The sequence below is a fragment of the Pelobates fuscus genome, chromosome 10 (genome assembly GCF_036172605.1).
Source record: "Pelobates fuscus isolate aPelFus1 chromosome 10, aPelFus1.pri, whole genome shotgun sequence".
In the NCBI taxonomy this organism is placed as follows: Eukaryota; Metazoa; Chordata; class Amphibia; order Anura; family Pelobatidae; genus Pelobates; species Pelobates fuscus.
In genome coordinates this window covers 75965823-76254180 of record NC_086326.1, presented here as the reverse complement: position 1 = coordinate 76254180, position 288358 = coordinate 75965823, and the positions used below count along the sequence as shown (strand labels likewise).

The window sequence follows — 288358 nt, the reverse complement described above, 5'->3', positions numbered from 1 at the left end:
TGCTCGACAGATGTGTCTGATAGCTGTAATCAGTAAAATGTGTGAATGCTTCTATACAGCCTTTAAGCTATAGATCTGTAACAGTCTATAAATATCCATTAGTTAGATTATCCTGGGAACATCTGAACATACCAGAAGAATTGTTTGTACACCATGTTGCTGTGTTTCTGTGTAAACTGTTTGTCTAAGAATATTATATTTATTATTTATTTATTTATTACTGGTATTTATAAAGTGCCAACCGATTCCGCAGCGCTGTACAATTAGTGGAGGACGTAAAATATACACAGCCAAATACAAAAGGTAGAGCGGGCCCTGTCCGTAAGCTGAGATCTAGCCATTTAAGCTCTTTTATACAAAGTGCTTAGCTAGATAGCCCAGGAGCTTACAATCTAAAGGATACAGTGGGGATGTGAGACAAAAGGTAGCAGGGGAAATTTGGAAGTTATGGCTAAAGAAAGTAAATAGAGAGTTGCAGCTATTAGTAAAGTATAGAGGGAATGATGAGGGAATTGAGTGAGAATTTTAAACAGCTAGAGGAGCATGCTATAAAATTAGGGGGAACCTGGGTGGGCGGGAGAAGGGTCGGTTTGGTGGGTTGAGCCGAGTAGAATTGAAGAGGCTTTGTGTGCATTTGGTGTAGGGATCTGGGCCTTAAAGTTGCAGCTTTACAGGGTCACAGTTTGTTATGGGAAAATAGGAATTCTTCCTTAAAGGGACACTATAGTCACCACTACACTACCCACTACACTACCCACACAAAAACATAGATTTACATTATACAAAAGAAAATGTTGTCCCCATCTCTCATTTGTCACCTTTCATTCAGTCTCTGGCATGTGCAGAAGAAGAAAGCTGTAATCAGGTTAGCATAGAAATAATGAGGGGTCTAATGATAGGTAAATAAAACGAAGGAAAGATAAATTGGCAGAAAATATGTTGACAGAGTGTGCAAATGAGCACATTATTTAAACTCAGTGGTGTTTAGTAATTACACTAGTAAATAAAAAGTTAAACCAAAATATTTAGAAAGATTATTTAAATTGTGCTTGGCTTGGTTACACATTTTTAATAATTTTTATTATCGATAATCGAGCACTTGGATATTTTAAAGAATGACTCCCGGTAAGTGGCTTGAAACTGACCAATTTGTCCATTTCCTTCTAATAATTTAATGACAAAAAAGGCTAACTAAGTCGTAGGATGAAATTTAACAAATGTATATCTCCCAAGAGTTTGCAATCGGAACTTGAACTTGTGTCATTGGTGACACCCATAATGGGAGGATCTGTCTGTGAAGTGAAGGGGACATGTCAGTCTGGAGTCAATCACACAAGACTGACAGACAACCTTCCAACCAGCCCCGTAATTGCGGGACCTTGCAGAGTGTGCTGCTGATATGTTCTTTGCATGGTCCTAGTGCGTCTAATGATGTGGTCATGTTGTCCTGTGTAGGACAGTTCCCTGGTGTCCCCGCAATGCTGTGTTCATGGGAACTACAGTAGGACTGGACCCTGAAATCAGGACAGTCACGGCAAAGGGGGCATTGTTGGGAGCCTTGCAAATTGTTTGTGAACTCACTGAACTCTCTGTTGATGTGCTGTGCCATACATTTATTTGGAGAAGTGATTTGTTACAAATATTCTTCGCCATTATGGTATCACGTACACTAGACTGCAGCTGCTATGGTAAACAGAAATACAGGACAGACACTATTTTAAAGAGTAGATGTGTTCCACATAGCATTTGCATTGATAAATAACCCCTTAATCCTTTTACTCATTGAGTATCAAGTGTCAGCCATCCTGACAGAGGAACTTATCTCACAAATGCAACATGATCAACACATTTCCTTACATTTGACGCAAATACCCACAATGTAATTGGCAGTCAATCAAGATGGGAACATTTTCGTAGTAAGTTTGATACGTAATCAACATGATTGATTGAAATTGAATTTATGGAAAAGACCAGCCTATGTGAAAATTGTTCAAAGGAGACTCTTCACCTTCCAAATGTGTCTGGAATACACCTCTCACAATGCCTGAGAAATTGTTATATTTCAAAAACATCAGGTGGCCAACTCCCTTTGCATAATCTATAACATGTAAAAAAATATTGAGGTAATGCTAGCTTGTAATGTTAGTTTTCATTTATAGAAAAAAAAATACGTTTTCCATGTTTCTCTACCAAACTCCTGGCACCCACTTTAGGTGCAATGTTAGATTATAATTTAACTACAACTCCCATAAATCCTTAAGTAAAATTGCTTTCAATTTTACTCTGAAAAGCTAAGTGGGTATGATTGGCAGAGTTGTTATTATTATTATTATTAGTATTAATAAAGCTATTTATTTGTTCAGTAAGTGCTCATTGTAGAGGCTGTTTATCTCACTCCACCCTGCTCTCTCCGTGGTCTTCTCACTTCCTTTGATGAGATCATCAGTCTTGATGATCTCAGCCATTCCATTGCTTTCCTATAAGAAAGCATTGGGAGGTCACTTCACATGCGCAGCAAGACAATGAGCTGCACCAACCAGATGATGTTTATGAGACCATCTAACTGAAAAAGCAAAGATTTACTTGGTTATATCTGCATACGTGCCTCTACTACATGCATTTAAACCCTGCAATTTTAACATTCCTGCAGAATGGTAATGATTTACTTTGCATGGTTAAAACGAGAGGGACATGACACCCAGACCACTTCATTGAGATGAAGTGGTCTGGGTGCCTATTGTGTCCCTTTAAGGATTTGAATGAATTGCCCTCTTTGACATCAAACCCCTGGGCTGTAATCTTCCTCCACTTATGTCTACTGCTGTCAGTAACTTGTTGCGATCTGCAGCCATTTGTTAGTCTTCTATTACTCTATGTGAGAATTTGTCATTAACTGTGTGTATTAAATCTCACGTGTACATCAATTCCTCATCATAGTGCAGGCTTCCCCAAACTCCAGCCCTCCAGATGTTGCTGAATGACAATTCCCATGATTCTATGAATGAAATAGATAGACTGAGAATCATGGGAACAATGACGCCAATAAGAATTTTTTTTTTTTTTTTATCGTGCAAAAAGAAAAGAGGAAAAAATAAATTAAAAAAAAAACAACAATCAGGATTCTTTTTCTTATTCAGATATATGTTCAAAACTTTATTATTTCTTGAAATTCATTTTTAAAATAGTAATCTGTTAATCACAAAACATGCCCACCAAAGAAGATACCAGTGTTTTGGAAAGTAGCAGAATTGCTCTCCAACAGGAAATTACAAATCATTAAATAGCAACTTCCTATTGACCTGTACGTTGTTCCTACCCTGAAGGTAAGCATCTCGGAGCCAAAGATCCCCAGTGACCAGGCTTAGATAAATAAATGTAGAGTTTTGTGTTTTGTTTATAATTATCTGCATGCGTTTATGCATGGAATATCTCTGTGTGTACAAAAATCCCCTCTGTTAAAATGTACTCGGTCAAAACTCCTTTACTAATCCATTCATTGATAAATAACTGAATGCTGACTGGTGCACATCCATTCAGCACTTAATGGGTTAAACTCTGGATTTCCCACTTCCTGAGAGTTCAAACTAATGTTTCCATGTTAGCATTTCTGTTAAATATACTATGTTAAAGCAGGAAGTATATGCAGTGTCTGCCAGCTGTGGGAAAATAGGGCATTTTGTGTCTTAAATTATACAAGCATCACTGCTGAATTCTACATTATTCGCCTTTTAGTCAAAAAAAATTTAAAAATAAAAAATGAATTATTAAAAAAAAAAAAAGAATTCAAAATCATCAGCATAACTATTGGCTTAAGAGAAAAAAAAATGTCAGCCTGCATATCATATCCTGCATATTGTTTTGTGTGTGTGTGTGTGTGTGTGTGTTTTTTTTTTCTTTCTGTATGTGAAATAAGTGGATATCCTGTATTTACATAGTTGTTTTTTTTTAAATTTAATTTATTTATTTTTGTTTCTTCCCCCCCCCCCCACTTTAAACATTATTTAAACTGCTTGCTTTCTCAAAGCAACAGTTTTTTTTTTGTTTTTTTTTTCTTAAAATCCAAAGAGAAAAAAATCTCTTAAAGACCGGATGGGACAGAATATCATTGCAGATAAGCATAATAAATGACACTGTAATGGGCTTAAATTGCATAGTATGTGTAATATATCTTCATATAAACTCCCCCCTGCTCACTCGGCCATCATTCAAAGCAGAGATTAAAGACTAAAACCCTTCCTACAATTACATGACACTCCAGTAATATTAGCCCACACTGTTTTAGAATGCATTTCAGTATACCCCCCAAGTGTCCAATTTTTTTCATGGTCAGTCCCTATTTTATGCCAAGATCCATATGTCGCTCTTTTCTACTCTATTAGCCATCTTTTCTAGTAGCTCCAAACTGAATGAAGGTATAAACAAGCTTTGTAGCAACAAAAATAATTTAAACTATAGAAAAACTAGGAATTGTGTAATGAATTTGTGTGAATAAGATACTTCGGTCACCTAAATTGACCTAAGATGACTCCCTTATCTCACCTCAAGCTACTTTAAAAGTGTTCCTCTTTGAAATGATGGGAGGTAAATTGTATGTCCCTCTGGCTCTTAGATACTTCACAAACTCAAAATTGCAACAAAATCCATGTTAATAGCAAGATGAGCCTAAAACATCAGTAGACTACAGACATAACACAATATAGACGTTTGTACAGAATCATAATGCAATATTGTGCTACTTTTTCTATGTGCATTCAAGACAGTGCAGGTAACTAGAATGCACAAAGGGTTCTTACCTATACTATGTAAATGAATATAGAAGCCAAAAAGTATTTTACAGTAATTAAAGTTGCAAGCAAAGTCTTGTCAGACAGCCCTGCTCTGTGAAATGTGACTGGTTTGTGCAGGACTTGGCAGTCTGTACAGGATGCTGCTATTTAGAAGTTCGTAGTGGATTTCTGCCAATGTTAGTAATATATGTCACACTTAATAATGAGCATCTCTTTTTTTTTTGGGGGGGGGGGGGGGGAGTACTAAGGGAGGGAAAAAGAGAAAGGCAATTTGAGACAGCACGCTCTTGATAATGCACAGAGTACACTTTAGGAGCTTTAAGTATTTTTTTTTTAATTGAATATTATTTTATGTTATAAACTCCCACTTTTACAATATTTCTTCTCACTTTTATTCCCTTGCACAATGTATGTAGCACTTTCATCAAAGATACTCTTAAAAGAGAAAGTTGGATGAAAGATCCTAGACATTGTCACGTTTTAATGTAAGCCCCAACCAGTTTTTGTGGCTGTACAAGTTACCCTCTACTTGTCTGTTATTTCTCTTCTGCACCCCTCTATAATGTTTAAAAATCTTTAAATAGAAATACATTTGGCTACAAAAAAGTAAAAATTTTAAAAATGATATGTAAAGGCGTTGAATATGCTTGGTGGGCTTAAACCAGCAATTTTTCTTATCAAAAATAGCAGATTTGAAAAATTCTTCCTTTCTACTAGTTTTCCGGCGAAGTCATTTTGGCTTAAAAGTTGACATTTCATTGTCAGGTTTCCGTAACCTGCTTTTTAGTGAATAACTGTGTGTTAGTGCGAAGTGGAAGATATGTGACATGATAGGGAAATCAGTCATACAAGACGGATGTATACATTAAGAAAAGATAGCATTCCATTAAAAGCAATGTCGTTAATGATTGTTATATGATGTCGAGTTATCATATATATATGATATATATATATATATATATATATATATAAAGATAAATGACTCCTGTAAAAAATCATGTTTATATCATCTTAAATTGCTTGAGAGTGTTTGCCCCTTGTGATTTACAGGCATAGTACATTACAAGACTTTTAGAAATTCTAGATTCACTATGGGCACTATAAATATCTAGATCCCACACGTGTACACTGGTCCTTGGCATTGGATCTAGACTTTTCCCACGCCATCGTCAGTCCATCTCTTGCTTTCAGGAGGCTCTTCCTAAGTTACATTCCCCTCCTACCCCGGCTGGGTGAGCTTCTCCTCTGTACTGATTTAAAGCCTCGTTGAGAGAACAGAAGGATACAGCTTTCCAAAGCACAGACTGGTATAGCTTTTTTCCCAGGATACCCCCAAACATTTGCTGAGACAGAATGCAGTGGGTCAGAGTAATGACTTTAATGAGAGGCACACAGGGTATTTATACATAACATTGTTTGATCTGTAAACTGTTAACAACCAATCACAAACAGTCTTGGGTTGTCACCTACTGGTCCAGATTGTGGCATTTATTGTAGATTGCATCATGTTAAACCCTTCACAGTCTCCAGCTCAATGTCTTTACTTTAAATAGCTGTCCAGGTATTTCCTAGAATATCTCGGCTTCCATTTGGTGCTCCCTCTAGTCCTGCAGATTGAAAGATGTCTTTTCACCACCTACGTAGTCAACATTTGGTGTACATCCAACATAAGGGGCAGAAGGAAACGCTTTTAAAATTTTACTGGGTTGACACAAAACGAGTAGCCAGGATAGGCATATCATCTCCTACATCGTTGGTTGTAGGGTGCACCGGAATAATGCCTTCTGGTGGGAAATGTAAGAATACCCCCAGGTAACACGAACAAATACAACAATACAGGCAAAGAACCCGCATGAACCCTTAAATGTTTCATTGGACTGGGATACTGTCACATACGGGTACCAAAAGAAGTAGCTCGTTTGTCTCCCTGGCCAGCAAGGAAACAGTCTTATCCAGCAGAGAGTGCTCCAAATGATCAATTTTGTTTTAACAAAATACACATGATGGTTGGATTATCATTTTAATTATTGAAGTTGATATGAAAATGCTTAATTGTGGCTAAATGTTAATTTGTATATTTATATATATTTTTTTTGCTTTTGAAAGTCCTCTTTAATAACATGCCATTGGTAGCTAAATTGCATGAAGAGGGAGAAATCTTGAAACCTGTTTTTTACATGAGGGATCGTTTAAAATGGTTGTATCAGCTGTGCACTGATTATGGCTCTGTTCACAAGGAGTGAAATTCGTTTTTTGTTTTTCTTCTTGCTTATTGTGTTTCAGAGATTGACGCATTCCACTTTAGAATTTGGCAACGATTTTGACTAAAAGCTTCGTACTGTTTTGTTTCATATGTGCAGACTGAAATTCTGAGAGATAGTGTAAACAGAACCTGCAAGGAATATGAATGAAATTTTGTTACAGTTACACAGACCTGTAAAACAAAACGTTTCCATGTGGTTAATGTTAGAATACATGAAATAGATGTTGCTACTATCTACTCCTTCACTCATGAATCATTATGTATTATTATATAAAGGAAGGAGTTCAAATATTTAGTAGACATAAACTCAGACACTTTAAAGGGTTACACCAACCATAAAACTGTGTTTTACTAAGACAATGTTTTTGATTAGAGCAATCCTTACTGGCATGGGGTCCAGCCCCATCCTCGTCTGGTGAGCGGAGGTGAGGCTTGTGTGGCACGTAAGGGGGTTGGGCATGCCACCATAGGTTGTATGTAACGAGCATGCTATGTTGCTATGTTTGATGACAACAGTAGCAAATTTAGACAGATATAATATTACACAAAACAAGAGTTCCAGGCTGGCTAATGATGATGCAGTAGATGGAGTTACACCTCTGGCAGCACTGTACTTTAACTCCAGCTAAGCATGGGAAAGGTTTCCTTCCCTATATACAGAAATGCATACAGATGCTCGAACCCCTAAACAGAAACACTGAACGAACCAACCTCCATTTAGTATAATCCAGTAGAAAATCATCTTTATTATTTAATTATTAAAATTATGTAAACAAGAGCATCATGGAAAAATAGCGGGAAGAGAAAAGGAGCCTGATACATTTTGTTCCTATATATTTTATATAATTGAGAACCTTGGTTGATTCTTCTCTAAACAAGTTTGTTTTATGTCAGTGGTGCATCGCCAGGTTCTGTATTGTTTGTTCATAGATCCGTTTAAGTCTTAACACTCTTGATTTGATATTGAGTCTATTAATTTAGGTACAGTGTCCTTTTTTTTTTTTATTATTTCATTTTACAAAAATTGAGATTTTGATAAAAAAAAAAAAATGGCACTTTTATAATTTAACCTTGTTACACACTGCCAGCTGTCAATCAGACAAAATGTCCTATTATTTTATGGTTGTTTAGCTCAGTGGAGCCAACATCAAGAGGCCGGATCTATCCTATCACACATTACTGGCACTTCTGTGCCCTCTGAAGCCTTCTAGCATTTCCTATGAGAAAACATTGGATTTGCTGAGGATTAATCTCAACCAAAGAGGCAGAGTGGCACGCCAGAGACCAGCACTGCAAGGGAAAAGTAACTGAACTCTCCTTTTTACCCTTGCAGCGAGAGCCTGGCCACCTAAACAGTGATTAGGGCACCACAGTATTATTTTAATATCAGGATGCATTGTAAATATACATCAAAGAAACATGTTTTCTGCTTCTAAAACATGAAGCAAGCAATATCTTCTGTTTCAATAAAAATAGATTACTGTGATGGACATGTAGTTAAACTACATTTCTGTCTGGACATTACGAATCTCATAGCATGTTTAGTATGAAAGAGGGTGTTAATCTTGCTTTTCTGGCTCAGTCCCACAGATGTTCGTACAAAACGTCTTGTCTAAATTTACCTGGCTGTTGATTAGATACAAATCATCCATGCTTGACAACCTCACTCCTGGAAACTGAGTTGCGTATATTTAAATTGTATCTGTGAGTTGTACAATATAAGTACTATGTTTTATTTGAAAAGTGATAACAAGTACAGAAAGTTAGAATGAAAAGTATCTGAATTCCAAAGCTAAGAAGATGTATTTAACCGTTAAAGCAATACTTCAGGCTGGAAGCAGCCTCTATTTTTAAGGTACTTTTTAGATAATGTATAAATGTACAGAAATTAAATAAAAAGTAAGTATTATCTCAGTTATTGCCAAGTTCGTGCATTTGCAGTTCGCTCTGTGCAGACCCAGGAGTGGCTCTGAAGATTCGTATTCAGTTTATAGGGCCATCAATTTATCCCATAAGCCGCTGGACATCACAGGGTTTATGGGATGTGTGGTTAGGCATTTCACAATAAATCCATTCATTTTATATGATGAATTAAATTGATGCCTAAGCTGATAACAGCTGTAGTGCAGGTGCTATCAGCTTAACTGACAGCTCCGTTAACCGTTTTGTAAATGGAACTGTCAAAATTCATTGAAACCAGTCATGCTGTGAAGGAGCTTGTCAGGGGAGGTGTGGATTTGTTTAGTGCATTCTATGTGCACTTTGAGTACAAGTGTGCAACGGTACCTGCCAGTGGCATATAGGAGGCAGCATGTGAACAGTCTGTTCTCAAATTGCATGTTTTGGAAGCAGGAAAGATAGTCAAGCATAAAGATCAGAGTGACTTTGACAAGGGCCAAATAGTAATGGCTAGATAACTGGGTCACAGCTTCTCTAAATAAGTAAGTCAATAAGTAAGTAACACCCTTGTGGGGTGTTCCCGGTATGCAGTGGTTAGAACTTGCCAAACATGGTGCAAGGAAGGACAACCAGTGAACCGGCGTCAGGGTCATAGGTGCCCAAGGCTCATTAATGCATATGGGAAGTGAAGGCTAGCCCATCTGGTCAATTCACACAGAAGAGCTAGTGTAGAAAATTTAATGCTGGCCAGAATAGAAAGGTGTCAGAACACACAGTGCATTGTCACTTGCTACTTGTGCGGCTGTGTAGCTACAGACTGGTCAGAATGCGATGATGCCTGTCCACTGCCGAAAGTGCCTTGAATGGTGACATGAGTGTCAGAACTGGACCATGGTGCAATGAGTGTGCGTCATTTACCTGGAGGAAAGAAGACAGGCTGGCAGAGGTAGTCTTATGCTCTGGACAATATTCTGCTGGGAAACCTTGGGTCCTGGCATTCATGTGGATGTTACTTTTACACGTACCAACTACCTAGAGATTGTTGCAGACCATGTACATCATTCATGGCAATGGCTTTTTTCACACGATAATGCACCCTGCCACACTGCAAAAATTGTTCAGGAATGGTTTTAGGAACATAACAAAGAGTTCAAGGCATTGTTGGCTTCTAAATTCCCCAGATCTCAATCCGAATTCCCCAGATCTCAATCCGATAGAGCATCCGTAGGATGTGTTGGAACAACAAATCCGATCCATGGAGGCCCCACCTCGCAACTAACAGGACTTAAAAGATCTACTATTAATGTCTTGGTGCCAGGACCACCAAGGTCATGTTCAAAGGTGTTGGTTGGTTTTAATGTTGTGGCTAATCAGTATATATGGATAAACAAAATTAAATAGAAGGTAATGAATACCTGTTCGCTTTTTTGTCTGAGAATGCAAACATTTAAAATTCTGCCTATGTAATGCATCATGTTTTATGATATATGTGATATATGTGAATTGGAATCCAGGAATCTAAGAAGGATATATCATAAGGAAAATAAACATATTAACTGAGTATACTTGCATGTAATGGGTAACAATGGTGAATTCTAAAGATATGGCTTTGTGATAGTAAAATAAAAAGGCGTAGGAAAGATGAGTGGAAGAACACCAGGGAAACATATAAATTTATGTCCTGTAGACAGCAATTATCAGTGTTCTAAAGCCAGTTAACTTAAAACAATAACTGGTATGATACACTGAGTGCCAATAAATCTTATTTGTATATATTGTAGTTATTTGAAACACACATGAAATCTCTAGTATATTGGCACTGTGCTGCTATAACTATATCTTAAACAAGTTAATATACTTTAGAAACCAGCTATCGCTTTTTACTGCTAGAATATACCTTTCAATGCTGTATTTCCATCATGGGGAAAAAAAACTCATTATCTTTTTTAATGAGTTCAATTCAATTCTTCAAATTGCATGTTTAAAAATTATGTTCGTGCTTTTAAGGTATTTATCTTTTTTTGCCTTTTATTTTCATTTTTATGATTGAATTTTTATTTTATTTTATACTTTCATGATTAATATATCCGTGTTTATTAAGGTAATTAATTGCTTGCATTGATGGTGATCTATCAGTAGAATATATATATTATTTAAAGACGGTTTATCAGTTTAAAAAAAAACTTCGTAAAGTTATGAGTGGCTTTACTTATTCAGTTACACATTCCATAGTCTACTCTTGTAATAAAGACAAGTTGATTGCAAATTCATTTATTACATATTGCATTGTTCAGCTGAAGTTAAGGCTTAAAAAATACCTGTTTACGGCATGGCCTGTGAACTCCTGCTAAACAAAGAACAAAACTCTAAAAATAGGGGTGACCCACGATCAAGAGGCACCCAGGAAGACCCCACCACTTACCCCATGGGCAAGAAAACGACAAAAACTTAAGCCCGATCGACCCCGGCAAGGTCTGAGCATTGGAGACCTCTGGCGGCAGGCACATGGCGCCCAGGAGCCTAAGATGGTGTCCCTCCACGGCGGCTGTTCAAACTTCTCCGACGGGGCATCGGAGGAGGAGGAGGGAGACCTCACACTAGCAACGGTGCTGCAAACAGCAGTACGAGCGGCGCTCTTGCATCCGACACCCAACACGGCTTCGGTGACACTAACGGCCATCAGGGAGATCATGGCGGACCTCCAACTGAAAATCTCGCCCATGATTCGGGAGGATCTGCGGGGCCTGACAGGCCACCTCGGTGCGGTGGAAAACAAATCAAGAGACCACACGCAACAAATTAGAGAGCTGACACAAAGGGTGGAAGAGCTAACACATCAGATCACCACAATACATGAAAGCAGATTTGACACCATGGAAGACAAGAGGAGGCAGAATCAGGGCCATCTTTAAAGGCGGGCAAAAGGGACAGCTGCCCCTGGCCCAGTTACTCCTGGGGGGCCCAAGGTAGCTGCCCAGTGAGACCCCTGCTGGCATCCAAACCCTGTTGACTGCAGCACCTGATGTAATCAGGGGCCGTCAGCCGTTTAAGAGTGCTCTGGTCTGGGCCCCTTGGATGTGCCAGTGTGTGTGCACCAGTGTCTGTATCAAAGTATGTGTATCTGTGTGTCAAAGTGTGTATCTGAGTGTGTGCATGCGCTAGTGTGTGTGTATATGCCAGTGTGTTTGTGTTAGTGTGTATCTGTGTGTTAAGATGTGTGCATGTGTCCAGGTGTGTGCATGTATCAGTGTGTTTATGTGTGTATCTGCGTGTCAATGTGTATGCATATCTGTGTTAGTATGTATGTGCATACATCCAGGTAATCAAACACACCGCTGCAAACACAATTATTACATACAAACACAAACTCCAAAATTGTATACAAACACACCCTTTACTCACCAATGATTCACACAAATGTACATCTGCATCTAAAATACAACACTACATACAAACACACCCCTGCATGCAATTACAAATGTTACATACAAACACACACGTTTATTAAAACATTAAAATTATATACAAACACCAACTCAATACACAAAAGCACAACTTTTAAAATCCAACACTACATACAAAACTCACATCCCTGCATTTAAACGCAAACACTACACACAAATACACAGCTGCATTCCAATGGTAAAATTACATACAAATACACCCCTACATGCACACATATACTCTATACAAAAACATGCTTACATTCAAATTCACAATATCTATCTATCTTTTCTCCACTCTTGCGCTATGGGAGACCCCCAAAAGATTCTTGCACCACAGCCCTCTCTACATTAGTTCCATCAGTAGGTTGGGGTGGAGGCAGTGACTGCATGCCAGGGAGCTGTGTGTTGGGAGTGGGGGGGAGGGTGGGAGAGGGCATGGTACAGGGGGCCCAAGCAAATGCTTGCCCAGGGTTCAATCGATATTAAAGACGGCCCTGGGCAGAATAATCTGAAATTTATAGAGGGGTCATGGAAAGGCAGTACCACTGGAAGACATATTCCGACTCCCAAAACCAGCCAAAGCACCACCCGCAGCCTCAGGAGACCTGGTGATGCAATTTCAAAGTCACAAGGACAAAGCAGCGGTGCTGGCCGTCGTCAGAGGGCAATCACCCTACAGCTTCGAAGGGATGTCCATAACCTTCATTGCGGATCTATCTGGAGGGACCCTTGCCTGGTGCCGGTCAATCCGACCACTCACCTCCCTCCTACGCACGAAGACCATCAGCTACCGCTGGAGCCAGGCTCGCTCGCTGCTGATCCAACACGGAGACACCACCATCACCATACGAGACCTGCCAGATGCGAAAAAACACCTACAGACACTGGGCTTGCCCCCGGACTTGCTGGGCTTGGCAAATCCTCATGGCTGGGACCCCGCGGCCACTGTGACTTTGTGCCCAGGGACACCGCTTCGACCTCTCGGGCCAGAGCCATGACCTGACTCTAATATGGACCAGACCCAATAGTGTGAGGCTGACACCTTGATAACACCCACCCAGTGTAGCCACTATATCTTCGCACTTATTAGGCTATCCATATTCAGACAAAAAGACCTATGCCCATACCCGACTGACACACACCCGACGTTCACCTCCTCCCCTCCCCCCTCCACGCCTCAGGGTAACCCAGGTGAAACTCGCACAGCCCGACCACCACCAACTAGCGCAGCCTGAAGGAGGGCTCAGATCAGCACCAACTTCCCGCTAAGCACAACCCCTGTCCATCAGGGAACTGCAGGGCCTGGGCCCCTCAGCCATCATAGGACAGGGACCACACGGATGACCACACAACATGACCACCTTAACAGTGACTCTTCCATCCGTGCCCACTTACACACGACATGCCGCTCTCCACCCTGCACCTGTTGGGAACACACAGGAGGGCAATATAGTAACCCACGGGAGACCATAGACAGCGGCCACACCGGTGGCTGGAGGGTTTGCGACCCACTGCAATCTAACGCAGATACCTGAGTTCACCCAGCCTCGAGCGCTCAGCCAAATAGTTAGCCTATATGAACTTAAATCAATAGTTAGCCCCCTCAACGAGTCAAGCTCCCTATACTGGTACTACATGACTGCCCACTCTACCTTATATAAAAAAGTGCAATGTTTATTATGCCTAACCACTAGTGATCTCCCCAACGGTTCGCTGGCGAATAGTTCCTGGCGAACATAGCATGTTCGCGTTCGCCGCAGACGGCGAACATATGCGATGTTCGGTCCGCCCCCTATTCGTCATCATTGAGTAAACTTTGACCCTGTACCTCACAGTCAGCAGACACATTCCAGCCAAGCAGACCCTCCCTCCCAAACCCTCCCACCTCCTAGACAGCATACAATTTAGATTAATTCTGAAGCTGCATTCATTTTTTTTTGTTTTTTTTGTTTGTGTTTATTATACATTATCCCCCATAGCCGGTAACCTGTGTTTATTATACATTATCCCCCCACAACCAGTAACCTGTGTTTATTATACATTATCCCTCCCATAGCCAGTAACCTGTGCTTATGATACATTATCCCTCCATAGCCAGTAACCTGTGTTTATTATACATTATCCCCCCATAGCCAGTAACCTGTGTTTATTATACATTATCCCCCCCATAGCCAGTAACCTGTGTTTATTATACATTACCCCCCCATAGCCAGTAACCTGTGCTTATTATACATTACCCCTCCCATAGCCAGTAACCTGTGTTTATTATACATTATCCTCCCTATAGCCAGTAACCTGTGTTTATTATACATTATCCCCCCACAACCAGTAACCTGTGTTTATTATACATTATCCCTCCCATAGCCAGTAACCTGTGCTTATGATACATTATCCCTCCATAGCCAGTAACCTGTGCTTATTATACATTACCCCTCCCATAGCCAGTAACCTGTGTTTATTATACATTATCCTCCCTATAGCCAGTAACCTGTGTTTATTATACATTATCCTCCCCATAGCCAGTAACCTGTGTTTATTATACATTATCCCCCCATAGTCAGTAACCTGTGTTTATTATACATTATCCTCCCATAGCCAGTAACCTGTGTTTATTATACATTATCCCCCCACAACCAGTAACCTGTGTTTGTTATACATTATCCCCCCACAACCAGTAACCTGTGTTTATTATACATTATCCATCCATAGCCAGTAACCTGTGTTTATTATACAGTATCCCTCCCATAGCCAGTAACCTGTGTTTATTATACATTATCCTCCCCATAGCCAGTAACCTGTGTTTATTATACATTATCCTCCCTATAGCCAGTAACCTGTGTTTATTATACATTATCCCCCCACAACCAGTAACCTGTGTTTATTATACATTATCCCCCCACAACCAGTAACCTGTGTTTATTATACATTATCCCCCCACAACCAGTAACCTGTGTTTGTTATACATTATCCCCCCCATAGCCAGTAACCTGTGTTTATTATACATTATCCTCCCCATAGCCAGTAACCTGTGTTTATTATACATTATCCTCCCCATAGCCAGTAACCTGTGTTTATTATACATTATCCTCCCCATAGCCAGTAACCTGTGTTTATTATACATTATCCTCCCCATAGCCAGTAACCTGTGTTTATTATACATTATCCCCCATAGTCATTTATCGTTGGACCTAGGCAGCATGATGTCTTAGGCCGGCCCAGAGAGTGAGTGAGTGAGTGAGTGAATAATATAATATATATGTTCAGAAACATATTAGTAATATATGTAAATCGGGTTCATGCAAAGAGGGTGAAAAGGTATTAAAGAAAAACACACTTATTGCATCAAACTTACAAAGCCAAACTTTTAAAAGCTTTCCTCATTTCTTTCTCGGGATGAGGAATATATCGGTTGTAGACTGAGGATTTCCATCTGCCCAATCTTTTAATAATATGCACTGGAGTGTCAGTGTTGAAGGAGACCGAAGCTGCCCCTATTCTAAATGAAAGACCCGAGACATGGATACAACCCAATCTTACGAGTAGTGTTCTGATGTAGAAGATGAATTTAGCCGTAGTCAGAGGGATTCAGTGAGAGTAGTGGGGAAATGTGTGTGGCATGACTGAGTGTGGGTAAGTAAGAGTCAAGTCTTTTAACTGGGCACTAGTTCTAGGTGGGATAAAGTGGCATAGCGGATGGATGAGTAGTTTGGTTCGTTTTAGAGGTTTGTAGAGAAAGTATATAGTGATCATGATTTTTAGCGATATCCAATATTTGTAAGGTGGTCCCAGTGCCACCACTCATATCTGGTGTCACAATAGCTTGCATGTAAAAAAAAAAAAACTTTTTTGACTTTAATATAATAGCAGTCAGTTTCCTTCACACGTGTGCGTTTCAGGGCCTGCCAGGGCACAGTGTCACACCAGTGCAACTCATATCTGGTGTAACAGTAGTGTACATTTAAAAAAAAAAAAAATACAGGGGGCTTGTTGTCACCTTTCGGGGACCCTTGGTGTTGTATGTGGCTGGGTGGAGGAAGAGACCTTCAATGACATCAGTGAGGACAAGGAACGGGACATGGCTAGCTTGGTATCCAACCTTGTGCAAATGGGGAGTTTGCGGTTGTGCAAATGGACTGTTTGCGGTGCGTTAAACGGGGAGTGTGGTCTGTCACTGTGAAGCGGGCGTAACCCTTACACTACCTGATCGATACAACATCATACCTGATGTTTTAAAGCACGTTATTCCAAACAATTTAGGAATGTTAGGTGATTTATGCCCTTTATGGATTAAAACCAGACTCTGCATCAACTATGTAATTTTCCATGGGAGTTTTGCCATGGATCCCCCTCCGGCATGCCACAGTCCAGGTGTTGGTCCCCTTGAAACAACTTTTCCATCACTATTGTGGCCAGAAAGAGTCCCTGTGGGTTTTAAAATTCGCCTGCCCATTGAAGTCTATGGCGGTTCGCCCGGTTCGCGAACATTTGCCGAAATTCGCGTTCGCTGTTCGCGAACGGAAAATTTTATGTTCGCACATCACTACTAACCACTGTTCTTACATGTTACAAGAATTTATAAAAAAAAAAAATACCTGTTTACTTATCAGTTTGGATATTAATTCAGATTCTCCTGGTGTCTCAGTCTGAACAAACGGTTAATGAGAATCCTGCTGGTGGCACTGTATTGGAATGCTAACAGGTCATCAGTTAAAAGCATCCTTTTAAACACTTTCTGATTGTATCAATATGGACCATCAATCTGTCAAGGTTATTCTCTAAAGTATAAATTGTTCTAGAGTCCAAGTGAATTCAAAGATTATTTACAATTTTAGGTTAAAGTAGCTGAGCTGAAAAAAATGACTGACTTTTTCCACTGCGGTAATTTTAACCCACAATTTTAGATTTACTTTTACTTTTTGGCAATTCAAACTTTGGTGAAAAATCCTGCAGGTCAACTATTTATGTTTTAATTTTAATTCCGTAAAATCAATATTTCATTGGATGAGATAGGAATAGGGTGCAGTTAGCTACAACTGAATGAAACACAATAGGCGTAAGGGGAACACAAATAGGAATTTGAGCCAATCTGAGCCAAGAATCCAACCCTTATTCCAGTAGATCACAACTAATAATAAAAAAAAAATGAGACTCCAGCACTTGGAGTCAGAGGTGTAATAGTGGTTTATTCTGCCATCCAATAGGGTAGGCCAGGAATCAGCTTAAAAAAAAGACATGTTTCATGTCATAACATTGCCAACCCTGTTAGATGGCTGAATAAACCTCCATTGCATCATTGAAGCTGAGTGCCAGAGTCCTATTTTCTTTTTTATTGTCTACAATGGAAGCCATTCCCTCTATAGAAAAATAAATAGTATTTGGTTTTGCCTTTTCATCTGTGTTAGCGCCTGTTATTACCACCAAGTGTGATGTAAACATAAAAGACACAGCAGCAGCTGTTATCACAAGTTGGGTGGTGGAGGTGATAGTGAGGTTAGGCAACTGGCTTAAATATAGGTCAATCTATCTGAGATGTTAATGCAGATCAGCCTGGCTCCTAATGACTGCTTCAGATGATGGAAAGCAGATACAGGCTTGTCCAATTCCTTTATGTATACAACTCATATACCCCTTAGTAAACTGGAAACCTCATTCTTCAATGTGGGATGATGATTGCTTTAATGTTATTGCAGACAAAGGTAATTTGCTATGCATTCTCTTCTGGAGGCAAACACTGAAACTGTGGGGTTGCTTTGTTACCAGACTGATCTACTTCCTTTCAAGATTTGTATTTTTCAAACTTTTTTGTTGTTGGATGAGGGACATTTAAACTTTTTAAGGGTTGCCATGTTAGCTATTAACTAGTATCTGCTGTCTAAAATACTTGGTTGCATTGAACAGTCAATACAAGTAATGGCTAATAAATTCAAGAAAAATCTCAATTATTCCAAAGTGTATCATGTTGTAGCCCATGATAATGGGCTAAATAATTTATTTTGCCTGTTTTAAGCCAAATCATTACAAAAAAAAAAAAAATTCCCCTAAAATAAAGTAAATCTAAAGCACTGAGCTAGCCTGAAAGAAATACATGTGACATTTGGAAGCCATATTATGTCACACATTTACCAAAAAGCATGTCTGTTTTTTTGTGTTTTTTTTTTTTTTTAAACAAGCTTGCAATAGCATGTTAGAATAATGTCTGCTAATATTGCTAGGAGTTGTGATGCATTAGGCAGACTAGTTATTACATTGATTTAGGCAAGTCAAAAGAATGTTCTCATTTGCCGAGATAATTCAAATGTAAGGGGAACAAGTATCCCAATGAGCTCTATCCCTGTGAACATTTACAATAAAGGCATATCTCAATAATATTATTATATATAAAGCACCCTCAAATTCCGCAGTGCTGTACAATAGCTGGCCTAACAAAACAAGTAGTTACAAGACAAGTTGGACGTTCAGGAACAACAGACAGTGTTGAAGCCCCTGCTCATGCAAGCTTACATTGATATGTTGTCTATATAATTGGGGATGAAAATGTTATGACTATTGGGGCTATAGTTTCTCTCCTTCTAATATCCTCTCAAACATCTGGGGTGATTGCGTAATTGAACTACAATACTGCACAAGGTGCTAGTAAGGACAACTTAATAGTCGCTAGAAGTCTCTGTCCAACTTGCCAACTTAGACAATGAATGTTGGGAAATGAGTGAATGGACTTTTAAATTGGCTTAGATAAATACTCTTCACCATCGATACCTACACAAGAAAAATTATTCATACAAGGTTGACACTTTTATACATTTTTCATAATCTCTTTTGTGTATTTCTTTTAAGTTGTCAATTAATATAACATTGATAATACAATTTTTGCATATTAGATTTGTACCCTACCTCTTACATTGTAAAGGTTTTTTTTGTTTTTTTTTCATTGAAGGATTTGACTAGACGATGCCCAGCACTAGGTAGTTGGTGCTGGGCAAAAAAAAAAAAAAAGGCCAATAGTAATTAGATGCAGAAGTCAGAAGCTTTTAGAGGTTAGGGAAGGAATTTATTAAAAAGTAAACATTTTTACTATTTTTTTTGTTGTTGATGCACTAAGTAAAAACACAAAAAATTAATGCATTTTATAATTGAGAATTTCCCTTTATGCGTGCCCCCAAATTACATTTGCACTTAATGATTACTTTTCATATAATTCTAATGAAGCACATTAGTATGTGCAATTTTCAACACTCCAGCTTATCAGCCAGGTAGCTAGTTTTGGTTTTTTTTATTCTGGCTGCTATCAAACAACAGTTCATGAAACAAATTGCTTGTCAGAGCTACAGCTGACATGATTAACTTGAAAATGAAGACTGTCTTAACTGACCTCTTTAAACATGACCCTTGCCTTTTACGTGTTTATAAACACTACTAAGTATCGGAGTGGTAGGTCTTTTTGATGTATTTCTATAGAGAAAATGTAGATTTTAGGTAAAAAGATAAACATTTTGAACCACATATCTCTTTTCTAATCTAATATCATTTATACACCATCTCCTGTATGTCAATGTGTTGTCCCAACTATTAATATCAACATTTCTCCCCTGGCCTTGTCATAGAGTTGGAATAACTTGGCCAATTTAATATGTGGATACTACAGAATGCTAAATTTGCGGCATTATGTTGCAGATGCCACTAAGCAGTATAGGTGATCAGTACCCACTATAGTGCATCTTCTATGCCCTCTGAATTGGGAGTTTGTTTGATTCAAGATGTGTGTTTTTTGTTGTCAGGCCAAAGCTCTATATAATGTCTTAAATCATAATCTGTGTGTAGTCACAGATGTGTAATCAATATACAGATCTAAAGAATAGAATGAAAAAAATATACCAGTTATTATTTTGGGATCGTTACAGAGAGAGTGTGGGAAAAGAAGACTACGATGAACATGCAATAGCCTTCCTGTTCTCACAGGGCATAAAATAGAGACCTCTATTCAGCAGGGGTTAATTCTAGATATGTGTTTCCACTTAACCTCCCCTGGTGAGAGAAAACAATTCCAGTTGTTAAAGCATTAACAGACCCCATGCAGCTATCAACCCTGTCTTAATCTCATCAGTACCTTGATTCATGAGTAAATTCCTTTAACATGTAGCAAGACGTGGAACAAAGGGAATAAATATTGAGTGTATTTAATTAAGAATACAGGTATACTTATTTTGTTTTCCATCCATGTAAAAGCTGAAAACTAGATTATTAGATAACTGAAACATTTACATATATAAATATTATTAATATCACGCATATGTTCCTTTTGTACTACCTTAAATGCCCTTGTTATTTTGAGACATTCTAGGGATCCAGTCCCCATTAAAAAATGTACTTCCCTTTTATTCAGATTCCCATATGAAAAAAACTCAACATTTCTGTCCTGTTTTTGTATTGATAACTTGCAGTTCACTGGAATTGTCTTGCAATGGTATCCATAAAAGTTATTTTATATGGCTCAATCACTTTATTGTTACTGCTATAACAGTAGCTGTTCTGTAACACTGCTCAACTTAATGGAGGGACAGTGCACAGTGGCTTTGATGTTTATTGTGTATTGACAATGTATTGTTCATGCACTGTTAAGTTACTATTGTTACTCAAAACTGTAAATACACTGTAAAAGTGTCATAGATTCCTCATGTTTGAGATTAGAATGGAATTTGTAGGCAGTTGCCAAATATATGCTTTGCACTTCATTAGCTGTGGATTTAGAGTTGCTCCATTCTCCGGAAGATAACTGTTAAATCTAGAATTAATGTTTTTTTGTTTTTTTTTAATTATATTGTTATTTTTAAATGACACTGTAGGCACCAAGGCTACTTCATCTCATTGGAGTGGTCTGGTTGCAGTGTCCAAGTCTCCCTTAGTCCTGTAAAACATTGCGAACTTTGAGAAACTGCAATGTTTACATTTGAGTATTAAGACTGGCTCTAGTGTCTGTCTACCAGACAGCCACCAGAGGCGCTTCCTGGAGTTTCATTGAGTTTGACTCAGTGAAACGACATTGGACAAGGAGGCAAGGCTCACTTATGGGGAAGGCCTAATACATGTGTGTCATGGGCTTTGTATGCTCATTATGTCCCCCCATAGGATGACGTTGGAGGAGATGGACCTCGGCGCTGTCAGGTGAGTGAATAAAGCCCTTTACATTGCTTGCAGGCGTGGGGGCTGAGGAACTCATTAGTGTTAGGAATATATCTTTGTATTCCTTACACAAAGTGTTCATATTACTTAATTTATAATCCATGTATTATAACAATCACTACTCATTGTCCACTGTCGTTGTCTTCCCCCAATTCTTTGATAGATTCTGAGTCAAAACCATGCACATGTGTGGTTGGTGGTCCAGACAAATGCTGTTCACATGACAGCTATATTAAAAAAACTCTATGAATCAACAGGCAGATATCAAGCATGATACAGCTGCTATTTGCTCAGTTAGATGTTCCATTCACCAGTTCTGATGAGTTAAAATGCTGACTAGGGTCGCACTTTTACCTTATATGGAATTTTATGGACTAAGATCAAATCCCACAGACCAGAATCGCAGGCTCCTATCAGTGAAGCCATTTCTTGATATGGTAATGTCTCTTTGTTGCTGTGTTTGCTTGTGAATGAGCAACAGTAATGTCTACTTTAACAGAGATTATTTGTATCCAATAGTTTGTTTGCGTATTTTTAATCTATCTAAAGAATTACAATTGACAGTCAAATCCAACATGTAGGGTCCCTTCAATTGTTCTTTTTTTTTTTTTTTTTTTTATTCTTTATTTTTGATGTGCAGGAGATGACAGTTATGCTTGCAATGCCACTATAGCAATTATAAGCATTTCAAAAACACAGGTACATGGCATATGTAGATCAGTTGCACATTTTTTTTAAATATAATGAACAAGAGTAATAAAGATAGGCTTCATAGTCAGGTCTGCTGTTTATAGCTAAACAAGATATAAGTAGATTATGTATGTGAGTAGTCAGGCTTGGCTTCATGGCTAGTGTGAGTAACCCCCTAGGCTGTTTACTCTGAATAAACGCTACGTTATGCATGTTTTATCAGGATTCCTAGCGACTACATCGTTAGAGTTTGTATTAAAAGCAGTGTGAGATGTCTTAGAAAAACTTCAATGGAACACAAAACATGGAACAGAAAATACTTTACGCCTTATTGTCTAACATGTTGGTGTCAGGATAAGGGTGGCGTGTTCAGCTAGTCCAGCGTCAGCCGATGCCCAGGCTTGGGGGGAATGAGGGCTGTCCATGGGTTGTGCCATGTGGGAGCTAGGCTTGAATTCCCTCCAACTCTGGGTCGTGGTGAAGAGCAGCATCGCAGGGTTAGAGGCTCGGGTCCCCTCTCTCGAGGCCAAGTCTCTTTGATGCAAGGGACGGCTGGTGTTCCTGTTGTAGCGTTGCCGCCAGCGGCGGTGGATTCTCAGCCTCCGCAGCAGATGTCGGAGTAGTATGCCCCTGGTGGTCTTGGGCCTTGTCTGGTCCGTTTGCGCTGAGTCAGGCATTTGATGTGGGAGTTCGCCTTGAGGGGGCCTGCTCACCTCCCGCTTTGCTCTGCTGCGCGCTTGGTTCTGACGCGGTGTCTCCATGGCGCGGGCCTCTAACTTTGCCCAAAAGTTGGCAAAGAGCCTGTCTACATTGTAGAGCAAACGTTCAAACGTGCTCTGGAGGGACATCGCAATTTGCTCTGTGTCAGGAGCTTGTGTGTCCGGATTGTCCGCCATTTTGAGTTTGGCAGTTGCTGCTTGATCGCTTGATCTCGTCGCTTGATGGCTTGTTGTAGCCGGCTTGTTGGTGCTGGGTATGTCAGGGGGGGGACCGGGATGACCCCCACCGGTCCAGGGGGGGGGGAGGGGGGACAGCTTGGAACTATTTGCACTCCGCCAGGTATAGGGCTCGGAGAGCGGCCGCCTCTCCTCTGCCCGCGTTTGTGTAGGCCGCAAGCCTGAATTACTGCTGTCCAGTGCCAAAACGGCAGGATTTTGGCATCCCTGGATGCACCGTCGTTCCCTTATCTGGGAAGTCGTCGGTGGCTGGTCGATTTGGCGATTGGCCCCGGTATTTCCGTCATTTATTAGTCCCAGGCTGTGGAGCTCAGCCGATGCACGTCTGATCAGCTCTGCTTCCAGGCTCCGCCCCCCCCTTCAATTGTTCTTCACCGATAGATTATAAAGACAGTTAAGGGGTCAGGGTTCCATTAATTACTTTATAATATATAATAACAATAACAACAATAACTAAGTTATTTAGTGCCATTTTCCCCAGTAACAAGATTTCAAAGGACTTGAACCCAACCTGGCATACGTTAAATAGATTTTATTGTTGCCCACACATATTTATCACTCACAAAGTTAAAAATAATAACTATAATACTTTGCCAGTTCAAAATAGCAGTTTGTAACTAAAATAAAAGATAAGATGAAATGTTAGCATGAGGTGCAGGAGCATTGGCAAATGTAAGCAGATTGAAGGGTGGATAGCTGCACCTGCTTACACTATGCCTGGCTCAGCCTCATATAAGAAACTTTATACTGCAGTATACAGAGGTGCAAAGACTGTTAGATTCAATACATTTATTAGCAGGTGCATGTAGACCAAAAAAATTTATTAAAAACTACAAGTATCTTCTTAAACTGAAACAAGCTTAATTTGTAGAATTAACCATTTCTTTGTTACTGTCAAAGGAGAGACAGGTTAATGTCCATTCCTCTGAGATATCGAAAGTTAATGGTCACATAGTTGCTGGCTGTCTGGATCTCAAATCTCCGAACATGTGCTAAAGTGATTTTACGTAGGCTGCGTTTGTTCCGCCCTGGATTTAAAAAAACAAAACATTTTGGTTCAAGAACTGATGAGAAAATGTTCTAAATCCTTTTTGAAGTTATATATTATTTGCATCCTTTCATAGAAATGTAAAATGCATTCATCCGACATGGACACTGGAAAGCTAAAATATGCAGTAAGGTTTTAGTTCACTGTTTAGTGAATAAAGGTCTCTATTAAATCTTAGGATAAACTCTTAAAATAATTTAATATTTTGTAAAATATTTTTATATATGGTACATTTTTGATACTTTGTTTTAAATGTTTAACCAAAAATATTAATCATTAAATCAAGGGCAAAATTGTTTATTAATTAATCAAGGTATTTTTTGTAATGACCATGGTCTGTTTTTCTAGCTCAGACATTTGACCTAAAAGTTAAAATTTCTTGGTCCATTCCTTACAACTCCCAGTTTGTTAATCTTCGAAACAATTGCCTGTTCTTTAGACTTGTACAAATGCATATTTACCATTAGATGTTTATAACACCTTCATTTGCTGATTGTGATTGCCCTGTGAAAAAGAAGGCTCATCAAACTTGTATTACATTAATAAATCCAGTGTGGTCTAGAAATTTTGCGTTTTGTTTTATTTTAATATTTATTAAATAATTTTTTTAATTATTTTTATTATATGATATTTTAATATATTTTATTATAAACATATTTAGCAGCGTATTATTATTGAACCTTGACAAAGTCTTAAATAACATGTTTTTTCTTTTTTTATTTGTTTTTCTTTACAGAAATTGAAATCCTACATACCGAGATTTAGAGAAGTAAGAGACACATCTGTAAAATGTCTTTGTCCACCTGGTAAGATACTCCACAGAATTTTTTTTTGTTTGTTTCATTTGGATCCTTTAAACATAAAATACTAAACCATCAACAAATCAACCAGTTTATTCATTTCTACTGATATATACAAATTTGAAAATATTTGATCCTGCCATCTTTCATATCAATACCCACAGTAGGTTTGTCAAAGGGAAAATCAACTTTAAAATAAAAAAAACAAAAAACAGACACCATTTTAATCATGTTAATACATGTACGTGATCTTCTTTTTTGTTATTAGTTAGCTCTGTAGTTTATTTCCCATATTCACAAGAGTGATGTAATCTCTGTGAATTATGGCCTATGGACAAGATTTAGAATACCCTGGAAAAATACGTTTCAAAGAATTGGTTTATGCCATCATATGGTAGTAGAAAGAATCCTCCCATGTCTCTACACTAGTTCAGCTTCAGCTTATGATATTTAATAGATGGTTGGCATCGCTTTCTATGAGTGGCTGTTTAAAACTCTAATTCAATGAGCAGCAAGGAAACTCCTTCCTTTAGTAATAGAGTCCAAATAAGCATGCAGTTCCTTCTCATCCCCCACAACATAAAATAGATAAATTGTTGCTTCTAATTGAGGAGGGTAATGGAGTGTATTTTGTAGGAAACCGTGAATGTGCATATGTCGATGTGAGTCTCGAGAGGAATGGGTGCAAGTAGAAGGTCTTATACTCGAAAATATACCATTTTGTTTAACATTTTCTTTATATACATAGACATGTAGCTTAAAGTAAACATTCAATGTCTTTAACATTTATTTTATTTTGATCACTACTGAAGAATAGCATTAGTTGGTTCTAAAGGTCCAAAATATAGAATATCCTCTGTGTGTATTATCTTGTAATACATACATTTAAGTAAATACCGCTTTTCAGTGCATTTCCTGGTTTACCTTTGAAACATAGAAACATAGAATGTGACGGCAGATAAGAACAATTCGGCCCATCTAGTCTGCCCAGTTTTCTAAATACTTTCATTAGTCCCTGGCCTTACCTTATAGTTAGGATAGCCTTATGCCTATCCCACGCATGCTTAAACTCCTTTACTGTGTTAAAGGATAAGTCCTTGGTTAATAGTGGCAACAATTTTTATATATTTTTTTTTGGATCAGAAACATCACTTATCCTAGTAAAGACCAGTAATAAGCACTGGGCATTTAAAATTCCCAATCTGACCCAATACTACTGGTTTGTTGCACAACGTCTATGGTTAGATTAGTGGCAGTTCTGACCAAAGAGAACAGGAGTGGAAAAAAACTCATAAAGGGACAAAATAGGCAAACAGACCACTTCAGCACATTGAAGTGGTCTGGCTCAATGTCCCTGTCCCCCTTAGTCTAAGACTAAGACTGCCTTTAACCACTAGAGGCACTTCCAGGAGTTTACCAGACTCTTAGTCCCTTAAACGACTCTGGTCATCCTCACTCTCCAGCGTCCGTGAAATCCCCTTATGCTTTCCTATGGGAAGGGCCTAATGCGCTCACAGAACTCACCACTTATGCACATTACGTCCCCCCCATTGGATGACGGAATAGGTAGAGAGCTGAGGGAGTGGTGGGGGCCAGAGGGCACTATTGTGTTGGGAATGCAGATTTGTATTCCTAACACTATAGATTTCCATTAGGTGTAAAAATAATTTTATCCTGCAAGTGAACTCCTCCTCAACCTTTCCAGTTTCCTTTCAATAATTGACTGTGTCTAGGCTGTTCTGAATTGTGATGCTTATTTTATTTATATTTAACAAAGATAAATGCAAAATTACATACAATCTTGATGCAAGTTATTGGAATTTTTCAGTGTTCTATTCATTGGTGGAAATGTCAAAAAAGTGACAGTTCGACTAAAAAGACAAAGATATATATGAGTTTTTTCTTTCATTTTGATATATTTATATTTCTCTATCTTTGCTGCTGAGAGTAATAAAGAAAGACATATGCATAATAGGAGCCTCCGTGTCTTTAATAAAATTGTCTGTTTAAGCTTTATTTAAATTACTTGTGATGCATTGTCCAAATATGGTATCAGATAGCATAACATGCTTGTATGATATAATATCAATGATTAAACATACATTACATTTTTATATTTATCTTTTTAAGCATCTGCCAACCGATAGTCTTACAATGCCTCTAACAAAATGTACTTATTTGTATAAAGATACAAATCTGTCTACCAGTTCTGACTACAAAGCGAGTTGTGATAAGGTTTTGATCTGCTTGGTTGTATTTAAGTGATGCTATAGTTATTTTTATCTGTATAGTTGTCAAAGCATTTAATAATCTTTTGAATGCTAGCTCTCAGCCCCAGTCCAGGAGTCGGGCTGCATACGTACGTTATATTAATACCTTACGATTCTATTTTTCCTACATTCCTTAGGGTTAGATTGACTATAGAGGGTATAGGCACGGGCCATTGTCTATTATAATTGTAATTCAGTCCCGCGAGGCCAACTCCCATCCTCAAATGGAGGTATTCGCCCTTCGGCCCAACTCATAGCTAGAGCCTCACTCCAACCTCTCCATGTTATAATTTAGGGCCTCACTTGTCATGGCCACTCGTTTGAATCTCTTACTTGTCACCGAGAGGCCAACATCTCTGCCACTTCGTTCGGTGGCCTTATTTCCTCGTCCCCAATCATAGCTAGAGCCTCTCCAAGCCACTTGGCATTAGTAGGGCCTCACCTTCCCTTGGTTCAGTCATTTTCTTCTTCATCCGGCACTAAGGTAGCTACCAGTTGATGTAGGGCTATGCTACCATTGACATGACCATCATATTAAATCTATTTATTCATTATCGTATTTCGCACACCTTGGAAAAAGGAAAGTAATTTCACTTTCATACTCTCCATACATTCTCTCTCCAGCATGTCACACATTCCAGTCATAGACCCAGTTCCTTGCAATCCCATTTCATTCCCAATACTATTGAGTGCAGATGTTAAAGCTCTACATTCCCTGCAAAATCTTGGGTAGCTGAACATTATAGACTCATGATTGCCAACTGTGAGATTCCCCAACTGAGTACCAGCGCCAAGTGTGAACAACAGACAGCATGGTAGATATGCATACTATATCATACATCCTTCCATAAGATCACGACAACCTGTGGTTAGAATCCCCTAACTCTAGAGTTTCTAACCCTCCCAAAGAGTGCTCTACTCCATGCCCCTTACTTGCATCATCTCAGGGTTACATCTATCCCTGTCCTCCTCACGAATAACTTGGGTGGCAGCAACATCTATTTTGTCCTGTCCATATACACATACATGCTGTCACATTGCAGCCGATGCCAGCTCGATCACAATTTTCACATATTTTCCCATGCACACCATTCCAAATATACTATTCAACACCCAAAGAAATTAAGAAAATTCAAGTATCCGATATTGGATCCACTCACCTCACGACCCAAGATAGATTGCTGGCAGACGCAGCGCTTTCCACCAACAACATCCGTTCATATACTAGAACTCTGGCCATTCTCAATACATTCACTTTAGCCTATCCAATCGTTAATCCGTACTCATTTGATACCTTGGTGGCATCCACATCCTTTTTGCCACCTCAAACTTAACTGGCTCATAACACTATAAACTTACAAGGATACAACTCTTCAACATTTTCAGATCTTGTATACAATAAGCACTGCTTCAACAGCCTTAGTAAATATTCCCAGTACACATAATTAATAACAGGGATGGTAAGAAATCATCTCAATGCACCAGATTTATCCCTCAAGAGAGAGGGAATTGAGGCAGGCATTTAAGTATCAGTTATGTAATGTCAACATGTATTAAGTGTTAAACCTTATACTTTTGCTATCTACCTACCTGAACGATGGTATTAGCACAGCACTACCGACTTACACCACCACTACTACTATAACTCGGCTTATTGTCCCCAACTACAAATAAAAAGGCGAGCCGAAGGCAGAGCCTGTAATTGTGGAAGGGGTTACCCGGTCTGTAAACATACAGGCCGTCCCTTCCCCTGGGTCGTTAACGTCTGGGTTAGCCCACACTCATATTTACATAGTTACATAGCTGAAAAGAGACTTGCGTTCATCAAGTTCAGCCTTCCTCACATTTGTTTTTGCTGTTGATTCAAAAGAAGGCAAAAAAAAAACAGCTTGAAGCACTTGCAACAAACTAGGAAAAAAAAATCCTTCTTGACCCCAGAATGGCAGTCAGATTAATCCTTGGATCAAGCAGCTATTACCCTACATTGAAAAATTATATCCTTGAATATTCTGTTTTTGCAAGTATGCATCTAGTTGCTGTTTGAACATCTGTATGGACTCTGATAAAACCACTTCTTCAGGCAGAGAATTCCACATCCTTATTGTTTTTATAGTAAAAAAAAACTTTTCTTTGCCTTAGACGAAATCTTCTTTCTTCCAGTCTAAACGCACGATCTTGTGTCCTATGTAAAGTCCGGTTTGTGAATAGATTTCCACACAATGTTTTGTATTGGCCTTGAATATATTTATATAATGTTTACATTTGTTAACTTTTCTTCATAGCTGATGTGTTCCATTCCTTTTATTTATTTTGTAGTCCGCCTCTGCACTTTTTCTAGTGCCATAATATAATTCTTTAGAACAGGTGCCCAAAATTGCACAGCATATTCAATATGTGGTCTTACCAGATTTATAAAGAGGCAAAATGATATTCTCATCCTGAGAATGAATGCCCTTTTTCATGCATGACAATACCTTACTGGCCTTAGCCACTGCTGATTGACATTCACATTGCTGCATAGTTTGTTGTCTATATCAATTCCCAAGTCCTTTTTGTGTGTTGTTATCCCTAGTTTGTTTTCATTAAGGGTATACGTTGCTCATGCATTCTTTACACCGAAGTGCATAACTTTGCATTTTTCAACAATAAATTTCATCCCCCAGTCTATCTAAATCCCTCTGCAGCAAGGTAATATCTTGCTCTCATTGTATTACTTTACAGAGTTTTGTGTCATCTGCAAACGCTGAAACATGATTTTCAATGCTTTTTTCAAGATCGTTTATAAATGTGTTAAATAGAAGGGGTCACAGAACAGAACTCTGAGGGACACCACTTGCCACCTATGTCCAGCTTGAAAATTTACCATTAATGACAACTCTTGACAAATTTACCATTAATGACACCACTCCCTTTTTCAAACCATTCATTTGGTGGGCCCTCTTTTTACAGGCCTACCTGAACGTCGGTATCAGCACACCACTACTGCCTTGCACCACCACCACTAATACTATAACTCGGCTTATTGTCCTTGACTACAAGTGTATATGTATGTGTGTATATATATATATATATATACAAAAAGAGATGGCTGCACTCACGGGTATTCCTTAAAACTTAGCTTTTATTCGGTTCCATAAAACAGATCAACGTTTCAGTCCAACATGTGGACTTTCATCAGGATCATATAAACATTAACAAACTTATCGCTTATATATGAATGCAATAATTGTAAAAAGTGATTAACTCACCCCAGGTGCTGTGTGTGACGAGACCGGCGTCCTTCCCGGCAGAGTGCGCATGTGCCGCTATCTCCCCGCCCACTAGCGTGACGTCGTCACGCACGTTGACGTCGTTGCCATGGAGATGCGGTTATACTAAAAGCGTTACCATGGCATTTGTGAGACACACCACGATCACCCTGTGTATGAAGTGGTTAATAAATACTCAATAATGGTGGATATCATCATAAATATGAAAGTGCTAAATTAGTGCAGGAAGAGTATGAAGTGGAGTACCCACTGTGTGCAATCTATTATATATATATTAAACAATACACAAGATCCAGCGCACTCTCCTATCTACTAAACAGCAACTTCAATGTTGACAGATTTTATTAGTTTTTAAAAGTTTTTTTAAAAACACCTAATCTAGGCAAAAAAAAATAAATGGGGATTTAGTTACATTATATGATCATACATTGCATATGCCTGCCACAACGTCAATGTACCCCATCTTTGGCAGGTCCTACTATATATATACTATGCATAAATAAGTTTGTTTTCAATTGATAACAGTTTCTGATCTTTGGTTCATATTGCGTGTTTGTTTTTAAATAGATCAAAACTCAACAGTGTCTTAACCATTTTTTTTCTAGTAATCCAATGAAGCCAGAATTTGTAGTCAACATAACTGGGCTCAACTTTTATGTTGTTATTAGTCAAGATTCAGATGCTGGCAAACAAACAAAATGGTGATTTTGTAGGTTTGTGATAACATCAAACATTGAAGGTTGACAGCTACTCTGTTAATCTGGCACCATGTGCATCTTGGGAGCTACGTCTGATATGTCATTTCTATTTTATATGTCATCAAATATGGCCAGATGTATGCATTGTTTGTTTTGCTTATGATAAAAACCTTTGTTAAGTTGATGGTAATTTCTGTCAGTGGTTTATTTGTTTGTTTTATTGTTCAATTCAATGAGTAAAAATGGGTCTGTTAATATATCAATACAATTATGGATTAAGAAGTTGCAGGTTTGCAGAAGATAATGCATGTTTGTTTTCCATTTAATTTACTGTGTTTGTGTTTACTGTGTTTAAATTCCGGAATGTAACTACAATTGACTAATTTCTTTTTATAATTCATCCACGCATTCCAGAGCCATATTTTATGTAATTTTCAGAGAAGTGAAAGGTAGTCATGCTCGAACTGACCTCATAATCTTCTCCCCAATCTCTTCCTCGCTCTAATCTAGTCAATCTCCCCTATTTTCTCGTCAATTAATGTCCCCAATTCACTGCAGTCAGGTATTATCCACAGAAAAAAGATAGAAATTGTCAATTAAGATCCCAAGTATTTTTCCAATGATCAACAGACTAATACAGAAGGAAGCTTACAGCCATGGAACATTACCATTTCCTTCTGACCTTCCTTTCTGAGCCCTTTGTGATCACAATTTTTTTGTGTCAATATTTGATGGCAGACCATAATATCGACTTACTGCCTGTCTACCAAAAACTCAAAAAGATGGCAGAAGTTGCATAGTGAAAGTAATAAACACAAAACTCTGTATATTATTTTGTCTCTCTGTTCCCGTAAAGACATCATTCTTGGCTTAGACCTTCGAGGAAAAAATACTTCACCGCTCGCAACTTCAGAGGAGTTTTCTAGAACTGATATTGAATTTCCATATAAGACATCTATCAAAACTATAATGTGCTTCCAAATAACCTTCTGCCCTAGAAATAAATTAAATGTAATTAAGAATATACACTGGACATGTATGAGTAGCTGCCTTGTAATTCCAAGCAGTGTATGGATGCCATTCACAGTAGCAGTATAGTATAGTTTTTTTTGTTGTTTTTTTTTTTTATCCTCTTCATACTCAGACACAAAAACGTAAAAAAAAATTATAGCAGGAAAAGCTAGATTTTCAGAGAAAGGTCATGCATCTGTAGACTGAGATTTTTGTGTATGCTGTTTTTGGATGTCTCCGTTAATCGTTTCTATGTCTGGTAATTTCCAGGATCTGTTTTGGGCTTTATCCACAGACGCCTTCAGACCAGATTTTTTTTTTTTAATTCACAATTACCTGTTGCTGTTACACATGGTAGCAATTTCCACCAAACTAATCCCTGAAAAAAAATAAAAAAAGACTATATTTATAAATGCAAGAAAAATATCTCTCTTATTAGAAAATGTAAGAAAATACTTTTTTTTTTTTATTGCTTGGCTAAGTGGCTCCTGCCACTGTGCATTATACAAGCCAGGTAATTTTTAATACCTTTTGGGAAACCCAATGTACTAAGATCAGCATTGGTAATGTGCTGCATAATTCCATACTAATTTCACTAATGAAAATATACATTGCAAAATGACTTCGGTTAAAATAATATTAGTGGCATCACATTGAAAAGTTTCCAGATTTTTCTGTACAAAAACACATAAAGTAGAGCAAATCCCTACCCTGTTGTAATTAAGGATGTTATTTGTCCATTTTAAGATGGAGATTCACAGAATAAAGCCAGTATTTTCCCTAAAAATAGTGTACTTCTTTTCCCAAATCGTGTACATTTTAGTTACAGTATCATGATCTAAATAACTGCTTTTTAAAGTTCCCATAGGAAAAGCTGTATATTTTCATCTTTGGGTGCCACAGAAGTGATCAATGTCCCTATGAACGTTGGTGGATCAGTTTTCCCTCATTCCTTCATCTTCCAGGCAAAAGCAGAACGGTCCAGCATGCAAGCCAAGTGTTCTGCATCGGTCAGGCCAGTCCCAATTTGGAACTCACTGCCCCAGGTCATTTCTCTGTGTCCTTTCTTTTTCAAGACACAAATGATAAGGATGATCAAAGTAGAGTGAAAATATGTAATTAGGAGATGCTGTTATTTTCTAGACAAAGTGCTTTTTTGATGCTTGGCACATGTGCAATCCAAGCTTACTTGGTGGATAAGTTAGCAAAGTACACATAAGTGTCAGGAAGCCCTCACACATGGAGGTCATGGATAAAAATGGTTGGAGAATAGACCAGATAGAAATGAAAGTGGGAGTCCACCACTGAAAAATAGAATTAGCTGCATCGCTAGTAGGAGAAATACTGCCCTCTCCTCCTGGTTTAGAGAAATTAATAGATTCAGTAAAAAATAAATCACATCAAGGACCCAGTAAGGTTCCAGGTATGCAACTTAGAGGAGAAAGGTAACAAGTTAAATAACTATTTATTAAAACTCACTTATTTGCCATTTACACAATATTAATACTTAATTGATACTAAGACGCTAGAAGGTTTCCAGGTTTGCCAGTTGAAGATGTAAGGCACAAAGTTGCATTATTATTATATATTGCATAATGCGACAAATGCTCCTTCCCATGAACTCCTGGAGGAAGCCGGTCTCCTGCCTACCAACTATGGTCCAGGTCTGAGACACCATTTGGGAGTTACCCTGCCCAGCCACCATTAGCAGCTTTCCCTGGGTGCCCCTTGGTTCGACACATTCCATTTATTCGAATGGAACCGAATGCTAGCTCCCTGGACGACATTCGCATGAATCAAACCCACGAATGGTCCTCAGCGGTACTTAGCCGTCACTGCTATGGAACTAATTTTGGCATGAGGACTTCGTAGGTCCCCTGTCATCTCTGCGGGACTTAGCCACGAATGTTATGGAACTGTTTTCGGCATGAGGTGACTGTGCGGTTCCCAGGCAACTTGGTTCGGAGTTTTGAGCCACTTTGAAATCTGCTAGGAGAGAGCTTTTTGGAGGGAAGGGGCCTGACACTAAGGGGAAGAAACTCTACCAGAGGGCCAGGTGGGGCACACCATATTTCGGATGCAGGAGCTCCCGAAAGTTGACCGGCAAAAGCACTAAATGCCCTGGAACTATTTTGGGCATAGGACCACGTGTGCGGCCAGTCAGAACTTTAACACGGTGGCGTTTTCCCAACATATAACTAAGCGCTATTGGCAGAACTTTGGCACTCAGATCAGGACTATTTGCGGATTAATTATTTGTAGGGTTATTGTATATTTTTTATGATGTTTTGGGGTATTTTTATATTTTATGTTTTTGTGCTTGCCTCTCTGTTCCTAGGAGATAATGAGCTTACTGAACTTTAACGTTATTATCTCCCAGGCCCAGAGATTCCTGGGAGGGGCTTGTGTTGAATACAGTGAACCCCCTGCTGAGGTCTGTGCATAAAAGGCTAAGTTTGGCTCATTAAAATTAGTTGTACTGCCAGAACTATGTATAGTTTAGTTACTGGGGGGGACGGGGGCGCTAATCACTGTTCAGCACCTTGTTCCAGCTCGTGGAGGATTCGGCAGGGAAAGTCCTTGGAAGGACTACAGCTCCCAGGATTTTGTGTCGTACAGTCCCTGGAATGGAATAGAGCTAGTCCTTTATCTTGTTCCAGGATGGAGAGGCTCCAGGGCTGCCCCAGTCAAGCCTCAACGACTGGGGCAGAAGCGCTGAGGTTTTCCCCCAGTTCCAGCTAAGAAGCGGTCCTTGGCGGAGGTACCCAGCCAAGGTGCAGGGAGCTCCGCTACACATAATTTATTGCAATAATGTTTTTAGTCAAATGCTTGAGGGCTGTGTATTATTTGAATCTAATTATTAAGTATCACAATCATATTATTTTAAAGGAATGCTCAAATTTAAAAGAATTGCTCATTGGATTTGTTATGGAGCTCAAAGATCCTCTTTCCCCTGATTTGTGCACACAATTTAATATAATTGCAGTGTTTTGCAAATATGGCTGCAGTAATAAGCCTGCCTCTTTTGTTGAAAACATGAGAAAAGGAATCTATATTTCCTCCTATACTCTTAAAAATGGATATAAGAAACAGTGGGCCATGGCTGTGCACGTATGTAGTCATGTGATTCGGAATTTACAGGCCCATTGAAAAAAGTGTGAACGTCATTGCCAACTCCTAGGCCAGTGATGGCTAACCTTGACACCATAAATTGTTTCTGGACTACATTTCCCATGATGCTCAGCTAGCTTTTGGGCTTAGCCATCACTGTCCTAGGCTATGCCATTAGCAGCTAGCAGGGGTAGGCAACCTACGGCAATCCACATATTGTGGACTACATCTCCCATACTTATGTGATAGCCATAATGCCAGCAAAACATGAGGGGAGCTGTAGTCCATAACATCTGCAGTTTTTCCAACACAAACCTTACAATATGCCAAAACGTTCACAAAATATGGATATATTTAAAAGAAAAAATGGACATGCATATATGTATATTTTCTTTTAACATTATTTTTATATTTTCAGTGGGAGAGGTCTTTTAAAACATTTCCAAGGGAAACCACAAGGAAATAAACTTTTACAACTATTTTATAATCATCCAAATCCGGGATGTCAAGAGGCATGTCAGTGAACAATAGATTGTCATGACCTCGCTCTTTATTTATAGAACATGATAATGCTCCATCATGTAGATCTTAGACTCACACGGAACCTCAGATCCTCTTCTTGGGAAGCTGGCCCTTCATATAATGTCACAGCATGTTCCCAAATGCAGATATGGTCTGGGTTTTCTGTTTTTATAAAGGTTGCATGTTACAGTTAGATAAAGAGTTTCCCTCGAGACAAGAAAAGATTTTATAGAAAGGGTTTGTGTCTTAGACAATTATATTAACATTACATCATCTTTGTAATCACTATAAAAACTGATATGAGCTATGTGAACAAAATTGACAAACGTGGTCCAAAGCAACATTTGTGAATAAAAAACAAAACACATATAACTTATTAAAATCCAAATTCTCAAATATATATATATATATATATATATATATTTTAAGGCTTGGCCTGTAGTTGTGGGAGGGGCTTGATTTCCCCTTAAAAGGGCTGACAGTCCACTCCCAACTTATCAAATGAGTCATATATTTTTCACTTTTCTGTTGCTTCTGACTATGTTCATCATTTTCCTGAACTGGTTAGCACGCTCACTCACTACATAACCTCACAAATGCATCCATTGTCGGTTCACCACACAGTATGTTCATTTGGGTTCTTTTAAGCCTATTTGCATACAAATTGTTTCATGTTGGCTAAACATACGAATGATTAAGTGTAACCGTTATTCCATACAGAGGTTCCCTCCTCTTTTTAAAGGGATTTATTTGTGGCTATTTGTATATACTGTATTTGGCTGTCTTAGGATAATGATTTGGTTAAATTACTATGTTAGGTTTTGCTACTATAACTTAGTATTTCGTGGGCATTGACATTTCACTTTCCTTAGGTGCCCTGGTCATACTGACGGTTGCTTTACAAACACAAAACCCGTCATCTGCCTCTATCATATTCTCCCTGCTCACCAATAGTATCTGGTAGGTTTCTTTATTTAATTTGGGCCCACGATCTGGCCCACTACAATATACCTATACGCACAGATACTCATGCACATCCTATCCATGGGTTGTAGCACATCATCTACTGCCACCCTCTCGTTCATATCTTTCCGCTTAGCATCAGCCTGACTCAAACTTATGGTACTATCAGGTACGATGTCATAGCCCTGTACATTTTCTAGGTTTTGAGTGGTACTGGCTTCCTGAGATTTAGGTTGTCCAACTAGGTTTCTGGTCTTAATCCATAAGCTAGTGGTCCCGCGAGGCCAACACCCATCCTCATACTCGGAGGTATACGTCCCTCAGGCCAAATCATAGTTAGCCGCCTCGCATGGAAGCATAGAGAGGGCCTCCCATGTCACTCCCCTTCTATCTTATGCTTTAATTATCACCGAGAGGCCCTTAAAAGGGGGTCAGGTGGGAGACACTGAACTTTTGGCAGTTCCCTGCTCCTTTTCCTGTTTTAGAAGTGTTGCCACAAATTACCATACTGGTCCCAGTGCAGGCTGAAAGCATTTTGTCTGTACCTGGGGCATGCAGACATTGTTATTTTCCCACTGGATCACCAGGGTATACCATACCCTCCATCCCTGGCCCAAGGTAAACCACAGGAAGTTAGGAATAAATATTTAATTTTTTTAAATGAAAATGTATTTTATTTTTCTGTTTACCCCCAACAGACACAAGTCCCTTCTTCCCTCCCCCCCCCCCACACACACAACAGCCCAATATATGACAGCCTTTCCTCTACAAACTACAGACCCTATTGCCACAAACACTACAGTCTATATCCCCTATTTGCAACAGTCCTTATCCCCTACACACACTACAACCTTCGTCCCCCACACACTTCAGCCCGTATCCCCCAAATACAACAGCATCTTTCTGTACAAACACTACACTGCCATTCACCACATACACTACAGCCCTTATTAACCTCATATACTACAACCTCTATCCCCCACACTACAGTTCCTATCCCCAACCGCACAATACAGTCCCTACCACATACACCAACAGTCCTCCTATTCTTACCATACCATATAATCACTGTACCGCCACACACAGATAAACTACAGCCACAGGTAGTCTACCCCACACTCACCACTGCATGAAGCCTACCCCACACCTCATACAACCTCACAAATAGCTTTCAAATACATACAAAACCACAGGCAGCCTCACCATACACACAGACACAACACCTTCTGCCAACCATTTCCCTATTTTGTCTTCTGGTAATCCACTTATGGGAACCAAAGACACCAAGGCAGCAGGCCCCTGTCTGGGCCTGGAGCTCCTATTTTTATTGATCCCTTTTCAAGAGAGCAGGGAGATCAGTAGATCATTCTACATGGGCCTGGGCTCCCTCACTTCACTGAGGGAGCCTTATGGTCTGCAACAATATCAGATACAGACCACTTTAAGCGTGCCCTCACAACCCCCTCCCGGTACTTTTCATTGACTCAGAACCCCACAGTCAGTGCTCTGTGTCATTGACTGAGCACAAGAAGTGAGAAGGACACTCTTAAAGTGCTCTGTACCTGATACTAGTATAGATGATGGAGCTACCAAACTGGACCACCAACGATCATACTCACTCCACTGGAACACCAGGGAAGCTATTCAGAAGGGGGTGGGGGGCAAAACAAACCCATATACACTACTCAGCCACACTCAGACTACCCTACAAATACACAAAATTCAGCCACCACAAACACAACTGTCAACCAGCACACCAAGATACACTCTGCCTAACCATACAGTTCTCAGCTCCCACTGCACACACTCCAACACACAGCACTCAGTTAACAAACACACATCACTCACAGAAACAGGAGGCACCAACCTGGCACCCTGCTTCAGGCCTTCTGCAACTCTAGTCCAGCTCTGCCAGCCACCATGCACATTCTGAAATACCAACGGTAGGCACATAAGTTTAACCTTACGGAGTGCAAGATATAATAGCAAGACCGACCCCCAAGTTTTTGCTCAACCCTAAAGAGTTAAACATCAGCAGTGCTTGGACAGCTATTCTATGTAATCACTGCAAACTACCGTATGCGGTGCTAGAACATACAGATACCATGTGCAGCTTGTGACTGCCAGAGGGTATATTTATTTTTAAGAAAAAGCTCCTGCTCTAATGCACATATTTATGAATCATGCTGCAGTGTTCCGGGAACAAGGAATCCAAAAGGCATTTCTTCATTTGCTAGTAATCACCTTGGGCATGTGACATCTAAACAGACAGCTTGTCTTTTGCAATCAAGCTTTCTCTGTGTGCTTAGATGTAAATGCCAGCAATTCCTAAGTGAATCTATGGAGATTTATTCTCTGTCTCCATTCCCATTATCTTCCTAACATTAAATTCTGTATTATTCCCACACCTTCCTATCCAACTCTAATAATCCACTTTGGACTGTATCGTATTACCTGGATTAAAATGCATCACTCTTTGTCCCTCACATCTTTCTATTGTGGGCTATAATTAAGTTGATATTTAGTTGTAAGATATTTTTTTTTTTGTTTTTGCTTTTTTCCTTCTCTAGAAAAAGTATAATCCGCTGCAAAAAAAAAGATGTACGTCTAAAATTGTCAGCCTGGGTTGCCTGCAAACTTACAAAATTCAAGTTAAAATAGTCAAGTTGGAAGAAAATTCCAATTTAATACAGTTAGAAATAGATTATTCCAGTTCTGCTACAAATCAATTTTCCGGTTGCTATTTAGATCCATAGGCTAATTTACGTATTAAAGGGACACTCCAGGCACCCAGACCACTTCTGCCCATTGGAGTGGTCTGGGTGCCAACTCCCACTACCCTTAACCCTGCAACTGTAAATATTGCAGTTTTCATAAACTGCAATATTTACCTTGCAGGGTTAACTCCTCCTCTAGTGGCTGTCTACTAGACAGTCACTAGAGGGCACTTCCGGGTTTATAGTACACATTTCGTGTCCTATAGCATCGCTGGATGTCCTCACGCTATGTGAGGACCTCCAGTGTCGCTGAAATCCCCATAGGAAAGCATGGGGGGAGAGGGGAGGTCTCGCCACGCATGCGCAATAGGTCTCCTCCGCTGGATGACGTTGGCGGGAGAGGAGCGTGGGCGGACCCTGACCCAGTGCCGAGGGACATCGGCGCTGGATACAGGTAAGTCGCTGAAGGGGTTTTAACCCCTTCAGCAACTTGGGATGGGGGGTGGGAGGGAGAGGGGACCTGCAGTGCCCGGAAAACTGTTTGTTTTCCTGGCACTGGAGAGTCCCTTTAATTTATTAAAATATTTTTGCAGAATCAGGAATTGTAATGGATCAGTAAAATGTATTTTATTAAAGGAGCACTATACACAAGAACAGCAGGATCTGGATGTGATGGAAAATAATTTAAATTAGATGTAGAGCAAACATATGCCACATTTGTTTGTATCATTGGCTCATTACCATCACCGTGATACACATGTTAATGTTTCTGTTACTGACACGAGAGTGTTGATACATTACAGGGTCTTCTCAGTGGAATTTTTTTGATTTCTCGCCTTCAATAACGATAAGGGTGATTTAACTCCACGTTGCCTTCCTTGGCTCAGTGAAGCTAATCTTTTCGAATTCTGTGGAGCACTTACTTTCCAACCCATTTAATGTCACCTGTTCACCAAATGTATCAGGTCGTTTTAAAGAACTTAGGTCTTGATTTAATTCATTTGAATTGGAAATTATTCCAAACTGTTAGAAAAAAACTTTTCAGAACATTTATTTACAGAAGTCACCAATAAAGTCTATTGGGATTTTCGTAGATAAATAATTTTGGATATTTTTTTTTTTCTAACAGAATGGAATCCTATCTGATTCCGATTCAAACAAATTAAATTGAGGCCTACGTTAGCACATAGACAAGCAAGTGTCCCATCTTATATTCCTGTTGTGTTTAGTGCTGCATCCAGTGAGTGCCCTGTCCTTAAAGATCTCAGAAGCCTTTCAAATATGTTTGAATACCGGTATCAGTAAATGGGGAAAAGTCAAGAACAATATGGTGATTCTTCTCTAAAACTAACATAAAGCAGTGGGTTTATTATTTTATTTTTTCCTGCTCAACCATTTTATGTTTAGCTTGGTTCTGCATTTAATAACTCCATTAATGGTATGTTTCTGTTGATTCCACCAAAGGAAAAGTAGAATAAGAATTTACTCATTGTTTTTTAATGCATTAAAAAGAAAACACATTTCAAATATCCAAAAACAAAAAAAAATCCAAGGTAACATAAACATAAGAAACTCACTTTTAAAGTCCTCTCTTTTTGTGTAAATCTCCACACATCTTAGTTCTGTTCAGAGTAAAGGTTTCTGGAAATTAAAGTTCGCTAATATTTAGATCAGAAACTATAAACTGTAGAAACCTGTTGTTGGAGCTTGGATTGTCCCTTTGAGTATTGTTTAATGCAGAAAGAAAAAAATCAGCTAGGCAACATTGCACTTTAAATCTAGGTATGATTATTGCACTGATTCTTACTGTAAAGTAGTATTGTATTGTATTACTATCAGTATTGTTTATATGTTAAAAAGAAAACTCCCTTAAAGGGACACTATAGACACCAGAACAACTACAGCTTGATGTAGTTGTTCTGGTGAATAAAGCCTATCACTGCAGGCAATTTAATGTAAACACTGCCTTTTCAGTGTGTACATTGCTGCCTAAGGACAGCTCCAGTGGCAGTCACTCAAATGGCCACTAGAGGTGCTTCCTGGGTCAGTGCTACACAGTGTGCAGCACTGACACTCAGCATCTCCATGCAGATGAATGCTCCCCGTAGAGATGCATTGACTCAATGCATCTTTATGAGGAGATGCTGATTGGCGCATCATGTAGCCGTGCATGCGCAATAGCATCCCAATGTTTTCCTATGGGAAAGAATTGGATTGGCTGAGATCTTCAATTTTGATGACCTCAGCCAAGGAGGTGCAACAGACCCGCGCAGTGCTGAAATAAAGATGAGTACATAGTGTTTTCATAATTATAGTGACAGGAATACGTGTTTGCATTCCTGTCACTATAATATTTCTTTAACCCCTTAAGGACACATGACGTGTGTGACACGTCATGATTCCCTTTTATTCCAGAAGTTTGGTCCTTAAGGGGTTAAAGATAGGCCATCATGAGCAATTCTCCCATTACTTTTATTTAAGGATAGGCCATCATGAGCAATTCTCCCATTATTTTTCTATCTTCTCGGTTTGTTTACTATTTGTCAATTTATTTTCTAAACCAATTGTATTGTAGAATATCACACAATATATCGATTTGTTTTGAATAATTCTAAGTATATTTTAATTTGTCTTAAAGGGAATCTCCAGTGCCAGGAAAACAATCCGTTTTCCTGGCACTGCAGGTCCCCTCTCCCTCCCACCCCCCAATCCCCGGTTGCTGAAGGGGTGAAATCCCCTTCAGTAACTTACCTGAGGCAGCGACGATGCCCCAACTCGCTGCTTCTTCCTTCGTGCCACTCCTCCCTCTGATTGCGTCGGCCGTTGGGCGAGACTGATCCCGCGGCAATGCCGCGCATGCACATTAGCACTCCCCATAGGAAAGCTTTGAAAATGCATTTCAATGCTTTCCTATGGGGAAATGAGCGACGCTGGAGGTCCTCACACAGCGTGAGGACGTCCAGCGACGCTCTAGCACAGGTTTCCTGTGCTATGGACCAGGAAGTGCCCTCTAGTGGCTGTCTAGTAGACAGCCACTAGAGGTGGAGTTAACCCTGCAAGGTAATTATTGCAGTTTATAAAAAACTGCAGTAATTACACTTGCAGGGTTAAGAGTAGTGGGAGTTGGCACCCAGACACCTTCAATGGGCAGAAGTGGTCTGGGTGCCTGGAGTGTCCCTTTAAGCCACTGAAACCATATGCTACTATAAGCATTGTCAGTATTCTGTCAACCTCATGCTGTTAGAGGGCCTTTGACATTTTGGCACAGAGAAAGTGCATTAGTTTTCTTCTCTCCATGAGAATGATCAGCGGGTGGTTGTACTTGTCTATTTCTTGGTATTGATTCCTCTGACTTGTCAGTGATAGATGGGTATCGTTGAACCTGTTTGCAACCTTGGCCTAGATCCAAGCTAGTTACCCTAGCCGGCTTCTCTCAGACACCTTCCCAGTTTTACTGTCAGGATTGATGTCTGTTCTCATGCTAGTCTGAAGCAATCGGTATGAAACCTGATGAGGTTTTTATACAGAAGTTTTGGAGACTGCCCATAAACCAAGGGATTAGGATTCACAGCTGCGTCATTTCCCCTTTTGCTTTTGGATGATCCTTAAAAAAAAAAAAAAAAACTAAAAAAAAATTTAAAATCCTGTATAGCTAGGCTCTGCTGGAGTTAAAAGTGGATACTGAGCGGCTGGATGAAATAGTTGAGCAAGCAAAAAATTGATCTCATTTTCTTTTAATATATTTATTATAATTTGATTTGGAACTTAATGCTATCACAGAGAATAAAGCACTGCAGTGGAACATTCTTTCAGCATAGCTTGCAATAAAAGGCTTTGCATGCCGAAACAGCTGCTCCTGCATGCACATTGATTGTTGTAACAGTATATCAATGGCAGGAAAGGGTGGGCTACAAATCGGCAGGGACTATAATGATCGCAACTGCTAAAATACCTACAACTACGTTTAGTGAGCTTAAAAAACAAAACAAAAAAACAACAAACATTTTTTTCTTGTGCATCTACAATATCAAAAATACAAATTATTTTGAAAGGCAGACTGTTACATACTTTGTAAATCAAGTATATAGACTTTCTGGACATTGACAGCTCTAATGTTAAGTTACAGTTCACATGTCTTGCTTATACATCTAATACAAATATATAGGCATGTATAGATATGTATAAAGGGGTTTTCGATCACAATTCACCCCCCCTCCCCCCCACCATAACTTTCTTGGTTTGTGCTTTGCAAGTAATGCCAAGCCTCAATAGCAAGCCAGTAACCAGCCTCATGCTGATGAGTTGCATTAACAACGAAACAGCTGTCCATGAGTGGCTCACTGGCTTTGCATCTCTTCCTGGGTTGTGTTTCAAAGCTGTTTTATATAGAAAACACAAACTCCAAGGAATCTGAAATGTTTAAAATGGAATAATGAGGCACATATTTTTTTTTTTTAATTTTTTTTTTGGTGAACTCCTTTGCATATGCCTGCCCGAATCCTTTGCAGTAGTAACATCACTGCAGATTTGAGATTTCTGTGGGAAAAGCAAGTCTTATGGTTTGACTGGTGTGCAGATCTGTGTTTAACAATGTATTGACTATCCACTGACTTCAGGTGGAAGTGGTTTTCAATCACAAATGATATTTCTCTGTGGGTTATGCCACATGTTCATTATCTTTATAAACTATTCTTCAATCATGTCACGGTCTGCCTGAGATTAGTGGGAGTTAAATGTCTGGCTGGCAGCTGCTATTTACATCTGCCACCATTTTTATTCAGCCCTGGCCCTGGCCCTATATTGATATAGAGAGAGAGGAGTTAAAAACAACAAAGGAACAAAGAAATACCACTATTTAAAGCTCCTCTTCTCTGCAAATATGAGTTGCATTCTAAAAGTGTTACTCCCACGCATGTATATACATACGTATGCACCATTTATACTATGTTGTTACAGGAGGCCTACCCTAACAAAAACCTTATTTAAAAAAAAAAACAATATGTATCTAAAATATACAATGAAGTATGTATTACAGCAGTGGTAACCAAAAGGTAGATCCCCTGTGTTAAAACTACAACTTCCATGATTCTTTGTCATTCTAAAGGCATGCAAAGCATCATGGGATTTGTAGTTCTACAACAACTGGGGAAACAACCTTTATTAGAGTAAAATAGATCATGTTAGTATTGTGAAGTTATTTAAAAAAAAAAAAAAAAAAAAACACCTTCCATTTGGCATTTCCTTTTGGTATTCTTTTTAAAAACCCTCAATCCAGTGTTCTCAGCCCAACAAATGCTGCCTTAAATTGGATGGACTAATGAGAATGTTGACTTCTGTGTTATCTGAGCAACAGGTGAAATCACAAGTTTTTGGTACCATACCAGGAAAGTGCCAAGTTTTGAGACACTATGCAAACAGTTAAAAAAAAAAAAAAAAACACGAGGGGGGGGCAGAGCCAACGGCCATACTGTGAGGGCGCATCTCCCTCGAGCTCGGAGCAAAAACACTGATAATGAGCATAAAAAACAGGAATTTTATTACCTAGCTGCACCCAAATCTGCTATATACCTCTCTGAAGGCATTGGGCGTCGCAGTATAAAATACAAAGCTGATAGACCACCCAGCGACCTCCGACATTGGAGAGTTCCTGAGAAGACCGCAATCCACCAGGAGGCCTGAAATGGCGGCGATGTCAGATGGGCTCTCACAAGCACCCAGCGACAAGCTACCAGCTAATGGGGAGGATAATGACAGGTTACCTACCAGACTCGTATTCTCACCACCCGTGCCAGCTGCAAAGCCTCCGGTCACGGAGGATACGCTACAGAGCCTTCAGGTTGCGCTATGCCGGGACATTGCAACCGATATCGGGTGGTTCCGGGAATTAATTAATGGAGTCTCTGCACGCTTACACAGAGCTGAACTCTGCTGACCACGAGACCCGTATAAGAAGAACCAGCTATCCACTCTACAGTGCACTGAGACACAGGATCAGTAATGTATGACGGCCATGGAAGAATATCAAAATCCGAGGCCTGCCTGACACTCTAGAGCCTCCTGAATTTCCTCGCCTGTTTCGCAGGTTATGTTGTTTTCTCATGTGTTTGCATAATGTGCTAAGGTTTCTGTGAGGTGTTCCTTTGAACACTGTATATGGCTCATATCACCGCTGTTTTACACAGTTGGGAGCAGCATACTACCCACACTAACTCTTAACCCCCTCCCTCCCCCCCATGAGTAAATCTTGATTATACATCCTACTGACCCACCCTAAGGGGGTTCTAGCCTCTACCAAATAATTACAATTCCACTAAAAGACCTTCATTGCCATGGAGGCATCTGGGTGCTTCCCGCGCTTATTGACACGCTCATTACCTCCTATACAGCACTAAGATGGGGGCAGCATTCCTGTTAACCTACTGTTTATTTAGATACATTATAATGACATTAAAACCCACAGTCCTCCATGTTATATGAACTACAATATATGTATGTGCCGGATTTTACTACCTGAGAAATGAATATACCGTATTATATTGTTGACACTGACTATGCACTGATGTCCGATTTGAAACGATGCCTATATTGTGATGGCTGGATTGTGAATAAAGTGAGAATTTAAAAAAAAAACAAAAAAACACAGAGACTGTGCCCACAGATGCTTTACACCATAACCACTGCAATGAGATTTAATGGTTAAAGTGCCTTGCTAAGAAGTTTATAACTGTGTCCTGCTCCTGTTTCCTATCAGTATGCTGTACATGAAACACATCTCATAGCTTCAGGTCATAATTCTAAGAACTGACATTATGGTTGAACTCACAGTGAGAAAACCCAGAGACTCACATCATTGCACAGCTGGGCATCTTTGCGATCCAAAAAAAAAGAGGCGATAAATATTAATTGAACTGCTCATTGAATAAGCAATATAAAGGGGGCATGAAAAAAAAATCAGTTTTTTAACTCATTAAAAGGTAAAATACTTTGATGGCTTTCACAGAAGTGTAAAAATGTTTACTGTAAACAGTTTGCGAGTACTTAATATCATAACCTTGAAATCGTGAAAAACAACAACAGAGACGCAGACATGTGTACAACTCAAATTCGCTTGTACAGAACTATTTTTGGAAGATAATGTTGGCTTGTGTGGACAATCCTCCTTGCCAGGAGTATTGTCCAATACTGTTGCGTGCTTTGCCGCTTGCCGATATGAACCAATTTAGCTTAATGCAATGTTTCATAATGGTGTCCTTTGATCTCTTTTGGAAACAAACCATTTTAAAAACAAAACATCCACCTACCATCAGCTCTTTTGTCATTTAGACTAGCTAATAAAGTCACTTATGCCTCTGGCCACGGATTTATAATACACGCAGCAGATCACCCATTGCTTCATTGTTTTTTTTATATACAATATATCTTTGATTAGTTAAGAAGTGTAACATAGAGGTATCGTTATCATTTACATAGCAATGGGTACAACTAATGACTAGCTATAGACTAGCTCAAACACTAACAATGGTCTGCTGTTAAAGGAAATGAACACTAACAAAACAGCAGTCCTATTTAACACCCAACGCAATGCCTTTTCTTGTTTTAAGTGTGGGCAGTATACTGTTTATTTTAGTGATACGGTAATTGTTCAAAGTATAAATGAATGCAGGGGCAGAGGATGACTTGCAAGCCATGTTTGTAGAATTTGTCAGCTGGAGAATAAGATCAAGTTTGGGATGTGTTTCGTTCTAACTTTCCCAGAAAGCATCTTCGAAGCTATTACAATTGCTTCTGCTTGTTAATTTCTAAAGGTTTTTATATGAATATTTGTTTAGCTTCTTTGAGGTCTGCAAAGCTTTTGTCTTCTGCATTCCAGGAGTTGTATCAACTAGGCAGAGGACCCTTTTCTAAAATATTTAAGCTTAATCCACAATTCATTGTGCAAATAATGCATAATATTTTGTCTTTCATGCAAGGTAGGCGGCCTCTTTAAATTTAGGAATGTCATCTTTACCTATTATTGAACATCCAATACACGTACGTTGTATAAATTGAAATACAAATATAAAATATTCAATACTAGTTTAGTTATCAAGTATAACTTTCCATGGCTTTATTTTTTTGTTTTTGTTTTTTTTTCCCTGTAGAATCCATTACAAGAAGGTTAATTTGCTTTGTAACTTTCAAATTGAAGAGCGAAAATTCACTGTCACTTGTTGAGTCCCTGCATTTTTTTCTAAAGATCAGGGCCAAGGCGATGTCCATTTCAAGGTGTCACATTGGGGGACAAGGAAAAGGGAAATATACTTACCTGAAGCTCTCCATCGCTGCAACTGCATTCTTCATAATATCAATGGAAGCTACCATAGGTCACATCTTATTTGCATCCTTTTGCAGTACATTCCATTTCATAAGTGAGAGTACAGCATTAAGGTCTATGGAGGATCCCGCAAGACCGCGCAATCCTTCATAGACTGAGCCGATTACATGCAACCACCACTGTTGACGGGTGTCGGGATTAATTCTGTAACTCTGCCCTGAGTCTAAGAAAGTCAGGCAGAGTCCTTACTTTGTCTCTGTATATCTCTTGACTGGGTTGACATTTAATTGAAATTCCAACATAATTGCAATGAGTATTTCATAAATATGCTATCTTTATGAAATACATTTTTTGGGAAGTTGAGGGATGAGAAGAGGGAATGGAGATGACAGCGCTGCTTTAAAAGCTGTACATTTATTATTTTGTACAAAAAGAAAAAATCGTACAAAGCTACATGTGCAATGTTCCTAAAATAAGGTTTTACAAGATTAAAACACCATGTCCTCGATTTTAATATTTATTATCATTTTAAAAGTTGAACTAAAAATATTAAATCATTTACAAACTTTCAAAACGTATATAAAAATATTAAATCAAGGCCCACATTGGGGGCATTTCATTTTATATGTTCAAAATATTTTTACAGGTTAGCATGATTTATCAATGATGTACTGCTGTTACATCAGTACTGCTAGACTTTTTAAGGCTCTGCCTGTTTCCTTATTGCACCTAAATCTCTAGAATACAAAGCTGTACTGGTGCTTGGCATGGTGCTTGGCATGTCCCTTTATACAAATTCTTGCAAATTGGACAATTATATTTGCTCGACAACATTACACAATACATTACACATGCTAATTATTGATTACGTAACATCCCTAACACAACAATTAAAATGTATGCTAGAATTCTCTAGCTGTTTAAAAATGAGTTTTCTGATTGAACAGAGTGCACAACTTGTAGTGTATCCAGCTCATATATATAATATATCCCCCCCGCCCCCCAAGTACTTGTAATTCTTTTCCTCAATTGATGTAATTTACCAATTTATTGTTATTTAACCGGCCAGGGTCGCTACTGCCACCCACATTATCATGCTTTTATTTTAGCATATTTACACCCAAAACATGCAACTGGGAGGAAATGAATTGTTATGAGTTCCCATGAGTGGTATATATTCATTTTCTCTCCAGCTTGTTTGCACAGCGATAAGGAAAGCCATGGGAATAGAGCATTACTCATTTTGCGGTACTCCTACAAAGGAGATTCATTCTAGAATTGCAGATAGCATGGCTGTGAGTCAACAGCAGTATAACATGCACAGCATTATCCTAGTGATTATTCCCATCAGAAAAATGTTAGTGCTGTAAAAATCTGTATTAAATAGTACTCCTGTGTGGCTTTTTACACTGGGCTTAGTAATAAGTTGAAATGATATACAGTTCTCATGCAAAGTTTGGGAAATTTCAACAAATGCGTGTTTAGAGGATGCTACGTATAGTATAGGGTTTGTTGTGTGTTTTGTGGGTTGGAACAAATAGGTTTTTCCACTAAACAGCTAAAAAAAAAGTGAAATGAAAAATAAATTGTTACATTTAGGCTAAAATAGCCTAGCTCTAACCTTTACCTATTATTGAACAGGAGAATTTCTCCAAAACTGCTATTTTGGCCTCAAATTCAAAATTCCGCTTCCAGTTCACTACTGTTTGATGTGTAGTGAGCTCTGTTTGATTTCAGTATTGTCATTTGTTCAATCTCTAGTCCTCGGCATCTTTGGTTTAGTGAAGCATTAGTTCTTTCCCAAACTTGCCTAAATTCTAAATGTGAATTTACGAGTTAAGTGTCCAATTACTTTTCCTGAAGAACAATATAAGCCAATCTTCTTTTTGATATTTGTGTTTGGGGATAAAGGCCTATGGCACATTAATTATATACAGGATTAACATGTTGTATAAGACATTATAGCATAGTATAACGAGCTATGGTACAGTACTGAAAAGAATAGTATAGCATTGTACAGTATTGCACTATACAGCGTAGTACTGTACAGCGTAGTATAGGGAAAGTTGGTACAGGCGTACCGAAACCGACATGCAGATGAGCATGTAAAAGAGGGGATATGAAATTTGAATTAAGGGAGAGGTGGGAGGACTCAACATTGTACTGCCTACCAGCACTGGTGAAAATAAATAGGTCAGCGAACTCCTCCCACAACTCAAGGAGCCTTCTCGAATATTACATAGGCATGATATTTGAGTTGCCATATTAGTCCAGTAATGTAGATGCTAAATATTGAAGCATTTATTGGACTATGATTAGCCATTAATCACTGGTAGCGTACTGTCTGGTATTCCAGTGATCTTTGGTAGTCTTGTTCTCTGTTTAAGAACTGGTAGCTTGTCTATGATAATCCCTCGTATATCTGCAGCTATGCCATCTAGGGGCACTGATACAGATTAGCAACTCTGTATCTGCACCCCTAAATTAGTATTGGAGTTTGTTCTTCCTTCCCATGGCTCGTGCATGTGTTTTTTTGTGTAGACCATTTAATTCAAGTTGTGACAATAGTTTCCTCTTTCAAACATTGTATAACTGGCTGTTTTGGTGTCAGTGTAGACGATGCTCTCTTAATCATCTGTAGTTTCTACATACGTTTCATGTAGCCCCTCTCATTACGTCTCATTTTGTAGTAGCAGTCCAGCAGGTCTAGGTTCTCACTTCGTGACTGTGAATGGTTTGTTCCAGCAGCCCACTCATTGCCAGATTGCGAAAAAGAAAAAAGGTAAGCGCCAACAGTCAAACAAATGAAGAGGAACACAGCAGCAAATAACCGAAATTGAGTAGATCCCTCTTTTACCACAAATATAAAGCAATATAAAAACATAAAGAAGGTAGTAATGCCGAAACTATAGCTCAACACTATATGTAAAATAAAGAAAAAAATATCACATTAAATAAATTGCAAAAAGGATGGGGCAACATACACATGGTTATTACTAAAGTGAAAATTCAAAATTAAATTCAAATTTAAGGTCAATATTGCCAAATTGGAAATTTCTCTAAATCCAGTATGCTATCACTTGTGATACTTTGCCTGAAAGGTAATATTTGCTTTCAATTCTCATTTTAGAAAATAACCCTGGCAGTCTAAGGTGAGAACTGGAGATATAGTCTTCATCTATTAACACAAATAATTATGTTAATATGCATTGGCCATCAAAATAAAACTATAAAAAAAATAAAAACTAAAAGGGAAGTCTATAGACTTCCCTTTTGCTGTGTATGTTCTTATCATTTCATATTGATGAAACACACAATGAAGACTGTGCATTGCCCCATCGTCTTTGTGTTTTAATTAAGGTGGTGTTTTATATTTCTTTTATATTTTAAGGTGGTATTTTACCATCAATTTTACATATAGTGTTTATTTAAAGTTTCAGCACAACTACCTTCTTTTTTGTATATTGTCGTCAGATTGCCTTGGTTCTCTAGAAAATGACTCAGATTTGAATATCCAGGACTGACTGGGATTTGAACCTGGGTTTCCCGGTTCTAAGGCAATGACATTTACCACTTATTGATTGATTGATTTAAATTTTTGGTTGGCAAATATATTTATACAGATAGAGAAATAATGTGTAATGCTATATATTATACAGTAGGGCTATCCAACATCAAGTAATTGACAGATACAAGAATACAAGAGGTGAAGAGGGCCCTGCTCGAATAAGCTTACAATCTAGGAATTTTACTAGATATAGGCTTCTGGAAGCATTTGTAACAAAGAGGACATCTTAGGTCCCCACTAACCTGCCTCCCCACCCCCTCAAAAAATACAAAAAATAAACAGATTTTGTATGTTCTATTCCATAAGTGACTAAAGGCACGAGCAGAGTTTCTACATTTGTACATTGGCCAACAAACATATGGTTAGCGGACATTAATCACTATAATGTGAACACAAGAGTAGAGTATTATAATGATCTAAGACAGTGGTTTGGATGTGATCCAGTTTTGTGTCCAGCTTTTAGTTTGAAGTAGCTATCATGCTATGTAGTATAGAAATACATGGGTTCCTTTTTATCCTATTGAGTAAAGTAAGAGTTTTACATAATTCTGATGTATGCTAGCCTCTTGTTTTTTTTCAATATAACTAAAAAAAAATACATTAATAGCAGAGATGGATTAAGATCCCAAGGGCCTCTAGGAAGGTTAACACTTTGCCCCACCCTTCATTCTTCACATTGAAAGGAACACTATAGGGTCAGGAACACAAACATGTATTCCTGACGCTATAGTGTTTAACCCATCATTTAGATGGCTTGCCCCTCCTATAAAAGTTTTAAAAATGCATCTCTATGAGGAAAATTCAGCGTCTCCATGCAGAGCGTGGGGATGCTGAACGTCAGTGCTGCTTTTTCTGTAGCACTGACCCAGGAAACACCTCCAGTGGCCATCTAAGGAGTGGCCACTTGGAGGTGTCCCTAGAGTCAATGTAAACACTGCCTTTTCTCTGAAAAGGCAGTCTTTACATGAAAAAATCCTGAAGGGAGCTATACTGTAGTTCTTCTGGTGACACTAGTGTCCCTTTAATGGGGCCTTTTCATATTCATGGCTCTCGGGCCCCTGCCTAACCTATAGACTCTAGGCAGCCATCTTGGTTCACCTTACAGTTAACCTTCCTCTGACTAATATAAGGTATTTAGGGTTTGATCTATTTTACAAAGCTGGTGTTTATCCCCTTAACATTGAAAACCATGCACATATTTTATTAATTTAATATCAAGTTGAATGACCCTTTGAAATAACCTAATGTTGAGGGCTCCTTTTCAATACAGACTTTTGACAAACGCTTATATTGCCCACTGAGTAATGTGGCCTTGCTTCCGGGTAGTGACATTTGTCTGACACTGTATTAGAAATATTAGTTGTTTTCTTCTATTTTACTTATTCTGCATAATTAGCATAAATTTTTTTTTTATTAAGGTAGAATTTTTCCTTGACATTATCAAGCCTTTTGGATCAGGAATTATCTAATGGGGGTGGTGGCGGGGAGTGGGGTGGAAAGGAGGGCAAGGGCAGTTAAATTAGTATTTTTTTTTTCAGATTACCGGCTATGTATTTCTATTTGATTTTGAATAACCTATGCCAGCTAATTAATATAATAGGAGTGTAACTTCAAGAGTGACCTTGACCTACAGTACCCAAGTACAAGCAAAATGTAGGTCAAAATATAACAACGACAATAGGGGGTGTATTTTAAAAACATAAAAACAATAGTTATATATAATATGCCTTACATCACCTATTGTTGTTTTTATGTGTAAATATAAGATCGAAGAGGACATGACCAGTGTAAAGACATGCCAGCGATGAGTGCATAGTGGAAGATGCCAAAACATGGCTACACAGTAAAACAGATAAGTAAAATTAAGGAAAAAAACTGAAATGAAAGTTTACTTCTGTTTAGTTCACCTGAGATGTGATCAATCAACTGTTTTCTTTTTTTTTTTTTTTTGGACAATCTTTATTTATCGTTTTTTATGTTTTCTTGTTTCCAAGATCACGTGGGGGGTACAGAAAAGAGTAAAGGTAGGGGGTCAAATCGGATTACAGAACATGCAATAGCTATGCTTGACAGATACATGCCCGTGCGGATATATATAGCAGTTTCTGTTTGACTTCATGCGGTTGACTGAGGGTGGATAACCAGAGTAGCGTTTATTGTTTGTTACGGCATGTCGCAGTATCTTATTTTTTTTATTTTTTTTGTTGTTGTGGTCCTGTAGCATTTGTCCATGAGGGTGTATATGGCAGGTTTGAGGGCTTAGGTGGGTCTGGTGGGCTGTGAGCTACAGTCGCGCGTGGGGTGGGAACCTGCCGAGTTTGTGTACCCTTGTATCGGGGACAGGCGTGCTACCTGGGCCGCCAGGTCCGGACCGTTCACGGATGGTCATTCTCTGTGTGTAATGTTCCCTCAATCTTAGGTGTTACGGCTTAGTTCGTCATGTCGTCTTTTGGGTGAGCCAATAATGTCGGGATGGTGCCCGTGTGTTGAGCGACCGGTCAGAGGCGCCCGTGTACTTAGGCCTATCGCAGCGCCTGCTGTGTGTCTGGTCATGAGCTATGGAGTATCGTAAGGTGACTTGGGGGCTGGTGGTGCCGCTTCCTGTCTGTGTGGAGCTCCGTCTACCGGCCGGTCTTTTATCTGTGCATGATCAGACGCTCTATGCGTGTTCCGATCCGGTTCTGGGTATGAGGTCAGTCATGTCCTGCAATCATCTGTTTTCTTGTAATCATGTTTTGCGGTCTGCTTTGAAAGGCCTTTAGGGATGAGAGAACCTTACATGGCACGTTTATGTACAAAGTATTGTTGTGATTTAGCTGCGGAATTACCAGAGATATTATGTAAGTTTTTGAAAGTCCTTGGGTTCCAGCATATGCGCTGTATATTGTATTATGCACAATTTTGTTGTTGCATCCAATACCAAAAGACAAACAATGCAAGATCAATTCTCACCTAAGTAGTTTAATATTGTCTGCAAGTAGAGTCTGTCAAACACTTGCCTATGAGGCAACCATGCTTGTTTGTTTTGTTTGTTATTGTGTCTTTTGTTGTGGTGCCTGGGGTGTCAGCAATGATCACTTTTTTTTTTGTGGAAAATTGTGAATGGTTATTTTCCATTCTTGTTCTACAGCTATTGTTCTGAATAAACACTAAAATGTAATCATATAAAAAGCTGACAAAGCAAATATGCTGCCATTTCTCCTTCGTATATTAGCGGCGCTGACAGTTTCTCCCACATTAAACACATACAGTTAAGACAATCTGGAATCTCTTTATTTCCCCTATTTTGTACAGTTCCTTTAGGACGTCTTCATTACATCAGAAAATATACATCCTGTCAAATTAAAAAGATGTGACCTAATTTTACAAGGAGTTAGATTGTAAGGTCATTTGGGTTCATTTGGCAAGCAAATTAACAACTAAGAGCAACTGCGATACAAAAAAATACCCACAGTCTCTTTTTAAACCATTTTTATGGGAGACAAAAAAGATGATAATTTCCTTGGTTTTACATTATAGCCACTAGCTATGTAAATACAATAGAACGTATTGCACCCTTTGTACTAGTATTTCTTCCTTTTTGAAGGTATTACTTAGATTTTGTTTGGGTAGTTGCAAACGACACACTTATGTAAGCTAACACTCTCGCTGATACTTTTATATGAGAAAGTATCTTTGCCTAAACTTTTCCCTCTCCACTATATATATATACTATATATATTTGTGTGTATGTATATGTAACTATACACACACACATGAAGAGCACATTCACACACTGTGCAAAATTGACTTTAAAAACCCCAAACAATACTGTTTCGTAGTTGGTCTCCGATGATGCGCAAACGCGTTGGTGTTATTGTGGTGGCGTCTTTAACTCTACTGCTGCTCCCAGCCGCGATTTTAACTGTAAAGCAAGAAAGTTATTGTTTTGGGGTTTTTTATTTACATTTTGCATTGTATTTGGCGAAATAACCATGCTTTATTATATACGGGCTTAGAACACATTATAGCCTTGGGGTAATCATTCCCATCTGAAATGCAGATACTCCGACTACTTTTATACTTTTACACATTCATCACTCACAGAACTTGATTTCTCTCCACATATTGGACTTTAGTCAAGGTTTTTGCAATAAAAGCAGATCACTAAGCATCATTACAAGTCCTATGAGTGCACTTTTTCTTTTGCACATATCTATGAGGTCGGAGATTTAGCATCCAAGGCCGTGCTCTTTTACAGCGTGGTTCTGGATCCAGCAGGGACGCTTAATTGAGTCACATTTCCATGGTGCTCATGGGCACACCGCCGGGTATCTGCGTTACCTCAGCAGCAGTCACGTCTGGAAGCATTAGAGATGCCTTCCACAGTGCGGTAGAGCCTTTTACGACTTCACAGGTCTTGAAGTCTTGCCCGGTTCTACACTCACAAACGTATGTGCGCCATCACATCGCCATCACATCAACATCACGCACGCATGTTTCGACTTCACATGACCACTATGGGCCAGTCAGACACTAGGCTATTTAAACTCAAACTATATATTTTTTCAGTCCTGTCTTACATGGTTACATGAGAATGCGTTATTTCTACTGATTCTGGTTTTTGGCCTACCGTTTACATACCTTTTTGTTTCCTTTACCTCAGCTTGTCCTGTACTTTCCTATATTAACGTTAAAGCCATTGACCAGTCTTGTTCAATATCATACATACATGTGCTCTCCAGTTCTCCCACAAAAAGCTATAAGAAACTGGAGATTGGCTTTGAGATCTCGGCTTATTCCTCTTGGAAAGAATAGCAGATCTATGGTGACAAAAGGCAAAAAAAAAAAAAAAAAAAATCACAGGTATTTTTGTCTTTTTCAAACTAGGTATTTTTAAGTTATCTTTTTTTTCTTTAATACGCAAATATATTTTTAAATTCTTCTGTCTGTAAAAAGAATTAAAACGAACAAATATCAGTTAAACAATTTCTCTTTGACACTTGGTGGAACAATAATAAAAAGCAGTCCCCATTAGCAAAATGACAGCAAAATGCTGTCATGTCAGGACAAAGATATGTAAAAGACATTAGTGACATGTAAACTGCAGGAAGAGGTGAGAGGAAACCTGCTTTTGTAGTTGTTCTGGAGTGAGAGTCACAGGACAGACTTTGTTAATGAAATAGCTGAGCATAAAAAAATGTTCTCACTTTTTTTTTTTAGCAGACTTATAATTTGATTTGGAAGTTAATGCTGTCACAGAGAATAAAGCACTGCAGTGGAACATACCTTTGCATACTCAAACAGCTGCTCCTGCATACAAATTTATTGTCGCAACAATATTAGGGTAGGGAAGGGTGGACAGAACTCACTGGAGCCTGCCAATGGATCCTACAAAACCGCTGTTAAGTAAAAGCGACCAAACAATTTTTGCTCACATATAACAACAAATAAGTAAATCCTATATTTACATTTTTTTTGGGTTGAAAAGAGATACAAAAAGCTCACTATATAAAAGGTAACAGGCAAAAAAGTAATAAACACATGGGAAATAGGCTGCCTGATGCGTTTCAAAGGCTAATTCTTCAAACTGCACTTTTATAAAGGCTAACTTTTCAATATCGACCCACACAAATGTAAACTAACCAAATAAAAATTAAAGAAACTACCCACAATTGTGAATGCTACGTGTCCTTCAAGCATCTTCAAGTCAAGTGCAAAGACTTCATATGTGACAAAATGTTGTTCTTAGAAGCAGCTGACGCATTTTATTTATGGAATGAATAACATGGGGTTGCAACTTAACCTAATATCCAATGTCCTAATGTAAAACAGCAAAACATAAAATGAATTACTTGTTGTAAATATCCCCATTTTATAGTTGTAAATCGTTGCGAAATGTGTTGGCGCTATATAAATCATGATTATTATGATTGTTAGAGGGGAATAGAGAATACTGACAAGGGGATTAATTGTGTGTCAGGTGAAACTTCAACTCATACTCGACTAGCTATGAGTGAGGTTTCACTGTGCATAATCCTATCTCATTGGTCTTAGTGCATGACAATGTCAGTGCGTAAAAATTCATCAACCTTCATCAAGACCACCAGATCTTTTTTGGAGCTTTTCTGACTGGGGTCTAAGTAAATCGTCAAAGGTAGATACATCTTAATATTTTTAACATGAAATGTTCCCTCTCCTTTTCAAATACTGTAGTATATAAACACATTCTTAGTGCTTTTCCACTGCAGTCATTCAATGTCACGGTTAACCGTACTTAAAGGGACACTATAGCTACCAGAACCACTACAGCTTAAAGTAGTCATTCTGACTAGAGGTGCTTCCTAGTTCAGTTCCAGTTCTTCCTGCACAGTAGGCAGCACTGACCTTCAGCGTCTCCAAGCTCTGCATGGAGGCGCTGAATGTTCCCCGTAGAGATGCATTACTGTGAGAAAGTGCTAATTTACTGCAATCAGAAGGGCTGGTCACATAAATATGTTTGTATTCCTGACGCTAGAGTATTCCTTTAAGAGTTCTAGTTAGTTACCTTCTACATGTATAAGTGAGTGGCTGAGTCTGTCATCTTGATTGACAGTGTGTAATGACGTTAGAGCTTTCTTTATAAATAATGTTGGACAGAGTTTTATTTGTAGGTCTCAGAGTTCAGTAGCACACCTTGAAGCTAGTCTATTGTGATTTGAGAGATACCTTTACATAATATAGAAGGCGTGTCTCCCAGAAGGAAAAAACAACACTGGAGAGCTGTTTTATCATCTATTACTGCAACAGTGGATCCTCCATGTACTCAATGTCTTGCCAGTTAAGTAATGATCTACAAATTGTGAAAACATTCTGTTTTACTATAATGCTGGTCCAATTAATTACCATTCTTTCACAAACAAGACAGAGAAGATGTTTTTTCTTAAACAATATAACTAAGGGGCTCTATAATCCACATACCACTACAGCTAAACCACTCCTAGCACTATCAGCCAGCCACTGCCATTCAGGATGGAAACGTTGACCTCGATAATGCAGAATTGTTAATTCCGGATTGTCCATGTGGACGACGAGGTAGAACTCTCTGGGTGCTATTCATTAACACTTTCACTGCCAGCAAAGTGTAACAGTCTTGATTTTGTTTTATATTGAGTTGCTTTGCAAAAACAACATTAAATAAATAGCTTAATATCCTCTGTATTACCTTTCTGAAACTCACTTGGCGAAGAAAAGAACCCAAGAACCCCTCTACTGGTGATCCATCACCATGTTATAATGTTTAAATCCTGATGCTATTTTGGTTAATGCATATAAGCATAACCCCCCCCCCAAAAATACATAAAAATCACACATGACCGTTTCTATTTATAATTGTATTTTATTTTTGCATCTAATATATGCTTAAAAAAAATCCCCATTTGCTTGTTTACATTTATTGAACCCGTCAGAAATATCACAAACTATCAATACCCTTTACATAAATAAATGCTATTGGTATATCTTCCCTTAATATTATGTTGTGCTTAACATAGCACAAATCATTAGTAACCTGACTTACACTCAAACCCCAAATGCCACCTAACCCTCACCTTAAATTCCCCCTAACCCTAATATCGGTCTAATCATGAAGGCAACATTTAAATATTCAACAATAAAATATACCGTAACGATACTGTTATAAGCACAGATTCATTATAGTGGCTGACAAACCATGCTTGTTGTTTTGAATGTAGTCCGTTACAGGGCATAGTGTATGTACCTGCGTTTGTCTATTAGCACTTAAACTATTAGTATAGTATTCATCTGTTCCGACCAGAATCGTAAGCCAAAAAACTTCACATTTAGATATTTTATGAACTATGTGTTTGCTGGGAAATGTTATTATTTTTTTTTAATGTTTTTTTTTTTCTTATCGTCTTTATTTGCTTTTAATGGTACTCCAACCCTTTAGCGGACTTCAAAGGGTTAATACAATAAACAACTCTGTAATTAGCTGCTACAGAAGTGTCTGGTGCTCTTCGTCAATGCAAAACTAGATTAGGCTTGCTGAAGTGTCAGAAGGGGTAAACTGCACCAGTTTAATTATGCAGTCAGTGTCCTTAGTGCTGAGATCAACAGGAAGGGTAGCAAAGTCTCCCTCTCTCTCCTGTGATCACTTTTCAGATCAGCTGCCAGGCTGTATTCTTAACTGTGGTTTTTTTTTTTTTTTTTACGTCTGGTGCCTGCAAGTAATGGGGCAGGGCTTGGAAGAAGCAAAAGCAGGGCATAGCTAGGCTGGGGAGATGAGCGGTTGGTAAGGGGAGAAACATCATCTGCTAAACGCATAGCTACCACTGCTCTTCCTCCCCATTCCCAAGAAACATTCTATCCTCTCTTTGATGAAGGTCCAACAAAATACTTCTTTCACATCCTAAACTTGTTAGCACCAGTTAATCACCTTAACCTCCCCCTCCCTTTTCCTCAACCATCCACACTCCAAAGAGTTTCCCATAGATACAGGTCATTGGAGATGCTGAGATTCCCTTAAACAAAAAGCCTGCTCTAAATTAATAATTAAACCTGCAGCATTTGATCTGCTATCTAAATTTATAATCCAAATGCATATATTTAAATTCTGCTGATGCAAGCAGGAACGTGACATTGCTACTGAAATGTAATTTCAAAACTTAAAGAAATATAAAGAGTGAATAAAAAATATTTATCGAATACAGTTAAATATAGTCCTGCATATTTGTTTTACTCCTTTGTTGTACATTCTTGATATTGCAATTTATTATTTTTATGAGTTTATATTTAGGTCACTAGAAATTATACATTGAGTAAAGAACATTGTTGCATACATTTTCTAGCATACACACAATAATATATTTTAAAAATCCTATGTATACATATGGGGAGATTTATCAATGTGTTGCCAACACTTTCTGTCAAATTTTCTTTAACTGTTTGGTGCAATTTATTAAATCTGATTTTTTTTTTTAATTTTTTTTTTTTTTTTGTATCTTAAAGGATCACTATAGTGTCAGGAAAACAAAGCGGTTTTCCTGACACTACAATGCCCTGAGGGTGCCCCCACCCTCAGGGTCCCCCTCCCCTGGCGCTGAAGGGGTTAAAACCCCTTCAGCAGCTTACCTTAATCCAGTGCCGGGCTCCCTCGGCGCTGGTGACCTCTCCTCCCCACCGACGTAATTTCCCCTGTCCGACGTCAGCGGAGCAGAATGCGCATGCGCGGCAAGTGCCTCGCGCACATTCAAAGTGTCCACAGGAAAGCGTTTCTTCAATGCTTTCCTATGGACGCTCTGTGTGATGGAGGCTTAATATGCCTCCAACGTCACAGATGTGCCTCTAGTGGCTGTCCGGAAGACAGCCACTAGAGGCTGGCTTAACCCCAAATGTAAACATAGCAGTTTCTCTGAAACTGCTATGTTTGCATCTGAAGGGTTAAAACCTGAGGGACCTGGCACCCAGACCACTTCATTGAGCTGAAGTGGTCTGGGTGACTATAGTGTCCCTTTAAAAGACAAGACATCATGGAAGCTGTAGGTTTAAAACATCTGGAGATCTACCTTTTGGGTACAGGGGGTACCCAAAAGGTAGATCTCCAGATGTTTTAAAACTACAGCTTCCATGATGCTTTGTCTTTTAAAGGGACGCTATAGTCACACATATGACCCAAAAAAGAAGAGATTTTATTTTACGTGTAAAGAAAAACTTAACTGATATTTTACACCCATAATTATTCTGCCAAGACATATTATCATATGTTTTAAGAATGGCATGTAATGAACATATATCTTGCAAAGAGAATTTGGCTTATTTAATGTAATGTATATGTATAAAACCTGAATCTAATTTGCACAGGCATGAGTGGATACAGAGCAGCTGGGACCCTGGAGCAAAGGTGATAAAAGGTCTCTCCAATTATATTTGCGTACAAAAATGAGCAGATTTATTTATTTTATTTATTTTTTACAAATGTAATATGTTTTTGCCTTAAAGTTGAGCCTCAAAATATTAGACTCTGCTATTTTCATCAGCATTTCGGAAAATAATGAACATAAAGCATTGCCTTGTTTTATATGCCGACATTTCGAAACTCTTTACTCGGTTAGATAACTACTGCATCCATGCCAAATATGATCTAATCTCTGGCATAATCAGAGTACCACCCACCTAACTATGCTGCAGAGTCATTGTCTGTTAGAACCCGCATCTTCTGTGGAATAGATATTCAACAATAAAAAATAAACTAATCAATTGACTGGATCTCAAGGTTGTCAGATCCTGTTCACTGTTTAGGGCAATAATTTAACACAACGTGCCACCTTCCTACCTGATATTGAAATGAAAGATTTCAGCTGTACTGTGTTTAGACTGGATCTTCTCAACCTGTCCAAGTAAAACCATAGGGACAGACATGCTACTCAATGACATATTAAAAAAAACATCCCTACTCTGTCGTGTCCATCAAGTCATCTAGAACATGTGGTAGTTTGGGGGATAGTGTGGCATTTTATCATTAAAAATTATCATCAAAATTAACTTTTTCCAACCAAAAAAAAAAAAAAAAAAATTTTACATTTCAGAAATGCGAGGACAGAGGGATTGTAAAATTTTGTCCGAACAGTTCCTAAAGGGACTCTCTGGGCTCTAGTTGACGCTTTCTCCATTTTGGTAATTGAGGTTCCTTTCATTAGCCTTGTAACACTCTTTTAAAAGGGAGAAGTCTCTGCACGAACCACATTAGTTGCTGGTGGCCCAGACACATGTATTTGGGTATTCCTTCACCGCAAAGTATTTTTATACTGGAATAAATTATCGTTTCTACCTTGGACTCTTGTGGCATGATTGCTTGATTTAAGGCTGGAGACTCTGTTTCAGGGATGCTGAGCAATGCTGCTGAAAGCCAAGATGGTCACGGTCTGGCAACTTACCTCTACCCATCTGTGATTAAGTGATATTAGAACAATATCAGAAACCACAAAGCAGATACTAACTGAAAGATTAATACTAGCCCCCAAAAAATTCAATTATAATAAAAAGGTCTGACCAACCAATGGAGGAAATATCTAAGACACATAGAATGATTAAAGATAGTCAAACTGAGCAACATACGACGATGAACTATGAAGCCAATACCAATATGTCATATTAATGTTTTTCTTACCATGTTTACATCTAGACTATAAAATTAACCAAAAAAAATGAAAATGAGAGAAAACAGGAAAAAAAGTATCACTATTAAAAGAGCTTAGTGGTGTACTAGCAAAACCATTAACAGATTTATTTAACCAATCATTGATAACAGGAGTAGTCCCAGAAGATTGGAAGTTAGCGAATGTTGTGCCCATTCACAAGAAAGGTAATAGGGAGGAGTCGGGCAACTATAGGCCTGTAAGCCTAACTTCAGTAGTGCGGAAAGTGATGGAAACCATGTTAAAGGATAGGATTGTTGAACATCTAAAAACACATGGATTTCAAGATCAGAGACAACATGGGTTTACTTCAGGGAGATCATGCCAAACTAATCTTATTGATTTTTTTGATTGGGTAACTAAAATTATAGATCAGGGTGGTGCAGTAGACATTGCTTACCTCGATTTCAGTAAGGCTTTTGACACTGTTGCACATAGAAGGCTTATCAACAAACTAGAATCTTTGAGTTTGGATTCCAATATTGTTGAATGGGTAAGGCAGTGGCTGAGTGACAGGCAACAGAGGGTTGTAGTCAATGGAGTATATTCGAAGCTTGGGCTTGTCACCAGTGGGGTACCTCAGGGATCTGTACTTGGACCCATTCTCTTTAATATTTTTATTAGTGATATTGCAGAAGGTCTTGATGGTAAGGTGTGTCTTTTTGCGGATGATACTAAGATATGTAACAGGGTTGATGTTCCAGGAGGGATAAGCCAAATGGAAAATGATTTAGGTAAACTAGAAAAATGGTCAGAGTTGTGGCAACTGACATTTAATGTGGATAAGTGCAAGATAATGCATCTTGGACGTAAAAACCCAAGGGCAGAGTACAGAATATGTGATAGAGTCCTAACCTCAACATCTGAGGAAAGGGATTTAGGGGTGATTATTTCTGATGACTTAAAGGTAGGCAGACAATGTAATAGAGCAGCAGGAAATGCTAGCAGAATGCTTGGTTGTATAGGGAGAGGTATTAGCAGTAGAAAGAGGGAAGTGCTCATGCCATTGTACAGAACACTGGTGAGACCTCACTTGGAGTACTGTACACAGTACTGGAGACCCTATCTTCAGAAGGATATTGATACCTTAGAGAGAGTTCAAAGAAGGGCTACTAAACTGGTTCATGGATTGCAGGATAAAACTTACCAGGAAAGGTTAAAGGATCTTAACATGTATAGCATGGAGGAAAGACGAGACAGGGGGGATATGATAGAAACATTTAAATACATAAAGGGAATCAACACAGTAAAGGAGGAGACTATATTTAAAAGAAGAAAAACTACCACAACAAGAGGACATAGTCTTAAATTAGAGGGACAAAGGTTTAAAAATAATATCAGGAAGTATTACTTTACTGAGAGGGTAGTGGATGCATGGAATAGCCTTCCAGCTGAAGTGGTAGAGGTTAACACAGTAAAGGAGTTTAAGCATGCGTGGGATAGGCATAAGGCTATCCTAACTATAAGATAAGGCCAGGGACTAATGAAAGTATTTAGAAAACTGGGCAGACTAGATGGGCCGAATGGTTCTTATCTGCCGTCACATTCTATGTTTCTATGTTTCTATGTTTCACATACTTCCCTCCCCCTTCTGTTCCTTCCCCTCCCCCAAAGGTGAATTAACACCTCTACCATTGCACTAACTACAAAATGAATATCCCCCCCCACACACACACACATTACTGTCTTTTAAAAAAAAAAAAAAAAAAAAGGTATTTGCAGAGAATGTACCTAAGGCCCATTTCCTCTTCACGTGTTTTGTATCCATTATTATTAGTTTTTGTACACACAGTTTTTTATGTTCTATTATTATATAATTTTTTATTATGTTTTATTACTCAAAAGTAATTATGTATATATGTTTCTTTGTTTGTTTTACATTTTATTATTTCCCTCCATGGCCTCACTCCTAATTGTTTATTTTCTTGAGGAAGAGCATAATTCCCAAAGACACCATGTGTCACTGGCGGAATGGGTGCTGTCTGCACACCCTCCATGGATATTGCTCTGCTGCTGGAAGAGGTGCTGCTTCCACCAGCTAACCGGCTCCTCCAAACTCCGGTGTCAACAGAATTGGTATGCCGGTAGGAGGGAGATAAAGTCAACATGCCACTTGCTAGGCTTCCAAAGGAGTTATCTGTCCATCTCTCAGGCTGACCCACTGAAGAAGGGTAGTAGTGCCCTAAACAATGCTCACACTCGTCTTATGAAGCAATTGCACTAAGCTTGTTGGGATCAGTTCCTGTTGTCCCCAAAAGCAGGACAGCAGGGAACAAAGATGGCCCTTAAATTAAACATGTACTCTTCTACTGCATTCTCTAATCTCTGCTTTAGGCCTGTTGTGCACAGTGCTACAGAAGGTAGAGAGTAGAGGGTCTGACCGCAGCGCCGGATTAACATAGGGGCTGATGGAGCTGCAGCTCCAGGCCCATGCCAATGAAATAAAGTAAGGAGACAAGTGTACATGTGACTGCTAGGGGACAGTCCTTAGAAAAAGTGGAGCGAGTGCATCATTAGATGCATTTATGCCAAGCTCAGGGTGCTGTCTGCATAGTATGCCCTTAGTTGGCCAGCCTGCATGACTGGCAGGCAGATTGACATGGTTAATGCCAGGCTGTCCTTCAAATTCTTTGGTCAGACATGCCCCCTTTTTGGGTATGTTCGCCTCTTTCGGCAGTTCTGGTCATGTGATTCGCGTCAGTGGCCCACTCTTTTACCCCATCCATAGACTTCCTGCTTCAGTGGACATTGCTGTTAGGGGGTATGGATTTACTTGAAAGATGAAAGCATGAGATTAGCATAGGGTATGTGTTTTCTCATAGCTGCATCCTATGAGTTTCCATCCAGAACCATCTCCATCAGATACATGACGCTTGGGAGGTAGGACTGTTTTAGAGTTTTTGGTCGATAAGATTTTGTAATTGAGCCCATCATAATTACCAGCATCAGGCCCACTGGGCTCTTAATCTGGCCCTGCCTGACCGTTAATAAATATATAAAATATAATAATTTAGCACGAGTACAAGTAAAACATTAACATAAATGTTGTACATATACAAAAACCGAGAGATGGAAATGATATTCTTTGTTGAATTTGTATTAATAAATATAAATAAATCGTCAAAAGCTAAAAATAAATGCTTACCTTTTCTACTTCTCTAATCTGTCATCAGTTTTGTTAGTGTGTGATAATGAGTTTAAAGCCATATATTCACTTCTGTACTTGCACATTTTCTCTTCCTAAAATTCAGTGGGAGAAATGAGCATGTGCACAATGCTTTGCTTACGTTAATCAAAGACTGACCATAGATAACTTCCTAGTTGAAATGTAGGTTATGGCAAACAGGGCCTGGGCATTATGTACATCGAGGGTAGGCAACCTCCGGCACTCCAGATGTTCTGGACTACATGTCACATGATGCTTTGCCTTTGGTTGTAAAATCATTATGGGAGAGGTAGCTGGCACCATCTGAAGTTCCATTATGTGCTCCTGTATTGCATTGCCATCTTCACCCTGTCCACAATGACCTATCAGTAAGAAAGAGAACGACCTTGAAACTTAATTTGTTTTTTGTTGTGAGATTTTTTTTATACTTGTGTCCAGCGGCAATTTCATAGTTGAATTATATCGTACACCAGACTAAACATGCGTTTATTGTTTTATGAACTTTTTCCTTTATGGCAAACAAGACACAATCTGTCCTTTAGACATGCACACTTTAATTAAAACAATGCATGTCTAAGGCAGTTGATTTAGAATTTGCTTGGCAAAGCTTACGCTGTTATTGTCCATCTGTCTTGAATGTATGCAAACACTGCAAAATCATTCCACGTTGTTTGGATTTAGGCAATTTCTTCAACATGTTTTTACTGATGTTATGAGGAAGAATCCTAATTTTGTTAGTTCAGCTGGGGAAATTTAGGAAGAAGTACGAAACCACGCAGGGAATATGTTTGTGAGACATGCGTCTGTCAAACATCTTTTCACCACAGGTCACAGAAATGTATTTGGCAAATGTATAAATGTGAAGTCATAAGGGTGTGCTTACACCAAGAGTGAATTTAAAGAAACATGATATCCCCAAAATGCAGCTTTATAATGGAGCACTCTAGTGACCCTAACCATTACTTCCCATTGTAGCAGTTTTGTGTTAGGAGGCTTCAGGTCCGACTCCCCAGATTCTGTGTCAAACTATCGACAGCTTTGATGCAAACTAAAAGGGTCCTAGGTCAAGCCCGTTGCTAACCAGATTACTGGATAAGAAGTGTAATTGTTGTTAGTAGAGCTAGAAACATGAGATGAGATTTAGGACAGATGTCATATTGCTTCTTTTACGTCTTTAAGGAAATCTAACGGACTATCAAAATAAAGGCCACATTTTATAACACCCAGCTTTGGGTCCACAGTAGAATTCAAACTAGGTTTCAATCTAAGTAACTTTTTAAGTCTAGAAATTTAGGTACCACTAATTTGGAGTTCATTAATATAATTTTTTTTCAAGTTGTCTTTTACTTATGGAGGCATTACAAGTGTTGCTGTATCTGTAGCAGATGTTTGCTGAAAAAAAAAAGCCTGCAAACTTGACATTCTAAATATCCGACAAGAGAAGAACTAATAGAACTTTAGATGTCTAAGTACACATACCCGTTGGAGTAGGAGGCACTAGAGCCGATGGTGGCTGTTCTGTTTTATATGCATATCATGCAGAGTTTTCATACCATTGCATTGTTTTACAATCTTTTTTTGTGTATAGGTTTTTTTCTATAAACTGAGAAATACAATAGTATAGGTTACTGCACAAAGAAAAAGGGTCATGGCCCTCGTTGAACCAAATAATAAGCTTGTAATGTGGCAGAATCTAACACAATTTGAAAGGCAATTTGAAATTTAGGGTAGAAGAACACAATTAGAACATCAAATGTAATGAATGATCAGAGATGGGTGAGCTAAAGCAGGTGCACTTTCTATAAAGGAAGCAGGGGAGAACAGCGACAAATGTGATATTGACCAGGAACCAAAGAGAAAATAAGAAGAAGTCTTGGAAGAACCATAGGGAAAGGCAGAAGGGTAAGAAAATACATAATGTGGGGACAAGAAGGGGGCATAAAGCAGAAGCAATTTGGCTGTGTTTTTAGTACCTTTTAAATTGGAAATGCACCAGAATAAATTGTTTATACATCTTCAAACTATCCGTTCTTCCTATTCTAGTCCTGAGATGTTTCTAACGTATCAAGGGATCAATATGATACAATAAACCTCCAGAGAGATAATGACATGCCTCTTTACAGTTTGATACTGTGAGCATAACGCCACCTTTCCTGTAGCGGTAAACTTACTTGGAAGTATTTTGTCCCCCCCCCCCTTACTTCTTGAGTTGTGCATTGTCTTTCACATGTTGAGAAGTTGTTTCTCTGAAGATGAAGTAAATTCATTGATTTATTTTGAGTTATTCAGTACCCGGTTGAAGTATTTATCTGGTATAAATCCATAAATTATAACACCAGTACTTAATAGTTACATAAGCTAAAAAAGTTAATAAAAAAAAAAAGACTTGCGTCCACCAAGTTAGGCCTTTCTAAACTTGCTTTATGGACAACCAAATGGCAACATTTTTGGTCAAGATGAGAACGTGACATGGGAAAAGTCAATCTGACCAAAAACACAGTGATATGATGTTCTTGGAATTATTTTTATCTATTTAGAGAGACGTTTCATTGTTTGTTTATTTTCCTTTGGTACCAAGCTACATACATTTTAAAAGCAATATATCAAGGAAACTTGTGTCAAATCTTAATGACCATTTATTCACCTAATGAACCATTATTACAAGGCCAACGATTTCATGTTCTAGGTTATGCCTCACATACATTATACACAATTTCACAGGTTATTTGAGGACATTCTATCGTTAACTCAATTAAATCAAATAACTTTACTGTTACAATATTAACAATAAAGCAAAGGTCTGTGGGTAAGAATTGTAGACAATGAATGAATTTCAATGGAGGTCTCTTTTATGGATTGGCTGTGTAAACATGTGTTTTTAGGCCTTTTGTACGTGGTAAAGTTTTTCTTGGTGTCTATTTATCTCCATATTTGATCCTAACTCACACATTGATTATCCACAGGATCCATCAACTGCATTTACTCCAAACAGGTGGCAACGATTAAAGCGTGCATAGTTCCATATTGTTTGCACCCATGCTTAATAATATTTCCAACCATTAGCTATAGATTTGTGTGCGTGCAAGCATGTCTTCTCTTGGGACTGGAAATTCCAGATTTTATTACTGATGAAAGATACCGTAGTGCAAGCATTTTTTTTCCAGATAATTTAATTGTGCTTCTTCACTGTACCCATTATGTTATTTAGCTTGGGAATGTGAAAAACCAATAGATAGCATAACTCATTTACAACTAGTAAGACGGTGCTTTATGACATGCCTATATAAGAACAATAAGGTCTTCCAGGTGCAGTTCCACCTGTACCATATATAGAATGTATATATTAGAACTAATGACCGGGGCCTTTTCATCAAGCAAGAGAATATATTCACTTTATAAAGTACACATTATATGCCTACTGCTAGCTTATAACTTGAAAAGTGCAGTGGATTTTAAAGGACTGTTATTATATTGCATTGAATTACAAGTTAATTCAGCCTTAATCCTTTTGATTGGCAGTAGGTTGAACCCTATATGCTAAGCTATAGCTTTTAACTACTCAATGTCACTTAAAGGGTTAAAGGATTGCAAAAGGAAGTTAGGCTTTGGAACCTGATATTGATATATTTCTTTAAGCAATTTCTGCCATCAATCACCAATACGCTCATTCGTGCAAATAATAAAATGTGTAATTAAATTGTGTCGGTCATAAAGAAGGCATTACTTTGTTGAATGCATAAACCTGCAACATATTATAAAGCTCTATAACTAGAGGGCAAAATTACATTTTTGAAACTTAAGACATAAATGTACTGACTAATGCAGGAGGCACAACATATACAATCTCAAAGCTTAAAAACAAAAGTAAAACAATCTCAGCATTCCGTTTTTTTTTTTACGCTAATGTATGTGCTATACTATCAAAACTGAAAGAAAATATGTGTAGATTTTTCAACCGTCTATCAACCTATAGTATGTAATACTTTGTTTTGAGCCCAACAGATCGGCTTTGAGAGTTAAGATCCACAAACAGTATAATCATGATATTCTGATAACCAATAATAGTCTTCATGTCTAAAGTAGGTAGATAAAATACCAGAGTGTGTGTTTTACTATCTATTATATTATTATATTATAATGTTTTTATTATTATTATACACTGATAATATACTCTAGTAAGTCAGAAAAAAATATTGCCTGTGCTCTGACTTTTGTGCATAGCACACTATTTCCAATGTATGTTTTTCCTGCTATAGCTAAGTTATCTTGACACTCTGGGAAACTTTTGCAGTGCTTGGAAACCATAAAGGATGCAAGGGTAGATTATTATTTTGGACTAGGGTACTGAGTATACCTTGGTTCTACATTAGGTTGGGGGTGGTTGTGATTGTTTTATTTTTTCTTTAAAGGGTCAAAGGCATTGGGCACCCTTTCATCTATATGTATTTAGACTAGAGTATTGGGATACCTTGAGCAATTCTTGAGAATTTATGTGGGAAACTAACCTAGCATTAGTATTACCTTCCATCCCTAAGGCTGAGGTGTGGAGGAAAAAGGGATGGAGCTATATTTATTTAATGTGGATTATACTCCACCCCACTGCAGAGGGGTTGACGGAATGGATAGTGGTTGTTCACCAGAACTTTACTCAATATTTACTTCTCTCCAAGTCATAATTAAACTTTGAGTCCAGGGGACCACACTATTATTTTGTTCAGATCTCCAAACATTTTTCTCACTCAGGTCAAATGTACGGCTCTCTATTGGAGCATTTGAATAGTTTATTTTACTTCTGAGAAACACGCACATTGTTAGTTGGAATTGATGTATAGTCCCACTAGCCATAGAATTAGGCTAGTTTGAGTGTGCAAAAATGCAGTGGCTTCTGGCTTCTAGTAAATTAGTTATGGTTTTGTAACTTTTATGCTTTCCCATGGAATGTTTTGGAGCATTTCTGATGTACATCAGTAGGTAAATCATATTCTGGGAACAAATTCAGCATCATCAGGGAATACCAGGAGCACTACTTTGTAAAAGTTAATTAAAAGTGTGCTTATATGGATCAGACAGGCTCGAAAGGTCCTTCTGCCTTTATATTGCCTCAAGGCTCTGCCTAGTAATCAAATGAAATAGTAAACCTGAGTGCTTTGGAATTGAGTAAGGATTAGTGATATCAACTGGTTTTAGAGATGCTGAACATGAGAAAGCAGATGAATATTATTGCTCATATATAACAATTAGACTCCGAAGTAAGGCAAAAGGATATTGAAGACAAATCTCCATAATTGTATAAACCAAACAAGGAAAGCACAATGGAGTGTCCATCTAAACTCAAAAAAAAAACCAACAATTAAGAAAATGTTGTTAAAGATTCAACAGCTATGGGTACTTAAATTCATGAAAACACACAAATAACAACCTCTTGTCAGGTTTGAAGAATGGGAGGGGTGTACAGCTGTGGTTATTTTTTTGGAGCAGATGCCACTGTAATAAAGTAAAGAAAAATGAGACCGGGGGTCTTAGCAACAAATGCATGAAAGATATGAAGTCCTGGTGCTCGAGGACCTTTTAAAATCAGGTTATCATTATAACTGCAACAGAGTAGTATGCAGATTCCAATTGCAATTCTAATTTAGTCCAATAAAATATTTTAAAAGTACTCATGTATTAGGGGAGAGTACCAGTGGATTCAGCATCACATTTTCCTGGTGACCCCTTCCATTTTACAGCTTAGCACCTCTTTTCAACACTGTTGCCCCCCTTCCCATGGAAAATTATCTTTTCGTGAAGATAGAATCTTTATGAAATACTAATTTTGATGGTGTTGGAATTTCACTGAAATTCCAATCCAGTCAAGAGATCGACAGAGACAAAGTAGTCCCTACTTTGTCTCTGTCGATCTCTTGACTGGGTTGGAATTTGACTGGGTTGGGACTACTTTGTCTCTGGGTTGGGACTACTTTGACTGGGTTGGGACTACTTTGTCTCTGTATTTCTCCTCTGCCTGACTCAGATTGGAGTCTAAGTGTCATTCCCCAACCATCACCAGTGATGGTTGCAAGTAATTAGCTGTGTCTATGGAGGAACCACTAGTCTTGCTAAATTATCCATAGACCTCAATACTGAATTCTTACGCATGCGCAAAAGTACAGCAGTGTTACACATCCCTGAGGAAGTCCAGAAGAGGACGAAACGCGTTGGAGCTGTTTACTTGTTCATATGAACTTTTATTTTTATTTTATTGTTGCTGGTGCTGCTTGCAACTTTCTGCTGTGATTGTACTGGCTGACACACGTGGATACCACCTTGGTGTGGAGACATGCTGTCTTTGCTTTGAAACATTTGGGCAAGAAGATTTGTTACTTTCTATCCAGAATTGCATCGCTGGAGGTCCCTCACACTTCAATAATTAATTCTTGTGAGTTCTCTACTACCATGGGCGTAGGAACCCCAAAAAATCTGGGGGGGATAGCATTTTTACTCGCCGGGTATATTCTAAAACTAGGAGTTGTTTATCCCATTGTACAGCGCTACGGAATTTGCAGTCGCTATATAATTGATTAAATAATAACATTAAAGGGTCACTACAAGGAAGGGGTTTTACTTACCCAGATACAGCGCCGGGATCCTCCTGATTAGAACCACCCCTACCCTTCCCATGAATATTAGAACCACCCCTACCCCTTCCATGCACAAAAGAACCCCACCTACCCCTTCCATGCATATTAGTACCCCCTAACCACTTCCATGCATATTAGTACCCCCTAACCCCTTCCATGCATATTAGAACCCACCCTACCTCTTCCATTCATATTAGTACTCCCCTAACCCCTTCCAATAATTTTTCTACCTCCCCCCTCCTCCCATCCATATTAGTAGCCCCCTAAACCCTTCCAATTATTTTTCTACCTACCCCTCTCCCCCTATCCTTATTAGTAGCCCCCCTAACCCTTTCCAATTATTTTTCTGCCATGTTAACTAACGCCAGTGCTGGAGTGCCGCCGTGTTTACATTAAAAGGCCTGCAGGGACAGGCTATAGACACCAGAACCACTACATTAAGCTGCAGTGGTTCTGGGGACTATAGTGTTTCTTTAATGTGAGGTAAATTAGAGATTAGTGCCACGAATAATATACTAGATTGCCTACTTACAACCAGATGAGGATGGCGATGGGCTCTAGCTGCCGTCTGGCTCCACTGGTCTGGTGTAGAACAGGCTCTCTGGAGGCTGTTTGTAACTGGTCCCAAAAATCAATGTTCTGTGAGAACGGGAAGCAGCTCCATTTTTGGGGGGCCCTTTACACAGCTCAAGGTCTGGGTCCCAGGGTCCACCTTCACGTTCCACCAATGAGTTTGTTCACAGGGGGTGGAGTGTGTAGGGGATGTCCTGATATGTGTGTAAGGAATGCATTGTGTGAATCTGTGTTTGTATGTGTAAGGGCTGCAAGGTGTGATTCTGTGTATGTACGGGATGCAGTGTGTGCGTCTGTAAGGGGTGCATTGAGTGTGTGTACGGGGTGCATTGAGTGTGTGTAAGGAATGCATTGTGTGTTTCTGTGTGTGTAAGGATTGCATGATTGTGTGATTGTGTGTGTGTGTGCACGGGGTGCATCGAGTGTGTGTAAGGATGAATTGTGTGTTTCTGTGTGTGTAAGGGTGGCATGATTGTGTGTCAATCTCTCTCCCTCGTCACTCTCTTTCTCCCCCTCCCTCCCTCCCTCGTCACTCTTTCTCCCCCTCCCTTGTCACTCTTTCTCCCCCTCTCTCCCCCCTCCCTGTTTCTTTCCCCCCCTCCCTGTTTCTTCCCCCTCCTTGTTTCTTTCCCCACCCCCTCCCTGTTTCTTCCCCCCCTCCCTCCCTGTTTCTTTATCCCCCCTCCCTCCCTGTTTCTTTACCCCTCCTCCCTCCCTGTTTCTTTACCCCCTCCCTGTTTCTTTACCCCCTCCCTGTTTCTTTATCCCCCCTCCTCCCTGTTTCTTTCTTCCCCCCTCCCTCCCTGTTTCTTTATCCCCCTCCTCCCTCCCTGTTTCTTTATCCCCCCTCCCTGTTTCTTTATCCCCCCCTCCCTGTTTCTTTATCCCCCCTCCCTGTTTCTTTATCCCCTCTCACTGTTTCTTTATCTCCCCTCCCTGTTTCTTTATCCCCACCTCCCTCCGTTTCTTTACCCCCCCCTCCCTCCCTGTTTCTTTATCACCCCCCTCCCTGTTGCTTTCCCCCCCTCTCCCTGTTTCTTTATCCCCCCTCCCTCCCTGTTTCTTTATCCCCCTCCCTGTTTCTTTATCCCCCCTCCCTCCCTGTTTCTTTATCCCCCCCTCCCTCCCTGTTTCTTTATCCCCCCCTCCCTCCCTGTTTCTTTATCCCCCCTCCCTGTTTCTTTACCCCCTCCTCCCTGTTTCTTTATCCCCCCTCCATGTTTCTTTATCCCCCCTCCCTCCCTGTTGCTTTTCCCCCCTCTCCCTGTTTCTTTATCCCCCCCTCCCTGTTTCTTTATCCCCCCTCCCTGTTTCTTTCTTCCCCCCCTCCCTCCCTGTTTCTTTATCCCCCCTCCCTCCCTGTTTCTTTATCCCCCCTCCCTGTTTCTTTACCCCCTCCTCCCTGTTTCTTTATCCCCCCCTCCATGTTTCTTTATCCCCCCTCCCTCCCTGTTTCTTTATCCCCCCTCCCTCCCTGTTTCTTTATCCCCCCTCCCTCCCTGTTTCTTTATCCCCCCTCCCTGTTTCTTTATCCCTCCTCCCTCCCTCCCTCCCTCCCTGTTTCTTTATCCTCCCCCTCCTTCCCTGTTTCTTTATCCCCCCTCCCTGTTTCTTTCTCCCCCCCTCCCTGTTTCTTTCTTCCCCCCCCTCCCTCCCTGTTTCTTTCTTCCCCCCTCCCTCCCTGTTTCTTTCTTTCCCCCCTCCCTGTTTCTTTATCCCCCTCCCTGTTTCTTTATCCCCCCTCCCTCCCTGTTTCTTTATCCCCCCTCCCTCCCTGTTTCTTTATCCCCCCTGTTTCTTTACCCCCTCCCTCCCTGTTTCTTTCTTCCCCCCCTCCCTGCTTCTTTATCCTCTCCCCCCTCCCTGTTTCTTTATCCCCCCTCCCTGTTCTTTATCCCCCCTCCCTCCCTGTTTCTTTATCCCCCCCCTCCCTCCCTGTTTCTTTATCCCCCCTCCCTGTTTCTTTACCCCCCCTCCCTCCCTGTTTCTTTCTTCCCCCCCTCCCTGTTTCTTTCTTCCCCCCCTCCCTGCTTCTTTATCCTCCCCCCTCCCTCCCTGCTTCTTTATCCTCCCCCCTCCCTCCCTGCTTCTTTATCCTCTCCCCTCCCTCCCTGTTTCTTTATCTCCCCCCCTCCCTGTTTCTTTATCTCCCCCCCCCTCCCTCCCTGTTTCTTTCTTCCCCCCTCCCCTACCTGTGTTGTAGCGTGGCCGAGCTGTGTACTGTCCGCGGGTACAGGGAGCTTTTGTTTCCTGTATCCGGCGGACTAACAGGAAGTGCACACTCAGTGTTCACTTCCTTTTAGTCCGGCCGGGTACAGGAGACAGATGCTCCCTGTACCGGCGGACTATACCGCGCTCGGCCACGCTACATTGAGGGAGTGACAGGAGGGAGCGCTGAGCGCTTCCCTCCTGTCAGCCCCTCTCCTCTGGCTGCGCCCGGGCGGTGAGCCCTCATGGACGCACCAGCCCGGGCAGAGCTGCAGCCGCCTGAGGCTCTCTGCAGAGCGCTCGGGCGGCTGCAGCAAAAGGGGGGCCGGCGGAGCTGGGGGGGATTTCCCCATTACCTGTCCCCCCCGCATGATTTGCTGGGGGGGATACGTCCCCCCCATCCCCCCCGGTTCCTACGCCCATGTCTACTACCCAACCCTATATATGTGTTAATGGTATTACACTATATATTTTTATATTTCTTCCTATAGATATATATCTAAGGCAGAATACACCTACGTTATCCAGTTTGTATTATTTTTTATTATCACTTTGTGGTAAACAACACAGCTTTTCCCTTTGGTTTTTTTATTTTCTTTTTTACTATTGTATTTTAGGTGTCTGTAAGGGAACACTTTAAAAACCTTAGGTACTCTGTGTAATATAGCACTAAAAGTTAACCCTTTGTTTTTCATATCCCTTGTGTGACACTGCCTGGAGAGCTCCATGAAGGGTAGAGGGACCCTTCCCATGGTCCCTCTCATCTCACTTTTTTTTTTAAATTAATATAAAATAGCCTTGGAAAAGTGATAACAGTCATATAGGAGCAAGGCATTGTTGTAGCAAAATTATTTGTGAAATTTGTTGTGGACATGTGTAGACAGCTCTATAAACCTGGACGCTTTCATGTTCACATTTCTAGGGTTTATTTACATTGGGTGTAATTGTGCAGTGGCTGCCAGAGTTTAATGCATAAACTAGGAATCTAATGCCGGAATAAAAAATCATTAAACATATGTATAATGCTTAGTGTTGGACAATTTGTGCTACTATCAAGATATGTCTGTACGGAATACTGGTCTTAAAAATGCAGAGAGTTAACATAGTTCTTTATGAACCGAGTTCTGGTTGTAATAAAAGGTGGTTGCGTGTGGATATTTATTTTTAATACAAATTGCAGTTTGTAGTTGATTTAAATTAAAAAGTTCTTTAAAAGGCACATGCAGTTTGAATAGTCACAGCACTGATCCAGCAGTACTCACAGCGAAGCACCTCGAATGGCTGTCAGGAAGACAGCCTCTAGGCAATGGAAATCTTGCCATTACTATGAAAATGCAATGTTTTACATTACAGGGTTACAACTAAAAGGCTTTGTTGATATGACGTGGTCTGGGTGCCTTCAGTGGTTCTTGTGTCTATGAATGACAGGGCTTGAAGGCAGAGCTCCAAGCTCTCATTTAATGCCCTTTAAAGCAAGCTACACAATACATTTAAAATGAAGACTGCAGGGATAGTATCTTAGCTCCATAAACATTTTACGAAGTAGTCGACCTGAAGAAACTCAGATGTTGTATAGCTGCCGATAGCAACTTGTTTGTCGATTCTTTCAGGCTAAAAAAGAATATTATTTTTTATTTACATGCGCCCCCCTGCTGTGAGCTCTGAATGAGAATATAATTTTCTTCTACCACCTTCATGTAAATTAAGACCTTGAGATCAGAAGCAGTAATTTGTTGCAAACAAGATGCCAAGTTAAACTAAAATAAACCTTTAACTATACATCAAAAGACGCAGCTTACTTGAAGTGTCTTTTCTACGTGATGTAATAGCAGCCTTGCTTCACAGACAGCCAGCTGAGACAGAAGCTCTCTGAAAATCATTTGTATCTCATAAAAGGCTTAGTATTCCTCCTCTGTCTTTGATATGCGATTATCATTTTGAGACCTGCATTAAAGCAAAGTCCACCTAACCAGCAGTTTTCATTAGCACACCTTTCTAGCTGGCAGCAGCATAAATACTGCGGGCATCTTGAGAAGGAGAAACAGCGATGTCCTTGAGAACATATTTTTAACAAAGTGAAAAATGCCCAACATGTTAAGCATTTCCTGTATTTCAGTAGATTATAATTATTATATTTATATAACACCAACAAATTCTGTAGCGCTTTACAATTTATCTTTTTTTTCTCTCACAATCTGGTGTATTAAAAGTGTGAGTGTGTGTGTGTATGTGTGTATGTGTGTGTGTTTGTATGCTAGCAAAATGTTCAGGTCCTCTGGCAGAAAAACATTAAAGAGCCACCACCATATTCAACAGTGGGCATGAGGTACTTTTCCATATGTCTGCATCTCGTTGTGCTCCGGACCCACCTCTGGTGTTTATTGCCAAAAAGTAATATTTTGGTTTCATCTGACCATAGAACTGAGTGTAGTGTCTGGCAAACTGAAGATGCTTGAGTTTGTTTTTAGATGAAAGTAGAGGCTTTTTTCTTGAAACCCTTCCAAACAACTTGTAGGTGACATTGGACTGTAGTTTTGGAAACTTTATGACCACATGACACAACTAACTTCTGCAGTTCTTCAGCTGTAATCTTTGAAGATTTTATGACCACTTTAACCAACCTGGAATGTAGACACTCATCCTCTTCCAGCTTGATTCGTAACATTTCCAGTTGAACAAAACTTCTTAATTATTGCACTGATGGTGGAAATAGGCATTTTCAATGATTTTGCTATTTTGTTATAGCCATTTCCTATGTTGTGAAGCTCAACAACCTCTTGCCACACATCACAGCTACATTCCTTGGTCTAACTGTCACAAACTTACCTAATAAAATATTGTGCCATGATGTCATGACCTTAAACGTCATCTAGGCGACCCAATGCTCTTTGGGGTCGCAGATATGACATGGACCAACGGGAACTCTTTTAAAGCCTATTAGGCTTGTTTTAGCCTCCATTTATTGCCGTATCGTGGTTTCTAGTTAAAACCTCATTTAGTGCTCCTAGAGATTCCCTTGTGATTTCCTGTGTTTAACCTCGGCTTCGTATTTGACTTGTGATTTCTGGTATCCTGACTGGTTTTGTCTTGACCTTGATTTATTCTTGACCTTGATTCTTGCTAATTTAATACATTAAGTCTGGCCATTTTTAGGCTTAGTAATACGTCTTTCTGATCCATCTTTTGTTCGTTTCCTCTTTCCTGCGTGTTGGGGTACTACTCCCGTGACACTTACTCATTGTTTTGAATGACTAAGAGGATTTGGACTATGCGTTACCTCATATTTCTTCCCCTGTTAAACATGAAGTTATGGTTGAACAATTTCCTGTTTCTAATCACCTAGGTGTACTAAAAAATGTAAACTATCAATGGGAATGTACTTCAAATATATTTTTCTCATATGATTTCATAGAAGTGACAATAATTGTGCCACACATATATTTAACAAAGATGTTTGTTTGTTCTTTGGATAAACCTGTGATGTGTTTGCAATTGTTTGATATCCATGAGAGCATACTATTTTTGTGTATATTGTGAACAAAAGATTAAAAGGTTAGACAATAAAGACAATCTTCTTATAGCCTTTGTTGCTCATATAAACTAATGTTTAAGTCTGTCTATCTATCTATCTATCTATCCTAAATACATAAATATAATACGTGTCATGGATATAGATTAATAGTCTACTTTAATTATGAAATTCAATTTTAGTGATACTACAAGCATTACAATGAGTACAAGACAGTAGCTTGATATAGACGGTCAATAAGATCTCAAGCACCTGCAAGATCTTCCATTTTAGGATCAATACATTTATTTTAAAGATCAAGTATCACTTTAAAACATGTCTCCTAACAAAGCCATTCCTCTCTGAGCTTTATCAATAATGTTTTAACTCTTTTAGGATCAATGACCAAATAATTCAGTCATAACAAACCAGCAATTAAACATACTATAGCAAAATGGGATGTCTTGTTCAATGAATGATCACAGGGCCTGTATAAGAGTTTCAAACCTGTAATAAGTAGAACATTCCATAGTGGCTTCTTTAATGACCAGGTTGTGATCCTTAAGGGATTAATAATGTGATCATTAAGGTGTTAATGTAATTAATTATTAAATAAAAGTTCACACTGGAATAAGTTCCAGTGCAGTTCTGGAATTTGCCTTCTGTGCTTTGTATGATGGACAAAACAATAAAAAAAAAAAAAAAATCTGACCCATATTCTGCTTTTAACTTTCTAGAGCTTCATAATATTTTATCCTCTTTAAATATATCATATTCTTCATGTTATTTTTCTTTGTATCCTTTCCTTTTGTATAATACTTTGGAACTAGGCCTCTTGTTATAGTATCTGGTTTAATTAACTTTTGTTTGTTTCTCTCTGCCTTTCCCATATTTCTTTCACCATTTTAAGATAAGGCCCCGGGCCATGAGTAGGAATCAAATAACAGATATGTTTTTTCCGTACCCCTCTGATCCCTCTGTTTTGTTTCTCTCCATGCCGACTCTGAACTAGAGGTTGGAGGTCATTTGAAAAGATATTTTGGTTAGTATGCATGGCAGGAGGTATCTAGTGAAGGTGCCGTTTACACGCATAGACATATGGCGTCTTTTCAAAACAAAACATTGTTAATCTGAATTTTGTATAACATGTTCGAACATATTTATAGTGTATGAAAAATGGTTCCTTTGGTAGGCCTTAGATAGAACGAGGTCCTTTATCTGAATTATAAGAGCTTTATTGAGTTTACCCTTCTGCACCTGTTTCTCGAAGCAGGACATTTTGTGGATACATTTGTTGCATGTTGCCTCAAGGCTACACACTCCCAGACTATTTAAATTCAGAATACTGAAAACACAATTATTCTTTATTATATTCGATGTGATGAATGGTGTTCATGAATGTCCCTGTTGATTCCTTCTTTAAACAATTGTGCATTTCACATTTCGAAATCTAGAATAGTAGGAGGTAGAGAGATTTTTGGGCCGAAAAAAAAAAGGATTTTGATACCAAAAAAACGAACATAAATAATAATTCCGATTTCTAGTATTTGTAATTGCAGAATATATGCAGCAGCTGCATAAATAAACACCACAAAAACAAAGAATACTTGCCAAGCCGTTCACTGATTTCTGTTTATTCAAGTGTTTTAAAAATAGTAGTTGCATGTAGGCATATATTATTAAATGTTTGTTTGAACTCTGTGCTTGAGCTTTAGAAAATTTAAGTGTTTTATACTGTTGTACATCTGTGCCTTCATTGATTTTCCATGCAATGGAAATGGTGAGAACGATATTGTGTGATTGTTACTTGGCAGGAAAATTAGCAAATTTTTTAACTGCAGATCACATCTTGAAGGATAAAAAAATATTTGCTTTAAACTCCTCTGCAATTTCTGAGACACTTCTTAAAACCCTAGTTGTGTTTAACCAATCAATTGAATGAGGAGCCTTTAATGCAATATTGTTCGTTTTTTTTTTTTTGTTTTTTTTTTTTAAATGGATGATTTGCCAATGGAAATGTGTCTGAATGGCCCATTTCTAGCAAATTACTTCATTTCCCAGTTTTGACTACAGGAAAGTTTTTGCAGAGGTTGCAATATTGAATGGTTTGCAGCAAGATGCACTGTTTCTCATCGTCCTATTGACGTCAAATAATCACATTCATGTATAATATTTGAAGAAACTAGAACGGCAACAATTTACAATATATTTTTTGGATATGAATAAAAACTTTTTAAAAAAATTAAAAATGAACAGGTTTGGGAAAAAGGATTACAATAATAATCATTCCATCTAATTTTTATTTTATTTATTTAATTCCGGTAGTGTTATAGTGAAGAAAAAATGTTCATATGCATTATTTATGAATAGTACATTAGTAAATACCTCCCCCTGATGTCAAATATTTTTTTTTTTTTTTTAGATACTATTAATTTCCAGGTGCACAGAATTTTTAGTGTACATGAATGCATCCCAAAGCTCCACAGTATCAATACGGACCTTAAAGGAACATTAAAGTGTTAGGAATACAAAGCTGTATTCTTAACACTATAGAGTCCCTCTGCCACAAGCTCTCCCTTGCCCCAGTGGATAGAGGGCTAGAAAAAATAATTAAACTCTGTGAAACTGCAGGAAGCACCTCTAGTGGCTGGGTTATGGGAACAAAGGACACGGCACCCAGACCACTTCAATTTGATTAAGTGGTCTTGGTGCCTATAGTGTCCCTTTAAGTTGATTAAATTTCTGTAAATTAGTGTATAAATCGGTTTGTACAAATAAATACATTTAAATATGTTATACTTGTTCTGTATGAATTACTCACTTACATAATCAATCCGCTATCTACAGTTGTAATTGTTCTGAACCCCCTTTCCACCATAGTGATTGCATAATCAGCTGCTTTATATGAGATTACACATGCACATAATAAGTACTTTGTGAATAAGCCAGTGCCACCAAAGGAAGATCTGTAAATGAGCCAGTAGAATTTATATGTGAACTCAAAATTCTTGGAAAGTGAAATAAATCATTTGCTTCTTAGCACTCAAGTAACGGGATAGAGCATTTAATCTCAGCATGAGCAGTGTACATCTGCAATGGTTGACAGAGTGCCACAGAAAAATAACCTTTACTCTTTAATCCAATAACATAATTTTATATTAAAACTCTGTTGATTTTCAACCATAATATATTAATTAAGTTTGCAGCATGTGCCTTGTAATAGATTTTAGAACCATTTTGGTTCCAAACCAAGCTTGTTGTACTAAGCCTAGAACACTGGAGAAGTATGTACTCTGAAAAGAGTCTTAAAAAATGCCCCATATGTTGTTTATAATCTGTGTTTTGGATTATTTTCACATCATCATAAAGTACTAACTTTTAAAAATCACTGAAAGTGTTTACAAATTAGATTGCGTAAACAAAGTACTTTGTTCTTGTTCCAAATGACTTACTCAATTACATGGCTTGCTATAAATAGATCATGAAATCACATACAAATTCTTATATTGGCCACCTCCAATAATACATTACAGTCATGCTCTTAAAAAAAAAAAAAGTGTTCCTGTTTTGCTATTTCAATTTTGGTAGCTATATAAATGCCTTGTAGGGAACATGGTTGTTCCCCCGGTGTTAAACCCGCAGGTGCCTTTTATGCTTTTGGAATTCAGCTGCCTAACGCAATTAAATGTTTAATAAAGTCAATAAAATAATAATAAAAAATAATAATAATATTAATGTGAAATTAAATGTACATCATGGTAAATAAAAGGCATTTTTTTCTTTAATTAAACTGTAAAAAATACTATTTTGTAAATTAAAAAAAAAGAAAAAAAGAAAAAAACATAATCTTTGTGTTATAAATAGAGTTCCACCAACAAATAGATGTGATAATGAAAATAATTCTGTTAAGCGATAACATTGAAAGAAAATTAAGGCAAATATAAAGCAATTTTACATATATAGTGATGTTTAAAAGTCATACATTTTTGTCTACCTCCATTTTTAGCGCTGTAAAGAATAATAAAGTGTTAGCGCATCACAAGCTTGTTTGTTTGCTTTACAATCAAGCAGTTTACAAAGAATGCTTAAAGGGTTCATTCATGCATCTATTTATTTACATCACAAATCCATCAAGCCTAATAATTGGTGTAATTAAAAAAAAAAAAAAAGCAATGGGTACTAAGGCATGCATGTGATGTAAAGCTTTTTCCACTGTGGAAAATCCAGGAGTATGCAATTAACTTTTCACCATTCCAGTGTATGCCCTCCCAGCAGAATGTGATTTAAATACGCCCTAACTGCTTGACTTTCTTCAAACTAGGGCCTCCCGGAGCAAGGGGCAAGAGAGGACATAATGGGGAAAAAGGTATTGTATTATTTCTCTATTAAGCATTCTTTAAGGTGACACGAGTGATGTGCTTCAGCTTTTGTGCTTACGCATTCTTTATTTCTAACATGGTATGGAAGCACGCGCTGTGGAATGGCCTGAAAACCTCATTATTACGCTTGGCACAAAAGTGGCTGCATGAATTAACCCTTTAAGGTTCATATTTTGCTCTGGACAAAAAATAATGAATCGGAAATGGCTTTTTACACTGCAATGGGCATCTCAGATAAAATTTTACAAAAAGTTTGTCTTCACATGTATGTGTATATATATAAATATATCCTGTGTTGTATTTTGATACTTGTAAGTGGTGATATAACAAGCATACTTTGTACCTTTTTAAAGAGATTGATCTTGAGACCCTTCAAAAGGTCCATTACAATTATTTTATAAACAACACCTACCAGATCAGTTATAGATTATTTTGTCTCCTCATTTCTGCTTTGTCCCGGTTCCATTCTTGTTGCGTAAATGCATGGACTGTTTTACCTTACTGACGTCTGTTCTTCTCTATGCAATCCAACAAAACTTTAAATGCTAAATAGCATCCTGTGCTTAAGCCCTCCTTTTATCTAAAAATTAAATAACCTTAGACTGACATCAGCCATCAATCAAATGTTACAGCAGCAGAAGATAATTAAAATTCTACTACATCAATGATTTATCTATAGGGAGACAGGAAGTTAAGATCAGACAGCCACATGTGTAAAAAATAAAGAATGACCTTGTGGTACTGACATGGGGCTTAATTTGCCCACACTCAGCTCATTCAGCTAGTAGAGTTTTCATATGCAACCATCTCACGTAGCTCAGCTTGATGTTTGGTAACTGCTCAAATATTAATCACAATTCAAATTATAAGATCTTTCTTTTCAGACAGATTTGGGTGTTCTTTTTTGGTGAATAACTTGAAATTAGGTCAAGTTGAAAGAGCCAACTTAAACTAAACTTGACTCAAAATTTGATTAAAAACTTGTCGTTTGGTGAACAGAGTCACTTTTGATTTTTATCTGTTGTGCTCAAATGAGATGCTCCCTAAAGAATTGTGCGCTGGTATATATTCCATGTATTCCATAGACTCTTGACTTCAACATAACATGCAGATGATATATATCAGGGTGGACAAAAACAGTTCAAAAGTGTTGATAAAATATATTTTTTTTCTTAAAATCTATTAACTAAAATAACAAAAACCAACAACTTGTTGATCAGAGAAGTTGAGGTGGATCCATAGTAAACTTAAAAGTGGATAATTCTGATGAATCATGGGTAAAAAAAGATCAATTTGACACATGCTCTTTCAGACTGAGGACATCAGTAGATGTTGTTAAATTCCGTGGTTTAATTTTGTAATAATACCAAACCCCTCGAGGTAATTGGATAAAAGGCATTATTAGTATTACGTTGTATCTGCTGATTGCCAGATAAGGGGCATTTTTATCATAACTTGCCCTGGGACTACTAATTCTAACAGTGCCCCAGCTAGTGGAATTAATATATTTATTTAATCTATAAGGCTGTAGCTAAAACCAGGACAAATTTAGGATATTACTTTGCCACGTGCCCAAATTATTATGATATGGCATGCTCATTCATAATCCCAACCTTATCTTCCACATTCCACAAAGCCCATTTTATCATCTCCCTCTCAGCCTGGGTTATTGCTCAATACCTACAGTTTTTTACTTTCTTCCACGCACTTTTCAAGAAGAAAAATAGATCTGAATCTTGTTTGGATTCCCATTCAGTCATGGGATAGCTACCCTTCTGTCTGTCTGGACGAACTCACCAATTGCCAAAACTGTTTTACCTACAACAGATAGAAATAATAAAGCTCTAACTAAATGCAGGGTTTGGTTAAGACCTCTTAAGCCACATGAGTTTTCTACAATGCCTGGAGGTCCACTGCTTAACTGTAATTATTCTACAATGTTTCTAAAGCACCAAATGTACTCCCCATTGCCATACGAAACTGAAGTATGCAACTGATTACTCTGTGTGAGCCAACGACCTTCAACGAAGATGTGTTGGGGATTTAGTGAACAAGTCCTTATATAGAGCTTAGCCCGGATATCAAGGGAGCAGCCTCTATTTAACTAGAGTGAAAAATGTGTCTATTTACTAGTTACATATGTATAACATCAGGTGGAGAGGAATAGTGACTAGCGTTTAGTCATGTTGGTCAAGTTGCGAGAAAATAAATCACAATGAGAATGCGAAGGACAATTTGTGTCTATTTTATTAATATCTTCTGGCTGCTTCTGTATATAATGTGTCAATGGAAAGAGAATATGTTGTTAAGATTTGCTGTGTTTCTAATTAGAGAGAGGAACACGTTATCCTAACATCCCTTTGCCGAACATAAGTCATGTAACTCAGCAAGCAAACGATGTGTACTTTAAAATGTAAAAGACTTAGGGACAATGTTTAGTATATTGTGCTTACTGATTGCCTTACATTGTATGCAGCTTTAAATCAAATCATTGTGAGCATCTACTGCCAATTAATACTTTAATTGACAGATTTATAAAAAACTAATTTAATTAATAACACCCTTCTTGCTTTAGCTTACGGGGGAGATTGTCACTTCCCCAGGATTTTTTATATTATGTTGACTTATCCTATATTTAGCAATAATGTTTTTTCGAGGTCTGAATTGTATTTACTTGTACCCTGGAACAGAGACCCTCTATTGTGGCTGTCCATCACAGTTATAAGTGTTGCCCTTTCTGAAGTATCAGAAGCAAAATTTATATTTTATTAATTATTTTTTTTATTATTGTTTTATATAATGATTTAATAATTAATTATAATAATTGTTTGATTATTACATTTTATTAAACTTACCATTATATTATATTTACCATTGTCAAAATAGTATTTGTTAATGAGAATTTTCACATAGAAATATTTATATAATTTAATTTTCTTTTCTCTTTTTTTTCTTTTGTTCTCTTTTTTTTAGGACCACCTGTAAGTAACTGGCATCTCTTCTTGTAAATCTGCTGTGTTCCTGATGGTAACCGGTTTATATAAGTACTGGGTGGGATCATCGCCAAATAATGAATATGTCAATCAGCATAACATAAACTAGAGTGTGTAGGAAAATCTGATTGACAGTGCAATTAAACATCCAATGAATAGTCGTTATCTGTGTGTCAAATTATATATTTGTGCAAGCTGTTCTATGAAAAGCGGGAATATGTATTTATAAATAATACCATATACTTAAATACTTGTATGTTGTCTTGCTATTTGTAATTTTTGTGTTATGTTATCCTTGACTTTGATCAATAGACTTGTTCTGTTGTGTGATTATACAAGCAAATGATCTACATTTTTTATTATTTTTATTTATTATTTATCTGTATTCAAATTGTCATTACGGGAGTTACATCTATCTGATATCTAATTATATTGTATCTATTATCTACTATTATTATTATTGGCATTTATATAGCGCCAACTTACTCCGCAGCGCTTTACAATATTAGTATAAAGTTATGACAAATTAATCAAAAATACAAGTACAAAATAATATACAAAATGTCCCAGATAACTTAGAAACTTGGTAATGATGATTGATGAATTAAAGGGATTTTCTAGTGCCAGGAAAACAAACCTGTTTTTCTGGCACTGTAGAATCCTGAAGTGCCCCCCTGCCTCCCGCCCCTCATCCCACATCGCTAAAGCGGTTAATACCCCTTGGCACTGAGTCAGGCTCTGCCCACACTCCTCCCCCGCCGACGGGGCAGACCTAATGCGCATGCATTATTCAATGCTTTCCTTTGGGGATTCCGGAGACGCTGGAGGTCCTCATGCATTGTGTGAGGACGTCCAGCGTCATTTAGACGACCAAAAGTCATCTAAGAAGTCCTCAAGACAGCCACTAGAGGATGACTTAACCCTTAGAGGTTATTATTGCAGTTTATAAAAACTGTAATAATTACGCTAGCAAGGTTAAGGGTGATGGATGTTTGCACCCAGACCACTTCAATGGGCTGAAGTGGTCTGGGTGCCTACAGTGTCCCTTTAATATAATTTAATATTTTGTCTGATGGCACTACAACTGCTGGAGGACTCCTGCTTTGATTTAAACTAGTATTAGTTTACTGTAATTGACAGTTTTATTTTTTTGCTCATTGGTTTTATTTTATTTAAGTGATCTGGGTATAGTGTGCCTATTGAACTTAGTGTTGCAATGTAAAACAATGCCGTGTTAGAGAAACTGGAATGTTTACATTGCACCACTAAGATTCTACCAGTCGAGTGACGTTGGAGGAGGCAGAGCCGTGACCCAGCGCCAAGGGACATTAGCACTGCGGTCATGTAAGAAAATAGATTGTTTTTAACTTTTCATTCACTGTGGCGGGGGAGGAGGGAGGGAGGAGGCAAGGGGAGCTAAAGTTCCAGGAACACAGCTTAGTGTGCCTTTAACCTTGTTTGAAAAGTATAAAATACCAGAACCAATAGTGTATCGGTATAGTAACGAATAGAATATACAAAAAATGACAGAGTATTCCTCCATGTCTAACTTACGCATTTCGCGCCACAAACCACATATATTCAATATGACTGTGAGGACCTATGGAGTAATGATATATATATATATTTTTTTGCATTTTCATATTATTTGAAGCTACCATAGCACTCTTCAGCGTACTCTGGGTTCCTTACTTTTTTTTTTTTTTTTTTTAATTAGCACACATATTTTACTAGTTGAACTTAGTTTTCTTTCTCTATAAATAAATTGAGTTACCGGTAGTTCATTAGAGAAAGAATATAAGTATCTATTTCCCGAAAGAAGGTAGGGGTTTGCTATGTAACAAGTGACCTCACTTATCAGTGAGTATTGCATTTGAAGTGGGAGTTAGAAGCTATGAGCAGACAATGCGGTAGAAAAATACGTGAAGAAGAGGAGAAATATAATGAATGGATCTGAAGAGTTTTACTTTCCCGCAGCTAAAACAATCAATGAAGACTTAAACAAGGTCAGCAACTCTTGTAAAGCCACTGCTATTTTTAAATAGTTACTGTCAGTTATTTTTCCTGCTGAATTGTTGTAGTTCACTTTTTGATATATAGATATAGTGATTAATAACCAGATATAACTACATTTGACATACTCCTTATCCTGAAACAGTTATTATTTTTTTTGGCCAACTTATTCTGCAGTGCTTTACAATATTATAAAAGGGGGGAATTAAAAAATAAATGAGACAATTACAAAATGTTACAGGAATGCTAAGTTGATGAGAACCTGCTCAAACAAGCTTACAGTCTAAAGGTTAAATAGAGAAAATCTAAAGTTGTTTTTATGTCTTTAAAATTGTTATAAAATGTTACTTGTCATATATTGTGCCATCCTCTGGTTTTCTGACCGTGTAAAGTGTGATGTTGAAATTATTTTTTTTAAACTACTCCAGCTGTATATATTTTATTATATATCATTTACTTTATTTCAGGGACCTAGTGGACGACCTGGTCTTCCGGTAAATAGCATTTTTACTTTTTTATTCATATGAAATGTGTTTATTGATGACTCGTGAATATGTTTTGCATTTTCCCCAAATATTTTGTTATTAAAGTGAAAACACGCATTGACATATCTATAAAGACAAATCAGATGCAATTCTGAGCAATGTTAAAAAAAAGGATCACAATAGAGTGCAAATAGATCATGCTGTTTTATACTTTTTTTAACTTTCACTTTTCGCACTGAATGTCCCCAATTTGCCTTAGTTACTTTGATCGGGTCAGAGTAACGGCTTTGTGAGCCTGGTGCTGAGGGTTTTGGTAGGCATTTCAATGGAAATGCATAACTAAAATTTTGATTTACCTTTAAGTTCCATAATTGAAAATGATTTAGCACAGAATAGACCTCTGTATTATTAAAGGAACACTCCAAGCACCATAACCACTACAGCTCACTCTATTGTAGGGAATCACTACAGCCCAGTGAGAAACAGAAGCTTTTGTCATTGAGCTAATCCTAATGGCACAAGGATAAGCTCATTGGTTGAGAACAATCAGCGGATAGAAGCCCCTGAGCAGTAGCTTCCATTTCCTACTGAGCTGTAGGTAAGAAGTCAAACCATTCTAAAGCAGTTTGGCTTTTTACTGTGGGTGGGCACCAGGGCACTCCTGACACCAAAAGCACTACAGCGCTCTGTAGTGGCATTACATAAATTTAAAAGTGGCTGTGGTGTGGCCATAATGACTATAGTGAGATTTTGTGGATAGTAGCTGTAGTGTTTGGGGGGTAAAAGGGAGTGTAGTGTATGGAGGGACAGGGGCTGTGGGGTGAAAGGGGATCTAGTGAGTGGTGGGGTCATAGGGGCTGTAGTGTGTTGGGGTGAAATCGATCTAATGAGTGGTTGGTTGATAGGGGCTATAGTGTGTGTGGAGTTAGGGATTTAATGTGTGTGACATTGGTACTTTAGTGAGTGGGTGATAGAGGCTAAAGTGAGTATGGGTAGGATGATAGGGGATGCAAAAAATGCTGGAGTGATCAGAGCTTTGGCAGCGCTGGTAGGGCCTGTAGTGTTTTGGAGAGTGATAAGGGCTATAGTGTGTGTCCTAGAGGGATAGGAGCTCTTGTGAGTATGGGGAGATAGGCACTTTACTAAAGGGTTGCAGTGAGTGTGGAGTGTGAGAGGGACTATAGTGATGGGGCCAGTAGGGTAGCATTGCCATGGTAATCCGAGGCAACTTGATGCACATGGGCAAGCAATTGCTGTGGTCTGCACCAGCCTGTGATGCAGGCCACAAACTTACTTGCTATGGTGGACTGGCAATGAGGGAGATTGTTGATCTATCCACTGGTCAGGGAGTATGGTGGGGATTGATTTGTGTGCTTGTGCAATAACTCCCTGCTTCCTCCTCCAGCGCAGCTTCCATTAAGCACTTGGAGGAAGTGATATGATGTTATATCACTTCCTCCCAGCCCAATTGTGGAGCAGTGTGTTGATAGATGGATGTAAATCAGGCAAGATATTGCAGATCTTCAGTATCGGGTGCGGGGGGTGGGCAATAAATAAATAAAATTGGAGGAAAAATATATAAAGAATGACAGTGGACCTATTTTAGTCCATTGACCTGGCGATCCATCAGCATCTATCTTAATCCGGAAGTGACTTTGGTCCAAAACCATAGATCAGCATATTACACATACTGTTCTGCCATTATTAGTAGCATAATACAGATTAAGGAACAGCGGACATTTGTATAATAGAGTTGCACAGTCACTTAGGAGTATAACTGCAGTTTGCAAATCTGCTATTTATTAAAGCCATCTTAGTTCTAAAGTTATGTATAGTAATTCAGAGTTAATGTTTTAAGTAACGCCATTTATAATGAAAACCACAGCAGTTTTGCCATTTACTTATCATGGAGTTGATGTAAAGTAACCCATGAGCTAAACTCACAAGCAATCTCTTGAAATTAATTTATCTTGTAATGTCGAGCTGGACTTAGAACACTAATAAATATTCCTTTTTCTTACACTGTACAAGGTGTGAGATTTGGATTGTTTGTGTGGAAAAATGAGTTGTGTGGATAATAGCCTTTTTAAGTAATAGAGGCAGTCATCATTTCTTCTCTCTCCATTCAATGTGTTTTGGAGCTTAAAGGCTATTAATACCAACTGGGAGACGTGTGACAGTAACTATAATTCTCCACTTATGTGCCCATGGCTGGCAGGATTGATTTTGCAGAAAAATAATGGACTAGGATTGACATAGTTCCATTAAAGTATTCAAATGGCTGATATTCTCAGCAACTATGCCAAGTATTGAAGAGTTATGATGTTCCCATCCAAAAAAGAAAATGTTTTGGAAAATATTGTGCAAATTATATTGGGATGTCCTTTATTTCTGCTAATGGCTTGTTAATATCGCCAAAATAAAATAACTCATATTTTTCACTTTAAATATTCAGTTGTTAGAATTATACATTTCAAATAAATATGTGCAGTTTGAGGCATTATTGTCCAGGCTACTTTAATTATACATCATTAAGCATTCTTAGCAAGTATGTGGGATGGAAAAATGTGCAGACAAATATCTATTTCATATGATTTTTCTTAAAATATCTCACAACATGGTCATTTTGCTTAAAGTGGTTTTGTGATTCAACTTTTACAGAGCTGTACCTAAAATTATAGTTTAATTTAGCAAGGAAAAAATACTTTCGAAAAACATGTATTCATATTTTCCTCTTCAATATATGGAAATTTTATGTATTATGTGCTTTACATTGAAGTTACAATTTGATATCACTTGGGCACTTCAGGGTAACTTGTTTTACATTTTTATTTTCAGCAGTACCTCCAAATAATTATGCACTTTGTTATAATTTTATTGGTCATTCTGGAGAATGTAATATGGCTTTGGTAACATCCAGTTGTTTTAGAATGTAGATTGTTTAAAATGATGTCAGTGTTCCTTTAAATCTACAGGTATATCTGTTATTCAGATATCTAAGGTTATGAACTATGTAGTGTTGAATATAGCTCTAACCTACTACTAAGATGAGCTAAGACTCCAGAGTTATTTTGTGAACACAGAATACTAAGGAATTATGGGGGTGGGGAGGGGAAATCTGCATTTTTGAATGTAGCAATAATAATAATTAGCACAATTATATTTACGTAACCAAAAAATATATAGGAGATCATACATAGCAACTTGGGAGCAAGACATAGGACACCTGAAGAATCAACTGATTGGTCAAACATTTGGAAAACAATAACATCATTCACTATCTGTGTAACACACAAAGAGCAAACATACAAAATTCTGTTCAGGTGGTATCAAACCCCCAATCCTGGCAGTAATGCATCTACTCTGCATTAACTCCTTAAGGACACAACTTCTGGAATAAAAGGGAATCATGACGGAATATTTCTGTCATGTGTCCTTAAGAGGTTTTTAACTTGTGTTGAAAGCCGTTCTTTCATTGTTAGAAGATCTGTCCTAAACTCAAACCACTTTGGATCAGCATAACATCCAATGGTTATCAGAATCCAACCCACCACTAGTCAAACCTCCTCTATACCAAGACTTGGATAACCGTGTTAATATACATCTCTACACAATAGGTGTCTGGTGTTCTATATATTTTCTTATTGTTCCAAATTTAAAATAAGTGTATTTGTTATTCCCATACTTGAAATTCATAATTAAAGGATTTTGGAAAAAAAGAAAATACAGGAGATGATGTGTTTTACTGTCAAACACTACCAATCAATATATAGCAACACTTATTATTAAAAAGTAAATCAGGGGGGCGGGGCCTGACCTGCAAACGGAGTAGTCGCATGGCAGAGGAGCTCCCGAAGCCATTGCTGATTCCAGGGAAATTACCACAGATCCAATGCTTACATTGATGCCGGAACACGCTGCCCAGGCTACGGGCACTCTGGCAAATCGTCTGATACCGGACACCGGTGTTTCCCGCAAGCGTGTAACGGAGGTGGCCCGCTGCGGCCTACGGTGGATGGGGATGGGGGGAGACGGCCGCTCTCCTCGCCTCTACACCGGGGGCGCTGAGCCACTAATTGCCCGCTCCTCCCCCCCCCTTAGGACCGGTGGGGGTGATCCCGGTCCAACCCTGCCAGACACAAGAGACACGGCTGACAAAGATGGCGGGGCCCCACAAGCAACCCCCAGCTCCACAATGGCGGACGCCACGTGCGACCATGACTGCTGCGGAGGGGAGACTACCACGATGACAAGGCTGACCGCAATCTTCAACGCCTTTTGGGCGAAACTAGAAACCAGAGAGCGGCAGGCTAAAGCACAAAGAAACCTACCCAGAGAGAATCCCACAGGTATCCGCCCCAGCCGTGCTAAACCCTGCTCGACAGTCAACAAACAAAAATGTCGCCGAAGACGGAGACATCTACCGCCTGCCCGTAGGTGCTTATACAGAGCGGCACTACCTCCCCGAGGAGACCTACAGGATACAGGTCGATTCCGCACGACATCAAGCACTGCTCAGCGACCGCTGAATGGCAGACCCACGCCGTGGCGCCGGAACACAACAAAGACCTGGGGAACCATAGAGTCCCGGACAAGCACACCACAAACCTGCACCGTGATCTCAAGTACCCACGGCGATGAACAAACATGCCCACCACGGGAACCGTGCCAGCTGGACTTTGCCCTACCTCTGCGAGACCCCCATGCATCTCCTACATCATTTCCCCTGCTGGGAATTGGATAAAGAAGGACTCACATCGCAGGAACGCACGGGGGGCACTGTCTGGTACCTCTGCCGTAATAAACCCTGGCTAGTCCATTCTGCAACTCTTTAAACCGTGCTAGCTGTTCAACACTGAACTTTACTTCTCGGAACTGTTCAAACGTTTATGCTCACTGCATATATCACTGATACCTGCATGATAATATTAATGTCCTGTGTGTTTGTAGATAGACTGCTACTGTCCAACTTCATGCCAAATAGCCTATAGGTCTGACAGCTTACAGGTTGCCCTGACCCCGAGTTCAACCAAGTTTTATCAGCATGTTTGTTTTTGTTTTTTCAGATCGCACAGGCAGTTAATTTATCATATACCGTACTTTGATATCTCTCATGCCTTAGCATGGCTTACCCTCCTTACGTTTACCCCCCTGCTAGCAATTCTTAATACTTGCAAAGCGCAGGGATGTTATGTATGACCTATTTAGTGCAGTACAAATGTTCAGCGATCACACGTCTCACTACACATAATTCTCTTGCAAGCATGGCACTGGATTAGCAGGCATAACCCTCACCAAAAAGCGCAGAACAAACCAGTAAATATCGTTGTTACAAGTAACCAATACTGACCCAAGATATGTGTTAGCATTTCTACATGTTTATACATGTTTTACGCTTAGTAACCATCTTGTCAATCTAGTCAGCCTGAAGCATGCATGTCCTCTATTTACGTTACAGTTATGTTTGGTTGCGTTTCCTACCTATTGACGGAGACAGCCCAGTATGCGATGTTCTGCCTGGCGATACCTTTATTTCCTTCATATTACTCTTGGTTAAGCGAGAGACCTTTCAAACACGAACGTCCGTATGTAATAAGCTACACTAACAAACCCTAGGGCACAGACACCCATCCAAAGCAGCGAGCATGACATAATATCTAGACTTCGCATAAGGGTACAAAAAACGTATAACCTGAAACCTATGTTGATTCTGCTACACACAGATTATACCTACAACTAGTTCAGTTCAAAAATGTACAACCCTTCTATGCCATGTCATGTATTGAATATACCTAAGCGATTTTAATCAATCCTATGTATAACCTTACCTAAAAAGGTGCTAGATCCACCGTCTGCCTCTTTACTTAACCTGTCTCCCTCTTTGTCACTCCTCTGAAAACTCTTCCCAGACATGTGTTACTTACTAACTCACTTAAACTAAATGAGAGCATAAACTGTTAACATATAGATCTCATTAACTAAAAAATTTGTGCTGTTTTACATATGCCATGATGATGTCTTTCTCTACTGTCACTATTGTACTTGCCCATGCTGTCGTGGCTGTGCAAGCTCTTTTGTTATAACATGCACAACAAAAATAAAGAATTAAAAAAAAAAAAAAAAAAAAAAAAAAAAAAAAAAAAGTAAATCAACCCACTTAATAAAGTCTGTTGATACAAATATAAGCCAATCGCTTGCAACATTTTCTTAACCTAACATCATATGCAAACTGCAAGAATTACAAGTTAAAGGACCACTCTAGGCACCCAGACCACTTCAGCTTAATGAAGTGGTCTGGGTGCCAGGTTTAGCTAGGGTTAACCCATTTTTTTTTAATAAACATAGCAGTTTCAGAGAAACTGCTATGTTTATAAATGGGTTAATCCAGCCCTCAAAGCCTCTAGTGGCTGTCTCACTGACAGCCGCTAGAGGCGCTTGCGTGATTCTCACTGTGAAAATCACAGTGAGAGCATGCAAGCGTCCATAGGAAAGCATTGCTAATGCTTTCCTATGAGACCGGCTGAATGCACGCGCAGCTCTTGCCGCGCGTGCGCATTCAGCCGAATGGGAGGAGAGGAGGAGGAGAGGAGGAGAAGAGCTCCCCGCCCGGCGCTGGAGAAAGGTAAGTTTTAACCCCTTTTCTCTCCCCAGAGCCTGGCGGGAGGGGGTCCCTGAGGGTGGGGGCACCCTCAGGGCACTATAGTGCCAGGAAAACGAGTATGTTTTCCTGGCACTATAGTGGTCCTTTAATAACACCACTTAGCACCAGAATAGCTTAAATGTACCTGTTAAGTTGTATTATAAAATGACATGTTTTAATGTAAATCTTCATCACTTATTGTATCAGCAAAAAATAGCATTTAACTCCACCATAGAAAAAAAATATATAGCTCATTATAGAAGCTTGACATATGTTGACTGCGTTTCAAATACCTACAATTCTCAATATTTTCTTTAGAAAATTTCACTGATATCCAAGAAGATGGAGAGAAGTGGAGATAATTGTTGTTCACATCGTAGTCGAGGATATTTAAAAAATAATTGGTTTCCTTCCCACAGTCTTCAAGTGCTTTATCTTTAGTCATTATCATTGGATAAGTCACTGTTTCTCCCATCTTTATATGTGAAAAGATACAATTTCACTTTAACAGGCTTGTAACTTTCCCTACTAAACATGAAGGAGTTTTAAAGGTTTTATGAGAAAAGGAAGCACTTGGCGTCTTGTAGACCTGTTGCTTGTCATGAAGTCATAGTCCCAATGGGAGAGAAACATTTTTTGTTTAAAGAAAACCCATAAAAACATAACTGTGTCTTTAAAATGTTTATGCCTTCAAGTTGACTGTACTGTTGTGTTAAAGAATAAAAGGAAACAAAACAGCAAAATGTTTAGTGTCATATAAGGTTTATTGGAAGATGTAGGAGAAACTGACCAGATGTTCGTGTTCTAGAATGGTGGACGTATTGGCTTCAAAGAGACCATTGTACAAATCAACTGTTATTGTTGTTGTTTTTTTCTTTGTTGTTGTCATCCATCCATCTCATTACTCTTTAAACAAATGTGTTTTGCAAACTATACTTGTTTGATAAAGAGCCAAGTTCCAGATAATTAAGGACAATAAGTATGGTTAAAAGCGTAATTCCTAATTTGGATGTGAATTGTCCTAGAATTTCTTTCTGATACACTCGAACCTATCATTTTTTGCCTTCAAGCCATTGCAAATTATGTTTCTATTGTATTCCGTGGGTTACCATTACTGGCTTTCAGAGCTTTTGTCATTATGCACAAAGAAAGTGACTTAGATAGCAAATAAAACTACAGGATTGAAGGAGATGACAGTTAGAACAATGTTTCGACCTCCTGCATTGAAAAGAATGTTGAGTTCCTTAGAAACACAGGATGTTAGATCAGAACGAAGCCCATTATTGTGAACAATTTATGCATGATCACATAATGCATGATGAAATATTTATTTAATTAACCAACTATGATGTTTTTTTTTTTTCTGAATGGTAATTTATGATATAGTCTTCTTATAAAGTATAAATAATAAATATGTACCTGTTGCTGCTTAGGCTGCTCGTTATCAAAAATACATGGGCGATATAAGTACAGATCCTCCCGGAGGTGCAACTGGTAACATCAAGTCTGGATCTCAGATGTTAAGTCATTGTGAATTGTAGCCAAAATACCTAAACTGGGCTTCAACAAAATAAGACGATTCACTAGGAACCATGTTCAACAGTCATAAAGCTGTAAATATAATGAAAATCATGCAGTGTAAAAATGATGGTCTTCTATACCATACATATATACATCATATAATTTTTGCAAGGGTACATTTATTTATGACATATGAATGCACCTTTTGTATGAAAGGCTTTAGGCTGTTTTAGTGATTTATAAGACCATTGATTTTTTTAAAATTATTTTCAATATTTTTTTTACTTAATTTCCATGTTCCTTATGGTTCTTAGAACTCCTTATAATGGAGTTATATGTCCCGCAAAAGTACAGATCGAGAATTACTTTTTTTTTCTGGATCAATTCTAAATCACATTTTGAAGTGGTTAAAAAGCACAATAAAAAGATGGTATGTGTATTCAACATCTGCTCTAGATATCAGTCGGAAAAAAAATATTTCCTGGACATCTTGGTTGATTGAACAATTACTGATGTAGATGTATGCTGTCTGAGACCTAATTAGATTGTAGAAAGTGTATTGCACTTGAATTTGTCGTAATGTCACGTGAATAGACAATTACCCCACTCATCCAATCTGCTATGAAATGTTTTATTGGGTTGTAATATAATAGGATTTTTGAAGATAATGTTTCTCTTTAACATCTTAACATCTAGAGACAATCTATACCATCATAACAATCTGGACTTGAAGGAACTTATTCTGTAATGGAATGCTCCATTCTTTCAACATAGGCGGTATAGGGCTGTCAATTCTCAACAGGGAGGAAATTCATTATGTCTTTAGGGAATAGATTGTATTGACAGCAAAGAATGGAACTGGTCCTTAAGGGGTTAATAGATCTGCAGTTTCATGTGTAGTATATACAAATGGTAAAAAAAAAATCTGTACTAAATTATTGTAATGATAGATAAGAAATTAAAATGGACAAAACTGGATTAGACAGTCTGTAGCAAATGCCTGTGTATTTTTTTTTTTACAGTGATTGCTTTAAATCTTTATTACATTTTTTAACCCTCTGCTTTGCACTGCAATGATGCACTTTAACATGCAGTTTGGTAATTTATGGTGAACAATTGGTTCATACGGATTAGTTCTGCCTTAGACAGGGTGCTGGCTGGCCATAGAATGCAGTGCAAATCTGATATTTGGACAGGGAATAAGGATAGGGTAATATATTCTGTAACAATAAACACAGTGTGTAAAAACTGCTTTAATCAGCTGATTATATTATATATTCTTAAATAAACTACAATTTGTATATAAAAAAACAACAACTATATGATCACAAGTAGATTATAGAGCCAGAGTAAAGGTTTATATAATTGTTCATTAAATGGAATTTATAGTGCCTGGAAAGCAAAGCCATTTTCTTGGCACTATAGGTTCCTGTAGTCCCCCCTTATTACGCGCCCCCCTCCCGCATGGCTGAAGGGGTTAAGACTCCTTCAGTCACTTGCCTGAATCCAGCACTGATGTCCCTCGGAACTGGGTCAGGCTCCACCCACGCTCCTTCCCTGCCTATGTCATCCGGCGAGGGGAGACCTAATGTGCATGGAGGCATGTGCCGCATTCGCATTAGGATTCCCTAAAGGAAAGCATTGTTTCAATGCTTTCCTATGGGGATTTGATTGACGCAGGATGTCCTCATGCACAGCGTGTGGACATCCAGTGTCATTTAGGCGACTTTTGGACATCTTGTGCTATTTGATATCTTTGTGTTATTTGCATGCATTATTGTGGAACATTTTGGGTGAAGGTTTTTTTAAACATCATGTGATTTCCATTAATCATCAGGGAGACAAAGGTGGCCTTGGGATTCCAGGACGTATGGTGAGTTTGTATCATTTGCACCCTATAGAGTGGAAAACCAAGCATGATGTTTGCATCCTGCACGACTACAAATTCTCATGTTTTTGCTCAGACTCTTGAATTTCCCTGCTGAATTTTTCCGCCATGCATTATATTGCGCTAGAGCAACATAGCTGGTAACATAAGCACTATGAATCATGAATGGTAGCAGGAAATCCTAACCTCAAATTTTATGTTAGGTCACGCTTGATACATTATTACATGGTATTTTCTTGAGAATAGAATGCTGAACTACATTAGGATTAATTTACTGGTCTGAATCTTGTAGTCACTAGTAACTCGGAAATTGAGACCCGTTTCAAAATACTTTTCTTCCTCTCTAAAAAGAGGGATGTACGGTATGTTCAGTTTACCTTTAATATTGATGTCTCGAAGCAGGAGATATAGGCAAACATATGCATAAGCTTAAGAAACCATATCCACTTCCTAAAGAGCTTTAACAAAAATTTTGTTTGACGTGAATGAATTGTGAAACTTTTCAGGTTCCATTTTACGATCTCTACACAGTCGTACATCACTTCCAGGCCAATTCTTTAAAATGAAAATAAATTCAATCTTTTTTTAAGTGTCTGTTCTTTGGCTAGTATAGTGCATTCTGAAATTTTAACGCTGTTAAGATGTGTTTGCTGTAAGCTGTATTTCAGCGTTCCCTATTGCGCAGCTTAGTAGAAAAAGCTGCACGTTGTGTTGTTCCTATTTTTTCCTGCCTGATATTTTTGCTGTTTTAATCATAGCAATTTTTGAACTATAGCAGTTTGTACACATATGCTGCACTAGGTTGACTTTTTTTAATTGATTTTTTTTGGCACTGCAGTGACCACACTCTATGACCGTATTATTCTGACTATATCTGTGATTTGAATGATCTATTACTGTCCAAACTGTAATCCTATGGAAATCCTAGAAATGACCTTATCATTATATTTAGTGATAGTGCTGGCAACCCAAACAGAAAATGCCATACTTTCAGCAGATCAGAGCACCAACAAAATTATTAAGCACTTCCTGCAAGAGATGGATATAATTTGCCATGGTGGATTAGCCTGAATATTATGAGTGGTATCTATGACCAACTTAATTAAGTGTGATTTGTAGGCACAAAGACAATTCTTCAGTTTTAAACACATATTTCCTAATTTGAAAGGTTTCAATTTAGTACCAGTATGGTAGTAATAAACTAACACTACACATTTTAGATTGCATATAGGGATTTATTCACTAAACAGTAAAGAGTGTTGAGCCGAAAAACAATCTGCAAAATGTAGGCAGCAATGGAAACATTACATTTCACTTATCCTGGCAGCTTAACAAAATAGAAAAGTCGAGGCACTCCAAGGTACAAATCAGGCAATTTTATTGTTCGACCTACACGGTCTTTGTCTTTGACAAAGACCGTGTAGGTCGAAACGTTGCGATGGAGTGGGTTCAATAAAATTGCCTGATTTGTACCTTGGAGTGCCTCGACTTTTCTATTTTGTTATTCAGCATTTTGGTCTCTGGTACTGAGACTGTCTGAGTTGGACCCAGCTACATACTGCTTAAAGGGATAGAGTGCAGTTCCACACCCTACCATAACTTATCCTGGCAGCTTGGCAATGTTGTCTAAATTCTGCAATAGAAAGCATTTGACTCAACTAGTTTGTTAATTCTTTCACTTTTAAAAGCAGCTCAAATTATTTATTGCATGTCCTGCGCAGGATTGCCTTGGCTCTGCCCTACTGACTGTCCTATCTGAGGTATTCGGTAAATGTAAATAGCTGTTATGGTCTAATTCAACCATTAATTGCTTAGTTACATCTTCATATACCATCATAATCTGATGATAACTGTGACAAAGCAAAAGAACTAGAGCTAAACCAACGGGTACTACATTGTCTATTTAGTCAAAGGAATCATAGTTTGAGGCTACATTGTACATGCCAATTTTGTTCTCTGGTTTCAGTTTTGTGCAACATGGTTATCTCATTAGTTGTGTCCCTATGAAGTCACTGTGCCACAGTCACATCTCTTGTGGATCTGTTTATCTCATAATTTTGACTTTTGCCTTGATACTCCACTTGCTGGTCATGTTATACTTGGTTATAACATTGGTTCCCAAACCAGTCCTCAAGGCACCACTACTAGTCCAGGATTTAGGGATTACCCAGTTGTGTCTAAGGTTTTTTTTTTTTTTTTTTTTTTTTAAAAACAACCCTTAAAAACAACTTGGTAATACCTAAATCCTGAACTAGCAGGGGTGCAGTGAGGACTGGTTTGGGAACCACTGGGTTATAACATGGATTAGCTTGTGCTGTCTTTTGAAAGTGTCGCTCAACATACCATTATGTCCAGATGGCAGAGACAGCCCAGGGTTATTGGGGTTGAGTAATATTTTTTTGTGCTAGAATCTCTGTTCTGAATCTCCACTTAAGAAGGGGGTGGGGGATAATGTACCTCAAGAATTTTCAATTTGCTACACCCTGGAATTCCATGTGGTTTAATCCAATAATACAGACCATTCTGAATAACACCATGGGTCAGGCTTGAATAGGGAAGCAAAAAATGAATAAAATGCCAAAAATTCAGGCAAAGACTTCCTTATAATACAAATGTATGTACGATTTTTAACTTAACTCAACTAAGCACTGTGCATCCTGTAGACAAATAAACTATAATTGTTTGCTGAAAGCTTGCAGAGAACACTCATCCATTTGGAAAGGGCAGAGACCACATTAAAACCCACAAAAAGTTGGCAGGCTCTGAAGTTAAAGTTTGTCTTTTTTTTTTTTTTTTAAATAAAGCATGTGTTGGATTTTTTTATTTTAAAAAAAATGCATGTTTTGCTATTTTGGTTTGTGGCATAGCTAATATGTTCTCTATGCAAACAATTCTGGAATAACATTAATAGCCAATTCTTGTGAATCTTTTTATAGATTATTATTATTTTTTCTATTTGTTTTTACTTTTAATGGACAATATTAATCTTTGTTGTCACATGGATTTGGGACAAGTCCCCCTTGCAGATTTGAAGAAGGAAGAAAAGGTAGAAATACTGATTAAATGGAAACTGTCACTTTTCTGGAAATCAGTCATTTACTAACACGTTAACTTGTGTTAAAAGAATGCTCCAAACATAATAACTACTACAGTGCGCTGTAGAGGTTATATGGCCATGAGTGCAATGTAAATAGTCAAACCATCCATATTTTAACAGCTTACCTGGTGTCCACTGGGTTAGGGTTACCTCATCTATGGGAGCTGGAAACTCTCGGGACTTAGCTCATTGGCTGAGACCAATCATGTGACACTCTGGGCCAATGAGCTGGACCTGCATATCAGGATTTAGCTCAGCATATCTAATGGAATTCACCAGCAGGATTTTCTGGCTCTCCAAAGAGGAAGTGCCTTGCAGCCAACAGAACCCAGGTAAGTCAAATCCTTCTAATATGGTTTAACTACTTACATTGGGGACCACAGTGAACTACTGGCACCATAACTGGTAGTGGTTATGTTGCTTGGAATGTTCCTTAAATCATTTTTTCATGTAACATTCCATTCACTTTTAAAATTTTGTTAAAGATTTACAAATGGCATTACAATCAATGACAATCCAGTTTAATAAAGGCAGTCAGGGGAAGCACTGCAAATTAAGAGGACAAACAGAATCATTATTTTATTTCCCTCTTCTCTGTGTGCTCTCTCTATGCTAACTGCCATGTCCAAAGAACAGTGCTTAAAGGCAACTTATAGTCCCAAAAAATAAAAATTGTTTTTTTGGAACTGTAGGTTCCCTGCTCTGTTCATTCCCAGTGCTGAGTATCCTCTGCTGTATCCTCCATCAATGCCAGCATTCCTGGTGATGTCACCTGCGATCTTATCCAATCCAATGCTTCTCATTGTGGACAAGAACACGTGTGGTAAACCGCCACTCCACCAATCAAATGCTGCAATCAACTGTAAAACTCCCTTATCGGGGTGGAAGCACCTCTACTGGATGTGAGGAAGACAGCCACTAGAGGAGTGCTTAAACCATACATGTAGACATTGCTGTTTTTACAAAACATCCATGTTATACATTAAAAGGCTAGAACTACAGGACCACTGAATTCAGACCGCTTCATTGAGAGGCATTGAGAGGCTTAGTGGTCTTTTAACAACAAGTGACAGACAGTCAAGATATGGATGCCCAGTTGCAGGATAATGAGGTGGGGATTTCTACATATAATTTTATTTCTCACAACTCACACACACATATTAGTTAAATATAGGGGGCAAGTAAACAATATTAATAATCTGGGAAATGATTGTTCCTTTTTTAATCAGGGTCCGGTTTGTTGACTTAATACAAATTTTACTAATCTCTGCCTTACTGGGCCTTTAAGAAGTGTAACAATCATTGTTAAAAATATTGTACAAGACATATGTAGGTAGCACTTGTTGCTGTACAGGTGTAATTTTTTGGAGTATGGGAGTACGTAATCTATACGATTCACTCTGACTCCACAAGGTGAAAAAATGACATGTTTAGTTTAGAAAATAAATAAATCACTTGAAATCAAAGTTCTAATCTGATTGGACGAGAATACCAATCTAATCTAGACTACCGCTAGAATTCAAAATACAATCATACACCAGAATATTGTAATTTGAGAAGAAACAAATTGTTGCCATGTTTTCTATTATATGTAATCTTTCACAACAAGCACAACATTTTCACACCTTTTATATATTGGAATTATGTTAATAGGTACTATAATATAAAGTAAAATTTGTATGAAGTAATGCAGTCATTAAGTATTAACTGTCTGTCAACTATGTGAACTCTATTCATATGGATAACCTTTGATTCTAGTATAAGTGTTCATGGTTTACAAATAACCAAAAATTACGGGGATGTATCCGGATGCCTGAGTTACTAATTATTCTTCTACTGGAACTGATGCATAAGTAACTTTAAACCTATTAAATTGAGATTAGGAAACACTGATTCATGCATTTTAATGATAAACTGCGAAGAGTAAAGACTTGTTCTGATGAGTTGTTTCTTTTTATAACAAGATGCTAAATCTCTCATTAATGGAGCGAAGTCAGTTATGAATTACCTGTCTGACACTTCGGCAAGTTGGAAACTTTTAACCAATGCAGTTGGTGGGAAGTTCTTGCAAGTGAGCCAGAAATATTAGGGCTAGGATACATGCTTCAAAACTCTAAAAGAATCCTAGTTCCTCTTTTTCACCACGAGCTTATTCACTAAATTGAGAATTCAAAGTGAATTTTACAATAGTCGAACTGGAAAAATTCTCAAACTGAGCTATGCTTTGAGTTTAGCTACCCTGGTGTTAAATTTGAAATTTAAAGCAAATTTCACATTTAAGGCCAGAGTAGCCAGTCGGAAAACATACCTGGCAGAGGATTTTTCCTGTTCTACTATGGTAAAATTCACTTTGAATTCTCAATTTAGTGAATATCCCTGATAATGCAACTTTTTAAAGTGAGATTAGAAGATTTAGTGTTTAAATAGCACTATGTGTGTAAGATTAATGGTTGATTAATTTTAAGCCAATTGGATAAATATTCATTATTAATACATGTATATGTGTATGCAGTCCGTTTATAATTCTGTGGATGGTTTCCCCCTGAAATGAACACTATAGCTTTAGGAATTCAAATGTATCTACTAAATGGCAATGTTTTCAGTTGCAGTTTAAGAATACAGAGGCATGGCACCCATACCGCTTTGTTGAGATGAAGTGGTCTGGGTGCCTACACAGCCCCTTAAATTATAACCATAAGCAACAACGGAAGTACATAATTATCTCCCATAGACAACTTCGCAAAATTCAAAGAGCAATACTGATCAGACCTGTCCCTTGCACTAATAACCATTAAGTGACAATCCTTTAAAAGTCTTTAGATGGAACACAGCAAATATTCTGCCAGATTAGAAACATTGCCTTAATGTCTTGCTATATTTTAAATCGGGCACCACAAAGATCATATGTGGGATTCCTGTTAAAGGAAAAATATAGCATTCTTTAAATGAAAGCACCCCACAGTGCAATTTCGTATAAGCTCCCTTATTAGTTCCAGTGGAGCAATTTTGTTTCTGCTACTTTTGTTCTGTCTCCCTGGAGTGCTTGTAAGTGGGCATTTCCTCACTTCCTACTACAACCTTTTGATTCAACTTCTGCTGATACTGGTAGGCACTGTTACTAGATGCCAGCTGTAGTGATTTATAATGGTATACAGTCTATAGCATATTCAACATTATTTATACTTTAAAAAAAAAGTACTTTATTAACGTGATAAGAGTGAGATTTTTCACCCATAATTTGGGTTTGCTGTTTGCGTTCTCTGTAGCATATTTGACAGTGTTCATGGGTGGAATGTTCAAGATATTCTGTCGTAGGATTTTCTAAAAACATAATAGTAGAAGCCTTTCCATAATCTAGCAGGAAATCACATTGCCAATTTTCTATTTTTGCAATTAATATCAATAGGCTATCCAAAGGAAGATTTGTTAATTATCACGATTTTCTTTCTTACAATGTGTGCATTCACTTAGTATGCTTCAATTGACCCTGCTATCAGACATTAACCATGGCTTGTCTATTCCATAGTAATGATTAATAATCCCTAATTACTGTGCTTTTTCACTTGCCTGGAATCTGATTAAAATTGATGGGCTACTACACCGTTTGACACAACCAATACGACTCCATCTTCTCATACGATACTTCTGAATATACAGCAGGTTTCACTCAATTTTTTTAGCATTTCTTTTTGGCAATGCTTAAATATCCAAGGCCTTTCTATCCTTTCTCAATATGGGTCAGTTAGAGTTTTAGTACAGCTAATCCCGTTAACTGCTTTAGATCAGTTTTAGCTGACAAATATTTATTGTTTTTCAAAGAAAAGACAATTGTTGCTAGTTTGAATCCTTAGGTAATGACAGCTCGGGGTAAGTCACATCATCTTTTGCCAATAACTGAGGCCACATCTGTATGACATATTGGAGCTAGCAGTGATTTCTGAATGGTCCAGTATATTATTAGAATAGAAATCAAACTATTCTATAGACATAATAGAATCCCCCCCAAAATTACCCTACTCTACATTTGTTGGTAGGATTAATGCTTACACTATATCTGTTATTCTCTCTCTTTTTCTTGTCTCTTGTGTTTTCCTTTTCGAACATTCTATAATCTCCTGCTCGAACCTTTGCCCAATTATGTATGTCTCCGGATGGTGTGAATGATCCAGGGATTGAAGGGTCAGCCTGGAGAGAAGGTGAGTGAACTCCTGCTTTCTCCAAAAAAACATATATATATATATTTTTTTTAAATGCCCTCAAACCACATGCTTAGGCATCTGGAAACTGTTTTCTTCAAGCAAAAAACAACAAAATGACTCTTCTTTCATTCCAGCTTCCTCACATCCATGCTTCCCTTTAATGAAAGATGCCACTTAGCTAACTCACTCCCATTTTAGACAATAAATTGGAACACAAAAAAAAAAGTTTGGTCACCAAAGTGCTACCAAACGTTTTTTCGTTACCAGCTTCCACATGCCCTTGCTCATGCCTCCCTTTGAAATCATTTTCTCTTAAAACACCCCTAGAGATGATTAAAGCCCATAATGAAAGTAAATCAAATAATGTACAGGAAACTCCACATGGATGATTTGTGTGACTGCTTTTATAAAACTTTACATAGATCACAAACACACCAGAACACTGGTTGACAATGTTTATGTAAATGCTCTCTTGCAAACAAAGGATGTCCCTGTTTGTGCTAAAACAAACAAGGAGACCACACGATTTTTGAAAAGAAATGTCAAAGCATATTTTGTCATATTTTTGCAGGGAAGAAAAGTAAGTTTCTAACTTTCAACCAGGTTTTCATGTGATACCCTTGCAGACTGGGATCTTACATGTGGCACATTTATTTATATATTATATGTAAATATGACATGGAGGTAGAGCTATACTTACCAATAATATAAAATGATTTGATGTTTGAGGGAGTGTAATCAAGTTGTAGATTTATGTATAGTAGGCTTATGAAAAAAAGTTTTCTTTATGATGTATTTTGTACATATCTATACTGTAGGTATATCCTTGTAGCTGTGTGTATTTCCTTCAGATTTTTGAATGAATATATAGTTTACTGTGTCTACAAAGTAGATTACAGTTTCAATGTTTTTTTTTTTTTTTTTTTAATCTGTAGTAGTTTTTCAGTTCATATAATGGTGAAAACAAAAAGGAATTCAAAATTCCTTTGATCTTTAAGGAAAAGGGCAAATAATGAGATTGTAATGGCCACTTCCATAATTGTATTATAATTATTAAAGTTATTGTGTTTGATTTACGCACAGTCTGAACTATTGTTTAAAATCAGATCACTTTATCTCTTTCATTCCGCTAAGAAGAATCTTCAAAATAGTGATTAAACACAAATATTTCTTCTTAAAAACATTATTTTTATATTTATATAGATTGAGCTTAAAATTAGGTAGATTTTTGTTAGGTTAGCAGTCCTTTTTTAGCAGTTATGAGTATAAATAGACTAAGTCCAAAGGGCACTCCAAGCACCAAAATAATCTTTTGTGATTTCCCTTCCCCTTATTTTATTAATTAGAACTGCTACTTTTTTGCAAAATTGCACCAGCAGTAAGTGTTCCACTGTACGTTATCTTGCGTGGTGTGTGTACAGTAGCTGCAACTTTTTTTTATTCATGAAAAACACAAATAAGGCCATTGTGCAAACGAAAAGAGGCATCATTGCAACATTTATTTCTGCTAATTCAGTGAGCACAAAACTACATGTTTCATAAAGGCAAGGCTTTATAGAATATGAATAGTGCTTACATAAAAAATAATGGAAGGATAAGGAATAATCTTGACTTTTCAGCCAATTCTGGCAAAGTTTAAAATCTGTAAATTTACAGGCTGGTATCTTATTTTTTTATGTTCAATAATTTTGTAATAATTATTTTTCAGCATTTTTTTCATGCAGTGTTTTAATGCAGTTTAGTAAAAAAAAAAAAAAGCAAACACAAAACAAAAGAGTTCTGCTGTTTTACAGCTTACACAAATATCAGTCTGCCCTCATCTATTTAGTATAATTTCTAAAGCTTGTAATACTGACCTTTTTGTAAAAGAAATAAACAATCTAAATATCTGTAAAATGTGAGTAGAGGTTATTATTTAACCTCAAGGTTGCCCTACAGCCAACACCTTGGCCCAAAAATATATAAACCAATAGTGCTATATCACCCCACCATAATCTATGTAAAGGCACTGGATTGTGTCACTGGCAAAAAGCTTAAAAAAAAATAAAATCACTATCTTATGTCAATATCTCTAAATATATGCGGGATTTCGCATACATGGCTTTCCTAACCTATTTATGTCAAATTGAAAAATAACGTTATAATTACTTTAATTTGGAATCATCTGAATCCATGTTGTAATCTTTATACACATGCTTAGTTATCCTCTAAAATAAACACATTTCAAATTCAGTGCATCATCTTTAAAAGATTGTCAAATGCCCATTAATTAAAGCAGTAACAGACTGTAAGCAGGGTCAATCTCCAGTTTATTTGTAAACATTACATTTAAGGACTACATGCACGATATGACTCCGTAAGATCAATATTAAAAAAATAAAGTCATCTGATCGGAGGTCAAAAGACTTTGCCGGGTACAAAAAGTTGGTGTCTTTCACAAAATATTCACTCACGCCAGATGCAAAAACCGCAAGTTAAGTTCCCCAAATATTCACAATAATAAGGGTTATCGTATATCATTCCATTATTGTACACTGTAAAAAATGTGCAAAATGGGATATAATGCCATGTATCCCTTTCTCCTTTAGGCTTAGTTTGTATCCAAACATAGTAATAGCTTTTAGCAGCAAAATCTGGCATGTGTTATTGCTTACATATAAATCAAAAACAGCTCTAATTGCCTTTGACAATAAGTATTTGTAACCACATCCCATTGATGGCTTACTCTTCTCATTCCATGGAATGACATATTGTGTACATAGATACCTCTATCCTGAGAGCTAGAATGACAAAGTACAGATGCCACCCCTATTGTCGCATACTTTGCTTTTTGTAAGATCCGTTTTCCCATGCTACTACGTTTAATTCAGAATCAGCAAAGGTTCATTGCTTGAGCAGAATTGTCACCAAAAACAGACTTTGCATTTCGGATACAATTCTAGCTTTGTACTGATACATGTGTGCTTAGCCTAAAAGTGGAAAACATAAGAAATTGGCATTTTTTTTTGCACTAGCTTTTTACATTTTCCTGTTACATTTTTATATTTTGTTACAGTCCAAATGCAATCCTCTAAATGTGGAAAGATGCCTTGAGTTTCAAAATAGCACAGGAGTCTAGACTGGTTCCCCACAATTGACAACTCCATCTTTCCTGGCCAATGAATAAAAATGAAATGAGATCATAGTCATCAACATAACCCCCAAATTAGTTTACACTCTTAATTATTGCCACAGAATGCCCATTATAGTATTTGTGTCAGCATTATAAGACCATCTGGACCCATCTAATTCAATCTTTGATGTGTTTCTTTCTAGCATATCTTAAATTTCAGAATGAGCCATGCTTTGGTTAAAATATATGTTTATATAGGATATATATAGATAGTATAACCTGGTTGAGCTTTTCACTTCTCCCCACAGATTAATGTCAATGAAATGTAGATGGAAAGACCATCCTCCACTGAATTCTTGCCATTAGCTATTACCATAACCTAATTACAAATCCTATAAAAACAATAACTGACTTCTTACATATTATAACAAAATGTGTATTATATACCCTGTAGACCGCTTTAACAAAATAACCAATTGAAACCATTTAGTTTTTGACACTGAGTGTTTAGACTGTGACATCAAAAATGTTATCAAATATGCCTCGCAGTACCAGAAACCAATGATGATGAAACGTATCCTTTATTAGTTTCTTGCATGCACTTCTCTACTTTTAGCGTTTATCTCTATTCTATCCTTCCTGTCCTTGCTTATTTTTGTTATGCATGTTAAAGTATACAGTGCTAGACAGTGCTGTGCAAGGGGTTATTTTCCATGGGACATTGTCCTTCATCTTGGACTTCTAAATTTAGTTCATACCAAACATAATAATGGAGTTGTTACATTGTCAATGGTAAATATATACCAGGCATCAGTTGGACAACTTTCTACAGTCAAATACTCTTCATTAATTTATGTAATTTTCCTCTCTTTTAGTTTAAACCTCTTGGTGATAGTTTACTTTCTATCAGTATATTACTCATTCTCTCTCTCTCTCTCTCTCTCTCTCTCTCTCTTTCCTCCTGTCCATCTTTTTGCAGGGAGCTCCAGGAGAACCTGGCATGTCAGTTATAGGACCTCGTGGCCCTCCTGTAAGTGCAATTCATTTTTTATGCACAGTTCCTCTCTGAAGGATTAGTACAATATGAATTACCTATAGTAGTTTGTCAATTTTTAAACCATTTGTGTTTCATATCCATCACTTCAATTAAGAATTTTTAACCTGCCCAAGGTCAAAGTAGAAAATGTTTAGAACCCAACATGTGTTAATTCTTCAAAGACTTATCTGCATTCACAACAAATATTCTTGGTAGTAAGCTGTAGTCTAAACTTGATTGGATAATTCGCACCTCAGACAGTTCTTCTCATAGGTCCTCAGGTTTGTCCAACTTTGGAGAAACTTGCCGTAAAGTTGCTGTGTGTTATCACACTGAATTTAACTCCAGATCCAGGTCCCCAGTGAAGGCAGTGGAGATTCATTCTCATAAATAAGGAATTTAAAAAGCACTTATACATAGGTTGAAGCCAATCACAAGCTTGCTAAGCTTCAAAACTGCCAGACCCAGGCAAAATGAGATGACATTTAAAAAATAATAATAAAAAAAATAATAATAATAATATATATATATATATATATATATATATGTTGAAGGATGTAAAATATAACATCGAGCGAAACGAGTGGGATAATTTAATCATCGCTCATCTAATACTCGTACACGTGGCCATCTTTTTATATTTTTAAATGCATACACGCAGCTTCTTGGCATTTGCTTAAGATCAAGATAATTACAGTGTGTCATTTTGGTTCTGAACAGCATCTTTTTTATAGGAGAAATATGTTTGTATCTATTTTTAACGTGAAGGTTATATTATGTGTAACTATTATTTGTGCTTTGCATGACAGAGACCTATCCTATACTTAATAAAGAGTAGTTTGGAACATTCCACAAGGCACATGTGCTACAGCTAATTGTTAATGAGATCACTACAACTCATACTAATGTTTGTGGAGGGTACATTTTCCAAAAAATGATATGTAAAAGATCTTATTTAGAGAGGTCTAGATGTTTATACCACAGTAGTAAAATAAGCCTATTTCAACAATTATTTATTCAGGGATTCATGCAGAACCAAAACTACTATTGTGGTGGTTAGATAACTTGCCCTGGTCATCACGTTGCTCTGGCAGATCACGTGCTTCAAATATTTTTTGCCAACGATAGTCACTTTTGTTTTAAGTGGAAAGAAAAAACTGGTTTGGATCAAAATTACTCTTTGAAGGATCAATGACAGAATCAAAATGGAATGTCCCACTGATTTATCGATGGCATCCCTGTATACTAGACTTGTTCATGGCGAGAGATTTCGGGACACCCAATATTTGGTTGGATGTCAGTTTGTCTCAGCCGAATGTTGTTTCAGGAACTGAATCAGAATACCAAGATAATAAGGCACATATATGAGCCAATCAGTGTGCTGTAAAATATAGACATAATATAACATTGTGTATTTATTTAGCAGTACACTGATAGGAGCAATTTGATTAATTCATTTGATTAACAGATCAAGTGAGAAAATGTAACCAATGGAGGGAAAGACAGAAGGAGAAGTTCAGATTTTTTTTTATATATTTATAAATTATGTATTTTTTACAAATATAATATATAAATAATGATTATTTTTTTTTTACTGCTTTTCTTTCTGTTCCCTCTTTTTTCCCTTTTTTGGTCACTTCTCACTTGATCTGTGAATAAAATCAACATTTAGTGACTGTCCTCTACCCATTAATTACCTTTTTTCTCATCAATCATCTCAATATTTTTTCATTGTCACAGATGGAATTTGGAATATTAACATATTTCGCATTTCGGTTAGTCCATAATTTGGGTATATTTCAACTCAGAATCCTACAGAACACCAGATTGGCTCAAATTTAGTTTTGAATCTCCAAGTCAATGTTTATACATCAGAAAGTGTTAAAAAGGAAAGACATTTCATACTATCACAATTCAGATCAGAATGTGATAATGGCATAAAACTCTCCTTAAATTAGAACTTTTACTTCCCATGATTCTGAATATTTTATTTATCGCCTATATTCAACAAATATGCATATGTGAGGAGTAAATATAAAATTAAGTGTAGAAATTAACAAATCTTTATCCTACATTTATGCAGCTCCGTCTTTGCTCCTTGTCACGGGTTCATTAGGCTATTGTGGCCATGCCTTCAATCCTCCATTAGACTGAGTTCCAGATGTGCTGAATAGTGTGATAGCTCTCTCGATCAGTGTAGAGTTTCCCCAATATAATGGACACCACCAGTCATATTGGGTAGAAGATGAACTGTTTTATCAAGGCTAAGTTGCATGCTTATATACCCGACCCCCAGCATGGGGTCTCCATACAATACAAGAGTAACCCCGCCCAGGAGTTTCTGTGTCTGGGAGATAAGTGAGTTTGCCTTTGCTTAAACGAATTATCTCCCGGGCACTAAAGATACAATACATTACAACATAAAACACCCCAGAATACATATAAAACAGATAGGAACCCACAAGTATTATATCCCCGGATAGCCCGGATCAGAGCTCACAAGTTGTCAAAATAGTGCTCAGATCCATGTAGTATAGCCAAATTGCCACCGAAGTAAAGTTTTGACCGACCGCCCATGTGTCTGTTGCTCAAAATAGTTCCACCAGAAAAGATGTAGTGGCCGGTCAACTTTCGGGAGTTCGTAGACAGATGTAACCGAAGGCTCTTTCTGGGTCGTAGGGAGTGAATGGTCTCCTCATTCGGGAGGGTCTTTTCACCGAAAAGCGTTCTCCTGGCTTGTCTGGGGCTTGAGCAGGCAACGGTATGATTTTCTCCTGGTTCGCAAGGCCAAGCATCCGAATTATAGTTCCACGCATTCGACGACCAAGTACCGCTACCTGTGTTCGGGAGATAAAATGGCCGCGTTTACTAGAGCACGTGTTTTTGGTTATACAAATGGCGGCCACCCAGAGAGCGCACTTGAGTTAAGTGTTTCTGTGAAGTTAATGAGCCGGGGGGTGGGGGGGAGGGGGTGCTGTATTCTGTAGTTGAAAAGTACCGAACCAAAAGAGAAATAGGTGAGGTTTGTTAATTTAGGGCGTAAGTTAAATAGGGGGTATATAAGATAAGGGCGTAAGTTAAATAGGGGGTATATAAGATAAGTCAGGGCTTCTATGACACTCCTTGAACTGAAAAATAAGCAATAGGCAATAACCTCATACTGCAGTTACAATTGCACATCTTATATAGATTTGTATATTACCTCTTTAGCCTTTAGCAGTAACACACCTAGTAATGTAACCATACCTTGCAGTACCAGAAGCTCTGTTCTTCATGAATCTATGAACCAGGGGCTTTCAATCTAATTGCAATTTAATTGCACAATGCTTGTAGCAGAACTCACTAATTCTTAAACAATTAGACTAAAACATTTTCAATTTCTTATTTATACACATTATCTTATAGTCATTAAATGTTGTCCTATTTATTTTCCCTTTCCTCATTTATTATCAAAGAAAGGTCCATATCGCTTTGGCTTCACAGGTAGAATTTGGGATCAACTGGAAGCTGAACAGCAGGATTCGATGTAACATCTGCTTTCCCAATTCAGGGTCACATGTACAGTAATAGACCATGCTAATAAGAAACAGCTTAGCCTCTTAAAAGCCCACCTGTCTTTTCACTCAAAAGTCGGATGGATGACGAAAATACATATAAAAACAAGTGTGTTATTTTAGTTTGGAAAAAAAAATATTATCCCTTTTCCTTTGTGTTCTCAGAGTTGCAAGTTGAAGGAATTACAATAGTCTTGTTGTATCCCACTGCGTCTCCATTAAACTTGATGTCGACGTTCTAGACACTTAGGAGTTATAGGATGTTAGACCTGTGTAGTCTCAGTTTTATAAGATGTGCATTACCATCGTGTTTTTAAAGGGATGCATTACTTTAATAATAATGAAAGGAATTCTAGATATTTAAGGAGATTTTTAGTTTTAAAGACTGTTTAAAAGGCCATGCATCTATACTAGATTTTCATCCCAATGTAATGACAATTTATATTTTCTTCCATAATAAAAGTACTCTGAAAGCTTGCATTGGAAGATGTGCACTTACAAGTATAATTTTGACGTGTGTATGTTTGCGAGTTTAATGCGTTTCCTATAATATTCATGGAAATATAAAATAAAGATATGTGTACCCTACAATCTACCCATTTATAAGAATAAAGGAGAACTCTACAAATTGAATGACAGTACTTACCTAATACAAATAATACTATTAAGAATTTATAAATAAAAAAAACATTAAAACGATATTGAAGAGTTATTGCTGCTTTTGCTAATAATATATATGTATATAAATAAGATGGTGCAAATATTACATTTATAACTAATATAAATTGTAGGTTTTGCTTTTGCCAATACACTACAAGCAGAAACAAACAGAATCTTTCCAGACCACCAATCAGGAGCCTGAAAATATTGGTCTATATGTTTATTCTATTTCTTACCTCAAAAAGATCTGTTTATAGAATGTGTAGTTCGGCCCCTAGTTGCAACTGCTCAGTTAGCTCATAGCAGCCATACCACAGCTGCTATCACCTGGTTCACAGTCCCATTTGCAGTTTTAATGAACAGGGTTGTGCGAGCAGTATTTCGAGCCCGAGAGAATATGTCCAGTCAGTGTGCACAAATTGTAAGCACAAGTTGGACTAATCTTGGTAAACAAAGGAGGAAGTAAAATTCCTCTTTAGAGAAAAGAGCTTGCTCAAAGAAAATACATGGCTAAACTTGATCCCATTCACCATTATTATACTAAGAGTTAAAGAGGGGCCCAAACACGTAACTTGCCTAGAGCAATGTGGAATCTTAATCTGACGCTGTCATTCGGCAGCTCTGTTTAATCTCCCTCCCAATGGTCACAGTGCGGTTCAATGAGGAGCTTTAGATCCTAGCATAAAATGTATATAACAGTAAGAAATAAATTACAAGACAATATAGAACTGTAAAAAAAGAACAATTTTATGGTTAATTGGGCTATACCTTATCAATTAAAGTAAAAATCTCCCTCTGATCAATCACATGTTGTTAAAGATCGGGTAATGTGAAACATTCAAACTTGCTATTAAAGCTTTAATTTTCTGCAGGATCAAATGAAGTTAAAATCATATACAGTATTTAGTTTTTCAGGTTTTGAAGATGTAGAATCAGAAACAAGTCGTTTAGAATAAATTTTGTGTTTTGCAAAATTGTGGACATTTTGTATCATAATTAGCCCTTCCGTTATAGCGATGTACAACATAAGTTCCCTGTGCTGCTCTGGGAATTGCTCATCAGTGCTTATTAGGAAGTCCTGTCACATAAATGCAAAGGATTTTACTTTTTGCAAATTGGTGGCATAAAGCGAGTTAAACCCTATTGCTGCTCATGTGAATAAGTAAAACCACTTACGCATGTGTGAAAGAACATAATCACAAATACACACAGGAAAACTCTGTGAATGAACTTTGCACAGGAAAAAGAGAAGGGTTGCTACAGCGTAGTGTCCTATGCCCGTGTCCCACGTTGAAAGAAACTTCAAATCTGTGTGTTTTTACTATCATCTGCATTCAATATCTTTAAAACTGACATGCTCAGCATTTGGTTTTAACATCAGTTGACTCTGCAGAAAATGGCCCTTTAGTGACCTACAGTAATGTCTGGAACTTCCACTAGTTCACCTTGTTCCAGATGCAAATAATATATTATATCATTCTCAATTCTTTCAGCAGTGCACAGTATTGGAATGTCATTTTTTTTTTTTCATACCATGCCTTAAGTTGAATTAATATTGTCCATATCCATATCTCATGAATATTTATACTCCTCTATATAAATTTATTATTATTTTAAGTTTGTAATTTCATGTTGATTTTTATAAACTTGAACTTAAGACCTTAAAATTATACATCGTGTTGCTTATATTCTTTTGATTAAAACAAACAAGCAAACAAACACGAGGCTAAAAAAAATAGTCATTCCTATTACAGATGCAGACATTTTCCATTACTCCGTCTTGAATAGGAAGATGTATGAGTATTGCAACATATAACCATAATTTATCGGTAAATCGCTCTGCATGCAGTGCTCCCACTTGCTGGATGGGTTGTGAGAAGTGACATGCAAATTAGGTGGGCTTACAATCTATCACTCATAACCTTGTAGCCAGGAAGCAGGAGCTACTAGTTCTGGCCTACACATTATGGTTGTCATTTATAGAAAAAACAGTCATTACATAGACTGTGTTCTTTCAGCCTTAATTTCACGTCAGGTTTGAGACATGAAAGAAAAGTGTTCTACATCTAATGAGTCAATGATTTATTGCACAGACGTTTAATAAATTAGCCAGTCAAATATATTTCCCATTGATTATAACAAATATGTTTCCACTCATTACCTGAAATTTTCAACAGAATTTAATTAGTGTTGTGTATCTATGTGTATGTTTTGTTTGAGTTTTTCCAAATTCCAAATGTTGAGATTAATTGTTTGTAAAATAAATGTTTTATGATTGAATAATCAGTGAACCCCCACCTTTAAAGTAAATTAACATCCCAGGGATCACATACTAATAAAATATGCTGCCCATGTTGTATGTAGAAAGGTGTGTAGTAATAAATTGCAAAATATAGAAATCTGAAAGAAACACTTACAAGCTTTTGTTGACATATTTAGATCTAAAGATAATGCATTAAGATATGTAAATAGAATAAACATATTAGAAAAAATAAAAAAATAAAAAAGATATTCTGCTACAGCTGCCTTCAGCTTACGTATTGCTCCAGTCACGTGTCTTAGTTAATAATGGAGTTATAACACAATTGCGACACTGGTTTCTTAATAAAACTCTGTGAAGGGTCCCTGCAAAGGAGATGGGGACCGCACTACATACATCACAAAAGTATAAATGAGAGCAGGTCGAGCATAGTTTCCCCTGTGACTCATGTGAACAAAGGGTTGTGCTTAGAATTGTAGAGATTTTTTTTTAATCACGACAGTATAAACAATATTCTGTGCACCATAACCTAAGCACCTTAAACATATGTATGCGATGTTGCATGAGGTGGTCTTTGCATGATTCCAAATTTTTCAAAATTTAAAATCATAAACAACAAGAGTTAGTTTCACTATAAAGAGAATACATTTGTATGCATATAATTATAGTGTGCTAGCCAAAATGCTAGTAAATGTATGGATGGAAACTGCTATATGTTCATTTTTATCTTATTGGGGTTTAGTTATATGCCTTTGCCTCTGATAGACCTTTATCAATACTACACAGTTTTAGGTCCAGTGCCCTCCGTCAAGTAATGCATCCCACAACTTCTAACGCACACGGTCAATCTGTCGATTTCAGAATGCCATGGTGGGCACTGAGAAGAAGGAATTTTTGAGTATTTTTAACGTTTACAGACGTGCATTAATTCAGTGTATCCCTGTTAATATCATAACTATACATAAATATATATATATAAAACTGAAACTATATTAGCACTCAAGGATGTTACTAAGCTCTATAAACATCTGTTTGAGACCAAAGGAAAAACTTGGCGTTACCTACACTAACAAAGAATGGAGCATATGTAATGACATATTCCTGACGTTCTAGGTTATATCCCCTCCTCTTTATTTATGAACAGTGTGTCATTATTGCTTCTTTGGATTTCTAAGAAACCATAGTTTGAAACAAGCCACAGCCCACATATTCAACATGATCCTACCACACTACCGAGGTAATTGAGAGGTGTTCAGAAAAGTTCTGTCCCCCAGCATTCTCTCCCAATACTCATCTGTGGGAGCAACAGCCCAGCCTCTAGGTAGACACTATACTGCTGATCTTTCTTTTTATAATAGCTTTAAAGTGTAGAGTTCCGGGGCTGCAACCCCCAAAGTCCCCCCACCCAGCAATGCCAATGCCAGCACTTATTAGAGTACTGTAATTCCTACTTTTTTCCTTTACTCAAACTTTCATTCAGAAATAACTCTAATATTATTAGATGCAATTAATAAGTCCTCTCAGATTTGATTTGCTTCTCACACTAAAAAGTACCCTGCAAGAGGTACCATGATTATATTCATGGAAATGTTAACCATACATTACTCTGCATTAGCCTAAAAAAAAAAATATACTGCAAATATGGCAGATTAATAAAGACAGCATAGCTAGCTATATTATCTGAAAGCTATCCGTCTTATCAGATATGAACAGGTATTGTTTATATCATACATTTGCGGAATAAGTTGGCACTATATAAATACCTATAAAAATATCCCAGTAATCAGTGTTCTCTATGTCACAAATATATTTAGGAAAAGGTGATTTTGTGTGGATTAGACCACACAAAAAAAAAAAACATATTAGAAGTGTGGTAAAGCTATGAATCCTGTAACATAATCTAAATTATTGATAAAAATTGATACATAAAAATCATAGTCGCTACATTTACAAATGATTGAGCTCCTTCACTGACCATCCACTAAGAGCACGTTTATAAAATTACCAGCAATTTACACTTTAGAGAATAACTAGTTAGTGTATCGCTGCTATCCTTGAGTATGATGTATATGCCTATCATGAAAGCTTGTGATCTCCATTGATCTTTTTATAAAACTATACCAGTACCAACAGCAGCTTGTCCTCTAGATTAGTGGTTTCCAATCCAGTCCTCATGGCCAACAAAATCTCAGTAGATCAGTTGTTCCCAACTAAGGCCTCAGGTTAATATTGTTGGATAAGTGTTTCAAATTGTTTACTATTTTTGGATAAACTTTTACAATTATTCAATATTTAGAAAAAATATAGTTTAATATTTTGAATTTTTTAATACATTGATTATATTTTTGATATTTTAAATATTTTTGGTATTTTAATATTTTGAAAAAAAGTAAATCCATGAATAATAAATCATTTGAAAAGCTTCTCCAAAAATATTAAATTGAGTCTTCAAGCCATAAAAAAAGGTCCGGGCTTCATTGGTATCTCTACTGGAAATAATTAAATCCTGGACTGTTGATCCAAGCCGTCTTTTTTTTTTATATTGACTTCAATCCTCTGAATTCTACAAACAAAATCTGTGAACCATAAGATGCAATTAACTTTCTGTGATGCAGATGGATTTAATATATGTATTTTTCTAATCTGACCTTTTTAAAAATAGAAAATAAAAATAAAAAAAATAATGTGGTTGAAAAAATAATGAAATCTTGATCTAACGTGACTTAGCAGAGCATGTGCTTTATAATTAGTAAGGGATGTGTGTTTTGGAAATGTGACAGAAAATAGTTTTAATTGCCTTAAGGGAAGGACACAGGTCCGTCACGATACGAGTTTAGCAGTCATCACGAATAATGTGTGCATTGTGTGCAGTAGCACTTTTTTATATTTGTATGTCCCACAGGAAATTGTAAATGCTTTCAGGTCTGGTACCCCAGCTTCTGTGCGGTAATATTGGGAAAACTCTGTCTTGTTCTCAAGTTATAAAACTCTACTAGACAAAGCAAACATAAAACTAGACTAGAATAGACAGCTCACACTTTTACAATTACTCATGTAAAGATTAAAGTTTATTCTGTTAACAATCACATCTGCTAATAATCTTGAAAACACAACTTCCCTTTTTATTTTATCATTAATGATACTGATCGATGTACAAGTGACAGATCCTTGGGGGAGCGCCAGGGTAAATGCCCCCCCAGAGCAGCCATGGTTCTCCAGCTTGGGATGGGAGAGGTCTGCTAATAAAAGAGTGGCAAATTTAAATTATAACAATGAGAGGAGTGTCATCCCTTGGCCTTGTATTTTAGAATTTGCTACCAAAAATATCCATGCATGTTTGCCATATGGTCTATAGTGGGTTTTTGCTGTGGTTGCCCCTTATTTCCGCATAGACATATTTTTGCACTCTCATGGTTGCCATCGTGAACTTTGCAAGTATAAGAAGCAGGGCTTTTGCTTTGTGACACCTAAAGTTATATCCCTCAATCATATACTATTCAGGAGTGCAACATGATCTATTGGAACATTAACTGAGTTAGTAGAGGTAGAATCACACCACCAGCTCCAGCTATTGTATAGAAAAGGGCTCTGGAACTTTGGTACAATCTGTATGTCTTTCTATGCATAGTGTTTGAATTTGAGAAACAAACAATACCTTATAGTTACCAGTACTGTGTATCCTCAAATATTTCACTATTGGGTAGACAAACAATAGCAATAATTTTGTATATGTACTTGATTGAACATATGTTAATCACTAATGTGTCCTTTTTTTCATTGCATTACATTTCTTGTTTCAAATAATATTTAAACATTACTCTTTAAGTTTTCATAAAAAGTGGCTTCCAACATTTTGTCTTAAAATGAAGATGAATGCAACACATAGATGTGGATACCCTTCCTGTCTGTGCAGATCTCATATAACAGATTAAAAGACACTCCAGAACCCTAAATCACTTCAGTTTGTGGATTGTAGTGTGTCCTTTTTTTATTTTACAAACAGTGCAGATTTCAAAAGAAATTGGCACTTTATTAAGTAACCTTGTTACACCCCCTGGCTGTCATTCAGACAACAAATCCTGTTGCTTCCTGGTTAACTCAAAAGGCAGGCAATTGCCCCGAGCATCTGCCTTGCAAAGACTTCTCATTGAGCTGCACTGGAAAGCCTGTGATTGGACAGCTACAGAAAGTCTGGGCGGGGTTAAAAGGGTAGGACTTGGAAAGGCTGCAGATAAGAGATTTGCAGCTTTTGCACACTGTTTTATGCCTACATGTTATCATTGGGATATATCTACTAAACTGATGTTTTTGCTGTATTTGAGCAGTGGAGTGTCCATTTACTTGCCAGCTAGTATATATGAATTATTCTAATGGTAATGCATTTACTTTGTACATGCCAGAGCTATATACTAACTTACTCAGGGGCCCTGTCAACCTCCCTGAAGGTCCACGAACTGACGTTTTAATGATTGCCAAGTTGCCACCCTTTGTGTGAAAAAAGCATTATTAGTCAAATGTGAAAACAGCACTTTGAATCCTTAAGATGTTTTCCTAACAGAGCCCACAGTTACCCAAACAATATATAATATAAGGATTTCCCAGCTTATGGCTAATTAAATTGGGAACAGAAATCCTTCATAAGCACAAATACACCGAGATTAGTCTACTGAAGAAAAAAAAGTGTAATTGAATTGTGTCCAGGTTTTTTATCTACAGTCATGACCAGTGAAGCTTTTAATCTCCCTTCATGTTCTGGGCTTGAAAATCAGATAATCACAATTGCCTCATTGACGGTTTCTATGATTTTAGTTATATCATGCAGAAAGGCCAAACAAGAAGGCCGTTTATAACTGGCTTGTACACGAACAAACTGTTCTAGAACAGGGATGAATTGAGGGAGAAAAAAAAAAACGTAATAATTAACAAAAAGATACAAAAAAATGTTTTTTGGGCTTATGTATATATTCTTGAAAAACAGTGTGTGTTAGTTTATATAAAATGGTTATTGTCGATTCTACATGTTCCGGTAAAGAAAAACATCTATAAACTTGCTCAAATTTCATTAACAATAACTATTATCTTTTTTAGTGCTTCTTTTGTCTCATTGCATACAGTTTTTCTGATTTTTTTTTTTTTTGGAAAATATGTTTTTGCATGAGTTTAATGTAATAAAATGTGATAATTTTCTCCAATAAACAGTACATTCATATTTGTGGTTTGCACTTTTATAGCATGCATTTTATTTTTTTTTATATTGGTTAAATTAATTTGAAACTATACAGTTCTGATTCAGGGTTATTCTCGATGCTAAATGTTGATTAATTCAACATCTGTGTAACCCATTTTGCACCAGTGCGGCTTGACCACACTGGATGTACAATTGTACAAGATATTAACAAAAACTTTATTTCTCTTTATATTTCATTTTAGGGACAACCTGGAACACGAGGGTTTCCGGGCTTTCCTGTAAGTAAAACATGTAAATGGATGTAAATGGAAATCGATCACTGTAGTTTACATCTAGTTTTTGTGCTCTTGCTAAAAACACATGAACCACTCAAATAAAAAAAATAAATAAAAAAAATTGGAACTCATAAATGTTTCACTTAAATGTTGTAGACCCCTAGTGGAATGTTAGGTATATTACAATGCCTTTTGATGCAAAGCAGCATGAAAAACACTTTAAAAAGTCATCATTCTATGCCGATAGTAGCAGAGATCTGTTCTGTTCCACTAGGCATGTGCTGGAATGCAAACAGACCTGCATGATACGTCTTAAAGCAGAACAGTCTGCAGTAATAATAGGGGGGGGGGGGGAGGGGGAGGGAGGGATAAGAAACATTCTATATAAAGGGAAATAGTGCATGAATGTGTTTGGTAATTAAAAAAAAGATTACTTTCTAAATTTAATTCCATGAATAATGAAAGCTTTTACTGTTCTAGATCTGAAATAATTATTTATTTGAAATATAAATTAACCAATTAACTTAACAATACAGTGTTTTCGTTTTGATTTTAATTATTTTTTAATCTTCAGTGAGTGCATAAGGTATTTTATACATCTTTTAAATACATTGGGGTCACATATAAATATACGGGGATATTCACTAAAAGGACAATTCAAAGGGTAATTTGAAGTGATTTTTAAATTTAAGGCCAGAGTAGCCAAACTGAAAGCCTAGCTAACTTAGAGAATGTTTCCAGTTCAGCTATTTTGGACTTCAATTTTAAATTCACTTTCTAATCTCTCTACATTCTCACTTTTGTGAGTAACCCTGATAGTTTTATTTCTCACAGTGATTTTGATCCCATAGACTTTATTTTGGGTTCTTTGCATGTATGATCTGTTTAATAATGTCTAACTCAACTCTGTATATCAAAAACTTGTGCTGATTTCATACATCTCCCCACAATGTCTTCTAAATGTGACATCATTTATGGTGGGCTCTTAGAAAAACCTAGTATTAACTTCTATATATATATATATAATAAAACATGTGATGCTTACTAATGATATAATGGCTATAAGTCCTCACATTTGCTTTGATCCAAATGCTCCTGGTCAAATGCAACTACTATAAGCAAACCATTTATTCTAGAAGCAAAGCTAAAAAGAAGCTCAATGTAGGTTTCACCTGCAAGATTTATTTATTTAGCAAAAAGTGGACAAATTCCATCATATATGTTTAGCAAGGTAACTGTCTTTGGCTAATCTTCCATATGCATGGAGAATGTGCTCTGAGTGTTTCTTTAAGTGCATTATAAGAGGCAAGTAGGCCTTGGCAATTTTTTGCACAGCTATATTTTGCCAATGGTCATATTTACCCACAATTGATTGAATGCTAACCTTGTTTAATGCTGTATATGTAACCAACTATTTTTTTAACTGTGCTGAGTAGCACCATTGATTTTGTAACATTGTAACATTGTCTTGTATAACCATGCTTGTCTTGAGTACCAATACATTTTTTGCAGCGAAAGAAGTCAATGTTACATTAAATAAAAAAATATTGTGACATTTGGCTCCATGTCACTCTCCGACATTTCCAGTTCACAAGACCTACCTACATTCATGTATGTTTTTATTTTTATTTCAGGGACCAATAGGATTAGACGGCAAGTCAGTAAGTGTCTCACTACACAGCTAGTCTTCAAATCTATATAATTTGTGACACAAACAGGGTGACTCATTTACATAGTTACATAGTTACATAGCTGAAAAGAGACTTTGTCCATCAAGTTCAGCCTTCCTCACATATGTTTTTACTGTTGATCCTAAAGAAGGCAAAAAAAACCTAGTCTGAAGCGCTTCCAATTTTGCAACAAACTAGGAAAATAATTCCTTCTTGACCCCAAAATAGCAGTCAGATATCTCCTTGGATCAAGTAGCTATTACCTCACTAATTAAAAATTATATCCCTGTATGTTATGTTTTTGCAAGTATTTATCCAATTGCAGTTTAAACATCTGTATAGACTCTGACAAAAGCACCTCTTCAGGCAAATAATTCCATATCCTTATTGCTCTTACTGTAAAAAAAAAAAACATTTTCTTTGCCTTAGATGAAATCTCCTTTCTTCCAGCCTAAATGTGTGACCTATGTATAGCCCGGTTTATGAATAGATTTCCAGATAATGGTTTGTACTGGCCCCGAATATATTTGTATAATGTTATCATATCCCCTCTGAGGCGCTGTTTTTCCAAACTAAAGAGATTTAAATTTTTTAACCTTTCTTCGTAACTAAAATGCTCCATTCCTTTTATCAATTTTGTAGCTCGTCTCTGCACTTTTTCAAGTGCCATGATATCCTTTTTTTAGAACAGGTGCCCAAAATTGCACAGCATATTCAAGGTGTTGTCTTACCAGTGATTTATAAAGAGGCATTAAACTCTAAATCAAATTAAATCCGAAAAACAAAAATTTACCAGCTGTTGCGATGAGTTGGAGTTGGCTGAGTAAGAGAATTTGCTGATTTGGAGAATTTTTCCATTCGGATTTAATTTTTGAAAATTCTGAATTTAGTGAATAAGCCTAAAAGTCCTCTTTAGCAGCTCTTTCTACGGCAGAAAATTTCACAGTTCCTATCTCAATTATACTGTATCACAGAAAACTAGGATTTGGAGGTCACTGCTGCTGGTGTGCAGTATCTAAAAAATGTAACTTGCAGCTTAGGGTCAGTAAGCGAGTATAAAATTCTTCTCCCAAAATAGCACTGTGACAGTGACATCTTGTGTTGTTCTGTTTGTTTGTGATAAAGAATTCTAACCATCTCTCAAAGCATTGCATGTAAGCTCGGCCTGCCTGGTTTAGACTGATAGGAGTTCAGCATTCCTTGGTTATAGCTTAAACTAATTCATAGAATGACGCTTTTAAATATTTATCCCTTGAATGATCACAGCAACAATTGTGGTGCATAAACAAACAAACCCAATCTCTGGATGTCTGGTATATGGCATGGCATGCTGTAATGTTAAGCAGATGTCTGATAGGTCATTGGAGTTCTCTTTCACAGCTTATACCTAACCAATAAACCTGTTTTTCTTCTGATATTTTGAACCCTTCTATAGCTTTCAACAGTTATCAGAAATAATTTGTCACTCCATAAAATAGCCATATAACTCATGTTTATTAACCAAGTAACAAGGTCAGAAGGAGTTTCACAGGCTTCCACATGTACTCTCCTGAAACGAGCAGGTCTAAAATAAACAAGTGTTATAATAAGAGAGGTGCCACGGAATGACCTTAAGGTCTGCAGAGCTCCATTCTCCCATCCTTGTAGAAGACCATTGAGCTTTTTCTAGCGGCACTCATTAGTGTAGAATTACATTGTTTTAGTCTCATACAAGTAACTGTCGGGAAAACACTGGAAGATTATTTTACAGAAACACTGATATACCATCTTTTTAAATTCTATGTGACATTATCTTTTTTGGTATTATAGGGCCACCCTGGTCAGAAAGGAGAGAAAGGGGAAATGGTGAGTACATTTTAAGTAAGGACACTGTATAAGCAATGTAAAAAAAAAAAACAACTAAACTATACACGCACACACACACACACACACACACACAAACACGCACACACCAATAAACCATATTATTCAAATTTTGTCTCTCCCGTTTAAAAAAATATATAATTTTTTAATAAGTATCTACTTATTTGTAACCACAATGCTGTCACCGTTATTCACTAAAGTGAATATTGAAAGTGAATTTCAAATTTAAGGTCAAAATAGCTAAAGTCAGCTATTTTTCACGCTTTGCTACTTTGGCCTTGAATTGGAAAATTCACTTTGAATTCTCACTTTACTGAATAGCCATGTGTTAAACACATACTGCTATTCACTAAAACAATGAATTGTATGAAAACTGAAAATCATATAGCAAAATGTAGGCAAAAAGTCTCACACTCTACTAGTTACAGCGTGGGAATTTTAGCCCACATGTTGCCATTCAGATTTCAATTTGCCACAATTTGGAGTTTAGTGAATATGAAGCACGTGTTTAGATGAACAAATCAAATGAAGAGACACAAATAAAACATTTTTGAAATTGCTTGATGTTCTTCAGTTTCCGGTGTAGTGAATAATCTCAATGTATTTGCCAACACTGCCTCATGCATAAGTGGTTAATAGTTCTATAGGCTGAACAAAAATCTTACGCCCCTCAAGTCCAGTCTATCTCACATCTGTGGTAGTTCTTTACAATGCTTCACTGTCCCTTTAAGTAGAATTCAAACATACATGTATATGTAGAGCCAACTAAGTATAATAGCGTGTATGGTAATAGGTGCGATAATATAAACACAGTTAGATTGAACAGACTTTCTCAACAAATTACTGCAAAAAAAAATAATTAAAAAGAAATAAAAATAACTTGGTGCTTGCAAATGAAAAGGTAAAGCCATTTATTCCAACCTTCATATAAAAAGCACATTACATATATTTTTACATGTGTTGCATGCTGTAATGTTAAATGACCTAGCATTATTATAAAACCATTTCTGGTAGCCGGCAGCCCTATTTTAATGTTGAATTCTCTAGTGTTACATTAGGCAGGTGTCACATATAACATCCCAGTGCTGTGATGAAGCCATGTTTCCTCTCTCATATTAAATGCATGTATATATATATAATAGTGCTTTGCATTCATAATTTTCATTATAATGAAGATGTCTGTACCTCGTAAAATTTCCATTAGAAAAATACTTTTTGCCACTTTATTTATTCAGCATGGTGCAAATGGAACAAAATGCATTACTCTTCACACATACTGCTATGTGATTTGGTTGTACATTTAATTGCGACACTTTTAGCAGTTGCGTGGTTCTAAGATACCACTTACCTCATGCCTTCTGATATGTGTCCAAATGAATAAAAATCTAAATTGGGTACCCACACGAATGCTAAGGGGCTTGATGTTTCTGAACCAGGAGGTTGAGCTGGTCTGAATGTAGAGTGATCTCAGACCTTACGAAATCCTGTAATAAGTCTTTGATTAGGATATTGTGTCACTCAAATAGTATTATTGGCTATTTAGAACATTGCATATAGATCTAAATATGTAATAATACATAGTGATCTTTGTGTGGAATTAAGAACTGTGTTTCACTCAGTATACCAGTTTGTATATTTAAATTTGAAACTCTAATTGGAAACGATTAAGGGAAGCAAATTTTAATGCAGAAGGTGTTTTTTTTTCTCAAATCCAGTGAGTACATGTTTTTTCTTTTTACACATCACTTAAAGAATTACTCTAAGCACTATCGCCACTTTAGTGATTTGCTATGAAACTCTGCATGTAAGAAGTTTAACTCCACCACTTTTAGAGTCATTGGGGCTTCATTAGCCAGCCCGGCTAATATTTCTAAGCACAGAATTCCATCCATTGGCTGAGAGCAATAGTTGACCATTCTGTAGAAGCCAGATGTGCATCAACAGAGCTGGAAGGATCCTCGCGCCTTGAGCTCTTTGCCTCATTACCAGGAAATGGGGCCAGGGTACTCCTTGCATCATAACCACTAAACCAGACTCTAGTGGATTAGATTTGTGGAGTAACCCTTTAACTACACTTAGCTGCCTGTTTATGTATTTTTTATTTCACTATCTCATTTTTTTCACTGTGTTTTTCAAGAGACTGGATGAAATAGGATAAACATTTAGTTTCACTTGCACAACCACATTTTAGTTTTTACCTTATTTTGGGCAGATGAGAATTTCATATTATTGCTGTGACGTCATATGCTTTTGTCCGTCAAATAAATAGAACAAAAGGAGACACATGGGGCATAGTATCCTATGCCACACTTATTGTTCCTGTGACAGTAATTGTTCACAGGTTGTTTATGCATGTCTGGGGAATGATCATCTATACCTTCTATCCATATCTGCTCTCTGGGGTTTCGTGGACATCTGGGACATCTTGATTTACTGTTATGCCAAAGACAGCTGTGATATTGGTGCATTGTCAGAGACAAATATATTGTGTATCAAGGTCCATGGTTGATAGCTAAAAACAAATGGCATTTTAAAAATATTTCTCTTAAATATATCTAAACCCTTCTAAAAATGCAAAGTAAAGCAGTGTGTTTAAAAATCTCCCACTTACTCAGTATAATCTGTCAAATATGACAAGTTGCAGATTTATTACACCCTTGTTTGGCCTAGTCTAATGTTTTCCTAAACATCTATTTTACACCATTATGGTCTGGTAATGGTGTTTATTAAATATACCACTCTCACAATGGTCTTATTAATGCTGGCATAATAATCACATGAACATTTTTCACATAATCATCTTTGATTGGTATTCTATTTTTAAAGGGAAAGTAATATTTAAAGGAACCGTCTCACCCAGATGATTACTGGAGTTTAATGAGGTTGTTATTTACTATCAGCAAAAAAAAGTACTGAAACATTTCATTAATAAATATGTAATATTTATTTAATTCTGAATTTATATAATTTTAGAATATTAGCTAGTTTATTCTGCATAGGCAGAAGTTGATAGTTGTCCATATACTCTTTATGCAATCAAAATGTAAATATGTGACAGAAACAAACAATGTAAAATTAACAATATATCCCGTAGCAATCAGATTGCCATTCTATACAGCAAATCTCTTATACAATAATTTTGAAAGAGAAAAAAAAACTCTTTTGAGATCTCTTTAATAAAGACAAAAATACTTAAGGACACGTTTTATAATTCTTAAATAAGGTTCTCTGCAAAAACATCCTTTCAGTTGGTTAAAGATAAAAAAAATATTGTAAAACCCCTCCAAAAAATTAAACCCTCAGTGTGAATAGGTAGATTTTAAAAAAGGATAAAAAATGAAGGTGTCCATAACTTCCAAGATATTATCAAAGAGCATTATGCGAAACCTTCAGATTTCTGTTTCTTAAAGGATCACTATAGGGTCAGGAACACAATCATGTATTCCTGACCCTATAGTGCTAAACCCACCATTTAGGTGGCCTGCCCCCCTTAGCCCTCCTATAAAAGTTTAAGACTCACCTTATTTCCAGTGCCGCGTGGGACAGCCGGCGCTGGCTCCGCCCCCTTTGTCACATCATCAAAATTGATGATTTTTCCTTTCCCATAGGGAAAGCATTGGATTGGCTAAAATAAGCACGAGGGCGGGGCCAAATGCTTTTTTTTTCCAATCAGGACCTCCTCACAGAGATGCATTGAATGAATCCACCGCTCCCTTTATTAAGCATTCACTTAGTGGGCCCTCTTTTACAGGCCTACCCGAACGTCGGTTTCGGGACACACCACAACCGACTTGTACCACCACTACTATAACTCGGCTTATTGTCCCCGACTACAATTGGCATATATTACCCAAAACCAATTGTTTCTTTTGAATCAAATTCTTTGATTAAAAATTGGAATGATACCTTAAACGACACCATGCAACATTTCAATGGACAAAGAGGGATAGTTTTAGGTGTATGAGTGACAGAAATTATCGGTCACTTACTAATGTCAGTATATGCAACTGAAATGTAATTTAGAGCAAGATCAATAAGACTTATTTACACAAACTGATTTCTAAACACAATCATTGTAGTTTAAAGACACTATTGCCGAAGATCTCCGTTACACACGCAGACACACCAACAATATGGAGATCCTATAATAGAGGGACATTAAGAGAGAATGAATTAGTTGAGTCCAAAATAGGTCTGTCCCTCCCAAGAGGTATGTTAAATGGACCTATCTCATTGGAGAGGAGATAATGAAGAGATATTTTGTCTCTCATGATTACGCATCTCCTGACACTTTTCATCCTTAGGTCACCAGAAAAACAATGGGTTGCAGGTGTGGATAGTTACAAGTTCCTTAGACATTCTGAGTTTTAGTCACAAGTACTTCCACTGTAGCATGTCCTGTTACCTTATTCACTTTACAATCTATCCTCTATATCCATTAGTACTAACAAAATGAATGCATATAATTTAGCCTAGTGTTTTTTATAATCTTGATTTAGTCTCATAAATTTAAATATAATTGAGTTGCCTAATTATTTTTAATGAAGATTACCTTTGCTCATTTATTTGAATGGAAAAGAAACCTCAATTTCTGGTTCAAATACTGAGTTTCATTTAGCAAATAATTCAAGTTGGCGTGTTTACGTGATAAGATTTGATTAAAAGAATGTGAATAATACACTCACATATATGTAAAATTAAGCCTGATGTATGAAAAATGCTGATTAAATCTTAAGTGTAATTTGAAAACTGCAGCACAGCTGTTAGACAGGAAGGGACTTTGTACATGAAAAATCAAGGACTTGAATAAAAAACGAAAGTTTGTTTTAATATGTAGATGCAAAAGATATGTGTTTGAATCCAGTTTCTAACAAAATATTTTACAGAGCAGTACTTTGAACAAGAACGTGATTTGTGATTATATTTTAAAAAAAAATACATGGAACCTGAAAATGCTATAAATGGGAACTCATGTAACTCTTAGTCAAGCAAGTTACAGTCCACAGCATTTTGAGGGCATGTGCACCACTAACCCAACATGGTCTAACTTCTTAAGAAGGAAGGGCTGGCTATTGTTGGACTACGCCTTCTTTCCACCTACTCATTTCCTTCCCCTTCTACCATCTACCCTTTTTTATGTTAACACTTCATTCATCATTCTACCTGCCATTTCCTTCTTTACACAATCTACGTGTTTTATTCCCCCACCTTCCCTCACCTCATCAAACCATCTACCTTCTTCATTCCATGTTACATCTCCCTCACCCATGTTGCATCTCTCTAGAATCAATTTTTATTAATGAAGATTTTTGAAGTAAATTTCATCACTGGTCCTGGTAAAATGACCAGCACCATAAATAGTTGCAGTACAATGATGAGACAGGCTGACCCTCCATGTCAATGGCACTACAATCAGCTCTATGTCACAGGCTTACTGTCAAGGTGTTTTCCTTGACTCCAATCTCTCCTTCAACTCTCATGTCCAGTCAACTGCCAAAAACATTGCGCGCCTACTCTCCTATTTAACACTGAATGCCAATAATGGGCAAGTCAATACCACTATACTCTCTTGCCTTAACTACTGCAGTCTTCGTCTCAGTGATCTTATGCATTCCCAGCTTGCACCGTTAAAATCTATAATGAATGAGGTAGCGGCTCATCTTCCTGTCAACCCACATGTTACACACCTCCCCCCTCTGTCAGTCCTTACCCCGGTCTTCTGTAAGATTTAGGGCTCAATTTAAAATTTTGGTACTTGCTTACAAATCTCTACAAAATGCTGCTCTTTTCTACCTACCTATCCACCCTAATACAGAAGTCTGTCCTGGACCATACAATCTACCGAAGTCATGCGTCTTTCCTCTGTTCGTACTTCCACCTCTGATGCTCACCTTCTAGACTTATCTAGTGCTGTGCCGTTCTCCTTTCCCTGTGCCATTAAACTCTCACTCAGTCTCCATTCTTTCAAAAAATCATTGAAAACTCGCTTCTTTAGGAAAGAAGATTTGCCTTTCCACACCTTGGTAACCCACCTTGCTTTCTCTCTGCAACGGTCATCCAAAAACCTAAGCCTTCGTTGAAAACTATTCCAAAAACCTACTTTTCCCATACATGAAATAAATCCAACCCTTACCACTTGTCACTTGACCCCATTCACTCTAGAATGTATGCATGCTTGAGCAGTACCCTCAACACCATCTGTTCCTGTGCATACAACTCGTCTTGTTGCTAATACTTGTCTGTTCGTCCATCCTTTGTGCAGTGATGCGGAATTTATTGGCACTTTTAAAATAATAGTAATACTAATATACAGAAAATTATAGAGTCATAAAAAGCATAACTTCAATTTAAAACCCAGTAGAGAGTGTAAGTTTGTTTGGGTAACACCCTCTTTCCTGCTGTTCCTGTGTTTCAGACGTGTTTTGTTAGAATTGGTTGTCTTGTTTTACCTGTTGTATAGTGCATTCTCATATGTTGGTGCAATATCAATAATTGTAATTGTGATGAATGATTTAGGCAATAGTGAACAATAAATATAAATGTGATAAGACAGAGCTAGCAACATAAAATGAGGTGGTATGTCTAATCTATTTAGCTAAGAACCACCATACACACATAGAACTAAGACAGTCTCTTGGAAACATTCCACTCCATTAAAATAGTTTTCTTTAAAAGATTGTTTTTATTCATCCTTCCTCTTTTATTTTAGGCCTAGTGAATGTCCACACAATCCCTGAAATTGATTTATTTGTAACCTTTTGGAATTTTTAATAATTTTGGAAAATATTATTTTTCTATTCAGTTTGCTGTCTCTTTTAACTGAATAGAAGAATAATATTTTCCAAAATTATTAAAAATTCCAAAAGGTTACAAATAAATCAATTTCTTTGCTCCATGCTATACAGTGCAAATACAGACCCCAGTGAATTTCAGGAGTCTGGCATCAGCATTGTGGTGTTCTGCAAAATGGGCTGATACTGGTGAACACGTACCTATATTTGCGTAGTTAATATAATAATAAAAATGCTAATTATTGATCTCTTTCTTTACTTCCAATTAAAAAGAAGTTGTTTTTGGAAGATAAATATTTTTGGTGCAAATTGATTTATTTGATCATCCCAAATATTAAATAAATGTACTAATTATGATTTGTTTGTTTTTTCTTAAGGGTCCGCCTGGTCCCAAAGGGCAACCTGTAAGTATATCTAATTTTTATAGATTAAAGTAAGTAGCTTAATAAATATGCATTTAAATCCAAAATATCAGTTATGGAAATTTTCTGACATCCTTTTTTTTGTGCCAGGGAACTTCTGGAATAAAAGGAGAAAAGGTAAGAACTGCACAACAGAATCAAGCTAATTCATATATTCAGGTTATCATTGTTATCTTGTGTACTGTTTATGCTACATGTTGCATTAGATAACTCGTCTTCTACTATGTAAATAAAAGTGGTATATAGGTACTAGTTGTAAAACTATTTCATTTTGTCTCTGCAGTTTAACAGTTATGTCCTTTTTTTTCTTTTTTCTTTTTTTTCATTGCAGGGCCATTGCGGGGACTACAGGGTAAACATTCCCTCCTAATAACCTCTATTCTCATTTCTCAGTGTTATTCCTGCTGCATGCTTGAGTAGGATTTAATTAATGTGTTTATTTTTTCTTAAAGCCATGATGTTCATCTCATTACAGTCAAACAGAAAGAAAACACATTTAATGTAACTAATGAATTGGATTTTGGGAAGCAGATTAATGAAGTCTGTGTTTTATATTAGTTAAATGGATAATCACTTGGGCGAGAGAGCTATACATCTGTGTGTGTATGCACTTGGCAATGCATATATGTTCAGATGTCTTATAAAACATCTTGTGCATTTGTCATCTGACTGGAACCTCCTGTGCTGTTCTGTCAAACCTTTCTATTGATCCAATGATAGACACTACAAAATACATTCTACAACAATTATTGTGGTACTATCACGAACAAGGTTTTGTCATAAGTAAGTCTAAACCAACTCTGCAAACCAAATAATATTTTAATCTAACCAATCTATAACAAATTTAGCTCCAATACACCAAGATCTGACCCTAACCCAATGGAGAGGTAATCATATTCGACTTGAATGACAATTGTCACACTCTCCGGGCTCCTTTAAAAAAGCAACTACAAACAAACGGCTGGACAGAATTAATAATGACCAATATAACGTTTAGGAATTTTGTAAAGCACACGTTTCTCTTGGCATTTTAAAATACTTATTCAGTTTGAGATTTTTTTTTTAACTTATTAAATAATTCTTGAGCACGTAGAGTGACTGATATCAAATTTGACTAGTATTGACTCTAAACACAAAATAAGTACCCTCATATTTTTTTAAAATAATGAGATACAAAGTTAGCAGTTAAAATGATTTTCAGCTAGTAAGTTCTGAAAACAACAATACCATGCCTATAAGACTCAATTCACCTTGGAAACCAATATATCTTGACATTTAGCACTTTGTCCAAGAATAACACCCATTTTCACTTGATACATATGGTTCATATGGTGCTGTAACTAGCAATTTACTGACACTTCTTCCAATACGATACCAACTACATTATTAAAGAATGATACAGTTTGCAAAGTTCTCTCTGCAATAAGATACAGCAGCTCTAGACAAATAATTTTAGCCTTCACTTGGCCTCATCAGCAGGGTTGGTGAAAGCATTTTTGGATACATAGGCAAAGATGCATTTTGTCACTTCCTGTTTAGCCCCAAAAATACATCTTCACCTGTGTGTCCCATAATCCACCTCTTACAATTCCCCTTTTGTGTTTCTTATCTCCTCTTTTGATTGTCTTACTCCCTTTAGTGTATCTTTCCCCCCTTTGTCAAACACTCCCCTTTCATATATCTTATCCCCTATGTTTCCACTGTGTGTGTGTTATATCCTCCTTGTGTGTCTCTTTCACCCCCAGTTCCTTTGTGTGTCTCTTCCTACCCCAGCCTCCTTTTGTTTCTCTTACTTTCATCAGCCCCCTTCCCTAGGCTCTCCGTGTGTCCCTTTTGTGTGACTATTTCTCCCCTTCCCCAACCCCTCTATGTGCCTCTTCCCCACCCTCTTTTTCCCCTTCCCCATCTCCTCTACCACAGTACGCTCAGCCAGGTGTAACTGGCTAGAGCGGGAGCACTGTGCTGTAGGCTCCTTCCTGCTGGTCTTATGTCCTTTAGGGCTAGTGCGCCCTAAGGTGGCCACCTATGCTGCCTTATAGTTGCTTCATCCTGATTATCAGTGAGTTATAGCTGATAGCCCTCTAGGCATTGTGAGCAAGGAGTCCAGGTCTGAACTACCCTTTTAAGGTAGAGAAACCTTAATCAGGGAAACCTTGGCACTCCTGATGTTGTGGACTACATTTCCCCTGATGCTTTGCCAGCATTGCAGCTGTAAGAACATTATGGGATGTGTAGTACACAACATCTGGAGTACCGAAGGTTGCCTACCACTGCAGCCTAATCAATTGTATTTAAAAAACAAAATAGCTGGCTATCACCATATGACTTGAGTCTGTACAGAAAAAAAAAAGTTAAAGGGACTCTCCAGGGGAGGCAAGTTTACTTACCTGGTTCTAGCGCCGGGAGCCTCGTGAAGCCGCGCCCCCTATTTCGTCAAAATGACGAAATAGGCGGGCGCGAGCAGGGAGCAATCAGACGCTTCCATTTTGCGGACTTTGCCTGCCCCCCTCCTCCGCTGACAGGCTGGAGAGAGAAAGCGCGCACACAGTGCCTTCTCTCTCCTGAACACGTCAGACGTATTTTAATACGTCTGACGTGTCCAGGGCCTTTTTAGGGCCCTGCGTGATAGGAAGTCCCTCTAGTAGCCGTCTCAGTGACGGCCACTAGAGGTATTCCTATCAATCAATGTAAACACTGTATTTTCTCTGAAAATACAGTGTTTACATTAAATTGCCTGCAGGGAGCTATAGATAATACCTGAACAACTACATTAAGCTGTAGTTGTTCAGGTGACTATAGTGTATAGTTTAAACTCCTCAAAATTACATGAAAAGTTAAACCAAAAACATATCAGAAATGGTTCTGTCTGCTACCCTCATTTTTACCCATTTTCTCAGAATGCAGTTGAAGATTTGTTCTGTACATGCTCTACAGCGAGCATTTTATTTATGGTAGAATACTATTGTTGCTATTTTTGCAAAGTGCGATGTAAATGTTTCTGAATTACATTTGCTGAATGTAGTTTCCATGATAATAGTCCTTGGATATGTAAACATGTATTCACTTCTTGAACATGCGACATTCGCTGAACCAGTATCTTCAAGGCGAAACTGTTTAGTATTTTTTTTACTAAAAAACTGTTTATCTTTGTATTTTTACTAATGTTAGCTTGAGGTCTTGGTGTTTTGATGAAAGTCCTCTGGTGGAGCATGTATACAGTGTCTGAGATATTGGTTAGAAAACAACTGCCATATTCTAGGTTTAAAGAGAAAAGGCAATCTTCCATTAATACATTTTTCCTCTTGCTTAAAAAAAATATTTAATAATGCATTTCTTTAAAGTGAGCCTGATGCATTGTCTGCAATTTACAGATGGTTTTAGGTAAATGGGCCTTAGCCAGCGGTGGAACTGCCGCCAGTGCAGTCGCTGCGGCTGCACAGTGGCCCGCAAGTTACGAAGGCCCATTTTGTGTCTTTCACACATAGGGACACTTAATGGGCATCTCTGTTCAGAGGCCTGGCCAGGGACCCCAGGACTTTAACAGCACCACTGGGCCCTTGTCAGTTGGTGCTGGGAGGAAGTGAATTCAGATTGCTGTAAATCAGAGTGTAATTTTAAGATGTTCACATTCACACTGAATAATAGATTGAAAGGTGCCAATTAAGCCAAATGTAGTATTGCTTGATTAGATTAATGTAATATGGTGTTTAAACTCCTTCAGTCCTTCATCGTTCCATGGCAGATAAAATAAGTACAATTAAATATGGTAATACTAAAATCCCCTGGACGTACTTTGAAACCAGAGTAATCTGAATGTACCTTTCCTGGTTAAATACTTTGTTATTATTATTAACTTTGTTTAAAAATAATGTATTTGGTTTACTATTGCCATAAGAATCATTGATATTTATCTATGTACCAGCTCGTTGCAGACTTCCCTAGCGGGGTAGGCTGGATGTTTAACTTGGCAATTCCAGATGTAATATTTCTGAAATCCCAAATGAAAAACTTGCCACACAAAAAAAACTGCCATTACCTTGAAAATGAGATCTCTGAGATTCTAAATCAGCTCCTGCGAGTTTCCAGCTTCAGTGTATGAACAGGTTTTGGAGTCATAGAATTCAGTTATGTAATTTCAAGTATATACACAACATTGTACTTCATAATCAAACCGTGTTTACACTACACGTACAAAGGAGCAGGCAACTTAATTTAAAGCATAGCACACATTTCTCTATTATTTTATTTGGACATTTTATATAAATGCGTTGAGTTCTCATTCCCAGGTGTGAACGAGTGCTGAACTGAATCAATGTATTGAGTTAGTGACATGCGGGCCATAGCTAGTTACTTATGTTGCGGTCTCGATACAATATTAGAAGGGTCAGCTGTGTTAATTTTGCATAACTGTGTCACTGGATTGTTATGTACAGAAAGAGACCAAAGAAATCCATTCTTAATCTGTATCCTGGCTTTTATTACAAATCTGGGCTGCTGCCTACAAATGAACTGTTAATGTGAAAAAGAAGAATAAATACAGAATAGAAATAGAAAAAAGCAAATCTTTTAAGCTCCATTCTACTTAAAAAGGAGCCTGTTAAAATAGTAAAAAAAATATCAGCTATGTAAAAATAATACAACCAGTTTATTAAAACCCCATAATTGTGCAAGAGGTAAACAAACACGTCAACTTGAAGCTGCATCTCTAGAGTATTAGCACATATGTGCATGTCACTCATTGCAAAGAGCGATGAAATGCTTGATTCACCATCAACTCCTGCAATGACTCCGTATACAACACCCAAAGGGGCAGCTTGTTAACTATAGGGCTATAGTTTTTAGACTGATGGTTGATGACACATGTCTGATAAATGAAGCCAAGGTCAGAGGCTCTAGAACAGCAAAGCTAAATATATGTAGTAACATGCTGCTAGAACCCCAAATGGCAGTGAGTCCCCTGGAGTTCAGGATGCTATCCATGTTTGGCTGAGATTCAATTCAGTCAAATTAACATAATCTGATTTTGCTAGGGGATTGTATTGGAGCAACGAGTATTGAAGAAAATGGTGGCAGAGTTGAGAGTCTGTGCAGGAAAGTGCATATTTCTGACTTCAAGATGGTGGTGTATCGATAGTTTGCTATGCTTTGATAATTAACTGTTTATATAGTTCACGTTCCACAAAAATGTATTTCCACTTGTGCTTCAGGAGGTGACAGAAAATTTCTCAGCACACTATATTTCACATCACTGACATTATATAGGCTTTATAAAAGCTGGAAAGAATGGTCAGAAATAAAATAAACTGCGGCTGCCATCTTTAAAGATAGAAAGAGCAATTGTAGTGTGGGACGTTGACTGTCTTTTCCATTGAATATAAATGAAACCAATGGAAAGGTCACATGATTTAGTTGTATTATGTGTGACTTTGTAACTGATTGGATGCATCGTCAGCATAACACAATTACTGCATTGCAAACTTGGCAAATTGCAGGTTGGTGCCAAGTCAGACTATGCAACTAAAATCCATAATGATTGTTGCATGTTTACAAATTTGAGAATAATTATTTTTCTTTCTTTTGAGAAATAGACTCAGCTGTGTTTATATAATCACATAGGTTACATCACTGAAATTCCTGGAATAAATATAGTATTTGTAGACAGAACTCTCAATGAGTTCTCAATATTCTATGCTACAGATGAAGAACCTATAGCCTCATACTGGCATTCAAGCCAAAGGTCTGCCACACCATGAGTATTCAGAAAAGTGTGCTTTGTAACATGACACAGGCAACTGCCCCAGGTACCTGAGAGGCACAGTGTCCAAATCAAGAGCAGTTTGAATTTAATATGTTGCTGAATCAGTAATCTAAAAAATAAAATAAAGATTTTCCCTGGTGGTCAGATGGTGGAACACATGGTCTGCACTTCCATATTTCTTTGGTGGTGGTGCTCCATGAGGGAGTCAGAGTGCAGCTGCCAGGATTCTCAGCCTGCCATCTGACTACTTCACTGACGGCCTGACCGGACCAGATCTATGTGCAACAGGTAGTGGTTCAGACCGTTCACACTACCACCATACCACTAATATTAAGAGCATTAAATCACAAATTTATTATTAACTAGACTAGCGGTATTTATTACTAAATAGTTACCATAACCACCATTTAAAGTGATCATGGTGGTGGGAGTCCGCTTGAAACAGTGCGCATGTAAAGATATTGACACTTGTGGGCCAGGGGCAGAATGTCAGTTCTGTGCATATTTCACATCTGTAGTCAGTGAACACAATGACTCTGACCTCCATTTTCATGATTAATTGCAGTGTTGGCACTTCAATAAATTGGTTTTGAGTTGCAGTTTAGGCACTCAGGCTCAAAAAAGGTTCACCATCACTGTCCTATGCCAATGACGGTTAACCTTGGCAATCAGATGTTTGTGTATTATATTTCCCATAACAGTCCCAGTAATTAACTTAATCTTTGTAGGCATGATTGTCTTTACATTTTTCACACCCTTTAACAGTAACAGGTAAACATGACTGTTAGATGTGCATTCAATACATTTCTTGCAAGCACAGCTAGCCTGTCCTAGGTAAACAGCAATTTGGCTATATGATTTTTTAAAGTGAAATTGTCTGCACTTACCAGGCCTTCCACTTCCCTGTTGCAGTATCCTTCTGTAATTCCCATTTCCAGACCGCCTGCACTCCTCCTCAGTTCTTCACTTGCCCTGTTCGGGACACTTCCTTAAGCAGGGAAAGCATCCTCCATGATGCCAACATGCAATGAATTCATGTCACTCGTTCCTATATTCCCTAGCCAGCGCTAGCAGCATAGGCTAGGGAATTACCATAGCAACAACCAAAGTGCACGCACTGTGGTTGCTATGGGTGGAGAGCAGAAGGACCTTCTATGGAAGGTGTCTTCTGCTCTCCGTGTCTCTCAGTTCCTCCGTTTTGAGAGTTTGCTGAGGAATTGAGAGACAGTTTGAAGAAAAATCTATGGTTAAGTATCTTTTTATCCAAATCTATACTTTAGCTGGCAAAACTGCTAGCATAATATATAGATACAATTTCAAGCTCTTTTAAATGAGCATAAGTAAAAAAAATAAAAAAAAAATAGCATGGCCATTTCACTTTCATTTAGGGATGGGTGTTTTAATGTATAAAATTATATAACAATCTGTATTACTTTAATTCTTAATATAGAATATTATTTTCTCTTTTCAATATTTAACTAGCTGAAACCAGCTGGATTCTTTGAAGTTCAGACAGAGAGCAATATTCTTTAGAGATCTGTATTTTAAGTCTATTAGGTAAAGCAAGCATATTTAGCATCAAAGCATACTTTCTACAGAGAGTCTCGTTGCTTTATCAACATACCATACATTGAAAGTATTTTGGTAATGTGACTTGGTGTGTTCATATAACACTCCGATGTTTGCATTACTTCCTTATATTGACAGCCACAGGTGTTCCATTGTCAAATTGCAGAGGATTTATGGCTAAAAAGAAAAGGTGTGCAAACAACAAATTGCATATTATAGCCATTTAGGCTTTGATGGTAATGTGTCCATATAGATATGGCTAACGTTCAGATATTATAATATTCTGACATTATGTGTCCAAGTGACTCCACTGTTCAATCGGAATATGTAAATATCACATTTCTAACACTGTGATCCAATCAGATTTAGTGTGTAGGAAAAAGTGGATATTCCCTGGTACATTTTTCTATACAATTTCACAAGGCAACATTTAGATACATGTATAGGCTTATTGATACTTTTCTATATGCTATATGTTTAGACATATAAACAGACTATGATATATTCACAAGCATAAAAGATATATAGCGTAACATTTACAAATTATTTGACGAATGTATTTGCATTACTGGAATGTTTCTAGTTTTACAGATAAAACCTTTTTCTTAGAGACAATTGTGACATAGATTATTCTTTCCAAAGGGATTAATGGCATTGAAAATCATACAATATTTATTCACATTCATTTTACACGGTCAGCAGTCATGGCGCTACAGGCATTTTAAGACATATCACATGGGAGAAAGTGTCATTTCTTAGGAGAGGGTAAGAGGGTAACATTAACTATATTGAAAGCTGACAAACAAAGACAGTGCTAAATGAAGTGTATACATTACGACAAAGCTCCCCCCCAAAAAGAGGATTATGATTCTAGATTGTATACATTCATTGCGTTCGTCATTTATGATTTGAGAACATCTGAACTTACTAAATTATAATAACTATCAAAATTTTGACACATTTCAAAGTATATAAATGTGCTCATAAAAAGCACATAGTTATATTTTCATACGTAAAGAGATATTCTAACCCACTTGGTATTAATTCTTGGGTGCAACTCCATAATCACCAGTTGACCAACACTTTAAGGACCAATGGCAGTCTATGCCATCATAACAACTGGTCTCTAAGGAACATTTTCCAAAATTTAAGGTCTTACTCATTTCATTCCAGTGATAAATAAACAGTATGATAAGTGTTGGAAGGAAGTCCTAAGGGATCAGATTGTGATGGCAGCAAAGATGTAATGATTGCTTAAAGGAACATTCCAAGCACCATAACTACTACAGCACACTGCAGTGGTTTTTGCCCAAAACGTGCCCTGGTGCCCTCCTCCCCATTAAAAGTAGTCATATCATATTAGAACAGTTTGACTTCTTACCTGGGGTATGTCTGGCGCAATCCCTGCCTCCACTATTTCCCACAAAAAGCCGAATTCTCTATTTCTGTGCTAAGTCCTGTAGCGGAGAGTGCAGCTCATTGGTTGAGAGCAATCAGCTTGGAGGTTTCCAACTGTCTGGTGGCAGTAGTGGAAGTGGGGACTGCTGCCCAAAGGATGCCCAGCAAGAAGTCATACCATTCTAAATGGGGGGTGGGACGGGGTGCCAGAACATTGCTGCCACCATAAATACTACATAATGCTGTAGTGGTTATGGTGCTTGGAGTGTTGCTTTAATGAGGTCAAATGCATTATTTGAGTATCTGTGCTAATTTTTTGAGAACTGTACCTAATTTTTTGAGTATCTGTGCTAATTTTTTGAGAACTCGTAACCTTCTGATTCCTCTTGTTTATACTGTTTCTTAAAACTTTCTATTACACTTTCTTTGTTCTTTCTTCCCTTTCTTCCTCACTCTTCTGACCTGTCACACATTGCTCGTGTACTTTGCACTGTTTCCTTCCACCGTTGCACTGTGAAATTCCTGGCATGGTGCCCCCTTCAGCTGTTGCCTCTTCTTAATGCAGTGCGGGTGGCTCAGCCATCGGTCATAAAAAGACGCATCTACCAGGTACACTCCTTTCTTTGCTCTTGCACTAGCTCGTTCCCTGGCATACTTCTAAAAAGGTTCTTTATTAACTGTGGCAGAATGCTCTTTTGTGCTTTCGTTGTTTAATTAAATGAAATTAAACATGGAACCTTAAATCAGCGCATGGTGTTAAAGTGCAAATACCCTTACTTCCTGATAATAACACAAAATGAAATTCTGCTACTAAAGAATATTAACAACAAGGAAAAACACCTCTGTAATTACACAGATTATTTATTATAACAAGGCTGTTTAAATTAATAGGTTACAGACACACTGGGCTTTAAAGATAATATTTAGGAAAGGGCAAATGTTAATTGTTTAATGTTATTTTTCTTTTGTTAGCGAAATTCTAAACCTCTGACATGACCCTTCAAGGGCTGTGTTTGACTCTCTTGGTCTATATATTCAAACACTTTAGAAAAAAAAAATGAACAGGATGAGTTTTGAAATTCTGGCTAGATCCAGGTCTGTGGATTTTTGGGTCAAGCAGGGACATGCCAAATCAAGGACAATAATCTTTCTACAGCCTATTACCAGAGCACGGATTTCTACTTTTCTCCACTTTAATAATCCCATTTCAACTGGAATGACCTAAATATTTTATTTTAATTTTATTATCCTTATAAAATTACACACACACGCACTCACACATACACACACAAAAATCATTAATCATTAGCTTCTACTGTAATTGTAATGATTGGATCTTATTCAACAACCCACACAAGAAGCAATGGCCTGTTGTATAAATTAAAGTCATTCTATATCTTCATCTTTCTATGAAAGAATATATTCCTACGTATTTAACTATAGGTCATGCATTGGTCACATGTGGAGTATCAGATTTCTTCCAGATTGACTGGAGGCCAATCTTAGAGATTCCATGTCTTGTTTAATATTCATTGCTCAATAGAGACTTATTACATTTATCAAAACATAACTGTACTTATTATTAGCAGGGAACTGTGAAAAAAACTAATTGGACAAAAATAATGCAGGAATGTTTTTTTTCAACTTTTATTTTTATTTTTTTAACTTATGGTTGAAATAGATATTATTAGTTGAAATAATTAGAACCAGGCGATTATTCTATGAATAAAAATATAGCCGTAGGAACCAAAGTAAAACTATATTTTTGCATATAACCTTAACACAGTTACTTTAATGCTGTCCATTTTAGATGCTGAAAGGGTGATGTCACAAAATGTTTCGACGATCACTAGGGCTTAGAATAGTTATATGTTGAAGCATAACTCATTTATCATGGATTAAATAGTGTGTAAGAAAAGAGTCTCATAGCCAGGCATCATTATAGATTATCTTGTTGCCTTGAAATATTATTGGCATTTAACTACTCCACTCTAAAGTCAACCTCACTATACACCAGTGATAGGCAACCTTTGGCACTCCAGATGTTGTGGACTACATCCCCCATAATGCTCTTACACCCATAATGCTGGCAAAGCATCAAAGGAGGTGTAGTCCAAAACATCTGGCGTGCCGAAGGTTGCCTATGCCTGATATACACGTAAAAACATATCTTTAACTATATAAATTGGACTTGTTTACCTTGTGCTTTTTCAAGCAATAGCGGAGAGAGGAGTGCATTTGAAATCTGTTTAACCCCTTAAGGACAAAAGTTCTGGAATAAAAGGGAATCATGACATGTCACACATGTCATGTGTCCTTAAGGGGTTAAAAGGCTTTTGTGCTGCTTATTAATATAGCCTTGATTTTTCTTTACACTTACTAACAATAATCTATAATTGGTTGACCTTTTCCCCCTGTGTTGCTTTAAACAAAATTATACTATTTTAATTAATACAACTGAGTTTTGTGGGAGTACAAAAACTATTTTCGAACAAGTATGCCGTCGTTATATGCATTCAGATGCAGACTTGCTGTTTGAGCATGTGTTAAATACAGTTAAATACAAGTTAGCAAACACAATTCTGCATGTTTTCCACAGTCTTATATATTACCAGGATTTTACATGTGACATCTCAGTAAGCCTTGTGTATAACGAACTTATAACAAAGACTTTACTGTGCAGTCTGCATTTCATGTACACTTAACGTTATTTAGTCTTATTCATGACTAATGGGCCAGAATATATTTAGGAAGATGGAAATCCATGAAGAAATTATCATTCAACAGCATGCCTGTTTTGACTTTAAACACTTAAAGGGACACTCCAGTACCAAAATAAGAATCACTGTCTTCTAAATCTACCCCCAATGAAAACATGCATGCATTTAATTATGCATTTTTTTAATTGGGGGTATATCTAAAATCACTCTTGCCTGCAGCCTTTGCAAGCCCTCCCCTTCTTCCCCAAACTAGACTTTCCGTGGCTGTCCAATCACAGATTTCCCAATGCAGCTCAATGAGAAGTCTTTGCAAGGCAGGTGTTCTGAGCAATTGTCTGCCTTTTGAGTTTAGCTCAAATGAGCTAAACAAACCAGGAAGCAACATAACTGGAAGTCATATTGAAAGCTTGGGGTGTAACAAGGTTAATTTATAAAAGTTCCAATTTCTATAGAGAACTGCACTTTTTTTAAATGGGAAAAGTGGACACACTCTTGAAACATAAAGCACTTCTGCAAGCTTTAGGAGTGTGGAGTGTCCCTTTAACACATATTGGTTATGAGGAAGGCATCAGTAAATAATTAAATAAAAGATGGAGTCAGCTGTCTTTCATATAAAAAAATCACATCTTGAAAAGGAAGAGTCTGACACTCACCCAATTCTCTGTGATTAGATTGTTATCTAGAATATGTCAATACTAAAGTTTTTATTTGTTCTCTCAAACAGATGTTCCATTTTCATAATTCCAAAACCTGTTATTTGGGCAATATTTTTTGAGCTAGAAATAAAATGAAGGACATGGTTTGCAAATAAGTAAAATTTTAGGGGAAATATTTTAATGGCTGAAGCATACAAACCGCCCAAAAACAACTACGTTAGTTTGATTAGCTCATTTTAGATGGTATCTCTAATCCCTTACTGAAATGACAAAATGTACTGCTACATTAATCTAAACAACAATCTGTTTATGTTTGTTTCTTTTTCTCTAAATCTAGGGTGAGCAGGGACAGACAGGAGCCCAAGGTCCACCAGGGCTACCGGGCCCACCAGGGCCACCGGGGCCTTTAGGAGAGCCTGGAATACCTGGGGTTGCTGGGCCACCTGTAAGTTAAAACAAATGCAATTCTTTTATTATTTTACAAGTCTGTATGTTTAATTTGGTAATTATTACAGGCTGCTAAATCACATTCAACATAGTTGGGCATTTTAGAGACAATAATAATTAAAAAATAAAAATGAAATATATATATGTATCCTTTTATTTGACTTACATGACACATCGAGCTGGAGCAAATCACAATTGTTAATGTATTAAATAATTAGATATTGTAAAAAAATTTACTTGTGTCTTTATATCCCCTTTTATAGCGAATCTCCTTCATTGAGGAAATGGTTTTAATATTCAGCCACTCCTAGCAATAGTCTCTACTGTAAAGCGCTATGGATGATGCTGGCACTACATAAATACCAGTAGTAATAATAATAGTAATAATACTGCTTTTGTTGGGAGAACTGTACATATCCCATGAGCTATAAATTTGCTCATGAATTAAACCTCCAATGCAAAAAATATGTGTACCTACTCATCAGTAAATTACATTGAAGATACATTATTTAAAATTTAACATGATGAAATACCTCTCCCATATAAAATCAAACTGTGAATAGATACCAAAAAGTTCCATAGCCCTTAGGGAGCACTCAAAGCACCACAAGCATTTCCCCTCCATCCCACTGATTTTAATAACCTTTTCACTAATGCTTTTCTCCTGGCACAGCATAAGTGAATATTCCTCCCCCAGCACTCTCATTTTATCGTCTGTGTCCAGAGCTTGAAGGACTATTGCAGAAGTCCATTTGTGGTTTAGTTGGATTGCAGCAGAAGGATCTGGAGCTCAAAGACCGTTTTCCGTATAACCAATATAACAAGATTTAGTGGTTAGGATGCTTAGAGTGCCCCTTTAAGAAACAGTTGTACAGAGGCTTGTCGGGATTCCTTTTTCGATATTTATTTATATAGCATAGCTTACAGTACTATGATTATAAATGTAATCTGTTATAAGTTCTGGCAAGCTGCAGTGTAAACAGTCAAGCTCATTTGAAGGTTTGAAACTTGGAAGAGTTTCAGTGCCTTCCTATCAAAGGATTGCCAGAAGGTGGATAAGAAGGAAAATAAGATGCATTGTAAATGCTGATCATGTGCATAACTTTACTTTTAGTCCCTGTAGTGGGATGTGATTATCGAATCTCAGAGGAGAAGACTTGGCCGAGATATATGAACGACCTCATAAGTAAATTTATCTTAACGCTTTTCCCTTTAATGACTAAAAAAAATATTTCTCCTAACTGCAAAAGGTTAACTAAAGTGGATAAATGGTTCTTCTTTAGTGTTTTTACTGCCCCTTTCTTTATCAAGGCTATCACTATCAAAATACATGTGTCAGAGGCTGACACCAATGTTATTTCCTTCACTCCAGACTGCTGCTAAATACCAAAGAGAGGAAGTAACACTTTGCATGTAATGATCTAGGTCTCAGCAGAAAACCAGACTAAAAAAAGACTCTAGAAAGCCTTTGAAGTTCGTCCCTGTTCTATTCCGAGGCTGTCAGAGCAACCAGGCTGACTCAAATAAAAAGGAGAGAGGGTATGCAAAGTTTAATCATCCATTTTGATAACATGATTTTATTTGTTTATTTTTATTATAGGGCAAGCCAGGGGATACCGGTAAACCGGGAAAAGATGGAAAAGTAAGTCCACCGCCCAATTCTATATCTAAAATGTTTGCCATCCTAGAATACCAAATTTCCCCTTATTCTTGTTGGAAAAACGTTATACAATTAGATGATTGAACAGGCATTGATAGGAATGCAACAGTTCCAGGCATATATATTCAGTCTAATTAGTATGCATATACATCTGTGGAACATGGGTTCTGTTATGGTTATGTGAATATAGGTGGAAAGTCCAGTCATACAGCTAGAGGGGCCCACTTGAAAGATTGGGTTTGCATCTCTAAGGGAACTTGTTGGCATTTTAGTTCTGGACGGCCTTTATGATCTTGCATACATATTTAAGAAGAAAGAGGGTCCACTGTGCTTGGGGAGATACCATGGAGATATTAGGACTTGTGAAAATAAATTATTCAAAAAGTTATTAAGAGATAATATATTCAGGAATGTATTTTGGGTCATAATATATTAAGTAGAAATATACTTAATTTTTCTAAATTATATATCATGTCATGGTAACTTAATTGTGTTCCATGAAAAACTAAGTAACAACCTAGTTCTGGGTGTTAAAGTAGATTTGAACCATTTGGATGTGCTAAAGCTTGTGATACAGTCACTTGCCAAGGGCAATTGAAATATTATTTTGATACAATTCCATGCAGAATATTGACTATAATCAAAGTCATTAACATAGTATTTTGATTTGGTTCCACAAAGACAATTGAATGTAAAGACCCTATATCAGTCATGCAATTTTGAGCACTGATTTTATTTATTTATTTATTTATTATTGCCATTTATATAGCGCCAACAGATTCCGTAGCGCTTTACAATATTATGAGAGGGGGATTTAACTATAAATAGGACAGTTACAAATAAACTTACAGGAACAATAGGTTGAAGAGGACCCTGCTCAAACGAGCTTACATTCTATATTTTCAAAGTAGACATTGTGGAAATAGAGTAAAAAAATAATTAATGAGTGCAATATTGTTTTGTTGAAAGGCTGTATTTGTTTACACTAGTAATAAATGGTCTCAGAGAGGTTATGAGTGTCATTAAAAAAGTATATACAAACCGTTTTCTAGTGACCTGTTCCTTCTGACATGACTATTAATGAACATAATGTCATCATTAGTGATGTACCGAACTGTCCGCGGGAGAACAGTTCCCGGCGAACTTAGCGTGTTCGCGTTCGCCGCCGCGGGCGAACACATGGGCGGTTCGATCCGCCCCCTATTCGTCATCATTGGGCAAACTTTGACCCTGTGCCTCTCGGTCAGCAGACACATTCCAGCCAATCAGCAGCACTCCCTCCCTTCCACACCCTCCAACCTCCCTCCCAGCATCCATTTTCGATTCATTCGGAAGATGCATGCTTAGTGAGAGGAGGGAAAGTTTAGCTGCTGCTGATTAGATAGGGAAATTGATAGCTAGGCTAGGGTATTCAGTGTCCACTACAATCCTGAAGGACTCATCTGATCTCTGCTGTAAGGACAGCACCCCAAAAAGCCCTTTTTAGGGCTATAACATCAGGCTGCTTTTTTTTTTTTTTCCTGTGTAATGTAATTGCAGGTGCCTGCCTGCCAGCTTCTGTGTGAGGTTCACATTGGATACTGTGCCTACTTGCCCAGTGCCACCACTCATATCTGTTTTAACAATTGGTTAAGCTTTAGATTTAAAATAAATAATTTGTTTTCACTGTAATAGAAGAGCAGTTGCCTGCCTGCCAGCTTCTTTGTCAGGTTGGATGCCTTGCCCATTTGCACAGTCAGTGCCACCACTCATATCTGTTTTAACAATAGCTTAAGCTTTAGATTTTAAAGAGGACAGGTGTCAATGTTAGGTGATTTCTGCCCTTTATGGATTAAAAGCAGACTCTGCATCAACTGTGTAATTTTCCATGGGAGTTTTGCCATGGATCCCCCTCCGGCATGCCACAGTCCAGGTGTTAGTCCCCTTGAAACAACTTTTCCATCACTTTTGTGGCCAGAAAGAGTCCCTGTTGGTTTTAAAATTCGCCTGCCCATTGAAGTCAATGGCGGTTCGCGCGGTTCGCCGGTTCGCGAACATTTGAGGAAGTTCGCGTTCGCCGTTCGCGAACCGAAAATTTCGGGTTCGCGACAACACTAGTCATCATTTGAAACTTGAGGAATGGAGATTTTACTTACAACAGTAAGAGTACTTTACAGTATGAAGATAGATGGGGAATAATTTGTTTTTATGTAGAAGTCAACCATTTAATTTGTGTAGATGGGGAATAATTTGGTTTTATGTAGAAGTCAACCATTTAATTTGTGATTGCTATTTTAAGGTAAATTGCATTTGTTCTTTTATGTCGTACTATTAACTAAATGTTTAGAGAAAATGCCTGACGGCTGTTGCAGATGTTGATCATTGTCACAGCGCTGACCTTTAATAGAAATTGGAGCAATGTAAAAACTCAATATATTGTCTATTACTTGAAAGGGATTTTTAATTTTAATATATTTAAATTTACTGTTAACAAGAGGAGTATTCATTACCCAATGAATATGTTGATGTAAATAAACAATATGATTAAAAAGAAAAATGGGCCCACTGCAAAAATAATTAAGGCTAAATGTGTTTCCCAAAATGTGAATCCCAAAACTTCTATGGCTTATTTTAATGATTTTGAGCATATTAAAGACAACTTCTCTTGTGCTCTTCGGTCAGTAGTGGTGTACATCTTAGACTTCTGGCATGGAAACCTTCTGCATTGAGTATGCACTTTACTGTGTTCACTGAAAACATAGTGCCTGTTGCCACCAAGTCTTGCTGCAGGTCTTTTCCAGTCATGCAGGGGTTTTTCACAAACTGCCTTCTCAGAAATCTGGTTGCAGCCATTGCTAGCTTCCTTTTTCTGCTCCGTCCAACTTTGAACTTGCGAACTATGCTTCCAACGGTGTCTCTAGGAACATTCAGTGCCTTTGTTATCTTTTTGTATCCTGTTTCTTGTTTATGAAGGGTGATTATCTCTTTTCTTAACTTTGTGTACTATTCTTTTAACATTTTTCTAACATGAAGTCAAACATAACACTCAACAAACTCCTAGCCAATTTCAAGTTATCCAGTTCAAGCACACCTGATGCAACTAATTTTGACAATAAACCTGATTTTCAATGGGGCGGTTAAATATTTGTGATTAGAGGTGTGTGTGTGTTTGTGTGTATGTATGTATATATATATATATATATATATATATATATATATATATACATACATACATACATACATACATACACACACACACACATATATATATATATATATATATATATATGCTATTGTTCCTATCTCCTATATATTTTTAGTTTTACCCCTGTGATTCAATTATTACCAAATGAAACAACAAAGACATGCATTAATCACTGACAGAGTTATTCAGTCCGCTGATTAACATGTGCATTGTTCAGTAGAATAATTTGACTCATGGGATAAATTATTTTTGTCTGTCAGAATAGAGCATATATTTTGTATACGGAAATGAGGCCATTTACTCATTAAGTCCGAAGTGTATTGCTTATTAATTAACTAAGATACAACATAAATTTGATGACAAAACATTGAAGTCTATCTGTATACTTTGTTTGTTAAGAGACGTCATTAATCTATTCAAATGACTTGTAACCATTGTTCATGGCAACATGGGTGTTCATCTTTCTATTAATCAATGTAGTTAGTGAAATATAAAGCTTTCTTTTATTGTCTAGAGAAGTCTGGCTTACTTAAACCCCAGGGAAATTCTAAGATGAGATGATTGACAATTTATGTTATCTTCATGTTAATTTTTATTATTACAAATGTTTTGAATAGCTAGTTCCTGTGACAATTTTCAGATTAAAAGGTTACTCCATCCAAAAATAATGGTTTTCATAAATTATTGGTTTTGGTTCGAGTAACCCTTTCTGAGGTGGTCACCTCACCCCAAGTTTAAAACAAAAAGGCTAAAACATACCTGGTTTCCAGAGCTAAGGGCAAATTCTCCCAGAGGAAGACAGAGGACAGAGGTGGCACAGGGAGGCGTCCTGTGGGTGCTGGTATCAGACACCAATTTTTCACAGAATTGACCTCAGCCAGCCTGGAGCTCTAGCTCCGGTTGGCTAATGATGCTGTTAAAGTGGAGTTACACCTCTGTCAGCTAAGGTATGAATCTATGTACATGTTTAAAAATAAAACACGGCACATACAGACTCCAGGCATCATGACTACTACCAAATTAATAAAGTGGTCATGGTCCTTGGATTAATCTTTGAATCCAAAATTTAGTAGTGCTGTAGATACAGTTTGTGTAATAGTAGTTGCTATGATGATGTATACCAAAACCTTTTTTATGCATGATAAAAACTAATCATCTCATTCCATTATTATTTTAATCAATAGGGTTTGCCTGGACCGCCGGGGCCAAAGGTAAGAAATTATAAAAAATTAACAAGAAATCAGTCAATGGTGTTGGCAATTTATAATTCCCTTTAATTAATTTTATTTCCTACAAAAGCAGTAGATAATTTTAACAAACTAAATGCTGGATATAGTTATGTAATCAGAGCGCTCTGACTGCCAAGTCTCTTCTCTTCTCTTTAAACTTGCATTGGAATAGCCAATGCAATGCAATGAGAGGCCACATAAATGCAATCATGTAATGGCAGGCCACAGGTTTCATTCTGCAAACAGTAATATTCTGTCAAACAAAGGCCAATTATAAAAAAGCACATACAGTGATATTTATGTGGATATCACCACTACCTCAACTGTACAGAATTGCAGACTATGTTGGTGCTATATATGGAACGTGCTCCTTAATACGTCTCACCCACTATTTACATTGTATGCCATAATCTATCTTGCAGGGAGATCCAGGGACTGCAGGAATCCCAGGAAGAAAAGTAAGACAAGAAAACACATGTTGTTTTATACCAGAGTGCCACAGGGCATGCATGTGAACTACAATACATTATGTTGAATTTATAGCGGCAACCCTGACACAGTGGAAGTGTACCTTTAAAATAGCTCACTTAGTGGTCAATCAGCCATCGTCTCTGTCATTTTAATTTGTCTACCAGTGCTCAAGCAGAGACAGTCTTAAGATAATGACTGTTGTAGCCCTTGAAAACGGAGTTCCTTTGGTATTTAGGTTAGATTGTATAACTTGCGAATTTAGTAGCGTATAACTGCATTTATTAAATAGTCAATATAAAAACAAGCAGATGTCAATTATATGTTGCACTTATGTCACGTAACACAAAGAACGATTAAAAGGTTGGGGCTAGGTATCTTGCATTTTCAATTTCAAAACTTACTAACTTTGACACCATGGCTCCTACTAAACAGTAACTATTTTGTAGTCATAGATCATGATCTTTATTGGACTATGATCTTGCCAGGCAAAAATTAGTAAGCCTATTGTAGAGGCAGTAAAACAAGATATATTAATGTCATTGAGTACCATGAGAAAAGCAAATTAGAGGACTTTTGACTATATCCTGAAAATAATTCAGGTCTGGACTGTCTATTGAGCAAACTTGACATATGCCCATTGTTCTGTAATATTCATAGTCTGAGGGGCGATTGGGTTGATCTTGGAATTTCCCTAATGGATCTGTTAAGGGCAGAGTGCTGTATAGTCCTCTCCTCTCTTTGGCCACTTGTTGGTAGCTGTATTTGAGAAACTTGTACTCCACTAGAAGTGAATGATCAGTGACTGGTGCATGGAGCGACATGATCCTTTCTGGTCCCATGTGTCAAGATCAACAGGCCACTGGGTGAGAGGAGACCAGCAAAGTCTAGTCCCGGAATAACGTATGTTCTAGATATAAAGACATTCTTTAACAATAATCATGAACACAAGTCATGCTCTGTGAGAGAGAACATAATTTATTTAATTTAAGTTATAAAAAATATATTTAATCTATAGCTCTATAGCAAACAAACATTTAAATAGAATATTGTTAATTTTTAAATTTCACAAAAAAATATTACATTGTTTCTAAAATATATTGGTAACTCCTCTTGTATGTAAAAGGTTAATGATGATTTACATCATACCAAGACTGCTACAAAAAGATGACATTACTCATGTCATGGCGGTAAGAAACTTGTACTTGAGAAACTTGTACTCCACTAGAAGTGAATGATCAGTGACTGGTGCATGGAGCGACATGATCCTTTCTTGTCCCATGTGTCAAGATCAACAGGCCACTGGGTGAGAGGAGACCAGCAAAGTCTAGTCCCGGAATAACGTGTGTTCTAGATATAAAGACATTCTTTAACAATAATCATGAACACAAGTCATGCTGTGTGAGAGAGAAAATAATTTATCTAATTTAAGTTGTAAAAAATATATTTAATCTATAGCTCTATAGCAAACAAACATTTAAATAGAATATTGTTAATTTTTGAATTTCACAAAAAAATATTACATTGTTTTTAAAATATGTTGGTAACTCCTCTTGTATGTAAAAGGTTATTAATGATGATTTACATCATACCAAGACTGCTACAAAAAGATGACATTACTCATGTCATGGCGGTAAGCCACAGAATGTCTACATACATTTGAAATACTTGTTTCTAGGAAGTGCTAGAACAGAAGGATTCTGTCACTATTATTATTGAGCCAGTTGTTCTTGCAAATTATATCAGACTGCTGGATGGAATAAATAAAGATGTCATGTGACAATAAGATTTGACCACTTCCATGTTGCAAACTGGGGTCACTATTTTATTGTGCCAGTTGTTTGTGCCAGTTATTCTGACAATGTATCCCATACTCTCTGAAAGTCTAAATTAAGATGTCATGTGCCAATTTGATTTCATCACTTATTCGTGATAAGTTGTGCACTGTAGTGAACAGTTATCTGCACAAATATTATTGCCTTATTTTTTATCCAACTCTTTAATTTGTTCTTTATTTTGCTAGTTTATTGTCCTCATATCACACACCATTCAGCGAATAAACACATCTATAGATCAATCATTGTTAGTTTTCCTCAGAATAAAATGTAGTATAAAGTTGGCTCATAACACAAACCCTTTATTGATGTAAATGTGCATATTCAGTAGTTGAAAATAAGTTAAAATAAGAACATTGATTTGTATCAGTTATCATTGGTAAAATACACTTTATTTCAATCCATAGAAAAAGAAGTGTAATACATTGACAGAAAAAAGGCAAGAACAAAATCACATTATATATGCAACAGGCAAGATGGAAGCAAACAAAAAAAAAAATATGTAAACAATAGCATCTCACTTAAAGGAACACTATAGCATTAGGAATACCAACATGTACTCCTAACACTATAGTTTTAGGAAAATTATTTAGGTGTCCACCCCCTCCTACCAGGAGTTAAAATCTAGGTTTACTTGCTTTATATCTCATTGTACGCTGGTCTCTTTGCTGCTATTCCCCCGGCTCCTTGTCTGAGCTCACCAGTCTTAATTTAATCAATGCATCTCAATTCCGAGCGTGGAGACACTGAATGTCAGTCCTTCAATCTTTGCAGGACTGAACCCAGGAAGTCCCTCTAGTGACTTTCAGAGTGACAGGTACTATTGGTGGATTTAGTCAACAGTGTAAGCATTAACATTGCTTACCCTGCAGGGACATACATTATGCCCAGAACCACTACATTAAGCTGTAATGATTCTGATGACAATATTGTCTCTTTAACACTTGTTCAACAGCTCATCTATAGATTAAGAAAAGGTTATATAAAAGCTAGTTGACCCAAAGAGAACGCTAACTGCCATTTTGGTGTCAGGAAATTCCTTTGTCCCAAATGTAAGGCCAAAATTAGACATTCCTACCCTCTTTTGAATGAATGGTTACACTGATGTGTGAAAGGCTGTACGGGATAGACTTGAGTCTTTTTTTTTACTATGTAACTTATTACACTGTACATTGTAGAGTCCTAAAAATATTTTCTTATATAAAATACTAGTCTGAAAACAGTCTGAAAACATGTACAGAAAATTGTTATGTACATATCATTGAGCTGTTTTGAGATTATCTCCCAGAATTTTCTGTCCAATGACTACCTGACATGTTGAAGTCTGACATTCGAGGAACTGATTTTCAACAACCTGTAACTAACAATACAGTAGAAATTAGGTTACAAAACAGCAGATCCAGTCAAAGAGAAAATACAAATATTGTGCTCAGAACCTTAATCATGGGCTAACTTGCCCTCCAAACTTTCAATTCTAGTTGCAATATCGGCTTATAACTCTTTTTCTCCTTCTTTGTGTTCTTTGATCTGATATGTTTGCAGAGGTTGTCTACAGAAACAATTTCCTTGTGTGCCGTAATCAGAGTTTATACTATATTATTTTCATGGCCATAACTCAGTAGTTCAGTATATTTTGCAATATATGTGTCTTTGCTTTAAATAAAATAACCATGTGCTGTGCAGCTGTTTGTTATATTATCATATGTTCCTAACTGGTTATATCGACACTAGACCTTGCAAGCACCCTGAATTGCTATATATACATTGTTTATATGTTTGCTCATAAATTTACTTATGATACCACTGTTGATTTGTCTCAGTTATCATTAGTAAGAGACAAAAAGATCTTGTTCAGGGAATGCATTTTCCAACATTTTGCATAGTCAAAGAGGAACTCTTGTGGTCAATTTTAGATGAGTGTATAACCATCTGATAGTTAAGCTCATATTTAGGTAAATAATCTGGATCGACACATTTTAGTTAAACAAACTAATCTGGATAATGTAGGGAATAAATAGCTAAAACCTAGTTTTGTTATTTCTGTTTCTGTTTTGCGTTTTAGAGTTTAACTTCTTAATAACCACATGTTACAATTTTCTGTCATTCCTCTCTGGTCCCTAAAGACCGTATGCTAGCATGAAATGTCCCATGTATTTAGCTTAGGCAACTCCATAGCCATGCATTCATTAATTGAGTGGAACCTTTCCATTTTAGAAAAAAGATCTTTCAAGAACAGATTGTTTTGACAACACAGAACATCATTAGTCTTTAAAAAAAATTGAAGTTTACTGAATAATATTGTCAAGATATTCTGAGATTCCAAAACAGAGAAACACTAGGGCACAGAACAGTAACAGGGTTGCACGGTCGAAAAAGAAGGGACGTTCCTTCCACTGATGGAGGTATGCCAGTAATAGGTAGGGGCCTTTATTTGAACTAATGTTAATTAAAACACACAACATGCTAATCTCATACACCCACCATGTTTCCGACAAATATAGGCTACGCGTCCCAACAAGCGTCAGTCAGCCCGCTGAATAAACTAGTTTGCCTTTCACATATCTGATTTGCAACACAATGGATTTTTGAGCTGGTTGTGCTTAGAACACTATATAGTTACCCATTATTACTTTTTTGTCTTGTTTTATTTTCTGAAAGATATATTTGTACTAACAACAGAATGACAGTTCACACGACGACGAAGGAAAGAACACATTGTAGCTTTTCCTGCGCACAATGTTCAATTTATCAACTTTGTTCTACAGCCTGATGTGTTTTTACAGAGGAAAGAATTGTGGGCTTTTAATTAGTTCTGCTTAAAATAAGACCTTGATGTACTGTCAGGAAACAAGTTACTGCCGTTTTGGACCACCTCAGCTCTCAGACACACAATCTCATGTGAACCGTGCAGCCTGTATCCTAACTGTATTGTCTGTGTTATGCATTAAATAAATCTTTAGCGTTATGATGAAGAAAATCTACATTTGTAGAAAAAGCATGCAGACCATGTAGACTGACATTGGCTTATATTTCTGTGGTGGTCATTTGACAGGTGATGCATTTAAACTAAGGTAAAAGTTAAAGAAAAGTAACCTTTGTTTTTGAATTTCAGTCTTATAAATACATAACAAAATTAACTCCTATGTTAGCCAAACCACTCTGCAGCTGTTTTGGATTGCTCTAGAAAGTGGATGTTTTAGCCTCATCCCGAGCACTGAAGCACTGTCACTTTCCAGGATTTCCATCATTATATTTAAGGATTTCCATATTTAACACATCGCTCAGTCATGTAACTGGTTGCCTCCATCTTAGCTCCTTGTCCATTCTTATAAGCTCTGTCTCTTATACCTGGCAGTCAGTATAAAAACAAAAGCAGACAAAGACGGGTAGAAATTAAACAGTCTCTCTTTTTCTTCTTCATTTGCAATCTTTGCCTTTATTTTGCCTTGTCTGAATTTAATTATATTATCATTTTCTAAATTCTAATGTAAATTTAATAGAAAACAGATCATCACATAAAAATGATTTACAATTTTCCTTCTATTTTTTTTATTTTAATGATTTAAAATTGTATTCAGTGGTGTAATTCCAGAGAAGTTAGAGTTCTCCTTTAAAATGACCAGGGCTGGATTTACCATTAGAGTAGGCACGTGCCTACAGGTGCAGGTCATGTTCCAAAAAGGCAAATTATTAGAGCTGAAACAGAAATGGGCTTGTGGAAAGATAAGTACCAGGAGTCTTGGCCAGCGCACTCTGTAGTCTAGTCATCCTCCCATGATTGATAGCAGAGCTGCAGGAACATTTATAGAGGGTGCATAATTCAGTTCTTTCCCAGTGCCTCCAGTGTCTGTGTGTGAGGCTGGACAGGAAGCGAAAGGGATCATTTCCCATCTGCCCACTAACAGCGTCTCACATGGGACATGTTTTGCAGGAGGAGCAGGAACAGCAACGAGTAATACACACTGTATATAACAGCTCCTGCACCGCTGCTATCAATTCTTAGAGGGCAAATAAACTTTCAAACACCACATGCCTGTACCCTAAGCACCCCGTTTCCCTGGTGGCCCTAAATTGAACCTCTCCCAAAACCTAAACGCACCCTTTCTATAGCCCCAAATGGAACCAAAGACTAAAAAAAAAAAAAAAAACCTCATGCCTAAATTAACCTCCCCTTAAATTCTAAACATCCCATGTATCCCAGTATAAAATCGAAGTCAACTCTAACCGTAAACTCAATTATTTTATATAACCCCTGTAACTAAAGTTAACCCCCACTTAAACACTACATCCACTTTCAATCACTCCTTAGGCCACAACTATAAACTATTGCAGGATTTAATTTAGTTTAACACTAAATGTCCTATATAAGATTAACTCCTCTTAATGCCCAAGGTTAGGTTAATCCCTCTAAAATCTTTACCCCCTCCCCCCCTCCCTTTACCAATACCACTTGCAAAAATATCTTTAACCCTACATGCATTTACACAGCTGTATATACGCCCTATACTCACAGATTCAAACACATTACAAACAGAAATATGCAGATGCATATAGACATATGGAATTCTAAAGTTTAAATATTTGTTTTTTCCCCCCATATTTTAATGCCCACAATATCCAGTTAACTATTTTATTAAACTAACTTTACCTGCCTTTTCTTTTTTTTTTTTAATTTTCCCCAGTTTTCTTTAAATTCCAATTGTAATACATTGCTAAAATGTAAGGATATACCTTTATCAGCTCAGTAGATTTAGAGAGCATTCTTGCACTAGTCATATTTCCGTTTTTTCTACTGCTACGACAAGTACCACCTTATCGTGCTGGAGTTGGGTATTAATATATAACAACACAGAAAACCTATAATTCTAAAAAGTCGATGTGACCTGGCTACTCGGTTTTAGGATTTATTTATTAAACAAGTAGTCACATGAATTGTTAGTTTCCAAACCCCAAACATAGCTCTGATAATAACAGAATTTGCCTCGAACTCTCATAAAACTAGCTAAATAGTTCTACCTTAAACAGTATTTATCTATTTCCATTAAATCCCATATATAAGCCTGTGCGCTGTGGGAATTTCTTCTTATAACATCTGCTTTTTTGCTAGTCCTCATTGCTTTCTGCTTTGCTGTGGCTGACTGGAATATGATAAATATTAGCATGTCATTTTTTTTCTCTTTTCTTCTTACCAGGGGGAGGTGGGTGAAGCAGGCATACCAGGGGCATCTGGGCTCCCAGGATCTGCAGGTGCAAAGGTACCAATCAAATTAACAAATGCCTGCACCACTGACGTGTATCAAATGTATATCAGGAGCCCAACAAGCATGTGCATAAATAATACACGATAACTTGATATTTGTACCAACAAACTGCTTGTTTTCATTGAGAATACACATCCCTGCAGTCATGCTTTCAAGTAACTGTCAGCCAGACATCATTATTATGTTCTGTCTGGTCAGAACCTTTCATAGTGTATTAATTCTATAAGAGTACGGGAATTGCGTGTTTCCTTGAGTAGCTTTGTTACTCTTGTCAAGAATATTTCAGCTTTACAAGAAAAAAAAATCTCACATATGAGTGTCTAAATACCAATTGTGTCGAATTATTCGATGAATAACAACTTAACCAGTTTTTACCACATACCTTTCCATTTCTGGATTTAGTGCCTCTTTTTTTTGGAAACAAAAATAAGGCACTTGTTAAAAAAAAAAAAAAAAAAAATTGTCCCTGGAAACATAGTCCTATTTATGAAAAGGTGACATTAGGTGGCCATTTAGGCCCAGAGGTTAAGGAGGGATATGGGTGTCACAGGGCAGGTTAGTAAATATCTCCTAGCTTATCACTGCCATCCATGTTGATAATGCAGTTATGTAAATTCCACATTATCAAGTCAGCTAGAGAGAATTAATATTATGGTTGCTAGGTAGAACACCAATTTTTGTCAAATCCCCCCAAATTTGACAAAATTAGGTGCCTACAGACTCTTGGCAGCATTACCGAGCTAGTGGTTTGTTGATTAGACTGCTGATTGCATTTTGAGAGAGAGTAATGGTGATCACTTAATATTGACGAGTTTTAGAGATATAAGGCAACTCTTGAAAAGTCCAGCTATCGAGAAACTTAGGTTGGTAGAAGAGTGTCCTGGCTGTAGAGTTTTTGGTTACCTGTCTACCCCATTATTAAAGTTACAAAGGGCTAGATAAGTCAGGGTAAGAATTTTTATTTTCCGTCTTTTTTTTTTTTTCTAGGTTCACTTTAAATTATAAATTGTAGCACGCCATGGTTTGCATGTTATTGCATGCTGTTGTAAATTAAATCCATACATCTTGCATGTTACGTGAATCTGAGCTTCAATTGTTTGTTCTGCTGTTTATTTTTATTTTTGTTGCATTTACTTTATAATTCCAACTGCTTTTCCTTTGATTTTTTTCGCTGCTATTTTTTCCATGGCTTTGTGCAGGGCGACAAGGGAGAATCTGGACTGAAGGTAGGCAATGGCTAAATGATTCTATTTTTAAATCACAGTAAATGGTGAAATTTGTAATTTGACTCTTAATTTAGTCATAGTGGGTGACTAATACCATGACCAATGACTGTGATCAGTAGAGAAATTATGAGAAGTGAGTTTATTTATAAGGAGCTTACTGTCTGAAGAGTTCTGTAATATGTTCGGTAACTAGATCATAAACCAGAAAAAAAGAGAAATATATTTATTTTAAAAAAATGTTAGCACACAGACATTCTTTAACATTTTTTGCTTAAAGTAATTTTTTTTTGTTTGCAACTGTAAGTCATTATTATGAGACAAGTAGATGTGGTAGGTTCTATGATGTTTAAAAAGTAGGGCACGCAAAATGTATTTATATAAAAGATGATGGCAGATGATAGCATATGTTGTCATTAGTCCTTAAACAACCACAGGATCACCACTTGGAGAAGATAGAATTATAGGACACTGAAAACAAGATCTCAGTCCACCAGGGAATCCAGATGTCAGGGCCTGCAGAGGTCGATGTAGCCACATCTCAATACATCAAACAAAGCAAGACTTTTAGGTTTATTTACTAAGGTGTCCATGTACGTTTTGACCGATATTTTCTCTGCATCAATGAATGCACATGGTTGATTCCAGTTTTATTATTTATGAGCTTTGTTACTCAAGTACAATTCATCTGGAACAAAGTATCACACAAAAATTTTAAGAACTAGATAATGGGTAACTGGTTACAACGATAAAAAGTAGATCATAGACAGATACATGGCCACCAGTGGGCATATCATTTGGTGTTATAGCTCTTTTGACTTTAGGTGATAATAGTTCATCTGACATGAAGCTAATTATACTCAATGACACGTGCCAAACTGCCATGTCTGTAGTCCTTCAGTTTTATTATCCATGACTAGACACATCAGGATGAAGCTTGTATAAGAAACTGTAATGATTCAATCAAAGATCAGCTTATGTAAAAGAAGACATTTAGAGAAGTTCTAGAAGATACATTTTTACAGGAAGCCTGTATTGTATAAAAAAAACTGATGTAGGACTGACGGCTTTACCATATTTTTGAAGGCTTATAACATTTTCAAGATGATAGACAGTTTATGAAAAAAGCTGTCCTTATATACTACAAAACAACCTCTATTAGAAGGAAAAAAACGTCCAGGGAAGGATATAGTAAGGATATCACTGCGTGTTTATAGTTTCTCTGCAGACAGGTTGTAAATTAAAAACAGCTCACTAGGTGCTGTTGGGGCAAAGACTGTGTGCATACCTTGAATAAGGAAGTCTTTCTGGAATAAGGGGTGTGGCTAAGGAGGCGGGGCACTCTTCAAAACATTAATTTGTGTGAAAACTTTACTTTAGATTTGTGCATGCAAACAAATATAGTATATTAATGAGGCCTAAATCTATCAGATGCATGCACATTGTATTGGTGCGTAGAGTGTCCCTTTAATATGACAATGTATTAGAATTCTAAGGCCCTCGTTTATAAAAAAAAAAAAATATGTTGAATGAAAAGCCTGTGCTGGTACAGACTCCTCACTGCAGCTTAATACTCCCTCTCTGAAGTCCATACGATGGATGAATTTTGTCCAATCAAATGCACCTCATAGAGAAGAAATGAGGATACAAGGGGCATGTGTGCCAATAGCCTTTATGCACTGATAGATTGCTTCTCACAGAAGGGCATTAGGTGGACACCCTGCATCTAACATCAAAATAAATTGCATGCTGATGCCAGATGTAAAATAGGTTCCTTAATTGAATCCATTTAAGTCTGAATCTCCTAGTGGCTGTCTGAATGACAAAATGCAAAGTGTAAACAATGCCATTTCACAAAAACAGCACTGTTTTCAACAGGAAGGCTCCAAAGGCAGCATCTATGCTCTCACAATTACTTAGTGAAGATGAATTTTAATGCACTACTACTAACCCTTTAAAGGACAGAACATGAAGGTGTAAAAACATTTATAAAATCTTGTTTCATCTTTTATTTTCTATTTTTACCTGCCATAACATCAAAAATCCCCTGTAATAAGCAATCCACAAAAAAGTATTTCTGAAATAATTGCATTTTTTTTCTATGTTCTGGCAGTCCTGACACCCACTCTAAACCAAACATCACTAGGAAGTGACAAGTTAATATAGTTTATCTCATAATCTCTGGATACACAAACTCCTAGACTCCTCAAGTGTCAACTCTATGATTTACTGTTAACCTCACAGATTGCCGCTAAGCCAGATAATTGAGAGAAAAATATCATGGTGTACTTTCAATTGTTATGAGCTTTCCCTGACAAATAATTTATTTAAGATATATGAAATGTGGGAAAGATATTTTATTACACTTGTTTGAGGTCTTTGTTTTATTTAGATTTTATGCATAAGTTGCTCCATTAGGTCAATATGATGCTTAGGGAACAGCTAGCCAAAACAAAGCTGAGACCATCATGATCAGTCTCACAAACAACTTCCTGGAACTTGGTACATTTTGTTTTCATTCATTGAGACCAAATAAATCAACGTGAAAAGGAAAAACGCTTTTTAAGACACAGACAAAGTCAGGGCAAAAAATATTTTCCATTGTTGTGAAGGCATCATTTATCATAACTGTCATCTCCATGGTTTGGAGCAAAGGAACTCTGTAAATTGAAATGTGCTATTTGATCGGTTCATATGTAAGTTTATTTTAGACCGTTAGCACATACAACAAATTATAAACAAAGCAATAATCAGATACTGCCCGGGATGTGTTACAGTATATGTTTTAAATCTGTTAACACTCACAGTAATATCGAAAATTGTTTTCACACTTGTCTTGATTGTCTTCTTAGTTATGATCTCTACCCTGAAGGGTTCCTCAATTTATAGCCCAGAGACGCAGATACTCTTCATCTTCCTAAAAAAGAAGACATTGGGCATAAGTGTGGGTGTTTGAGGCTTGAGGGAGATGATTCTTTACAAATGCGGTCAACCCAGAATTTTGTGATCTACTTGATCACATATTGATACCATGTCCTAGAGGCCCTGTTATAGGAATTCACTGGAAACATTAACCTAAAGTATAATAAATAAAAAAAAAACATTATCCACATATAATAGCACTGGTCTCGGAATCTTCTTTGAAATGACTTTTTTTTTTCAAAACAAGATTGATTATAAAAGCAGTTGTTTGCAAAGATTTATTGAACATGTACACGGTCGCAATTTTTGTCATATGGCAGTTGTGAAAAGCAGATATAGTTGGTGACAGTAATTACTAAGAATTAAAATACTATTAAGGGGTCACTATTCCTGTTTAGTCTTGCGGTCTAAAACATTTGATTGGACAGGTCGTTAGTGCTGATTATATATTCATTTAGTTTGTTTTGAATGCGTATATGTTATGTATAAATCTGGCCTTGTTAATTTCGGTGATTTTCCCCTGGTAATCGAGTAGTAATAGAAATATTGTTGCACATGTGCAAATTTCCAGTTATCATATTTCTAGTCAACTGTTTTGTTTTTTTATTAACTTTTTTTTTTTTTTTTAAACTTGGAAAAAAACAACCAAGGGAAAATATACAGAAGAAAGGAAAAGAAGGTCAAAATTCTTAATTCACAACAATATATATTAACAAGAAAATAGGAAATTTTTAGACATATATGAATTATGGTCATTAAACTGTAGAGAATATATTTCTAATAATTGAATTTAGCTTGTCTTCCTGCGTTTTTCATTTTGAGTGAGCCGAATCAATACCTTTTAGTTGGCAAATAAATAATACCACGTCTCAGAAAAAGAAATGCAGTGATTTTAAGACCTGCTCGGCCTCTTCAATATTGTATTCCTGCACTCCGTCCTTGACAAATGGTTACATTATCTACTGTATTCATTGTGGTGCAAACCATGGAGGTTAGAGGCCTGGCAGATAAGTGCTTGAAAATATATCAAGAACCCATGCATCTACAATATGCCGGCAATTAATCTCATGTACTATTTGTTGGAAGTTATATTATTGCCTTGAGAAAAACTCAATACCTAGTATTTGCAGACAATAATTGTGGATTTGAGATGTCTTTTTCTGTACAAGAAATCTTTCTTTAGCCAAAGAGAGGGGAGGGCTGTGCTACTCCAAATGTGCAGTGCAACATTTTTCATACACCAATGAATTCTTTGGTGATAATAATCCTACAGCATCCTATAGCATATGTTTTAAGTATATTTAAGTATATATTTTTGTGCATGACTGGATATGGATAAAAATATATCTGAGTATAAACAGCACAACATCCTCCTTTTAATATATATGTGTATGTGTGTATATATGTGTATATATATATATATATATATATATTTCCTAAAGCATTCACTTAAATAAAGAATCTTTCATTTAATAGAATCTGTCAATTCACCCAGAGCCTATGTGAGTTTATCCAGAGAGTTAAGCTGGTGTGACTTCCAATGCCTGCTAATAACCAGAGATTTCTGCCCCTTTACCCTGATTCTCTGACCATTTGATGAGAATCTCTGTATCTGATCATTTTTGTAATCATTCACCAAATCTTTGTAAATCTGCTTCTTCAGAAAAACCCTGCTCACAGTTTGTGTTCTGTTTGTAATAGCCCAAGTTATAACTAGAAACGAGCATTGTTATCTGGTGAGGTTTATTCCATAAGATAGTAACTCACCAACAAGGAATTTTTGGGAAAATTTTAGGGCAATACCGCTATTTTCACATTTTTGCTTTTTTGTTTATAATTTGCTTCCTTTACTCTATTTTCATTTGTCAATTTCTTTAGTGAATTTGCATGTGCTATTTGCCATCGGCACTATAGGTCCAACTCAATCTATTTCTGGGAAACAAATGCTATGGGCATTTTGAAGCCCCCACAACGTCAGTACTAAATCCAAAGCTTCCATGTATTGTTTAATCCAATTAAATCTGCTGGTGAATGAATTAAAAGTTCAACTGCCGTGTTTTGCCCCTTTAAAGTCACTGCAGACTTAACTTCAAAGTCCTGGAAAACTTTGAGATTTTCTCCAAGTAACCCAGACGTTTAACACGGCTAATGATCAGGGAATTGAAAATTGACCCCCCCAGAGACAATTGCCAAACACATTAATCCCAGACAAAGGAGTATAATAATTGGTTTTAATGTATTTGAAAATATGTATAACAATACTATACCAGTTCATAACCAATATATTTTATGTAGTTTTAAGAAATTTAAAAATTCCTTATACGTTTTGGAAAAATCTCAGTTTGGAATTCTAAGTCTTTCCAGTTTGTTTGTTTGTTTCGTTTTTAATAGTTTAACTACAGTATATTGTTTATGAACTATTTACACGCTGTATGTTTATTGTATTTTTGTTGTGTACATTGTACCCATGAGAGATCACACGTCTAATCGCTGTCAAAGTTTTCACTTTCTTTGCATTTGATATGTATTGAGAGCCCTTGACCTTTAAAATTACACGGCAAAATCTGAGCTGGAAAAGTATACTCCTGGGTCAGCCACTGTTATGTAGAGAAAGCCAGATGCTGTCTACAGCAGGTCAGACAGGAGTGTTTTTTTTTTTTTTTTTCTACTGTTAATATTACCTATAAATCCTGGAAGTCTGATTCATGCTTGATTAGATACAGGCAACTTTAGAAATCTGGAAAGATAGTAAAACTGTTAACTTTACAGTTCACTTGCTCCTGCATATATACGTTCCCATGTTTATGTATGTATGTATGTATGTATGTATGTATGTATGTATGTATGAATACATGTGTGTCTGTAGATAGACAAACAAACTAATAGATAGCACAAGCATATAGGTATAATACTTTTGAATGAAGTTTATCTATAGTCTGACACTGCCCTCTACTGGAATTGTTTTATAGTACATGTACTTTTGTATATAACATTACAAAATGATTATAATGACAGGGTGACATATTACAGATGTCTGAAATGTCTTATAATAATACTAATTAAGAGGGAAATGGAGATTAGCTAGTGAAATGCATAATTAGGATAAAAAACAGGCTAATTTTTAAAAAATAGTGTCCTGTCTTATTTAACATTTTCCCCCAAAACATGGCATTTATCAGATTGGAAAGAATAATAATAATAATATCAAGTATTTAAACATGAAAGGTTTATTCAGATTGCTCTGGTTTTCAAGAAATAGGTGAATGGGATGCGTTGATTCCAACCTACAAAGCAGCCTGTACAAGGTGACAGTAGGAAATGGCAGATATAGGATAACCAAAGCTAACATATGATATGAATATTAAATATTTTATATAAAAATAATCACAGTGGTGATTACCGAACAAAGTAGTTGAGTGGTTTAAACTACAATACCGGATGTTCAGCAAATATTTAAAGGGGCACTCTAGACACCCAGACCACTTCAGGTCATTGAAGTGGTCTGGGTGGTGCAGTGACCCTACCCCCGTAACCATGCAATGGTAATTATTGCAATTTCTGAGAAACTGCAATAATGACATTGCAGGGTTAAGGCTTCCACTAGAGAAACTTCCTGGTGGTTAGGCGACTTTTGGTCGCGTAGCTGACACTGTACGTCCTCACGCTCTGCATGAGAACATCCAGCGTCAGTCAATTTGCATGTGCTTTAGTGCCCCCCCACCCGCCAAAGGAACCCGGAACCTAGTGCAGTTAGGGTGTAGGGGGGAGTTTGAATGAGAGCATAGAGTGTAATATATACATTGTCTTTGTGAGATCAACATGTGACCACATAGAGGTAAAACATGATAAACAAGCAATTAAAAAAGTGTATCTACTGGCCTATACATGAACTTGTGCTTGTACAATGGGCAGAACATTTGTTGTGATTCTTTATGTCCATTGCACATCTTGAATCCCATTTTGATGACCGTTGCTTTTAATTTGTAAATCTAATCCCTAAAATAATGATCAACGCGCTGTTTTACAAACCTTTCTCATGTACAATACAATAGGCTGACCGATCAGATAAACCTCTGACCCATCTCGGTCATTTTTTTCTTTGATTACTCTTGACCTTCTAATTCTGTCTTGAAATCTAGTTTAACACACATTTTTCAAGGAACACATTTATCGTAGGGTCACTAACATACTTCCCAACCTCCTCTAACCTCTTAGACTTACTCTTTACTCTTCTTTTTTTCTCTCTCATTTTGCGATTCCAGGGAGAAAGAGGCATGCCTGGGATGCCTGGAAAGCATGGAGCAAAGGTATCCCAACAGAAGCTTAGCACAGCTTTGCCGTAGGCTTATTCATTTTACTCTTAGTTGATATCACATTGTGCTTCTGGCATTGTTTGCACCTTTGTTTGTGCATATTTTTTTGTTTTTGTTTTTGGCATCCATGATTTTCCATTACCAACTTATGATCCTCGCTGCTTTTACACTCTGACCTCCATTGATTTCCACATTCCATTCCTTTTATCAATCCCACCGTACTTACTAAAGAGTACTGACTCCTCTTTCCACAGCACTTTGTGGCTGAATAACCATGATTTTCATCTTGTGTCCTTTTTTCCTATAGCTTTACCCATGATTTCTGTTTCTGAAAGTTGAGAGGTATGACCCTACCCTTCCTTAACTTTACCATCCTTTATATTTTGCTCCATTTTACGTCTCATAACTATCAGGGTTTAGAACCTCAATTTATATCCCTACCATTGCGTCATTCATTTTCCTATTAACTTTTCATGACCCTACCAGCTTCCAAACATACCTGCAATATCACCATCGGAATGTACGTGGCACTTACCCTGTTTTGTGAATGATGTATTTGTTTTAATCTTCAATTCCTGCTTCTGGTAATTATTCCAGTGTCTTTACTTTATGGTTTTTGTTTTGTTTTTTTCCATACTATTTTTAGGAAAATATTTTTAACTTTTTTATTTTCAGGAAACTTATTTGTTAAAGTTCCTTGGATTAAGAGCTTTTATTGGGTAGAACAGTATTCAGTGCTCCCTCTAAACTCAGATTATTTTGTTGGACTGGTCCAACATTGAAATCAATTATGAAAAATATTTGCAACAACCGCAACCAGTGGCTTACATTGAAACATAGTAAATGTACTTAATGTAAACTCAAGACCAGCTGTTATTTTTTGTAAACTGTTTTATGGCTAGACTGTTCACAAAAAGTACGTATAACATTGGTAGTAGCTTTGCATCATTTAAGTTATCTTTGCCAATAATCTGGGTATGTAAATCTGCAAAGGTAAGCTCGAATCAGCTATCATGCTTAAAATCTACTTTTACGTTTTGCTGGTGAAAGTTACTTGAAGGCACAATCACTTGGCTCTGTGTTTTATGGAATTATGTTTGATGAGAATGTGAGTAGATCTGTGTCTAGTTTGAAAATGCAGAAACAACGACTGTTCCACTTTTGTGTACTCACTCCTAATTTGTAATAGAGTTCCATCAACTCTTTCAACTCTTGATAAACTGTTTGATGTAACATATCTGTTTGCTATTTCCTTCTCCCTTCTTTTGGTCTCCTACTATATTTTATGTCTTTCCACATCCCACCTAAATTGCCACACAAGAATTTGTGTTTTATTTTTTTCCCTCCCCTATACCACTTAAATTTTCCTTCTTTTATCATTATATTATCTCCATAATATTCTCTATCACGTCTCATCTCCCATTCCTCGTTTCCTCATGTGATATCTCCTTGGCCACCAAGCCTGCTTTAAATCTTATCTACTGCACATCACATTTGTGCCTTCTTTACCCTTTAATTGATTTTTAGTCTGTCTTGTATGTTGGCTACCTGTGTAATCATTGGATACCCATTGTGCCAGTAGATAAAATGCCTATTCTTATGCTCAGACACCATTTGATGAGCATAACTCATTAAAAAGATGAAGGAACATACACATTCTTCACTCACACACCATTTCTTACAACTGTTAGTTGCCTTTTCCTAACCCCAGGTTCATTTAGTAACCTACATTTAATTAAGGCTATATGATGTAAAGATAACGTTTCACATCACAAACTTCCTCCATGTTAGTCCCATGGCTTCTCCAGATTGGGGGGGCAAGGGGGAGAGGGGGTGTCTTATAAAATATGCTTTTGAGCAAACAGCTTTAATATGAACTTGTAAGAAATCAATATCTACCAGTAACGGGTTCACCATTCTGTAACAGATTCACCATTTCTGCCCCACACTCTTAGAGAGAAATTATTACCAAAAGACTCAAGGTAGGGGAGCGGGGCCTGACTGGCATGGTGGAGAGAAGTGTTTTGATAGAGCTCCTCTCCTCTACTGATTAAAAAGCTGTTTTTGGCCCTAAGCGTGATTTGACTGGCATCCTGCAACTTACCTGCTCCTTACCCAAGCTGACAATCCCTGCAGGGGTCAAAGCTTGACAAGAGCTCATCTATTACATGACTCGAAACATGCGGCCTAGAGCACACCAGGTGGGAGAGGCGGCAATCTCAACGTGGAGTTGCCCAACTGCATCCAGCACTATACATGCGCCCCATAACCCCCCCTCCCATCCCCCTTGGACCGGCGTGGGGTGATCCCAGTCCACCTCTGGGAGGCTACCTTGCTCAAAAAAAGACCACGGGGCAAAACCTTGTCGACTGAAGCTAAATTTTCCAACTCCCCTAAGATGGCGCACACCGCATGGTCCCCTGACAACCCAAGGGACATGCAAGATATCATGTCCAGACTGGACAGATCTTTCGCTACCTTCTGGAACAAACTAGAGCTGAGAATGCAGCAACCTCTACCCAGACAATCGAGTACCTACTCACCACAAGAGCAGAATCCTTGCCTGAAACAGGAGACCCTGGCTCCAACAGCGCAAGGTGCCCCAATATGGCGGTGAAGTGGGAAGCACACACTGCTCCAGCATAGAGCTGCACACAGGAGGGCACCAACAGAGCCCAGCGGTGGCACTCACACACGACCTGCGATGCCACTGTGCCCGCGGGGTCCCCCGCACTATCTCCGGGCTTCAAAGCCCCACCTGGTATCCACAACGGTACCAGCGGTGAGGGCACCAAAATGGCAGAGACGCAAGCGGCGGAACTCACATGCACTGACAGCAGCACGGCGGTCGAAGCCGTCGCAGATCAAGCCTGAGCCAAGCAACAAGGTGAAGGCTGAAGGTGTCATGGAGGGCTCTGTCCCTGGCCTCTGCTCAAATCTGCCGACACTCACCTGGGTCCCAAAGCCTGAAGGGTTCCTGTACATCCATGGATCTACCAGTTGCTGGCATCGGGGGACTGTAGACTTATTCCCCATAACTCTGTCTGCTTCTCACACATACCGCCCAAGTCCCATTGCCAATTTTCTGGCTGACACTCACTCATCTATTAAGCAATTACCGTAATCACTTATACCTCCACACTTACTCCCTACCTAAGTAATCTGCTTGAAGCCTCCTGGGGGATGCATGCCATTAGTTCTCCTGTTGAGATAAGCCTGTTATAAATTTAAAACATGCTACCATTATTGTTTTCATTTATCTTTAGCTACAGACAGGTCAGTCTGCACGCTCTGCTCTTATTAGTACTCTTACCACATGTCTGTACTCAAACGTTCACTCATGTCATGAATATGTTGTTTAAATCATATTGAAAAAATGTGCATGTTTTAGCATTTACCCAAAATGTTGTACATGAAGATATGCTTGAGGACTGCTGTTGGGGCACCCGTAAGCTCGTTTGTATTATTATTATTTGTATTATTATAATGCACAACAAAAATACAAAATAATTTTTTTTAAAAGACTTGTTAAACCTAATGTTCTTGTATGTAGGAAATTGTCCAATTCTGTTATAAAACAAGAATAAGCAACCACATTACAAAATATTAAAACATTTTCAGAAGAGGGCATTAAGAAAAGTAACACAAACAAGTTATTCAAAATAAGCAAAGTTACAATCCCAAAAAGAGTAATTATTAAAGTATAAATGCTTGCCAGGAAATTAAGCGAAAGACTTGCATACCAATGCCAATCGACGTTTCAGAATCTACTCATAGAGATCCAGAAGATCTCATCGGAATTGTTTATACGTAAGATCCCTTAAATAGACTAGTAATATATTTCACTATATAAGCTATTTATGCTAATAAACTTAAGCTAACTCAGGCTAAATCCAATATGGAGTTCAATGAAACTATGTAATGATAGTCATTGTACTAAAGTAACACTCAACGTTAACCTTCATATGTAAGTATGAGTTCAAGCTAATAAGAAAACAAAACATGTTCTGTAATATAGGAAAATATTTTTACTTCTTACAAGTCAATTCAGACTCCCCATAACATCTCATTACATGAGGTCATACAAGCACATTGTAGCTCTTCTCTAAAGATAGACTTTGTTTGGATTGATTTTTTTATTTTATTTTTTACATGGTTGGTGCATTAAACTTCTATATTCATCCTTTCTTGCAAATCAATAAAGAACCCCATACTCCCACGGAAACCGTAGGTGAGGATATAGACATAAAAATGCTTTTTTTTCAGGCATACACTGTAGTCTAGCACTTCTAGTTTCACCTCTGCTCTTGTAGACGGTACACATGTATTGGAACATCGATGTACACTTCTAGCTTTTTTTTTTTTTTCTATTTAAACATTTTGACTTGCTTTCATTATTTTCTAACAATTTCATGTCTGTGCTTTTGTATATTCTGTTTGTATAAACTAGTGTATGTGTTATATTTTTTTAATGTGTTTCATTATACAGTTATGTATAATCTAGTTATGTAAAGCTGTTAATCTGCTATGTTACTCTATTCCTGCTGAGTACTATTTTACAAATACATCCAGTCACTAATGTGAATGTAAGAAATACTATATTCCAATTTGCAGCAATTCCGATTCATGAATTATGCAGATTATGGGAAGTCAAGGTATCTAACACACATTTGAGTAGACCAGGAATTTGCATGACAAACGTGTGCATACAATAGCTATATTTAATTTGACATTGGAAAGTTATTGACCTATTATAGTGTGTGCCAGGACAGCCAGGAATAAAATATAAGCAGTTTACTCATGATATGACATTACTTAATCTAGCAACCAATAGAAATATTTTTTTATCTTCGTGTGGAAAAGAGGCAGATCGTTGATAGTGCTGCCCCCCAAGCCATCCCGGGGTAACAAGCACTTTATTTTAATATTATACTTAAGAATAGTGATGTCCCGAACGGTTCGCAGGCGAATAGTTCCCAGCGAACATAGCTTGTTCGCGTTCGCCACGGATGGCGAACATATGCGATGTTCGGTCCGCCCCTTATTCGTCATCATTGAGTAAACTTTTACCCTGTACCTCACAGTCAGCAGACACATTCCAGCCAATCAGCAACAGACCCTCCCTCCCAGACCCTCCCACCTCCTAGACAGCATACAATTTAGATAAATTCTGAAGCTGCATTCTTTTTTTTTTTTGTATTTTGTTTTGTATTTTTTTTGTATTTTTTTATTTATTTATTTTTTTAGACCGAAGTGTGTTATATTTGAGCATGCTAGGCTGAACGTGCGTATATCATGGCTAGTTGCACTGAGGGTATGAGTATATAGCAGTACATTGTTGTGAAAGATGGCTGTCATGTTTAGGGTGTAGCTTGCACGCACGTTATCAACTGTGTATTTATATCAGCAGCTCCACCACTAGTTATAAATGAAGTGTGAGTCGCCCCATGAGATGAGACTAGTGAATAACATAATACATGAACAGTTAAGGTAAAGGCATGTAAGGAACTACGACAATAAACTCTTTAGGAGGTGAAATAATGACATGTTTAAACGCTTGCTACTTTACGATTAGTTAATGTGCAGAGAGCAGTTCATGTGATCAAAGGCATGGTGTAGAAGATCGGCTATAGTGGGACATGCTTGGCAGGCTGCTGTTTGCTGCTTGTGCTCATCCGATCCCTTCAGGGCGCCAGGTGCAGACCCTGGGAGTCCCTGATACCTGGAACAACAAAGGCAAGTCTCTGGCTGAGTGCCGGGTTTGCGGCTTGAGTTGGTGGAAGCTTGTTTTGTCGGGTGGTCGGATCTGTCCCGGTGGTGCTTCACGTCCGGTGCGGGATTGTGGTGGCTTAAGGTGGAGGCGAGTGCTTGACGTGGGGCAGGCTCTGCATTTCTGTTTGTGCCTCCGGTCCCGTCTTCGACGCCTTTTGCGTTGGTGGATTATAATGGGGACTGCTTTGCTTAGCTGTGGTGGAGCTTGTTGGGGCTGTGGTGGAGCTTGTTGGGGCTTCCTGGTTGTTATTTGCTTCCAAAATTGATTAAAGAGTCTGTCCAGCTTAGACTCAATATCCTGCCATGCTTTGCTGGTACCAGGAGGACACGCGGCTGCCGCCATATTGGGAGAGTCGCAGATGAGTATGTCAGCCTGGGCGGCTGTGCTCTGTGCGTCCATTAGCTCCAGACAGCCTCTCAGGGGTGGACCGGGATAACCCCCACCGGTCCGAGGGGAGGGGTAACGGAGCTCCTGCCGGGAAGTAGCTGCTCCTGGGCATCCCAGGATCGGGAGATCGGCCGCCTCTCCCGTCTGGTGAGCACCAGGCCACACTTGCCATGCGGAGGTAAGACTCTGTCGAGTTGCTGACCGCTATTAAGCATGTCGGGTCGGTCAGGTAGGAGCAACATTGCTGGGTCATCCCCTTCTGGGGTGAAATTATCTTGTTGATAGTTGCTTAAAGTGAGATATTGAGGGAGCTCCCACGAAATGCGTCTTTCCCCCATGACAGCTAGGCCCCGCCCCCCGGAAGCTGCATTCTTAGTGAGAGGAGAGACAGTGTAGCTGCTGCTGATTTAATAGGGAAATCGATAGCTAGGCTAGTGTATTCAGTGTCCACTACAGTCCTGAAGGACTCATCTGATCTCTGCTGTAAGGACAGCACCCCAAAAAGCCCTTCTTAGGGCTAGAACATCAGTCTGCTTTTTTTTTTTCCTGTGTAATCTAATTGCAGTTGTGCGTCAGGCTCACAGCGTATACTTTGCCCACTTGCCCAGTGCCACCACTCATATCTGGTGTCACAATAGCTTGCATTTAAAAAAAATATATACTTTTTTGACTGTAATATAATAGCAGTCAGTTTCCTTCACACGTGTGCGTTTCAGGGCCTGCCAGGGCACAGTGTCACACCAGTGCAACTCATATCTGGTGTAACAGTAGTGTACATTAAATAAAAAAACTAGAAATTTGACTGTGAAATAATAGCAGTCAGTTTCCTTCACACGTGTGCGTTTCAGAGTCTGCCAGGGCACAGTGTCACACCAGTGCAACTCATATCTGGTGTCACAATAGCTTGCATTTAAAAAAAAAAAAATACTTTTTTGACTGTAATATAATAGCAGTCAGTTTCCTTCACACGTGTGCGTTTCAGGGCCTGCCAGGGCACAGTGTCACACCAGTGCAACTCATATCTGGTGTAACAGTAGTGTACATTAAATAAAAAAACTAGAAATTTGACTGTGAAATAATAGCAGTCAGTTTCCTTCACATGTGTGCGTTTCAGGGTCTGCCAGGGCACAGTGTCACACCAGTGCAACTCATATCTGGTGTAACAGTAGTGTACATTAAATAAAAAAACTAGAAATTTGACTGTGAAATAATAGCAGTCAGTTTCCTTCACACGTGTGCGTTTCAGAGTCTGCCAGGGCACAGTGTCACACCAGTGCAACTCATATCTGGTGTCACAATAGCTTGCATTTAAAAAAAAAAAATACTTTTTTGACTGTAATATAATAGCAGTCAGTTTCCTTCACACGTGTGCGTTTCAGGGCCTGCCAGGGCACAGTGTCACACCAGTGCAACTCATATCTGGTGTAACAGTAGTGTACATTAAATAAAAAAACTAGAAATTTGACTGTGAAATAATAGCAGTCAGTTTCCTTCACATGTGTGCGTTTCAGGGTCTGCCAGGGCACAGTGTCACACCAGTGCAACTCATATCTGGTGTAACAGTAGTGTACATTTAAAAAAAAATACAGGGGGCTTGTTGTCACCTTTCGGGGACACTTGGTGTTGTACGTGGCTGGGTGGAGGAAGAGACCTTCAATGTCATCAGTGAGGACAAGGAACGGGACATGGCTAGCTTGGTATCCAACCTTGTGCAAATGGGGAGTTTGCGGTTGTGCAAATGGACTGTTTGCGGTTGTTTGCAGTGCGTTAAACGGGGAGTTTGGTTAAGGCGAGTTTACCCTTGACTACTGGGTGTGCAGGCTTGACCTGTGGCCTGAGCTATCCCAATTTGCAATAGAACTTCTGGCCTGCCCCGCTTCAAGTGTCCTGTCAGAAAGGACCTTCATTGCAGAAGGAGGTATTGTCACTGAGAAGAGAAGTCGCATAGGTCAAAAAAGTCTAGATTACCTCACCTTTATTAAGATGAATGAGGGATGGATCCCGAAGGGAGTGACAGTGGGTGATACATTCGACTAAAAAAGGCCTGATGAGGGGGACTACTTAACACACCACTCCTATCTGGTGGCACATTAGACTACACGCGCAGTGCCCCAAATTTGAAGTAGGAGGACCTTTTTCCATCTCCCAGTTCCTAAAATCAATGCCATATACACGTCCCCTGACAAGGGACGTAACAGGGATTAAACTGATAGGAATAGTACTACTTAACACACCTTATAATAACGCAGAGAGAGGCAACGCAGAGAGAGGAGTCTGAAGAAGAGGAGTCAGAGGAGGAAGGTGGCTTTGAGGAGGTGGAAGACCAAACACAGCAGGCGTCCCAGGGGGCTTGTTGTCACCTTTCGGGGACCCTTGGTGTTGTACGTGGCTGGGTGGAGGAAGAGACCTTCAATGACATCAGTGAGGACAAGGAACGGGACATGGCTAGCTTGGTATCCAACCTTGTGCAAATGGGGAGTTTGCGGTTGTGCAAATGGACTGTTTGCGATTGTTTGTGGTGCGTTAAACGGGGAGTTTGGTCTGTCACTGTGAAGCGGGTGTAACCCTTACACTACCTGATCGATACAACATCATACCTGATGTTTTAAAGCACGTTATTCCAAACAATTTAGGAATGTTAGGTGATTTCTGCCCTTTATGGATTAAAACCAGACTCTGCATCAACTATGTAATTTTCCATGGCAGTTTTGCCATGGATCCCCCTCCGGCATGCCACAGTCCAGGTGTTAGTCCCCTTGAAACAACTTTTCCATCACTATTGTGGCCAGAAAGAGTCCCTGTGGGTTTTAAAATTTGCCTGCCTATTGAAGTCTATGGCGGTTCGCCCGTTCGCGAACATTTGCGGAAGTTCGCGTTCGCCGTTCGCGAACGGAAAATTTTATGTTCGCGACATAACTACTTAAGAATTGGTGGCATTGTGGGAATTATGAATAGGAGAATACTCACCTTTTCTTCTACTTGTGCGGCGTGACTGTGCGGCAGGGCTGGCCGGTGGAATCTGTGTAGATTGGGCAGGGAAATGTGACACACAGTTGTACAATTGCAAAAATGGAAAAGGAACCTCACTCAATTCATTTAAGACAAGGTGCTTAGCTGAACCAAGGGCCAGCACAAGCCCAGAAGATAATGAATATCAGTATCAGTATTAGAACATGTGGAACACTGCAACATTTCGACTCCCAATGGTGTCTATGTCAAGCACAGTTGTACAAGTCCCGTAGTCATCCTTCAGTAGTTTAACAGCAAAGACGCAGCCTGTTTCAGGTCTTGATGCAGGCAATGAGATGATCCCACCATGGTTTAAATCAAAAGGCAGAGAGAATTAAAGACAAGCACATAAAAATACATAGGGGCACATTGGATCAAATCAAATAATGGATGTAGTCAAAAGAGAAAAAGGTCTAGACACTCCAAGGCTTAGATAGGCAAATGTATTGGAACCAAAATGTACAGCAGCAATATTTTGACCAAAAGGTTTTTTAAAAGCAGAACACATATGCAGAAATGAACAAAAACCCTTGGTTGGGTTGCATCCAACTCTCTGTATATGGATGAGTGCAGTTTCTTATTTGGCTTTTCAAATAATAGATGTCATCAAATTATAAAAAGTAATGGATGAGGCCAATGGATGAGGCCAATGGATGCACTGGGAGAACAAAATAAGATCATTGATGTAGACACTGGGCAAACAAAATAAGGATAATGACTGTGAATAAATAACTAAGACTATGTCATTTTTTTTACATTGCAAAAAAGTAATTGGCTTCCCTGAAACTGGGCTCTGGATCCATGGAAACTATGTGGAAAATTATACATGTTGATAGCCAAACAAGACAACACGATTATATGCTACGTTTAATGAAGACCTACAAAGATAAGATGTTTTTTTTACTTATTTTATAGTACTTGACTTTCCCAACAAGTGTAAACAATCTATTTTCTCACTGCATAAACACATGTGGGTAACTGGCTGAAAACAACAATTATTCACTTTTGGGGACTTCCATAAACAACGTCACATTTCCAGCTTTTTCATTACAATTCCCAGATGAATATTTATATATTCAGAAGTATTGTGTATGGTAACGTTTTCCACTAGACATTCTTGAAAGCTTAAATTAACACTTAATGATTTACTTTGGTTACTGTCATGACATGATCTTTTTTTTTTTACAATTTAATCTTTATATATAGCAATATAAATGTGAAGGAATACCCCATCAGTTTCGGCTCCTTTTGTATAAAAGATTTGTATTTAATTTTGCTTTGTTTATTTTGTTCGGTTCCCGAACCAAGACCACCCCAGAGGCCTATTAGAATGTGGAACGTTGAGTATCCTGTACGAAGACCGCAAAGGAACTAATAAATAGAATGCTCCACTGGGTGGCCACCATTTCGTGCATGCAAACGCACGTGGTTGGGACAATGGATGGCGGCCATTTTGTCTCCCGAACACTGGCAGCGGGACTTGGTTGTCGAGTGCCTGGAACTCATTTTGGCTAGGCACTCCCGCGAACACCGGTCACCATGGACTTGCTGCCCGTTCCAGTTCCAGTACACCTATACAAACGGCGTTCGGGAGTTAAAGACTACCGATCACGGGGAGCATTCTACATGAATCAACGTTCATCTACCTTATGTGGTTTTCGTAAAAAAAAAACACAAACGGAGACCGGCTCTTGCCACAACTTCCCTGCAACTAATTTGGGATTCAGCCTCGTGGCAGACCGGTCAAAACTTTCCCGCTATGGCGATCCAAAACTACCGAACGGATCTGGGTGATTTTTTTTATATGTTGTTCACCCAGATCCAGGCTATACGGGGACGTGTTTTTTTGTGGGGTTTCCCTGTATTTTTGGGGTACTTTTGGGGTGGTTAAGAAATGTTTGATTTTTCTGTCTCTGAGAGATAATAAAATAAACAATGTGTATTCCAATAATTATCTCTCAGGAACAGAGGATCATGGGAGGGATTTCCCTGTTTTTCTGTGTTAGAAATCCCGTGTTGAGGCTTTTGCATAAAATGCAGTGTGTGGCTCCAAATGAACCAGTCTTCTCCCAGCATTAGGCCTTGGCTCATGTGTGGGGGGGGGGGGGTTATGGGACATCGGCGATAATTTACCTTTGGGATTATTTGTGTTAGTTTATTAGGAAAAGGGCATCCGTGATAGTGATACACTGGCAGACAGCCACAATAAATATTTCAGACACCTAGGAGACCTACTGATTCCACAGACTCTCTACTGATGCACTGTTGCTTCTGCTGTAGCTGATAATATAATACTAACTAATCGGTCTACTCTGTGTCGCTTGGTCTGATCCCAGAACTGAGCAAAGACAGTACCAGGAATATTTAGTAATGCGAGAGTCCAAAGTGAATTCAAAGTGAAAGCAAAATAGCTACTTTTACCTAAAATGTTCTCACTTATATGAGTAACCCTGTATGTGTACATTCAATAAACATTTTGTCAGGAACACTGAAAACTCAGTTCCTGGCAATCCAAACGTTTAATAATTACATTAATAACTTTAATGTTACCTTGGCATTGAGCAGTAAACATACAACGTTTATGGATTGTAGGACATGTTCTAATGCTACGATGTTCACCAAAGGCTTACATTCCTCAAAGCACATTTATTCACACTGTGATCATTTGCTTACTCCAATAGATGTATATGAGGGTATTGTGACAGCTCAGTGTTAGTAACTGATTCCCAGCCTTTCGAACCCCTCAGGTAGCTAAAATGAGTGTCATTCAATTGGGTAATACTAACATCAAAACTCCAGAAAGAAAAATCTAGCAAGGGAGAAATTTACTTTTTCTAGATTAGTAATTTAAATCTTTTATTATATTCTAGTTATCATCAATTAGGTTATATAGGTTTCAAAACCATGTTAACCTTACATACTAAATTTTGTCGTTTTCTTATTTGTCTAGGGTGAACATGGAATTTCAGGTTTAAAGGTATGTTTTTTTTCAAACTAATGTTAAAGATCAATGTTTTTCATTATAAGGCAGATTAAGTCATATGTATTAATTTATTTATTTTTGGGATATTTCATTACATGCTTAGAGGTGAAGACCTCTTGTCCATTGTCCATTAAGAAACTTGGACTCAGTGTGAACAAAGAAAAAGAATATAGGTTTATACTTTTGCAAAATACTGTAGTGATGTCGCGAACACAAAATTTTCCGTTTGCGAACGGCGAGCGCGAACTTCCGCAAATGTTCGCAAACGGGCGAACCGCCATAGACTTCAATAGGCAGGCGAATTTTAAAACCCACAGGGACTCTTTCTGGCCACAATAGTGATGGAAAAGTTGTTTCAAGGGGACTAACACCTGGACTGTGGCATGCCGGGCAAAACTCCCATGGAAAATTACATAGTTGATGCAGAGTCTGGTTTTAATCCATAAAGGGCAGAAATCACCTAACATTCCTAAATTGTTTGGAATAACGTGCTTTAAAACATCAGGTATGATGTTGTATCGATCAGGTAGTGTAAGGGTTACGCCCGCTTCACAGTGACAGACCAAACTCCCCGTTTAACGCACCGCAAACAACCGCAAACAGTCCATTTGCACAACCGCAAACTCCCCATTTGCACAAGGTTGGATACCAAGCTAGCCATGTCCCGTTCCTTGTCCTCACTGATGTCATTGAAGGTCTCTTCCTCCACCCAGCCACGTACAACACCAAGGGTCCCCGAAAGGTGACAACAAGCCCCCTGTATTTTATTATTTTTTTAAATGTACACTACTGTTACACCAGATATGAGTTGCACTGGTGTGACACTGTGCCCTGGCAGGCCCTGAAACGCACACGTGTGAAGGAAACTGACTGCTATTATATTACAGTCAAAAAAAGTTTTTTTTTTAAAATGCAAGTTATTGTGACACCAGATATGAGTGGTGGCACTGGGCAAGTGGGCACAGTATATGCTGTGAGCCTGACACACACGCTGCCAGGCAGGCAACTGCAATTAGATTACACAGGAAAAAAAAAAAAAGCAGACTGATGTTCTAGCCCTAAAAAGTGCTTTTTGGGGTGCTGTCCTTACAGCAGAGATCAGATGAGTCCTTCAGGACTGTAGTGGACACTGAATACACTAGCCTAGCTATCGATTTCCCTATTAGCTGTCATGGAGGAAAGATGCACTTCGTCTGAGCTCCCTAAATATCTCACTTTAAGCAACTATCAACAAGATAATTTCACCCCAGAAGGGGATGACCCAGCAATGTTGCTCCTACCTGACCGACCCGACATGCTTAATAGCGGTCAGCAACTCGACAGAGTCTTACTTACCTCCTCGTGGCAAGTGTGGCCTGGTGCTCACCAGGCGGGAGAGGTGGCCGATCTCCCGAACCTGGGATGCCCAGGAGCAGCTACTTCCCAGCAGGAGCTCCATTACCCCCCCCCCCCCCCCTCGGACCGGTGGGGGTTATCCCAGTCCACCCCTGAGAGGCTGTCTGGAGCTAATAGACGCACAGAGCACAGCCGCCCAGGCTGACATACTCATCTGCAACTCTCCCAATATGGCGGCAGCCGCGTGTCCTCCTGGTACCAGCAAAGCATGGCAGGATATTGAGTCTAAGCTGGACAGACTCTTTAATCAATTTTGGAAGCAAATAACAAGCAGGAAGCCCCAACAAGCTATGCAAAGCAGTCCCCATTAAAATCCACCAACACAAAAGGCGTAGAAGACGGGACCGGAGGCACAAACAGAAATGCAGAGCCTGCCCCACGTCAAGCACTCGCCTCCACCTTAAGCCATCACAATCCCGCACCGGACGTGAAGCACCACCGGGACAGATCCGACCACCCAACAAAACAAGCTTCCACCACCTCAAGCCGCGAACCCGGCACTCAGCCAGAGACTTGCCTTTGTTGTTCCAGGTATCAGGGACTCCCAGGGTCTGCACCTGGCGCCCAGAAGGGATCGGATGAGCACAAGCAGTAAACAGCAGTCTGCCAAGCATGTCCCAGAATAGCCGATCCTCCACACCATGCCTTTGATCACATGAACTGCTCTCTGCACATGAACTAATCGTAAAGTAGCAAGCGTTTAAACATGTCATTATTTCACCTCCTAAAGAGTTTATTGTCGTAGTTCCTTACATGCCTTTACCTTAACCGTTCATGTATTATGTTATTCACTAGTCTCATCTCATGGGGCGACTCACACTTGATTTATAACTAGTGGTGGAGCTGCTGATATAAATACACAGTTGATAATGTGCAAGCTACACCCTAAACATGACAGCCATCTTTCACAACAATGTACTGCTATATACTCATACCCTCAGTGCAACTAGCCATGATATACGCACGTTCAGCCTAGCATGCTCAAATATAACACACGTCTGTCTAAAAAATAAATAAAAAAAGAATTACAAAAAAAAGAATGCAGCTTCAGAATTTATCTAAATTGTATGCTGTCTAGGAGGTGGGAGAGTCTGGGAGGGAGGGTCTGCTGCTGATTGGCTGGAATGTGTCTGCTGACTGTGAGGTACAGGGTCAAAGTTTACTCAATGATGACGAATAGGGGGCGGACCGAACATCGCATATGTTCGCCATCCGTGGCGAACGCATACAAGCTATGTTCGCCAGGAACCCGTTCGGGACATCACTAGTTAGCACTGGTTTTCTTTCCTCGAAACAGGAAAATATATGTTTAAAAGTTTTTGTTAATGACAGAATTGCAGTGAACTAAAAACAGAATTGCCAAAAAAAAAAAAAATTCCATTGTATTCACATCTTGGATATTTTAGTCTAAATAAAAGTGGGCAAACCAGTAGAAATCACTTCTTAGTAGATATACAACAATGAATACATGCATGCACTTTTCATGCATGTATTTATTAGGGGTATGTCTTAAAAGAGCTTACAAAAGCTGTAGTTCTTATGAACGGTAGCCTTTGCAAGCTCTACACTTTTTCTCAGAGGAAATAGCCTATCAGAGACTTCTCATTGAGAAGCCTCTGATGCCCTCCCTCCATGTACCTGATTATGTGCACGCGTCTGCCGAGTGACTGCGTCATCTCGTGCACACACACACACTGCATAGCATTCTGATCTGAGGTCTGAGAAGAGGTAGGCGAGGGTAGACAGACACAATCAAGAAGGGTACACCTTACACTGCTGTAATCTCAGGAGAGCTAATGAAAGCAGGGAGAAATCTCCCTATTTGAATGACAGCCATGGGATGTTTCGTAAATGTATTGTAAAAGTAACGATTTCTCATAGAAATCTGCACTTTTACAAAGTGCTATTGAAATAAGATACTCACCTATAAAACATTTAAGCAAGCCGAAGTGTTCAATGGATGTGGATTGGCCTATTAAGCGATTCATTTTTCAATTAAATGCTAAATAACGTGAATACATAGCAAATATTGGGGAGTTTCGTCTTTCCAGGTTATGCAGATTTTCTGCAGTGTTATTGCAGAGTTTCTGTAGAATAAACTCGTGCTGTGCTTGGAGACCTAAGAGATGACCAGTCAGATATTTTTAGCAGCATGCAATTTTTGCTCTGCAAAGGAAAATTCTTTGTTCATAAACTTCAAGGATGATGTTTGATATGTGGAAAAAAATGAGAGATGTATGAGATTATTTTTTTTAGAATATACACAGATTAAACATTCTTTTTTGTGTCAAGACACAATTATAATTAATGTTTAAAGAGACACTCCAGACCCCTATAGCATTTCAGCTTGCTGAAGTACTTTATGTGTCAAGAGTGTGTCCTCTATTTGTCATTTTACAAAAAATGCAGATTTAAATTCATATTGGCACTTCTATCAATTAACCTTTTACATATCCCTAGCTGTCAATCAGACTGCCAGTCTTGTTCCTGGGTTTGTTAGCTCAGTGGAGCTACACTCAAGAGGCAGTAATTGCTCAAAGCACCTGCCTTGCAAAGACTTCTCATTGAGCTGCATTGGGAAGTCTGTGATTGGACAGCCACAGAAATACTGGGCAAGGTTTGAAGGGCAAGGCTTGCAAAGGCTGCAGACAAGAGATCTGCAGCTTTTGCAAACTGTTTATAGATATACCCACAATTAAAAAATACATAATTAAATGAATGCATGTTTTCATTGGGTTTATATCTACTAAACAGTATGTTTTTTCCTTGTATTTGGGGAGTGGAGTGTCCCTTTAAGTTTTATACCTATATGAAGATACCGTTGAAAATACAATGTTGAAAATTCAAGTTGCCTTCTTTGTAACTCTGTTCAGGGATCCCTTGCACCATATTCCACCCACATGTAATAATGCAAAACAACACTCTGCTCAGCGGCGTACATACTACGGTTCCAGGGGTCGCAGCTGCGACCGGGCCCGTCAAGTCAGGGGTCCTGGCCGCCCTGCGGACCCCAGCAACCGGGTACCAGCTGCCACCATCTTTTGCAGCCCCGGCCCGCGTGGCAAACCGCCGGGGCCACATGCTAAGGGGTCCATCGGGTGGCCCATGCTGTCAGGGCCAACCAATGGAGACGGATTGTCAGGGGGCCCGGTCAGCGCTGGGCGCTTTAACAGCGCACCCAGTGCTGACCGGGCCCCCTGTGATGATATCAGACAGAGCTGGGAGGAAGTGACTGCATGTCACTCCTCCCAGCTATCTGACAGAGCCGCGCGGGAGGAAGGAGGAGGGAGTCAGAGTGGGAACTCTGACTCCCGTCAGCCTGAGCCCACACTGGACTCCAGGGAAGTCACCCTCCTGCAAAAGGTAGGAAACAGGAGGGTGACTTAAACATTTTGTATGTGTATGTGTATGTCTGTGTGTCTGTCTGTATGTGTATGTGTGTCTCTGTATGTATGTGTCTGTGTGTGTGTCTCTGTATGTATGTGTCTGTGTGTGTGTCTCTGTATGTATGTGTCTGTGTGTGTCTGTCGGGGGGTGTATGTGTGTGTCTGTATGTATGTGTCTGTGTGTATGTGTGTGTGCCTTTATGTATGTCTGTATGTATGTGTCGGGGGGGAGGGCATGGATCAGAGGGGGGGGGGCACGGATCAGTTTCGCACCGGGGCCCCATGTATTGTGTGTACGTCACTGACTCTGTTGAAGATGTTGCAAGATAGCTAATGTCACTGGGATCTTAACCAGGTTCATCTTGGACATATGCATTAAGTTTAATTTGCCTTACTGAAAGTATACCAGTGACATCAGCTGTCTCAGTGTGTGGGCTGACTGGGAAATGGAATGCCTATGGGAGATGGCAGCTAATTTAAAATTCTGTCCTGCTTTGATTGGCCATATTTTAAAAGCAGCTGTTTTTAGTAAAGAATTAGTAAAGAATTTAAAGTTAGAAGAACAAGAAAGTGATTGGTCTGATGTTAATTCATCATTTAATTAGTATTACAGATTAGTAATGTCAACTAATCATTTCAACTGTATTAATTCAAATTATAGCATAATTGTTTTATGTAATGCCTTAATGATCAGTAATGTCTTAATGTAAATAGAATTTATTCTATTTGCCTGCTTTCTATTTAGATTCTGTAAGAAATATTGTATTTTAGAGAAAACAGTGTTTATATGCTACATGAAGGGGTACGAGAAACATAAAGCACCCCACAGACCCCTGATTAACTGCTCTGTGCTTTCAGTCAATCAGAATATAGCTTGAATTCCAAAACAGACCAGACAAGAATAGACTAATTTTAGCCATCTGCCTTAAAAACTGTTTTTAAAAAAAGTCATCAACGACATCTTTACGTATCTATATTTGAAGTTCTTTAAAGGTCCATTTATATAACATCTATGGTAGGTAATTTGGAGAAGCGATCAGTCTTTGATGTCCTCATTTATTTTGCCTTACCTTTGGCAAATGCTATCACTGATCTGAATATTATGCCTCAGTCTGTCATGTTTACCAATAGTTTCATATAATATGAATATGATATTTTTCATTTTTATATATCTTTCAATATATAATTTGTACTTGCAGGGTGAAAAGGGAGACACTGGCAATTCTCTTGGTGGTGTCAAAGGGGAACCTGGAAACCCAGGCTTACCGGGACCCCCAGGACCAAAGGTATGTGTCTGTTCATTTTAAAACATTGGTATATAACACTGGGAATATGAACTCGGGAGCAAAGTTCTAAATGTTGAGAAGTCACAATGAAACCAACCAAATTTCCCTGCAGTTCGATCTACCTTTTCAACTAAGAATTAACAGAATTATTCTTTACACTTTAACCTCATTGGTTTTATTTGCACATTTAAATGTATAATATTAGATGTCATCTTATAAAAAGTTAATTTGATTTGGAATTGCTACTTTTAAAAACATAGGACATATTTACAAAAAGTGTCATTAAAGCATTGCCATAAGCTGTGGCTCTAAACACTAGGGAACTTATAGTGGCTGCAAATTACCACTAGGTTTCCAACTTTTTTTGCAGCCTATGGCTAACAGTGTTAAAGGGACACTATAGTCATCAGAACAACTACAGCTTAATGTAGTTGTTTTAGTGAGTATAATAGCTCCCTTCAGGCATTTTAATGTAAACACTGCCTTTTCAGAGAAAAGGCAGTGTTTACATTGCCCCTAGGGACACCTCCAAGTGGCCACTCCTCAGATGGCCACTGGAGGGGCTTCCTGGCTCAGAGCTGCACAGGAAGCAGCCCTGCCGTTCAGCATCCCCACGCTCTGCATGGAAACGTTGAATTTTTCGCATAAAGATGCATTGGTTCAATGCATCTCTATGAGGTGGTGCTGATTGGCCAAAACTGCATTTGGTCCCACCCCCTTGTCGATTGTAGCCAATCCAATGCTTTCCAGATGAGAAAGCATTGGATTGATTAAAAATCTGCCATATTGATGATGTCGCCAAAGGGGAGTGGCCAGCGCCGTGGAGAACTGGAATTAAGGTGAGTTTTAACCAATTCTGAGGCGGTTAAGAGGGGGGTGGGGACAAGCCACCTAAATGGTGGGTTTTACCTATAGGGTCAGGAATACATGTTTGTAAACGCTCCTGCAGTTTGTGCCTTGGTTGTGCCAGGACTGATCTGGCTTGGGGTGTCAGTTATATATAGTTAATATGCATTTAAAAGAAAACATATTATTGCATTAAAAAAAGAGGATTTTCAATCTTTCATTCAGTAGTGTAGCTTCCTAAAAAGTGCCAGTTCTCCTTAATGGCTACTTAACCAATAACCAACTGTATTGTCAAGACATTTTTTAGGAAATGTTCCAAGTAAGCACTGTGCAGCTTATTCAGCCAGAATTGTAAAACCTTATGAGAGAGTTTCATACTAGGTTACATCAGTCTTTTTGTATTATTTGGATCTGATTTTTTCTTTGTTCTGAATCAATTTCCCACTATGTGTTTCTCACTGGAGATATACATAAATGATATTAAGTCAGCACTGTACAAAAGATAGTTACGTTGTCGCATCCTATGGTACCATAGGGACAATTCATTCCTGACTCCTGTATAAAGAAGAATTTAGCTGCTGTTCTGTTGAATGCCTCTGATTTGTTATTCATCTACCTGTTTTATTTCCCAGATAAAATGCTTCCACGTATGAACTTAAAATTCACGCAAGTTATATATAACCTAAACCATTCTCCATCTGATAAAGCTTCTTTGATCATGAGTTTGGAGAATCTTGTTAGACGGAATTCAAAGAACTAGGAAGTTGTAAAAGACCTTTTGTTAAAGACATTGCTACGAACGTAACTGTTCTTTGAAACCAGGAATATGACAAACTAGGGTATTGTAAAACACAAAGAAAACTTTTTTCTTTTTTTTTTTCATTACTTGTATCATATCGCAAAAAGGTGGAAAAAGGTCGTAGAACAAAACGCGGCCAACTTTAGACTTTAAACCTTTTCAACTTGCACAGATTTGATATATGTGTAGCCTTTTCCAACAGTGCTTTCCAAGCAGTGTTTTGGGATATGATTGTATCTTTGTCAAAGCTTTATCTGAGACTGCAGTATATTGATTGTTATTGTTACAAAATATTTTTAGTTGTTAAGGTGACCCTTAAATGACACAATAACCAAACTACATTTCATAAAAGATAAAATAACACCTAACAAATTGAAATCTTTCTTTTGCTTTATATTGTTGCAATGTGTACTACTTTTATTCACAATGCAGTTTGAGGCAAGTCATTGTTTTCAGTGTGTTGTGTATCCATTGTAGCTAATAAGAGAACTTGGAGAATTGTATCTTTTTCTCCCAAAAATTGTGATGTACCATAAGAATACCAGTGTTTCTATCAAGGTTGAGCATTAAACATATTATTAGACATGTGCAATTCGTTTCAATCTGAATATGAATTCGGACAAATTTCGGGCAATTCGGACATTTCGGGTACTTCCGAAGTGCCGAAGTTCCGAAATTACCGAATTTCCAAAGTGTCGAAGTGCCGAAGTTCGGAAGCACAGTATTGCCTAAGTACTAATATACTTACCCAGTGAAAGAAGAAGAATGTTACACTGTATACAATTTTAAATAAAAAGTATACAAACATATCCAGGATTCACCTGTAAGCATTTGCAACACTTACAACAATCAAGTAACATACATTCATATAAAATGTAAGTTACTTGGCCAGTCAGTGTAATGACAGGAATGAATAAGTAGATAACCCCCTAATTCCCACGGTATTAGGGAGTTATCTACTAAAAGGCTGAAAGACCTAAATTGGTCTTTCAGCCAAATTTACTAATACTAAGTAAAGATTACTTAGTATTAGTAAATGATGCCCCTACTCGCTATACCGCGAGTAGGGGCATGTCTATTAAACAGTAAGCAGCCTGTGGCTGCTCACTGTTAAAAAAAAAAAAAAAATTGCATTGGATTAAGTAACCAATCAGAGTGCTATGAGTCAAATTACACAGCGTGGGAAAATTTCAAACAACTTTCCCACGCTGTGTAAAATGACACAGAGCACTTTGATTGGTGGATTTCAAACCAACCAATCAGATTTCTGTGACAGGTAAATGTAGAGACTTACCTGTCAGTCTCTTCATTTACCTGTCAGAGCACTCTGATTGGATGGCTTAAACCCACCAACTAGAGTGCTCTGAGCCTAATTGCAGGGTGGGGCAAGGCTTTATAAGCCTTTCCCCGCCCTGTAGAGTTCAGTCTCTGCACGGAGCCCTCCATGGGTGAAGATGGATTTTTTTTTTTTTTTTTTTTTTTTTTTAGTGCGTCGGTTATTATGGTTTTTTGTTTGGCCTTTTTTGGGGCTGAAAAAAGAAGATTTTAGAAGAAAGAAAACATCGAATGGTAAGTTTTTTTTTTTTTTGTTTTTTTTACAGGTTCTTAGTTAAAGGCCCCCTCATTATTTTTAGGGTGAGGGGAGTAGGTAGGGGGAATTTTTTTTGGGGGGGAGAGGGGTGACTAGGGGTTTGGGGACCCCTAGTCACCTGGGGGGACATTTTTTTAGGGCCCCCCACCTGCCGCTCAGGGGTGGGTGCCAGGTAGCAGGACATTAGGTCCCCCCTTTTTAGTATTTAGGGCCCCCACCCGCCGCTCAGGGGTGGGGGCAGGGGGGAGGACGTTAGGTCCCCCCTTATTAGTATTTAGGGCCCCCACCCACCGCTCAGGGGTAGGGGCCAGGGGGGAGGACCTTAGGTCCCCCCCTTATTAGTATTTAGAGCCCCCACCCACCGCCCAGGGGTGGGGGCCGGGGCCAAAGGGGGGAGGACAATAGGTACCCGCCATCTTTTTACTTTAGGGCCCCCACCCACCTACCCGCTGTTTTTTTAAACAGTGAGCAGCCACAGGCTGCTCACTGTTTACTAGACATGCCCCTACTCGCGGTGTAGCGAGTAGGGGCAAAATTTACTAATACTAAGTAATTTTTACTTAGTATTAGTAAATTTGGCTGAAAGACCAATTTAGGTCTTTCAGCCTTTTGGTAGATAACTCCCTAATACCGTGGGAATTAGGGAGTTATCTACTAAGCGGCTGCAATAGAAGTGCCGAAGTGCTGAAGTTCCGAAGTTGCCGAAGTTCCAAAGTGCCGAAGTTCTGAAGTGTTGAAGTGCCAAATTGCCGATGTCCCAAATTGCGAAAATCCCGAATTTCGGAATGCCGAACCGAACCGAAACATTTCCCCATGCACATGCCTACATATTATTACAGGTTAATATATTTTTCCGATCTTTTTAATACTTAAAGGATCACTATAGGGTCAGGAACACAAACATGTATTCCTGACCCTATAGTGTTAACACCACCATCTAGCCCCCCTGGGCCCCTCATGCCTCCATAAATATAGCAACATCTTACTGTATTCATCTTACTGTACATCTGCATGCTGTGTGCCTCAAAAAACAAGCTGTCTGGTGACCTCATCCGAAGTGGTAGCCTGATCCAATCACAATGCTTCCCCATAGGATTGGCTGAGACTGACAAAGAGGCAGATCAGGGGCAGAGCCAGCATGATTCAAACACAGCCCTGGCCAATAAGCATCTCCTCATAGAGAAGAATTGAATCAATGAATCTCTATGAGGAAAGTTCAGTGTCTGCATGCAGAGGGATGAGACACTGAATGTTTGGATGCATTTTAGGCAGCCATGACCCAGGAAGGATCTCTAAGAGCCATCTGAAGAGTGGCCAGTGAAGTTATCACTAGGCTGTAATGTAAACATTGCATTTTCTCTGAAAGACAATGTTTACAGCAAAAAGCCTGAAGGTAATGATTCTACACACCAGAACAAATTCAATAAGCTGTAGTTGTTCTGGTGACTATAGTGTCCCTTTAATAAATATTTTAAAAACATACTACTCTTGTTTCATTTTTCTTTACAATTTATTGACACAGTACACACAAAAAAACAAGTACATTCCAATTCAAATTTTGTTGTCACTAGAATGTAATCTAAACGGACTAGTATATGGGGTTTGTAAAATATTTCAGAGTGTAATAATACAAAACTTAATTTGCACACTTCTACCCAAATTCCTTTATATAGTTTTGCATGGTCTGCCTTGCATTATAGGTTTTACTTTTTTTTTTTAAATTGTTATTTTTATATACTTTTCTGATAGTGACTTGAAAGGCTAATAATTATTTTTTTCCGATGTAGGGAGAAGCTGGTGTTATTGGCCATCCTGGAATTCCAGGACAGCAGGGTGATAAGGTATTTATGCTTCTTTATTTTAAATATTGTAACTTTTTATGCTCCTACATGATTAATTTTTTATCGTTGTCATTATTTTATATATATATATATATATATATATATATATATATATATATATATATATATATATATATATTATATATGTATATATATATATATATATAATAAATACACAAGATCCAGCGCACTCTCCTATCTACTAAACAGCAACTTCAATGTTGACAGATTTTATTAGTTTGTAAAAGTTTTTTTTAAAAACACCTAATCTAGGCAAAAAAAATGGGGATTTAGTTACATTATATGATCATACATTGCATAAGCCTGCCACAACGTCAATGTACCCCATCTTTAAAGTATCATGTATAATATGTGTCATGTTTTCAGTATCTTGGCCATGAGTTGTCTTCAAACCATAGGTCCATATCTTTTAAGACTTTCAAATGGTTAATAGGCCATACAGTGTAACTTGATTGTGTATAAGTGACAAATTGTTTTTGCTTTTTCTCTGTAGTGTGGAGTCCAGTTTATTTTATCTTGTATTTTTTTTTCTTGTCTCTTTCTTCTAAAAGGCACCAGGGGTTATATATTTAACCATGTTTTTATAATTGTTGGTAAACATGGCTGAATTTACTTTACATGTGCCTAGCACAGATGCTGCTAAATACAAATAAACTTGTCACTAGCCCCTCTCCCTAATAAAGAAAAAATGGATACTCACTGTTGGTGGGTCAAGGCCAGATGCGAGATTTGTTGGCAAAGTTACCCTCCAAGACACTTTGTAGTGCTTTTATTTATTTATTTTTTTAAATAACAGACCTGGTGAAGGACACTGCTTTTTTTTATTTTTTTTTACACTTGTAGATAAAGTGTTACCCATTGTCAGGGAGCATACCGTCATTTTATATTAGAGTACAATAATGGTAAAATGTATTTTATAAATATAAATATGCATATAATATTTTAGTAAGTACCAGTATACCCTTTAAATTTAGCTTTTTATATTTATAGGGGGCGATAGGAGCAAAGGGAGACCAAGGACCTTCTGGACCAAGAGTGAGTTCTACAGCATGAGTATTGTATATCAGTATTTAATATAATTTGTTAAGAATGAGAAGTTTTTCTCAGAAACCGTTATCTCATTAAGACAATTCTGCAGCAATTTTCAAGAAACTGTTTAACAAGGTAAAAAAGAGATATATTTTTTTACTTATTCTATATACCCCCTAGTTAAAAAGTAGGCTTAGAACAATGTGACTGGAGTAGTTAGAAAATGAAAATAAAATTTTGTTGGAGATTATAGTTTATAAGTTTTATTTTTATTGTCATTTTGACCTAAAATAACCACTAAAATGCATATTAAGTTGAGAATGCATGAGTAATAGAACTCTATACCTATGCTATCCCCTTAATCACCTTTAATGTAGAGGTTTTGCCCAAAGTATGTGAAAGACTAGTTATACCAGGTGGACTGTCACAACACCAAACACAACTACTTTTTGCAATAAAACTCATTCGTTGTAACATATTTCCATTTAATTGTTTGATGTCAAAGAAAATAGATGTTCTTTAAAAATGTAAATAGAGTAGATTTTTTTAAACTAGCATGCCCCTTGCATGCCCCTTGCGGTATACTTACCATAATTTATGTGTTTTCACAGGGTCCTAAAGGAGAACCGGGGAAGTCTGAAACGATAGAATATAATGGAAACCTCAACGAGGCACTACAGGTAGGCTGAGAAAGCATACCTTCAAATTGATTATGGTTGAGGCCTAACTTCCAAGTACCCAAAACCAGGCTTGCTGTATGGGCAGGGTAACCAGGGCACCAGCAGACGGCACTGTTCTTTGAGGGACCTGTGGATGTCTTAAAATATCCTGGTTTGTTTAGCTCAGTGGAGCTAAGCTCAAGAGGCAGCAATTTCTCAAAACATCTGCCTTGCAAAGACTTCTCATTGAGCGGCATTGGGAAGTCTGTGATTGGACAGCCACAGAAAGTCTGGGCTAGAGAAAGAGGGAAGGGCTTGTAAAGACAGCAGACAAGAGGCAGCTTTTCAATCTGGTTAAATATATTTTCAATAATAAATGCATAATTAAATTCATGCATGTTTTAATTTGTGGTATATCTACTAAATAGTAATGTATTTATTTATTTGGTTTGTATTTGGGCAGTGAGGTGTCCCTTTAAAGGTGGAGTGTTAACCACTGACTGCCTGGCACCCACAGACTTCAAAGAGGCTTTGCATCCTACTATTTAACATTAAATTATTGAGTGAAACTCGGTTGTTGCAGAGGAAGCTCATCTGGTGGCTGTCAGCAAGACAGGCACTAAACGTGTGTTTACCCAGCAATGTAAAAACTGCAGTTTCTACAAAATGTTGGTGTACACAATTGGATACGTTAATGCAAGGTTTGTCCAGATGCTGCTTGTTGTGTTGCATTGTTTCTGGGCATGCTGTTTGTGTGTATGTGGGGAAAGTTGCCTTTTAGGGTTGCGAGGGGAAGATGCTGCTTTGTGGTTGTGGGATGTATGTGGTGTTGTTTGCAGTGTAATATGTGTGTGTGCATGCAAATAGGGGCTCTAGTGTGTGCTGAGGGGGATAGTGGATGTAGTGTGGACAGGGGGGACTAGACTATAGTAGAAAGAAAGGGGCTGTAGCATGCGGGATAGGGGCAAATGGTGCTAAGTGGGTCCTTTTAACCATCTCTGGGATTACCTTTTCCATATGTAACTTATAGTCACTGAAATTCTTTCTCCTGTCTAATATCCTCACCTATTCTTTAAAAAAATTATTTCTCCTCTCTGAAACTATTAATTTGAGGCAGTACATACTTTTAATGGACTGGTTTCCCTTCATCCTGTGCTTGTGATTTATTAAATAATGTTGTGATAGAATGTTTCTTGGCATAGGTAAGATATAGAGACATTTTAATGAAATAATGCTTAGAGAAACAAAAAGGCACAAGAATGGTAAAATGACAATATGAAGCTGCACATACAATATGTACTTCACACCACCCACACACATACCCACACACATGTTACTTAACATCTGGAGAATATGACTTGGAGTCATGATTTTCATGCTTCTGGTTGAAATAATTCTATAAATAATGGAGCACTCATTACCGCTAATGATTCCTTTACTAAACCACTATGTAGAAGGAATTTTATGACCTTAAGAGAAAGACACACACGGAGTCAAACAAAATGTTGTTTTTTTGTGGCATAATAAAGAAGCTATTGGACAGCCAGTAGGAGTTCACTCTGAGCTTTCAATACTAAATCTAATGACACACTCACCCAGTGGCGGATCCAGGGGGGGCAGCAGGGCAATTGCCCCCCCCCCCGATAAAACTGACGGTCTCCCTCTCCCCTGCCAGCACATGCAATGTGCCTGTGGACCGGAGGGGAGATCAGAGATCTCCCTCCCCAGTCCGCAGGCACTATGCTGACAGCCAGCAGGTAGGGAGGGACAGAGAGAGGACCCGGGAGCTCTGCCTGCAGCTCCTCCGGGTCCTCATCTCACAAGCTTGGAGCGTTGCCATGGTAACCACGGCACCGCTCCAAATCTCGCGAGAGTGAACTCTAGCCCTGGAGCGCGGGCTAGGGTTCACTCCACACTGGGACCACCAATGAATCCCCCACCGGACCACCAGGGAATCCCACTGGGACCACCAGGAATCAAGAAATGTCCCTCCTCCCAGTAAAGGTAAGAAGGGAGGGGGGACATCAATATTTATTTTAATTAAATAAAAATTAAAAAAATATATATATATTATAATTAAAAAAGCCCCCCTACCCTTATCACACACACTCTACACACACACTGCCCCCCCTACTGCCCCCATACACACACATTGTCCCCCATACTGCCCCCATACACACACACTGACCCCCATACTGCCCCCATACACATACTGCCCCCATACACATACTGCCCCCATACACACACACTGCCCCCATACACATACTGCCCCCCCATACACACATTGCCCCCCATACTGCCCCCATACACACACACTGCCCCCCATACTGTCCTCATACACACACACTGCCCCCATACACACACTGCCCCCATACACATACTGCCCCCATACTGCCCTCATACACACACACTGCCCCCCATACACATACTGCCCCCCCCATACACACATACTGCCCCCCATACTGCCCCCATACACACACACTGCCCCCCATACACACACTGCCCCCCACACTGCCCCCCATACTGCCCCCATACACACACACAGCCCCCATACTGCCCCCATACACACACACACTGCCCCCCATACACATACTGCCCCCCATACACACATACTGCCCCCCATATGCACACTGCCCCCCATACACACACACTGCCCCCCATACACACACACTGCCCCCATACACACACACTCCCCCCATACACACATACTGCCCCCCATACACACAAATTGCCCCCCATACACACACACTGCCCCCCATACACACACTGCCCCATACTGCCCCCCATACACACATACTGCCCACTATACACATACACTGCTCCCCACACACACACACTGTCCCCCATACACACAAACTGCCCCCCATACACACACTGCCCCCCTACACACACACTGCCCCCATACACACACACTGCCCCCCATACACATACTGTCCCATACACACACACTGCCCCCATACATACACACTACTCCCCATACACACACACTGCTCCCCATACACACACACTGCCCCCTTACACACATACTGCCCCCATACACACACACTGCCCCCCATACTGCCCCCATACACACACACTGCCCCCCATACACACACACTGCCCCCCATACACACACTGCCCCATACACATACTGCCCCCATACACACATACTGCCCCATACACACACACTGCCCCCATACACACACACTGCCCCCATACACACACACTGCCCCCATACTGCCCCCATACACACACACTGCCCCCATACACACACACTGCCCCCATACTGCCCCCATACACACATACTGCCCCCCATACACACACACTGCCCCCCATACACACACACTGCCCCCCATACACACATACTGCCCCCCATACACACATACTTCTCCCCCATACACACACACAATACACACATACACTACCCCCATACACACACACACTGCCCCCATACACTGCCGCCCCATACACACACATTGCCCACACTGCAATACACACACACACACTGCAACTGTTACACACACATACAACTGTTACACACACAAACTGTCCCACACATACACTGCATCCCTGACATACTCTGCCGCCCTCACTCACACACTACAACCTTCACACACATACACACTGCTCACACACTGTCCCCCTCACACACACACTGCACCCCTTACACATTGCACCACTCACACACACCACTGCTCCTATACCCTACTACATCCCCATTTCCCAGCAGACCTCAGGTAAGTTGTCAAACTGTTCTTAAACGGTTTGACTACTTACTCTGGGAGGAGGTCCCGGCACTATTGACACTATAACCACTACACTGAGCTGTAGTGGTTATTGTGTCTGGATTATTTCTTTAAATAATGTACAAGTGCCCTCCCGAGATCAGGCTCTGAATCTGCCACTGGACTCACCAGGAATGACCAGGGAGTGCATAATATAACTTTAATATGGCTGAACATTTTGGCAAGTTTGTTTGTTACATGTTGGCACCTAATAGTTTTGGCATTACATTGTGCAATGCTAGTGTCCATTCATCACGACTCAACACTATTAAATAAATCTATTCTTTGTCAGGGTATTTGATGCAGAGCAGTAAGAAACAAACTGAACTCAGCATTTTAGCGGAGAATGAGTTAAGATATAAGATGACTGGCTAGAAAATTATGGATGTTAGAAATGCAATAAAGTTCTCTTTCCTTGTTGCCTGCAAGACAAATACCGTCTGCTCGATATTTCTCTGACGTTAATGTCTTACTGCTGCAACTCTTGAACGAAGAAAATCTCTCTCTTTTCCCCAAATGTTTTCTGGATAAATCCACGTACAGAGACCTACCAAATGCAATACAATCTAATTTAGCAGATATCGATCAGCTGACGGCTCTAAATGCATAGAAACGTACAGGATGGCAGCTGATAACTTATTGGTGCAGGCAGTCTGCCGATTCCCAGCACCATAGCACCAGAACAAAATTCAATGATGACAAAGACTCGTGTGTTTCATATATATTTATATATATATATATATATATATATATATATATATATATATATATATATAGAGAGAGAGAGAGAGAGAGAGAGAGAGAATTTTAAAAACAATTCTTCATATTTTTAGTTTCTAGAACCCTCATAATCGTATACGTGACCCCCATGAATGAATAAGTAACATTTTATGCTGATTTAAATAAATAGTTGTGTTTTTTGTGATTATATGTATTTATCTTGTTTTTTTGAAATATATATATATATATATATATATATATATATATATATTATAACTGTCTAAAACTCAAGTTGAATATAATATGCATTTTTGTATTTACAGGAGATTCGAACCTTGGCTCTGGTGAGAAACTTTTTTTAAATACTTTTTCCTAGCAGACATTGCTGTACCCACATGCACTTTTTCTATACAGACTGAATTTTTTTTCAGATATTTAGATTAATTGAATTAAGTTTTCAGTTTCAATTTGAAATTTTTGATTTTTAACTATTTATATCGCTTGGCAAATTTTGATAGCAGAAAGAGATAAAACGAGAAATACATAAGTAATGTTTAGGACAATGAAATGTCCATTAACACACTAACACACTAAGACCTCTATTTAATATTGTTGGGTAAGCTTTTCAAATGATTTAATCTTATGATTGAGCTAACCTTGCGTAGTAGGACTTCGCTCAGGAAAACTAACAGAAGGTCCTTATTAGGAAGGTCCGGGTCTCTAATGATGGCAGTGGTGGTGGGCTGCAGTGCTCGACACAACACAGGTAAGAAGTCAAACTGGTTTGACTTCTTACAATGGGGGTATCAGTGCAGTCTTGGCACAATAACCACAACAGTGAGCTATGGTGGTTATGGTACTTGGAGTTTTTCTTCATTGCTTTCACCAAGCTACCTGATGACAGAGAATAAAAGTGAAGAAAGTAAGAAAAATAAAATAAAACATTGTTACGTTCAAAACCAGTTGCTAAAATTATGCTAAATAAAATGATATCCTTAATAGCCACACACTGACCAGAGTAAAACTGGAATATAATATTTAGTTTACTGTTGGTTTTTGTTACATAGATATAGAGACATTTCCAGGTTGTACAAGTAATTACAAAAGATATTTAAACTGAGTGCTGACACATTGTTACATGCCTGGAGAATTTATATTGAACTAAATGCCGCCACGTATCACAGTCCCAGATCAAATTAAAATGTTTGTAAAGGATAAAATTGAGCATTTAATGTTAATCTACTCAGGCAGGTAAAGCAATACTAATTACTATCCATATATTGCATTTTTCACACAAAATAGGCTGCAACCTCTTATTTGAAAAATGGTTCAACTTCATCACTGTCTCCCTGTAAGATTATAACCCAAGGCCTGCTCATGGCATACATGTGTATTACTATTTATCTAAAGCAAAATGTATTATTATTATTATTATTACTTATTTAGTGTATTATCATTTCCTGTTTTGATTATTTGAATATTTGACTCACTCCTAAAATACCTAATTTGCCCCAGTTTAGCTTGTAATGATTGCTACTGTCAGGTTACTCTCATACCTAACTCCCACCTCCCATACTCTTCAGAATCCAATTCAAACTTCTCACACTAACTTAGAGATTCCACTCATCATTACATCTCCTCTTTAATCAACAAACACACACTTGCGAGTGCCCTGCTCTTGTCCTGAGTTCCTTCCCATGTTGCTAATTCTCATCTGTAGATGAGGGCCCCTGCATTCTAATGCAACACCATACATCATCCTAATAGACATCCCCCAAGCCTTCTCCAATAAGTCACTGAAAATCCATCTGTTATGGGAAGCATACGATCTACCTGGGTGATGCTTCTCTAATTATGATAGCCATCCCGTCCACGCACACATGTTTTTATAGTTAATTCATACACACATGTATTTTTATAGTTAATTCATACACTCATACTAATTTCAGGCATACTTAATAATGTAGTCCTGCTGCTTCTTGAAGCCTAAAAGAACCATATCAATCAACCCTAACATGTCAACTCAGGGTTCTGTAGATTTGTATAAACCACTCAATCTTCAATATTGTTGTTTATTATGATGTCTCCAGAACTCTGTGATGGCATTACTAGAAGCTTTCTTTATTGTTATGTATCCTCTCTCTCTCTGTCTCTCAATCACTCTTGCTTTATCACGCACACATTTCTAAAACTAATCACAAGTTCTCCAAAGTTTCTAGAACTTAGTAAATGTTTGATTAATAGGATAACATGATTTATAGCACAGTATAAACTATCCAAAACCACCCACTCCATGTAATCATTTTAAAATTGTTCTATATTGTTTAATTGTTGCAGTGATTTATTGTGTAAGTATAATATAAAACATTTGACATTCATTATGTTATTTTTGTAGGGTCCTCCTGGTGTCCCAGGTCCACCAGGTCCATCAGGATCTCCAGGACAAAAGGTAAGTAAAGAATTCCATAATTCTATAGTAAATATAGATTGGATGGGACAGAAGTGGGTTCCATTAGAGACATCTAACGAAACACTATCTTGAAAAAATATGCGGCATAACAAAGAAACATTAGTATATTATTGCAGAAATGTCTGAAAAAAACTCCATGATTTAATTTGAGGATTTGGCGTTTACATTGTCAAGAGAAATTAGGAACAATATATCTGAGTAGATATATCATTATATAGTTCTAGAGTTTTTTCAAATTATACAAATGTTGCCATATGCATTTTAGAGATTTTCTTCATTACTGAAAAAGCAATAATATTACATTTACACTAATCTTTTTTCTACAATTGATATTGGTCTTAGCGTTAAAGAAACACTCTAGCATTAAAAATAAACATGTTTATATTTAATGTTAATGTGTTCCTAGGGACTTTTTGATTATGCCCCCTCCAAAAAAGAAAGCCATATTTACTTAACTTTTTCCAGAGCTGGGAAGTCTCTGCCAGGCTAGTGCTCCTCATCCTGAGATCAACTTGACTGATAACCTCTGGTCCAGTCCAAGTCTTCTCATAGAAAAGCACTGGGGACCTACTGAGCATGTACGACAATTGCATTTATCAGACAGTTGGACGCTCCTCTTTGAGGGGCAGTAAATACAGTTTTCAGTTGCATCATGATCTGTGTGATGACACCGAGCATGACGACTTTCAGTAACAGACACTAGATGTGTGTTTAGGGCAAAATTTAACTATTGCCATTTCTCCAAAATGAAGGGAAAGGAAGGGAAGGAATCTGGCAATGTGACCACTTTATTGAGCTTATGTAGTTTGGGTATTTAGACTGTCCCATTAAAACCTTGTGAAACTATCATAACTTTGGTTGATTCAACTTTTTTGATATATACTCTTTCCTTCTGGAGTATTACTCTTTAATGAAAATATATTTTTTTCTTTAAAGAAATGGTTTATAAAGATTGTAATATTTTAAAGGATCACTCTAGGCACCCAGACCACTTCAGCTTAATGAAGTGGTCTGGGTGCCAGGTCCCTCTAGGATTAACCCTTTTTTTTTTCATAAACATAGCAGTTTCAGAGAAACTGCTATGTTTATAATAGGGTTAATCCAGCCTCCAAATCCTCTAGTGGCTGTCTCACTGAGAGCCGCTAGAGGCGCTTGCGTGATTCTCACTGTGAAAATCACAGTGAGAGCACGCACGCGTCCATAGGAAAGCATTGTAAATGCTTTCCTATGAGACCGGCTGAATGCACGCGTAACTCTTGTCGCGCATGCGCATTCAGCCGAAAGGGAGGATCGGAGGCGGAGAGGAGGAGGAGAGCTCCCCGCCCGACTCTGGAATAAAGGTAAGTTTTAACTCCTTCCTCACCATCCAGCCCGGCGGGAGGGGGTCCCTGAGGGTGGGGGCACCCTCAGGGCACTATGGTGCCAGGAAAACGAGTATGTTTTCCTGGCACTATAGTGGTCCTTTAATACTGAAACCCAGCTATTCATCCTACTTTTATGTATCCTTAGTGGTAGCTATTGACCAATTTTCCAGTTTTGCCCCAACCCGTCTCAGATGCTTTGTGTTAACTTCATATGCTTTATACAAACTTCACACAGAACGCTATATTTTCAGGGTGAAATCGGCTTACCCGGTCCTCCCGGCCACGATGGTGATAAGGTAAGTGTGTATGCTATCAATGCTGCTTTGCGTGACAAGGTACAAACACAGAATACAGGGATCTAGAGGATGTTTGCGAACTTCCAACCAACTGAAGTAGTCTGTGTGTCTAATATGTACACATAGCCACCCTTCTGAATAATAAATAGATTTCTATTCAGCTACAATGTACATGATAATAAAGTAACCAGTTCAACATAAATATTCATAAGCATTTTCTTTGAGTGCTCCTCACTCTTCAAACGGTACTGATGAAACCTTCTCTGTACAGATCTCTCTGCGATTAATGGAAATTTATTTGGCATATATTACTAACAAACCTGTGCTGTCTTCTTTGATTGCAAAAGGTTGAATTGCCTTACTGATCTATATTATTATTTCTATAAAAGTGGTTTATATTCATAAAGGTTATACAGTCTTTAAAAGATAATTAACATCCGTAGGAAATCATCTTTCATTCATTTATCTTTTCTAACGAATGTATGGAATTAAAACTAAAAGTGTATTCATTTTCAAATGAGATTTGCCTCTGTTATCACACTTTGATACTTCTTAATAATGCATACACGTCTAATTATGTTCCCAACATGAATATGATGTCATAGGAGGCAGATAAAGTATGAGCTGCTCGTATGTAACACATTGTATTATAGCTCTGCATATTTCTATGACCCGTTATCATATATTCCTTATTTTTTGTCTGTATAAATATTTACACATGTGTTAGCCATCAATATCACTTTTCGAGTGAATTAATGTTTTTTCACAATATATTTCACATGTTGCAACTATTATCTTGCTCATTACTAACTTTTTATATACTACAACATCTAAGATGTTACTTAGAAGATAAACATGCTGCTTTTGAGTAACTATAAAAAATATTTGCTGGTGAGGAAAAACAGAAATAGATAAGGGGCAAATGGTCTTTGGTTTTTAACTTTCTGAAAAGGGAGGTTGCCTTCCATTGTGTTGATATATGGAAAAAGAGTATTACAAGGCTGGAAGATGGTCCGGTTCTTTCTTTATATTTGAAATTTATGTGTCCTCGGGATGAGTTCATATGCAGTGTTCTAGATTTATTTTATTTAGATGTAGCGAAGAGGAGAAGTAATCTGGCATTTCTGTATTCAGGGAAGTACCGGCAATTTGAGTTCCTTGTGGTCTGTGTAAATTATACAATTTAGTCTTTATTTCTACTTAAGAGTGTAAAATATGGTGTATATCCTTTGGATGTATTTAAAGATGCTTAATGATCAACCTAAAATTAATTTGGTGCTGTAAGTTGCTAAGTAGGCATCCAGTGCTATCCACTGATGAATATCTTAGTAGAGGGGAACTGGAGAGCTTTAGTAGTTTGTTTGTTGTGTTTGAAAGTTTGAAAGGAGTGAGAGAATTCTCAGATATTGCCAGTGAAGTTGGAGTCAACTAAGTTTCCAAGCTTTAATAGGGGGGGGAATAAAGGGGTTATGTTTAACATAATTGCAAGAATGGCATTTAACCCTACTGACCCTAGACTCTCAAGATGGGAATTTAAATTCCCAATTTTTATACTGCTCTGCACACAGCTCCTAGGCAAGTCTGGGGTCATTAACACAGGATTTAACCCTGATCACATTCACTTAATACTCGTTAAGGTATTCATGTAAATTAGTATAACTATGATGAGCAGAGTTAGTGTTATTTTTAGGATATTTATTCTTTATATATTTCATGCAGACCTGTATCAAAATTGCCATCAGAGTGCTTTAGTTGTTGGAAAATAGTGAAATTATGCTGTTTGATCAAACTTGAATCTAAACTGTTGTTTGTTTGCATACATGTGTTGAGTTTATTTATATATGTGCAAATACTGTTTTGTTGGTTTTTTAAATCTATAGTATCACAGATTAGTAGAGAAAATATATATTTGTGTTTTTTTTCTGTTTTAAATAACTATCAAATTGTATGGATTATCACAGAGATTTCTTTTTTTCCATTTATATTTGAATTTTGTGCTTTAGGGGCCCAGAGGGAAACCAGGTGAATCTGGACCTCCTGGTCCACCAGGACCTCCCGGGCAAAGTGGACTTCCAGGACCAAAGGGAGATGTTGGCCAGAGGGGGTTTAAAGGTGACAAGGGGGAAACAGGACAAGCAGGTTCACCTGTAAGTAACGTGTAACAACATATGTATACAAGATCAAACATATGTATGCAAGATCTTTTTTTCAGCATGCAAGTGCATCCATAATTTAATGGGTTAAATTGCAGGTGTTAATAGTAAGCATTAGAGCACTATGATGATTGGGCTGTGTCTCATAGCCAAGTTCATTTATAATGTTCAGTTGTGGGACAAAGTTCTATATATGCAGCAATCGGCAAGAACATCTCACTGTGTAAAGGAGTCATTATCAGACTGGAGCAGGTTAAATGGAGTCCAAGAGAAATTGGATTATTTAAAAGTTGTACTACTGAAGGCTACAGAAAATTGCATTAGGCTTGTCAGTAAAAGCAAAAAATGTAAGAAACTACTGTGGTACTCCACAGAACTAGCCAAAATAGTAAAAAACAAAAAATTGTAATTTAGTAATTATTAAAAAAAAAAAAAAAAAAGTGAGAAAGATAGACAGATCTATAAGATTAGGCAGAAAGAGGCTAAGCAAGTTATAAGAGCTTCCAACTCACACACAGAAGAAAAAATAGCACAGTCAGTGTAAAAAAAGGGGATACAATATGTTTTAGATACATAAATAAGAAAAGGAAAGTAAAACAAGGATTAGTTAGATTAAAAACAAAAGATGGAAGGTATGTAGAAGAGGATAAAGGTCTATCTGACTGCCTCAGTTAATATTTTTGTTCAGTATTTACAGATGAAAATGAAGGAAAGGGACATCAGTTAGGAAAAAGGACAATTTTTATTAGTGATACTGCAGAAGGTCATGATGGGAAGGTATGTCTTTTTGCCGATAATACTAAGATATGTAACAGGGTTTATAAGCCAAATGGCAAATGATTTAGGTAAACTAGAAAAATGGCCAGAGCTGTGGCAGCTGACATTTAATGTGGATAAGTGCAAGAAAATGCATCTTGGACGTAAAAACCCAAGGGCAGAGTATATAATATTTGATAGAGTCCTAACCTCAAGGGGTGAGTATTACAGATGACTTAAAGGTAGGCAGACAATGTAATAGAGCAGCAGGAAATGCTAGCAGAATGCTTGGTTGTATAGGGAGAGGTATTAGCAGTAGAAAGAGGGAAGTGCTCATGCCATTGTACAGAACGCTGGTGAGACCTTACTTGGAGTATTGTACGCAGTACTGGAGATCGTATCTCCAGAAGGATATTGATACTTTAGAGAGAGTTCAGAGAAGGGCTACTAAACTGGTTCATGGATTGCAGGATAAAACTTACCAGGAAAGGTTAAAGGATCTTAACATGTATAGCTTGGAGGAGAGACGAGACAGGGGAGATATGATAGAAACATTTAAATACATAAAGGGAATCAGCACAGTAAAGGAGGAGACTATATTTAAAAGAAGAAAAAACTACCACAACAAGAGGATATAGTCTTAAATTAGAGGAGTTTAAGCATGTGTGTGATAGGCATAAGGCTATCCTAGCTATAAGATAAGGCCAGGGACTAATGACAGTATTTAGAGTATTGGGCAGATTAGATGGGCCGAATGGTTCTTATCTGCCGTCACATTATATGTTTCTATGCTTTACTAGATTCCAATATGAAGTCATCTCTTCTACAACCTGCCTCAAATTTATTTCTTTGTAAATATCCTTCCATATCAGTAATTTAGAGACAGACAACAAAATAAAAATGTGATTTTTTTTTTTCTCTCAACACCCTTAAACATAAATATTGTAGAGGAGACTTGTGTGTATCCATTTGTTTCTCCTTTTAATGTCACAGGCCAGCATTTCTACTAATTTTATTACATTCTAGTAAAGTTCAGTACTGTTTTCCCTACCTCCAAGTCTGTTAATTTCATGGGAATACTCTCTAATCATAACTAATGGAAATTAGCTGATGTTCTTTTTACATGTCTACATCTCGTATTGTACACATCCAGTGGCCATTCACATTGATTAAAATCACCTACATTATTCAAATGTCTTGCATGATAGTCATTAATATTGAATTGATGATTTCTATACCCAGCACAGTAATGATTGGTAGGGAATGTTTATCAATACACTATTCTTACATTTTTCACAAAAGCTTATATTTCAATTTCAGGGTCTTGATGGTCCCACTGGAGAAAAGGGTGACCAAGGTGTTCCAGGGCCCCCAGGACCTCCTGGCCTCATTGGGCTTCCAGGACTCACGGTAAATACATAGAGTGCAATGTATAATTCTAGAGAAGTCTTTGTGGAGTGCTTAAATATGCTAGGGCAGAGGGAATACATAATCTCACCTATAAAAAAGTCAGTTTATCCCATCAAGACCTTCTCCAGTTTTTCTTCCATGATCTGTAAGACTTTGTGTGTTACTCATGTCATGTTACTCCTCTCAATTCTAAACTCATTTGAGCAGGGTCCTCATCAACCTAATGTTCCTATGACCATTTGTAATTGTCTAAATTCTTGTTAAATTTCTGCTTTTATGCAGAATAAGTTAGCGCTATATAAATGGTAATAATAATAAGTACATGTAACAAGCTTACGTTACACTCGCTTTTTGCCCCTAAATTTTCTCTTTGTAGCTACTCAATTATTTAGAGTTAGAGGACTCGAAGTTATAGACGTAATAAATAATACACCGCATATGATCATCAAAGTCACAATCATAATAGCTGTGGTTTTCGCTTAATGGGTTTCTGAAGTGTTGTGTTTTTTGTATGATGTCAGGTTGGTGGGACATAATCCTGAAAGTTGGAATGTCATGTCAAAATTGGGATGTTTGGGAGACCTCTTTTTCTGTTATATAATTTGCTTGTTCACACATGCAAAATAAGAAATAAAAAAGCATAGATTTGACAAAAAGTAGCTTCTTTATCAGAAAATAACAATAGATTGCTATTACACATACATAACATACTTTCCTTACTTTGTTCTTTGGTTCTTATTCTTTTTTTTTAATTTTTAGATAATTATTTACATTACACTAGTTCAGTGCCACATTTCCACATTTTTCAATTACCCTACAATATAGTGAGGTAACTTCTGAAGCCATCTTCATTATATTCTTCTCAATATAATGGTTGTCCTTAGTGGACTGGGGACAGCAGTTGCCTGGGACCTTCCAACCACTGGGAACCATTGACAATAGCATGGGATGCCAGTTTTAAGACCTATCTCAGATGTAGATATATCAGAAACAATTTTGATCCACAAGCAACTAATTATGTATCTGAATTAGGATGTGTTTACCCAAATGTATGTTTATTTGTAACTTTTAAACATTACATGAATTCTAAATATGTTTGCTTTTCAGAGCAGTGTTTAAGAGCTGATGTCTGTTTATACCAAGATATTATATATGCATTCTTATGATGGCAAAGTAAATCATATATAAACTTAAAACAAATATGAACTATATTAAAAATTATCCAAATCTATATGTATATTTATATATAAATACATTTTCTCATCTCTCTTGAGTGGTATATTTCTCATTCTCGGGTCCTCTACCAGAGGCGTGGGAGTCTGAGGGCTCTGCGCAGTATCTTAGCTGTTCCTAGAACTGCACTCCAATAGCCCACATGGAATGTCAACTTGGGAATCTCCAGCCCTGAGTGCTCCTCTCACAACTGTGATTACTACTGCCTTTACTTGCCACATCCATTCTAGCTCTTCTTTCAGTCCTTGGTTGTAATACTTAGAAAAACTTCATTTGGAACTCAAGTGCAGATGAAAGAATAAATGTAATACTGTCACTTTAAGAATGTTTAATTTATTGATTTTAGGTATTTTTTAGGTATCTTCTGTAGCAATATATATTGTAAATAATATTCCATAAAGCAAAGGTAGATTCTGTTTAGGGTTGCTTAACACAGTAGAAATAATGAAATCAAATAATCCCTGATTAGGAATGTATAACACAGTCTTTAGACTTCAGTTGCAATATAGAAAATAAAGTAGATCCTGGTTAGGAAAGTATAACACAGTCCTTTGGACTCCAGTAGCAATAAAGGAAATTAACTTAGTAAACAATAATCAGCTGAGAAGGGTACTCTCAAAAGAGCAATTGGTATTAGTAGTGATATAGGATCCCAGGGGGCTGACTTAAGAATGCCCTTTATCCTTCCAATTAACTGTAAGTAAGAACCAATTGATAATCCCAGTAAACTGGAGAATTTAGCTTAATTGCTGTAGATGTTATAGAAGGAAGTCCTTCCCAGAATAGCGAAGGTTGTGGTTTTCTGAAGTAAACTGGGGTTTCGAGGTAAACATGATGAAGCCCGTTCCGAGTCAGGAATCAGAGGTTCCGTACACAGTTTAACAAGAGAAGGAGCTCCGTCGGCACTTGGCAACAATTAGCTAACAAATTGATTGAGCGATCTAATTGTGGCTGTGGCTTCCTTTTACGATGGAAGCACGTGAAGTCAGACGCATGGGCGGAGTTGGATCGCGAAACCCGGAAGTCATACTGGTGAACGCTGATCGGATAGAAATTATATTTGAAATCATGACATTGGTATTTGTCCACCTTCTCATGTTCCTTCTTACTGATGTTATAGTGACTGGGTATTACCACATCCACCATGAGTACAGTCTTCCTTTCCTTGTCTACCACCCCGATGTCAGTTGGTTGGCCAGAATTAGCTAATCTGTATGGATCTTGTAATGTGATGTTCACTTGTGTTATTGTCCTTGAATTGGTTTCTAGAGTTGTTTTCCACTTGCCCATCACGTTCTTGATGAAGGCTCTTATTGTCTTGTTGACCTTGTAGAGTTTGGCATTGTGCTTGGCATTTTGTCATAGGCTTTCCTCTAGTCAATCCACGCCATGCACAGATTGGTCTGTCTGGTCTTAGAATCTCTTGTGCCTGCTTGGTCAACCAGTAGTTGGTGTTTTGATCCTCTGTTGTAGTTTCCAATCTCCTTCTGAGTATTGCTTATATATTGACTCATATGCCCATCAATCTTTGATGCTATGATGCCTGACAGGAGCTTCCATGTTGTTGGGAGGCAGGTGATTTGTCGGTAGTTGGATGGTATTGTTCCCATGTCAGGGTCCTTCATGGCCAGTATTGTTCTGCCTTGTGTTAGCCAGTCAGAGCTGAAAGCCTGCTGCTAGTAGCTGGTTCATTTGCACTGCTAGGCTTTTATGCAGTGTTGATAAGTTGTTTATCCAGTAGGTGTGGATTATGTCAGGTCCTTGGACTGACAAATTCTTCATGTGTGCTACTCGCTGTTGGATATCTTTGACTGTGATGGGAACTGGTTCCTGTCCTGGCAGCATGAAGTAATCCGCTTTCATCAGGTCTAGTAGCCACTGGGCCTCGGTGTTGTGAGATGTTTCTCCCAGATATTCTTCCAGTACTGTTCAGTCTTACATCTGGGTGGGTCTTGGGAGGAGATGTGGTGGTTACCCTGTAGCTGTGCATACACCTTGGAGGGTTCTTTAGTAAAGAGGGCATTGATTGTTGTATATATCCAATTTATAATATTACATAAAATATATACCCCAAACATAGTAGCAATATTGAATTGTGTAATCTGTTATTTGTAGATTAATTTGCTAAAGTCTGACTTTTTAGCCATTATCTGTTTTCCTAAATGCATTCATACATTTTTCTTTACTTACAATTTCACAAACTTTAATTCAATAGAATATTACTGCCATCTCTTGGTCTTTTATACTAGATATGGAAAATAAATGTAGCTATTTTCTTCACTTCTATTTGTAATTTGAATATTCTGCCTTGTACACTTTTCAGCAGCAGTTAAAAGTCAAGGTACCTGAGTAATTGTGTTAAAGTGACAAAGTCTTCTTAGATTAGTTATCCTCTAGTTTTGAATATAGTCTGCTATGCAAGATATAAAAAAAAAACATGCTGTAATTTAGGTAGACTTGACTGACATCTACGAGGTATTTTTAAAGCATAAAATAAATTTGTATATGGTGACAATAGCCCTCGAAGAATGTTACTGATACATCCTGCCTTGTGTTGCAATTCTTTCGTATTGTAAATAGGGAGAAAAGGGTGACTCTGGAGAAAAGGGGGATGCTGGGAACTCGGTAAGCCAAGGATATTAATTTTCTTAAATGTGATCCTTTGTATGTATAATATTGAGGAATCTGCTCTCTCGCTGAATATGTGTTGTCTTTGTAATGTAAGCCCTTCATTCCAATGAATATGGAAGAACAAAGAAAGCTGGCATTCAATGAAGTACTTTGCTGTACTAAATAATGCATATCTATCAAAATATATTTATAAATCAGCATATTTCCCAGCCTGTACAGTTTATTACTCGCTAGATGTATTTCCTTTCAGAGCTTCAACATTGATCATGAAAAGACAATGTATTTAACTCGAGCAGTACAATTCATTTCCCCAATAGCTAGAGCATTCCATCCATAGTGCCAAAAAAGTGCTGATTGATGGGAATACAAATGGTTTATGGTTAGGGGACAGTCACTAAATGTACATTTTATTCACAAATAAAGTGAAAGGTGACCTGTAGAGAGAAAGAAATTAGAAGCAGTAAAAAAAAAAAAATACAAAATTATATTATATATATATTATTACTGCTCCTGCTGTTTTCCCTCTGTTGCTTACTTCTTCTCACTTAATTTGTGAATCAAATGGAGTCAAATTTCCCTATCAGTGGATTGCTAAATATTTACATATATATATATATATTGATATTGCTGTACACTGATTGGCCTATTTTCGTACCGTTTTGGTTCATTTGAATTATTTTTCTCAAAACAAATGCATGGACGAAATTCATCAGAACCAAAGCGCTACACGGACAAATCCCAACGCCACTGCAACAATTTTTATTTTAGGGCGAATTAATTTGGGCTAAAAAAGTATTTCCGCTATACAACTGATTATTTTACAGAATAATATGACATTTGGTACTGAAATTGTGGCCTTTCAGTCTTTTAAGAATATATAATATAATATTAACTTTTTGAGTTATTTTCATCACTCTGCATTTAACCCTTCCTTTAACACTTTTTTATTTTTATTTTTTATTTTCAGGTGTCTGGTCCACCTGGTCCACCTGGGGTTGCTGGACCCGTGGTAAGTCTGCACATTAATGTGATATTTTTTTTTTATCTATGTGCTAATTGAGTGTGGTTTTAAAATTTCACAATACAGGGTTGTTCTCTAGTGAGCTCCAAGTGAATTACAAATTTAAGGCCACAGTTGACAAACTTAAAACACAGCTGACATAGAGAAGGTTTCCAGTTCGGAAATTTTTATCATAATTCACTTTCAATTGTCTTGGAATTCTCGCTTTAATTAATAATCCTGTTAGTATGCTGCACATAAGCATACATTAATATTGTGTCACAAAATTATGTCACAAATTAATATGATATAAACATAATCTTACTCCCAAAATCATTTGCAAATTTATACTTACCTAAAGGTTTGTTCTTCCACGTCTGACTTAGCATCAGGAAAAGGACAGAGCTGTTGCCCTCAAAAAATGTACATGGCATATCACAATTCTTAGCACATGGCTGCATGCTAGGAGATGCCATCTGACGATCTCAACAAAATAATTGTTTCAAAATGAGTATAAATTGTAACAGTTTGCTATATTTTCTTTCACCACCAGCAAAGTCATAGAACTAAACCAATTATCTAATCTAATTTGCCACTCGTGTCCTTTGCTTTTTGGAATTCTATGTTTGTATTATCCCTTGTCACCAGTCAACTAGTCCACATGTGGTCCTCTGTAAAATATCACTTTAATGCTTTATCACCCACCATTATACCTCAAATCAGATATTCTAACATTCTTCTTCCTCTGAAAGTATACTTACTTTGTCCTTCTTAAACTTCATTAAACTCCCTTGTTGTGTTAAATGCTTTCTTTTTTTTTTTTTCAATTTGACAATTTTTATTGTTTTTCAATTTTTTCTCGACAAAAAAAATAATAACAACGGGGTACAGAAAAGAAATGGGGTAGGGGTCAAGTTTTCGACATACCATGTCTTGTCAAACAAAAGTATTTTACATTAACATTGTACAATACCACATTAATATTACAATCCTTACATGGTTACAGAAAGGAAAATTGTTTGGGGTTAGAGTGTTGATATACCATGCTTTGACAGGCAGAAGTGTTATACCTTAACTTTATACATTAATACATTAATACAATGACATTACCATTCCGTGCCCCTTACAGTCTCTCGCTATGTTTTCTGCTTAGTGTGATGACCAGCTTTTATCTAGCTCTATTCCTGTTGTTGTGGTCCGTGCCCTTTTCCTTAAGGGTTCTCATGGACTTAGGGGTTATCATCTACGTTAGTATAGCGTTATGTATTATGCGTTTCATGTTTCCCTCCACCTTCTTCCCTTTTTAACTATCTGCCCCTCCTGTCTTTTACGACCCACCTCGATCCTTTACCTTGCTATTTCCCCTATACTCTTCCCATCTCTCTATGGCTGGACCTACGTGTTTTTTGAATCCGATATGTGTGTTAGCCATTCTTTCGTATTGCCAGTTTATTGATATTTGCTGCATGAGAGCTTCCCTAGTGGGAGGTGTTGGTGACCTCCATGATCTGGCTATTAACGTCACCGCTGCTATCAGCAGGTGAAACAGTAGGGCCTCCTCAGCTCTGGTCATTGCCTGTGGTAACATGAACAATATACATTGTTGGATGGAAAGTTTCCAGTGCTTACCCAGTAAGTCCTTAGCTATTCCTTCTACCATTCCCCAGTAGTCCCTAATCTCCTTGCATGACCACCAGATGTGGCTCATTGTACCCTTTTCTGTCTCGCATCTCCAGCATACATTGGGGGTGTTCGGATATATCTTAGCTAATTGTTCGGGTACCCTATACCATCTGTATTGCAGTTTTCTGATTGTTTCTAAATGCGATGTGCATCGTGTGTTGCCCTTGTGTATTGCAAACGCCCTTTGCCACTGTCCTTCATCTATGTCGTGCCCCAATTCTGTATGCCATGTCTTTTGGAATGTCATGTCCGGGTCTATCCTGTCGTCTATAAGCGTGTTATAGATCTTTGAAATCGTTTTCTTGGGAGGTTTATTAGAGAGGCACAGGTGTTCTATAGAATGGTTGGTGGCTGACCCTTGGTGATTTATTGGTGTCCCTGTAAGTAATGATTTAAGCTGCAAGTATGAGAATAGTGCATTGCCGGGTATGCCGTATCTCGCTTGGAGGTCTGGGAAGTGCATTAACTGGTCCCCCTGGTACATGTGGGCAATTGTAGTGCACCCCCTTTCTGACCATTTTTTTGCGTCAAATGTCGGGATCCCTAGTGTTAAGCATGAGATTGGGGCGTCCTTAGAGAGTGTCCCCTCATTTCCTTCCCTCTTCCTATTTTCGTCCCAGAATTGCAGTGTTAGTTGGGTGGTGGCTAATGGGAGTATGTGTCGGGGTCGAAGTTTTTGTGGTAGCCATAATAGGTCTTTGAGGGATGCACATTGTGTCCAGTATGCTTCTATCTTTGTCCATTGTGGAGCCTCCCCTCCCGCCGTTGCTACTTTGATCGCTGACAGCTGGGCCGCCCTATAATAGTCACGTACGCTTGGCATGCCTAATCCCCCTTTTCTGAGTGGTATTTGTAGCGTTTTATTTGCTACTCTGGGTTTCTTGTTCGCCCACACAAATCTGGTTATCAGTCTCTGGAAGGAGGCTAGGTACGCTAGTGGCAGTTTTATGGGAAGGGTTCTCAGGAGATATTGGAGCTTTGGGAGCAGCATCGTTTTTAGCGCTGTAATTCTTCCTACCCATGATAGGTATTTCCCTTCCCATGAACTCAGTGTGGCTGCTGTTTCTTTCAGGAGCTTGGTGTAATTGAGTTCTAGCAGTTTGTCAGTACTCGGTGGAATGCGTATGCCTAAGTATGTTAAGTGGTCCCCTCGCCAGTCGAATGGAAAGGCGCTTTTGAGTCTAGCTAGTGTTTCTTTCGGCATCCCCAATCCCATCGCCTGCGTTTTCGTGACATTCAGCTTGTAGTAGGAGTGTTTCCCATACTCTGTGATGGTAGCCATGAGGTTGGGAAGTGATATGTGGGGCTGTGTCAGTGTTAGAAGGACATCATCCGCGAATAGACTCGCCTTGTATTCTTTATCCCCTATTGTTACCCCATGTATGGAGGAGTGTTGTCTAATTGCTGCTGCTAGGGGTTCTAATGCCATGACGTATAGGAGGGGCGACAGCGGGCAGCCTTGTCGGGAGCCGTTTGTGATCTTGAGAGGTTCCGAGACAAACCCTGCATTGATGACCCTCGCTGTTGGTGAGTGGTATAAAGCCTTGACCGCTGAGATGAATCCCTCTGGTACCCCGAACTTCCTAAGGACCTGCTCCAAGAACTCCCATCCCAGTCGGTCGAAGGCTTTTTCTGCGTCTAAGGACACTAGCACACCTCCCACTTTTAGCTTTTTGACACTGTGAACAATGTTTAGTACTTTTCTTGTATTGTCGCCCCCTTGTCTATTTTTTATAAACCCTACTTGGTCTGTATGGATGATCTGTGTGAGCAGCTCACTCAGTCGCCTTGCATAAATCTTTGCATATAGCTTGGCGTCAGTATTGAGCAGGGATATTGGGCGGAAGTTTTGAGGGCATGTGGGTGGTTTGCCTGGTTTTGGAAGTGTAATGATGTGTGCCAGCAGAGATTCGGCCGGTAGCTGTTGTGTTGCTGTGGCCTCGTTAAACGCTTTCGTTAGGTGGGGCGTTAGGATTTGGGCGAACTGCTTATAGTAGCAGTTTGCGAACCCATCCGGGCCTGGTGCCTTGCCCGATGGTAGTAGGTTAATAGCTTCCTCCACTTCCTTTGGTGTTATATTAGCCGCTAGTATGCGTTGTTGTTGCGGTGTGAATGTTGGCAAGGGTATGGCTTGTAGGTAGGAGCTAATCTCTTGTGGGGTGGGCTGGTGTGTGTTCGCATCCTCTTTTAAGTTGTACAGAGAGGCGTAGTAATGTGCAAATGTGTTACTGATATCTTTAGGTGCTGTTATTTTGTGTCCCTCTGGCGATGTTAAGTAAGCTATTTTCTGTTGTGCTTGCTTCGATTTGAGGAGGTTAGCTGTTAGTTTGCCTGCTTTATTTCCCTGGGAGTATTGGTTGGCTTTTAGTTTTTGCAGGTGTAGCCCTGTTTTTTCTATGGCTTTTGCGTGTATGGCCTGAGTTATCTCTTTAATGCGCTTTTTTAGTTCTTGTGTGGGGGCTTGTTGGTTTTGGGTGTTAAGGTCCTGCAGCTCCTTTTGCCACTGTCTCATCTGTGCTTGTGCCAACCTTTTTAAATGCGAAGCTCTTTTTATCAAAAGGCCTCTGGCTACTGATTTATGCGCTTGCCACAGTGTGTTTTGGGATATGTCTCCCGTATCGTTTTCTGTAAAGTAGTGACCTAGCTCCGTTTCTAACGTCTTCCTGAATTTGCTATCCGTGAGAAGCGAGGCGTTTAGTCTCCATGGGCTTCTATGTGTGGAGTCATATAAGTCTGTCAATGTCGCCACTACTGGCGCATGGTCTGACCACGTTAGTGGAGCTATATTGCAGTCCCTAACTTGTTCCAGATGTTGGCCTGCAATCCATATACCATCTATGCGAGAGTATGTATTGTGTACAGTGGACAAAAATGTGTACCCCCTTTCTCCCACATGTAAAGCTCGCCACACGTCATAGTAATGGTTGTCTTGGAGCAGTTTTTGTATTGCTCTGCCTTGTCTCTTAAGCGGTTTCAGTCTGGCTGGTGTATGCGGTCCAGTGGTGTCTATCGAAGGGTCTAGTACATGGTTAAAATCTCCACAAATTACCCCTATGCCTTGGCTTATAGACAACAATTTTTTGAATACCTTGTGGAGGAAGTTTCTTTGTTCCTGGTTCGGAGCATATACACTAGCAATGGAGTATACGACCCCATTAAATTTCCCCACTACCATAGCATATCTGCCCTCTGTGTCTACCTCCGAACATATTAGTGTGAACGCCACATCCTTACTGATAAGTATTGATGCCCCTTTCGATTTATTCGAGTACGTGGCGTGGAATTGGTGGGGGTAATCTTGACGAAATAAGGGTGAATGTGCGTTGGCTTGGAAGTGGGTTTCTTGTAGGCATACTACGTCGGGTTTTAGTTTCTGCAAGTCTTTTCGAAGCAACCCACGCTTCGCTGGGTGGTTAAGCCCTTTAGTATTATGAGAGTATATTTTCATGGGGGTTTATACAGTCGAATTACGATTTGTGGTGTGTTAGTGCTATCTGATTTGGGGAAGGACACCGTTCCCAGCTCAATCGAACATGGTGTCCGCTCCCTAAGATGCTTACAGAGTCTGGGGTTATTCCCATCTGGAGGTGGAGCTATAGTGGGTGTTAAGGTGTGAGGTGGTATCTGCCATGCACGTGTACATAAAAAAACATGGATGTCTAACAGTTGAACATAAACAAATAAAACTAAACATGTTGCCATGGTAATGGCTTGGTGCCTAACTTTGGCACTGTGGGGTAGGAAGTAACCTACTTCCATGCCTGTCCACAATGGTCTTACGGCCTGTGTTGGGTGGATCTTTGGTGTACGCACCAGTTATCTTAAGACTTTAAAATTACCTTTGACATTAACATTAACCTTCCCATTAGGAGTCACCTGGGTGGTGAGATCAAGTGAGTCGCCCTCAGGCCCCGGTTTTACCTTGTTGGTTAGGAGTGTAACCGCAATAACATGGTGGTTTTACCGACCTTGGACCCCTTGGCGGGCGTTGTCCCCTTTTAGAGTCCCAGTCCCAGTGTCTCTATGAGGTACCTGCCACAGTCTTAGGTTGCGGGCTACAGCCCTATCTGTTTCTGGTGATCTTCTTCCACGTGGGAGGTAGCGTGGTTCGTCCTGCGGCTTGGGTTGGTGTCTTCGGTGGTGGTAGGCCCCAGTCTTTCAAAGCTTGAATACCCGCTTCAGGAGACATGATGGCTGTCATCTTGCCTTCGTGCATAACCAATAGTTTGACTGGGAATCCCCATCTATATGGCTTCTTATGTTGTCTCAGGCTCTCCGTGATGCATGCAAAAGCTTTCCGTTTTTTCAGCGTCACTGCCGATATGTCAGCATAGATTGTAATCCCTTGGTAAGGTGATGGTAGATTCGGGCGTTGTCTGTTTGCCCTCATGATATCTTCCTTTACATGGAAGTAGTGGAGTCTCACTAGGGTGTCTCTGGGCTCATCAGATGTAAGGAATCTCGGTTTGGGAACTCTGTGGTACCTGTCTAGTAGGAGCATGTCTTGGTGCATGTCCGGGATAAGAAGTTTAAACAGCCCCTGTAGGTATGCGTGCAGATCTGCTGTGCTGACCGCTTCCGCAATCCCTCTCAGGCGCAGGTTATTTCGTCTGGATCTATCTTCCATGTCTGCCAGCTTGTTTTCATAGGCCACCATTGTGTCTTGCATTTCGTTCATTTCAGCCCGCATGGCATTGTAGGCTTCGGCGTGGTCCGCCATCTTGTCTTCCAGTGATGACGTGCGTGTGCCCAGATCATGGATTTCAGACTTAATTTCGTTAAGTGATGTGTGGAGGGTGAGTTGTATCTTTTGGTGCATGTCGTCCAGCATTTTTTGGATCATGCTCTGAGTTGCGGGCCCGTCCTCTTTTGAGTGTCCCTGCGGTGCAGAGGATTCCTCTTGGGCGCCATCTTGGAGCTCCTCCGGTCTCGCCGGCAATTTCCCCTGGGCATTCCGAGCGGCAAAAAAATCATTTTTTTCGCTCCTTTCAGTCTGTCTGCGACCCTTGGACTGTGACATCGTCGCTGGTGCAGTATTTTCCGCCTTTTAGGTGCTCGTTCCGCTGATTTTAGGCCGTGGTAGCACGGAGCTACATCAACATGCGACCGCTGCGCTTGAGCTCCAGGCCACGCCCCTTAAATGCTTTCTTTAATAGTTTTTTTCCATCACTCTAATTCCTCCAAGCTATACATAATAGTAAACCATTTCTGGTTTAAGTTGATAAGCAGGCCCACGGCCATGTTACTAGGTTAAAGTGTTGATGTCCTTCAATAGATTGGGACTTCTGGGTAATTAAAATGCCCTATATACCGTATTTTTCGCTCCATAAGACGCACCACACCATAAGACGCACCTAGTTTTTAGAGGAGGAAACCTAGAAAAAAAAATAAAATATTCTGAACTAACTGTCCCATAGTGTTTCTTACTATTGGAAAGTTTGTTCAGAATATATATTTTTTCTCCCCTGTCCCATAGTGTTCCTTACCACCCACTCCCCTGTCCCATAGTGATTTTTAACCCCTCCTCCCCTGTCCCATAGTGAATTTTAACCCCTCTTCCCCTGTCCCATAGTGATTTCTAACCCCCTCTCCCCTGTCCCATAGTGATTGTTAACCCCTCCTCTCCTGTCCCAGAGTGTTCTTTAACCCCCCATCCCTTTGTCCAAGTGTTCTTTAACCCCCCTCCCCTTGTCCAATAGTGTCCCCCCCTCTTCTCATCCAATAGTGTTCCCCCCTTCCCATAGTGTTCTCCCCCCTCCCCTTGTCCAATAGTGCCCCCCCTCCTCATCCCATAGTGTTCTCCCCCCTTCCCATAGTGTTCTCCTCACCCCTCCCCTTGTTCCATAGTGCACTTTCCCTCCCATAGTGTCCCTCCCCTCCCCTTGTCCCATAGTGTCCCATAATTACTTACTTGTCTTGTAGCGTGGGCCGGCTTAACAACGCGCACTGCGGTACTGGAACTTCAATTTCAGGTTCCGGTTTCCGGCGGGACTGAAAGGAAGTGTGTACACTGAGTGCGCACTTCCTTTCAGTCCCGCGGGAAACCGGAACCTGAAATTGAAGTTCCAGTACTGCGGTGCACCCTGTGCTGCCGGCCCACGCTACAAGACAGGTAAGTCAAGCTTCATATTCGCTCCATAAGACGCACAGACATTTTCCCTCACTTTTGAGGGGGCAAAAAGTGCGTTTTTGGAGCGAAAAAATACGGTAAGTGTCTTGAGAGACACCTTGAAAAAGTGCTGTTTTGAGAGACACCTTGCTACTTCTGTACTTCTACAATGACTCTATGCTCAACAGAGGTAGAGTGTATGTGTAATGATAATTACAATAAATAAACTAAAATGAGAACTGAACAATATTAATATGCAAGTTTCTGCATTATCTGTCAAAGCCACTGGATAGCATTGATAAGCTACAAGCTCTAGAAACGGGTTACCTGTCTAACACTGAAGTCCAACATCGGTCACGTGTTCACATTTGCAGTAAGCCAGCCTCAGCTATGGGTCCAGGCTTTAGTTGCTGGGAGAATGCCAATGTCTAATCAGGGTATGACTCCCAAAGACGTGTTGTACCATAATCAGTGCAATAAAATGAAGTGATTATGGTACATAGAGTACTCATTTAAAAAAGAGCACAAAGCGCACAATTATTGTATTATTGTATCTTGCATGAGGGCTTACAACAATTTTGTAATATTCTAAGTAGAGTAAATGTTTACAGTTAATCCTCTATGTAGAGTTAAAGTTTCAACTCTCAATATAAGTTTATGTCATTATTATTATTATCAACGATCTCTGTATGTATCAAACATTTAATCAGCCTTTGCTCCCCTCTAGTGGAATATCACTGGTAGTTCAAGAAATAAAAATTATTTGATGTAGCACAGTTTAGCCCAGAATACAGACGATATCTAATTCGTTAGGACAAATTGTATAAACCATTGCAAAATCATTTAAATGTGAAGAACATTTTTTTTTTAAATTGTGCTAAACTAGAACTAGTGAAAAACGATCCACTTCTTGTTTTATTACAAGCAGCCTGCAAGATTTTATTTGAATTTACACAACTGTTTTATTTTTATTTTTTTTTTATTTTATTTTTTTACAGTAGTGCATGATTCTTTTACAAAATTATCCTAAACTTGCCTGGAGCAATAGAATGTTACATTAGGATGCATTCACTTAATATGCAATTTAAAATCTGAGAGTTTAACTGTAGTTTAATCTTTGCAAAGTTCAGCATTATCTGCACTTTAAGAGTCTCCCCCTTTCATTTTACTCCTTGACCCAGAATTGTACCCTTATACACATGGTGGCAATTGACATAACTTTTCACTAGGCTTTAAACTATACTTTGACACTATGTATATATATGTTTACATGTCAGGCCCTTACTGTGCCCTGCACTCACCTCTTGCTGCCAGAACATAATGCCTCGACTTGTCCAGTTCGGAGGATTGTGATCCAATCTTCATGCCGTCGTGTTACCTAGACACCTGCTTGCCAAGTCATGTGCATTCTTAAAAGGAAGGGGATGTTTGTATCACAGGGGGCGGGTTGATGATGCTAGCATGAATTGGGGGAGGCGTACTTCCTCCTCCCTATAAGTAGACTTCTTTCCCAGTCCTCCCCATTCAATGTTACTGTGCTCTTGTTCAGTCAAGTTGTCCCTTTTGCTCCCACTGATTACATGTTGTGTTCCTGGTATTTGATCCTTGGCCTGTTATCTGTTTATGAACTTGTACTGCCCAACCTGACCTCTCACTATCCTTTCTATGCCTTTGTCTCATTCTTTCTGGTACCTCGCCTTGAATTTTACTGAGCCTTATATTAGCATATTAGGCTGTGAAAAAAAAACAAATAGCTAAGAGTATGTTGGTATTACCGCCTTCCCGACTCTTAGTATGAGTGCAGCGCTATAGATGTGATTACAGAGTAATTAATACAAAACATACACTTACCCCTCAGAGTGTACAGGGGGTATATATGCAAAAGACAAAAGCAGAAAAAATATGCATAGAGTAGTATTGTATAACACCAAATTGAATAATTTCTAGGTGCAGTGATTGGAAATAAACTCACATTTGAAAGAGCCTTTTATATGGGTATAGGCTCTAAACACTTCTGCATCTGTGCTTTTAAGGTAGGAAACAGTGCCCTTTTCGTGTGGCTTGCTTCTCCCTTTTTCTCTCAGCAAGTGTAAATCTCCAGAAAAAACGGAACCTCTGGGTGCAGATTTAACTATAACAGTGGTGAACAATATTAAACAAGAGAGATGGTGAATAGTTCCTGGCGAACATAGCTTGTTCGTGTTCGCCACGGCGGGCGAACATATGTGATGTTCGGTCCGCCCCCTATTAGTCATCATTGAGTAAACTTTGACCCTGTACCTCACAGTCAGCAGACACACTCCAGTCAATCAGCAGCAGACCCTCCCTCCCAGATCCTCCCACCTTCTAGACAGCATCCATTTTAGATTAATTCTGAAGCTGCATTCTTAGTGAGAGGAGGGACAGTGTGCTGCTGCTGATTTAATAGGGAAATCGATAGCTAGGCTAGTGTATTCAGTGTCCACTACAGTCCTGAAGGACTTATCTGATCTCTGCTGTAAGGACAGCACCCCAAAAAGCCCTTTTTAGGGATAGAACATCAGTCTGCTTTTTTTTTCTGTGTAATCTAATTGCAGTTGTGTGTCGGGCTCACAGTGTATACTGTGCCCACTTGCCCAGTGCCACCACTCATATCTGGTGTCACAATAGCTTGCATTTAAAAAAAACAAAACTTTTTTGACTGTAATATAATAGCAGTCAGTTTCCTTCACACGTGTGCGTTTCAGGGCCTGCCAGGGCACAGTGTCACACCAGTGCAACTCATATCTAGTGTAACAGTAGTGTACATAAAAAAAACTAGAAATTTGACTGTGAAATAATAGCAGTCAGTTTCCTTCACACATGTGCGTTTCTGTACTGGGTGTCCACGCTACTAGACCACCGGTATAAGCAGAAAGTGCCTGAAATGTTAACGAATTACCGCAAGTCGGAAAGGATGCAGCAGTTCCAAAATAAATTAAAAAGTATGCTTTACACAGCGTATAAGGGTGATGTCACAGCACAACGGGAATCTAACAGGGGAAGAGGTGAAAGTAATCCTCCTCCTCGCACGACCACGCCGGCAAGGACAGGACGCTTTACAGACGTGTTGTTGATGGAGGACATGCTGAGCTTTTTAAGTCCTACGCATCGCCACAGCCCTTCGGGGTCCACCCTCAGAGAACGACTCGACCGACAGGTAGCAGACTACCTCGCCTTAACTGCAGATATCGACACTCTGAGGAGCGATGAACCCCTTGACTACTGGGTGTGCAGGCTTGACCTGTGGCCTGAGCTATCCCAATTTGCGATAAAACTTCTGGCCTGCCCTGCTTCAAGTGTCCTGTCAGAAAGGACCTTCAGTGCAGGAGGAGGTATTGTCACTGAGAAGAGAAGTCGCCTAGGTCAAAAAAGTCTAGATTACCTTACCTTTATTAAGATGAATGAGGGATAGATCCCGAAGGGACTGACAGTGGGCGATACATTCAACTAAAAAAGGCCTGATGAGGGGGACTACTTAACACACCACTCCTAAAATTCGCCTGCCTATTGAAGTCTATGGCGGTTCGCCCGGTTCGCCCGTTCGTGAACATTTGCGGAAATTCGCGTTCGCCGTTCGTGAACGGAAAATGTTATGTTCGCGACATCTCTAGAGATGAGTGCTCACCTTTTTTAGAGCCTTTTGATAACTGTCTCTAAGTATTTGTAGTATTGTGTCAATTTATAGGGTGACACTACCCTCAATCGGATCCAAGATGCAAGGTAGAGATGGAGGTAGGTAAATTAAAAGTATTTATTAAGCAACAAATAAAAAGATAAATATAAAAATAATATAAATAAATAAATACAATATATATTGGTCCTCTTCCGCTCCTTCTGTACCAAAACGCGTTTCGCCCTCACTTTCGGCTTTTTCAATTCGTATCTTGCTTGTTTCTCGGTGTCCAGTTTTTCAATGTTGTATGTTCCCGCCTCTTTTACTTGTTCTCCTATCACATGCCGTGGAACTCAGCTGTTCCTCTTTGTGGCCGTAATTGCTGTCGCGTCACTTCCAGTCAGTCTTACTACTGTTCCCGAGATGCTTCACTCTCTCAGTAGTTCTGGCTCAATACTTATCCGTTCGAACTACTGTACCCACGATGCCTCTGGTTAATCAGCATTTTAGTCCGTTATTAGTAAGCACCTTAGTGTTTTCAAATTACACAAAATGCAAACATATTTGTAAACAGGAAAAAATAAAGGAACAATAATTAAAGAACAATTTCATTTAAATCATAAAAAATGGCTATTGCTCCATCTCTAGGAGTTTAGCTCAGTGTTTACAATATTCATAATTACCTATCTTAAAAAGTTTTAATTAATTATATTTTGAGGTGAGGTTCTTGATTTTTAAGTTTTTTTTATAGTTTACCTACATAAATTATATATGACACAGATGTGAATACACATCTATTAGCAAAACAATTCAATAGTATATTTGCTTGTATAAACTTAGTCCACAAGACATTGGAACTAAAATATATATAAAAAAAAAATCCTCTGGATGGATGTAAAATAAATCATTATAATAAAAATAGCATTAAATATACAAAACAAACTTTATTTAAAAAAAAAAAACATTAAGATTATGCTCATAAAAATATCTTACAAAAAAATGACATAACTCAAAATCAGCATTCAAACCGAAAGGGGTGAGGGTGTTGAGATTGAAGATACATTTCATTTCTATTTTACCCAATTGATCTCATCTTCCCCTCTCCAATTTAACTCCACTTTTTGAATGGCAAAAAATTCTAAAAGTTAAGGGTCACTGTTGTGTAGCAATTTAAAATGTAAAGAAACATTGTGTTTATCGTATCCCTTCCTAATATTCCTCACATGTTCATGAATCCTTATGTGGAGCGGACTCTTGGTCTTCCCCACATAATATAGCTCACATGGACATTTTAAAATGTAAAAAACTTTATTTGAAAAACATGTGGTAATTGTCTTTTTTTATATATTAGTCTGTGATATATATATGTAATAACATGTAACATGATAGTAATATTGGTGCTGACTGACTGCAACAATTTCTCATGTTAACAAATTTTATTTATATTTTCTGTAACATTTCAAGGGCCCACCTGGACTTCCGGGACCGAAGGTAATCTCTATTATTTGATTAATATATTTCTAATTATGAGTGTATCCAACTGATATATAAATGATGCATCCGCATTGTATTTTAAAGGAACACTATAGTCACCTAAATTACTTTAGCTAAATTAAACAGTTTTAGTGTATAGATCATTCCCCTGCAATTTCACTGCTCAATTCACTGTCATTTAGGAGTTAAATCACTTTGTTTCTGTTTATGCAGCCCTAGCCACACCTCCCCTCGCTATGATTGACAGAGCCTGCATGAAAAAAAAACTGGTTTCACTTTCAAACAGATGTAATTTACCTTAAATAATTGTATCTCAATCTCTAAATTGATCTTTAATCACATATAGGAGGCTCTTGCAGGGTCTAGCAGGCTATTAACATAGCAGGGGAAAAGAAAATCTTAATTAAACAGAACTTGCAATAAAGAAAGCCTAAATAGGGCTCTCTTTACAGGAAGTGTTTATGAAAGGCTGTGCAAGTCACATGCAGGGAGGTGTGACTAGGGTTCATAAACAAAGGGATTTAACTCCTAAATGGCAGAGGATTGAGCAGTGAGGCTACAGGGGCATGTTCTATACACCAAAACTGCTTCATTAAGCTAAAGTTGTTCAGGTGACTATAGTGTCCCTTTAACTTTGATTCAACACAGGAATGAGACACTACATCATTCTTTTGCTTTCTCGTTTAGTTTCCCCTTTTACTCCTTAAGCAAAATTTATGTTTAGAAATATAAAATCCAAAACTAGATTAAATATATGGTAAGCAATATACAAAATACTATCTTGATGTTTAGGTGATAAACCTAAATGTTGGTGTGAACACCGAATGTTAAGATACCAGTGGTTGAACCTACCCTACTGTAAACTGTTTCAGATACCATGACCGCTAAGAAGGCTCTGCGTAGCCAATAATGTTGAAATTCTGCTTATATATAGAATGTTGGTGTGAACACCGAATGTTAAGATACCAGTGGTTGAACCTACCCTACTGTAAACTGTTTCAGATAACATGTTGTGTAATACATGAATCGTATGAGGTTCTCACGAACCTAAAAGCATTTCCTCCCACCCCCTTCTTTCTTTCTGCACCCCTGTTTGTTTTATGTTTCCTGAGAAAAAATTTCAATAAAGCATAAATTGAAAAAAAAGCAAATAAATGCTAAGAAGATGCTATCCTCACTTTGTGTAGGTGTTTGCAATCTGTATTTGTCTGTTCCCAGGCAGGGCCGGACTGGGAATAAAAAGCAGCCCTGGAAAAATATTCCATACCAGCCCCGTAATGCATCACGCCAGCATAGTGCGCAGATAGGGAAGCGGGAAAAAAACTGAAAACATGAAATAAATTTGTGCGTGGAGAGAGTGCCGTTTGTGCGTGGAGGGGTTCTGTGTGCGTGGAGGGGTTCTGTGTGCGTGGAGAGGTGCTGTATGCGTGAAGGGGTTCTGTGTGCGTAGAGGGGTTCTGTGTGCGTGAAGGGGTGCTGTGTGCGTGTAGGGGTGCTGTGTGCGTGGAGGGGTGCTGTGTGCGTGGAGGGGTGCTGTGTGTGTGGAGGGGTGCTGTGTGCGTGGAGAGGTTCTGTGTGCGTGGAGGGGTTCTGTGTGCGTGAAGGGGTTCTGTGTGCGTGGAGGGGTGCTGTTTATGTGTGGAGGGGTTCTGTGTGCGTGGAGGGGTTCTGTGTGCGTGGAGGGGTTCTGTGTGCGTGGAGGGATTCTGTGTATGTGGAGGGGTTCTGTGTGCGTGGAGGGGTTCTGTGTGCGTGGAGGGGTTCTGTGTGCGTGGAGGGGTTCTGTGTGCGTGGAGGGTTCTGTGTGTGTGAAGGGGTTCTGTGTGTGTGGAGGGGTGCTGTTTATGTGTGGAGCGGTTCTGTGTGCGTGAAGGGGTTCTATGTGTGTGTGGAGGAGTTCTGTCTGCGTGAAGGGGTTCTGTGTGCGTGGGGGGGGGGTTCTGTGTGTGTGAAGGGGTTCTGTGTGTGTGAAGGGGTTCTGTGTGTGTGGGGGGATCTGTGTGTGGGGGGTTATGTGTGTGTGGGGGGGTTATGTGTGTGTGGGGGGCTTCTGTGTGTGTGGGGGGTTCTGTGTGTGGGGGGCTTCTGTGTGTGTGGGGGTTCTGTGTGTGTGGGGCTTCTGTGTGTGTGGGGGGGTTCTGTGTGTGGGGGGGTTCTGTGTGTGTGTGGCGGGATTCTCTGTGTGTGTGGGGCTTCTGTGTGTGGAGGGGTTCTGTGTGTGTGGGGGGTTCTGTGGGTGTGGAGGGATTCTGTGTGTGTGTGGGGGATTCTGTGTGTGTGGGGGAAGGTTCTGTGTGTATTGGGGATTCTGTGTGTGGGGGAAGGTTCTGTGTGTGTGGGGGGTTCTGTGTGTGTGGGGGGGGTCTGTGTGTGGGGGGGGTCTGTGTGTGTGTGTGGAGGGATTCTGTGTGTGTGGAGTGGGTTCTGTGTGTGTGGGGGGATTCTGTGTGTGTGGGGTGGGTTCTGTGTGTGTGGGGGGATTCTGTGTGTGTGGGGTGGGTTCTGTGTGTGGGGGGATTCTGTGTGTGGGGTGGGGTTCTGTGTGTGTGGGGGGTTCTGTGTGTGGGGGGGGTGCTGTTGGTGGGGGGGGGGAGTGTAGTGTTGGGGGGGTTAGCATTGATATATTTATAAAAAAAAAAAAAACTTTATATTACTCCCCTCCCCCCTTACCTTTGGTCAGGGCCCAGCGGAGAGGGGGACGGCTACTCTTCAATCCCCTGATGGTCCAGTGGTGGCGCGTGCTGTTCAGCCTGCAGCTCCTCTGGCTGCAGGCTGACTTCGCTCTCCTCCCGCGAGAACAGCAGGCAGGTCGGAGCGTTGCCATGGTAACGCACAGCAACGCTCCAACCTGCCTGCTCGCGTTCTCGTTTGCAGGTTCCTGTCAGATCGGGTAGGGGAACAGAAGCTCCCCTACCCGGTCTGCCTGCTCGACCACGCTACATTCTGTGACCGGAAGGAGGGGAGCACATGATCACATCCCCTCCTGCCGGTCACCCTGTAATTGCGGCCGGGGCTGGAGCACACTAGGCGGCCACGCACCACCCCCCTAGTGTGCCGGCCCACCGGGATATTTCCCGGTATCCCGGTGGGCCAGTCCGGCCCTGTTCCCAGGTTCTCCTTTTCGAAGAAGAAAGCTAGACACCCCCTCTTTAACACCATCACATGCATAGGCAATTGGAAAAGAATTAAGCTAGGCAGGGATATATTATTTGCCTCAAACATTTAAGTTCATGTACTGAATATGAGGTATTGCGGCTCATGCAGAAACGTAATTTACTGTCTTCGCTGTATACTACCAAATCCATAATGATTCAAGGCTTCTTCAAAGCAGTAGAAATACGTCACTTTTGGATAGTTTTATGAGAAACTACCGAGACCACAGTCCTTCGTTACTGAAGTTACTCACATTGTAATAGTAAAGGCTGGAGACATAACGCCAGACTCGCCGCCAGATATGGGAAGGTGATCCCTGAAACCATCACCAGGTATGCTGGGCGACAACCATGATATCGGGTCCCTGCCTCAGAGACCGGCCCCAACCAAGATGACGGCTCCAGAGGCCCACGCAGCCTTAACAGCACCCCAGACCCTCACCCAAGAGGTAGCCCTAACTCAGCCCCAACAACTGGGCCCTGAGCCAACAGCCCAAAACCACCCATATCTCTCACTCCTGGCAACTTAATAGGACATTAAGACCGTTCTAGCAGATTTTCGTCAGACAGACTTACAGATTGTCACTGACAGGGTCCGTGCCACGGAGGAAGATGTCCTTGAAATGAAACAGGCTGTGTCTACTCTGAGAAACTCCATCCATGAAGAGAGACTCCATCCAGAAGCTGTCACACTGGAAGAATTGCCACACTACCAAGGCATCTGGTTATCTCGTTGTTACCACCGCCAGAAGCCAAACAGATCACATTCAACGGAGTGCTCTGCCTCCCGAAGTCACCCAGGGCTCCAACTTCGGACGTAAACGGACGTAATCCTAATCCACTGCACCCTGGCACAAGATAAACAAGCACTGCTGGCTGTGGTGACAGACAAGACGCCTTTCTTATTCAAAGGCACCAGCCTTTCATTCTACCAGAACCTCTCCAGAGCCACTCTACAGTGGAGACGCATACTACTCCCAGTAACAAGCCAGCTCAGGAAAGCTGGTGTGACCTACTGCTGGACATCACCTAGATCCCTCAGTGTGATGCATAACGGGACAGTTCATAACCTCTCTTTAGTTGACGAAGCTCCAGCCCTGTTCAGGACAATTGGCCTATACCGAATGGTGGTCATGGTGGCCATAACAGTTCTCCGACCTGGGATCCAGCCAACATAGTTCCTTTCACGCCACGACACAGACCAGCAATGCACACGGGGACTTGACCAAGAACAAGGGCACTGCCACAGGCTGCGCCCCCAAAGTTTAGATGTTTTTTTTTTATATGTTTCCACAGTTTTTAATATTGTTTTGCATAAGTTCTGATGCCTGCCCACCTAATGGGGTCCCTTCATGATAAGAAACACAGTTTGGGAACTTCCAACCAAAGGGTAATGGAGCTGCTCCTCAAGATGGGAGTCTGACCTCGTGCTTGCCTCCATACTTGGTTAGGAGTAACACAAGCAATGGCCTGCCAGCCCTTCACATAAAGATGTGCACACCAGTACCATAAAGCCTGGCGCACGCCCCTCTAGATGCCCATATAGGCATAAGGTACAACATCGAGAGCAGCATCACACCACACCATGAGAAGTAACCAGCTCTAAGTTTAAAATATATTAGGCCCTCCATTATTAGCCAGGGCTTACACGGCCCCAGTAACACCCGAAGGCTTGAGCACGACCAAATGATCCACGCAGCACAGACTGTAGTGAATAACACCGAGCCAAACCCACACTAAAAAGGCAAGCAGCTGTAATCGAAGTTGACCAGTTCAGTACGTTTTGCCTACTGTTTTGATACTGTTTGTCACTAATTTTACTATGTACATATGTCTTGTCATTCAGACTACCTCCTTTTTCTTTTCTTTTCTTTTCTGTACAATGCCATAAAGCCTCCATAAAAGAAAGATTGACAAAAAAAGGCTTTCCCAATTGTCAGTGCTTATTACTCACCACTATAATGTATCTATAAATACTTCATACAATATTGCACTATTATTTCTTATGCTTTGTTTTTTTTTATACATACATATGTATGAAGGAACAAGTTTTATTTGATTTTTCAGCACTTCACTCACATTTTTTGTTTTTTGGTATAATTTTTTTATATTATTTTTGGTATTTTTGGTTTTTCTTTTTTTCTTTCTTTTTGTATATTTTTAAGGAGTGTTATAGCTACTATTCATTTTTTATTACATATCTATTAAGTGCCTTATGCACATTTATTACATTTTTTATATGGTAAGGAATATCTACCAAATTAACCCAGCATGGGTGATGATCAGAAATCTATGGTACCTTTAAAAACAAAATAAATGTAACCAGTTTAAACTTCAACCAGAATGATATGCCATTTAGGCTGTGGAAACAGCTCAAACTATACTTGGCACGCTGTTCCCTATGAAAGCAAATCCCAGGATTCATGTTTCCATACTTTATTTATAAAGCGCTAAAGGGGATTTCTTGCATATTACCAGTTGCATTATTGTAAAGGGGATGTGTAATAGCAGTTATTCAGACATTTAAATACATATAGATACCTGAGGATAAAACATCTGTCTCAGTACAGAGCTTAAAATCTAAGTGGATGATGGATATGGTCAATTCAGCCCCGGTTCGGGAAAATTCAACCCTATTGATTGTGATATGCTCCCTTGCCACCTCTAGTACATCCAGTACCAGCTACTGTTCTTAATAATGAATTTTTGTACATAACACCCTGACAATCTCTCTGGTTCTATAATGTGTCTTTGTTTTGATGCATTTCTGTTCCTCTGTTTCAGGGAGAAGTAGGAGAGAATGGTCTAAAAGGAGATAAAGGCAACCAAGGGGAGAAAGGAGATAAAGGTCCCTTGGGTTTACCAGTACGTACATAAACAAACTTGCTTCACTTGATTTTATTAAGTTTGGTATCGTTTAAGGCAAAATAAACTGTCCTTGTGCCCACCAACAATGCAGGATTTATGTATTTCACTGTTTTATTGCAATGGAGAAGACGGGACTATTGGTGGGTCTTGAGGACTTGTCCGGTAAACACTGGTTTAAGAGGTGGATGAGATCTTCCTCTATATAAATTGATTATATTAATTATATATTTGTTAAATATTTTTGCACAGTTATAACTACAATTTTAAAAGGGGATTATACCTGTATAGTAACAATATATGACTTTCTACTGGAGTTTGTCATGGAAATTTAAATCACATTGGCCATGTGTGGTGCCTCTTGTGTAAAAAAATATAAATGTTATTTTTTTCTATATTCGTATAGAGGTTATTTTTTATTTTGTGTGGCATAATGTTGCTGCTACCTTACTTTCTAAAAGTCCTCTTAAATGGTAGCTTTTATCACATTCTAATGAAAATGATTGGATTGGCGGCTGTTTTCAGTGCTGGGCAGAGTCTTTTTTCTCTGCTCAATCTTAATTCTGATCACATCTCTTCCTTACTGACTAACTACTCAGACTAGAGCTGCCATTGGACAACACCCTCATAAGGATAAGAAAATAAAAGTTGGATGAATATGCCATCAGTTTTCCCAATTAATATAATTTGTATAGCGCCAATATATTCTGTACCGCTTTACAGTTTTACAGAGGAGATTAATGACCACAATATGTTAAGGTATCTTATTATTTTTAAACAACTGGCATTACCCAACAAAGAGGCAACTGGTGGCATGAGATACAGCACATTTGATAATTCTAGTTAATTAAATTTTAAGTATAATTTCCCTTAAAGTATGACCAGTTATTATGTTTCTAATAATCGACTATCACTACTGTTGACCGTATATGACATATGCTGGATCTGTTTGAATTTGTTATGAAAAGCATGCTGTATTTTTCCTTGGTGTGGTTTGCAGTCTAACGCCTTATTCAAAAACAAAACCCTTTGTGATTGTGATTTTTGTGTTCAACCGTAATATTGTATAAGCATGGCCACATTTGTGCAGCTTTTATAAACACTACTTAAAAATAGTAATGAAACCCTGGTACCCTCTTTATTGAACAGATTGGTGCTTTATTAGCATGTGTCTTGAGAGATTTAGCTAATATATCAAATTAACGAAAATACTAAAACATTTTGCCCAGTAGCTCATTCATTCTTTGTACACAGTGATCTTTTTCTATTTACAGATAGATAGATAGATAGACAGATAGATATAGTCAACTCCATTGGTATATAATGCATGCGTTATTTGAGTGAAATTATAAAAATGTATAAAAACCCATAACTCATGCACATTCACAGAGCCCATGTAATATTTTGAAAAGTGAGCAATTAAGTCCTTGAAAGGAGTGGAAATCAAGACAAATTTTACCTTGTTGCATTTACACCCCTGTTCTTGAATAAGCTCAGGGTGCCGTAAAATGCTATTGAATGTTATTTTTTCACATTAGTATTGTTTTCCCTCACTTTTCTAGCTTTCAGTAGTACACTCATTTATGTTCATAGTTTTCTGATTTGTTCCCATGTGACACTGTGGAACATTCCAATAACTGCTTCTAAGTTTCATACATTATTATTATATTTATAGAGCGCCAACAAATTCCATAGCGCTTTACATAGCACCTAAGGTAGTGGAGAATTGTTATTAGGCCTTTTCGATTATGTTATGTAGTCTGTCTGTAAGAACCTATTAGGTTACAATGGCCCATGGGCTGAAGTCTTTTCCTATTCTCTTGCGTCCTGTAGTTTAAATTTACACAAATGCTGACTCGGTTACTAAGCTTGTGTTCTGTAACTTAATGTAAATCATATTTGTCTAATTTCCCAGTACATTGTAGAACATTTTTAAAGTTCCATGATCTGAAAACTGGGCCAATTTTCTAAAAGTAGGGCAGTCTTTTTTGATTGCAGTACAGTCCGTCAAGAGAACATTATTTATACTTCCCGGTATCCTCTTTCTTATTTTCTTCCATGACAGCCAACCATTAATCCTTCTACTCTTTTTATCTCAAAGAGGCAGATGACTTCTAGACTTTAGACAGGGATAAGAAATTATAGCTAGAATGTTATACATCGTAATAAAGACAGGATACAATCTCTTTATTCCATCACTTTGATAGAATAAGTAGTGAAACATGAAATAATGGGTTGCCACTGAATTCAGAAAAACATCGATTTACTCTTTGGACCTTTCAATGTGTACAAAACATGTCACAATATTAATTCTATTCAACATTTTTTGAGGAGTAGTTTCAGTGGGTATATCATAATCATGACCTGGGCTTCTCTATTTTGAAGATAGTAATAAAAATGTTCAAAATTGTAATGTTTAGAGGTATGATCACAGCTATTATTTAAACATATGGTCCAGTGAGATAGAGTTGTGTTGAGCGTTACACTGTGTGTGTGTTCTCTTTAGAATTTTAACAGACACTAAAACGATAAATATATCTATATGGAGTGGAAATGCTGAACTCAGTATGTGACCAATTGATACAGCTGAACATATGTTCATATTGTCGAAATTCAAGGCTAGTGTATTTTTAATATTGATGCATACATGTTTACGTTACGTACTTAATTTTATATGCTTGGATTTATTAACCCTTGAGTTTATGCTCAACATTTTCTATCACAAAATAACTGTCTCCTTCCTCCCTGGTCACTAGGGGTCACTGCATTAATTATATTTTTTAGAAATTAGAGACAAGTTAGAGTGTGGTTATTTTCTAAAGGTCAAGGAAATGCAGTGCTTTATATTGAGAAGGCAGTAGACAAATGTAACTTCACTTTAACCAATTTTATGGCTATAATGAAGCTTTTACTGTATCAACAATAGCAGATATGACTACAGTCGTGTTCTGCCATATGCAAGATATTCAGAATCACATCTATCAAAACCTCTAACAAAATTCAAAGATGAGGTAGTGAGAAGTGTGAGGTTTGTGTGTGTATGCGTGTGCTTTTTTTGTTTGGGTTTTCTTCTCCAGTTAGCACTGAAATATAGCCAACCTGTTGAAGTTTCAATGAAAGGGGTCACTCACTTCGTAAGATTTATGAGTACTTATGGACTGTTCTTTTTTTACAAACTGTATTGATTGTGTCAATGTATTCTAAAACACAATTGCAACCCCTGTGCATCCTTTACCCTGAGCTGTCATTGTAAAGCTGTTCATAAAGGGTTTAAAGTGTATGTATGTCTTCAGTTGCTGCTTCACTCACATCCCTCATTGTTCCCCCTTCATTCTCCTCCCTCTCCCATGTCTATTTACACTGCCCTGCTGTCCAGGGTGCTTCAGGTTTAGACGGCAGACATGGCCCACTGGTGAGTCCCAACTCCATTACCCTAACATTTGTCTCTCCTCTTACCTTGCCTTGTCCCATTTGCTCCTTCTTGCAGCCTATCTGCTATCTGATGGCTCCCCCAACCTACAAGCAAAATAAAAACACTTGCTAAACATTATGGAAATCAGACCATTCTATTTCAGCCTTTTTATCTAATCACAATCAATAGTGTATTGCGCTTATATTTTATATGCAATGAAACATACATACCGCATGGTTATTCTGTTCTGCAATTGGGTGTCTATTCTTAATCATTTACTTCTACTAGTAAGTTAGAGCTCTAGATGGATTAGATCATGACAATGTAAATTCAAAGTCATTTTAATCAAAACATATTCATATTTTGGGTTATATGTCCTTTTAGATTATCAAATCTTTGTACTTCTTGGTCAACAATTAGGCAATAAAAATAAATATTTGTTTTCGCAACATTTGAACATCATTGTTTTTTTGACCAACAGTTCCACCTCTATCACACAGTTAATATATAAGCATTTAGAGTTGACTAGAGTGCCAACGGTTATGCAGTCGGGATATTTAAAAATAAGTTATTGGCAAAATTAAATTAATGTTAATAGACACAAGAGGTGAAGAAGCCCACGCTCAAGGAAATATGAACCACGTTGCCATTGGCTCTTTAAGTAACATTAACATGAACTTAATGCATAGAGTACTTATTAGAAAGGATAAAAAACTAATACACAGTATTGGATGACATGCCCGATAAAATTTCTACTACTAAACAAGCAGTGTAGCTTTATTTATAAATTAATTCTAAACTCTCAATGCAGCGGTTGGTGTAGTTTGTGACAGTACAAAAAAAAACTGATTGTTTTAATAGGCTTATAATTGATCTTCTATCCATTAATTGCGAAGCTTTAAATCTCATAATAAACAAATTTCTTTAATAGTCATTCAAACTGGCCTCAGAGTCACTTAATGATTTGTGTTAATGATATCTGCTTTAGTGTAAATAACATTGGCAATTAATTTCAATATAGTTGATTAGGACAACGTGTGCAGGATATGGGGATCATCTAAGTCTCTTTGGACACACCTATAGCTTGTAAAATGTACTTATGTCCTTGTGCCTTGCTAATACGTTAACAAATATTCAACGAGTTGCTGAACTAAGCAGTTAAACAGTTTTAAGAACACTATTTTAAATTGTCACTAATAATAGGTTAAAGTTAATGCAAGATAAAAGTACAATATATATTTTTTGTATTTGCACAATTAGGCTAACCCACAATTCAATCAATTGCTACATGTATAGTTATCTAATTATATATTAGGTTGGTGTTGTTTTAAGTCCCAAAGAATAATTGCCAATGTCATATATGAAAAGCAAAAAATTGTTTGCTCATATATAGTATGTTTGTCAATTTCATCCAATAACATACACACTAGGTACATACTATGCAACGTTATTCTGAAATCCACTCAAATCTATAGATTTGCTACTCCCACTGCTCTGAATTCCAATAAATATGATGTTTGCTTGTTTTCTCTCTAGCAGTAAATAAAGGCATCACATTTACTATTAAAACTGTGTAATTCAGACAGGTGGCCCATTTTTTCTTTTTAATTTGTTTTTGGACACTGGATATTTTGGGTAGACATGTTAGTGATGGTTTTCTTGAAGTGAAGAATAGTATCTTAGAGTAGTGCATTCCACAAAAGGCACTTACCCTGTGCCCTAGTTCAGTCCAGGTGTTTATAGTGTGAGGGGAATCATTCAACTAAATGAGGAAAATAAGAGTATGTGACTGTCTCTTTAAATGCATCCATTTCTGCAGCATGGTGATTTACAAACTGCATGCTAAGCTACCTTCCTGAAATGATGCAAGTTCCTCTTTTTTAATCTGTTTTAATTTTTATTGGTGACAATGCTTAAATACATAACTAAACCAATGTTTCTTTATTAAGCTACTTTTTCAGCTTTGAGAAGACAAGAGGACAGCTTATCGAATCCACTGATTATTAAAGTGAAGTTGTACCTTAAATATGTTGACTTTCATTGCATTTAGACACAATCAGGCTTTTTTTTTTGTACTCCCAGAAAGTAAAAAATACTCTTGAAAATGGTAGTGATAGAAAAAGGGTTCACAAACAAAAAAAACTGAATGAATGTTTTTTACACTTTAAGTTACTATATAACTTCTAACATTAACTATTACACTTTATTTGCTTCTGTATATTAATATAGTGTTGGTGTTGTATTGTTGTTAATAGAAAACATGTTCTCTGAGACATGAATAAACAAGTATTTAGTATGCAAGCAGAATTTGATGGTTTTACAGTTCCACCAATCACGAAATATTGCAAAGTTCAAGGCAGACTTATGAGTGAAACTAAAGCCCCTGAGAAATTATAGATAAAAAAAGAAATTGTGACGTATTTCATCCAAACTTTTGCAATTTAATAATGGTTGAGTTTCATAAATTCACACCAGGAAACTGCATACTATATGCTACGTTTCGTTTAAAGGCAATTAAAAGTAACATATTTGTTGGTACGATTTTCCTTTTGCGAATAAGTGTTTAACATTTTGGTTCATGATATCTACATGGATATCTTGATGAAGCAAGGAAAAGTAACATTTTTATATTTGTCCAAACTCAGAGCTGAAAACTGTAACTCGCCAAAGATAACGCGACTGCCTGCATTATCGGACTTCTCTTCTACCTGCTTCGTTTCCTAGTTTTCAGTATCTCCGAAAAAAACATAACAGATTTATATTGACAGTGATCTTTCTCTGTAATAAATTAGGGAATCCCAGGGCCAATCGGTGTTCCAGGACCAGCAGGACCAAAAGGGGAGAGGGTAGGTTGATTTAATGTTCTTTCTAATCCATTGAGTGTAAAGTGAACCGATGACTTATCCAGAGCAGGATTAACTAATACAGTTCAACCACCATTCTCTTGTAGGGTAATAAAGGAGATCCTGGGGTTGCAGGACCAACTGGACCATCAGGTCTCCCTGTAAGTATTCTAGAATGAAGAAGAGTGACTTATCTAAACAAGGACATATTACATGACTATATAAAATATGTGAAGCATAATAAGTTCAATAATCATGAGGAATCTAGAGGTAAAGTAACGCAATGTTTTGGAGTTTTTATATTCTTTGATTAGACTTTTAGTTATATAGACCTTCTGCAGATCTGCCCCATAGCATAACCAAAGGAATATATACTAGTTCCCTTAATTATCTCACTAGGAGGTATTTTGCAGGATCTATGACTTGACTAGAACTGTTCTTGCAGTGTAATAGCAATAAACTCAATTATTACTTGAAATCAGATTCTATTTATCTTTGTTAAATATAGTTTTGGCAAGACTGGGTTAAGAAAAAATAAAAAGAATAAAAAGTATTAAATGCACTACCATAGTGGGCATATTTTATGAATGAGAAGAATATGATGTTTGTCCTGCCTGACTCAAAATATTTTGAGTCGGAGAGTGAGATATTACTTGTAATTCCCTGTAATGTAAATGCACATGTATTTTTTTATTTATATTGGTGGATGGAGTGATTGGATGATTGTTTACTTATGTATAGTTCTATATTTTTATGATCATTTTGTTTTTTATAGGGTTTACATGGACCACCGGGTGAGAAGGGAGGCAGGGTAAGAACATATTTATATTCAGTTTCCTAATCTTTTACTAATACCTCTAAAAGAAGGTGGAATGATTAAGTATTGATATAAGCAAAGCAATCAATAAAGGTTTGATTAGTGGTAGGCAACCTTTTGTCACGCACACCAGCATATATTAAGTTTACACAAATTTAAGCCCCATCAACCGTTTTAAAAAGAGTGAATTAATCTGGTACATAATTTGGGGACTTGCTAAATATAAGGCAGTGACTTCCAGGTTGTAAACCACTGTGTTAGAGTAATAGACTGGCATGTACTAAATAATAAATTGCATTATTTAAATATTTGGACTTTTTTGAAACACGTTCATCTGTGGTGAACTACTTGTTCCCTGATTGGCTTGGAACATGTTGCCTGATTATTATAGAAATTGTTGTTTGTCTACAAACGGAGACCTACTTGTTGGTCAGTGTCCTTTTGTAGAAAGTGGTTATAGTATAATTGTTATGGCTCGCTACAATAATTGATAGAAACACAACATACTTTAAGGATATGCGTTAACATGTAAGTTAAAGACTAAAAAAAGTGCCGATAGACTAAACAAGTTCAATTAGTGGAAAAGATAACATACCAAGTTACAAGTTTAGTAAAAAAACCAATGTTATCATCTGTAGAAGTGATAATCCAACCATTAGAGCAGTACTATTGACAACATAACAAACTAGATAAATATATGTACTAGAAAGCACATGGAGAAAGTAAATTACTGTTCACACAGGAATAGAATAATTTCACAAGACATTATAATGTCATCGTGTGCTGCAATATCCATAATTGTGGAATATGGTAATAATTAGTGTTCTGACTCACATATTCACATCCTACCCTTGTGTAAGCAGAAGTAAGGAAGCAAATAAATTATTGATGCAAATATTGATGCACTTGTGTTTACGTAGGCTTACCCTTAAATCATGGCCGTTTGAATTGCACAATAATGTTGTAGTTCATCCATAACAATTAGGCAAGTGTTTGGTATTCTTAAAATATATTCAATTTATTTTTTATTATTGCGCATGGTTGTGTATATTGTTTGACTAGTTGCCAAGCATGTTTAGATTATTTTTTATACATTACATTGTGGCAAATATTTTAATCATTCCACCTGAATCTAAATTTAAGTTCCCAAACTGTCTTCTCCTTGTTTGGATTAAGTAAAAGCCATTTTTCAGATTGTTCAGTTGGTTTCTCTCCTGTGTCTCAAAAGTAAAAATGACCTCTACAAATAAAAATATACAAAAACAAAACAATTTGTACATTTAAATTTCACATTTTTATAGCATCCAAAAAAGTATTCTAAATAAAAGATTAAGTAATTTCAGTCTTTAAAACAAACTTTGTTTTAATGATAATTATAATAATTATTATTATCTCACTCTGCATCTGCTAACCTTTATTTTGATTTATAAAACAATTTATATGAAATTTTGTCCCAATTATCTTTCCTTTTGCTCCAGCCCTGTTTTTTTTTACCCGGCAGAGAAACATATTTTCCTGCTAGGACTCCATTCTCTCCCTTTGCATCCCTGCCCACATGAGTGTAATTGGAGACCCTCTTCTTCCATACGCTTTAGTAGACTTTGCTGTCAAACTTAATGACTGCATTAATACAACCAGGGAAGTGGGAAGATGAAGGGAGGTCTCTGAATACACTGAGCATAGTACATAGGTTATTTACAGAAATTGCATCTATTGCATGTGGCAAAAAAATATTTAATTAGAAAAAATTACATTAAATGATTATCCTAATATTTCCATTTTTTTTAAGCATTTTTTCTCAATTCCTGATTTAGTGTATTATGTCTCATGTTAAATAGTTTTTTTTACGGAAGTTGTCAACAAGGTTAAAATCATAGGTATGTCGCCATAATGTAGACCTTGCTTTGCACCCAAAATCCAGACCTTTAGATGGAAAAAAAATATTGTCTGAATAGTAAAGGTCAAGGAAGGAAATATATGAAACATTTTGAAGATTTAAACACCATGACGGTCCTCCAGAGAATGAGTTATGTGAAAATACCTAGAAAAAGGGACAACCAACTGAAAAAGTCTGTTGCTACTGCATAATCATTTTGTTCCTTTTATTTTTTACTTCATCTTTTTGTGCCTGTTTTTCTTTGCTTTTACAGGTCCACCTTTGTCCCCTTTATCTTTTCCTTAACTTGTGCCTTTTTTTACCTGGGTCTTTCCTCCTTCTTCCTATGTGGCCTATTCTGATATTTTTTACCTCCTGGATTATCCTTCTATGTTTAAATGTCCTTACCCTGATATTTTTCCTTGCTTCTTCTCTCCCCCAAACCATTAATTTTGTATATCCACAGTTTTACTCTGCCTACATGCAATTGCTTAATAATTCCTGTATTTTCTAACATTACCAAGCTAGTCACTAAATGCATTACTTTCACCAGAACAATAGAACATTAAAACCTATCTCCCTAGTATAGTTTGTAAATTCAGCTAAGGAAGCTTTTTGGGGTCTGATTTACATGAGAAATACAGCTCTAGAATTCTGTTGGAATTTTGACCACCTAAAGACGAGGAACATTTCATGTTGTCATCTGAATCTCAGAGCTTACAACAATATTAAATATCAGCTTTTGGTAATGGGGAAGGAGTTTTCCTTTTGGAATACAATTATATTTATTTATTAATTGTAATTATTATTAACTTTATTATACATTTTGCAATATTTTCTAAACTCCAAAATTATGTATTTTCTAATATTTATAAGAAATACTGTACACCCCCTGTGTTCATTGTTACAATAAAAGTGTTGTACTGCACAACAATTTTACAATGTAATTATCTCCCCAAGCAAACACAAAAAAACTGAAATAACACTTTTTTATGCTAATTTATTGTCAGTGTGCAGGTTACTAATGAAGGATAGTTATGGGGTCCATTCACTTATACAAGTTAGGCCCAAATATTATGGCCTTGAGTTAATATTTTTGGATAAGCTTAAAAAAAATATTAAAATAATAAATATTTAAATTAAAAAACAAAAAACGATATATTATAAAATAGCAAAGTATTAAATAATTTAGTAAAATATTAAATCACTTATCAAGTTTATCCAAAAACGATAAATCGTTTGAAAAATGGATCCAAAAATATTAAATCAAGGCACGGAAAAAACATAATCTTTAACTTAAGTTTTACAAGTATCTTTCCAAGTCATCACAACCTGCTTTTTAGTGACATTAGTCCGTTATATTTTTGGAATAAACATATTGAGGTTTATTTGCAGAACACCAAATTTTAGTAACTGGAAAACAAATGTCAAAATCTAGACTAACAAAGCCAAGCTGTAACTGTACATATGTGGAGAATTTTACCAAATCATAACTTTTTCAATTCACTTTTATATTTATTACAATGTGATGTTTAGTGAGTATACTCACCATAATTATCATTTTTTTTCTTTAGTTACTTTTTTCCTCTCATTAATGTTGTTTACTCCCCTGTTCTGCAAGGAAAGCATTTCATAATTTTGTAAATCAGACTCCAAAATGTCTAGCTCATGTAGGTTATATCTAAAACTCCATCATATCATAAGTCCCTTTGATGTATTATAATTTGTTTAAACCTAATTTTGAATTTGCTAAAAAGGCGTCAAATTTCATTCTCATTTTAGAAAAAAAAACAGTCAAAAAGAATCAAAAAGACTGACCCTGAATAACTACCCACTGATCATAAAATCGTGAGGTGCAGTTCGATACCTACAATGCTAATCTAATGCTAATGCACAATGCTTAAACATACAATATTTTTGGTAATAAGAACGTATAATAATTGTGTATAATAAGTAGGTAAATATATCAATTTAGTTGGAACAAGCTCACTTCATATACCCCAGTCAAACAATATACGGAACATACATGTACACACTTACATTTAGTAAAATACATTTTTCAATTTAATGATCAGTATGTTTTTGATAATTCTAAAACAATTTTAGATTGGATGATCCTTTACATTATTTCTTTTTTTGAATGTAATTATTATTTGCAGGGGGAAAGGGGGAAGAAAGGCTCTAGGGGGCCTAAAGGGGATAAGGGAGACCAAGGAGCGCCTGGATTAGATGCACCGTGTCCGTTGGTATGTTTTAATTTTGCAATATATGTGATTTAGGACTTGAGGATGGGAAGAATCAAGGCCAAACTATCCTACTTGCATATGAACCGTACTGTTTTGTGATTAATTTTAATTACCTTAAAACAGATCATGTTAAGATTATATTATTGACACTTGAGCAATTGTCACCTGGGAACAGATTTTTAACTATTTGCATGCAAGTAGGTTGAGTGCTGCTCTTCCCTTTGGTATTAAAGGAGCTGAGTCCTCTCAACATGTTCTATGAAGATGTATTTTTCCTCCTGTATATTCTTAATCACTAACATTTCTTCCCTTCCTCAAGACATCAAAAATCAGGTGGTATAGTACACAAGAATGGGAAAGTTGTTGGACGCTGGATATATCTTTTTTTTTTTTCACAACATGGGAATGTCCACATTGTCTTTTTTTAATGCACTTTGTCATTTCAACATAGAACAACATATTTCTTGTTAAGGTTTTTTTTATATCTTATTTTTATAGTTAAAAAAAAGCTCAAGTAGCAGTAAAACACTGTATATCGGGCTGCTGTGGATCTTAAAGTGGCACAGTTATTTTTTTTTTTCAGTTTTCCTTTCCTTAGGTCCATGTTATCCTAATGTTATACTCCCCTTTGCCTTTATCTATAAATATATATATAATTTGATTGACTTGAATGTTGATATCCAGCTGCCACTATTTTGTTCTCCTCAGTCCATGATGTCTGCAGTTAAGCCTTCTGCAGGATTCCTTTGACTGGTGGATTATTGGTAAATTACCATAGCAACTGAAAAAGAACCCTGTTTAAGCACCGTTCGTTTCCAAAAATCTCCAAAGACCATGCTGTACAAGTTGAATTAAATAAATAAATGAAAAAAATTAGAAAAAGATAATAAAAATAATAAAACTGAAGTGACAGTGCCATTTTAATTTTCATAATGCGTAGTGGTCTAAAGGATAGGTGTGCATCAGAAGAATTCCACATAAACATTGAGTTTAGTGTCAATTTGCTTGAAATGACAATGTGATATTTAAATTTGTACTAGTGGATTTTTTTTATTTCAAAATCTCACTCTTCAAATTAAAATGATGCTAAAATGAACAAATATTGGGTACATTCATTTATTATTGAAGGATGGCACACAATTCGTTTTGTTTACTTGCATTTGTTGATGTGCACAGTCTATAACATTTTATTGAGATGTTCTCAATATGCTAAAAACGCACAAGAAACAAGATTAAGAGAATAGAGTCTCCAGTACAGGTGTCCTTCAACTTTCTCAAGGTGGGACTGGCAAACATGCCATCATGGCATCTGGAATCTGATGGAATAATCAAAATAGTTGATTTTGTGAACAGGGACATCGAGGTTTTAAAGGAGAAAAAGGTGATCCGGGGTTACCAGGGCTGGACGGGCTGGATGCCCCTTGCCCGTTGGTATGGCTTTAACTTCCCTTTTTCCTGCATGCATACTTTTTCCAAGTGCACCTTTGCATGATGTCATTAATCAGCACCTCATTCTTTGCAAGCATGTGTCTATTTTTACTTAAGGAGCACTATAAGCACTATTACTACTACAGCTCAGTGTAGTAGTTTTTCAAACGTTGTTTCCCTGTGTAGTGCCACACCATTTTTGAATACTTTGACAAAAATCAAGGATCTCTTGGTGTTGAAGGCCCAGCTCCTTTGATGAAACTTGGATAAATAAGGAGGTTGTCTTCAACATTAGCTGTCTAAGTTTGGGTATAAATAATGGTCTGAGAGTACTGAAATAACCCACCCACACTACTCCTTACTATTGCCAACCACCTTATCATTGCCAACAAAAGTTGAACAGCTAATTTTGGCAACAACTTACAAATTGTTTGAAACTAACAAGTTTTTTAGTTAAACTTTTCAAAAATTGTCACACTATATGGGGACACAGTTGCCTGAAGAACCTTTGTACTACAAAATGTTTTAAATGGTGTTGTGTTCCATGTGCTGACATTGTGCCCTCACCACGACTCATGACTACTAATCATGAATTTCATAAACAAATATTCCTCAGCCTTATTGCTTCTACCAAGAAAATTAAATGTAGTTTACTACCCAAATGAATAGAACTCCTGCTGAATCTAGGTAATTAAGTACTGCACAGTTGTGACTTTAATCTCAATAAACATTTTAGACCAATGAGTATCATTATTGGCATTTCATGGCAACCTCTAGAACAAATGAAATGTTCAAATCCAAATTCTGGATAGAAACTAAACATGACCACTTTCTAAAAGAAAAAAAGAAAAAAAAAATATATATATATATATTATTCTTAGATTCATCTCAGTTTCTCTGGATGTGTAGTTCTACATTTTGCAGCTTTGCATGGTTTGTTTTAGAAAAATATTGGTAATTTAAAAAAAAAAAAATTAAATCCTATTTCAGCAATGTGACATGAAAACATAGATTCAAGTCCTTCAATCCAAAGTATGACTTTTTAAATAGACTTTATTAAACCTGACCGATAACTAGCTTAATTCATTTGCCAACATCATATGCATGACCACTACTAAACATTTCTCTATTTTAAGAGTGATACATTTACATTTCTAATAAGCACTACACTCCCTACAACCAGTTTCATTCCTCACGAGCTACTATTTAACAATCTGCACTTTCTTATGAAAAACCCTTATCAAACCCTTGTTCCCCTTTTCCAACACTTTAACTTTACTCCTCTTACATTTCCAAAAAACAATAACCCATGCTACACAAAAATGGGTTGTGAAGCCTTATTACTCAAACGGGCGAGATTACGAGCCATTGCAGTGGTTTATTTATCCAGAATACATAATGTTAGGAATTTAAACTGTACTTTGCTAGTTTACTAAGCATTTTGGAGCAACTGGACATTTAAGAGTCATTCAATCAGTCTGATGTTCATTTTATGGGTTATCATCTAATAAATTGCCGTTTTAGCGTAACAGAAAACTATATCCTGCATGAAAAAGCATTTTCTAACATAAATATATTAGACTGTATACATTATTGCTCTAAAGGCTGGAGTAAGCATATTTTTCTTTTGGCAATGACTATCCAGAGTTTTCGCTGCAGAAGCTTTCCAATTATATTACAGAAATGTAAGGGAATTTCTTCTTTGTGTTATTTGCGTGTTAGATCTCATGGGGGGAAGTAAGTAAGAAGGATGTCTTTTTTCACTGTTTTATGAAGCTTACTGCTGGTGCACTTTCATTTTTCCTGGCAAGAATTCTATTAAATGGACACTCTAACCACATGGGTTATAATGAAAATAAGGGAATCTCACAGTACCTTAGAACACCAATTATCCAATATACAAGCAACAGGATAAAAATCAAAAAGCTATTCACGATACTCACAGGGGGATACAAAACCTCAATCACTATCACTCCAGATAGAAGGTACAAGGTGTAATTAAAACTGGGAGGTTATCACCATGGAAGTGCTTGAACCCAACCTATTAACTATCCACTTGTATTCATCCCTTGGGGCCTTTAAAACCATGTAAATCAACTCATATGAACTCGTTCGTAGATATAATTTACACATAGCAGGCTTTCTCATTCAATGCATTTCGTGTATATAATACTTTACATAAGGGGTTAATGTGTAGTGTAATATGTTGGGGGGTGTCCTAGTGATGTATTAGATTAGTAGGAGTTACAGTTTTGGATGGTCGCTAATTAAGCTGCAGTCATTAACCCCCGGTCTGCCCAAGATTAATGAGGTTACACTACTCATGATATATATATATATATATATATATATATATCAGTAAAATATAAAAACCAAAAAAATTACGGAGGGTAAAAATAAGTGATTGAAAACCTTTTACACCTGAAGTCAGTTGCTAGTCAGTGCATTGTTAAGCACAATGCAAACAGCAGTCAAGCCATAATGCTTGCTTTCCCAAAAGAAATATAAAATTTGTAGTGATGTTACTATTGCAAAGGATTCTGGGTGGACATATGTAAATAAGTTCAACAAAGAATCGGAATGTTTAAAATGGAATAATGAGGCAAAAAAGTTATTCTTTGTTGAACTAATTTGCATATGTCCACCCAGAATCCTTTGCAATAGTAACATCACTACAAATATGAGATTTCTGTGGGAAAATCAAGTCTTATGGCTTGACCGATGTGTACAGATCAGTATTTAACAATGTATTGACTATATATATATATATATATATATATATATGTATATATATATATATATATATATATACGGTATATATATTATATTTTTTCACCTTCCAATCACCAATCTACACTGATAAATTCCCTTTAGATATTTTTTCAAACTCATATACTTTTTTACAATTGCACAAACAGTAATATCTGGGAAAACCATTTGTAAACCACCCTAGAACATCCAATGCTGCCTAGTCACACTGGAAAGTCCAGAGAACCATAAGATGTATTGCTTTGAACATTTACTGCCATCCAAAAGGTTAATCTCCATAAAAATAAAGCATGTTTGCCATACACAAGGTTCAGCGAAAATGTTGAATGTGATTGATGATGAAGCTGAATTGTATGTCTCTATAAAATGCATTGCTTTGTCGTTTATAAATATTATGTTCAGTGCATGTTGTGATCCAGTGTGACAGATTAAATAAAAACCTACCTTGTTTTATTCCCTTAGGGAGAAGATGGCTTACCAGTACAGGGCTGCTGGAATAAGGTACCATAACTTGTATTCTTATTGTATTTGCCTTGGTTGATTTGCATTGTGTGTTTTGCCATGATGACATTTAAAACAAATCCCATGATCAGTAATACCCTAACATGCAAACATGTTGTAGACAAGGAAGTAATGTTTGTTGGAAGACTATTAATACAATCGTTTATTAGAAGTAATGAACCTTTTCTTATATACACACAAATTATGTAGCTAGTCCCTTAATGAACATTAGAAATGAAATGGAAATTAGTTATCCTTTTTGAATAATTTTCAATCTACTTGATAAATATCCTTGGGTACTCAAAGCTGTGTTGTTTTCTTTTTTTTCTTTTTAACATAGGTTTAGTCTAATTATGATATGGTAACATTTTTTGAACAAGTATATGTTTCCCCCCTGTTACTTCTAATACAAAGTTTATGTACAGTATATTCTTCTTCAAGGAAATTATTTTTAACATCTTGCGTCCAGTCCATGATTAGATATTGTGTACAGACCCATCTGATTTTATTCCATTATCCCATTAGAAGTATCTTACTTGAATCACTGCACAGCTGTTACCTTTAATTTTCGCATGGTACTCAAACAGAATCTTACTAGGATGGAATTGTTTTGAATGTCAGCATGTTGCTTGCCAATATGTGGTTGATTTGCTAAGTGTTGATATTGCCAATAATATCTTTAATAGTTTAAAACAGAATTCTTACCACACACGTTGTCTTGTATGGAAATCATATAAAATAGATAACTATGTAATTAAATATATCTTGCCCTGTGCATATAAGATCAAAATACAATTCAACTCATGAATTCCATAACCACTTTATGGTGATATTGGAATGGCAACTGCAGTCAGTTGCAATTGCACAAATAATTTAGGAATGCTGAATTGAATCCTGCTACACCCTTCTTGCTCAACACAATCCATTTCATACCCCACAGGTACATTACCTAGAACTCATATATAAACGTATCATTTTTTTCTCAGCTTAGTTAGTGATGAGTTGTACATTAGTGTAAGACTAATTTCAAGAAAAAATGTGTTTGCATCAAGGACCAAATGTATGTCCACTCAGATGTCGTTCTGCTGCAATTTCCACAATTCTGTGTCATCTATGGGCTTTCAGAGAATTCCGGGGGGTTTAGTGCTACAACAATAGGAAGATACAGTTTGCCATTGTTATATATATGTAAATTTGCCATTGTTACATATTTATGTAAATTAGTTTTGTCTAAAAGGGACTGCCGAGACCCCTATAGCACATCAGCTTGCTATAGTGCCTTTTTGTGAGAGTGTATCCTCTTTGTTTTATTTTACAAAAAGTGTAGATTTCAATAGAAATGGGAACGTTTGTAAATTAACCTTGGTACATCCCCCTGACTGTCAATCCTGGTTTGGTTAGCTCACTGGGGCCAAACTCAAGAGCCAGCAATTGCTAAGAGCATCTGCCTTGCAAAGACTTCTCATTGAGCTCTACTTGGAAATCTGTGATTGGACAGCCACAGAAAGTCTGGGCATTGTTCAAATGGTAGAGCTTGCAAAGGCAGCAGGCAAGAGATCCACAGCTTTTGCAAGCTGTTGTTAGATAAACCCAGAATGAAAAAGAATACATAATTAACTGCATGCATGTTTTCATTGGGGGTTTCACTACTAATTTTTTTTTAGTAGAAACCACGAATCTCAGTGAGGTATGCTTTTTTATCACTCATTAGAAGGAAAGAATAGTTTCGATATTCGGCACATTGTAAGTCCCATGTACAGAAGCTTGTGACATACATGCGCCCTTGTATTTTCTAACCTAATACATTTTGATTTCCTACCAATCACTAAAATGTCAAAACTAACCCAAGTTTGTTTTCTTTTGCAGTGATCATTCTAACCCTGGGATTGTCCTGTGTGTCTGTACATAGAATATTTATTTTTATACAGTGTTCATTAAAAGAAGGAATTCCAAACTTTATACATTTTTGTACAGAAAATACTAAAATATTTCTCATTTTTTGGACCATATTTTTTGTTTGTTTATGTGCTTTCCTAATATTTGCCAAAAATGCTGCTGTACTTGCATGATATTTGTGCACATTTATTAAAGAATGCTTTTTAAATTATTGTACTTTGGTGCCAAAAGTTCATCAGAAAGTGACAAGCAATTTCCGAGTATGATATTTAATTAAAAAATAAATTTTTCCACACCAGTGGAATCTACACTTAATTCATTTTTCAAATGTCAATTTTTAAATTGCAACTTTCTGATCAGTGTTACTTAATGTTGTTCAGTGTTAATCAGAATTATTGTAGTGTGATTGTTTGGTGTGTAGTCATGGAAGAAAAATTGAGTGTAGATTTAGATCATAGATTGAAGTAGAAATACACAAAATAATTATTTAAAAAGACCGAACTATAAATCTGTATCCACATTCCAATAGTCTAGACTGCAATATGGGGCAATTAATGTTATACAAAACAGATTCCTAATTTTATCATGTTTAGGTTAAATACAATGTATGGTTATCTGCTCAAAGTTTCTTGGTCACCAAAACATTTTTACTAAACCGAGGTTGAATTCATATGCACGCAGTATCGATGCATTCACTCATCTTATTCAGTGATGTTATCTTTAACTCTTACACGAAGATATTTTATACTTTCAGAGACAGTTACTGATTAAAAAAAGAAAAAAGTTATGCTAAATGTGTGATAGCCAATCCCAACATGGATTTCCAGTGTTGTTCGGATTAGGTCCACACATTTCACTATACAGGAAACAGAAAATGCAATGTTTAATTTGCCTAAAGATGCAGAGACCATAAAGAGAGGCAATTTTAAGTTATATATATATATATATATATATATATATATATATATATATATATATATATATATATATATATATATATATATAGTGGTGGGGGAAAAAAACTTTTTAGAAGGTTCTATTTAATCTTAATGCTTGAGATAAAAAAAATTACTATTATGCTCTGATTTTAATTACTCTTAAAATGTTTTTTCCCTATTTACATCAAACGTGAACTGCACAATGCCATGAAGAACATTTATTTATACACATTTTTATTCTGCCCACATAACATATAGATAAAAATACAACTTTTCTAGCTGTCATTTTTAAAGAACACTTTTTTATTTTAAATATTTTCTGTAATAAATTTTTTTGGATGAAATCCTATTTCTTTTTTTATTTCGTTTTTAAATAATTCATTGTACAACTTACTTATACCTTACCCCAAAGAAAAAGTAGATTGGCAAAACAAACCAAAGTTGGCTTTAAAAAAAAAAAAAAAAAAAAAAAAGTAAACTTATTAAGTTACGTCCAGCCGCATGTTCTACTTTTATCTAGATTGTTCTGGATATAATGTTCTATACAATTAAACTACTAGCAGTAAATTCTTAAATAGCATTAAAATAGAATGTTTTTTTTCTCCAATAAGAATCAATATTTTAATTAAATTAAAACATTTTTTATTGCAATATTACATTAAAGCTGAAAAAAGGTTACACTAAGTTTACTGTGATTAAAACAACAATTTACCTTTTTTTACTTTCAGGTCAGTTCATTTAAATGTATTAATCAAATCATGTTTTTTCAGTGTTTTTTTTTCTAAAACATTAGTTTAAAATTGTCTCGACTTTAAATTGGAGTAATAGGCATAGTTAGAAAAAACAGTGTATCGTTTATAGTTACACACACTTTGTATTCAATTAGAAACATCTGTGATAGAGACAGGATAGAATGTAGAATATCCCAAGGTCTTAGGTATACCAAAGTTCAAAAGGGTTTTGGTTTTCTTTTTTAACTGTCAAAGAATTATTTATTAAAGTGGAACTGTCACATCTGAAATATTGGCTTAATCTGATATTGTATGCTTAGCAGTGCTGAAATAGCCTGAGTATATTATATCAATTAATTTAAATTATTTATAGATTTTAAATTATATAAATTAATTTAAATTATTAATTTATGCTTGGGTGTCTACCTGGGCACAGAAGTACTGCAGAGGTTAGTGTTTTATACCCTGTAAAAACTTCAAAAACATTGAAAATGTGAGACTGTCATTTTTAGAGGTACTATACATATATATATATATACTTTAAATCCCCAGCACTCACATTTACTGTATACCAACGCCGGGTGCCAGACCAAGGCTCCAATAAGATAGAAGATCCAAATGAGACAGGCTGCTCTCCGGGCTTAAAAGTTCCAAATTTTATTATAATTGATTAAAAATATGACCAACGTTTCGGTCCCCGCTCGGGACCTTCCTCCGGGTCAAGTTCAACAGGACAGATGTATATTTGTGGTCGGGACATAAAAGGCCGTAAGCTGTAAGAAATAAACGTTACATAATAAATGTAACATAGGAAATATATATAAGTCAGTTGAGGTGTGCTGAAACCAAAATACCATTAGGGCTGTAAAATAAAGAGGGCCCACCTAAGGAATTAGTTCAGAAGTGTTCTGAAAATTGGCAGTGGAGGGTGGGATATGTGATGCACTGGTCAAGATATGGTAAGTGGCTAGAGAAGGTCAGTACTTTAAATAGTCTAAACTAGTACCTCCCACAACTAGAGTCTCCTTCCTTTATATTAGTGGACAGGACACAAAAGGCCATTAGCTGTAAGAAATAGACATAACATAATAAATATAACATAGGGATTATAGGTAAGTCACTTGTGGTATGCTGATACCGACGTACCATTAGACCTGTAAAATAAATAGGGCAAAAATGGAATGCAAAATATGTAAATTATGAAATGAACTAGATACAGTGCAAGACTATTATTCCATTAAACCTTGGAAAGCTTGTCTAAGTTCTGGGGGAGTGGGCGTAAGGACTGGATTGGGAATCAACAGTGCAGAAGAACTAAACTTGTTAATTCGGTGAAATACATGCATTATACTTCCCATCCATCATTCACTTCCATCTAACATTTTATCTGACTGGCTGCCTTTCTCATTATGAGGCGTAAATTGGTTTGATTGTCAGCTAGCAATTGTAAAGACTGAAATCAAAAGATAAAGAAATGACCAGAAAAAAATCCTTGCACCCCTGACAAATTAGTTAAGAAAACGAACATTGAGAGTGAGTTGACATGTAGTTTTTCCTAAATTAGCTCATGGTATAGGCATTGATAGTTGACCTTACATTGTTATCATTTCTTGTTTTGAGCTTTTTGGTGTCTTTTTTTAAGTTTTTATTTAAGTTTTCACAGTTATTTTCTGATAACCAAGAAAAGAGATTTAAGCTTCCTAATGATTGAGGTAGATAGTTAAAATGCTAGAAGAAGTGTAAATGTATTTTAGCTGATATTCAAAGGAAACTGGTTTAAGTATCATAATGAAAGATCTAGGATCTACAGCTATACAGTTAGGAGAAAGCATTTTCTTTTAGAATATCTATCATGTCTATCATGTTCTATTAAATGTAGGTCTCCCACATCTAAATAGTTCTGCCTTGTATAGCCTAGCCATTAGAGAGACTTTACTTATTATACAGGAAAGGATATGACATGTTTGATCATTAGATTTGGATCATATAGTTAGTGGGCAGACTGAACACAGTACTGAGAGAAAAGTTTGAATCTCATTGAATTCATATATATTAAAGGAACACTATAGTCACCTAAATTACTTTAGCTAAATAAAGCGGTTTTAGTGTATAGATTATTTCCCCTGCAATTTCACTGCTCAGTTCACTGTCATTTAGAAGTTAAATCACTTTGTTTCTGTTTATGCAGCCCTAGCCACACCTCCCCTGGCTATGATTGACAGAGCCTGCATGAAAACAAAAAACTGGTTTCACTTTCAAACAGATGTAATTTACCTTAAATAATTGTATCTCAATCTCTAAATTTAACTTTAATCACATACAGGAGGCTCTTGCAGGGTCTAGCAAGCTATTAACATAGCAGGGGATAAGAAAATCTTAAACAGAACTTGCAATAAAGAAAGCCTAAATAGGGCTCTCTTTACAGGAAGTGTTTATGGAAGGCTGTGCAAGTCACATGCAGGGAGGTGTGACTAGGGTTCATAAACAAAGGGATTGAACTCGTAAATGGCAGAGGATTGAGCAGTGAGGCTGCAGGGGCATGTACTATACAACAAAACTGTTTCATTAAGCTAAAGTTGTTCAGGTGACTATAGTGTCCCTTTAATACATTTAGAGTTAGTTTTAAGCAAATATAAAATATTTTTGAAAAAAAAATACTTTTTTTTCAAAACTATATTTTTCTGTTTTGCATTTGTGCACTATGGTTTTAACCACTTCTTTCCCCTTAGTCTGAGTGATTAGCTCCTCACAAACATATATATTTAGGTCAACCTTATATTAGGTCAAAAATATGCATGGCTAACAGTCAAAGAAAGTTGATGTGTCACAAATAAAAACATTTTATTGTACACTTTTGATTTTTTTAACCTTTTTTTTTTCTTCAAATGTAGTAAAAATATCCAAGAGGATAAACCAGAAAATAATATTTAAGTCATGAAAAGTCTTTATTAACTAAAATCAAATAAAGCTTTTGTGTGTAATTTCTTAGGAATGCTATATACGCCCCCTAGTTGAATGACAATAACACAATTCATTGTCTAGTATTAAAATGATGTATACACAAAACCTGGATGCTTAATGGGACTATACAAGCACAATAACCACTACAACTTATTGTAAGGATATGGCACAAGGTTACAATAGGTGTTGTTCCTTTTGGTTTCAGTGCAATGTTTACAAGTTGTTTAAAAACAAAAAACAAAAAAAAACCTAGGTTTTTCCCCCGCACCCAAAGTCCAATATTTTTCATCTAATGTGATAATGAAAAGGCTTTTGACTTTGGCCAATACATTTGCACAGGTTGGCAGGAGTCAGTCATCACCATCAACCCCTTTGGCACAACTGAATTAGGACAGGCTCCCTGTGACACAGGGGTTTGTCATCATTTGCCAAGTTGAAGGTAAAGTCTACTAACAAGTATTAAGAAGTAAACAAAGAAACACCTTCATTATTTTTTTGTGTAGTGTGGAGACACCCATTTTTGTTAACTTGTTTGAGAATTGTTTAACAAAAATCAAAAAACGACTTCACCCAAAGTCTCCTTACATTATAACATTTACAATAAACTATAGTGTTATGGTGCTTGGAATGTAAGCTCTTTTGAGCACATTCCTCATCAACATTATGCTCCTGTAACATGTTGTATTGTTAAATTTATCCCTTTATAATCTTGTAAAGAGCTGCAGAATATCACTATATAAATGACTATAATAATAATAATAATGTCCCTTCAAGGACCATAAGTCAGTTTTGTGGGCAATTATATATTTTTTTATTTTATGGTAGGAAAATACACACACTATTATTCAGTAATATTCAAACATTCCCTTGTTTATATTAAAATGCTGCTAGGACTTACTCAATAGAGGAACAAAACACATTATCAAACCATGAATCCCCCACCAGGACAGTCCCTTACTTTGCCTCCTGCTTCGTGTTTGATGGTCGATACCATATATACAGAACACGCACACTTACCATCTCTGCATCTTTTAAATACTTTTTTCTTATAAGGATAATTTAAATATTGCAGTTTCTGCATTCCTAAAGGGACATTTTCAATTCTGTCACATGGCTAGAAGAAAGATTTTGCTGACACACTAAAAATACATCAGGGACTTAGAATAATAGAGTTAAGAAAGAGAGCTATGCACATTTGCATTTAGAGTCACATGTTAAACAAATGTTAGAACCCCAGTCTTTTAATATGATGTAACACTGTAATTGATGTAATCCTTCTGAGTTAGCTGCTTATAAAAGTACTTTTATTTGGTAATTTTAAGGGTCAGACTCCATGGCTACTGGCCAAAAAGTGAAGCTGGATAGAACCTGTAACATGCCTGCGTATATGAAGGATGAAGAACCCAATATTCCATGCTTGAAGACCTGATGATGTCTGAATGACTTACATCATCTTCTGATAGAGATTGTGGGATATCTAGGCAATCACAGCACCATTGCGATGACTTGCCGTATTTCAGTTTCGTTGTGTTACTGCAAGAAAGCCCTCCTATGTGAGGATAGAAAGGGAAAAGAGACAAGTGTTAAAAGGTGTCCATTCTGTTCACATAAGGTGTCTCAGGATGTCAATTTTTATTGATAATTTTTGTTCATTGACTGATAAATTTGACAGAATGAAAGAAAAACTGAACAGACTCTTTCCACAGGACTATGACACTATACGAACAGATTCATATATATAAATATATTCCTTTAATCAAAAAAATTTTGGGAAACGTTGTACATTTTTGATCTTTTGGAACAGTTAAGGAAATCCTGACAAATTTCCATAAAGTGCCTTTCGATGATTCCATCTTCAACCCTCCCACTGCCTTCTATTTATTGACTTTTTCTAAGACCACAAATAGGAATTCCATGTACAATTATGTACCTTAAACATAGGAAGTGTTTTGTTTTTTTTCACTTCCAACTTCACTTCCCTGACACATGTTTTTTGAGTTGTTTGAGCTCATGGTTTTGAATATGTTCAAACATCTGTCTCCTGTAGATGTATATTTATATATTTTCAGAGCTGTCCTAAGGTATGCTTTGAGGTAATACACACATTTCATATTCTGCACAGATACCCTATGCATATACTATATAAATCATTAATTTTACAGTTTGTTCTGTTAAGTTGTGATTCATATATATCTTGTATAATACTATCACTGCTTTAAAATGTCACACATGTGACACTTAACACTACACAGTTAGAGCAGGTAATTACATCAATATTTTTTTTTTTATAGTATAAATGACCCTTTTACTGCCAGATGTGCTCAACCAGGCACAGTTCCATTAAGGGGTTGTTTATCTTTGCATTTGTAATAAAATAAGAAAAGTTCAATAAGCTCTTAGGTAATAATTTTGATATTGAATAACATTATCTGAGTTTAGTACGTTTGTCAAGTATTTGCAAGCTTGTTTGCAGTTTCTGTGTTGGAGTACTTGCATGAAGCAGCCATTTTGATTCAAACGTCTCAAATTGAAGCAGAAGATTTTTTTAAATTAAAAATAAATATTAATGACATAGTAGACTTGCATGCCAGATGACAGATGCCACTAAAAATAGTAAAGATCGCACATCATTACTGGAAAAAATCAGACAAGAAATTTATGCATTGACAAACTGACATCTCGCTATGTTAACTTTCCTCTAGCGAAGGCTTAAACTTTATCTGGCGAGGCCTTGGAAGGTATTGTAGAACCACACAGTGCTTCAATTTTGTAAAGATATTGCAACTCATAACAGACATCTCAGAATTATCTACAAAGAGGGTCAATGCGAGAGGGTTGTTATTTTCACATTTATATGTTTGTGTTTATGTCATTTTTTTTTGTTAATACTTGACCAGAACTGCAGGCTGTGTGCTGTAAGAGATAGTGTATGTTAGTTAGAGACTTGATTATTAATTGACCCTAACGCAAACACGGTCATGATAAGTAGTGTTGCGTTACTAGTCTCTGTTACCTTGAGTTTTATATTTAATATTGTGTTCACCTTGCTTTTGTCTAGGCTAGCAATCATGGTGCATTTTTCTATTTCTATCTGTCTCAGACAAAGACAAATTCCTTCAGATATACAATTGTATAAGTAAGAACAACAGCTTTCAACAATGCCTTTTGTCAAAATAACATACATATTTTTTTTCTGGTAGTTTTTCTTTACATTTAAAATCAAGTCGTCCCCATAGCCAGGTTATAGCTTCTAATTAAATAAGTGCAAGTGAAAAAAGTAGTGTTGTCAACTATCTGTTAATTGAACCTGTGCTAAATCAGCAGATCCTATACTGTATCCATTTTATATCATCATATATCAGAGTCAAAAGACAGTGTCATATTTTTTTTTGGTCTGATATCTACTTCTGATTCCTAAATGATATCCAGGTAAATTTAAGTTTCAGAGTGACAGGTGTCATATCCAGTTTGGATTCTAATCCTAATCTCTGTGTCTGACACCCACATTAGTCAAAAGTCAGAAACAGTCATTGTCACATCCAGTTTTAGCATCTGACACATGAATTAGGTTTCCTATATATATATATATCCTATTTATTCACCTGTTGGAGTCCTAAGTTAGATTCAGATATCATGTAGAAATGGTATGAGGTGCTTATTTCTGAGTCTGACATGTGACAGTCAGATAACAGAGACAGGAATGAATGAAATCTAATGTAGAAATTGGATGTGTGACATTGCCTTCTGACTTTGTTTTTTAACTCACCCTGATTGCAGAAACAGAGAGCCAGAAAAGAATATGTGCTACTGTCTTCTGACTGTTGATGATGTCATAAATTGGACACTGTCGAAATAGGGAGCTCCTGCAGGGAAGGAAGTGCTTAAGAACTGATAACCTTCTGGTGGTTGTCACCAATAGTTGACCTCCCATCTAATGATTTGCAACATTAACCAAATATTGGCTTTGAAGTGCTTTTGGTTTACATTTCTAATGAACCATCATCTGCCACTAAGTGTCTAGGTCACTAGCACATTGTGTAATTAGAATATTAGTTAATTCACTGGTGTAGGTCAGCTTTAGAAAAATATTCAGTTATAAACTTCAAACTTTAAATCAGGGGTAGACAACCTTCAGCACTCCAAATGTTGTAGACCACATCTCCCAAAATGCTCTTTAAACCATAATGCTGACAAAGCATCAGGGAATATGTCAGGCCTGGATTAACATAGGTGCTGATAGAGCTGAAGCTCCAGGCCCATTGAGATATATATATATATATATATATATATATATATATATATATATATATATATATATATATTGCTACCCTTAACATGCTCTTGCTTTGTGTTGAGGGAAGTAAGTATGGAAACTTTAGAGGGATGTAGGAGAACACAACTTGTGTGGACTGGCTGACTATAAATTAGTTAAGGTATAGCTGACTTTGCACAGAGTGCAAATGCTCTTGCTTCGAACTCTCTAACAATGTGGCATATCTCCTTAATTCTACATTCACTACATCTAAATTTTCTCTGTCCCAGGTTACATACAAGGAGCTTCTGCTAAGGGACAGTCCCCAGAAAGTGTAGAATGAGACACATTTATACCAAGCTCAGGAAGCTGTCTGCATAGAATGCCCTGAGTTGGCCAGCCTGCATGATTGGCGGGCAGCCTAACATGCATTCACCCAGCTGACCTTCTAATTCTTTGGACAAACCCGCCCCCTTTGTGAGCATGTCTGCCTTTGGGCGATGCCTGTTACGTGATTTGCATCAGTGGCCCACCCTTTTACCCCTCCACCAAAATCCTGCTTCAACGGACGCTGCTGTAAGTGGGTATGGATTTTCTTTAGAGAGCTTAGCAAAGGGTACATGTTTTCTTATAGCTGCATCCTGTGAGTTTCCCTCCAGCACCATCTCCACCAGATACATGATGCTTGGGAGGTATGACTGTTTTAGTGTTTTCCGTCATTAAGATTCTGCAATTAAGCATCGCAATTGTCAGCACCAGGACCAACGATGTAGTCCACAACATCTGGAGTGCTGAAGGTTGCCTACCCTGATCTAAATTGTAGTGATTTAAAATCAGAAATTGAAAAATTCAGGGTAGAATAGAGAAGCTATGATAAAAGCTTAGTTGCAGATTTTTTTTTTAAATTGGAGAGTTTCAATTTGCTATAAATCAAAGTTTAATGAATAAACTCCTGTTTCAATTGAGTTTCATATTTCATCAAATGTCCAGCTTTTTTAAAGACTTTAAATTTACTGCATAAGTGAATATCTCATTATTTCTTAGTGTGCAATTAGGGGATACATTGAAAACTTTTTTTCAATTATATAATTGAAATAAGAATTACATTTTCTAAGAAACTCCACATTAGGCTCATGTTGAAAATTTTGTATATTCCATGACTTGGGCAGTAACTGGTGTTTAATTTCTTGATAATAAAGAATGATGATAGACACTAAAAAATTATAACACAAATTAGGATTAGGATTAGGATTTTTACAATCTCTTAATGCATACATACAAGGTTTGCTCTATGTATGTGTTCCATGAAGGATCACATAGAAACATGTATACCTGTGATGCTGAAAATATAAAAAACATAACTATCAGCTGCAAAAGTGAGCTTTGGTTAAACTGAATCGAAAACCTAATGCTTTGAAAAACACTATCTAGCTATGTATCTGATATATATATATATATATATATATATATATATATATATATATATATATATATATATATATATATATATATATATATATCTGTTCTTTTACTTTATGATTTCCTGTTCAAATGTAAAAATGACTTGGATGAAACAAAATAGTATGAAAATAGCCAATTAGTGTACTGCAAAATATGTACACAATATAAGAACTATGTATATGTTTTGCAGTAAATTATTTGATCCATTTTCTCATCATTGGTTCACAGTTAAAGAGAGAGGGTAAAAAGGCAGCAAATTAAAAAAAAAATCTATTTATAGATTATATCTTTATTAAATTTAAAATATATAAATATTTATTTTTCACCACTCCTCCTTTTTTCCTTTATTGCTCACACCAGACTTGATCTGTGAATAAAATCATCATTTAGTGGCTTCACCTAATTATCAATCATCTTTTTCCCATCAATCAAATTTTTTTTTAGTGCCAAAAGCATAACTCTAAATCTCAAAATGAATAAAACTGTGTTCTTATTGCTTGTGTCGTTTGTTGATATGTCCATGTGGTGCTACTGTGTTACGGAATACAAACGATCCACCGAATGCCTAAGTGGATGAATTTCAATGTTTGAAACCGATTACACGAGTTTATAAGGCAGCACACTACAGCATACTTAGAGCTTCCCTCGTTCAAATATATGAAAGCCATTAAGGCTTGCACAGATCAATAGCCATAGTAAAGTTGCATACAAGTAAATTAACAAATGCATAGAGACTGTGTATATGCAAGTACTTCTTCGATATGGGAAAACACTTGCATATATTTAAAAATCTAAATTTTTTAATTCATTGTCTCAATATTTTTTGCAGTGAAAATATGTGCGCATTGTGGCACAATAAAAAAAATGCCTCTTGTCATGCAAAATAATATATGAGTATTACGTAACGCTTTATCAGATATAAGTTTATAGTTTCACAGCTTGGAGTGTCTATTTAAGTCTGCACCAGACTGTTTTAATAAAGTTTATATTCTCACATTAGAGTCTCCATTACGAAAATGTCAGTGTTATTTGAATTGTTATTTCAATGTTTTCCGAAAGTGGCATTTTAAGAAATTTAAATATACCATTTCAATATTTCTTTAGGCACTGAGCAAATAATATAATAAATTGTACTGTTGCATTTATCCTTTAGATTTTTTTCTGCAGCAATGTATGTCTTTTTTTTAACATGATACCGAGCATAAAATGTTTTATATTAATTTGCACTTGTATTAAACTGTTATTTTGATCTAAAAATTAGTTTAAAGTGCAAAACGGGCATTTTGTTTGTATTTTACTCCCTGATTATGCACGGACTGATGGGAGACAGTTGGTTCCTTTAACTTTCATTTATTTTGAACACGACAAAAGTCCTACAAGTGGCATTTATACATATGGGACTTTTACACTTTTGCACGCCTTTTCATATGCTTCTGAATAAGTTATTTGTACAGTATTTTATGTATTATTTTGGTAGTCATTTACGTTTGAATTTATTGTATATAATAAAATAACTAATGTTAATTGCGTTCTACCTTACATAGTGAATCTCCTTGAAGTTGCTATAGACTTGCCATTACCATTTTGAGCCAAATTTAATTGTGCTGAAGATTTATCAGTTTTATCAATCTCATAATTTAAGATATTTTTTTTTACTGAACCCACAATTATTTCTATTGAATCTACCATTTTAAATGATAAATCTCCTAAATTGAAGATTTTCTTGATTTATGTATTCCATATTTTTTAAAATATTTATTACTGGTACATTTGTAAAGTAGCATATTTAGTATAGTGATGGTGAAAAATCCAAGATTGCCTTGGAACATCTAACATTTCCAAGGGCTGGATTTACATGCCGAAGTGAGACATCTGAATATCAAGGGACATTAATATTTATAATATTTACACTTTTTTTTTGTTAATAATTACGTATATTCATCTACTATTATTCGTCAACTAATGTTGAGAGAAACTGAAACACAAATATGTTATTATATATATTAAGCAGGCCAAGATATCGCCAACAAACATTTATTTTAAATTTGAGAATTTACTGAAATTATAAGATACTATTACATTTATCTTTATACCGTAACCAGTCACTGAAGATGAGCGCCGATCATCTGTTAGATCAAGAAGTATACTTCAGACCATTCAATTTATGACCTTGTGGAGAGGCTACAAAATCATTTGATGGGCCATAAACCCCAATGATAGAATGTGGACTGATGTAGGTGGAGCTAGCACTAGGTTCCTCAATTTGAATACATAGGTATTTCTAAAAAAAATATACCTTGAAGTGTCTAGTGTAGCCAATGAGAAATCCAGCGTTTGCCATCAGTAGCTTCAATTATTGAGTACATTTACATTCACTTATGTGTGTTAAATTTATATTACATAGATGGGTCAAGAAAGCTATTGTTTACATGGTATGTGGACAGAACAGGTCTTGCACTTCAAGAGAGCTCTCCACTATCAATGTATATGTTAACTCCTTCAACATATACATGTTTACTACTTTATTTAGTTTTGACATATTTTGAGTAATTCTGCAACCCAGTTTGCAAACGGTTGGGTAACTATTGCAATGAATACTAATTTGAAATATTGGGCCCTTTAGGGCTTTAGCAAATGTTATTTGTATAAAAACTCTATTAATTATAATGAAAACAATGAGTCTTGTTTATTTTTGTGTTTCTGCCAACATAGATTGTTTATGTACCAATCTGGCAAATTTCCTTTATCAAATGTTTTCATTTTTTTTTCAATGTGTAATGTTGTATTTAAGCTTTACCTGATGTACAAATTTTCTTCTTTTACTTTTTTAATAAACTGGTTATATTTTACACTGTTTATAGTCCTTAGCTGACAATAAATCAATTCACAAACAATGCTTAGACTGTTGTGTTTTATTGAATTTTTATATTTTGACACTCTTTATTTAAGTTTTTTTTTTATAATATACAGAAAGGAAAAAATAAGGAGACAAACAACAAATGGAAAAGGCAGTGCAATATTGGTGCATGGTATAACACATTTTTTCCCATAATTGTAACTGAAAGAGAAACAATTACAAAAAAAACAGCAATATGGTTTTTATTCAAAATAATTCTCTAATTTTACTTACATCATTATATCTCAGTAACTCCCAATCAACTTGGTATATGGAAGCAAACTTCCCACTTTAAACTTAGATCATTCCTTTAATAATAAATAATTTAAATACATATAGAGGAAGAGATTGTAGTAGCCATGTTAATCCAGTAATTTAAATGGCAAATAACAGCAGTATGCAGTAATATATATGGGAAGGCGGAGCCTGGAGTTGTGGGAGGGGTTGCAACCGGCCTATATAAACTCACTACTTACCTCCATACCTTGCTGATAGCGCTTGGTTACTTCCGGTTCCGGTCCAGACGGCAGGAATCACTAATCAAACTCCAGTCCAGCCAGGTTACTCATCCTCCACGCCAGCAGGATCTCCAACCGTTAAACAGGCCTGCACAGACGGCGGTAGGAGGTAGTCATCATTCACCGCGGGCACGCAGGTTTCCCACGGCACCGCAGCTTCCGGAGCGGCGGTTCACACTTCCGGTTTCAACATACCGGTAATCGTGAGTACTGGCATACGAACGACATAAACACACGAAACGACGGCACACACAATACGCATAAAGCCGAATGACGCGGGCGGTGGGAGCACATAATGGACAGTCTTAATCCACGAACGGCTTATATCGCTACTAACCCACACAGATCTAACAAGGTCAAACTCACGAACACGGCATTAACACACGAATCGCAGTATGTTTATTCCGTTCATAGAAGCACACAATGCAATACTGCCACCTACGGACGCATTCAACATATGACACGATATGTATGGAACTGTTTATATTTTAGAGTGGTAGTTATCTGTAACATGTATTAGGGGAATAATATAATAGGTATATAGATCGGGTAACTTTGCCACTGGTACATATTAAAGGTTATGACACGGGCTATAAATTACTTCGGGGGCTATCCACAATATTTATATATATATATTTCTTTATGCAAAATGTAAAGCAAATAAATTTAAATTAATGAGGTGGGCGGAAACAGTCATCGCTGTTTGATTACAGCTGTAGGTAAATAAATAGATATAATCACGTATAGTCTCGGTGGAAGCGGCAGTTAAGGGAGGCAGGTAAAGGGTATCGTAGTATCAGGTGTACGGCATAAGGGTAAAAGTAGGTATACAGGTAGACGAGGTAAGTTACATTTGTATTGTCATGTCCTTGCAGGTGGGTTTGTTCTCAATTGCAACACATGAGCATCCCAGCACAAGGGATTGCCTGTAATATACGGTACGTTCATTATGGCTAACTTAGGTGGCACTTATACTTATGGTAAAGTGCATATTGTTACATCTAACCCTCGTAGGTCACAGATTCATCGAGGTCAATGCTGGTCATAACAATTCGACAGAGACATAGACCGCACCTTACATCTTGTCAAAATAGGAATTAAATAGAATCAAACACTTAGTTGCGGTACAGGTAAATTAATTTAAAATATATATATATATATATATATATTTTTGTTTAGGGGAAGGGGTATGCCTATTTCGGTTGTTTTACTTTGATTACTTTCATCTTAGGCCAAGCAAACTAAGCATATACAAGTATAGCCGTAGCCTAAAGACCCACTCGTCAGGTACGTATTAGTCAAGGAATCATACCTACGACACGATATAGGCACTGGCACAATAGTTGGGCATAGAAACCGCACTAATTACGACAATTGCATAATACTTCCCAGGTCATCCTCATCGCAGAGATATTCACCTTCGGTCCAACCATACAGAGAGGGCCTCACCAGGCACGTCCAGTTTACTTTTATATGTTAATCGAGGCCCACCTTCCTGCCACAACGCTTCGCCCAGACATATGTCAAACGCATAGAGAGTGCCCCTATCTGTCCAGCGGCAAGTAGCAGGGCCTCACCTGCCTTGTTCATCTACTACAACTTACTAATAAGTCGCATCAAACACTTTGTCATTCATATAGGATGTCTCACGCCTCCGACATAGGAGAAGACGTCTCCCCACCCAGCATGCCAGCTAGACCACCCACCCCTACGACGGCCCCAACAACAGCCGAAAATCTAGATAGCCCTTGTTCATTGAGGTCATGGACAATTCCTAAAATTGCTGCTGAACTCAAACGTAGGGGTGTACAGTATCCGGCCACGGAAAGGAAAGCTGAGCTATATAGGATTATGATGACAACCACCGAGACCCCTCAACCAGGAACCAACTCACAGGACAATATGAACAAAACCTTAGCTGGGCTGCAAGTCACCATGACATCTATCATGGCGTCCATTAGCAATATCAGCCAGAGAATGGACAGACTGGAAGCACCTGAGCCAATTGTCGTGGCTCCTGACATCAATCTTACACCAGATATTGAACACATAGCAGCACAGGGTAATGTGGCAGGGGCACAAATCGCACAAAATCCTATCACTCACATCGTCACACCAGCACAGTTGGTACCTCCTAACATTAGGAAAGATATTTTAGAGGGAAAAGACATCAACCTTATTTCCCTATTGATAGCGTCTCAAGACGTGGTGGAAAATAAGACCTATAACTATGGGGATTTGTCAGTGGTGATGAAAGCTAGAGAACCCAGACAAAGTAAAAAATTAAACATACCGGAGTTCATCCTAGCTTTTGGCATATATAGAGACGTAGTATGCACCAGTTTTCCCCATCGTAAAGAAGAACTGGATTTGTATTTGCACAAGTTGGTGGATCTGGGACACAAGTATGGTGGCCATCCGTTTTTTGATTATCACAAGTCATTTTCTGCTAAAGCAGCAGCAGCTTTGGTACAATTCAATATAAGAACAGATTGGAGGCACTTAGAACTTTTCTGCCGCCATTTTCCGGCCTCATACCACCGTCTTGCGGAATTTGTTCATCCAATTCCCACGCCACCATCTTGTGCCCAAACGAACCAAGTCTTCCAACTACCAGCTATGCAGTTCCTAGCACCAGTAGCCCACGACCAAAGGACATTTAAAGACAAACTAGGCAGGCCAATAGTTTTCTTGGGGAAGGCGCAGATATGTAATAATTTTAATGCAGGCTGTTGCAGCTTCAGCGCTTGCAGATTGTTACGTGTCTGCACCATCTGCCACAGAGCCCATGCTAAGACAATGTGTCCTAACTGCTTGTTCCCCAAGAAATGACTGACTGAAGTCAATGTCGACACACTAGCCTTTTACCTTAGATCACATCCATCTAGAGACTTAGTACAATTTCTAAACACGGGTTTCAAGGAGGGGTTTCACACTGGGTTGGTAGCACTACCGTCAGGAACTATTGAATGCAGGAACCTACAGTCTGCCACTATTGACCCGGCAACAGTAGACATTCTGTTGCAAGCCGAAGGGAATGGTTTTATGTTAGGGCCATTCACACGGCCACCATTCACTTGTTGGAGAACCAGCCTAATGGGAGTTGCACTGGGGAAATACAACAATAAAGCACGGTTAATCATTTGTAAGCCCCTAATTCCAGCACCACACCAAGCCTAAACTCGCTTATACCATCGGCCGAGTTTTCTTTACAGTACGCTACAGTCGATAATACCATACAGGCCATACTGGAAGCAGGGGTGGCAGCTTGACTTGGGAAAACTGATATTTCAAATGCCTTCAAGCTGCTCGCTTTGCACCCTTCTCTATGGCATTTGCATGGCGTATGGTGGAAAGGGCTATACTACTTTGCGAACCGGCTGACATTTGGGGCCAAAAGTAGCCCCAAATTGTTTGATATTTTTGCACTGTGTTGGCTACTGTTAACCATCTGCTGTTGTCCAGTAATTATACACTACCTGGACGACTTCCTAACAGTAGAGAAACCAGACTTGGTACCACACAGCATCAACAAGACGGTTGCATTATTCAAGACATTAGGGGTACCAGTGGCCGAGAACAAGACAGTGGGCCCCACTACCAAACTAACCTTCGTAGGTATCGAATTAGACTCAGCAGCCATGCAAGCTAGCCTGCCAGCGGACAAAGTTCAGAGAATCCGGGTAGAGGTTTGGTCATTCCTCAACAAAGGTATGACGTCAAGGAAGAACCTTCAGTCACTCCTGGGCTCTCTGAACTTCGCCATGAGATTAATACCACAGGGACGAGCATTCATCTCCCGTCTACTCAGTTTGTTACCCGACTTACCCAACGACGACAGCAGGGTTACACTGGACATTCAGACTAGGGCGAATCTGACCATGTGGTACCATTTCCTGTCAGACTGGAATGGGAGAAACTTGTTCATACCACCATTGACATTAAACTCCCCCGTGTTATGGACGGATGCTGCAGGTCATGCAGGTTTCGCAGCCATCTTCAAAGACAGATGGTTGAGGGACACTTGGCCTAGCGAAGCACTAGGGTTACCCGCTTTCACAAAAACTTCGGCACTGTTTGTGATCTACCCCATAGTGGCGGCAGCTAAAGTCTGGGGCCACTTATGGGGAGGGAAAGCTGTCAAGTGCTACACCGACAACATGGAGGCTTGCGAGATTCTGAACAAAGGCAGGTCTTCTTCACTAACCATCATGGGCCTGGTCAGGAGACTCACATGGTTGGCAGCCACACAAACTTTTTTCCTGACTTGCATACACGTGCCAGGTCACCATAATTCAGCAGCTGATGCACTATCCCATTCAAAATTGCAGGTTTTCAGACAGCTACACCCAACAGCAGAGGAACGGCCAAGCAAAGCGCCGCAGTTCAGAGACCTCATCCTGGACTAAAATTACTCATGAAGCATGGGAGAGCACTAGCACAGGCCTCACTTTCCCCAAACACCAGGCGCACGTACAACCGAGCCTTAATTATTCAACAAATTTGTTTCAGAATACCTCATCACGAATCCTTATAGTTTAGATACCATGGTGGCATTCACCTCTTTTTGCCATCTCAACCTGAAACTGGCACACAACACCATAAAACTCTATTTAACTGGAATACAGCATCACGTCAGCAACACATATCCCGGTATCAAAAACTTCCTGTCAGCACACCCCATTAAAAACATGCTAAAAGGCATCCAACACCTAGAAAACCCAAAACCTACTACACGGCTACCAGTTGACACAAAAAAATTCAGGGCATTATCTGACATTTTAGATACCAAACCGTTTGATAATCACACCAATAACACACTCAAAACAGCCATATACCTGGCATTTTATGAATTTATGCGTCCCAACGAACTCACCTTAGGTAACATCAACAATAAGGAATATATGCTGTGTGTTTCACACTTAAACAAAATAGGCGATCACTACACATTGTCATTAAGACATTCCAAAAATAATCAAATGGGACCGCCCCTCGACATTCAATTTTACCCATCCGGTAACCATTGGTGCCCTGTACTACTATTCGACAAATACATGGCAGGTATGGCTGATCAACTCAAACAAGGTCCTCTCCTCACAATACACAGTCAACCCCTAACTACATCAAAATTCATCAAATACGTGAGATTACTATTCACAAGAATCCCGGTACGATCCCGCGGCACATACAGGCCACTCCTTTCGTATCGGAGCAGCAACATCAGCCTCCAGCCAAAACGTACCAGTTCATATTATTAAAAAGCTAGGCCGTTGGAAGTCTTCGGCATACCATCGTTGCATACCTCAACCTGAGAAAGAATTGAGACAAGCTTTTAAACAATTGGCAAAATAGGAAAGCATGGGTGAAATAATGTATATGTATACGTATTAAAGTGTGGAATTTATACTTCTCTTTTGCCCTCTTTATTTACAGGCCGACCCGTACGTCGGTTTCGGCACACCACAACCGACTTAGTATATTATACTAATGATTAGAGGTATAGGTTCATATGAATATGGCCTTCTTCCCTGACCACAAATGGGAAGGCGGAGCCTGGAGTTGTGGGAGGAGTTGCAACCGGCCTATATAAACTCACTACTTACCTCCATACCTTGCTGACAGCGCTTGGTTACTTCCGGTTGCCCCACCCACCACTCCACAAAGGAAATCAATTAATTGGTCGGCCCTCTTTATTTACAGGTCGACCTGTACGTCGGTTTCGGCACACCACAACCGATTTAGTCTATTATACTAATGATTAGAGGTATAGTTTCATATGAATACGGCCTTCTTCCCTGACCACAAAGGCTGTACAGAAACAATCACTCTGAGCACTGCATGCAATACATATGTTAACACATCTGTCAGTCTAGGGCCATTAAATATGGCCCCAGATTACAAAATGAAACCCCAGGTGTCAATTGTAAACTGTATCTCCATTGAGTGACCAGGGATTTAATCCTGCTCACACCAGAATATTAGGACATGTCAATATGTCCTAATGGAATCAGAGGCCAGGATTTCTAGGACATAATGACACACCTTAACATCGTTAAGGGGTTAAAAGACTCGCTTTCATAAGTTTGCTCTTTCCTTCATGTCAGAAATGGTATATATTTTGTTAGTCTAATAAAAAAGTAATATTGAATTCTGGAATACTCTTTTATTCTGATATATATCACATACAAAATACAATGCACTCACTAATTCACTAAACAGCAATTTCAAAGCTCACATAATGTAATGTTTTGGGTTTTTTTTAATATGTAACCTAGGAAAAAATAATGGAGTCTTGTTACAGTATATGATCATACATTGCATAAGCCTGTCACTACTCCAATGTATCCATTTTTGTCATGTCCTTTCCTAGCAACTTAATGCCTGCTCTTATGAGATTATTCCACTTATTGGGAACTCCTTCCTCCTGCGACTCTTGGCAGTGCAAGGTTAAATAAGGGAGGGGTGAAAAACCGGGGAATTGGCCTGTACTCTAAATTATATTTATATATTAAACCAAGAGGGCTGTTCTCACCTGAACATGCATACATTGTAAGGTGGCTGCTGGAGCCCAATTCATGCAACATACAAGATACAGTGCACATACTCATTCACTGAATTGTAATTTCAAAGCTCATAAAATGTAATAAAAAACAAAACAAACAAACCCTAATCAAGGCAAAAATAATGGGGGTTTAGTTACACTACATACATGATCATACATCACACACCTCCCTGTCACAGGTGCCTCATTCTTATAATGAGAAAAACATTTTTTAAATAAATAAATTAGCATAGCTTGGGGCAAACTTGTTCTCATACCCCCAAGTTGGAGGTATAAATTATTTTAATATCAGAAAAAAAATATTTTTAAGATTATCTCAATTCCAACAATGAAAAAATCAATTTGTGCATCACAAGTAGCTATTAAAAATCCAATCAAATTTTCTAACATTAACAAGAAATTTTAAATATTTATTGATGTATTAGGATAGGGGTTGTTCTGGGGTGTGATTTATATCTTTATGTATTTTGGGGAAAACATGAATAACTGGACTTTTGGGATGTGATTCTTCTTTTATTAAAAATCCTTTTCTGTAATCCTCTATCTAAAAACTGAAACTATTTTTCTTTACTATCTATCATAAGATTTTTTTCAGTTTACAATATGTACATTTACAGTATATATTCCCATCACTTAACTGCATATACATTTATTTTAAATATAAATCTTTTGCATAATTAGTACACACCCACCCTTATCTGCTGGTTTAGTTACCATATCCATGTCCCCATTTAGATGCTTCAGCACTAACTTTTCTTGGACTGTTAAATTGCTGTAAAATTTGCTCATTGTTGTTATATTTAGTGTTATATTTTTCAAATCCTTTTGAATACTTTCATAGAATCTGTTTTAAAATTATAAGGGTAAAAGGTGGATTTCTTATTAAAAACGGTATGTTTAAAATGATCATCGTCTTTTCTAAATTTCCTCCTTTCCGTAAAAAAATAAATAAAAATTAACATAATTTCATAATAAAACTATAAATATCTAAAAAGGCATTTTAACAACCCAAATTATGTAGTGAGTGGAAATAATTCATATTAGTATGGAAACAATATACCAAACAATGGACTTGAAAATTTGGTGAAATTATTGAAAAAAGGAACATGATCAAAATCTAGAAATTACCTAGGGATTTATTTGCTAAATTCAAATGGGAAATGGTCAGGATAAAAAAGTAATATTGCATCTAGAGATGGGTTAGAGATGTTTTCCAGGTAGCTACTTTTGTATGAGGTTGTATGGGGGTGCTGGAGAACCCCCCATTGAGCCAGGAGAGGGAGGATGAAAAATTAGTTACAGAATGTTTAGTGTCTGTGTGAGAAGGTATGTATGTGTGTATTCGTGACTCACTGTGTGTATGCATATCTATGTCTACTGTGGAACCTATGTTAGCTTTTTGTAATTTCATACTTCGCAATAAGTCATAATAACTTTTTTTGCTAACTCGCCTGTGTGCTCTGCACCTGTTGAACCACTGCTTAAAACACAGCAGCTAGTTAGAATATACATTGCCTTCTGATATTGAATCAGGAAAGCAGACCGACAAAACAATTACCACACGGCAAGAAGTAAATGCCTGGTTTAAATAAATAGTGGAAGCTAGATTTAATGTGAGATTTCCGTAGTATGTATTATTTCAAGATCTAAATAATGTCTATAAACATAATAAAGAGAAAATGTATTTAAAAAAGGTCAGTTACTTATCACTATAGTATAAAACATTAAAAATCACATCACAACGTGCGTTAACCTTTTTCATGTTTACATCTATAAATATTCATTTAAGATTAATTAAAGTTTTAGCAATTTACATCACAATACATGCAAAAATTTAACGATATTTTTCTCATTTGAATTTATTTAGAATTATGCTTCATTCGTGAACATGCATTGGTAGCGTTATGTATAAACTGTATCACTTGTGTAATCGTTTTTCTTGTGGTATGACTTGAGGTTTGCAGTAGAACATGTGATGTTGCTTACTTCTAAAGCATTTAGCATCCCAAGATACTAAGAAATGAAATATATATATATATATATATATCTCCTTAATATGTATATTGCTTATATTTTAATTGCTTGTACGTCCTCCCAAGTTGTTTCTTTATCTTTTATGAGATTATGTTCACTTATTTTAAACGACTACAAATACAGTTAAATGGACACTATAGTCACCTGAACAACTTTAGCTTAATGAAGCAGTTTTGGTGTATAGAACATGCCCCTGCAGCCTCACTGCTCAATCCTCTGCCATTTAGGAGTTAAATCCCTTTGTTTATGAACCCTAGTCACACCTACCTGCATGTGACTTGCACAGCCTTCCATAAACACTTCCTGTAAAGAGAGCCCTATTTAGGCTTTCTTTATTGCAAGTTCTGTTTAATTAAGATTTTCTTATCCCCTGCTATGTTAATAACTTGCTAGACCCTGCAAGAGCCTCCTTATTGTGATTAAAGTTCAATTTAGAGATTGAGATACAATTATTTAAGGTAAATTACATCTGTTTGAAAGTGAAACCAGTTTTTTTTATTCATGCAGGCTCTGTCAATCATAGCCAGGGGAGGTGTGGCTAGGGCTGCATAAACAGAAACAAAGTGATTTAACTCCTAAATTACAGTGAATTGAGCAGTGACATTGCAGGGGAATGATCTATACACTAAAACTGATTTATTTAGCTAAAGTAATTTAGGTGACTATAGTGTTCCTTTAAGCTTGGAAGTTATTGGATGTATTAATCACAGACAAGGTTTTACAAAATATAAAGTACCAGGCATTTAAATAGAATTCAAATTGAATTAAGAATTTTAGGCCATAATAGCAAAATTCAAAACATAGCTTCCTTAATTAGTAAGTATAATTAAACCACAGGTTCAGAATTGTCCATGTACCTGACTTCATGGTAAAGTAAGTTATTTATAAGGAACACGTGCATTAAAAAAACATTTGGGATTTTAAGTCTATTCCAGCCATGGTAATGCCAGTAGCCTCTGATGAAGAGCAGTTTAATTACATACCTCCCAACATTTTTAGGTATGAGATCAAGATGGCGTAGGTGAGCCTGGGAGGGGGCATGCCAGAAAAGGGATGTGCCAACCCACTGAAGCCCTGAAGGAGCCTGTCTGGCAGAGAGTGCCGCAGAATCTCTGCAGGGTTCTAACGCTGGTGCACAGCACATACGTGACAACGATGTGCTCGCACTGTGCTGTTTGAGGACAGTTCCTGAGGACAGTTACATGTTTTTTTCCAGATGCAGGACACCAGGGAACAAAGTCAGGAAGGTGGAACAAGACACCGATATCAGAAATATTTGGGGGCCTGTAATTATTTAGGTAGATGATTTAGTGTTACATGGACTTCTAATGAAATAAAAAGATATCACAAGAGATATCACAGAGACCACTTTGTTTAGTGCACATTTCAGTGGGGCAGTACTTGATATGCCCTAGGCAAGTCTACATGATAATTTTGCCATTAGTGTAAAATCATACCAATCAAAGCAGACAACATAAAGAAAATGTTTTTACAAAATCTTCCACTTCTACAAGCTACTGCTACTCGATCCACTAGGCAACGTGAGGGTGCAGCGTCCACGTGTTCCTGTCCCCTGTGCTGTGTGTGCCCACAACACATGTGGAAGGGAGGTACGTGGAATGCACAATACATTTTGGTTGGCAGGGAAGCACAGGACCTGGTAGACAGCACATTCTGGAGGAGGTATCATATGTGCCCCTGTGCTGCCCCAAGCTCCATCCACATCTGTCTGGAAGACCTTTTGAAAATGGCATCTGGAAGTATGAGTTGACATTCTGCTGTCCACATTCCATGATCAAGGTGCTCATAAGTTTCCATTGGCCAGTATATAGTGAGTGACTGTGAATGTGTGTGAAGCAGTGATTTTGTCTGTGCTTAACTTGTGTGTGTCAGTAAGCTTGCGTGTAATGAGCTTGTGTTTGCATGTGTACATCAGTGAGATTGTCTGTAGTAAGCTTGTATGTGTATTTTAGTGAGCTTATGTGTGTGTCAGTGTGAGCTAGTCTATAGTGAGCTTGGATTTGTGTGTCAGTGAGCTTGTTTCTGCATGTGTATGTCAGTGAGCTTGTCTGTAATGAGTTTGGGTATATACACATAAATTAACTTCTGTGTAGTGAGATTGTATATATCAGTGAGCTTGTGCATGGGTAAGACAGCTTGTGTTTATGAGCTTGTTTGTGTGTGTGTCAGTCAGCTTGTATGTTGTGTAGGATTCTGATATCATATGAGTAGGACATTGTGATGCCACACCATGGTGGAGCATATCAAGATGAGCTAAAACCCGCTTGACATCTGAATGGGGACCCACCGCAGGGCAGGCTAATTGAGCTGTTGTCCGCGCTCACCTCTCTTGCTACTTGTTTTTCTCTCCTTAGGTTTAAAGGGCAATCCAGATGTGGACACCTTGCTCACGGTGCCTAGAGGGAAATGATACATTACAAGGATGAAACGATCGTCTGGGGTTGCTATGTTTTAGATCAAACCGAGTGTTTGCTTGAATATCTGCTCCTGTCCAAATATTTAAATAATGTAGTAATGCGTGGACGCCGAAAGAAATCCCACTGCACAGAAAAGTTCAGTTAAATTAAATCTTCGAGGAATGTTTACTTAGGGGACGGCAAGCCCATTATAAAGGCAGAAATACATCATATGCAAAATATGGGAGGACATGAAAAGTACATTTTAATTGGTATTTGTTTAAGTGTTTTATCTTGATGGACTTCCTACAGTGTGTGAGGTCATCGGCATCCTGGGTGCAGCTCCGGATGTTACATGAAATTCCTTAGTCGATGGGAGGGGGTGCTCTAGGGGCCATTTTGAATAGTTAATGAAAGCACAGATGCACATAGTAAATAGACATTTTACTAACATTAATTTCTATCCATCACAGTCCCCCTTAAAATGACTATTTACATCTATCTCTAGCAGCTAAATCTGTCCCTATTATCTGTCCCTATTATCTGTCCAGAAGAGCTGGAACTCTTTTGGTGCTGTGCATAAGACGAGCAGTAGCTTGTCCACCACCCCCCTCGCTACAGACTTTGCCCAGAAAGGAAGCAGACGCTATCCCTACTATCCCTAAGATCACTAAGATACTGTAGCCATGTGGTTAGTGGGAAGGGACTGCAACGGGGTATAAGGCTTGTCGTAATCTTCTTCATCTATGTCTTGATGAACGAAAGTTGGTGTTGTCTGATCCGCTGCTTTCTGGAGGCATTTTCTAATGCAGGGGAGAACACAACAGACAATAAAAGCAAGGACAATCAAAATCACCAAGACTGCTACACCTATTTGGGCCAGAACTTTCTGCCAATCACTCATCCATCCAAACCATCTATCCCATGGGTCAGTGATCCCAGAGTTCCTTTTCAATTCTTCTGAGAGACTCTCTAATTTCTCTATTGCCAGGGTCACTTTATTATTGTCACATCATGCCATGTTCTGCAGAGATGTCTGGCCTTGGCTTCTGGTATCCAGTACTCTTTTTACAATTCTTGTTTAGTTTTTCTGGTTTTCTATTCCATGTCTGGTTTTCTTTATGCTGGGTTTTTCTGGGTTCATTCCTGTATTCTGTCCCGGGAATTCCCAGTCTCCAGGGTTCCTTTAAATGTTTGTTTTATGTTGCCACACCCGTTCCTTTTCCATGATTCCTTTTGTTTCAGTTGGAGCCTACAGGCAGTTGCTCAAACCTTCTGTCCTTTCTTGCAGGTAAGTGATATATGTGTTTCTTATGGTTCTTTTAGCATACATTAGGCAGAGTAGGACCTGCCAAATATGGGGTGCATTGACGTTGTTGGCAGGCTTATGTAATGTATGATCATATAATGTAACTAAATCCCCATGATTTTCATATATAGTACTTAGTTATTTCTCCTCTTGTTTTGCCTATCTTGTCTTGTTTTAGTTTGTATTCCCAGTCCATGTACAGTCCTGTCTTGTCCTGCCCATGTTATGTTAATGTTTCCCTTATGTATTGTGTACATGTTCTGGGTTTAGCTTTCTATCCTTCTCTGGTTCTGGGTTCTACTAGTTCTGTCTTGTTTTCATGTTTGGTGAATATCCTAGCTTTGCCTTGTTTCTGTACTGGATACATTCCTGCTGCAGAGCCTCCCTATTCAGCTCCTGGGAGGTCTGCCTATTTCCAAGCTCCTGGTTCCTGCTGCAGAGCCTGCCTATTCAGCTCCTGAGAGGTCTGCATATCTCCTAGCTCTTGGGATCCGCAGTAGCTGTATCAGGGACCTGGTATGTGGCCGCACAAACGCTAGTGATCAACACCAGGGGGCGTGTGGTTACCCTGCACCAGGCCCTGATAAATCCACTTCCACGCTGAAGACTCCCAACTTCTCATCAGGCACTCAGGGGTTCCAGTTTCTGTACCGCCACCCATGACAATTATTAGGGCCTGTGTTATCTGGGATGAAGGTGCAACATGTCATAGTGTCTGAGAGCATTTTTCACACTCTTTCTGCTAGGATCATGTCTAGGGCCATCCTATTGTGGAAGGTCATCTGGGATGTGGCCTGTAGTTGCTCAGCTAGCCCTTGAAGGGCATCTCTTGTATAATTTACGAATCGTTGCTGGTTATAATAAACGTAATTAATCCAATTCACATTCTTATTGGCAGTGATGATAGGGAAAATGGATTCAAACCCTGCAGCAACTTCGTCCCTTGCTTTAAATTCATCTGGCACCCCCCTTGGCACCCCAATGGCATCTATATATATGTGTGGGTCGAAACTGCCTTTTACAGGGGCGTTTCTTCTTGTTCGAATATGTGTGTGTGTCCCATCCAGTGTTCTGGGGATCGTCAGATATTATGTGTAGGGGCATAATAGCCTTAGCCAAGGCGCATTCCCCCCACCATAGGCCTTACAACCTTGTCCTAATCTTCATGTCCCCACATAACCAATATATGTCTCCCAGGGATTGAGTCTGATATAGTAACAAGGAGGCTGAAACTTCGCTATAGGTGGCACAATACCCGCTGGTGAAATTTCCCAGAAACCTGCCTTTTCCACTGTATATGCCGTAGCACGTGTAGTTCCCTGGATATATAGTGATACCCTCAGGTGGTTTGGGGGGTCTTAGTTATAGTAGGATACTCCTTTTTCCAAGATTCACCCATTGTCTGGCTAGTCCCAATGTTAGTAAAAAGACTCAGGAAGCACACTACTATGTCAAGAGGTAAGGTTAAGGGTACAGTACCTAGGTGGGGTCTGGCTCCCCCACATACATAGCAGTTAGTTTGATTATGTTTGTTAGCATTATATTTCATTCACTCTAGCCGTAGGTTAGTATCAGAGGCACAGCACACTTTATTTTTTGGTTTTTGCATTTTATGTGAGAGGAGCTTTTTCACGATATATAGTGCTGCTTTATATTTATATTGTACTGTACACATTAATTTTAGCGCCATTTTTACTTGTCTTTTGGTACCTTAGTATCAGAGAATCCTGTCTCTACTGCCAGAGTATCTTCAAACGTAGGGTCTGCTATGGCAATCATGTCCTTTAAGGTCTGGATGTGGGGTTTAAGTGGATTGGTGACCAAATGTTGGGGAGCTACCCTCTTGGGTGATTTGTACATATCTTGGAGGTAAAAACTTCCCCGTTTATTATAGGAACCTATTCCCAGTATATATTGGCCAGCATCACCAGGGCTAGGATTTCATATGTTTAGGGTGAGTTTCATGGGTGTCCCCCCTCTTGGTTTAAATAGAGTCATTCTGTCTAGTAGGGACACTCCATTTTTGTCTTTTCTAGAAGAGAACACTTGGGCATGAATTGGATTTTGGTCAACACACGAGAGAGAACAGAAACATAGTCAACCAATACATCAGAGTGGAGCTGAAGTTGTTGGGGGAAATAGCATCCAAGTCTAGGTGCTGATCCAAACAGAATCTCATAAGGGGACAAAGCAAACCTCCCTCTTGGTGTGTATCTTACACTGAACAGAGCAATAGGGAGACTCTCAGGCCATGACAGGTTAGTTTCTTGGGCCATCTTTAAAATTCTAGCTTTTAGGGTGCCATTCATGCACTCTACCTTGCCACTACTCTGAGGGTGATAGAGTGTGTGGAATGCAAGGGTCACCCCCAGTGCTGCCCAAATCTCCTTGGTTACTGAGGCTGTGAAGGCTGGTCCCTGGTCACTTTCTATTACTTTGGGGACCCCATATCTGCATATCACTTCGGTAAGCAGGCGTTTGGCTGTGGTTTTGACTGTCATTTTGGTGACTGGGTAGGTGTCAGGACTTACGATTAGAATCCTCTCCGGCTCCGTTCTGACACTTCCGGTATGCGGAACAAGTCTCCGCCCCCTACTCTGACGCGGTTCTCTCAATTGCTTGGTGAATGTATTAGGTTACTTCCGCATTCATATCGCCGGCTCAAGCTTCTTACTTCTGACTACTGTGTACCAAACTCCTGGACTGTAAAACTGATTCCCTGCCTTCTCCAATCCTCTGATCATCGGACTGTTACTGGTTTCTCCTATTCTCTTCAAACCTCAAGACCCGGACTGTTAAAGGTTTACTCTCATCTGGCTACAAGCAGGCTACAAACAGCCTGAAGACAACTACTCTCATCAAACCTTAAGTATTCCTTTATACATATTTCTCAGAGTTGCTTTCTTAAGGGAGTCTCACCTGTCAACTAAACAATTCAAATTCAACTTTTCACTTGCACTCCTTCAATTATTATTTACTTACGATTACAACTTTGCTATCAATCATTAAAGCTACAGTATTGTAATAACAGAAAGGACTTTGTTTTTATGTACCACCTGGTTAAATATTAGGAAAACATAAACTCTGCAGTTGTGTTCCACATCTCATCTAATTGTAGCATAACAGTAGGCTTCTGGCCATCCTGAGAACATGTCCACTATGACTAGTGCGTATTCAAACCAACCACTCTTTGGCATTTGGATGTGATCTACCTGGATTCTTTGGAAGGGATAGTGGGGTTTGGCTAGGTGCTTCGGGGGGGGGGAGGGGTGGGGGGGAGGAGGGGTGGGGGGCTTTTCCCATCTTGCCTGGGTTGCATTTGGCACAGATGGTGCAGGATCTGCAGTAGCTGTTTGTCAAAGAAGTAATCCCAGGTGCTTCATAGTATTTGCTGATCAGGGAATTAATGAGGGTCTTAGATAGGTGTGATGCTTCATAGGCCCACTGGGCCACTGCTGAGTACATGCTCTTGGGTAAACAGAACTTGAGATTGTTGGAGTACAGCCCGTCTTTAAGGGTTGCCCCTTTCTGTTTCCAACTTTGAATTTCTTCAGGATCAGCAGCTGATTGTTGTTCCTTCAGGAGCTTTAGATCTGTGGGTAAGGTCTGCATGGTGAATATGAGGGTTTCTTCAGCGGACACTCTTCTGTCTACTTCCCATGGTGCACACGTGGCTTGCTTGGTGGCTTGATCAGGTAGATGGTTGCCTTGTTGTGCTTCATCCAAGTTCAGTTTCCCGTGAGCCTTTACCTTGAGTATGGCCACTTCTTCAGGGAGGAGTAGGGCATCCATCAGATCCTTGATGGCCGTGCTGTGTTTGACCGGTGTGCCAGTTGCTATGAGATGTAGATATTGGCGTGTTTTCCTTCAGATCTTTCATGCTGTAGTGAGAGCCTGTAGCTCATCTTCAGACATGGATGAGGGGAGTGAGGATGCTTGAAGTACTTCATCCACTGTGGTGACAGCAAATCCAGTATGATATCTTCCTTGTTCATCAGCATATCTGGAGCCATCCACAAACAGGGTGAAGTCAGGTTCTTGTAGAGCAGCATCATGTGTAGTTGGGAGATGTGTTGTATCCATCTTCATCTGTTCAAAGCAATCATGAGGTGGATTTGGATCATCAGCTTCTGCGTGGAATTGGGGATAGCCAATTACTCTCCAATGCAAGGTTTGTTTAATGATACCTTTCTCAGAGAGCTGGGTCTGGTCTTTAGAGCTCCACAGTTTTTCCATAGAGCCAATATCTTTCCATGAGTTCTGAAGTGACTTAGTTATACAGATGTGTGGGATAGCTGTGTCCCAGTGATGATACAGGTGAGTAGCTTCTGGGGGCAGGCGGACTAGGGCCACGCCGTTGCCCTTGGGATCACAGAACAGGTCAGTTATGATGAATGCCACTGCCACCAATTGGAACAAGTCTTCTTTGTAGTGTGGGTCAGGACCTGAAGTAGGTTTGAACCACAAGGTGCAGTGAGGAAAAGTCTGAGTATCATAGGTGGAGGGCAGGGTTTGGGCCTTTTTTACTTCAGTCATAAGGAAGCAGCCGAGGATTAGGTTTACATCCAGGCTGTACCAATACCGTGCAGGTCCCCCTTCAGGAAGTGGCAGAAGAGTGGCCGGGTTAAGACTGTAACATCTCTTTAAGGAGACATTGTCTGGTAGGAGTAGAGAACATTGCAAGCGGAGGTGGCGGGCAGAAGAGAGATGCTTGAGTTGGACTTGATTGAGGATAGCAGCAATATCATGAGGAGCAAGGATGACAAGAGGATGGCCAAGTATTAAGTCATTTGTTTTGTTAATAAGAGCATGTGCAGCATAACAGCTCTGAGGCAGGAGGGCCACCTCTTGCTACAGCATCCAGTTGGCAGGAGAAGAATCCAATGGGGCATTGGCGTGAGCCATGGTACTGAGTGAGGACTCCAGTAGCATATCCGTTTCTTTCAGACACAAACAACTTAAAGTCTTTCTTGTAGTTAGGAAGGCCCAGGGCCAGTGCAGAGGAGACGGCACGTTTCAAGGCATGGAAACAGGAAAGGGCAGGGAAAAAGCTTCAGTCTTGAGGGTGTCATAGAGAGGTTGCATGAGGATGGAGACTTCTGGTATCCAGGCTCTTCATCCTTGTTCTGCGAGTTAACAGAGAAGGTCTTCAGAAGTACGTTCAGCAGTTGGGAGGTCATCAGCACAGAGGAGGAGGTCATCCTCATATTGGAGCAGGACCACATCAGTGTGGCCCTTTTTCCATGAGTCCAGAATAGAAGCCATTGCCTTAGCAAACTGATTGGGAGAATTTTGTGCTCCATGAGGCATAACAGTCCACGTGTATTGCTGATGTTCATGGGTGAAAGCAAACAGATATTGACACGAGGGATCCAGTGGTGCACTGAAAAATGCATTAGCCAGATCCACCACTGTGAAGAACTTGGAATTAGGTGGGACCCCAGACAGAAGAGTATGTGGGTTAGGTACAATAGGGGTATCCAGAACAGTAGCTTCATTAACATCCCTGAGATCTTGAACCATCCTGTATTTCTCTGGTTCTCCCTTTGCGGTTTTCTTCTTGACAGGGAACAGGGGCGTGTTGCAAGGAGACTCACAGGGAACTAAGGCACCATTGGACATGAGACTTTTAACCTGCTGGGAGATGACTTGGGCTTGAGCAGGTTTCAGAGGGTATTGCGGCTTGCGGGGTAGACAGGCTCCTGGGATGAGCTTCACCAGAACTAGGGGAACTCAGGCGGCCAATGTCCTCTGGGCCTGTGGACCACAGTTTGGAAGGAATTCTGGCAAAACCACTGAAGAAGGTGTCTAGTACTCTTGCATTCTTGGCAGGCTCCTCCAGGTGGAGTAATAGGGGTAGTGAGCAGAGAGCTGATGTATCAGCAGCAGACAGGGGAGAAGACATTTAAATCTGGCCTTCAGGAGTAAAGGTGATAGAGGCCTGCAGGCGGGAGAGGACCTCTGCACCTAACAGGTTAATTGGGAAGGTAAAAGACACCACAAAATGGGCCAGGATATCAGGGAAGGTGCCAACCTTCAGGGGCTTAGGTAAAAGGCTATTTCAAGAAGTGCCATCTACCCCTACACAAGAGACATCAGTATTAGACAGGAATGAGGAGTCAGGCAGGTCTTGCTCTCTAAGGACACTTCTGGCTGCACCTGTGTCAACTAAGAAGGTGGTAGGGTGGCCTTCTACAGGCAGGACTACCGTGGCTAGGGCTCCCCCCTTATCCCCTGGAGACACTGCCATGACAGGGGGAGGTGACACAGGTTTGCCAGTTACTTAGCGCAAGAGATCCAGGTGAGCCTGGTCAGGGCCAGCGTAGGGGCTGCTGGCTGCTGCGGGGGGGCTAGCAGCAGGATAGTTGGCAGCAGGGTCACTGGCAGCAGGGTTACTGGCAGCATGGTAACTGGCAGTAGGGTGAGCGGCTACGAAGGGGCCAGCTGCGGGGTAGGGTGATGTCCCATTCCGTGAGGGGGCTTGTCTAAAAACCCTTGGGGCAGTACAATCGGTAAGGATACAGGGTGAGAGAACATCAGAGGGGCAGGCTTCGGGGAGGCTGGGAGGATTCCAGGCCCTTAGCAACCAACAGAAGAGTATACAGGGGAATTACTCTGTACTCGGGACGGGACAGAATCAGGCCTTTGCGAATAGACTCTTTAAGGCCTGTTACGAAGGCTGCAGATAGCATTTGGGTATGGGCATGGGTCTTATTGTATAAACTGAAACCCAAATCGGAGAAGACTTGAGACAGCCTGGAGTGATATTTCTCCACAGATTCAGACATTTCTTGGGTAATATCGTTAATGCAGGTAGCCTGATCAGCTAATTTATCTGAGGGCCAGTTATGGAGCTGCTCACAGAATTCAGTGCCTGAGGGGAAATCAGTTTCGCTAGGGAGTCGGGCACTAGAGAAACTTTTCTCCATAATGGGCCAATAAGCATCCCCTGCTTTTATTTCACAGAGACTAAATTAATCACGCCATGCGGCAGAGTAGGTCTTTTGGATTCGGACACTCCTTCGGTAAAAGAGCATAGGATGTTTCTCTGGGTCAGGTAGAGAGCCCACCAGGATTGTGGCTTGGGATGGGTTAAAAGAGACATACATTAAAGGGGCCCCATCTGTGAGAAACCGAACCTTAGGGTTCTCAACATGTTGGGCTTTGGGATTCTCATTATGCGGTTGTGAAGGACTTTCCCCGAATAGGCTACCATTGTCCTGATACCCATGGGACTTAGCGGCTTCGGAGGAGTTAGGGGCCTGTGGTGCTTCGTTGGTAATGGGCGTAGGGGAAAGTTGGAAGGGTTGTAGGAGGGAGGTGTGCGGTGTGAGAATGGGTGGTTCATCCATGGAATTTAGTGGTTCATTTGCATAACAGGGGTAGGCATAACGGGCATAACAGGGGTAGGCATAACGGGAGCGGCTATTACAGGGGAGGGAAATTAAGTGGTAACAGGGGCGGGGAAGGAAGTGGTGGCCATGACAGGGGCGGGGAAGGAAGTGGTAACAGGGGCGGGGAAGGAAGGGGTAACAGGGGTGGGGAAGGAAGTGGTAATAGCGGCGGGGAAGGAAGTGGTAATAGGGCAGGGGAGGAAGTGGTAATAGGGGCGGGGACGGAAGGGGCAGGGAGGGAAGGTGTAACAGGGGCGGGGACGGAAGGGGCAGGGAGGGAAGGTATAACAGGGATAGGGAAATAGTATGAACCATCCGCCCTAAGGACGGGGTAAACAGGGGCGGGGGCCAGGGAGGCAGTGACTTTGGACACTGGTAATTGGGTGGAGGTCACGAGGACTGGGCAGGCCTCCTTCCTTTTGTGCCAGGTGCCATTATAGGGCGGTGGCTGGCATGGGGCTTCAACATCACCTTCAGTATTACAATTTCCTTCATGATAGACATACATTCTCTGACCACCTAGATCTATCTCTTCCTCCATCCACCCTTCCTGGTGAATTGCTCTGGCAACTCTAAACCAGGCTTCTGCTGTCTTTACTAGGTTATTGTGCAGCAATATTCCCCTTTTCTCTTTTAGCAGCTTACGTCAGCTGGAAGACTTCTGGCTGCAGCTGTCCGCTGGAAGACATATTAATGCCACATAACTTAGTTAACTTCTTCACCTTCCCCACTACTTCTTCACCCTCCCTTTCTCTCACTATATCACAGGCTAACCAACCCTTAATGGGTTTCGCAAGCTCCTGTCCCATCCTCTCTAAACAATACGTCACAAGATAGAGACAAACAGGAAAGAGAGCGTCTACAGTGCTCGACTGCCACGGAGGTTAACCCTGCGTGCGTCTTTACCAAAACTTAGACTAGTCACCCGAGGTGGCCACGGATTGGAGCGTAGCGAGTAGTGTGTGACATAGAAACATAGAAACATAGAATGTGACGGCAGATAAGAACCATTCGGCCCATCTAGTCTGCCCAGTTTTCTAAATACTTTCATTAGTCCCTGGCATTATCTTATAGTTAGGATAGCCTTATGCCTATCCCACGCATGCTTAAACTCCTTTACTGTGTTAACCTCTACCACTTCAGCTGGAAGGCTATTCCATGCATCCACTACCCTCTCAGTAAAGTAATACTTCCTGATATTATTTTTAAACCTTTGTCCTTCTAATTTTAGACTATGTCCTCTGGTTGTGGTAGTTTTTCTTCTTTTAAATATAGTCTCCTCCTTTACTGTGTTGATTCCCTTTATGTATTTAAATGTTTCTATCATATCCCCCCTGTCTCGTCTTTCCACCAAGCTATACATGTTAAGATCCTTTAACCTTTCCTGGTAAGTTTTATCCTGCAATCCATGAACCAGTTTAGTAGCCCTTCTTTGAACTCTCTCTAAGGTATCAATATCCTTCTGAAGATATGGTCTCCAGTACTGTGTACAGTACTCCAAGTGAGGTCTCACCAGTGTTCTGTACAATGGCATGAGCACTTCCCTCTTTCTACTGCTAATACCTCTCCCTATACAACCAAGCTGACCAAACACTTCTCTCAACAAAAGAATACAAGAGAAAGGAGACAAACAGGACACAACTTTACATTTATTGCAAACAAGAACCCAAAAAGCATATATGGTTAAAACACATTTACCCTTCCCTTAACCCTTCCCTGTCTCCGTACTTAATAAGCTCTGTACTGCCGCTTGCCACACCGCACACAGCACTACAGAAAACCCCCTCCCTGCAAAACTGCACACACCTGTTACAGGAATCTTTCTCCCACAGCGCCACCTGCTACTCTGCACACGGCTATTGTAGGAGTTTCTCCCCCACAACGCTGCTTGCTACACCGCACACGGCTATTGTGGGGGCGCACTCACACAAAATACGTTCATACCCAGGCAGCAGATAATCAATGATGCAAAAAAGAACAAAAAAAGGTTGCGCCTAAAATATACAGTAAAACATATAAGAGTGTATATAATAAATAATATAAAATAATACAATTTAATATTAAATATTAAATGAAATATAAATGGATAATTGGCAATAGTCCAAAACACTTATCATAAGTCCATAATGGTAGATGCCGTGTATAAGAACAGGGATCCTGAGGCGTAAAATGGGGTGTGTCTTCACAAAGGTGTCCTTGAAATCCAGTGAAGTAATATGTGAAGAAAAAAACAAGAGGAACTCCAATGGCACAGTATATAGATGAATAAAATGGTAAATAAAATAAAAGTAGTCTTACTCACACTTTTCAGAGCTAGAACCTAGCTCTGATATAACGCACGTGAAGTGGAATAATCCCCACTCAAGGATATGCGGAGTAATATTGATTGGCGAGTATCTGGCTCAGATTCAACGTCCAAGTTGGTATTATTCGACCCAGGGAGATAAAATAAAGTATATAGTGCTCTCTGTATAGTAATTAAAAGGTATAAAAAGAGAATAAATATACTACTCACAGTATATAGAGCAGGCTTGTACTGCTCAATGTAGGCGCTTGGGTGGTATCATCCCCACCTAAGGATTCTTTAGGCTTCTCGTCAGGTAGATAGTATATGTAAAGTCCGGTGAAAAAGAAATCAAAATGGCTATAAAATGTTTTATGCCAAAGTATTTTCTTTATTTTAAAGTAATAAAATTAATATCTAAACGCGTTTCGCTGCAAGGGCTTCTTCAAGCAGATAATCAATGTACAGGTTCAATACAAAGAGACTCCAGGCAAGCTATTTACCTGTCTTTGGTGCCCTCCAGCAGCCGACACAGACACGGAGACAGGCCAATTACAGAGACAGGATATATAGGCAAGATGCTAAAACAGTCATTACCATATATCAGAGGTGATCAGTCTCCGTCCCATCACTGCAGGTCTGCCTCAAAGTCTTCTAGGACGGCTGGTTGTCGGACAGAACCCAGAGTCCCATCTGGGGTGCCAAATTGCTTTAGACCAAACCAAGTGTTTGCTTGAATATCTGCTCCTGTCCAAATATTTAAATAATGTAGTAATGCGTGCACGCCAAAAGAAATCACACTGCACAGAAAAGTTCAGTTAAATGAAATCTTCGAGGAATGTTTACTTAGGGGGCGGCAAGCCCCTTATAAAGGCAGAAATACATCATATGCAAAATATGGGAGGACATGAAAAGTACATTTTAATTGGTATTTGTTTAAGTGTTTTATCTTGATGGACTTCCTACAGGGTGTGAGGTCATCGGCATCCTGGGTGCAGCTCTGGATGGAGACGTCATCGTGTAACATGAAATTCCTTAGTCGATGGGAGGGGTGCACTAGTGGCCATTTTGAGTAATTAATGAAAGCACAGATGCACATGGTAAATAGACATTTTACTAACATTAATTTCTATCCATCACAGTTGTATCTCTCATGCAGAGGGAACTTGCTGCCATTTCGGATCTGGACTGCCTGTATGGGTGGGACCAATCTGATATGCTTCATATATGTTCTCTCTGTAATGGCACAAGACGAGCTAAAACCAGCTTAAGATCTGAGCGGGGACCCACCGAAGGCGACCCTTTGTTCTCACCTCTGTTGCTACTTGTTTTTCTCTCCAGATGGTAAAATATGCGCAGAATTGACATTGGGCAGTCTGGGACAGAGTTCTGGGTTGCTTAAGTTACGTGTGCCAGAGGTGTAACTAGCTCCCACACACAGATGTATATATCTATGAATGTACAGCGTTTCAAGCAGAAGCACTACACACACAGACTCCAACCACCATGACCATTTTAAATCACTAAAGTAGTCATGGTGGTTGAAGTAACCCTTTAAAGTTAGATAATTTGCCGTGCTTAAATGGAAAATGCAAACAGCATAACAACCTAAATTCCGAGCTATAATAGATACATTTATTTAATAAATGGAGCACTAACTTCTTATATGCTTGTGTGACAAATCCATATTAAGGACTGCAGAGCTATACATGACACACTCCTCCTGAAGTGCAAGCTTTTTGAAATATGCTGCAGCTTCCTCTCAAAGCCACGAAATGTACAGGATTAACTCAGAATAATCAGCCACTTCCTGAGCAATAGGGAAGTAGCAGATCTGCAGAAAATGAGGGAAGATTGAAAGTGAACAGCTAGATCTTAGTAATTCCGCAGTATAACACATTATACTGTATCCCGTCCCCTTTCTCACACATACCATTGCTGTCACACCATAGTATTGGTCCGGCACAGAAGAACAATACAGATGGCCTCCTGTAAAGTTTCACTCATTTTTATTGCAATAATCAGAGTAGGAATATGGAGACACACACAGTGATGATGAGAGAGGAGGATAGTAAGAGACACAAATATGATTGAGGATGGAGAGATATACACATACAGGGAGATACATAAGTGAAGGAGGAATTTTGAAAAATATGTGAAGAGGATTACAAGAGGTGAAGAAAATGGCGATAGACACAGAAGGTGGAAATAGCGAGACCAGAATTATGAACACTGAAAAATATATAGCTGTATTCATCCCATTACACACACACACTGTAAACATGCTCATACATACTGACAGTATACATAAACACTTGACTTGCACCGATATTACACACAAAAGCCCCACTGCATTGACATGCACTGACACACAAATATTATATATAAATACACAAATGCATTCACTCTAGCAATACACACAGAGGCACACACATATTCACACTAATTATATAAACAAACATAGAAAAAGAAAATATATGCTCTTAAACATGCTTTCATTATATACCATACGTACCGTTATAGGGAGTTGTGAAATCTTGGTACACTTCCCTGACGTCCACAAACGCCTGACACCAGGGAAAAATCCTGGGACCGCAGGACAAGAGCACACCACCAGTACCAGAACTGTTTGGATATCTGATATACATACACAAATACATACAGTCGCATTAAAGGTAACTGTAACATGTGGTTAATGTATGTATATTAGCCTTCATGGAGCCCAATAGCATTCCTCCCAAGTGTCCCTATTTAGTAGGGGTAGTCCCTATTTTGGACCCAAATCCCTTTGTCCCTCTTTTTTATCCCAATGTTCCTCTTTTGTAAGAGTTTAGTATTCTTGGTATGTCTGAATTCTTCGTAGAGCTCCATAGCAATAATACTCACAGTAGTCTATCTTTAAAATGCAAAAATATGTTTAGAAATTAGACTATGTAAATAAAGTACTATTCCAAACTACATTTTAGTTATATAAATTGTTATTAGTGAGTCACCTATAATTTCTCAGAACAGCCCCGCCTCTGGCCACACACCCACTCACACCCTTAAAGTTAAAGCGTCTCCTTTGCTCAGTTGAAAGGTTGGAAGGTATGTTATACCTCATTTCCACGCAGATTACTCTAGGCCAACCTACATAATGCATTGCAAATGGTCTACGGCTGCCTGTAGTGTTCTTTTACTATGCCACTTGGGAGTTTTTTCAGGTTTTGAAAAATAATTACAAAAAATACATCATGCATAATATAGCTCCGTGTTCTGCTTCCAAATCTGGCAAGTCGTAAACTTCTCAGGGCTGTTGCCAATCTTAAGGTTTTTCATATGCAATAATATTTTCAGTCTTTGTTTTGACTGGTAGACTGCAGGACTTATCTTGTGTTAATGAATTTCCCTGCACTGTCAGACACTCCCTTAGTTTGCCCTCCTTTAGATACTCCCTTAAGGCATTTTTGTTCAGGTAAGCCTACCACTCAACTCAGTAATTAATGTACTCCACTTAACCAATAAATGCTTTTGTCTCGCTCTGTAACATCGTCCTCACCTTTGCAGTGCCCACCTCGTGTTTCTCACCCCTCCTGACCAATCCCCATCCAGATTGTAAATTCCCATGGGGAAGATTCTGAAATCCTCCTGGATTTGTTTGTTAAAATGTATCTTAAATGTACTGTACCTTTGTCGTTGTACTTGTACCAATTGTACCTGTGGACTGCGCTGCTGAATGTGTTAGACTTATAAATAAAGTCTAATAATAATAATTCGACAATGCAGGCACTTGCTTTTCTATAAAAAAAAAACAACCAAACACATTATACTGTAGCACTCTGGTAACGCATATACGCATGCTCAGTGGCTGAACCTGTTGGGCCACTTCCTTGTTGCTGCTAAGATATCAACATAAGGGGAAATGCTTGCAATGAGGAAACTTCATAAAAAAAAAAAACAAAAAAACAAAAAAAAAAGCAAACATTTTTTCTATATTATTTTTACATTTCCTCTCATCTTCAAAATGCTTTACAAACAACGTTGGTCAAGTCCTGCTATATGCATGCCTTAACAATAGTAATGTCTTATTTATTTATTTTAAAGGAACAGTCCACATACCATAACCACTAAAGCGATCATTTGACGCTCACAGCCAAGGAGCTGACCTTGAAGTACAAGCTTAAGCTCAGAAGAGCTAACAGAAGCCTCCAAGGCTCTGGCTTCTAGATCTCCTGAAGGCTGCAAAGAAGCTGTAGTGGTTATGATGCTTGGAGTATGCCTTTAATACAAATATGTTTGTGCACTCTGCTCTTAAAAATTTTGGCACACAAAGTGACATTTTTAGGATTTAAAGAGGAACTGTCACGTCTCTGAAAGTGGCAGTTCCTCACTTCCTCACCCCGGTACACAATATTGAATAGCTTACTGTGTCAAATGTAAGTCTAAAAAGCTCTTCTTTTTTTAGGGTGACCTCACTGATCCATTACGCTGCCGCAACATTTATGTATATTTGGGATCTGCTTAAAAATGCTATATGAGCACATACACGCTTGCACATTGAGTCCAAAGAGTCATTTTCACACACACTCAACTGTATGCATGGCACTATATGGGTTAAATTAAATGTGCGTAGTATTTTTGACTGTGCAAGTTCAAGCTAGCATACGATTTAAATAAAAACATTTTTTTAAAGTTTGATATTAACAAAACAAATATCACAACCCATAGCCAAAGTGCAAATAGCCCACAGATGAGAATGCTCCTTTAATAGGATTACGTCAGTAAGAATAGGGATAGGATATCCTCGTAGTAATATAGCTTTTTCCCAGCTCAGAGCACTTTGCAGAGGGTTTTCACATTAGTGACATATGACATAACACTGCCAATATGTTTGCAACATTTTTTGTAAGTTGTAATGATTTGCGTGGAGATTTTATTTTTTGTAAGTTAACGCTTTCTCTCCTGTAGCGTTTATTTTAATTAAAAAAAGTGCTAAAATGTTAATAATCATATCAGCTGTTTTTAACCCTTATCATTTCCAAGGCATGTCATTATTGGCATGTGGTGGATCTGCAATGTATATGGTGCACAAGGGGCATGACTGAGTAAGGGCAATCTCAAACACCACTATTTTCATTGATACACAGAACAGCGTTTAAAAAATAAATAAAAAAATCATGACTAAATAAGCCATTTTTGTGCATTTTTTTTCTCATTCACAGCCTTTTTTTTGCAATACACACAAGCTGATTAAATTAACCCCACACGGACCACTGACATGCCAGGATTGTCACAGGGTGTAGACTCTGGTCCTAAGAAGGTCAGCTTGGACATAACCTACTTCAGGCATATGCAACCTTCCGGCCCTCCAGATGTTTTGGTCTACACCTCCCATGATGCTTTGCCAGCATTTCGGGTGTGAGAGCATTATGGGGGATGTAGTCCACAACATCTGGAGTGCGAAGGTTGCCTATCCCTGCTAGTGGTGCAATGTTTGTTCTGTCTTTCAATTTAAACTCCAATTCCTAACCTCATGTAACCCTATTTAAATAAGCACACACACACACAAAAATCACAGATTGCATGCCATACTGTAAGAAAATTCTCAAATACTAGTTTACCTCCTTTTTTTTCTTACAAAGCAAAGG

General features: G+C 38.1%; 2 protein-coding genes and 1 long non-coding RNA gene across 3 annotated transcripts in view; all 3 read left to right on the top strand.

Moving 5' to 3' along the window:
• LOC134574758 (collagen alpha-1(XIII) chain-like) overlaps window positions 1-86145 on the top strand; it is a 103786-nt gene extending 17641 nt beyond the window's left edge. Inside the window, exons 2-4 of the mRNA XM_063433849.1 lie at window positions 25003-25072; window positions 83080-83124; window positions 86111-86145. Of these exons, the coding sequence (XP_063289919.1) occupies window positions 25003-25072; window positions 83080-83124; window positions 86111-86145 (150 nt within the window). The remainder of the gene's footprint in view (window positions 1-25002; window positions 25073-83079; window positions 83125-86110) is intronic.
• Window positions 86146-88610: 2465 nt separating this feature from the next.
• LOC134575866 (uncharacterized) lies at window positions 88611-132790 on the top strand. The gene is made up of 8 exons (XR_010085767.1): window positions 88611-88637; window positions 98627-98662; window positions 105944-105970; window positions 110065-110115; window positions 122026-122061; window positions 123693-123719; window positions 125538-125573; window positions 132760-132790. It is a non-coding gene; the product is annotated as an uncharacterized LOC134575866 (long non-coding RNA).
• A 349-nt stretch (window positions 132791-133139) lies between these two features.
• LOC134575865 (collagen alpha-1(XIII) chain-like) lies at window positions 133140-254127 on the top strand. The gene is made up of 30 exons (XM_063435307.1): window positions 133140-133156; window positions 142073-142138; window positions 145243-145350; window positions 146953-146994; window positions 151381-151407; window positions 151848-151883; window positions 158921-158983; window positions 160189-160215; window positions 167397-167441; window positions 179567-179593; window positions 185580-185666; window positions 190690-190743; window positions 191755-191799; window positions 192405-192473; window positions 197260-197280; window positions 199332-199385; window positions 201022-201066; window positions 203070-203213; window positions 205296-205385; window positions 209199-209243; window positions 210217-210258; window positions 223140-223166; window positions 229106-229186; window positions 232563-232598; window positions 235391-235444; window positions 235549-235602; window positions 236217-236252; window positions 240294-240380; window positions 245040-245078; window positions 252927-254127. Exons 9-30 carry the CDS (start codon window positions 167409-167411, stop codon window positions 252957-252959), a joined length of 1203 nt encoding a protein of 400 aa, XP_063291377.1. The 5' UTR covers window positions 133140-133156; window positions 142073-142138; window positions 145243-145350; window positions 146953-146994; window positions 151381-151407; window positions 151848-151883; window positions 158921-158983; window positions 160189-160215; window positions 167397-167408; the 3' UTR covers window positions 252960-254127.
• The last annotated feature ends 34231 nt before the right edge of the window (window positions 254128-288358 follow it).

What these genes read in the sequence shown, in the direction of transcription:
- LOC134575865 (XM_063435307.1), top strand. Translation starts at nt 167,409, where the DNA reads ATGCCTGGGATGCCTGGAAAGCATGGAGCAAAG. An exon ending in CTGGAAAGCATGGAGCAAAG is followed by an intron (nt 167,442 to 179,566) that starts GTATCCCAACAG and finishes TTATTTGTCTAG; the next exon opens with GGTGAACATGGAATTTCAGG. An exon ending in AGATTCGAACCTTGGCTCTG is followed by an intron (nt 197,281 to 199,331) that starts GTGAGAAACTTT and finishes TTATTTTTGTAG; the next exon opens with GGTCCTCCTGGTGTCCCAGG.